This window comes from Vicugna pacos, chromosome 5 (genome assembly GCF_048564905.1).
Source record: "Vicugna pacos chromosome 5, VicPac4, whole genome shotgun sequence".
In the NCBI taxonomy this organism is placed as follows: Eukaryota; Metazoa; Chordata; class Mammalia; order Artiodactyla; family Camelidae; genus Vicugna; species Vicugna pacos.
In genome coordinates, this window is record NC_132991.1 from 87,627,755 (window position 1) to 87,871,547 (window position 243,793).

A 243,793-nucleotide genomic window follows, 5' to 3' on the forward strand; every position below is an offset into this window, starting at 1 on the left:
TTTCAGAAATTTCAAACACACACACACACACACACACACACACACACACACACACCCATTTGAACATCTAAGCATCTCTCTTTGATTAGATGTTAGGAAAGATTAGTGTGAATCTCTTCACTCATTTGCAGTAATTTTCTTTGTTCTGACTAATGAACTCCTATCTCACCTTCATTTCCACGCTTCCATTAATTTTACCTATTCTTTTTACTCTTCTCATGTTAGTCGTTTTTGCTTTAATTTTTCTTGCACTTTTTGAATTCAAGCCACTTCAAATCCTTTTAGAAATAGACATAATATGTGTATGTCCCTGTGTGCCTGAGCAAACTGACTCAAAGAGGGAGGGACAAAGAATACATCTTATTTTAAATGATCCTTTATACAGATGAGTTTGGTCTCTCCATTCATGAATTATTCTAATATTTAGTAACTTTCCATGACCTGAAAGTTCTTTTTTACACAGTCATGGTGTGAAAAAGTTAAATTTTTGTAGACAGAATGATCTTTTAAGTGTACTGAGGACAGACTCATCAAAGTTAAAGGAGAAGCTAGAGAACATTTAAATGTTGACCATATCTCCCTTCGAAAACAGATTCCTAGTTTCAAATATTTGCATAGGTAGTTAACTTAAAGTTAACACAACTTTCATAACGTGACTGGGGTTTTCAGGTGCAAACAATAGCAACTAATTCCATCCAAATGTGGCCCAGCATAAAGACTGTCCCCTAGGATCCATTTTTCCCTTCTTACTTTACCAATAGAAGCTTTCCCTCTTCCTAATTATATTAAGGCACAGAGCATCCCCACTAAAACCTCTATTTTAGCCAAGAGTAGTCATGTGACTAAATTGTCAAAGATCAAATGCAAGAAAAAATTATCTCTGTAATTTCTATATCATTTCTTGAAACAAAAAAAAAAAATTACCTGCCCTCCACTACTCTCTTCCCCTTTCCTAAGAGCGGCATGTGCATATGGTGCTGATGATTCAGCTTCTAGCACTAGGACTAGAACAACACCCTAGAGATGTGAACATCAAGATAGACTCTAATTCCCTGCAAGAGACTGGGGAGACGAGTTGCCTGACCGTTCTGAGCTCCATTCATCTCAACACTTACACAGCAGCCCAATAGTCTATTTATGAGGTTCTTTGCCACAATAGCTTAGTTTGCATTACATAAAATATTTTAATTTAAACAGACACTGAATTTATTGGAATTACATTGGGTAGTTCACAAAATGATTAAAAATGTTCAAAACCAAGCTTGGAAAATAGTCAGTGACCAAGAGATACCGGACGCAGCCAAAGTCCTACCACAGGCTGCTGACATCACTCCTCTCCTCAGAGTGCTTGTCTGCGGCAGCTGACCACAAACGTTCCCTGAATATCCTGAGCTTTTAAATCTTCTGTGATTCAAAGTTTAGATGCTGGGCTGAGAAAAATGACAATGTTCTCCATAATCTACCTTTGCACATGGAATAACCCTACAAATCCTTTTCCTCATTCTTTTTTTTCCCTCTCTTAAATTTTTTTTTTAAATAACACCTTTATCATGATATGATTCCTGTACAGTAAACTACACTTATTTCAGATGCACAATTTGATAAATTTTGGTAGATGTACGCACCAATGAACCACTACCACAATCAAGATAGCTAACATTTCCATCACTCCCCAAGAGGTGCAAATTTCCCAATTTATCCCTTCCCACCCCTTTTAGCCCCTAATAACCATAAGTTTGTTCTCTGTCTGTGAGTCTGTTGCTGTTTTGTAGATTGAGGGGAAAAAATTCCTCATTCTTATGCTTAAAAAAAAGAAAGTCTCGTGAGGAGGGTATAGCTCAGTGGTAGAGTGTGTGCCTAGCATGCACAAGGTCCTGGGTTCAATTCTCAGGACTTCCATTAAAAAAATAAATAAATAAACTTAATTACCTCCCTCCTCCAAAAAATTAAATTAAAATTTTTTTTAATTAAAAAGGGAGTTTCCCACTAAAATTTAGCCAGCACTCATATTGCTGAAAACATACCTTCTTCCCAAGGACAGGATAATAAAGCTTTATGAGCCCCTGCATCTGCTCAAAGTCCAGCATCCTCTTCAACTTCTCAGGTGATGTTCTGTTTATAAGGCACTTCCATGACGATACCATGCACTATGAACAAAATAGGAGCATTATTCAAAAGTAACTCCAGTATTAACAGTAAGGGAGAAGGAGTCAAAATAAAAGGGAAATTAGTTAAGTGTATAAATATTTGACTCACTAAGGAAGGAACTATGAGTTGATGTTTTAGTCCTTATATCAGTAATTATCATAAGGCCACAGTCGTTACCAAAATTTCCATCCTCCAACATTCCACATTCCCATTGCCTTGAAGCACATTTCTGGTGGTTGAGATGTTTACCTGGGACAAAGCTGAATGATTTATATAACCCCAAGAAAAGGCAGCTGTTCACACTGCTATCTCTGGAAGCTGCTCTTTTATCAGCACAGGGAAAAAAAAAAAAAGCCAAATCAATAGCTATATGACAGATCCCAAGGGCTCTATTGATTTGTTCTAATAAGAAGATCACATATGGAGCAGCAGCTTTAATTGGTGTCATCCTCTGATTAAATTTATAGTTACTAACAGACTCTGCAAGACAAATCCATCTTCCCCTCTGGTCAAGCTGGAAAGTTGAATGGTTGCAATTACCACCCATGCAGCTTTCAAGTCTTACATTGTGGAGCTTCCTCAGTTACTATCTCATAAGACTTTTTCCCACTGAAAATGTTTATTTTTCTTCTATTTTTGACCTAATTTTAAACTTGCATAAAAGTTGCAGGAATAGCACAAAAATCTTCTGGTGCTCTTCACTCAGAGTCATTTGATCCTTTCTCCTCCTTCCTTTCTGCCTCTGTCTCCTCCTTTCTTCCTCTTTCTTCTTCTCATTATTTTTATTACTGTCTTTCGTTCTTATTTTTTCTTCACTATTTAAGAGCAAATTGTACACACGATGCCCATTTACCCCTAAATACGATGGCATACATTTTCTTAAAGCGTAGAATTCTCTTAATTTTCAAAATAAAGAAATCAAATCAAGAAATTAACATGGATGGTAATTATCTAATTGCACAGACAAGTCTACTATAATGTTTTCACAGTAAAAGCAACAGCAACAAAACAGTGGAACAAATCGGTTAGTTCATAGACTGTCCCTGTCTGTGGTGGTTTGGTAGTTCTTTGTGATTAAATTCAAGTTATGCCTGACCGGCAGGAATGCAGTAGAAATGAGGCTTCTTAGTGCCTAATATTGGGAAGCACATGTTGTTGATTAATCCAATTACCGGTAATGTTAATTTTGACCCTTTGGTCATAACATGTGATCCATCCTAGAGAATGTCCCATGTGCGCTTGGAAAGAATTATATTCTGCTGCTGTTGGATGGAATGTTTTGTAAATGTCTACTAAGTTCACCTGGTCTAACGTTTAGTTTAAGTGATATCTACTGGTTTGGTTAAGGTACTTCTTTCTACTGTAAAGAAGAGCCTCCTCTTCTCCATCATTTATTTGGTTTTTTTTTTTTTTTTGTATTTAAGACTTTTCATGATTTGTACACATACTGACCTTTATATTTATATCTTGTTAATGCCCTTATCTGTATCTCCTTTTTTAATCTTCACTCTTTTCTTTGTCATTTTAATGGTATCCTAAACTCTCACCTATCGCTTACAAAACAACTGATGACTTCACTCAAATTTTCTCTTTCCCTTAGCCTTGTCATCCCCAATTTTAGTCGGCTTAATTATATTTTGTTTTCTATTTTGTATTTCAGAACATGTTTGTAACATATAGCATATATTACATAATGTAGTGTTATTCTCCCCTTGTTTTCATCTTATTCTAGTCTTATTTCAACAATTGTTTACTCAAGGTCTACAACTTTTCTGAAGTTTTCAAAATCAGCTCTCTTTTTTTTTAATTTGTGTGGTATCAGTTGTAATGTCTCTTCTTTTGTTTCTAATTTTACTTATTTGAATCCTGTTTTTTTCTTTGTAAGTCTAGCTAAAAGTTTTTCTATTCCATTTATCTTTTCACACACACACACAAAATAACTCTTGTGTCATTGATCTTTTCTATTGCTTTTTTAGTCTCTATTTCACTTATTTCTGCTCTAATCTTTGTTATGTTCTTTTCTCTACTAACTTTGGCCTTTATTTGTTCTTCTTCTAGTTTCTTGAGGTGTAAAATTAGGTGTTTTTTTTTTTGAGCTCCTTCTTTTGTCTTAATGTAGGCATTGACTGCTAATGAAATCTCCACTGTTTTTGCTGCACCCTGTAAGCTTTCGTATATTGTCTTTCCATTTTATTTGGCGCAAGATTACTTTTTATTTCTTTTTTTAATTTCTTTTTTGATCCATTCATTATTCAGTAGTTTGTTGTTTAATGTCCATATATTTCTTAGCTTTCTAGTTTTAACCTTGTAATTGATACCTAGTTTCATACCATTGTGATTAAAAAAGATGCTTGATTTGATTTCTATCTTAAATTTACTTAAACTTGTTTTGTAGCCTAACATATAATCTGTCCTGGAGAATGTTCCACATGCACTTGGAAAGAATGTATATTTTGTTGCTTTTAGATAGAATGTTCTGTAAATTTCTGTTAAATTCACCTAATCTAATGTGTAGTTTAAGTCCAATGTTTCCTTATTGATTTTCTGTCTGGATTATTTATCCATTGTTGAAAGTAGATATTGAAGTCCCCTACTATTAACGTATCGTTGTCTATTTCTCCCTTCAGGTCTGTTAATATTTGCTTTATATATTTAGGTGCTCTTTTGTTGGGTTCAAAACTATTTACATGTTATATCTCCTTACTGGATTAACCCCTTTAACATTTTATGATCACCTTCTTTGTCTTTTATTACAGTAACGTAAGTATAACTACTCCTTTCTTTTGGCTTCCATTTGCATGAGATATCTTTTTCTATCCCTTCATTTTCAGTCTGTGTGTTTTTTTTTTCTTTAATTTCTTGCAAGTGTATTAAAGTGTATTTATTTCTTTAAAATACTTACCTTCTAATTCTAAAATCTGGATCATCTCACATTTGGTCTCTATTGATTGTTTGTCCTCTTGAAAATGGATTCGATTTTCCTAGTTCTTCATATGTCAGGTAATTATAAATTGTATCCTGGATATACTGCTCTAACCGTCCGTGGTTCGTAAATCATGCAGAGATAGGAACAGACATAAATCAAGTATTTCCTCTCTGGCTCTTTCTCATTTGGAAATATCTCTCCCTCAGATTGTCCCAGTCTACATCTTCTGGATTCTCTAGCCAAAAAGACTAGTTTTTCCACCAATGCCCCCAGCAGCTGCACCTGCTTGACTGAAAGAGAAAACATAGACAGCTTACACCATAAAACTCTTGCTTTCAAGCTTGGATTCCATAGAATCTGTCTGCTTCTGTTCCCTCTCCAGTAACTAACTTTTGTATTTCTTCAGAGTTTCTAGTTATCATCTGCAGAGGAAACTGTCTGGTTGGAACTTCCTTAATCATTACTGAAAATGAAAATAACAAATTATACATTTTAGCTTTTGCTTTTGTTTTTTACTTTTTTCTTTATTGAAGTACAGTCAGTTTATAATGTTTTGCCAATTTCTGGTGTACAGCATAATGTTTTAGTCATATATATACACACATATATTTATTTTCATGTTCTTTTTCATTATAGGCTACTTCAAGATATTGAATATAGGTCTCTGTTCTAGATAGAAGAAACTTGTTTACTATTTTATATATAGTAGTTAGTATCAGGAAATCTCAGACTCCCAATTTATCCCTTCCCATCCCCTTTCCCCACTGGTAACCACAGCTTATTTTCTATGTCTGTGAGTCTGTTTCTGTTTTGTAGATAAGTTCATTTGTGTCCTTTTTTTTTTTTTACATTCTATATATGAGTGATATCACATGGTAATTTTCTTTCTCTTTCTGGCTTACTTCACTTAGTATGATAATCTCCAGGTCTATCCATGTTGCTGCAAATGACATTATTTTATTTTTTATGGCTGAATAGTATTCCACTGTATAAATATACCACCAACTCTTTATGCAGTCATCTGTTGATGGACATTTAGGACGTTTAGGATGGCTATTGTAAATAGTGCTGCTATGAATATTGGGGCTCATGTATCTTTTCAAATTAGAGTTCCCTCTGGATATATGCCCAGGAGTGAGATTGCTGGGTCATATGGTAAGTCTATTTTTAGTTTTTTGAGGAATATCCATACTGTTTTCCATAATGGCTGCACCAAACTACATTCCCACTAACAGTATAGGAGGGTTCCTTTTCTCCACACCCTCTCTAGCATTTATTATTCACTGACTTTTGAATGATGGAATTCTGACTGGTGTAAGGTGATATACCTCATTGTATTTTTGATTTGCATTTCTCTGATAATTAACAATATTGAGAATTTTTTCATGTGCCTATTGGCCATTTGTATGTCTGCACTGAAGAATTGTTTGTTTAGGTCTTCTGCCCATTTTTGGATTGGATTTGGTTGTTTGTTCTTTGTTTTTAAGTTGTATGAGCTGTTTATATATTCTGAAAATTAAGCCCTTGTCAGTCATACCATTTGCAAATATTTTCTTCCATTCTGTAGGCTGTCTTTTTGTTTTGTTTATGGTTTCCTTTGCTATGTAAAAGCTTATAAGTTTAATTAGGTCCTGTTTGTGTATTTTTGCTTTCATTTCTGTTGCCTGGGTAGATGACCTTAGGAGAACATTGCTAAGATTTATGTCAAAAAATCTTTTGTCTATGTTTTCTTCTAGGAGTTTTATGGTGTCTTATTTTATGTTTAAGTCTTTAAGCTATTTTGAGTTTATTTTTGTGTATGGTGTCAGGGAGTGTTCTAACTTCACTGATTTACGTGCTGCTGTATAGTTTTCCTAACATCTCTTGCAGAAGAGACTGTCTTTTCTCCATTGTATATTCTTGCCTCCTTTGTCAAAGTTTGACAATAGGTCTGTGGGTTTATTTCTGGGCTCTATTCTGTTCCATTTATCCATATGTCTGTTTTTGTGCCAATACCAAGCTGTTTTGACTACTGTAGCTCTGTAGTATCATCTGAAGTCTGAGAAGGTTATTCCTCCAGCTTAATTCTTTTTCAGTATTGCTTTGGCAGTTTTGGTTCTTTTGTGATCCCATATAAATTTTGGGATTATTTGTTCTAGTTCTGTGAAAAATCTCCTAGGTAATTTGATAGGGACTGCATTAAATCTGTAGATTGCTTTGCATAGGATTCTTCCAACCCAAGAGCATGGGATATCTTTCCATTTCTTTAAATCATCTTTAATTTCCTTATTCAATGTTTTGTAGTTCTCCATCTATAAGACTTTCACCTCCTTGTCCAGATTTCTTTTTAAGTATTTTATTTTTTGGATGTGATTTTAAAAAGGATTGTATTTTTACTTTCCTTTTCTGATATTTCAGTGTTAGTGTAAATAAATGTAATTGATTTCCATATGTTAATCTTGTATTCTGCTACTTTTCCAAATTCTTTTATCAGTTCTAGTAGCTTTCGTGTAGAGCCATTAAGGTTTTCTATATATACTATCAGGGTCATCCACATATAGTGACAGTTTTACCTCTTCTCATCCAATTTGGATCCCTTTTATTTCTTTTTCTTGTCTGATTGCTATGGCTAGGAAGTCCAATACTATGTGGAATAGAAGTGGTGAGAATAGGCATCATTATCTTGTTCTAGATTTTAGTGGGAGGCCTTTCAACTTTTCACCACTCAGTGTTATGCTGGCTGTGGGTTTGCCATAAATAGCTTTTGTAATGTTGAGATATGTTCCCTCTATACCCACTTTGGTGAGAGTTTTTATCATAAATGGCTGTTGAATTTTATCAAATGCTTTTTCTGCTTCTATTGAGATAATCATGTGATTTTTTTCCTTTCTTTTGTTGATGTGGTGTATATACTTTTAAATGCTACTTCTGTTCCATTATTGTTGCTGTTTCAAAATCTTCTTCAGAAGTCCAATTTTATATATATATCTTATTTTTTGCTTGCCTTTCATTTCAACCACTTTATTTCTGACATTTTTGACCATTTTCTTCATCTAATTTTTATTATCTTCTCTGTTTTTCTTGTATTAAATGTCCCTTATACCATTTTAAATTTCATTTATTCTTCCTTAGGAAACCTGAAATTTAGTCTTTATTTCAGGTATATTTTGTCTTTATTAAATTTCTTTTTAAAGTTCAGTAAACTCTGTTCATTAGCTGAATTATGTGGATTTTAACTTTCTAAGTCTTTTTTTTTTAAGTACTGATAGATAAGTAGACAGACAGATAAACTGTGTGTTTCTGTATTCTGTGGACAGGGCTGGTGGTTGGTTGGTTTATAAGAGTCCAGGTTCAAAAGCATATTTTCAGTCCCTGTAGCAAAGAACAGTTTCTTTACTGATATGGGGGAGAAGGTATAGATGAGAGTGAAGTAATGAGGAGTTCTGTGCATTTTTCTGATTTTATTTTTTAATCTTGAAATATACTGAATTTTCTCATGTTGCTTTTTTCCCCTTTTCTTCTCAGTTTCAAAAAGGCACCCCTCCATTCCCTCTAAACCTCTTTTTCCCTTGAAACATAACTTTCCCAAGACAGACTCTAAATCCAAATGCACTTTCAACTTATTCCCTATGGATTGTGCTCTGAAACAGCATGCTATTTCAATATTTTTCTATCTGTGTGAACTTTGTTTTTGGTATTGTTTTTCAATCAATTTCAGGCTTTTCACAAATTCCCCTACACTTTCTTTAATGCAGTTTTTCCAGAACTGTTTTTGTGTTACACAATCAGTGTGGTAGGAAAAGTAGGAGACAGCTTGATAGAATTTGATGTTTATTTTTCTAACTGTAAGTTATTTGAAGTTTAAATGTTCTCTGTTTTCTAGTTATGTTGTGGGTTTGGGTTTTATTCAGTTGTTTGTTTGTTTCTTTCAGAAGCTAGGAGTGGTGGTTCTATGTGTCCACCACTGCTCTCACTACTCAGAATTTTATATCTACCATGTTGGTAAGGACTGAGAGTCTTTGTTACAAATGTATAATACTTACTCTATGGATCGGCAAATGTGTGAGAATTCTCATTGTTGCTGAATATTTGTTTATCTATTTGTATATTTAACAATTAGAAAAATAACTTTGCTCAAAGATGGACCTAATGTGAGACAGACTTAGGTCAGATTTCCATTTACCACTCGACCCTTCAAATTCTGAGTAAGACTGAAGTTTCTTTCTGGATCTCTCTGAGGCAGTTGTAAAGAGCCCCAAACCACTAAGTGCAATCTGGTTAAATGACTGCAATTCCCTTTAAAGATGACCAAGTAAAGATCCACACTACACACATGTGACACTACTGTGAGGTCTTTTTTATGGGTCCCTGGGCAAGCACTTTACTAGGGCTTTGGATCTGGAAACTGACTCATATGTAGGACTTTGATAAGGAGTTGTGATTTTGAAGGAAATTTCAAATTCTTTCTTCATACTAAGTTCAGGTTATCCAAATCAAATAGCTGCTTGGTGAGCAAGCTTTAATTTCAGTCCCTGGGATTCCATGACCAGACAGTCATAATCAAAGTTCACGTTCTGAGTCAGAACATTTAGTTCACCCCCTGATCATAACGTATGAGTGCTTTTTCCACCGTGCTTCAAGTCATTCGGTGCTATTTATTGGTGTCACACATTCTACATACCTTCATAGCACTGTCTTCGTTAGACAGAAGATTTATGACTTCTCAAACTACATTTAAAACCACTTCCACTGCTCTAGCATATTGAATCCAGAATCTTTTCTGTTCTCCATATTTTTAAAGTAAATTAGTCTGAAATGCATTTACATTCTTCCCTATTTGTTCTAGTATTCCTGAAATCCATTCCCACACATACTGCTCAGATTATTTTGCTGACACAAATTAACAAAGAACAGTACAATTTTTGTGTGTGTGTTAGAATTCCTCAGGCCTTCAGGCATGCTGCAGTCTGACTCTACTTAAGGGTTTGGACACAACCAGAGGTGAGAGGGAAGAGAATGGGGAAAATTGAGGTCCTCTACCAAATAGGCAAGGGAGACGTCTTTAAGCCAACCTGGAACAGTCACTTTAGACAACGAAATGATTTTATTTTAGGTGACAGAGCAGCCTTGTGAGGCTTGGGGAACTCCAGTTCTTCCAAATGCTACCATTCCAATTCCCAGAAGCCCATTCTTTCTCAATCCATGCCTTAAGAGATCTAGAAACATTGTATATTGAACCAATGTTGTAATTTGACAAAACGCAAAATCCTCTCTGCATTTGCTTTTAGCTTAAGACCTCAGGACTGCAGGTATAAAATATATAAAACAGTCATAGAAAGCTCTGGGTTTTGAGTTTGTGCCCTAAGACATGAACAGAATCATTTGAGTTATGGTTCTTTTTAACAGAATCCAGTGCTGTTAATGTGAACACCCCACCCTGCATTCTCTGGATAATGCATGTCTTTTATAATACTCCATAGCAGTGGTCACTTAGCGCCTTCAATGGGTACTCAATTCCAGTTCACAACAGGCAATAATTCAATAAATCATGTTGTGACTGTGTACCATAGTCTGCCAGATGCTAATCCTTTAATATATTGGAAGATAATAGATTGCCACAGCTTTCAGCTCTATGCAGGCCAGATAATAATCTGAGATTCCCCCAAAGTCTATAAATAATCCCTTTACTTTGCTTAAGTTTGTATATGTATATATATACATATATGTGTGTGTGTGTGTGTGTATACATGTCCTTTGCTACAAAAAATAGAAAAAAGCACTAATAACAGCAAAAAAGACTTGCTGAAAGAATATTGAGGAACTCCTATGTGCTCAATTGCTTTAATGCCCTCAATTCTTTACCCTTCCCCACATACTCAGCCTTAGCTTCTGCTATATCCACTCTCTGTCTCGGTAGTTTCTTCCACAATGAGGCAATGTATATTCTCCCACCCTACAGATGTGGGGCTTAACCATGTGACTTGCTTTGGATATACTCACAGTGTGCTGGCTCAGTTGGGCCTGCTCATCTGCGTTCTTGCCTCTCACAATCAGCAGGACATGCAGCCAGTAGCTGCTGGTCAAGGGGAGATGAGGAAAATGTCCAGCAGACCTGCACTTAACCACAGCTTGGAGTCAAGCCCCATTAAGTCCAGCCTAGAAGGGCCAACCTTCTATCAACCTCCATCCATGGGAGTTTGAGACAAATATTTATGTTAAATTCCACTGAGCTTTTGGGGCTGCAGAATTGTCATGAAGAATTATTATGGATATAGCTGATGGATATATCATAAATGAGTCAAAATGATTAGAGAACCAAGCTTGGGAATATAGACAGGAGCCAAAGGAAGCTAGGAATGGCCATGACTCCACCACAAAAATAGTCTCTTTAGGATGCTACAGTAGGTGCCAATACCCCTGGAGACTGTCTACTGCCTCACTCTGTTCCACATTCCCAGGCACACACGGGGAATCCACTATACCTTCATTCACACCACACCTCCAGAGAGCAATCTCCAGTGACCTCTGTTCTCATCACCACTCTTCCGTACTCAAAACTCAATCTGGAGCATTTCATCAGCCAGCCAAGGTCACATGTCTCTACTCTAACACCAAGGTGTTGGGATAAGGAACATCTGCCTCCACATAGCTTGTACCAATCTTACAATTTCTATCAAATATAAGAGGTATTTAAATTCTAGGTAGCCAAAAAAAAAAAAAAAGACAAGTGTTCATTACATGCCTTTTTGCCTGAGTGAGAATGGAAACACAATGGAACCCACAGTCCTTTTTTCAAGCCAGATCATATTTAAATACAATAGCACCAATAATAGCTAAGATGTACTGACTTGGTGCCAAACACTGTGCTAAAAGCATCATGCACACTTTTGTTATGGATAATATATTCCATCTACAGAAATGAGGAAAATGAGGTTTAAGAAATTTAATAACTTGCTCAAGTTCACACAGCTCATAAATACGGTAAAGCCAAGAGGTCAGATTACAGAACCCCGACTCTTAAACACTGTGGTGCACTATTTCTCAAGTATTAAATAATGATTTCCAGGAAATAATGCTCTCTCTATTTAGAGTCTGTAAGCATCACCACTATCCTACCCTAGGTCTTAATTCCACAACTAATTATTAGTTTTTAATTGTATCCATGCAATATTTTAAGCCAAGTTTCTTTTTTATTTTTTCCTGCTTGCAGTGGAAATGGGAAGTAACTGGTCTATCCCAAGTATCTGAAAACCTATTATTAAGTTTTCTAACTGCTTCTCTTATCCAGATTCTCACAACTTAGCCCTGTCTTTACATGGAGTATGCTATTTTTGTCTTTATTTTATTTACTTTAATTAATTTTGAGGGGTTAGGTCCACAAGGTTTTCCTAGAGGGAGAAATAACTTTCCATTTTCCCTAAGCTCTGACTATCCAAGGAAGTTTCTTAAGGTTGGTCCTGTGAGTGTGTGTGTGTGCGTGTGTCTGTGGCATGCCTTATTGTTACTATTGCTTTTGTTGTCAGTAGAATTTCTGAGAAGCCTGACCATTAGTTAAAATGTTTTTCCTACTGATGCGTGAACAAACTACAAAAAAAAAAAAAAAAAAGGTACAGCCTAGCGGACCAGATCCTTGTGGTTGAAATGTTTGGCCATTAAATAACCTGTGTCATTGGCAATGCACTCAGATTATCTGATCATTTATTTCATTGTTTCCATAACAGGATGAAAAGAAGTAATGCTTACAGCTCAGAGCCTAACACGAGGGGGGTCCTCAATGGTAGCAACTCTCACCAGTGTTGCTGCTGTTTTGATACTGCTGTTGTTTTTATCATAATGGTGACAGTGGTGAAAAAAAGCTGTGGATCTCTCAGACATACTCATTGGAGTCCATATCTTAGAATTTCTTTTCCTGGACAACCAGCAATAATAACATTAATGGTAAAAAAAATAATAATAATGACTTTTTTCAAGAAATGAAGATCCTATTGGAAAATAACAGTAATATTGATTCCTGAATTTTTAAATTCATTGTCTATGATATCATTCTCAAGGACACTTTAGAAATTAGATAGATGTTAATGTGGGCGTTGTATGGTTATCCATCCATAGTTCTCCTGTTACCACCAAATACCTAAGTTGGTTATAACCACTAGTAACCGGACTGGGATCTCCCGATGGGAAGGTCCAGGATGAAAACATTTCTTAGCATGCTCTCTCTACTTGCTTCACCTTGCTTGTATTTTCTGCTCTTACATTGGGATCTCTATTTTGAAGAACTCCGTGTAATATTACCACTAAAATATGGCCCCAAAGAGGTGGAAATGGGCTAGAACATTTGAGGGGAAACCAGCGAGGAAACATCTCCACGTGTTGACCAGAGCCATTATCGCGTGTAGTATTTTCATTTTATTCAGTATAAAAACGTTTTCAGGACCTGAGGTCTATGTGTTTCCAACAACTCCATAAATTATCTTTCTAACAACCCATCATATTAATTAATGGAATTATTGAGTAAATAAGGGTCCAGATGACTCAAAGTGTTTTATATTTGGGAGGATACCATGTCATATTGTGGCAGGACAGAAAGTCAACTTTATGTAAGTTTGGAATTTTTTCCTCTTTAAGATATTACCTTACACTTTGACTGCCAAGTCACAAAAAGGCAGGGAATTAGTGATGTCAGTTTGAAGAACTGGGAAATGATTTTCTCTTGAATTTCATGACCGCCTCATCAGCTGCATAAGCAGGAAGTGAGGTAATTTTTATTCATGGAGACTGACAGAATTCCATGTCATAGGCAAGGAGAAAATTTACTATAGCCTGGTTATACTAATAAAGGTTACTAGCTACCCTGAGCCCTTTTAGAAGTAAGTAGATCTTTAATATTTTAAGAAGCAAAATGTTGTAAGTACCACAGCTAAGTAATAAATTACTAAATTATATTAAAGTCTGGATGTGATTGAGAGGGGGACAAAAATACAATTTTATCATTGAATCATAAATAAGTTAATTAGCTGAAGAACTCTAAAAGCTTCTAGGTGGTTCATGCTTAGGATTAAAAATAACCCAAAAGAGAGAATAATAAATAAAAAAGACTTTTTCCTGGATAGCATCTTTACTTTGACTATATGTTACTGTATAACTTCTATTATTATTTCTTATATAAAATGACAAACTGTAGAAAAGATGCTCTCAGATCCTGTTTGTTTGTTTTCTTCCACAATATAAGTATCACAGTTGAATTTGTGCACCAAACAAAATAAAATTATTTTCCTCCTCCACACATTCCATTAGGCATCTGGAAAACATTTGAGGTCACACGTCATGCTCCTTAGATGAAAGAATTGATATGAATGAGAAATGATTGTGTTCCTCCAAGGAATGAAAAGATTGGAAAATGAGTTTTTATCTTCTTTCCAGTCCTTGTCGAAGGCTGACAAAATGGGCTCAGGCCTCAACAGCAGAGCCCACACGTTAATGAGCTGGGCTTGTGCTTCTGCATCAATCAAGTAATCGCACTCTACCAGGTTCTCCACAAGACTGTTATCAGTGCTCACCTTACTCACAGCATCTTACTCCCAACTCTTCTGTACAGCCTTGCTAGGGTTCAGTTTTGGTACTTCCATCACCACCTGGAGTTACAGGCCCAGCTGTCAGTGACCTAACAGGCCATTCATTCTTCTGCGATGAGATGTCAGTCAAGTTTTCCATTGCCCATGGAGCAAGAGGAGACTGGAGTAGGACTGTCCAAGCCTGCTCATTGTGAGACTCCTTCATGCACACTCACTATTGGAGGGTTCTCAACTCCCAATTGACTAAGAATAAAATTAATTTGGCTGGCAAAAATTGTCCCTTTATTTTTTTTGTTAACTTCTGTTTAAAATTTAGCAATTCCTTCAATTTTATTTTTAACCTTAAAATATTGCTGTAGAAGTTTTGGAAAATGAAATGATGTCTTCTACTCCATTTTATTTTCATTCTGTCTTGCATTCTTTCTTTTTTTCTCTTCATTTTTTTAATCGTGTAATTTCAGCCAAACTTAGGAGAACCAACCAGTTATGAATTCAGATCTTTTTTGCATTCTCTAAGACAACTGAAATTCCAAAGCATCAGAGTCATGTTCATTAAAAAAAAAAAACTTTCAGAGTAAATGCTCTTATTGCTTAATTCAAATAAGAACATTATACTGTGGAGTGGTCTTTGACCAAACTCTACCCAAATATTGACCAACACATAATTATAAATAGGATATACTGGAATGTATTGTAGACATTTACATCATCAATATGATAACACATGGCTGAACTCTTTGGTAGAAAAGGACTACTGAGCATGGAATTATTATAGTTGGCCAGCTGCAGTGTTCAAGAATCTGCAGGAAAAATGGTGATTATGCGTTGTTGGAGGGACATATTTTAAAGACACTGCATAATGTACTAATGTGCTAATATTATTCTGAGAAGAGGTCAGTGGTATTCTCCAGGTTCCCCAAAAGAATCCATGAAACAAAAAAGATTAAGAATTTCTGCCCTGAATCACAGATAGTGGTTTGTCCTGTGCTTCTCTTTGGAGAGCTAATGGAAGGTCTGGCAAGGCCAAGGACATACCTGGAGCAGGGCCAGCATTATGGGCATGTGACCAGTGCAATCACACAGGACTCCATGCTCATGCTCTGCAGTCACCATTTTGAAACTGTTAATAATTTTGGTTTTGAATTTTGGTTTTGTGAATGATGTTCACTGGGAGAGTAAAACATGCACCAAGGACGTGGAGGCTTGGCTCAAGCTGAGTCCATTTTACACGATGTCTTTGTCTTTCTGCCTGCCTGAGACAGGATTTTGTCTACATATTCCCCTAACCCCTGTCCTGCTTTTTGAACAAAAGGTACCCTATTTGTAAATAAATATTTTATTGTAGAATAGTTTTATATTTGCAGAAAAATTGTAAAGACCTAACAGAAAGATCTCAGATACCCAATATCTAGTTAATGAGTAATAGAGTTGGGATTTGAACCCAAATGTATGGGGTCCCAAGACTCACTGTCATACAAATTGATGGACCACCATTTTCTTCCTGGCCAAGGGTATTGGGAGGGTATGTTGCAGGCCATCTAGTTGTCAGTGAGGTTCCTATAACTCAGCTTCCTCCTCCACCTAAGTCACCTAATACCGCTCTGTCTTATCTCACTCCTGCCTTTGTAGGTTTTGTTTTGTGTTGCTTTCCATAGTTACCTTCATGGTAGCACAGGATTCCAATATGCGAAGTGGCCAGGTCCTTAAAAATGTGATTAGCAGACCTTGGATCTAAAAGTGAGGGTTGAATTCTTTAATCCTACTTTCTGGAAATTCAAAAATCTCCAGTATCTGTCAGAGAAGGAATGTGGCATGTCACTTTAAAGCAGGGATAGAGGCTGTTCTAGCTTTGGGCGAAACCCTGATAGAGAAATGATCCGGCAGGTTGTTACCAACATCTAACTCTTCCAATTAAACTGGCTTTCTCCGGCAGGGAATGCTCACTTTTCAGCTCTCCTAAGTGTTCTAACAATCATGTATTTTATCACCTATAGCAATAGAGTTGGTCATCAGTCTCATATTTGGGACTAGTTGACATCTGTTCCAATTAAGAAAATTAAACCCAGACTCACCATAGTCAGCTTGAGCTCCCACCACGGATCAGGAGTAAGAAGCATGAACAAGGCTCTCCACAGAAGCCCGCCAGCCCTGCCTGGCCTGTCCCCTCAGGCCCGCAGCACACCCACTCCCACCGCGTGCCACTGCCGCATGAAGGGAACAGTGATTAAACAATGCGACTGAAGCTCAGTCTGGCTCTCATTCTGCATCTGGTATAGAAGAGCAGACATTAATCATGTTCTAGTGCTCAGTTGGTTGGAGAAGAGGTAAAAAGCAACCCCAAGTGTAGCAGTGGGAAGTGTTCTGCTATGTTAACCATCCATTTTTCACCTGTTTCCATGGCTGGGTAAGGCTGACCTCTTTCACAGTTAGGAAAATAGCCAAGAGGGCTCAAGATGTGAATTTGAGCATTTCTTCTTGGGGCTTTGCTTTGAAGTTTTTGTAGCATTTCATTATCCCCCAGGGTTCTGAAATATCTTGTGTTTCTTGAAGCTGCACTGAATCTGGAATCCATTACATGTTCTTTTTTTTTTTTTTTTTGGTTTGGTGGAAAATCATTTAATAACAGGTAGGATTCAAAATTAAAACCATGTTTGCTAAGTCTAAAACACCAGAGAAAAGCAAAAGTGTATAATCGAGTATAGCTACGTCGATTAAATACCCTTCTCAAAATCATCCAATTTTTCTTTTTCCTTTTAAATGTTTCCAAATCATTTCTATTCCATCCTTGATACATATCTTGCTGGGAGAGACATGGTTGAGGTCAAATAAATGATGTGATTTCTGGGAAAGAAAAGGAGACATACAACATGGAACTTACATTTGGTAACCTTGGAGTGTGAATCAGGAGAAGGTCCCAAAAATGAGTTCTTCAGAAGAAAGTGTTTGCCTTGATTTGCTGTTTCCATAGGATACATGTGGCTAGACCTTGTAGCTGAAACCACCTTAGGTCATACACTCCACTTGGCTCAGTGAGGGAACAGTATCAAGCCACAGATATCATTTATTAGGAAGAGAAAAAAATTTATATGGTCCTTTCCCTATGGTTTCTGTCTTTTCAGAAATTCAAACACACATTCAGAATATAAAAATGCTTGATTCCACAAGTTGTGTTAACACAGTTTGCTAATGTTAAAACACATGCCCAGTCTTACATGTGGAGTAAAGATTTGTTTGTTTCTTTCACATTTTCTTCTTGAAAATGTCCCTAAAGTGGCGAGAAAAATGAAGGAAAGAGTGTTAAAGTGAAATTCAAATTCCATCATGATGAAACCAGATCAAACTGGTAACTCTGCAACACAGTGTAAGAGTTTTGTAAAAATAGCACGATTATAGATGATTTTCTTTCCCCACCACTCCACCTCTGGCCAATCATTTTCTTTAGTGGTATATTCTGGGGGGAGAAAAGATTTAAGATTCGTCAGAACATGCAAAGAAAGGCAGTAATTAGTATAGAAAAAATAGTAAATTTACTCCTTTTATCTCAAAAAAAAGTAGCTATGACTCTGCATTTCTCAGTTATTTAGGGTAACTAAATTACAAAAATTTCAAAATTTGAATTCCTTAAAGGATGAGGGTGGACGTAGTGGGCTATAAAATATATATCTAAATGCTATGAATAAAGTATCACATAAATCTGTGTAGCCGATAATGTAACAAATGGCCTCCTCTATGATTTTTAGGAACATTTAATAAATTTAACTTCTCTAAATCTCAAAAAAAAAATTCTTCTAGATTCAGTGACAAAGAAGAGTAAGAGGTGTGGCTGGGTGAGGCTCCTCATGGCATGAAGTTTCGAGAAGCAGGAGAGTAGATACGAATGAAGAACCACCTGGTAAGTCAAACAATCCCAAAGCTATCAGCCAGGGAGGCAGGTGGAGAAGAGACAGGTCTTCACCTCATGAGGAACCTGCAGCATCTCATCTCAGTCAGTTAGGAAGGAACAAAGGCTACAGTAATGCACATACACAACCGTGAATGTGGAGGAGAATTCTCAAGAGCTTACGACCCAGCCTTTGCTCCTTTATTAATTAAATTTCATAAAATAGCTGTTCAAGAATAATTGTGTCAATCCAACCTGAGTAATGATGACATGATTATAACTAACATGAACCTCACAGTAGCACATATGGCGATACTGTGTGCCCGGCAACGTGCTAGGCATGTCACATGTATTTAATCCTTATAACAACCCTGTAAGTCAGGTGCTCCTATTGTCCCCATTTTTCAGATGAGGAAACTGAAGCACAGAAAGGGTAAATAACCTAGTGGGTTTAAGTAAGTTGCCCAGGGTCATATAACTAGAAAATGATAGTCAGAATGTGGACCCAGAAAATCTGGGTATAGATTCCACACTCTTAACCACTATACCAGCACAGCTCCAATGCTTTGATCTCAGTACCTCATCACGCTCTAAGAATCATCGAGGATTTCAAAGAACTTTCGTTTTTGTAACTTATTTAAAATTAACTGTAGCAAATCCATTAAATTTTAACATGATTTTTTTCTATTTAAAAAAAAATGATTCCAGTATAATTGATTTACAATGTGGTGCTAGTTTCTGGTTTACAGCATAGTGATTTAGTTACACACATATATGTATTTTTTCATATTCTTTTTCATTATAGGTTAGTGCAAAATGTTGACTATAGTTCCCTGTGCTGTACAGTAGGACTTTGTTGTTTACCTATTTTATATGTAGGAGTTTATATCTGCTAATCCTCAAACTCCTAATTTATCCCTCCCCCGCCCTTTCTCCTTTGGTCACTGTAAATTTGTTTCCTAAGTCTGTGAGTCTGCTTCTGGTTTTTAAATAAGTTCATTTTTAACAAGGATTTTAATGCAGTATAACTATATTTTGCTAACCAAAATAAAATCAGTCAGAAGAATGGTATTGTTTTATATTTTAAAAAATCTTTTAATGTCTGGTTTAATAGAAAAAAAATCTGGATCCTAATATCTGCTTCTGCATGTAATCTGTTGGGATATGTTGCTTTGGTTGACATATATGAAGAAAATCTGGCTTTAAACAACGTGCATTTGGAAAAGGAGCGGCATTTAAACAATTGTGGATATTCCCCTTTAAGATTTCAAAACTTGAGAAGTTGTAGTTTCTTAAAGGGCAGTTGCAGTGTGGAATGGGAAACCGCAACAATGAAATTTTCTTACTCTATTGTATTAAAACCTATTGCTCTAACTTGTACTTTGAATGACTCTTTTACTCGTGCATGATTTTGTAACATCATGCACTGGTCGTCTGGTTCACTGAGTAATGCAGATCTGTCTTTTAAATGTTGACTCATTTTATTGTGCAATATTGAGAAATCGAATCGTTAAGATCACTACTAAACTCATCAGTAAAGTTGTTAAGTGTTGGGAAGATGTCAGGCCCAGAATAGCACAATAAACTTTTTCCAAACTTCTAGTTTTTGCTTGAAAGTCTGATTATTTTTCCTTTTGGCAACCAATATTGTCACTTATCTTCCTTGATGTGACAGTCTCACTTGATTTGTTTTTGAGAAAATATCTGCCAAATGCTTAAATCTGAATAATGTTAGTTTTTTTGTCAGTTATCCTTTCATGTAAAGATGTTATTCCATGAATAAGGAACTCTTTTTTCTTTTAGCCAACCATCATATTTTCATATTCAGCAGAAGAGCTCTATGTGTAACTCTCATTTCATTGTGCAGGATATTTTAAAGATATGTACTTAAAGGACAAGATTTAATAGAATTAACAATGATTTCTGCTTTTTATTAAACACATTCTTACAGAAAACTAAAACTGGGAATTTTTTTTTAATTGTGAAATTACCACTGTGAAAATGACAGTGACTGACAGTCCATTTTGATGCCACTGCCTTAGTTCGTGTTCAGGACCAACAGTTTCAGCCATCATTGCTTTGGTACCTGTGGTACAAATGTCAAAATGATGAAAAAGAAAATAGGGTTTCAGCATTGTTAGCAAAATAGTTCTGACTATGTAGAATCCCTGAAGAAGTTTTCAGGGACCACCAAGATTCTGCAAACCACACTTAGAGAAACACTGAGACACATTATACTCCCTATAAAGTTAAAAATGAAGGTACAGCATATATACAAAGATACTACAAAAGAAAGGAAGGGAAGTGTTATGAACTAACTGTTTGTGTCCCTTCAGATTTATATGTTGAAGCCCTATCCTCCAGTGTGACAGTATTTGAAGATGGGGATTTGGGGAGCAATTAGGTTTAGACGAGGTCAAGAGGATGGAGCCTTCATGATGATGTCAGTGCCCTTATAAGAAGAGACACCAGAGCTCTCTCTCTCTCTCTTTCTCTCTACGACGCTGTCATGTGAGAACACGGTGAGGAGGTTGCTGTCTGCAAGACATAGAGAGAGCTCTCACCAGAACCTGACTATGTTAGCACCCTGATCTCAGACTTCTAGCCTCCAGAACTGTGAGAAAATAGACTTCTGCTGTTTAAGCCACCCAGTCTATGGCATTTTGTTATGGCAGCTTTAGCTAATACAAAAAGGAACGGAAAAAAAATGGCAGATGAAAATAGACTCAGCAGAATTATGTTGCTAAGCAGCAGATTAATACTAACTAAACATCATAAACTTAAAGAAAAGTATAAGCTGTTGCCTATATAAAACAAGATCTCAAAGCTGAGATAAAAGAGTTTAAGGAAAAAAATAGGAAGACAAAAAATTAAAAAAAACAATAAAGATGAAATAGAACTAAAGAGAGAAGTAAAAGAACAAAACTAATCCTAAATAGAATTCCTTTCTAAAACAACATAAAGAGAAATACAGCAAAGCATAGAACACAAAACTAAGAAAAAACAATCAAACACAATTAAGATGGAGACAAAGTTTAAAAAGTTTCATTGATGCCCCCAAAGAAGAAAACCAATATGGTGAAAGAGAAACAATATTGAAAAGATATATTTGTTAAATCTCCAAAATAAAAGAAAATATGTCCCCACAGATTGAAGGCATATACTGTCCCCCAGTAAACACTAGAACAGAATGTCAACATTGAATTTAAGGGTATTGAGGACAAGTTATCTATCTTTGCAATAAAGAAACTTTGAGAAGCCAAGAAAAAAATCCAGTCACTACGGGAGAAGAAATCTGACTAGTCATATATTATCTTCTCATTCCATGTTAGATCTAGAAGAGAATCAGTGCAAGAGGGGAGTAGAGCACTCTACAAAGTCCTCCAAGAAAGAAAGCATTAAGCACCAATTTTATACCAAGACACTGCCATTCAAGAGTAAAGATACCAAAATTCTGGACATGTTAGAACTCAGGAATAAAATTCTCATTATCTCTTCTTAAAGAAATTTCTTGATAAAAAATACCCATGGGCAAATAATATATTTGAAAGGAAGATAAGAGAAAAATGATTCAAGGTGAGCTTTAAATATGCTGAACTACAGGACTTTGTCAAAGACAAATTATGGGTGTAGAATAATCTGTACGTAATAACTCTCAACAATATTTGTAAAATGATTAGATAGAAGCTGAGAGAGGAAGTTGGAGAGAATGTGGGATGGAGGTTATATGAATATGCTGCTTTCCAATTAATTTATAGTTTGTGGTCAAAAAAGGGTATTTAAAACCAATAAATCAAGTATATAGAGATAAAAGTACATGTGTAAAGATATAAGGTAAACACTGAGGAAAATAAAACAGTCAATTAAAATTAGATAATTTTGAAGAGGAAGAGAGGGAAAGGAGGAAGGACGAAATATTGTCAAAGTTCATTATCATTCAAATTAAAGAATAAATTATGTGTAACAAAATAAATGATTAAGTATGTTAGATACTGTATTTAATAAAGCAACCAATAGGATAAAAAATATAATCCTATCACAAAAAATACAAAAATAAAAATTTTTTTTAAATGTTATCGTGTATATCTGATAGCATTTCAAATTAGCAGTAAAGAACTGGGTTTAGGCCGGTGGGTCAACTGGTAGCCATATTAAAAAATTAACATGAATCCCTACCCCATGTCTTGCACAAAAATGAAATCTGATACCAAAAAAGTTTATGTATAAAAAACAATAGTACTTAAAACAGAGCTTGGGGAATTTTTCTCTCATTATCTTGGCTCAAGATGGCCTTGCAGGGGAAAAGCCAGGGGAATGAGTACACAGACATCGCCCTCTCTCATCCTCCAGTCTCTGGCCAGTGCTCCCCATTAGCTAAAACCAGTTGCTGCCAGAGGGCAAGTGAGCCAGATGGATGCAATTCTTCATTACAGACAAGGCTGGGGTGGGAATCAGGAGAGGAAATGGCCTTGGACCAAGGCACCAAGAATCCGCAATGGGGAAGGGATATTCTCTTCAACAGATGGTCTTGGTTAAACTCTATACCTACAAGCGAAAAGATGACATTAAGTCCTTATCTTACACCACGCACAAAAATCAACTCAAAGGAAATAAAAGGTAAAACTCCTAGAAGAAAATATTAGGGGAAAGGCTTCGTGATGTCGATCTTGGCGACAATCTCATGAATATGAAACTCAAAACACAGGCGACAAAACAAAAATAAACAAGTGGGATTGCATCGCACTAAAAAGCTTGTGAGCAGCAAAAGAAATCATCAGCAGAGTGGAAAGGCCACCTATGGAATGGGAGAAATTACTTGCAAACTATATAACTGAAAGCAGCTTCACCTGCAAAATGTATGACACTTTTACAACTCATGGAGATACTTAAAAATAGTTTTTCCAAATCCTGTCTTATTTATTAATTTTCCCTTCCCCTTATTTATTCATGTTGTGTGTGTTGTATAATGTGTACCTCTGTAAGGCACTTCAAACCCTTTTGGAAAAAAAGTAAATATATAAACAAATTAAATATAAGAGTCAAAATTCACTTTGTCCATTTGTCTCTAAACCAAGTTAGCACAAACTCTGGACCCAGACTGCTGGGGTTCAAATCCTAGCCCTGCCATTTAGAATCTCTGAGACCTTGGGTATCAGTTTCCCTGTCTATAGAACGGGAGTAAATTAATATTAGTGTTTCCCATAAGTCACAGTAGGGATTAAATTAGGTACTATATGTAACGCAGAACTGTGTCTTGCATATTGTAAGTGTTAGTTCTGTGTACGTATGATAATTAATACAAGTGCTATTTATGCTTAATGTTGAACTTGTATATTATACTCTGCAATACAGGGCTTGGGCTTAGAAATGATGTCCAAAGAATCAGTTTGAGAAGAGCAGAGGGTTGGTGTAGAGTAACAAATGATCTGTAATTCAAAGCTACTTTAGGCATTATCTAGCACGGTCCATTATTTTACAAGTGGGAAATCAAAGCCTGAGATCCCAAAAAGTTAAGTGCTTGTTCACCTTTCTTCTAGGTGACAAGGCAAGCCACCTGTGTGAGTGAGTGAACCCAGGTTTATATGCAGCAGACGGGCTAGTGTAAGAAGCAGGATCTGACTTGATGGATAAGGATGCTGGATTCCAGCCCTGCCCCTGCCGCTAGCCCAGGGATCATGGGCAATTCCCTGGACTTCTCTAGGTCCCAATCAAGGAAAAATTGATAAACCATCCCCACGGCCTTTCATTGTTCTTACAACTTGTAATCCCAGTCATTACTGTTCTCTTTGGGCACAAACCTGGAACTAAACTGGAAATATTTGCAATTTGGTAGAAACAGCCTCATAAAGTCAGAACAGAAGATTTAACATTTCCTACATCAGGCTTGGACCCTCCTCTTGCCCAATCTCTCCCATGAAGAAATCTCTTTGAAGTTATCTTGACCCTGTTGATTAAGGAATCAGTTGTTCTAATCTGCAGACTTGGATCCCCACTCAGCCCAGATAGTTTCAAACAGATGCAGTCTCCGCTCCGCAGTCACCGACCACACTTGAGTGCAGCCGGCAAAGTGTGCTGCCCCACCAGCCAAGCCTTGGCTGCTTAGTGAAACTAGCAGTGAACCTCAGCAAGGTGGTCCAACGTCACAGTCATCACACTCTAAAGCCAAAGCATTAATTCATTCAGAAAGTGTTTATGGGCTCCGTCTAGGCAGCAGACGTTGTGGTAGGTGCTTGGCGAACTTAAAACCGAGCGGGGAATCGACTGCCGTTATCCCGAGAGTCATGCCAATAAAAGCAAGATTACAACCATGATAAGTGCTAGAAAGAACATACCCAAGGTGCTACGCAGATAGAGGACTGTATGGGACTTTTGACCACACCTTTACAGGCTAAAGAAGTATTATCTGTGTCATAAGGAATGGGTTTAAGACTGGGAGACAGAGAACAGGTCGTGATCTGCTCCAGGCAGTCAGAGCAGTATGTGCAAAGGCCGTTGGTGTGAGTGTAGGAGGAACCAGAGGGTGACCAGGACACTGAGGCATAGAGGACTGCGAGTCAGCTGATCGTGGGTTTACTTAAGGATAACTCTACGAAACAGTTTGCTCGATTATGTTAATACTCCAGTCTCCCTCTGTCCTTCCCGCATTTTATCCAGCACATGAGAACAGCCACATGGTGTCGGTTCAGTCTCTCTTACTTTGAAATGCATGAAGCACTTGCCAGAAAATTTAACCAAAGAATATCCATAACAGTTCTTTGCAAATAGTCTTCCATTTCCTACTAAAAAACTATTTTGATAATGCAGTTATCATCATCATTCACCTAGGAGAGCATAATCATACTGACATGCATTTCTGCAAATTGTTTTGTTCCAGATGGCATGTTTTCCCGTAGAAATGGCTTTGTGTGCTGCCTGCTGTTAGTGAAATATCTCAGACCATACCGGGTCTTCTGGGAAGAATTTTCACCAGGGAAACCAATACGGTGTTCATAATTTTTTCCCTCAAGATCAAAGAATTAAAAAGCAACAAAAATAATTCTTAAATAAATCATACATATGAATACACATATATGTCATATAAGAATATATATTTATGTATATATATGAAAGGCATTGCATGTTTATTGGCAAACAGGAGGAACAACCATTCCCCAATCACATCAGCATGAGAAATTCACTCTTGCACAATGATATATTGAGACTATCCTTTCTTCTCTATTATAAACGTGTCTTCTTTGATCATGAAATGAAGTTATAAAAGAGAATGCCACTAAGTAAAGCCAGAGTTGCAGTATCTCCCCTGGAAATAACAATCTGGTTGTTGTAAATATCAACAGTCTCTTTTAAAATTGGGAAATCAAAGGTAAAATGATGAAGAGGAGGTAATGCTAAATACCAGGAGTGACCTCTCAGGCTGATTTGCACAAAAACGCTGACGGCAGATCCATATAATAGATGCTGAAAATTGTATGGCTTTAAAAACTGAGCAATAATTATGATACAATGGCCTGCATTTTTAATGGGCATGAAGATTAGCATTCCACCATTCAAGAGGCATTGGAGTAAATGGTATGTTTGATTAAATGTCAGTGCATTAAATGACACATTTATAATAATGAGTGAGGAATGATCAAAGATCCACTTATTAAGAACCAATTATGCTCAGTATTTATTTCCCTTTTGTATACTTTAATTATTTGGATAGTAGCACTGGACACTAGAGTCCCTAATTCACAATTGATTCTGCAATTCCTCTATTGAACTTCCTGGATGAGAAAAGAAACGTTTAAAGGAAATATAAAAGGAATGGTATTTTTATAGACGCCTATAACCTCAACCATTTAGAGATCTTTGCCATGTTATGGAAGATGCCTTCTGTACAAAGAATTGGGAAGATGCCATCTATACGAAGATTTGAGTCTCAGTCTAGCTTTGTGTCAAATGGGAGAAATCGTTTCATCTCTTTAGGTCTCAGAAAAATTTCACTTCACATGGGATTGAAATAGGTAAATATGTAAAGATGCCCAAGACAGTGGAAGATCTTTCTTCTCAATCTTCCATCCTTGAGGAATAAAACCTTTGAAGTTGGCCCCAAGGTATAATTTAATTTACCAGGAAGAAAGGTGCTGACCAGAGAAGAGGGATTTACAGGAAAGCCAGGCTGCGGAAATAGCTTTGTGACTTACCTGGATGGAGGGTGCCCTGGGTCAGGCCCTGAGCTGAGGGTTTTTACTCACCTGAGAGGCTGGATAAGACATGTGGACTCAAGATTCAGACTGGCTCCCTGGAATAGTGACACTTAGCAAATACCTCTCTAAACTTAACTTCCCTCAACTATAAAATAAGGATAATAGTCCCCTCTGCATATAGGTTTTGTGAGGCATAACATTAAAAATGACCATAAAAAGTTTAAATCCTGATCAATGGTAAGCCCTCAATAAAATATTCACTTCTGTTTTTATCTCATTTAAATCTCTCATGATTCAGGCTCAAGGTTCAGATTCTGAAGTGAATAGGAGGGGAGGACTGAAATGTATGTTCTAATTAGACCAGAGAAATACACTTGAGTATCAGGGAAGGGATCAGAAAGAACCATCAAAATTGTCCAAGGGAAGTTAAGCGTTTTGGTTTTGGGAAAAGGGGCCCTATTGGTGACAAGCCATCGTGCGGGCTTGCTGGCTGCACAAGTGTTGAAAGTGAGGCTGGAGAAGTCATTAACGGCCAGACTGACCCACTAGGTCCTCAGGTCTGAGCATGAGCCACTCTGATCTGGCGGAGAAGTTTGGGACTCAATCTGGGAGACCCAAAGTCCAGGTGGTTGGACCATAGTAGGTGGAAGTGACTTGAGTGCATCCTTGAAGCATGTAGGTAAATTGTAGGTTTGGGGGTCAGAGCGTCCCAGGTTCAGTCCAAAGTTTGCTTCCTAGTAATTGTGGGCTTCAGCCAACTTCCTAAAGCATTTTCAAAATCAACTCTTTATCCATAATGAGGGAATAAGAATTCTGACCATGTGGGGTTCTGTGAGTAAGATGGTATATTTAAAGGTCTTGCACATTTTAGGTGCTTAAAAGTATTAGCTCTTATTATTTTATTTCCTTCAAAATCCTCTTCTCTCTTTAAACTGCCCCCTCAGCCTTTGGTGGAGTCCACAGAGTGACCAACGGACAGTATGGAGCCTGAATGAAATAACTTGTCAGTCACCATCTTGCACCTGACTCTCACTCCACCAACGCATTCAGGAAGAACCTGCAAATGTGCATTCTCGTGTTTCCCTTTTCTAGGATATTGTGAGCCTAGAAAAGAAAGCCTAGACTGCATCATCTCAAATCTCATGCCATAGCACTTCAGTGTCTCCTAAGAGAGCCACCAACTGAGACTAGCTACATTCTAGTGTCAGCTGGATTTGCCTAAAAACAAAGAGAAACTTCAGCACGACCGATACTATTATGTTGAAAGGAATTGCAAGGCTCATTAATTTTTCAGAGAAAAGGAGAAAGAAAAAAGTTCCCCAAGTTCTCGGAGGAAAGCCCATTGTGGAGAAAAAGGCAATTTATTAAAAGGAAACTTTAATCATAATAGAACAAAGTCTGACCTTTAAAAAAAAGAATTGAATAATCAGCCTGGAAAATAATTTTCTGTAATAAATTCTCCCAGCTGCACAGAAGTTCTTTGGTTGCTGGCCAGTGGAATACTGGTATGGGCTTATCTTAACAGGGTGGCATTGAAACAGCTCTTTAAATGCTGCGGAAAGACGTTCTACAATAAAGCCGGGGAATCTGACTCTTCAGTATGGCACGGAGCACATGCTTACAAGAAAAAGTGAGGCACAACCACGTGACCTGGAGCTGCAGACGTGGACAGGAACCACAACCCCCATGTTACTGGCAAATCACAAATTCTGGCCTTCAAAGGCTTCTTCTTTTTGTGATGTGGGGATTTTGGTTGGATCACCCTGTGATGCCTGGAAAACACCAATTCCCAATGAAAAACACCAGGAGCTCCATGAAGGCATTGGCTTAGACCAAGGTTGGCCTGGAAAGCTTGGCCATAAGTCTTGGCTCATGTTGTCACACACAGAAAGAGCCATCCTGCCTGTTTCAAATGTTCTTATTTTTTTAGTCCTCAAATTGCTTTTTGCTCACAACCTCATTTCCCTCAGCAGACAACCCAAACCAGTGATTATCAGACACCAACACGGTAAAAGGAAACAATTACGATAGAGAAATGGAAGATGGGAAAGGGCAAATTCAAGGGAATTTCATCTCCTTGAAATACGTGTGTACTTGAGAACCGTGTTAGTTTTATTTCACAAGAAAATTCAAAACATTTAAATGAAAACATACTTCAAAGGACTGCCTGCTTTGGCCTTGATAACCCAACCACAACCTTGGCTGACCAAGAGAAACCAAGGTCAGACAGAGGGCTCCCTGCAGCGGCAGGAGGAGAAAAAGTGTTGAGTTAGAGTAGAGCAATCTGAGGTGGAGCCCTGCTCTGCTCCTCTGACCATGAACTCTGAAAACAATGCTATTACCTGCCTTAATGTTATAGGTTGAATTGTGCCCAATTCTCAAATTCGTATGTTGAAATCCTCATCCTGAGGACCTCAGAATGTACCCTTATTTGGAAACAGGGTCGTTGCGGTTGCAATTAGTTATGATAAAGGCTTAATCCAGTATGATTGGTGTCCTTATCAAAGAAGGGGGATTTGGAGACAGAGAAGTAGACACACACACAGAGACACAGAAGGAAAAGGCCATGTGAACATGAAGACACAGAGCAAGGTGACAGAGCGGCAGTCAAGGATTGCCAAAGGCTGCCAGCCAACAACCAGAAGTTAGAGGAGAGGCATGGCATGGATTCTTCCTCACAGCCTCAGAAGGAACCAACCTTGCCAACACCTTGATCTCAGCCTTCTAGCTTCCAGAATTGTGAGGCCACAGCTGTTTAAACCACTCAGTGTGTGTTACTTTGTTGGCAAGCAAATACCCTTACATACCTAACGGGGTTGTGTGTGTTCACTGCTTTATTCATTTAACCAGCATTTACAAGCCCTTCTGTGTATCAGTGACTGAGATGGGCTCTGTGGACAAAGAGAGGCTCAGGCCATAGTCCTCACCCTCTGGGACTGTGTGGTCTCAAACAGCGCCCGTCAGATGTGGCTAATCATGCATCTGATGTGCTGTAGAGTGAAAACATGTACTGAGTACCAAAGATTTGTATACAAGAATGTGAAATATCTCTTTAATGCATTTTATATTGATTAGGTGTTGAAATGATAATATTTTAGCTATTTTGGTTAAATAAAGGTTATTATTAAAATTAACATCTCTTCTTTATTTTCCATTGCTTTCATCTGACTATTAAAATGTTTTAAATTGCATGTGCTGTTGTCAAGCTAGATCCACAGGCCAGCATTGCTCCAAGAGCTCTCAGATCAGGGGTGGAGTCAACTTAGAAGCGAGCAAATAGCCTCGTGTGAAGGCGGTTGTAAAAGTGCCTTCCCAAGTCTGTAGGAGCCTGGAGGAAGGAGCAGAATCGGCAAAGAGGGGAGCGGGATACTTTGGGAGAACTGCAAAGAATTCTTTAGGCTATCCAAAAGGTCCCTGTGAAGGAGTGAGAGGCGAAAATAAAAACCTCCAAATAGTAGCATTAACTGAGCAGCCCGAAGGGCAGCAGCCCATGGCTAAGGTCTTCACACACGGTCTCTAGTTCAACTCACATGGCAACTCCATGGGTCAGGCACCTACTATTCTCATTTAACAGATGAGGAAACTGAGGCCTGAAACGTTAAGTTCTTTTCCCAGGGCAACGCAGAACAAGGGTTTCAATCTGAGGCTGGAGGAGCAGGTGAAAACCAGCTTGTGAAGGAGCTCATTTATCCTGCTCACCTACAAAATTAAGGCCGGAGCACAGGAAGGGAAGGAGGGAGGGAGGACGTGAGCTAGGTTACCTTGCAGGCAATGAGGAGGTCGTGGAAAGATTTTGAGCAAAAGTCTGGCATCATCAAATTTGAGTTTTAGAACAGAAACCTGTTCAATAAACTTCGTGACTCCGGAGGTGTGAAGGGCGGTGGGACTGGAGATGCTGTGTTCAGTCAAAAGCTGGTTGTCCTCCCTCGCACGGAAATAAGTGAGTCATCTAGAGAGCTTCCTGTCACCATGGCCTTTCAGGCATACAGTGCTCTCAGGAGTCACTTGGCCGACAGAAGACCAAAAATCTGAGGACACAGAGCTGGTCTGACTGAAACCAGATTGTGGGTGATGCAGGGCTATTTCCTCTCTTCTTAAGGAGTTGCTGGTTTTTGACATCAGCCCACTTCCGCCATGACACTTCCAGCCATGGGAAAGGCTTGTGTCAAGGACAGGGTTGTAATAATAGGAAAAATAAAGAAGACTTTCGCCCTGGAGGTCCACCTCAGGACAAGAGTGATGTCAGGGTTTACCTCCAGGTGCCAGGGCTGTCTGGCATCCCTGGGGTCCCCCAGATAGTTTTTTCCTCCATTTTCTGAGGCTGCCTAATGTGTGCAATGCATCACATCTTTCCTTCAAGAGTAATAGAGAAGAAACAGCTCTCAGGAAACAATGCTTTTGATTCTTTAACACACAATTTTTCATACAATAACACTTAGAATGTGATGACTCAAAACTCGCGATTGCTTTAATTCTAAGTCTAAAAGTTAGGCACCTTCAGATTAGATGGTCTTCTCCAAAATGTGATCTTAAGAGTTACTGATGGTCCCTCAGGCCGCCAGTGGTCCTTGTGTGCCTTCTTTTGGTTTGTGAAACATGTGGTGTAGTATGTGTCCAATGTTTCATGTGTCTGAAAAAAAAATACATTAAAAACCAAGATACAGGTAAAACGCATGACTGCTATTTTAAGGTGAACCATGAAAAAGAAGGGATAAATTTGGGAGTTTGAGATTTGCAAATGTTAGCCACTATATAAAAAAATAGATTTAAAAAATCAAATTTCTTCTATATTCAGGGAACTATATTCAATATATTGTAATAACCTTTAATGAAAAACAGTATGAAAATGAATATGTGCATGTATATGCATGACTGGGACACTGTGCTGCACACCAGAAATTGACACATTGTAACTGACTGTACTTCAATTAAAAAATATATGAAAAGGAAAAAAAAAGAATATAGAAAGGAAAAAATAAGTTCCTACGCTGATAGAAAAATCATGTACTGTCTGAGAAGATAATTACATGAAAGCACCTCTCTCGGCTGATGGATTGCAAAAAGGTGCCTCTTGCTCTGGACCAACACCACTCCTCATGCCAAAGAGCACACTACAGGAACGTGGGCTGGTTTCCAATGCTGCCCACCGGCCCCCAATCACAGGCTCCATTCCATGTGCTATCACCTTCGGAATCTCATATGTCACTCAGACAGAGCTAATATGATGATCAGATGGGTGGTGACCACTGCAAGTCATCAAGCCATTCACAGATCTGAAAAATTATTAAATGTTAAACTTTATGTACAAACCAGACTACTAAATATAATTTGGTAATGACTGACTTTTTATGTGATCTTGATGAGGTACTATGCTTCTAAAGGTGATTCACAAAGATTTAGCATCTTGATAATTTCGAAAAAAAAACTAGTAGCAAAATTATTAGTTTAATGTTCAAAAAAATCTTCATTTTCAATTATTTTAATAGCAATGTGTCTATGAGAAACAAGAAGAGTCAGTCACTCTAAGTTTTTTGGTGGGATGGGGAGATTGTGGTTAATAAGACCAAATATTTATACTGGCTGAAAGTAAATGTGTATGTAAATGATGCATATTTTTTTAAAAGAGGATTTTTTTTTTTTAACTTTCAAGGGCTCTGAATCCCAGAATTGCATTAACCATCTGTTGCTTTGTGGAGAACCCACTTTAATAAATCAAGAATAGCCTGAAATCAGCACATCAAAATCTTACTTTCAATTGTACCAGCTTCTACTTATGCTGAAATTATACTATGTCTAGTAAATTGTTATTAGAATATGCAGAAGCAGTGTTTTCCCAAGTAGGCAAATATTTCCAATAACAATGTTAATTCATCCTATTTATTTGCTTATTAAAAATAAGCATAAAAGTGAAGCTTTCAAGGCCAAAAGCACAAACTACTAATTAGTTCCAGCTAAATTAATGAGGGTTTACTGTACTAAGAGTGTGGATCTAAATTCTAGGCAAAACTGTTGCAAATAAAATGGAGAAAGGCAATAAGGTAATTTGGCAAAAGGCTGAATTAAAGGTCTAATTCCATCCTAAGCTCCCCAATTAAAATGTGTTTATACCCATAATAGCATCTATATGAGGGTAATCCAATTATGAACATAAAAAATTTTATTGTTAGATTTTTTTTCTGTGCAAAATTGGTATCCGAACAACTATGCTCAAAACTGTGACGAGCCTTGGTCTCAGTTGGCCCCAAACTGACATTAAAAAGTGACCGTGGGGGGAAGGAAGGTAGAGTTCAGTGGTACAGTGTGTGCCTAGCATGCACGAGGCCCTGAGTTCAATCCCCAGTAGCTCCATCAAAAAATAAATAAACCTAGTTATCTCCTCCCTCAAGAAATGGTCTAAAATTGACTGTAGTGATGGTTGCATATATCTGTGAATATAGTAAAAAAAAAAATTGAATTTATACTTTAAGTGTATGAATTGTATGGACTATGAGTAGTATCTCAATAAATCTATTTAAAAAAAAAAAGTGAGCCTGGAATGGAGTCAACTCTTGGCTCTTCCTTGCAAGTAGGTATTTCCTTAAATGTTTCTCCTAAGCTTTGCCCTCCAAGGATAAGGGATGCTCTGGAAAGGCAACTGCTGCCACACAATGACAGATTGGAAATCAAGCATGCCGCGTAGCATCACGTTTATTTCACAAATCACATGTTTTCAACGGATTCAGCATCTGTCTAATACGTATGTTTAGATAAAAGGATTAAAACCATTTTTTATTAAGAAAGAAGTTATTAGGGGGAGGGCATAGCTCAAGTGGTAAAGCGCATGCTCAGCATACATGAGGTCCCATTACTTCCTCTAAAAATAAATAAATAAACCTAATTACCCCCCACATACACATAGTTGTTAAATGAAGCTGTGGTTATGAAAGCACTGACAATTATTGGGAATTTTTATGAAGGGGTTGACAGTGTGTGTAACACTTCAGTAATTCCATTTTCAGACTATTTCAGCATCTTCTTCTAGCAGCCTCTAAGCCAAACAATTGAAAAGTAGGAACTTGAGACTGTTTCTAAGTGAAAGTCAGTAAGTTTCCTAGGCAAAAACTATTCCAAATTCTGTTGGAAAACATAATTCTGGGTGTAAAACCAAAACCCAAGATAATCTTACTAGGACATTCCATAAGAAAGAGCCCCCTAAATCTCTCTGTGAATGTCAGCTTTGCTCAGGCTTAGAAGATCGTATCTTAGAGTCATTTTCAACAAAAATCGTTTATTTGTAAATGTGCAAAATGAGATGGTTTCGATTTTTCCTCCTCTTAGCAATTCGCTTTACCCATTCGTTGTTATTCTTTCTAAGCCTGAATTTATGCCACAAACAGTTCTTTTCTGGTGACAATTACCAGCTGGAACCTCTTCAGAAGCAGCGGCTAAAGTTCTTCAGTTGAACAACGCATCCCATAAAATTACTCCAAAGCCAGGTCTTGGTATCTAACAAGCACATTTCTTGAAGACCAGTAAGAATCTGACAGTTAGGGGAACCTACTCCTTCGCTGCAGTTTAGTCAAGGGCATTTCTAGGAGTGAGGAGATAGCACACTTTAGGCGTACCTAAGAAAGAAATAGTAAGCTATGAAGAATTAAAGTGTCATCATATTCTATTTGACTGAAAAAATAACAAATAAGAGCAATTTAGGATAATCCACAGGGTTCAACAACCTTGTCAAATTTTTCATCAATGGATCACGGACCAAAACATAGGATCTCAGATGCAGAGCATACATGCTCTTCCCTGCTAGAATCACAGATTGTCTGGGATGGCATTATGTACATAAGTAAATAGTTAAGGGAGGAGGGGAGAAAGGCAAAGTGGAAAAAAGCAGAAGAGAAGACAAAGAAAAAAAATGTTCTCTGAAGTATAAATTTGGGGGAAACAGTTAAGTTCTTAGGCTTCACACTGTCAAGATAAAAGCGCCCTCTTCCATCACTTTCTTCTTTTTCAGCCACAGGAATAAACAAAATCAAATGAATGACAAGAATTCTGCAATCTACTAAATGCAGGTGACTTAAAATGCATTATCTATGTCCTTGGGGTAGCGTTTGCTCTATTTCCATCATACAGCTTGCGTGGAACATTTCTATCTCTAAGCAGCCACAAACTTGTTCTGGAATTAGGTAAGGAACGGTGTTTTTCTTCAGTAAAAAGACATTTGTTCCCCTTTGAAGAAAGTGGGCAAGAGCACCTCTAGGGTTCATTCCAGGATTCCAGAATTCTGTGCTGGAACTTGAAAATCCAAGATTCATATGGTCATTTCTTCCCTTCCATCTGTCTATCCCTCTCTCCATCCTGCTCACAGAAACTTGCTGAGTTCCCCCAGGTGCCTGGCCCCGTGATAAAAGATGGAAATAAAACATAAACAAAAGGAATAAAATCCCCGTCTTAAAGACACTTTCACCCCAGAATGCTTAAACAGATATTCACACAATTATAGAAATAAATACATTATTGAAAACGTCAGTGAATGACATGAAAGGAAATCACAGGATGCTATAGAATCTGGTGATAGAAAGATTTGATTCGAACTTTTAACGTGCCCTGAGAAGAAGAAAACAAAACAGCCGTCTTGGTTCTTTAGTGGTGGAGAGAGTATTTTGCCCATTGACCACAGCCAATCAAATACTGAAGCAAAATCTCACATTCTGCTATGTGTGCTCAAATAAAACTTGGGCCTTTGTTTGCTTTTAAAACCCTTTCTATTGCTATAAAAAATACTTCAAAAATGAATAGCAAAGGATGTTTATTTACAGTGGCTTAGTATGCTAATATAAAATAAGCAAGAGGGTTTTAAGAGGAATGGAAACAAAATATCCGAAACAGAGCAACAGCCCTGGATCAGAAGTCAGAGGGTTTTAGTCTCCATCAAACATGCCCCAGCTGTGCTTGCTGCCTTGCTGGGCTGCCTTGGCCAAGTTATGCAACATCTCTGAACCTCAGTTTCCTTGTCCTTAAAGGAACCGCCATGTTCACCTACAGGATCCTTCTGAGGGGCTTAGGAGTTAATGTCCACAAAAGTGTTTTGTGAGCATCAGTATAAAAAGCATAGTATAGAAAGCAAGGAAATAAAGCTTAAAAAATGATAGTGCAAGTCTGAATCACCCCTCTTAGGGAAATTAGTACTGGCTGTCCCAAAAGACTTCATTAACTACTTGAAAGATGTCATTGCGCATTTATCTTTAAATTGCTTACTAAGCACTGTGCAAAAACCTCATGGCAATATTATCAGAGCCAATTACTCAGCACGTCACACTTAGTGCCTTGAAAAAATACCACCAAATGCTTTCTGCTGTGAATAACTATATGTGCACTTGCCATCCAAATTTTACTGAGAGAGGAAAATAACATTGTTTTGAAATGTATGCTGGCTGGGGTCTTTCTTTTTTTTCTCTCCTCATCTTCAAAGCATATTCAAGGACAATGGAGTGAATCTGAAATTGGGAAAAGTTCGACTTGAAAGAAAATGCCATTTTCATCAGAGGAGTGAGTCAGTAATTCTTCCCTGAGTTCCTCTCTCCAGCAGTTCCTCTATTTTCACTTTAGAAGCCTTTACGTCTGTTACTGATTCCACGAAGAGCCTCGCTCAAGACACCAGGCTCCCTGGCCACCTGCCCTGCTGGATTAATGGGGCCGTTCTGAGAAATGGGGCAGACATTTTTAATTACTGCAGTTTAAGGGAATCACTCCGTGTTTACCTTCCACGATTTCAGTGCAGCTTCTCCAGAGAGGTACCTGAGATTTTAGAAATAATAATCATTTGCAAAATGCTCCAGAAAACTCTCCTCTGAAATACGCGCATCACACTACATAACTAATAATTTCCATTGTTGACATTCCCATCTCAGTGGAGGGGCAGTAATTAAACATAAATAGACCAATAGAAAATAAAACAAGACTTTTTAAAGCACAATCAAGTAATGAGTTATTGATGATCAAGCTTTAATATATTTTTAGATATAATCCTCTATTTATTTAATTTGATCTGTGTTGTCCTTCAGGGATTTTATTATTTTTTTTCCTTTACCTGAAAAAAGAAAGACATATAAAGTATGAAACGCCTCAGCTTTATTAATGCAAACATATTTTTTATTAAAGAATGAATGCATTTATGCTAAAGAGTAGTTTACATTTGTTGTCAAGCAACAAGCATATCTCCAAGAGGCGCGTTCCCCTCAATTCGACCCCATGCTTATTCTACGTGCCTTAAGACTGAACCCACCTTCGGGGGCACACGTACACACACAAACGCATACACGGACACACAGATACACAGACCGGAACACCGACACCACTGCTCGCTGAATTTGATAGACTCTCCTTTAAGGCTTCTGGAAGGCGTCCCCGAGCCCCTAACCTTAGTACCAGGATTAAGAAGAGACTTCAAGAAAGGAGCAGCATCACCTGGAAAGCTAGTCGTCTGCTCTCGGCCTTAAATGTATTATTTTAACCAATATTTTCAACGTCCCTAATGTTGACTCTTTGCATTTATGAGATTGAAAGATCCATGGAAGGGAGAAAACGCAAGCTCTCCTGGTGAGACGTTCTCCTTAGAAACACCAAACTGACCCTAAGATGGCAATCCAGTTGTAAGAGTAGAAGGTCAGACTTCCTTTAGAATCAAACGGACAGAGGTTCTGTAGGTAAGTCCAGTTTGCACAGCTTGCTCCCCACACGAGGGCCACGTTGAGTGATGGGGCAGGGCTTCCTAGTGGTACCAAATCAGATGTGAGGCTTGCCATGGAAGATTCCTCAGACAACACCGTCAACTACGTAAGTGACCAAAAATCCAGGTTGAAAAAAACAGGACTGCCTACATGGAGTTTGTTCGCTTGCTGATGACTCATTCCCTTTTGCCAGACTTTCTGTCGTGGTGGTGGTGGTTCTAAACGCCTGCTTTGATTGTTTCTTTCACCTGCTTGGTTATTTTCTTCCCTTTTGGTGGCCTGCGGTGTCGGTGGAGACGCATCCCTGGAGGGATGTTGGCGTGGGCTGGACGGGCAAAGTGGGTGGATGGGGCGGGAGGAGGAAAGGGGCTCTTAGTAGTTGCAAGTATGCTAAGAAAATAGATGACGTGAATACAATAAGAAGGTACTACTGGATACACTTATGTAATAAAAGCATTATCTGTAACTGTGAATTAACTGCCAGCTATCAGGTTGTTAGTTGTAAAGCTCGGTAAAGGCTGTGCTGACGTGCTCACTGAGGAGAGAATCCGACGCCAGCCAGGGGAGAGGAGCTCTCAGGTCTGCCTGAGATGTTCCTGTAACCTGGAGGGCCTCCTGGCGGCATCGGCGCTCACCACCTCCCCCTACAGCTGGGGCTCTTATAGGTGCATTTAACATTCTTGTTGGGTTTCATAAGGCAAGTTGGAATGATCCATCAAATAACAGCCGCAGAGTATTTGCCTGAGAGTGGTGAAAATCGGCATGAAGATCTCCTACAGGGAGGCACTGGAAAATGAGAACAAAAAAAAAAAAAAAAAAGAAGAAGAAGAAGAAGAGAGTCTAGAACTTTCCTCCCCATCCACACGCCCGCCCTCCTCACAGTCACAGCAGCAGCAGATTTCAATGTAACGTAATTACTTTAATAATACATTTCTTTAGATTTAGAATTGCTCTTCTGAATTTAAAAAGCTTGGTTGGCCAATAATTTGGCAGTCTTGTCATCCCAAATTTGAATCGTTGCTTATTCATCAATCGCCTGGAATTCCTGGACCAATGCTGCCTTTGCTGAAGCATCCTAAGTTCATTCAGCCATCATCGGATTCCAATTCCTGGGACACCTCTTCAGAGGAGCTGTTCCTGTGGATCCGGCCGTCGCTCTTCATACTGTGGAAAGTCTTCTTGAAGGCCTCCATCATGGCGTGGGCCAGCTTCTTGGCCTCCAGCTTGCTCTCGCACTCAACAGCGTGGCAGTCCATCTGATAGGACAGGTCGTCATTGATCTCCCTGTAAACCCAGGCGAAGATGTTGGGGCTCACATTGTGGTCGGCAGTGCAGTAGGCAATGCGGGCCACCTGGAAGGTATCCATGTGCACCGTGGCCTCACCTTTGTGGTCGAGGTGATGGAGCCACACTTGGAATGGCCGGATTTCCAGGAGGGCATTGGCTGGAAAGACATCTTCTCGGGCTAGTGTGTGCTTCTTCCAGAGCTCAATGACTGGCTTTTCTGTGCAGCCTGACAAAAACTGCATGCCTGTGGTGGGGACTTTACCCAGATAGGTAACCTGCAGAAGGAAGAAAAGAAGAAAATCAGAGAGGTCAATGGTAGGCTCTTGGTTCTAGTTGTTCATTCCTGTTCTCAAACAGTCACAGGGTCACCCCGGAAGGATGGAGAGGCATTTTTCTTCTTCCTAGAAGAATGACCGTCTTTAGAATTTATACTTTTCCTAACAAGTTGACCACTTGGCAAAGGTACTGAAATGTCTGTAATAGAGTTAGATTTTAAAAGACACCGATTGAATTCCTACACCATTTTGCTATCTGATGAGAACTATTTCCATTTAGTTTCACTTTTCAGCCATTTATTCATTTGCCCCATCTTTGGACTATAAGAGAAATTTTATATTTGTATGAACACCCTAGATGCAGTGGGTCCTCCCAAAGAAACATCAGCATTGTGTTGTCTGGCGCTTTTGTAATGACACTCTTTTCCATGTCAGTATTGGATCAGGCATGTCTTCAGAATTCATTCTTGTTTTATAACTGCAGAAAGTAAGATTCAAAAGCCTAAATTTCTCAGGTAAAATGGAACACAAAAAATAAGGTCATGTATTTATCTACTTGACATAAAGACACATTGTGTATAGCATCAGTGCATAACACATCTATTATCTGTTTTCTAAAACTCAAAAAAAAAGTATAATCTATTTACAATGAAATCAAAGAAAATAAAACTTTTCATCCAAAGAACTGCAGGCTTTTGGCATCCTGCCACAAGTCTGCTGTAAAAAGAGAGGCATAAACATGTTCTCCCAGGACTAATCCTGAATATTCCATTAGCTTCATCTTGCAAAGCATCACTAAGCCTGCAGATGGAGGACGGCTGAGAGTGGATTATGTGACGACGACTCTCAACTGCGATGCGGACAAGGGCCAGCGACCACACTGGCTGTTCGCCCAAGCAACGCAGCTTAACGTCTGCCTTCTACTGGGATTTGCAGTGGAGGCCACGAAGGCTGTGATGGACAGATAAGCCCCTTTGCTGAGCACAGAATTCGCAAACATGCATCTGAAATGCGAGAAAACAGCCGACTCTCTGGTGGTAACAGCTCCAGTCCTGCTACTTGATTACTGGGCCCTGCTCACCTCCGTCCTTGGCAATGCAAGCTTTCTCTTTGATAAAAACCCTGCCCAAACCTTCCTTAACTGTTCCAGTAAAGAACCACTCTCTGGTCCCCGTAAGACCTGGGCAACACAAAACATGGGTCGGAGAGACTGACTCACGCCACGGGTGAACCTTGGGAAGTCAATGAAACTTTGTTTTGTTACCTTTGGGGAGTTGAGAACACGGTCTGATATCCCACAAGATTACATTAATACAAAAAAATCACGTTAGCAAGTTGGCCCTTCTTAAAGAGATACAGGGGGAAAATGACCTGAGTAGTTTCCCTGGACGTAGAATCAAAAGAATTCTCTAAATAGAGTGTCCTTGAGGATGGAATGCAAAATGACGAAGTGATGTATCAACGCCGTCTCCTCTCCGAATGAGCCTTTAAAATCAGCCCTGATACCATCACTACTGGCCTGAGCTCTGGAACCCTGACTCTGTGCAACTCCCCCCAGTAAGTCAGTTATGTACTGCCTGCCTCGCATGTCCTGATTCCCCCAGTAAGGTCTCCAGAGTGTGGCATTCGCCCACATTGTTGACTCTAAGTTACTGAAAAAAAAAATTTAGGCTTGAAAAAAAGTGGATTTCTCTCTTTATTTTTGCATGCGTAGTTCAATAGAGATGTGCCTGATGGCTTTGCTTTTCAAGGGCAACAGTAAAACCTTTATTTTCCAATTGTCTCAGAGTGCCCAAGATTCAGTTATGCCATGCACTCAGGCATGCCCCCTATGGATATGGGGCCACGAGCACACATGTCTCATTATCCACGCGTCCTTTGATGTCAATACTCTTTCAGAGATTTACTCTGAATCTATTTACAGAGAGAGACCCCTTCGTGTCAGTCTTCCTCATGTGGGAAATTTGCTCTCACGGCCCTCTGTGGGCACTTCCTCCGTGTGAGTAAGAACACAGGACTCAGTGTGCAAGGCTGACCCGGGGGGTTCCACGACTGCACGGATACAGCGCCTATGAATGAGGACCGTTATCCGCCCTGTCTATGAAAGAGGTGAATGTTTCCTACATGAATAAGTCCCTTCTGAGCCTCATCCTTAATACCTGCCATCTCCCAGAGCCGCAGGGCAGACGAGAAACACAGAGTCACAAAATTATTCACTAAATGTCCAAAACGGTAGACAGATTTTTTTCAAGATGTCACCTCCTAAGGTGCTGGAACAAAGGGACTTGGACGATGACAAGAAGCTTCTTTAGGAGGAGTTACAACCAGCTGGAAATAGGCAGTAGATACTGGCATCTTGGCCACGCTTGCAGAAACAGGCAAGAAACAGACGAGGAATGAATCATTCTGAGAGAAATAAACAAACAGACCAAAAAATGAAAAGTTTTTCCCTCTGTGTCATTCAATGGCATACACGGATGCCCAGACACAGACGTCTGCACTGTGCATGAATGAGTTTGCCTGACCCTAGCTGAAGTAGGTATTGGAGAAGAATCACGGCGCATGAAAAAACACAGAGTCCACGGAGCCAAGGGGCCCATGAGAGTGTCTGCAGCATTAATGGTGTCAGATCAGGAGAGACTGGTGTCCTCAGAATCTCTCCTTCCCATCCATGAGTTTTCCGACACCCCAGCCAGCTCTCCATTCATGAATCACCACTCCCTCCTCATCTGCGGCAAAACAAACCCTGGCTGCCCAGCATGCCTCCTTCTGGAAGAGCCGGCACCATTCCGTTCCTTCCTCTCAGTAGCCAGTCCATTTTTCATTCTGACCTGAAAAACCCTTATTTAGGACCTGATTCATCTCAGCTTAGACCAGACAGCGGGATGGGAAAGGGTAATGATGAGGGTCCCTTAATGAAGATGGGAAATGGAACGGATGATCATGTGAGAACCCAAGCATCTGGTCTCCTGGGGGCCTTCAACTTTCCAGACCGGGTAAACCCCGCCTCCCAACTTGAGAAGCCCAGCTTTGGTTCAGGTTACTACAAGCTTTCTCCAGGATGACACGTCAAGAACAAAGATTCTCCAAAGGCCTTACTCAGGGTATAAAAGTTCTTGCTGTTCTTTCATCATCTGCAGGAGACTTCCTTCCCCCAGCTGACATAAAATAACTTGATATGAACACAGGATGGAGAAAACTTAACTGGGCATCCTCATAGACTTTGGGTTACAAGGCAGAGATGAGAAAAAGAAGAGCCACTCTTCCCCAAGAGCCAAATACCAGTCAAGCTCTTCTTTTCTCACATTAACTCTCACCTGCATGTTCAGAGAAAGGGAAAAGGACAAAATCCTGAGATTTATGATCCCAGCTTGAATTTCGTCCTTCCTTGCTGGTCACAGAGGAGTTAGAAGCCACTAGGCACTTTGAAGAGTGGGGATGGATCCAACGTGCCAGTGACCTAACAATCCACAATGCAGACAACGGTAATGCTAACCATGACCTTGAACTGGTATAACATGCTTTAAGCCATGAAGAAGATGTTAAAGGATAAATGTTGTTCACAGTGAAATCTAGGATGTTGTGAGAAAAAATGGAAGTGATGATATAAGATTTGGGCTTGAAAATTAAATTTCTTTAGCTGTACATTCATTTGATAAATGTTCACTGAGAACCTACTAGGAGCCAGGTATATTAGTGAACAACATCAATAAATGTCTTTGCCCTCTTGGGGGCCTACATTCCAATGATGCGGAAGATGCTTACGAATGAGTTTACAGAATGTTGTGTTATGTAGGCAAGGCTGGCCTTAGGGAGACGAACATTATGATTCTGGGAGCGCTTTTGATGGATCTGAAAACTTCTCTTGGGTTCAAAAAGGGTCTGAGACCAAAAACACCCCCATAGGTAGAAGACTAGGTAGGCCAATGGCTTTGGAAGAGTCCCCGGCCAGAGGGGAACCTTATGGGAGCTAGGAAGACACAGATGTACAAGATACAAGGCTGACTTTGTCTCCCAAACAAGATGAGCTGGCAGCTAGAATGCTGTCAGATACCCTACATTTGCCCTGATGTCTGGATAGATACTAGGGTTTCTTCTCCAGAGTAAGCCTTGGGGACCATTCCGGTGCCTATTTTTTGGGCAGATCTACCTCACCCTCATCAGGGCAGGAGTCGACCCAGCTGTCTTGTGGCCGGACAGGGATAAGGAGGAACTGTTCCCATTCCCCACGAGGCCATCCTCCAAAGTCTTTTGCTTTGTATCTGTTTGGCCAGGTGTGGTCGGCTAACCAAGGGGCAGGGGGTGAGCCTGGCTGTAGGGTACGCCTGCCTCTGACTTTAACAGTACACTTTATAAAGGGGAAGGTGACAACCCACAAAGGCTTACAGACTTACTCTTAATCTTTTCTTCAGTAGTAGTAATAATGCTGGCAGTAGAATGGAGATTTTCTTTTTTTTTTCTTTTATTTTTTTTTTAACATTTTTTATTGATTCATAATCATTTTACAGTGTTGTGTCAAATTCCAGTGTTCAGCACAATTTTTCAGTCATTCATGGACATATACACACTCATTGTCACATTTTTTTCTCTGTGATTTATCATAACATTTTGTGTATATTTCCCTGTGCTATACAGTGTAATCTTGTCCCCTGAGCACGTGTATACATACGCCTTTGCTTAGTGCCACTTATTTATTTATTTATTTATTTCAGTAATTTTCCTAAGGTTATGTATACTGGGAATATTTTTTTTTATTGTTTAGCAGTTGTTCCCAAGTATTCACATGGGCTATGTTGATAAAAACTATAAAAACATTAATGAAATTTTTACTAGGAGAGATAGCTTCCTTTTTATTATATAAATGTATATCATTGGAAAAAAAGCAAATTTTCTAAGACCCAACATCAAGGAAAAATTATGTGCTATTTTTGCACTCAAACAAAGAGATGAACATGGCTTCAGCTGTTAAATATAGCATGCCTCACAATTAGGTATTTAAGTGACAGATTTACTTCTGTTATTCATATTACAACTTAGTTCCAATGATGCAGAGTGATCTGAGAGGCTGTGTCCCATCTTACATTTATCAAGCAGTCCCCATGTGCAATTTGTCCTGTCAATTGGCTCTTGGATGTGTGAAGCTTGGAAATATTGTCATTGTCACTGTCAAAGACAGAAGCAATTTATCTAGAAGGCACTGAAGTGTGCTTTGGAAGACAAAGTCACTTAATAAAAATGACACCACATTAAAACATACATTCCCTCATCTGCTTCCTTCTGGTGAGCTGGCCCAAGGATGGTCAAACCACTGTTCCACTCAGTGGCACAAGAAAAACTTATTTTGTGACAAGTCTGATGTCTCCCCTTCTGCTTTCTAATCAGTGGAATATACCAGAAAGGGAGCAAAATTCAGGAGAGCTCTCTAGGCCCTAAAATGTTCACAATGAGAAATTCTCAAAATGATAAATCAGTATCAAGCACGCTGCTTGACAGTTATCCTCACAAATGGATCAAAGGGACAAATACTGGTGACAGGTAAAAAATGTCACCAATTTCTGTTCTTGTAGTGCTTTATCAATTCATTTTCTTTAGCACACAACTTGTTAGGAATGGACCAGAAAAGGCCCCGAACATTTAGAAAGAATAATGTTGAGACAGCATTCAATTGAAGGTAATGAAATAAACACACCAATCTACTGACTACAAGTCTAGAGCTCTTAATAGAAAACCATTGGAGGTTTGAAACAAGACAGGTACTCCAAGGCTAACTAAATATGGAATTACAAAGTATTCCAGAAAAGTGAAGACCTATGTTCAAACAAACGTCTTTACATGAATGTTCAGAGTAGGTTTATTTGTAATAACCAAAAACCAGAACCAGTCCAGATGCCTTTCAGCAGGTGAAAGGTTAATAAACTGTGGTACATCCATTCCTTGGAATACTACTCAGTGAGAAAAAAGAATGAACTATTGATACATGGAACGACTTGGTTGAATCACCAGGGAATTCTGCTGAGTGAAAAAACAACAACAATCCCAAAAGATTCCATACTGTATGATTCCATTTATATATCATTTCTGAAATGACAAAATTTGGGAAATAGAGAACAGACTAGTGGTTGTCAGGGGTTAGAGATGGAGGTGAGTGGCGGGAGAGGGGGGATGTGGTTATAAGAGGGAAACACGAGTGGTTACTGTTGTGAGGGACTTATTCATTATCTTGACTGCAGGGAAGGATAATGAATCCACACAAGTGCAAAAACTGTCTAGGACTAAATACACAAATACACACAAACTAGTACAAGGAAAACTGGGAAAACCTGAATAATTGCTGGATTCTATGAATGTGATGTTATATTATAGTTTTGCAAAGTGTGATCATTGGAGAATATTAGGTAAAATGTATATGGGACTTCTCTGGACCATTTCTTACAATTTAATGTGAATCAATTCTCTCAATAAAAATTTCACTTAAAAATGTCATCTCATCCATTGCACTGAGTAATTTGTCTACTACTTTCTATTTATAATTATTTATCAAAATTTATAACATACGTTGTTCTGACCAATGGAATATGCATACTTATTGTAAGGATAACTCAAACCAGAGAAATATTTGAACTTAAACTCATATTATATTTCAGAAAATAATTTTTGAAAATGTCGAGTATTTTTACATTATAGGGGAAATATGACAGAGTGTGAAATCAATATATAAAAAACAGTTCTGAAATCCATTCTCTCCCTTTTTGGGAGAAAGGGAAGATGACCCTAAACAAGAAAGAAATGGCCTGGTCTAATCTCCTTGTCAACTCACATTTAAAATATGATGTAAATTAAATCTTTTGTAACTATTTAAATGTATGATGGAAATATCTGTTATGTACTTCAAAATGTGTGGTCAACTAGACTATTTACGCATTTTGTAAAAAATGAAACGTAACCCTTAAAATAGGTCTTACCTGACTGATTATTATGTAAAAGATCTACTCATAATTAGAGAAATGCAAACTAAAATGACACCGAGATGCCTTTCTCACTTATCAGACTGGTGAAAATTAAAAAGTATAGCACGTATTATGCTGGCAATGTTGTGAAGAAACAGACACTCTTGTGTATTGTTGTATATGTGATAGACCTTGACATTGAGACAGAGTATGCTTGTGTGCAAATGCCTACATTCACACACACTTATTTCTCAGCAGTGCCCACTGACAGACTGCAAGCAGTGACAGGCCAGTAGCAAAGCTACACCTGAAACCCAAATCCTGGTCTCTAAATATCATTCTTCACTGAAAAGAGCCAGCCCTCCTTAGAGAAATAGTTGATTCCGGAGCTGGCACATGAAAAGGATGAAATGATCCTGCAATACCATGCTGAGTCAGGAAGTAAGAAAGTACTAAAGAATGGCAGAAATATATCCAAAGGACAGGGCACCAGCTTTGAAAGGGGCTCCTGTTAAGCAGACTGAGGACAACTTGACCATCAAAATAAGTAGTGATAGTAATGACTACAGCCCCAAAAATAAGTAAGAACCCATGAGTCAATGTTGATATAAATAGATAAAGGGATAAACTAATGGTGGGAAAAGAAAAGTTCTTCTAACAGAATACAAGCTAATCAAGGTAGAGATGATTAGGAAACCACAATTTGGCAACCACTGTAGTAACAGACGTTTCCAGCAAGAGGCAGCATCAGTGAATGCTGAAACTGGGGCTACAGGCTTGCTGAGAGATGGTATATTTATATAGCTTCAGGGTGCCTCCCCACAAGACACCTAGTAATTACAAATGGACAGTAATCAATTCTCAGGAGTGAAACTTAGCAGAACCCATCACAACCAAGGGACAAAGTAATGTGCATTGTGAAGGACGCAGCATTCCTTCTGTGACCTCCCTGCCAATCACCTGAACCTGCTCATGTGGAAATGTTGGACCAACCCAAACGGAAGGCACTGTTTAAACTTTAAAAATAAAAAAGGACAGAAAAAAAAAAAAAAAGGAATCTGCTCTAGATTAAAGGACACTAAAGAGACCAGTCACATAATCCTGGATTGGATCCTGGACCATCATTTATTTTTCTTTGGATAAAGAGTACATTAGCTCACAATTGTTAATATGAATAAGGTCTGTAGATTACATAACAGTATTGTATAAATGTTAATTCTCTGATTCTGGTATTTTATCAGAGAGTAACCTTATATATAAATATATATGTATATAAAGATAGATAGAGATAGATAAAAGGATATATAAGAATGAAGGGGCGTCCTAAGATCTTTCTGAGATGAACGACCACTTCAGTAAGCACATTTGTTTTTAGTAAGAGTGTACTTGCACTGGAGCAAAGGTTTCAAATCTTCACGGATTAAGGAAAAGGAAGAAGTTGTCTGTCACTTTTCAAGAAGCACCTGCTCTGTGGTCAAGAGAGTCTGATTTTCAGCCACAGGGGAGCAGCACTAGCAATGAACAGGTGCAATCCCCATCCAGCAGACAGGTTCGGATCGCTCCCTTCTGCTCTGCTCTGATCAGCAGAACCACAAAGCCACGGAGGCCATCAGCCCAGGTCAATAGAAAATGCTGCCTGACAACTCATGGTGGAGACACGTGAACCGCGTCAGAAGGGAGGTCTGTGTGGACAGCCAAGGCAGAAAAAGAAGATGGCCCGTCCATAATTTTTGAGGCTCTTTGCAAGGTGACTGACTCTTTGCAAGGTCAAGGAGACCTCATACACCAAAAACAAAGATACAAAAACTGCAACGCACAGAGTCAGGCCAGGAAAGCATGACACTGTTTTTTCAAAGAACTTATTTTCATTGTTTTAGTAGCTTCTTATAAAGATGAAAGTTTTCCCTGTAAATTCGTTGGGTCTTATATGCGGGTCTTCGCATATTGACTTTTTTGGTTGCACTCGCTCTGCTCTTCCAGTGGCTTCTGTGTGCGTCCACGTTCTCAGGTTCTTCCATCACTAGCCCCACAGGAAGGCTGCGATGCTTCATGTGACAAGATCTCCAGACACCTAAAGAACAATCCGTGGACTCGCGGGAGCTCAAAGTTCCATCACTGACAGCACTGGTGCTGGTACAGCTCATCCCTCGTCGGTCTACCAGGAAGCTGGTGTGACCATTGATTTTCTGCTCAGCTGGGTCCTGGAGTTCCCAGACACTGGTCAGATGTTCTTCTGGGTGTAGTCTAGATCTGGTCTGTGGGCTTATTTCTGGAGGAGATTAACATTTGAATCTTTAGACTGAGTAAAGCTGATGGTCCTCCCCAGTGTAGGTGGGCCCCATCCTACAGAGGCCTGAACAGAATAAAAAGTGGACTAGGGGAGAATTTGCTCTCTCTGGCTGACTGTCTTCAAGCTGGGACATTGGTCTGTCTTCTGCCTTTGCACGTGGACTCAGGCTGGAGCTACACCACTGGCACAGAAGATACAGCCATGGGGCAAGACAGATACAGTCCCTGCCCTTGTGGAGCCCATCTCCTTATCTTAGAGAGACCCCCAAATGTTCCCTAATTATCACCAACTCTCCACCTGTACCCAGGGATTCCACAGCAGTGATTTCACGAATCGAAGTTGTGAAGTCTCTGAAGGGAGGTAGACCGATTCCCCTTCGACACCAACTCACCCTTGGGGGGAAGACGAGATGAGCGTGTGCTGGTCATTTCCTAAGGGGACAGGCCAACGGAGCCTCGCACGGAGGTGCACCGGCTTGAACTGTCAGGGACTCAGAGCAGAGAGGACGTGCCTTAAGTGGGTCCTGGCACCTCTCTTCTGCAGGTGGCCTCACTCTTCCCGAGTCCCCAGGACTCTCTCTTTGTGCTTCTTGCAAGGTTCCTCCATGTCGCCTTGTGTAAGCAATATCTAGTGACCAATTACAACAGCCCATTCTAGAGTGCACACTCCCAGAACGCAGAGGCCTGTGGCCTAGTAACAGCATATGGCACATGGCTCGAGCCCATTAAATATTAAAGGAATAAAAAAAATCAATTAATTCTCCTTAGCCTCCAACATTTTAATGGCGTAATAATGTTATAGTTTTCAAACTCTTAAAATTCAGCATAATTTATGCGAAGAGTTTCTTTTCCTTTTTGACGTTGGTCTATTTATAATGGCTAATGAACAACAGCAATAATAATAATTCAGTTCCTAAAGTGAATGACTGAGATCCTGAAAAAATAAAAAAAGTATCCAAAAAACCCTGAAATATATTCAACTTGATATTGAAAGTATTTTTAAAATTAATTTTCCTTACTAGTTTAAAAAAAAAAACCAGGAGCAGGCAGAAAAGGTTAGAGGCGGGGGGTGTTTTTGTTTGTTTTGGTGGTTCTCTCGATTATTAGTTCGAGGTTTCTTTGTCAGGCCTCTGCTATCACCCTCGGCAGTGATGTCTTATTTTGTATGCTCAGTGCTTTTCAGAGAACTTGTGCACAGGCTCAGGAGGGGACCAGTGAGCGCCAGCGCGCCTGGACGGGCTGCACAAGGAAACAAAAGGATGGAGACCAGACTTTGGAGAGCACGTGTGATGATAAGGAAGCCTTCCTTTTCTGAACGCAGCTACGATGAAGAGTTTCAGGAAGCTGGAGGGAGATTTCAGTTAAATGGCAAGTGTCCCAAGTCCGAGCCAAGATGCCGGCCCTGCTCCCCAGCAGACACGGCAGTCCCAGTCTCCGGGTCTCCTGCCAAGAGCAGCAAACTGTGGCACCGTCACTTAACATGCCTCGAATTTGTGCACTCACAGAACTGGCAGATGGGCCCCTGCTGTGACAGGAGGGCCTCTGCCGCCTGCTTCAAGCGCCGGCAGCTTGAATCAAACTCGGCATCGCCCATCTCTGTCCAGTCACCCTGCTCGGCCTGGTGGCAATTCACTTCAGGGGCCAAAGGAAAAAAATGGCTCCCGGAGCTTCTCACTGATTCCGCCAAAGGAGCCCCCACCGTACCAGGAGCCACGCTGTAGCAAGGCCAGGTTCCCCTCCACTGAACAGATTCAGTTAAAAACCAAGCAAGCTGGGAGTAATGCTACCTTCCCCAACTTCAGACCTTAGTCCTAATACAGAAACACACACTCCACCAGCTGCCTAAAATTCCTTCCCTGCAAAGCTTTCTCTGTGTGTGGATGCTAAAAGAAACTTTAGTTATTTTTTAATTTACTTTTTATTGAGATGTGGCTTATTTACAGTATTATATGTTTTAGGTGTACAATAGGCTGATTCACAACTTTTAAAGACTATACTTCATTTATAGTTATCATAAAACATTGGCGATATTCCCTGTGCTGTGCAACATATCCTTGTAGCTCATTTATTTTATACACAGGAGTTTGTACTGCTTCATCCCCTATGCCATCCAGCCTCTGCCCCCTTCCCTCTCCCCACTTGTAGGTGACCACCAGTTTGCTCTCTATATCTGCGAATCTGTTTCTTTTTGGTTATATTCACAGTTTGTTTGAGATTTTAGATTCTACGTATATGTAATAACGCACAGCAGCTGTCTCTGTCTGATTTATTTCACTAAGCATAACACCCTCCGAGTCCATTCATGCTGTTGCAAACAGCAAGGTTTCATTCTTTTTTGTGGCTGAGCAATAAAGCAAACTTCAGCATCATTAAATTAGAAATGTGTGGTGTGCGCGTGTGTGTGTGAGAATGCACATGCATGTGTACGCACTTGCGAGAGAAAGTGACTGAGAAAATGCACTTTGTGGCACAAGGAAACAGGACGCAGTTTTTCTTTTCATTGATGTTTACCATGGGAAAATTAATAGACCTGGCTAAATCTTACGGAGACCAATCTTAATTTCGTCTTAATTGTCTTTCAGAAAAAATATGAAATAAGAATACAGTTTAAGCCCCAGATAATGAAAAACTACCCCTAAAGTAATTAATTTCATCATTGCCTCCGATCTTCCTCCCAAAGCAGAAGACAAGTTAGATTTTTATTCTTCTAACTAGAAGCCTAGATTCAAGGAAAGACTCAACCTCCATACTGTCTGATCCTTCTGTTCTATTTTGGTCTAGACAAGAAATTTATAATTTGATGGTGCCATCTTGCTTTCAAAATGTATAGGAAATCCACCAACTTAAACCTGATCTACAGTCCAGTCTACTTCCTCTCAATATCACATGAGACTTAAATTTCCCACACCTCCCCAGACTGCAGTTATAAAAACATGAACTCAGCTTATTTACACCAAAATTAAGGTGGCAAGATCTCCGACGACCTTGATCGCTGCAAAATAGCTCCCAATAAAAGAACTGTGATTGGAGGTGTCCCCAAGGAGATGCCACTTAAACCCCAAAACTGTGCCATTAGCCACGTGGCATCCCTGCATCCTTACTCCCAGTTCTGATCTCACTAGTTCCCACTCACTGCTACGCAAGCCTCTGGAGCACCTTCATGTCCACGAGGGGACCATCAACGTTCACGCCAAGAGCACTGCCCAGCTTTCAACCATGGGCTTCCAGAACCATCCAGGATTAGAGTCAACCTGGGAAAAGGGCCCCTCTCCTTCTCTGGGCCACCCTTGGTCACTGGGACCTACACAGCTGCATTTTGTACCCAGAGCGGTGCAGTCTCTCTTGAGTTGATCTTTCTATCTGATCCACACTCTTCCAGCAAAAGGAATTCAAATCCAGGCCAAAGGTCTGGACTAGAAGCAGATCAAGCCATCCTCCTCCACTTCCTTCCTGGACAACATACCCAAAGAAGGCTTCCCACCTCACTCTGGTTCCAAACTGGAAGCACCCAGACACTGGGGGAGGGCGGGCAGGGAAGCCATTTCTGTACTAATTACTTCTGGGCCCCAGTTCAGCCAGGTACAGATGGCCTCCTGACCCCACGATAAGATAAAAACAAAACAAAGCTCAATCCTCTTCACTGAAGCCAATACTTCACTAAGTAATAATCTGATTAGGAAAAAAAAAAGAAATAAAAACAGAATGAAATTTTAAAAAAAAAGATAATATTCAGTTTTTATGCCACCAGGAAATTAAGTTAAAATGAACTAGTTAAGACTTTTAATTATTTATGTACAGGTCTCATCCACAATATGAAAATAAAAATACTGCCTAGCATCCATGGAGTGGTAACTAACAGCAGCCTTGGGAGATGAGTCCTGCTTTCATTCCCAATTTTGTTCTCATTCTTTAGGGAACTGAGACACAGAGGTTCAGTCACTGGGGCAGAGGTCACACAGGCAGTCTGGACTCAAAGCTTAGCTGTTCAGGGCCTCTCTTACCACCTCTTTGAATCAAAATGGGATCTGCCTTCAGACTCTCCCTCTCAAGTGCCTGAGCAAAGGTTTGTGAATGGCTTGATTTCAAGGCTCTGCTCTACTTGGTGCAAGATCTCAGCCAGAGATGGTATAACCACAAAAGGGGGGAAAAAAAAGCACTAGACTCTACATACTAAGATTGGGGATATAAAGAAACCAAAAGGTCCCCTTATGACACATACTGTGATTTAAACGGATTCTGCTTTTCAGGGTGAGCCCTATAGGGGCAGATTACTCCCGCTATGACATGAGGAGTGAGGATTTTATACCTCTAAGACAGTCTCTTTCTGGGTGTGAATGAACTGTTGACGCTAGAGGGAACAGGGTCTAGCGACTTTCCTCTCATTTAAAAAGCCCTCCTCATGGACTTAAGTCTTAGAGAGCCCTTGATCTAAGGGTCCTTATGGACTAGGACCACGAATGTATCTCAGCCCTCTTCACTACCAGACTTTGTTCCTACCCACGTGGATCCCACCCTGCAGCCCTTGGTCCTAGTGGGAGGGACCCCCTGTAGGGGGCAGGTCTCTCAATCGCAAAGGGCAGTTAGATCCATCCGGGGCTGGCATTTATTTATTCTCTCATAAACATGTTTCCTTGATAAGAAAGAGGGAACAAAGCAAAACTTGCCACTCAAAAGCCCTGGGTAAAGAAGAGCAGCATCCCAAAGACAGATTCTGAGAGCACCGCGCAGGGACGCTGACCAGGGCAGGAGGTGGCTGAAACCCCACCAGCTCCGCGGACTCCAAGGGAAGCAGAGAAGTAGCAAGTAATGGATGACATATACTGAAATGCTCAGGTGTGCTATGCTAGTTTTTAATTTTTATAAATGTCAGATCTTACTTTATGTTTCATTTTGCAGTTTTATACATGAAATCTACTCAATATGATGTCTTACAGATTTTGTTTTATGATTTTTTTAATCATTTTTAAAGTAACAGTATTTTGGGTGTCATGCAAAATTAATATTGCAATATAGGGTGTTGTCATTTGGCTGGAGTTTGGCAAACACCACAAGACCCAAGAAATTAAATGCAAACTTGATTGTACATTTGCATTTTCCCAGGAGTGGAATCATCACTGTAAGCTGATTCTCAAAAGGATTAAGCAATGCAAAAGAAGATGCAAAAGAAGAAACGACACACTGCCTATAGGAAATTCCTAGCAGTAGAGCTATGGCAGTGATGAATATGACTGTTTTTAAGATTTTGGTGTATATTTTTAAATTACCTTTTAGAAACATCTCGCCAATTTTTATTCCCAATAGCTATGTATGAGATTCCGTCCACATACCAGACATTTATCAACATTGATGATCATCGTTTTTAGCATCTTTGCCAATTTAGCAGATGAAAAATGCTATCCTGTTTTTTTATTGTTAGTAAGATTAATTTTTTGTATGTTTATTGGCAACCTTTAGTTCTTCCTTGATGAATGACATGTTCAATTTCCTTGTTCCTTTTTGCTTCTACAGAGGGTGGTTTATTTTCTTTTCAATATGTGTATCGCCCTTTGTTTTACATCTCTCTCCACTGACCAATATGTCCACAACAATGATGAATAATATTGTTGACAACGGCAATCAAGGTTATTTATTTAAAATGCAGGCTGATTCCAAAACATCAGAAACGCACCCATGAGCAAACATAAGCAGCCAAACGCATTTCAACAACTTCTGTGTCACCCACGGAGCCATTATCAATAGCTCAGGTAACTGATAACCAAGAGCTTCCTATACGAAAAGATGATACGAGGCATATTCTGATTTCTTTCCCAAGTTTAACATCTCAGAGATCCTGAAATTCATTTTCTACAATTCAGAAGATCCTAAGAAACTTTCAAACTATATGCATTCCATTTTCAAATTCGATCAGAGTAGGGGAAAGCAAAAAAATCATCTACAAAGAACACGCATAACTCTGTGAACAATTTGCTTCATTACAAAGACATGAGTAGCCTTTGCCTGGAAGCAGAATTTCCCAGAATTCTCTAATTCTCTAACAATCAATTTAGTTTATCATGATCTTAGGAAAACAATTCACATGCTGAGATATATACTATATATACATGTATACATGTAAGTATTGATATATATTCATACCCCTACATGCACCTATCCATGTATAATTGTACAGTCAAAATTCTATAAATGTTAATTATGGAAAAGGGAAAATATGAAAGAATGCCAAAACAGTAAGTCATCTGGCTCTAGAACTTCTCCAAGATGACACCTCCAGTTTCTCTAGGTTATATTTTTGTGAATCTTGACAGAAGTGCATTCCCTGAAGCAAGATAAGAGACATTGTTTTCAATGCACGAAAGGCAGGCATCCCTCTCTGTGAAATCCCCCATTAGGGCAGCAGCCATTAGCTTCACGTCTCCCTCCTCCCGTATTACAATGCACAATGAGGGCCATGACTGATGAAAACCTTGGAGAGTTCTCTCGCTGTCAAACACAGAGCCTCTCCAGCACAGTCCTAACACAGCATCAATCTGGAAAATCTCTAAACTGGAAAATAAAGGGCTCAGAACCACTGTGGCAGCAAATCCATCATCCTGGGGTGAGACCAACAATACATCTGGACGGTTTTTTGGACTGTGCTGAATCAAGTCATTGGCCCTTAATAGTTCCTTTCTAAAAAGACCATCTTTCCAAATATTTGCTTGAAAAGTACACTCTCAGGTCTCAGCATGGTGATTACCAAATAATGGTGGATTTGGAAAAGTCCCATGAAGCTGAGGCCACACTATGTTGGCGCCATGTAAATATCGCTGTGTGCATATCCTTGTGCGGGACCCTTTCAGAGACACTCCTGTCTGGCCACAATCCATCAAGCCCTTCAGTGTCCCATCTGAAACCTGCAGTGAGCCTGCAACTAAGTCACTGAAGTCTGTCTCAGGCGTGAGCCATGACCATGACACCATGACGAGCATGGCGGTGGTCTAAGGGTCGTAACTGAAGACAAAAATCACATGCTTAAATGTCAATCACTGCTCTTTAAATCATAAGTTTTGTGAGCACCTGTTAACATTTTCTATGAAGAAAATAATCATTTGCTCCGCACAATGGATTAGAAACCCATCAGGTCAGCGGTGCATACAATATAAGAGAAAAGCTGGTACAGAAGGTAGGCAGGAGAGCCTACCGAAACAGTGGTCTGACTCTAGTGTCCCCAGGTTTCTAACTTTCTTCTAGGGTTCTCAACACACACTCCTGACTATCACCACAGTTGAACTCTTGTCCAACTTAATGGCTATTTCATGTGCAAACGCCTCTTCCTTTCTTTCTTCCTCCTGCATGGAGCAAATAAGCTCAAACTGTCCGCAGAATTTTACAAAAAGAAAAGGAACAACAACAACAAAAAGGAAACAGAGAAATTTTTATGCCATTTAAACAGACAAATATGCAAAAAAACAACAGCTTTGGAATACTAAGATATTTGAATCCTTATTATTATTTGAATTATGGATTTTATAGCAGGGAGTTGGGCTAATTAACTGGTACATGGTCTTGGGGAAATTCCTCAATCTTGGTTTCCTTATCTACAAAGTGAGGATTCCTTTAACAAATGTTTGCACTTTTTACGCTGTGTCAGAAGCTCAGACCAAAGCTATGGGAAAAAAAAAAAAGACAATCGAAACTAACAGTCCTTTATGTAATACAAAAAATAATACCTACAGTATTGGGTTGTGGCAAGGAGAAAGTTAAATGAGAATAAATGTCCAGTACATTACAAAGTCTCACCTTAAAAAAAAAACCCAGACCTGGAGGAGGTTGCCTTTAGGATCATTACAAACTGATGTGACCACAGCTTGCGGGTCCAGCTTGGATTCTTCTCCTCCAGTTCCTAAATCCTCTTTCTCCCTGCTTTCTAGGCCATTTGGTAGGTAGCATTTCTCTCTTGTAGCACTGGCAGAAATCCTTCCCATCGTGTCTACAGACAGAGCGACTAAACAGTTTCCTTCAGAAAGGCTCTCGCTGCCCAGCGATAGTCAGGAGCATCCTTTAGTCTCCAGCTCAGCAAGAAATGTGTGGGCTCAGAGTCCCACGAAAGCTTGGAGTCTTCCTGGCTTAGGCTCCCACTGCTGATCACACAGAGAACGCGGGCTGTTTCCACATCCATTAGCAAAGGATCATTTTGCTAAAGCAATTTAACAATATTACAATGTCTAAATATTCAGTACTAGGAATTAACCTAATGTCTATGTGTTAATCCTTGTGGCTCCAAAGGTTTCAACGACCCAGAAAAAATGGACAGATAGGAAATCATCTTCTTGAGGGTGCTGGAAAAAGATGACAGACAAATACACACATACGTGTGAGAATGTTTTTGTCATAGGAATTTTAGTCTTTTGTTTTTTTTACTCTTCTGGACTCTCTGGGTCCCTATAATTTTTATTTATTTTCTTAGTTTTTAGTTTTTGTATTTTTTATTGAAGTATAGTCAGTTTACAATGTGTCAATTTCTAGTGTACAGCAGAATGCTTTGGTCGTACATGAATATATGTGTGTATATATATATATATATGATGCTGGACATGGGGAGAAACTCTCCAGCTACATTTTCTGTTTTAAAGACAGTACTATTTTAATGAATACCTTTAGAAACCATAAGATTCTGTAATAAGTTTCTACTCTTCTGAAGAGCTGATTGACTGTTTCTGCTTATGACCAAGGGCCTTCCTGCCTAATTGCTGGGATTTGGCTTCGAGGGCCTCTCTTTCAACAAATGGAGATCAATAAAGCACTTAAGGCTTTGAAGACAGATTTATGTGTTGGGCCATTTTCTTCTCCAGAAGCCCTTGTACATGGAATAGATTTACTTGGTTATCCATTGTCTGATTTGACCTGTGGGAAATGCTCATTTCAAACAGGAAGAAAAATTGAACTAAGAACTACCTGGAGGTTATGCGGCACCTAACTGATGTCAGGGAAAAGGCATTCAGTAACCATTTCAGAAGCTGGGACCCTGAGAATAATAATGGACTAAAAGGACTAAGAAGGAGAAACGAGCAGCCTTTTACTTTATGCAATTTAAAAGTTTTCTTTATAAGTGGGAACTGTGTTTAATAAAGGGCTCTACAACTTGAACACATCTTTGTCTCAAACAACTTTTATTCTTCTATGTATGCCAACAATAATCATCATGAAAACTGTATTTCCATAAGTAAATGATTTTAAATGGCATTTTAATCAACTATGATCTGGAGCAACAAAAACCTGTCCCACAAAAGTCTAACAGAACATTAGTAAACTGTCTGCTCCCAAGAAATACATTCTTTTCAAGGTTAAACCAGTATTAAAAAAAAAAAAACAACAATGCAATCAGTTGAGGCAGACCCATACCAAGATTTTGGGATCTCTTGGGGGAAGGTTTTAAGATTAAGATTCAGAAATTGTCCACTGAACCTTAGAATAACTTTCAGAAATGAAACATTTCTCCATCTCTTCCCAATTATTCAATTCTTGTTTTAATAATACAAATGGATGGTAATCAAGATGAAAAAGTATACAATGGAGGGTTTTAAATGGTCGTAAAAGTTCTAGGCAAGTTAGATGTGACTGAAAAAGAGTTTGCAGTCAAGTTGGAATTGACAAACAGGAAGTGATCCCTGATAATACAAAATAGCAGATCATTAACTGACGGGTTGTTGGGTACAACCTACATACCTAACATAGGTCATAAGAGACAAAGTTTAACAAAGTTGAGGTGAACTGGCCCTGTTCAACAAAGGGTTGAACAGATTTAAAGAGAGAGATTCTGCAGAAGGTTCGGCTGAGGAATTAAACCCGAGCACGTGTGGAGGGCAGAAGGTTGTCTAACTAAAACAGGGTTTGTGTTTTGGAGAAAAATGGCACGCAATGCTGGAGATGTAAGAGATTATGAAAGAACTTGATGACTGGTAAGAGTACAGACTAGATAGTATCAATGTCAGTAAGCCAAAGAAAATTTGGCAGAGGTGGTCAAATGATGGAAGCAATGTTCGTGGAAGTTTAATCTGACAGAGGGGGTCAAAGACAACCACAATGGGACCAGCCAGCCATAGAGAAAAACACTGTGCCTCAGTGGAAAATTATGCACTGTCCGGACTCTAGAGAACAGCCTTCTGAGTTATTGGACTCTGGGTCTATGGGAGAATTTCACGACTCTGAGTTGTAGGTAAGTGATAGCAATGCAAAATAATTTTTGTGTAAAGATGTACAAATTCTGTCCTGTCCAGAAGTAATCCGAGTAACTCCCATGCCCACTACCACCCCCTCGGATTTTGGCTCCATTTGTACATTCATTTCAATATTCCTGATCTATCAGTAAACCTGGTCTTCACATTCTCTCTTGAACTGGCTATAACTTCTGCCTGGTTCCCTCACTGGTTGATGAGTATCATATATTCTGAACATTTGTTCATTTTATGTCTGCCTGCAAGTCAGGATTTTGCCTTTTCAGAAACTTACCCTGGAGGACAAAGGCATTGTGCGGGACAGAGGTCAGCATCTGTGCGGTGGAGAGAAGGGAGGAAACCAGACTCTTCAGAGAAAATGATGGACCAGACATGGTTACTGAATACGTGCTGTAAGTAATTCCTAACTCACTCTCGTGCTCTTTTATGTTTCTCATTCACGATTGGTACTTACACCTACAAAATTTACAGATCTTCAGTAAACTGTGAGACCCTGCACAGACGCCCGGGACAGGGAGAAGAGAGGCAAAGCATCTCCAGCAACTTAGTTTGCTGACATGCGCTACCTTTTGCAACTCCTCCCTGCGCCGCAGGAACACGTGCCCTCCTGAGAAGGATGCCAAACACCAGGCCACCTGAGACTTATCTCTCTGCTTCAACCTTCCCTGAGGAGGAAGAGGGTAAGATAAACAAACAAACAAAGTTAACATGTTTAGAAGACTTTCCATGGGTCCTGCTAAGCCACCATTGAAAAGAGGGAAGTAAAAAATAAGCAGAGGAGAAAATGTTGTCAGGAAATGGATAAAGGCAGTGTTGCTTCCGGTACAATCTACATGCAGATAATTAGAAATCGACTCTGACCATAACTATGGTTTCTTCTGCTCACAGAATCAAACTAAAAGGAAACCAAATACTGATGTCTTTCAAGTTGTCTGTACATATAATACATATTTGGTTCAATGCTCAAAATACAGCACGTGATAAACTGAAGACAACACCGTGCTTATACCTCACCAAATAAACTTACCACTGTATCTACCCATTTGGTACTAAAAACCAGAATAAGCCCTGAGAATATAGACATAGATGCTGGGTTAGAACATTTATAGGCACACAGCTTGGTTGCAATAATGATAACTCATTGTGAGCCCATTAAAAGAATGCAAAGCGTTTCCACATAGGGTATAACACTCAACTCTAATCTTGTGAGTCAGGGTTCTCAGTTCACATACGAGCAAGCTGAGGCTAAGAAGCTGAAGAAGCTGGGTGGCTTGCCCAAGTGGACACAATTCGTTGTTAAGAGCTGGAATTCAAATCCAGAAAAATCTCCAATTCCAGTGAACTCTTAATTAACCAGAAGAGGCAAGTTATCTGTGTTCTGCACACAATCTAGTTATTTTGAGTGGTAGAGTATATCTATTCAGAGATACTGTTCCTCGTTCACAATGAAATCTCAGTGGTTGCTCTCAGGAATCTGTCTCATAGTTCCCAAATCCAGATGAATCAAAGGGTAAGAATGTAGTGGAATGAAGGCCACAGAGAAAGACCTACCCTGTGGGAGACCGACTGATTCAACTAATGGCCAAACCCTTGGCCATGTATGTTCACAACACTGCTGTTTACCAGCAACTGAGTTCGGGATGATTTGTTATGTAGCAACATTGTGGCCACTGATAACTGATATACTTTGTCTTCTGCGAGGCATACTACCTACTTGTCTTTGACCTCTGAACATATCTCTCTGGGGAGAGTCATCTGAATAATTAATTGATCTCTTATTAAGAAACTGGAGTCTGAAATAGTAGATGTAGCACATTAATAAGGCCTCAGCATACTATCATATAAATGAATCTCTTTAAAAAATCAAAATCTATCTCTGACTACAGCCCAGAATGAAATGAATCCTTTTCACCTGGTTTGCTTCTTTTTTTCCCTTTCCCATTACAACCACCAAGCAATCTGAGAGTCAAAAGATGCTCACACACATCTTACTCAAATCAATTTCCAGGGTAATAAATTACACTGTGGCATGACTAAAACAAATTCACATCAGGGTCCCTAGGGGTCCATCCTCTAATACACTCTAATATTAAAGACCCATATTTCCTGAATGTTCACGACCAGAAGAGAAGCTTCTTCCTTTGATGGAACAAGAGGCAAAGTTGTCTGTTTGGCCAAAGAATCACTGCCTTCATTGGACACAGTATTTTTCCAGGATGTTTTTTTCCACATGGAAAGTAACAGACACAACTTTAACATTAACAGACAGAAATTATTATTTTCTCTGACCTCAGGATGTGCTGAATACCACTGAGGCTAAACCAGCAACAGACAAACAAAAACAACCCAGAAGAACACGAAAGTTAATAGAAAGACTCATTTTGTAAAAAAATTTTTGGTTCTGCCAAGTGCTCTTTCCTTCTGCAAACAAGCCTTCACTTTCTTGTTTCAGCAAAATATAAACACCGAAAACAGAATTAAATCTGAGTGAGAAAAATGTCTTATACTATAATAACTACAATTATTTATGAAGCATCAGGATTTAGCAAGTAAAATACCTAAATAGTCTGTTAGAAATATCACCAAATGACTGAGAGCCTGATTAAAACGCTATCAGCAGACTCTGTTAGGCGGTGGAACTGGTCAGCCTAAAGAACCATCTGTGTGGGCTTTGTTTCAATGCTCCAGAGAGAGGTTGAGAAGGCATTTGAGAATTCACACATAGAATAACGCTTATCTCAAAATTACTGATCACAGAGAATGGACACAGCGCTTTTTACCTATATCCATTAAGAACTAGATGGGAGCAGGAGATACTTAAAATCACTTTTCAGTGTGCATCGAAAATGGGACAGTGATATTTTGCTGACCTAAATGTTTACAAAAGATATAAAAGGCAATTAGAAATGCAGAGCCTTTCTTCCTCCGAGGCAGGATGCAATTCGCAAGGTCAATTACACTCGGCTGAATGTAAAGACTAACCAGAATAAACATCACCCCCATGGACTTGCAAGAGCTGCTTCTCCGCATGGACACCGGAATACTGGGGAACTATTTCCCAGTCCTACTCTACACCATATCATCTCACGGCAAATATACAATAGAATATTGCTGAGTATCTTCTTGGGAAATCAAAACACATCCAGCATCCTTACTCACCACCTTTAGAGTATTCTAGTTCACTAGTGGACAACACCAGATTCTGGGAAAGAGAGAAAAATGAGTTCACAGCAGGAACTCTTCAACAGTCTTCCTTGGTTTGTTCATTTGTCTTGGTTTCTCGTAGCAGCTGTTTGGTTTCCGGCAGAGAAGACACCACGCAGTATCATTACTGATTGCAACTCAGGTGAGTGCTAGTGGGGAGAAAAAGGGAGTCCCTTCTGGTTAAATGAATGTTCACATTTATAAGCTGGTTACACCATGAAGATGCCCACGTCAGACACTCCTGCTGACACACATCTGGGAACTCTTCAGGGAACCTTTCTTGAGTACGTTTGTAGAATGATAGCTCTTTGCCAGTCACTCATTTTCATTCGACCTCAGCGTTACTGCACTTTCCGAGAGACTTGATAAGAATGTCAAGTCAGTAGGTGTGCTTTGGATCACATTCATTATGTTAATTAAATTGAGAGTAAGTTTAAAAAACAAAAAAGAAGAAAACAGGGAAGGGCGCTCCATGAGGGCAGAGACTGAATCTGATTTCTTCTACCATTGATTGTATCATGTCCTTAAGATATATTTGCTGACCGTGACATATGCCTACAGAGGAAAAAAAGCTCCATTACCACAGCTTCAAAAATTCATGAAAGCGATGTAGCCAAGAAACCAAAAAGGTGATCATACTTCAAAAAGGAGCCACATGTGAAATTACAATGTAAAGACATAACACTAATATCTTTCTTCAGTGTCAAAATGATTTTTTAAATATAAATTTGAAATTATTTCAAGATTCCTAAGCTTAAAACACAAAACAGAAAAGCCAACTTAGAAGCATAGTAATTGCTCTCCTTGAGTCAACTATGCATTTTCTACAGATAAGATACCAAGGGAGAAACGAATGAGAAACAGACTAGAACTGATGAAAATGGAGTGTTTGTGTGTGTGTGTTTGGTTAAGTTGGTTAAAACTGTATTATCAGTTTTTAAAGTAAAAGGAGGACTCTAAGACAGGATTGGTAAATTACATCAAACACAGTGACTTGAATTCATGTAATAAATATTGAAGCATCTTGACCAAAATGAGATGTCAGTATCTCTTAGCTCTCACTGGTGACAACACATGAAACCAGCATTTACTGAATACCTGCCATGTGCTAGGCACCAAGCTAGGAGTTTTTACATATGAGCACACATGTAAGCTTCAGGGTCATGTCACCTCAGAGGAGGAAACTGAGTCTCAGAGAAGTCAAACAGTCCAGTCCTCCTGTCTAAGGCGTATTGCTGGGGCTTGAACCCAAACATTGAACCCAGTTTCACTGTGCTTCATTTTCAACCATGCTACAAGGCTGAACTGAACTGAGCGCTGAATCAGCCCAATGAGCCCCGCTGATAAGTTTACTAGGTAAGTGTCGTGATGCCTTCACTTCGCAGGGGGATTCTAGCAAGTACAACTCAATAAACCAATTGTGAATTCTGCTGAATGACGTTTTAATCTCACCTTATAGCATTTCCCAAAGGTGAAATTTCCTTTATTCAGCAAACATTGAATACCTTGCACCAGGCATTTTCCTAGATGCTGGGGATTTCACAGGGAGCAGAATCCCTGGTCTCATGAAGCTTGCACTCCAGTGGATGATACAGAGATATAAACATACACTTAACCATCAGTGCGCCAGCTCCTGTGTTCAGGGAAACACTGGGTACCCTGAGGCTCAGAGGAGGACTCCAAGCCCAAACGTAGGGGAGCAGGGAAGAAACCCAAAGGAAGGGATGTGAAGCTGAGACCTGAAGAACTAAAGGAGGCAGGAGGACATGTTGAGGCTGGAGAAGGAATTGATGTGTAAGTCACACGAAGAAGCTTCCATGTCATCTTGACCTCAAAGGCGTGGCCATTCAAGAGTTTCAGATGGGCAAAGAGCATTCACAGATCTTTTATTTGAGAAGGATCCTTTTATTGCAATGGAGAGAATGGACTGGGGGATGGATGGCAGGCAGGCAAGTGAAAAGTCTACTGCAATAGTTAGGGTAAAAGAAGGTACTGGTATAAATTAGGGAGGTGGGGACGAGAAGAAGTTAGTAGAAAGTAAAATCAAGCTAGATCAGATGTTGGTGATCATGGAGGTGATGATATTGGGTGAGTCAAGTTGTGGGAGAGGGTGGTGCCAGTTGTGGAAGAAAAAAACAATTTGGGAAGGGAAACAATGAACTAAGCAGAGTTTGGGTATCTACCAGGCAGTCTAGAGGAAAGGGAATGGTCTGGAATGCCTGTAAATTATTATGCCTTTCAGGGAACTCTTTTGAATGGTAGTAAGCATTGAACATCCTTCCAACTTCCTCAAAGCATAATTGTCTCAGGATTAATTCTTTAAATCTGTACATTCTCCAATTTTTGACAAAGCAAAGTCACCATGTCAGAGAAGGAAAAAGAAAAAGCTTACTTGTTTGGTGTTTTTGAAGAGCCACACTGCAACTCCCTACTACCATCAATGGCTTAAAATAATTTAAACTGTAGCTGTTTGATGAAGAGAAATTTTGGAGTCATGATCACGGTACATGAGCATACTAGAATCTTCTATTCTTTTTTACTTCTACGAGTAAAAACATAATTAAACAGAAATAAAACCTACTTTACTTGGATGCTGATTCCAAAGAGAGCCATCTAATCATGTAGACTTTTTGAAGCGAGCCTAATGGAAAATGTGCGGGTGCCATGGAATGGTACAGCAATTCCGTGGAGGGAGCAGATGGTGGCTTTGAAAACTGTGAAATGTAATGAACCTAGAGTAGCCTTTTAAGTGAGCCAGGCTCCAGAGAGCCATCACCCGATGCCAGTCACTGGCCCCATACTGATAGTTTGCCTTTGACTTTAACAGCCTGCACAGATTAACAGCACATTCTTGAGTAAGATGCCTGGAAAGAAAGATCTTTGCTGAGTGGGAAGGACCCGGCACTTGCATTGAAACTTTGCCTTCAATTTAAACTACACACTTGAGCACCCTGAGGGGAACTCCTCTCTTGACCTTCCGAAAGAATTCAGGATTCTGGAGTTGCCCTCCTCGGACAAATAATGTTAAGTTCTAGAACAATCTTTAGTGAAAGAGAAAAAAAATTTTTTTCCCCAAAGCAGAGTAGATGTAACATACATGATAAGCAATGTTGGTGACTGTTTTTCCCACTCCGGTGACCAAGCAGATCTCGCACCGGGATTCTGTAAACAGTAGAAACGGTTGGCTTTGCTGTGTGCTGGAGGTGTCCACCGTCATCAGAAACATGAGCTCCATTTGTCTCACAATTTCTTAAATCCTTCCCCACCCGACTTTCCCTATCCAAGTAGAACACAAACACTTACAACGCACACTCAAAGACACACACGTGCACATTAATCCTTAAATTAAAAGAATTAAAACCCTGAGGGTAATTTTCCAAGGTGCACTGAGATCATAATTTCCCCCTTGAGAAAAGAGTCAGCATTCTAGAACTCACTAGCAAAGGAATTCAAGGCAACGGAGAAAACAGCCCTTCCCTACTGTCAGGACCGGAGTTGACTGGCATAAAGCAAAGGCAACGGAATGGCACCTGGCAGCTATTTCTCCAAGGTACAATCTATGCATTTTAGACATAGTTTGATCATTATTTAACACCTCAACCAACATTTACTGAGAAATGCCCAAGTGTTAAGGTTCTCTAGGGAGTGCTGCAGAATTCAGCAAAAGGTTGGCTTTGTATTCTCAGACCTCACAACCTGGATGGGAAAGCATACAGGCACACAAACAGGTGGAATTCCACCTGCCTGTCATTATTTTCAGAAGGAAACAACAGAATAACAATAAAGTCATTCTGACAATATTTAGAGCATGCAAAGAACATATAAAATGCAGATACGAAGCTCTGATAAGACATCTTCTATCCAGTACTGTTGTGGCCACTCTGCAGGAAGAGGATGGACCTCCACTCCAACTTTGGTGAGAATGTTGAGACTGAAAACGCCACGCACACGACTCCCAAGAGGGGATGAGGAGGCCTCGTGGGGACGGGAGGGCAGGCTTCAAAAGCAAGTCCAACAACAGCTTAAGACAGCAAGGAAAGGACACTGGCTTGAGGTTTCCAAACCTGGTGAGGGGCTGGGGCAGGGCTGAGGATTCTGAGTGTGGGTTCCTATGGCACCAAAGGAGGGGGCACCTAGGCTCTCTTATCAGTCCACCCAGAGGCTGGCAGAAGACTACAAAGCTGTCAGCAGTCAAACATCACAAACTGGCATCAGACTCTTCATTACAGTGTGTACAAACCTTCCAGAACAATCCATATACTGCTCAGGGAAAAGAACTCCTCACTCTTCAGACGATGTGACTTCCAGAAACGGACATCTACGTTTAGACCCATCTGTTCCATCAAGGGAAGGAAGTGTGGCTGTTAGTGCTTTATTTCCCTGGGTTCTTTCCTTGGAAAACAAGTAACTATTACTAACATTAGAGAACCATAGAAAATTGTGTTCTTTACATACATCTTCACTGTGATTGAAAAACAAACACCTCAGAGTCAGAAGCACCTCTGAGTTGGAGAGCTTCATCCAGTAAACTGACCGGGGTTGGGGGGTGGGGTGCAGTTACAATTCCCACCTGCAGCAGCCCGTTCCAGCCCTTCAAGTCCTTGAAGCAGCGTTGTGTTGAAGTGACATATCACACTGGCCGTGGGAGAGTGTTTTCCTCGCTGAGGTTTTGTTGTTCTTGCTGTTGCTGTTGCTTTGCTTGTGGCTCTAGTTTAATATTTTCTGAGTGCTTGCTAAGTACCAGGCTCTCTGTGAATGGCTCTACACTCCTTAGTCACTTAGTAACAAGCCTAGTGAGGGAGGATGCTCTTACTGTCCCACTTGACAGATGGGGAAAACTGAGAACAGAGGGAGTTCAGCTGAGCAATCCTTAACATTATATATATATATATATATATATATAACCAGTGGTGTTTTGTCTTGTTTTTAAAATGCCTTTCTGGCATACACGGAAAGACAGACATGTTAGGTTCTATTGGATATGATTAAATCTTCCAGGAAGAAACTGTAGCTCTGTTTTTGAAATAATACAGCTAGAAAAGAAGAGGCTATGGAGGAAAGGTAGAAGAAGACTCTTCAGCATCTCCTAGTTCATAACCACAGCCAACTTTTTGAAACTGTTACAATCCATAGGGCAAAAGATGTTATGGTGAAGAATAAGTAATGGCCCATTACAAGAAGTCCCTGTTTTAGCAGGGAGGGTATAGCTCAGTGGTAGAGTGTGTGCTTAGCATCCATGAGGTCCTGGGTTCAAGCCCCAGTACCTCCATTAAAAAATAACAATAAACCAACAAACAAACAAACCTAATCACCTACCCCCCAAAAAGAATTCCCCATTTTATTTCTAAATATCATTTCTCAATAAATGGAAGCATTTTCCACACCATCCTTACAAAAGTAATTTAATTTATCTAACAGCCATAATATTGAAATTTTGTATTTGTTATTCCAAAATGGCTAGGATCACTCATAGGTTTAAACCCCCATGGGATCATATACAAATCTACACAAGTAACAGCTACGATCTTCTCTTGTCAGCTGAATGTGCATTTCCAAAGGCAAACTATGTCTGAGTCCATCAATCTAGCTCTACGAATGTCAAAGAATCAAATAGTACAACTCACTATTTCACTATAGACCAAACATTTTTCTATACTTTTTAAAAATTAGTCAACCACAATAGGCTAAAAGAAAATAATATCGAATTGGAGATGTTTTCTTTCTAAATCCTACAAATTGTACTATTATCATTTTAACATCCAGGTGTCCAGTACCTTTGTATAAAGCTATAGATGTTCACCTCAAATCTAGTGTGATGGACACGCAGGTTCATTGAGATTTTTAGCTGTGGCTTTAAAGCCACCACATTAAAACCATGTACTCTTGTGGATTTGACCGTGGTGCCTCTGCTGTTTTCAAGTCAAGGTACTCACCAAACTTGATGGAGGCTTTGAGCACACCGTGAACACTGAGACAGAAGGATTACAACAGAGCGCAAAAAGATCTTCCAAGGAGCTCTAAAACGTATCAGAGTGCTTGCAAACCTGGAAACCAAGCAGAAAAGCCCAGTCCACCTTCCCAGGGCTGCAATACAGACAGCATGGCTCAGCAAGGAGCTTAACCTGAACTGCATGGCCTAAAATGGGGTTAGCTTCACAAGCTGGGTAACTGGTGCCATGTTGAAGCTAGCATGTGACCAAACAACTACAGCCAGCCTTAAAAAACAAACAAACAATTTATTTTAAAACTAAGCTTTATCCAAAAATGAGAGGATTAGCTTCTGGTTTCATTGCATTGTCCTGCTCTGTACTGGAGTTTGGAGTAAACTTGTCTTCTCACAAGAGCAGTACGCTCCTGTCTGCAGTAAATTTAACACCATCCCTTTACAGCAGGGAGATGGACAACTTGCTCTGTCCTGACTTGTACGTATTCAGCAGGGCGTCTACACATCACGCAGCACAGCAGCACCGGAATCGCCTTTTAAAGAAATCACCAAACACTATTTCAGGTTCCAAACAAGTTTCTACTGGATTTAAGCAAAACTGAGGTTAAGGTAACTTGCCCCAAGCTGGTGAATACACTTTTAGCATTTAAGGCAATTTTGAAGGAAGTAGAGTATTTGCATTCTTAAAGACCTTGGCTCTTAGGAACAGAGCTGAAGGCATGTAAGTTTTTATCAAAGCAAACCTTATTTTCTCATCTTAGGGGCTGCAAAATAGCCCAGAGGATCAGCATATGTAAGTACATATAAACGGTATCATCTCCACATTGTCGGGAGTGAGCACACGGTTCCTGTGATGGGGCTATACTGTCTTCCTGCATCACACAAATTAAATACATTGTTCTTTAGGTGCCTCCAAAACAGACATCATTAAAACATAAATCAGCAGCTCTCAGACTGACCAACTGAGATTTATGTCTAGATCCTATAGGGCTTGTAAATAGCAAGTCTGATGGTAAAACCCGTTTATAGAAACAGTACAAGAAGCTTCAGCAAGTGCTGGTCTGTTCAGTCAGTGATGCTTAAGATACTTGATTTCTGTCAACAGCTACTCACTCTTCTAGGTTTTCTGGGACACAGACCCATCTCTGAAAATCCAGAGCAAAGGGGTAAATATTACTTAGATGAGAAAGAAGGATGGAGAAGCAGCAATAAAATAGACTTAGAACTGGAGACTAGTGGAAACCCGGAGAGAGGAAGGGAAGGAACGGGGTGGGGGGGGGGGAAGAGAAGCAAGTGACCCAAAATCAACATACATGGGAGCTTTTCATAGTTTTTTTTTTTAAATATGGTATTGTTTATTAGTAAAAGTATCATGCAAAGAACTAATGAATTTAGGAGATGATTAATTTTCGACACTGAATATAGTCCTATGATTCTCCATAATCCTTCAGTTAAGTGTGCCTAGATAGTTCCCAAGGGTCAGATGGCATTTGTTTACTTTTAATTAGTTAGGGTAGAAGGGACTTGATTAGCTTGATCTAAAACTTGTCCAAGATATGAAATAGCTTTTAAGAAATAATTTTGATGATAAACCATATAAATAAGTTATGAACAAACTAACAACTCTATTTTCTATAAATGACTTTAATATAAATATATATAATACAGTATATCTATAAAATATATATAATCTATTTTCTATAAATGACTATAAATAGCCTGTCAATAGAAGTCAAAACATACACTGAGATTTCTACTTGCCTATTGAGGAAATCTAAGCAAAGACAGGGACAGAACGCATTCAACCACTATTTTTTTTTTTTACTTTTTTTCGCTCCATGAAGCTAAAAACATAGCATTTATAATTATATAATACATATGCATTGGGATATTTTTTATCTATACTAGTATTCTAGTAAAATATACTAATATACTACTTAGTCACTTTTGTATTTCTCACAAAAGCCTTGCCCATCTGTCATGCCACCACAGATTAGAGAATGCTGATGGATTTATAGATGGATGTTTTTATAGGAAAAAAATCCCATAATTTTAAAAGTTTGCATTGTGAAGCATAAATGCAATGAAATACTAAAAAGTGACTTGAATTATGTCTGCAGTCGAGATGGCCACATGACTGTGCAAAAGGTGCAAAGAACAACTAAACGTCTGCTGTGGACACAGCAAGGTCACAAAGACAACAGTCACAGGGAAGTCAGCCACCATTCACTGTACTTTTTTCATGCTCCCCTCCATTCACGGTCACCCAAACTAGGCACCTAACCCTCACAAAAGATCAACTCAACTCCTGAGCCCTTGCTCTTTTCCTGAGAAGTCACTTAAGGATACTGGCCTCACACATGTCCCTGTCCATCCTGGTATCTTCCTTGTCTTCTACCACTGGTCTCTTCCTCTCTGAGTTTGAATCAGAATCCCTTCTCCCAAGGCTGCATCACCCTGCTGTTACTTCTCCCCAGTGCTTCATCTCTTGGCTTCCTTTCCTTGCTTCACTTCCAAAAACAGCAGGGTACACTGATCACTTCTGTCGTGGTATTTCTCAAAAAGTGGTCCAGCAGACCACCTATAATTCGAAATCAGGACGGAGACTAGTTAAAAATGCAGCTCCATTAACCCATGCCCAGGCCTCCTAAATCAGAGTCTCTTTGGGTAAGGCCCAGGAATCTATACTTTTAACAAGCTTCCTACATGAATCTTAAGTAAAATTTCAGAACCAGTGCTCTCTTTCCTCAACACCCAATCTCTCCTTAATCCTCCCAGGTATGGCTTCCACTCCTAAAAATCCTTTGGCTCTTTTCCTCAATCCTCAGTAACTTCCCCGCAGTCAAATCTCAAGCCTTTTTTTCCCATTCACTCTTCTGGACCACCCTGCTGCCCTTCAGGAAATCTCTCCTGTTCTCATTTTACAGATGGCACCATCTCTGTTTCACTTCCCACCTCTCACAACACCCTCTCTTGTTCCGCCTTGGGTTCCTACTTGTCCTCCCACTGTGGGTGGTCTCTCTGGCTGAATCCTGCTTTTCCTTTATCTCTCTCCCATTTTTCTTTGTCATCTAAACCTTCTCTCTGAAAGAATTCCTCCCCTCGAGACTTCCAAGATTTTCACACTGTCAACTCACAAATGTACATCTGTAATACACGCATCTCTTTCCCTTAAACTCTAGCCCAGATCCCAAATGATCTATTTGACCTTTGCTTGTCCTTGTTTATCTGCTGTCCCTCCATACTCTGTATGGTCAAAATATACTGTAACTCCCTTCTTCTCCGATCTGCTCCCTCCTCCTTTGCAGTTGAGAGATCGACATATGCAACGCTAGGAAAACACATCTGTGACTTCCTCAAAGCAGTATCCCTGAGTCCATACTCGACACAGAGAACCATGCTGGGTGCAGCCAGGTACCCAAAGCGCCTTAGAGCTTGCCCTTGAAGACCTCAGGCTAGAGTAGCGGATAAGCTACAGATAGCGGTACATACTCTAAGACTAGTGCAAACACTATGCTAGGAGTTTCAGAGGTAAAATAGATGGAGACCCAATCAAACAGTCCCCCTTCATGTGACGTAATATGAAATGTGCTAATACTGAACCCAAGCTTTTCCAGGCAAGAAAAACTTGAAAATCTTTCTCATTGGCTGGTTACAAAATTCAATCTGCATTGATTTTCAGGTCATAATGAATTTTAATTCTTATTCCCCAACTTTTTTGCCAAAAAAACAAATATCACTTTGCAGAGAATAATGAAGAAAACTGGGGAAAATCCTGATGTAAGTGTAGTTTAAATAAAAATGCTTTTATAACATTGATTACATAAACAAGCAATGTTAAGTTTCCAAGGTAGAACTGTTTACAATCTCAAGGACCTTTGGGAATACCAGTTTAATATACAAAGGGAGAAACTAAATTGAAAGGAACCAGAACGAGTTTATTTAAAAGATCTACTTCTGTTTTTATTTTTAAGTTACTGTAAATCAGAAACCAAAGCAAATCTGTCAAGCAGAGCCCAGGTTGATCAGAAGCCTAAGTGAGGGGGTCACAGTATTGGCTCTGAAATTGTTTTAGCTCCAGAAAAGCCTATTTGGAACATTTCTCATTTGTCATGGTTGTTATAAGGTTTATTTCATCAAAAATATTTATTCATTATTTCTATTTTGCCCTATATAACAAGACTTCTCAAGGATCGAAGGGTTTTTTTTTTAATAAAAAAAAATTCTCTTAAATAGTTTTCCATCTTTCCAAGAACATATCCTCTGAGGAACAAAAATTGAGAAAGTGCTAAAAGGGTTTCATGAAACCACCTTCTACCATGTAGTCCTTGTTTTACCTTCTCTGGTTCCATTCTGGTCTTTATCATTTGTTCCCCAAGTTCTGCATGCAAGTACTTACTGAGTACCTGTGGCACTCAAGGCATATGAAAGAAAGCTGAGTATTAAATGTTTCCTGTCCTTTCCTTAAGTTCAAGAGCCAGATTTTTAGCATCTCAAGTTGCTCCATTTGAGGAGATAAAATAGTGGCATATAGAGAAATAAGGTGAGACAACTCCTTCTCTGTGTTCTTTCAAGAATCAATAAATTTAGAAGTTGAAAGAACAGAGCCCTGGACCAAGTGATTAAATCTATCAAGGATTTATTGTCCCCTAAACGTACTGGGGGAAAAAAAGAGGACTTTTAAGCAGAAACGGTATCAGTTTCCAGAGCAGGGCAGTGGGGTTGAAGCCACAAGGAGGCAGAGAGGAAGGAGATGGATAAGGAGCAGTCAGCACAGCACGGAAGCCATGATGCGGGGTTGGGGCAAAAGGCTTGCCTGGGATTCTGCTGCCGGAGGAAGGGAGGGAGGGAGGGAGGGGGCTGAGATCCAGGCAGCCCAGCCACCAGCCACCAGGAAGTGCTGCAGGGACTTCAAGGAGGCAGGTGCCTCCAAGGAACTGCCTGGCAAATTCTCATCTTCCTAAAGCTTGTATGAAAGAAAGGAATGAAATGCTAATCTCATCATGTCACTTCCTGAAAACCCTTTCATGGCTGCTCATTCTCTACTGGGCAAAGCTCAAGGCATTTGAGGCTTTTTCTAATCTGGCTTCTGTCTCTATCCTAGTGGCCCTCCTTTCACCCCTGGCTCTCAGACGCTAACACATTAGGCACATTACGTTGCTGGTCACCATCCCCTTACACACACACCTGTGCTCACGTATCTTGTGTTCTCAGCCTGGAATGGCTCTCCCATCCCCAATCCTATCTCCAAGTCTCACTCTGGAAATGCCCTCTCATCCTAAGATGCACTCAAATACCACCTCCTCCAAGGTGCTCATCCAGCCTTCCTCTGGCCTACCAGGCAGAATAAAGCACTTTGATCTCTGTGCTCATGTTGCATATACACCTCAGTTAGAGCTTTTGTCATAGAATGATCTAAATCATGTCTTTCTGCAGAAACAGGATCTTCTCAAGGCCAGAAGTCACCTCTATTCATCTTGCATCTTTCAAGCATTAGCACAGTGCAGGAGCCCAGGAGGGACTCAATAACTATTTAGTAAATAAACTGGATAGGTACATTCAAATCAGGTTAGCTAATGTTTTTTGAGTACCTACCACACGGCAGACCTAGGCAACCCCCAAAGTTACAAAGGGAGGTAAGACGTGGTTACCACGATTAAGAAGCTTTGAGTCTTGCAGGGAAGAACAAATATGTAAAGCCTAATTATCCTGCAGTGTAAGGCGTACGGCACCAAGGCATGCAATGGATTCAGAAGCAGTCCATGAAAGAAAACACCGAGGTATAACCTGACTACAGCAGAGGCTTTAATCTAGAAAACAGGGAAAAATGAACTTGGCCAGGAGGCACTGAGCTGATTTAGCAGCCAGCAGAGAGCCACCGAAGAGCTTGGGAGAGGAATGGCATGTAGATGCAAATGGTATTTTAAGAAGAACCATTTGGCAGCAGCGCGATGAAATCACTGGAGCAGGGAGAAGGTGCAACGTGAGATCCCCTCAGCCTCCTTGCCTGAATGACAAAATAAGACTTGCTGCTTTATACAGCCATCTCAGCTCCTGCCGTGAACGGTGTCCGTTTCATCAAGGGAAGGCAAGAATTTCATGCTGCACAAAGTTAAATGCTGGACAAACGGAAGGTGTGGTTTATTTACTGGGCCATGAAGCTGAAAGCACAAAAACTTGCCAAATAGCTCAGGAAAAATACCACAGAAATTCTCAAAGCCAGGTGAGTTCAGTGGGAGTGAAGCGCATCAAGAAGACACTTTCAGTCTATCCTTCCAGCTGGTTTTTCAGGGAAACTAATTCTCAGCAATGCTTCAGTCAGATGAAGAAAACACAAAATTATAAGCTCAACCTAACAGAAAATGTGTGTGAAACCTCGGTATTCTTCAATACATCTCAAAATTGTAGTTCCAGGTCTAGAGCTGCCGGAGTCAAGACTAGGAGTTCCTGAAATGTCGCCATGACACTCTGAGTCACTGCTCACATCTGTAAGAGATCTGAAGCCTCTTTTAGACTCTGGAGGCAAAAAGGATGAAGCTGAAGTGTGGACCATGATGCTGAAAAGGAGGAATGATACTGTGTAGAGGAATGTTCATCCCTGCCAGTGAGTTAAAAAGAAAAAAATCTTTCTCTTCAGTGAATTTGATATTTACTCTGCTTCACCCACTGTGGGAAGCAGCGTTGTAATTCCAAGATGGACTCCCTGACTTCATTCCCTGGAATCACTCTAGAGACCATGTTACATTACAAGGCAAAAGGGATTTTGCCAGTGTCATTAAGGTTACTTATCAGTTGACCTTCAGAAAGGGGAAGTATCCAGGTGGGTCTAATCTACAGGAGCCCTTTAGCAGAGAATTTTCTCCTGCTGTAGCAGAGGTGAAGTCAGAGAGATCTGAAGCATGAGGAAGATTCCAACACTGCTGCTGGTTTGAAGATGGAGGGGGCTTTATGAGGACGGATGTAGGTGGCCTCTAGGAGCAGAGAGTGACTGCTGCCTGATAGCCAGTGAAGCAACAAGGACCTCAGTCTTTCAACCACAAGGAATTGAATTCTGAATTGAATAACCTTGAAAGTAAATTCTTCTTCAGGTCTTCCAAATGAGAATGCAACTGAGCTGACATCTTGATTTCAGGTCTGTAAACCCTAAGCAGAGGGCCCAGCCAAGCCCACCAAAACTTCTAACCTACAGACTCTGAGATAATGAATGGGTGTTGTTATAAGCCATGAAGTCTGTGGTAATTTGTTATAGCAGCCGTAGAGAATGAATAGGCCCTCAAATAATTATTATTCAGTTGCTATGTATTAACTGGCATACATGAAGGTTCTTGAAACTAAACAGATCATTTCACCCTAATGTGATTTCATAAAGCAATGGTACAGGAAACAAAAACCAGAAGATAAGAGAAGAAAAGAGCACTGAGGATGGTAAATTCACTAAAGGTATCCTGGAGGAAATGTGCCCTGATGATCAGAGAATCCTTCCCTTTCTGTAATCCAATTTAACACCTTATTTTCTGATACCTTGGGCCCCACGCATTCAATCATTCATTCATCCAATATCCATTTGACCAAGGGATGGAGTGCCACCACACCCAGACCAAGAGTGCAGCCTACTTTGCTAGGCTGCACTACATAAAGAAAAATTAGATCCACTGTTAGCAGCAAATAGAATGTTAAATTAGGTAAGGGAAAGGCGTCTCAGAGTCTCTGTCCAAAGCTGAATCAGTGTTCACAGAAACACTAGGATGAGGGCAGAGCACTTGAGGCGATCAAAATTAAAATAAGGAACAGAAGGTTTATTATTTAAAATACGAGTGTTAAGCGTGACACTAGAAAATAAATTTGATTGATTCAGAACTATTCCTCTGGCCAAACAATCAGAATATGTGGGTGTTTTATTATCCCTTGCTGATGGTCAGAAATGGTCCTACTAGGAAAAGATCTTTTGGTCCAATGAAAGTGAAATTGACCTGGGGAAGCTATTGGGACCTGAATGTTGTCTGCTCAGAGCTCACATGCTTATTCCAAGTACAATGACTGCTTAAAAACCCAAGCAAGGGGGGAAGGTATCGCTCAGTGGTAGAGTGCGTGCCTAGCATGCATGAGGTCCTGGGTTCAATTCCCAGTGTCCCTCTATTAAATAAATAGATAAACCTAATTACCCCCAATAAGAAAAAAATTTAAAAACAAACAAACAAACAAACAAAAAACCCAAGAAGTCAGAGGTCATTCAGATTGCAACTCTCTAGATCACATGCCTTAGCTTGAAAAAGCCAGCACCATGTGGGACCTGTCCTGGGGGCAACCCTCATGGCAGAAAGATGTAAGTGAAAGATTGGCTGAATATTGAAGAAATAGCAGCTAATTCAAGATTGCCAGCTTTTTACATTCTTCGCATCACTTTAGCCAGACAGTGAAGTTCAGCATCCTATTCCATGCTGACTGAATAATAGGAAACATTTACTTCAGTGAATGATTATAAACAGAAGGCTCTTGAAACAGCTCACTGCCAATCGGACCCTTTAAATATTTACATTCTGCTGGCTGACACAGACGCAGTGTTTATGACTGTAGTTGCTCCAAGCAAGCTCCAAGCAAGAGCTACACACGATGAGGGTATCCGGCCTCCCTGGTCATGCCACTGGCTGTCTGGGGCTTAACAGGGCACAAGGTGAGACTTGAAGCCAGAGAATGCTCGCCTGCCTGCGATTGCATGTCTACTGTGTTATTTATCATGATTACTTATTCAGTGCCCACATGGCCATCATTGCATACAGAGTGGAAATATTCACTTGGCACACTTACATGGGACATTTCCACTGTTCATCATGCCAATAAGTAGGGGGAAAAATAAAACCTTTTCTTTCTAACTGGTAATGGTGTTGACAGTGCTGTTTTGCCTCCAGGTCAACGTAAAATGATTGAGCTGGCAATCACGATTTGACTCAGCTGGTAGGTTTACAACCATATGAATTGGGACTGTCTCATCCTGGGCTGCCATGATAAATGATTTATTTTCCTTGCTCCAAACATAATTATGTTCCTGATTAATAACAAATGTGGACTCAGACTTCCAAGCAAGGCTAAGGCGACTGATTCTCAACCAACATCCCGTGTGTTTTATAACCATTAAAAGAAGGGTTCACCAAATTCAGAGCTGAGATGGCAAACCTTTCAAGAACAAAGAGCAAGATGGGGACTTTGCGGCAAACTCTAAAATAACACCGCACGTCAGATGAAATGCAGGGCATTAACTCTCAAGTCGCTTGAGAAAGGCACACATTTTCTCTCTCCAGTGCATTAAAGCTGCATAATTCACAGCTAGCAAGCAGTTCATTTCTCTCTTAGGAAATGGCCCAAGAAAAATATTGCTTTATTTTCCTTAGTAGTTCAAAGGAGATGGTTCATGCCAGTAGGAAATCAAGTCACCTCTTTTTAAAAAGATGTTTTTTCTTCGTCCATTTTCCCTCTTTCCTTACATTTTCTGGATTCTGAATCTCTCTCTCTTTTAAGAATTTAAGACAAAGCTCCCTAACTAGTCAAATGAAATAAAATAATGTACCCGATTTCCTCTGTAAATAAACTAGGATGATTGCAATCTATTTTACTGTGATTATTGTAACGATACAGATAGCTTAGAAACACCACAGCAGTCCTACTGCATCCACATATCTCTCACCCTCACACTATACATCTTTGGGGAAAACAAAGAGCAAGTATCTTCATGCAAATGAGGGAAATTTAGTCACACGATTTGGATGTGACTTCTCCAGTCCTTCAGAAATTTCATGAAAGATCTTACAGATCAATGCTAGATTTCTCTTGACCACCATGAGAGCGTAAGTCTCTAAAGTCAGGAGTGCTATCTCATTCATCTTTGCATTCTTGCCATCAATCTCAGGCTCCATGCTTTGAAGAGGTGTTTAATAAAGGTGTGTTATAAGGAACTGAACAGAGAACGGACTGGCCAACCAATCAGGCATTCAAGCTCTGGAACATTTAGATGCTTTAGAATCATGTGATTGACTACCGTGGGAACATTAGCCAAATGGTAGGACAGTCAGAAAGAAACATTGCTCAAAAATCTATATTTGTGATGTCTTAATAACGCAAGGAACCTGTGACATAAATGGAAAGCAAATCCCACCGGTCACGCGTGCCCCTTTGTCCTTCATTTAGTCAGTCAGATGCCTGGTTCATCAGACCACAAAATTCATTTCAATTCCAGTTGATCTGCATTATCTCCAAATCCTGTTCATCCGTATGATACCGTGAGTCAGGCAAACTTGAAATCACTGGGTGTGAGAGGAAGCCTTCAAAAGAAAACTGAGTAGAACTTTTGCAAAAGCAATTGAAGGGAAAATTGCCTTTTACTTCAAAAATCATACAGTTTTATTCAGATCAGCAACATTAAAAGTAAGAGCCAATATTTTATAGATTATGTTCTAGGCTCTATAATCTGCATACATTTTTGAGCTGCTTAATTATATTTAAATTCAGGACCTGTTCAAAAATATAGTGAACATGAAAAAGCAATATATGTTTATTTTTAAAAGATAATTCTTTTTGGATGAATGCTTATTTCCATTTTCCAAAAGCTGACATTTCTATTATTATTAGAGTTTTTCGTAAAAGTAAAACAGAGAGAATTTAAGTGACATAAATGCAAATACAGAAGAAACTTAGATTTCACTTTGGTAAAAAACTGAACTGATGCCTTACCGAGAGGGAGACAGAGGCTAGCTAACAGTTTAAACAAAGATACACTCGCTCAAGATGCCAGTTTAAGTCCCCTGGTGCAAGTGGCGAGATAGAGACAGTAATTTGTACAGAATATTGGAAAGTTTACTCTTTTAAATGGAAACACCATCTTTCAGGGTAGCAGACTTCATATCTGCAGAGCATATGTAGATATGTGATAATCATCACAACATTGTTAACACACGCAAACACGTGTGCATTCACACACACACACACACACACACACACATGCACACTGAGAAGACAACCATGACTACCATGCAATTGCCAACCACAAACCGCTGTCACAAGGTTTGCTGCACTTTAGCTTTTTCAAATAACTAGAATACCAGATTAGCTGAAGAAGACAGCGGATGCATTTAAGATTTCACAGTTGGAGGCACACACATCGCACTCAACATTGATCGAATTCACTGTGTAAGTGCTTATCAAATTACACTAGGTGGTTTCCCCCTGTGGGAAAAGTCTGATCACATCAGATATTTGATATCAAAAAAAAAATCTATCATTATCTAGAGAATGCATGCATTCTTCAGATCTGGTATGGTGGAACTCAGAAAAATTTTAAGAGTCCCTGTTAAGGAAATGATGCTAAATTAAAAAAAAAAAAACAGATTTTTTTTTTGTGGTTCCATTTATATAGAGTTCAAAAACAGGAATACCAGTCTATGCCGTTAGCAATCAGGACAGTGCACCCGTGCTCGGGCAGTAGTGACCAGTCGTGACGAGAAGGAGCATGAAATGGTGAAGGCTGTAGTGGTCTGTGTCTTGATCCCAGTGCTGGTAGCACAAATGGGTTCACTTTGTGAAAATCTATCAGGCTGTACACATTCCATTTCCAGACATTTCAGTGCGTACATTACGTTTCAACGCAACTTTGCTTAAAAACAGTCACCTTTCGGTAACCAAGGGCGCTATCTCCAAAGTTTCTAACACACACACACACACACACACACACACACAGAGAATCAGGATGTTCTAGTTGAACAAAGACTAAAGAAAATGAATACAAAGGAGTTTTGTCCTTTATACCTTGATATTCAATTCGTCATGACCTTGAACACTGACAAGGAATATACATTTAAAAGCCAAGTTTTCACTCCTTATTTAAATTTTAAAAGTATCATAACATAGCTGTGCAGCCACGGAAGGCAGACTCAGGGAGTCTAGGAACACTGCCGTGGCCTCATAGCCAAGGGGAGGATGAGGCTTTGGATCTCAGACGTCCCTGATCTCAAAGCCCTCTGCTTCGGAGCACTTTATTCAACAGCCCGCTGGAATCACAGGGAGCAAGTCAATGCCTGCTGCAGGCAGGGAGAGCGCTGCAGGGTTCTGCGGCCGTGGGTCTAATCTGGCTGTGTGCGGAAGTCCCTCGGGAGAAGCTGCTGGACCAGAAGGTGCATGAGAACAACCAAGAGCAGGAATTAACCCCCAAGAGGCAGAACCGAGCCGCTCTCACTAACAGCTTCTTGTAAACAGTTCTGGGAGTTTCTAAACATCACCCCTTCTGAAGATTATAAAGATTCTTAATGAAACCGGTGGGTGGGTCTGTATGAGAGGAAAAGCATCTGGAGAAAGTCAGCAATGATTTTTTTTGTTACATATGCCTTCATTTTGAACTATTTCTTGACCAACTACTGTATGCCCAGCCCCGAGGATACAGTGTGGAAGGAGGTGATTCCCTGGCCCCAAGGAATTCTCCCTAGTGACTAGGATACAGGAACATAAGGAAATAAGACAGTGGAGTATTAGTGATGTAGTAAAGGTGTGGATGGAGGACATCCTCCTAGGAGAAATGAGAGCCTCTGAATGATAAGAAACCCTCTCTCCTTCTCAACTTTCCATCATTAAAGAAAGGAATTTGGTACCACAGAGCTACAACGGAACCTAAATACATAACAGGGCCAGTGGCTGAATACACAGGGACTGGACAGTCATTTTCAAAATTACACCCAACCCTTAATTCCAATTGTGTTCTATTAACAACAACTACAAAAGGAAAAACACAAAAACAAAAAATAGGGGCAACAAATACGTGCTTTCACTTCCCTAAGTAATTACCAAAAGCTACTTCACTATTTCCCGTGAATATAACCTGAGATTGTTTTCTTGTCTTTGTAGAAATCTACCTTTGTCAGGTTCCTTTCCGTTTATATTTATCAGCCATCTGGTAACTTATCATGTTAGAACCACCACAGAGTAAATTCTTTTGCCTTTAGGATCAAAGAATTGTGGTGATGACTTTCACAATTTTCTCAGGAGACTCAATCTTTGCCCTTGAAAACCCCACTTAACATCTTAAATCTAACTTCAGATCGGCATACAGAAGACAGATAGGAAAAAGAGCCTTGGTTTTCATACTAGAAGACATACAAACGTAAAATAAAGGAGTGAAGGAAAGAGAGCGGCGATTTCATGGTTGTTCAGTCTTTTTATTCCATCAGGAGCCACAGCTAGTCAGTGATTCTCACCCTGGCCGGCTGCCTGCAGCCCTTCCTTGGCTGATTCCAGTAAGCTCTACCTAGTTAAGGACGACTGAGAGCAATGGCTTATTTATACACTTTGAAAGGCACTGGATACAATGTATTTTGGTAGCTCCCACTCCTCAAAATTACACTTAGCTCTCAATCACTTAAACCCTATGGGTTAATCTCTACTAAGATTTTTGTTGTATCAACCTTGAAAAGACTAAGCTCCTTGAGAAAAGAAAGGGTAATAATCAAGGCATTGGAATAACCTTGATCCGAGACTCTGGCATTTCCCTTGAGTGAGCAATTCTTATTGTCACGCTAATTAAGTAAAAGCATAAAGGCTTTCCCAATGCTTTACACGAGGGAAGTCTTCCTGCAGACTGTATTTTATGAAATCTGTGAAATGCTAGGAGGCATATTAATTACAGCCACAATGTTGAACATATATGGAATCCATAATGAATTTCCAAATATGATGCACTTAATCCTTGAAATACTGAAGAGCCAGTTCTGAGTAATTTGTCCAGAAAAGGAGCTTTTGTTTCTAAAGAAAAGCAATGTAGATGTGAGACTGCGATGGTGATTTCTGTTTTGCCAGTTGGAAAACGTCAAGTATCAGCAACTAAAAGGTGTGTTTCGGTGTGGGTCGCAATAAAGCCTTCCGTGGTGGATAAACGGGGGCCGAGGGGAGCAAGAAGGGAAATAAATGAGAGCGGGAGGCTGAAACTGAGATTGATTCCGGCCTCTGTTCTCTAGGTAAATAACAGACCCGTTTGGTTGAAACAGTTTTGCCCCCCAAATCTGCAAGCTACATGAGCAGTTCCTGCTGCTATTTCCTGGTCAAAGATTATTATTTAATTTATCCCAGTTAAATCTGATCTCAACCGAAATGAGCGTGCAAAGCTCCAACTCAGTCCAGAACCTTCAGCTCAAACCACCCTAAAACAAAGTCAGTGACCCCACACAACTTTCTCCCATGGTCCCGAGTCGGAACACCGGAACATCAGACCATGAGTAACGTATTCCTCCTGCTTATTTCGTGTCTAATCAAATAAGTTAAATCAATTCAGAAGTCAAAGAACAGGATCTATACAAAACGTTCAAGTAAGACAAACCTGGAATCGGTGGGATAACAGATTAATTGAATTAAATTCATTGTCGCCAACTTTTATTGAACACATACAAGGCAATGAGTCAGGCACGCATGAGAACTGGGTCGCACCTCTCCCTACCCTCTCGTGACACGTGGAAGGAGGATGGAGATCATGGCCCAGCTGCTTTGGCTGTGTCTCCTTGTCTCCACCTCATGGGAGGTGGGCTGCTGTCAAGAGGCAATTACAGTGTCAGTGGCTTGTAGCTTCAAGCTTCCTGACCCTAAATCGGTGTCCTTGAACTCCACCATGCAAGTGCCCTCCTGAATCCCACTCTTCCAACCCTTCTGGCAACTTGGCAGTACTTCATCCCCTGTACTAAACCCTTTTCTGCTTAAAAGACTTAGTGCTTTTTGTTTTCTGCCATTAATCCTACTCAGGGCACCAGTGCTGTATTTCGGGAAACTAGGCTGAAATGGAAGCCCGGCCAGAAGTGGGAGAAAAGTCAGTTGGTGAGTCATCATCACTCGTTCCCTCACGCATGCACTCCTTACGTGAGTCACTCACACAAAATTCATCAAGCATGGGCTGTGTGCTAGGCAGTGTGTTACCGCCAAATAGCTTTGACTATTGGTACCCAAGGAATTTAGGGCAGTAATGGGAGTAAGAGAGAGCTAGTAGCATCCATTAACGTCACCCCCTCTTGCTAAGGCTCCTCTACTGTGTTCTGAGTTTGAAAGCTCCGATAATTGGATGACATGCCTTCATTCTTGTATCATTTACTCATTCTCTCTGTTTCCTACGATTTCTCCTGAGTAACATTTTACACAGAAGAAAGACCTGTGTAGGACTTACCTGTGAAAAACTGTTTTTACTACATATCTTGTAATACAAAAACAAACATATTCCCAATTAGACACAATTAACTTAATATTTCTTAGGGATAAAATGCATCCTTTTATCTTGGAATATAAGAATTAAATATTATTTTCTAAAAGCATGTTCACTAAAATCCATATAAATTTTTACTAGCAAAAAGGGCATACAATTGCCTTTAAAAATAGCCAAGTGTGATGTGAGTAAGTAAAAGAGAATCTATTCAAAGTAAGAATCACAAAAACTTCCCATGATTTAAAAAAAAAAGCTGATAAGTTACTACATTTTCAGGAAATATCAACCAACTCTCCAAAATTTATCAGATAGTCACATTAATCAGACAACTTGCAAATCAGCTTTCATATTCACAGTGAGTGGCAATGGGAACACTTCGGCTGGAATCCTTTCGGATTTTTTTTGGCACAAGTGAGAAGTAAGTGTCTGCTGACTTGCTCTGTCCTTCACAAACGTGGTACAAACAAACACTGAAGATGCATAATGCTATTGCACGTGCAGCTAAATCACATCCAGCTTGCAGAGCCCCAGGCACGACCAGCCTTCTTGAAGCTAATGCCAATTACCCCAGCGTATACAGATCTCTTGTTCTTATGAATGTCTATTGCTTCACAGACAGAGCGATCTAACAAGCTTACCAGAAAGTTGTCTCCTACTTGTTTCAAGTATGGGTTTATAATCCTCGAGCGCATGTCTTAATGTTCAAGCACTGACTTAGCGTTTAGTCATTGAAGGGTCTCCACTGCACACTGACGCAGTGAGGACGGAACGGCACAGAACCATGACGTAAGAGGTGTGCAGTCTAGTAAGGAAGTCAGACAGCCCAGCACAGAGAGTATCCGTCAATTGGAAGGAAGTGAAAAACAAGCATGAGAGAGGCTTAGGCAATTCAACTAACTAACCAGCCTTTATGTGTTCCTACTGCCAAAGAGAAAACAAAGGGAAAACAGTGATCAGGTGAAATTAGTTGAAGGGAGAGCGAGCCACTGCTGGTTCAGTTGCCTTGAAGAGTCCCACGTGCCTTCTCTCTAGGTCTCGAGGAAGGGTGGTGCCCTCACCATGGTCCAAGCTGAGCAGCACTGTATCCAGTCTCCCTCAGCGAAACCCCTAGGGGCTGTGTGCGATGGGCAAGACCCGAGGGTGCCATCAGTTAAGCAGGGGTTCAGCATCTCTCTCCTCTCAGTGCTGACTGGGGGCTCCTGAGGTCACGTTCACCTTCTGCTTATGTATCAGAGCTAACACTGGTCCCAACAGTGCACCTGGAGATGCCCAGGAAACCAGATCACTCAGACTCATGCCAGAAAATGTCCTCGAATATAACAAAAGTCCAATACACTGCTCACAACACCATTTCTTAGGAACAGCTCTTTGTGTGTCTCTCTGAACCCTTTTTTCCTTGCCAAGCTCTGGGTAAGAACAGTCTACAAATCCTATTTAAACTTCTTCACCATTCATCCAGTCTCTGATAACCTGACTTTTGCTCCAATCCCAGTGCTCAACTCTGCTACAACTGCTCTCTCTCAAGGTTAAGAATGATGCCCAAGTAACAGTCTTCTTGTCACCGTCAGCCCTCTTCTCGGTTGGTGATACTGTCTCTCCTCTGGTCCTCCTTTCTAAATCCTGTTTCTCCCTCTGCTTTTCTGGTCTTTCTTTCCCCTCCCTCCCTGTATCGGTTCACTTTTGCTGTGTAACAAAAACGTAAGAAGCGCCGGTGGACGGCAACAAGACGTATTTATTTGCATCTGCTCATTGGAGTTGAGGGGAGGGTCTGCGGACCTGTGAAGCTCATTCATGAGTCTTCGCACTGGCTGGGGGCTCTGCTCCAGGCAGGCTTGACTAGGGTACGTTGGCTGCTCTTTGTCTTGTTTCCCTGCCTCTTCATGGGACCAGGGGGCTGGTTCGGTCACAGCCTTCTCACAACAACGGCCACAGCATAGGAGGACAAGGCTGAGGCGCTGAACCACCAATCATCAACTCCACCTCACGGTGTTGACCTAGCAAGTTATACAGAGGGGCCAGATTCAAAGGATGGGATCGTATGCTCTGTCTCTTCAGTAAGATTACATGGCAGAGGGCATGGATACAGGAAGGTGTGAAGAACTGGAGATCAGAGCTATGAATACAATCTATCCACTCTCCTCCCCAGTAATTCCTATGTGCGTATGTATTTATGGATATGTATGTGTGCATGCCCCCCGACGTACACGTGCACTTATTCATACACACACACAGCAGTGAAACTCAACCCAGAGCAATTTTGCCCCCTCCACCAGGGGACATATGGCAATGTCCAGAGACACTTTTGGTTGTCATGACCTTGGGTGATGTGGGTGGAGTGTGCTACTGGTACCTAGTATGCAGAGGCCAGGGATACTGGTAAATATCTTACAGTGCACAGGACAGCCAACCCAGCAAAGAATGATCCAGGCCAAAATGTCTCTAGTGCCAAAGTGGAGAAGCCCTAAAACACGTGTGCATACACAAACACACACACAAAGAAATGGGAGAATGAGAGAGATTTACCTACACGTTTTGCAGTGATTCATGGCTACTCCTCCTGCCATTTTGATCACTGATCTGGAATGGCCCCTAAGTCCACATCTCTCAGAGCTGATCCAAATGCCATCTTGCCAATCCCACTATAAAGGTTCCTCAAATCTATGACAATAACAAGCTAACTGGATGTACCTCTAAACCCAAGTCCATGATACTGGTTGTTTTGTTTCTATGAGCGGCACCTCGGCATGGCCTAAGGAAAGCACGTGGGTCTAGAGTCAGCGGGTCCTGGATACAGTCCACTGTGTATCAGTCAGTCGCTGTGTGGCCATCAGCCACGCATTCTGCCTCTCTCAGCTCAGTTGCTCCTTCTATAATATTACCTTTCCCAGGTTGCCACAAGCATTAAGTCAATTGAAGTGCGAAATTCAGTAAATATTATCCCTTCCGAAATATGAAACCTTGGGCTTATTTTGGTCCAATTAGTTACCAAGTTTGAGAAGATCAAGAGCTATCATTCTTGAAGTCTTCTCAGCCTCCAGGGACTCACTACCTGCTCACAGAAACCGCCTGTCTTGATTGATGATTATTTGAGGTTATTCAGTTGTACCTGCTCCATAAGATTGTTGTTAAGTATAAAATAAAAGGGCGCTTGGACATCCCTGGCAAAGAGCCTAGTATGGATAATAAGTGTAAGGTGCTATTATTTTTTAAATCACATTATTATTATTTGTTGGCATTATGGGGAAAAAGTCACCTTTTTTCTTCAAATTTTTCAAAGTACTGTCTTTTAAAAAAGATGTCAGGTCACTCACCATTTTTTACTGACCAGGTGCTATGCTATACACATTATGTTACATGTATTACTTGATAAAATCCCCACCACACCCTGATGCAATGGCATCCTAGAGATGAAGGCAATGATGACCGAGTAATTGTCACATGCCAAAGCCACACAGTTAGTGAGCCACGAAGCTGTGATTCCTTCCCATTTCCCACTTCAAAGGACAGGGCAGCGACTCTTCCTGTGTTCTTCCCCAATCCCTAAACCACACAAACCCAGAGAGACTCTGGTTTCCCCTGTTAGAGACAGAAAAACAGAAAACATTTAGAAAAATTAAGGTATCAGTGACTTGATGTATTACCTCTATCTTAGGTGTCTGCATCTCAAGGCCAAGGTGAGAGAAAAATGCCTGGCACAAAGAGAGAAAACTTTCAGTTTTCTAATGGAAAAATTCAAAGTATCACTGAAGTTTCCATGTTGTGGTAGGCAAGCCTCTCTCAAATTATAACATTTAGGGAAAATTGCCCATTTTGCATTTTTGGACAAAGGTTACATGTCTTCATTTTTATTGCACTAATTTGGAGTAATTTCTGATTAACGAATTCCTTTTAAATTGCTTTCTATGCATGTCCCTTCCGAAATCCAATTACAATTCCATTATTGGGAGGAGTGAATTAGAAAGTGAAGACAAGCTTGCATAAAATTAACATACCAATGGCTTTCCTTGCATTGATAAGCAAATTTCTTTTCATATCAGAAACCATTCGTACAAAGATGCTCATTATAGACATTAGAATCTGTCAGTATATCATGTGCTGCACACCCCGAACTGCACCCAGCGTTTACCCAATTCAAATAGCTTCATCAGCCCTTCCCTGAAAAATCTTCTTCTGGATATGGGCACAGTCACAAAAGCCTTTGATTTGTAGCCATAAAGTTACTGCCCACCCGTAAATGTGTGATAACGACAGGATTCTTCTGATCTGTTTGGTTCTACCCAATTTGATTTCCAAGTTTTGAGGTTAAGAAGAAGACACCCCTGCACCAGTCCAATGTAAGGGGAAGTACATTATAATAACTGTGCCTTTCATGTGCTTTGACAGGGGAAGTCTGAAGCAGGTCAAATAATGTGACGGAAGAGTCATGTAAGTAATGAAGAAATGTCTATAAGCAAAGTCTACAATTTCGTCTATAAGCAAAATGGTCTAATGGGCTATAAGCAAAGTAGCCATACTTGTATCAGAATTACTCTTACAAGTTTAAGCAGACGTTCACTGAGAGGCTGGATCTAAGGCAATATCATGCTCTTCCTTCTTTCGCTTTAGAAAGAAAAAAGCTGTGATTAATTTGAATGAAGAAATAAAATGACAATGCTAGCCTTTGATAATAGCCTCCTTTACATGCTCATTTGATTGAGTAAAGGGGGTACGGCCCTTTTTGGACAGTGTCAGCATTAGTGTAAATAAGACAGTTTACAGTCTTCACTCAGAGGAAAGACTTTTCACTCAGCAATCTTCCTTTAACATGTCATCAATAAAGACGTCTCACTTTCACCCACCTGAGGGCCAGGTCAGGGGGTAATTTCCCTGAAAGTTGACCACACGACCTAAAGAAGAGAGCGTGAAGTCACACGCCAAACTGATGCCTGCCTTAGCGCTCTTGACTTAAGCTTTAGAATCATCTTTCCCACCTAGTGGTTCAACAGGGAGCTAATACTGTGAGGCTCTCTCAAGAGGATCAGACGGGTAATATCACAAGCACAGGAGTCCTAAGTACTCGGAGCTTTCAGAAATTCAAGTCTGGGTTGTATCTCCAGGGGAGGAAAAACACCATGCCTACGCTTGGTCAGAAAAGAAAACAACTTCTGAAACATGTCTCTTAACCCCTCACGAAGGATGCCTGTAATGTGCCTTTGTACTAATCACCCCCCACAGCTGGATCTCCAGCAGAGGGTCCTGCTTACAAGAAGGCATTCAGATGTGTCATGAAAAATAAACAAGTCAAAAGTGGAGAGCAAAGAAAGAACATATGAAACACACCATAAACCTCCAGCGCCGGGAACTCAGCTGTGAAAGCAGCTTGTTAAAATCACCTCGTGTTTGATTAAAAAAATACAACGTTTCTACAAAAACAGTCATGTTTGAAGTCCACCACTGCTCCAAGATAAAATGAAGCCTTTAAGAAACGTTCAAGATAGAAACACATAAAGTGTTTAGGGAAATCAAGTTCTGTTGACTTTCAGCGTGAAATCTCACTTTCGCCGGCGTGCAAGTGCCTGACCGAAACAATCAAGCTGAGGAAGTTTGACTTGCGGGGAAAGTGTCACTGAAGTAACAAACGACCCCTGTCTTACGTGATGTCCAACGTCCCCCGTCGCATATGCGAGTGCTGAGTTCTGAATACACTGAAGAAAGTCAGATGAGCTTTAAATAAGGGTCTAGGAAAGTTTGAAAGCCCTGAGCAAATTAACTGGGGATAGCACTGCTAACATAGCCGTCTCGGGGTGTCTTGGCAGTTATAAGGGAAAGTATATGCCTCTAATTAGAAGCCACTAACTCTCTCCCAATTATCTCCATCTAAAGCGTGAGAATCAGATAGTGTATGAACCGCACAGCTTTTTCACCTAAAAGGATTCATTTAGCTGGCAATGGCAGATACAGTTCTTCTGAAAAAATAAAACAGCAGCCTAAAGAGGGAGCCTAATTAGGAATAGATTGCAGCTAATTGCTATCGCTCCTTAGGCTGTAGCAAATCATTCTGCAGAAGCACCTTCCAATCACGTTTTCCCTTGTAAGTAACACACAGACATTCCTCCCTCCTTTCTCAACCTCACAAGCCTAAAACTCCCCTTTCTACTCTGACTGAAGAAGATGGAACTCACATTGAAACCACAATGGTGCGATTCTAGAAAAGAAAAGCGACAGGAAGTCCTCAGAAGATTTGCTTTCAATAAGCAAAACCTTTGCCACAAGTTAGATGGAACATGAGATTGATCTGAATCCTTCCGAAATGAGAACTAGGAATTCTCTGAGGTCAAACTCTTGTTATAATGCCAGGGCTCCCTGGGTCTCCTTACCACAGGCATGAGCTTGAGGTCCAACAAAAGTGCAAAGCCATCCTTCAGGGACCGATCAAAGTATGAGTCTACACTGTAGGACACCCAGAGGGTGCCTACGGGGGGCTAGGACTCACGCCAGTCTTTGAGGTCAAGAACTCACAATGGTTGGCTTCCGTACAAAACACTGGGAGTCTAATCTCAGCTCGGTCCTGGCAGAATAAGGACTCTCGGACAATCACGTGTTCTTCTGGCCCAGTTCTTCATTTGTAAAGTGAAAGATATAGACAAGCATTCCTTCTAAATGCTTTCACCAACCAATGCCTCTGTCAAAAGTGAAAGATGAAAGGAGGGAGGGGTATATCATGGCTAAATAAATGTGGAAGAAGTTGTAAAGGGGAACCATTGTTTTAAGACGGCACTTCTCAAAGCCTTTAAATAAAGTCTACTTGTCCAATGTATTCATATCTAGACCATATTACACCGTTCTTAAGCGGTTTCCACCTGTTAGCTGTAGGTGCCCTTTACGGGCACTGAATTTTTTATTTCTCTCAAAAGAAACATCTTCTTTGTAGTTAAAACATTACAGCAACTGCTGTTCCTTGAGGTTGGTGGAGAAGAAATGAGGACAGTAATACATTCTAAGTAAGATTTAACGTGCAAGAGCCAAGTCCTAACCCTCATTCATGTATGACTCCTACAGCCACCTCCTTGATCTCACAATTCTTCCTCTTTCTGAGATCAAGTGCACTTGGTCTCTCCACAGCTCCACGTCTTCATTCTGTCTGAGAGCAGCTCTTCTGCTATTTTTCCCCCTGTGTGTGGAAGTACTGGGGATTGGACCCAGGACCTTGTGCTTGCTAAGTGCGTGCTCTACCACTGAGCTATCACCTTCCACCCTCTCCTGCTATTTGCATCACAGGCTTCCTAGTTAAAGTGACTTAGGAGTTAGCAGACTGTTCTCTTTGGCAGCCTGGGGCAATTCACTCTCACCACGTTGATGCCTTTTCCCAGTTTTCTTTACTCCTTTTCCTGACTGAATCTCCAACACCCTTTTTTGGCTTTCTGCTCCACTGCATCTCTCTGATGCTAAAGGGATGCTGAGGACTTTCTCTTTCTGCCAGAGCAAACTAAGCTAGAGGACCAGTTCCCGCCCACGACTGTGGCTGCCCTGGGGAAGTCACCTTATGCCTGGGAGCTCTGATACTGAGAACTCTTGCCCAACCATTTCCACATCCTTCAGCCATGGGCACAGTTTACAAGATCAATCTCCCCCCACCCCCCCGCCCTACCCCCACCCCAAATCTTGCACTGCATAATCAGAAAGTTGGAAATCAGGTGAAGAAGTTTTTGAATATGTATCTACAAAAGAAGAAAAGTTTAATTTTAATTCAAAGAGAAGTAGGGAGCGGATGAGGCTGGGAAGGTGGGTAGAAACACAGAACTGGCTCCTAGTTTACTCCCTACTTTCCCACACATTAGGCAGCAGATGTGGTTTCGATTAACCATGTAACGTGGGCAGATCTGCACCCACTGGCTTCAACACAGACCATTTTGAGGCAGGAAATTCAATACCAGAAGGCAGGGCACCAAGAGCTTAACTTATTGCAGGATTCCATGAATGCTGAACTGCACACATATAAAGAAAGAGACATAAGAAACTCAGAGAAGCGAGCGAGTTCGTTTGGTTAGAAACTTGGAGGAAGCAGGTTAGTGTAACATTTCAACCCCACTGTAGAACGGCACTCTGATGGAACATGTATGTCCAACTGTGAGTTAAAATTCAGCCTGAGGAAGTGACACTTGATCAAAGCTTGAAATTTGGGGCTCCTTTCTAGAAGATTTGCCTCTTGGTCAAGATATCACCTCACTGCCTAAACGGATCAAACTGAAGGAAGGATACAATGATTGGGGGGGAGGACTTCCTTGATCCATCCACATTTGAAGGTGTATAATCACCCCCACCCTTCTTCTATTGAAGTCTCTCTTCTTACACTGTAAAACTAGAACATCAGACTCTTATAACTATTTTATACTCCAAATTCAATTTCAGTAGGACTATAATAGTTTATAGTGAGATCATACACATTAACAGTTTCATGAAACACTTATATGTGCTAGTTTACAATTTAAAATAGGTTCTTTTTTAATCACGTCAAACAACATTTCAAGTAAAGGGAATTTGAAAACTACAAAGAGAACAATGAGTCCCTAATGACCCAGTGCATCTTTTTCGGAGGATAAGAACCAGGCTTCTCACATACAGCAACAGTGCAACTCAGGTAATAAATAGTAAATAAGTAAAATCATTGCCTCCTTCTTGCTTCTGGCACAGGAAACAATTTAACAATATTTAAAGACACACATTCACACACACACACAGCGGATTCCTTCCTCTTTCATCAACTACTTCTAGAGAACTTAGAGAAATCACTCTTCATGCCCACTCATAAAGAAGTAGACCCATAATCCTTTGACTCCCCAAGATGCTTTAGTCCAACTCTGCTTCCACCCAGAGAGTGCAAAAGCCAACACAGGTGCATGCAGAAGCTAGTCGCACAGGCCACAGCCCTGCCCTGGGTGATCAACAATGGTAATTCAACAATTACTAATAGCTGGTCTGTTAGCTCATAACTATGGCCCACACACTGTGCAAAATGTGTGTGTGTGTTATCTCATTTAAACCCACAATGACTCTAGGAGGGCAGTCCAATTATCATGTCTGTTTTATAACTCGAGGAACAGAGGCACAGAGAAGCTAGAGTTTCCCCAAGGTCACAAAGATAGTGATACTAAAGGGCCAAAACCCACAAAGGGACTAGCAAGACCTCCCAGGCAGGGCCACTGCCTTCCCACTTTTGCGCGTCTGTAAAACGGCCTGCTTCTAGGAAAACGAAACTTACCCCTAAAATTCCATTGGTTCCCAAAAGCTCACTCCTGATTGGTCCATTTCTAACACCTCATTTGCATATCCCACAAACTTAATTGAAAACTAAAACCCTATAAAAGCCTGTATAAGCCTACAGACGGGGTCCAGAGGTAGGAGTGTTAACTCCCCTGGGCCTGCCTGCATAATAAACCTGAGTTCTCCAACCCTCCATGTGTCACTTGGTCTCCTGCAGGATTCAGATTTCTACAATATGAAGCAAGATATCCCAGACCCTCTGATACTAGTGACTATGCTCTCCATCACCAGCTTCAAATGCCTCCTCTTAATCTCAAATTACTGCTCTAAAACCATGAGCAAAGAGGTCTGTGGAGCCTGAGGCAGGCAGAATAATGGCCTCCCAAAGATGCCCACATCTCCCTCTCTGAAACCTTTAATTCCATCTATTAACTCCCCTTGGCCATGTAATGTAATATATTGACAAATTCTGGATTCACAAGTTGCTAATCATTCAACCTTAACATAGAAAGATTATCCTGGATTATCTACAGGACAGCTTCTGGTGACACCTTCAAAAAGGGGCTGGCAAAAATGGTATCTCCCAGAGACTAGAGCCACTGAGTTCCCTGCAGTTGTAGCCAAGATGTTACCCAGTCCCTTGGCACCAAGGAACCCAGCAAAGAGGGGGTTACCTGAGAGTTCAAACTTCAGATCTGATAGGGAGAATGAATCTTGTTCATCAGACATTAGATGTTAACAGACTTTCACTTCTTTAGGGCTAAGATTCCTTATATTCACCATAAAAGAATGCAGTGGCACATGTTTCAGAGATAGTAGATTTTTATTAAAAAAAACTCCGAGTGTGGGAGAGACTTCTGATGCCTATCAACATCAGAGTCCTCTCTTGGACCTGAGCACTCTGCTAGATGACAGTGGCCAGCCCTCTGCAGCAAAGTGTGGTCATAATGCTGACGTAGGTCATCTTCAAGAGGATGCACATGATCCACATTCTCTTCCCCTGTCAACTAGATGCAAAAGATCTAGGGAAGGAAGCCATAGACCCTGGATGCGGTGCTTGGAGTGACCAGATGGCAAGAACTGAGACCCTGGACCCTGGAGAAGAGCCTCTCACAGATAATCGATATTGGACTTCACTGGAGCAAGAAAAGCTCACTGTGTTAAGCTACCAGGGTTTCAAGGCTACCGGTTACAGAAGTCGTCTGGACTAACGTGATGGATTTTACAAACCAAGAAACTCCTCCCAAACTGATGATTCAGCAGTTGCTAAAAACATTGCCCACCCTTGCTTCACCAAAGAAAACAAGACACTCTCCTGTTTCAGACCGACATTTATTATTAGGCCTTTTACCTCCATGTTCAAGAAATTCTACCTTAACTGACTTATGTGTCTTTTCTACAAGACTCCAGGTTCCTAGAGGTGGCTATTTAATTTGTCCTTCCACCTCCTCCTCTGAAATAATGTTACCAAATGCATGGGACTCAATCCATGAATGAACGAATGAAGGAATGAATGAAGGAATTCGCATCTCTTGCCACAGTCCCTCACTTATTTGGTTCAACCTATGTTACAGACAACCTTTCAGATAAACTGTCCCTGAATGGCCTCTGCATATGCTTCTGTGTGACAGCTGACAAAACAACACTGCAAATGCAAATGTCTTCAAGATGTTTAATGTGAGCAGCATATGCAACAATACAACTCAGAACAAATGAAGAATTGACTTCATGGTAGAAAATGCCGAGGGTTATGAAACTGTGAATAGCCAACTATATGTTCTATCTGATTTTTAAAAATACACTAGATTCAAATTAATACGAATTCATATAGCAATTATCGACTGTGTCACTCATTAGGAGTTAATCACACACTATCTTAAGACACCTCCCCTGTTGCTCTGAACCCTCAGTAAATTGTTAATTATCACAGTGAACTTCCAACTTACATAAGCCAGATATAGGCAGTGGTCCTTCAGAAATGCCCTACTGAGACGCTTAGGTTCTCATCTGGTCTCTGTTGCTTCCTAGATACGGAACCTGGGAGAAGTGACTTACCTTTCTGAGTTGATTCTCTTACCTATAAAATGAGCATACTATTAGTGCTGAACTCACAGGGATGGGATGAAATGAGAAGCCCCACGTGAACATTTCACACCCCACCTAGCGAAGGAGGCCATCCACAGGTGCCAGTTGTAATTACAATGGGCGCGAGGCTTTAGGTGGGTCCCCAACTCTCTGTAAATCTGAACTTCTTCACCTAGAAAAGTAGAGGCATCAGAGAACCAAATGCACTGCTCTTTCCAAGTTCTCAAACTGTAAACAGAATTAAACAGAATTTGTGCTAAACCAGCCAGGTGACCGACCAGGACCCACCGGATAATTTTGTCATGGGTGCATTTTGTAGAACAAAGGTTTTTGTTTTGTTTTTATTCGTCAGCAGGCATTTAAAGCATCTTGATGCAAGAAAGTCCACAATGTTGGAACAAGTTATTGTTTAATTTATCTCAGTTTTAGAATAATAGGAAGGGATTTCGGTAAGTCCAAGGTGGGCGGGGGCACTTCCCTTCGCCTAGACGCCAATCTGATCTGGGCGCACTTCACTCAAACAGCACACTGCATGGAAAGGCAGCTTCCCGCCTCCCCCTCACCCCCAAAGGGGAGATTCAATCAGTAACAAAGGGCTTCCTTCCGGCTGCAGGCTGTTAAAAGCTGAATAACCGATTCAGCCACGCTAAACCCAACCTCTCCCCTCAGGACAGAAGGAAATAGTTCATTTGAACATGGATGAGGCCAAATCTCCTGAGATCTCATCTATGGGAAGTCAAAAAGAGTTCTTATGTAAACGTGTGAGAGGGGAGGGCCACGGCGTGTGAGCTCTGAGAAGTGTGTGCCCGCCAGCTACCATAATTGCTCAAGTGCTACTAGTGACTGAACAGCTACATGCATTGCTGGTTCCCCGAGTCACCCAGAACTGCACACACGTCCACTGCCCCGCAGAACGCCTGGGAGGGAGGCCAGACCCTGAGCTAAACGCTTTATGTCCATGATTTATATCAGCCCTCACAAGCGCCCAGCCATGTATGTATCATCCCAGTGACAGATAAGGAAACCGAGATGCAGAGAATGCAAGGGAACAGATGGAGCTGGCATGTGCCTCTAGTGAATATCACCTCTAGTAACATGCTTTGCCCATCATCCAGCCAGTCTGGCACCAAGATAGTGCTAGTAAGTAAACATCAGTTTCAGGGGGAAAAAAATGCGCCTCCTTTCAAGGAAAAAGACAGGAGTAGTCGGAATCAAAGGAAAGATCTCCTAGGTTCTGAGCGTATCTCCAGAGGGAGATTCCATTGAGGAATGCTTTGACATAATTATTGATAACTAAAAGCTCTTCCCTTCCTGCAGCATTTTATATTTTACAATACATTTCAACATCAGGATCATATCGGATTCTTCTCAGTAACCTTGTTAAGTTGTTACAGCCAGTAGCATGATCCATTTTGTGGGTACAGGAAAGTGATTTGCCTCAGACACTGCTCTGATTCTTGGTCTGTACGTGAGAATCAGCTGGGAGCTCTGCACACACACTCAGACCAGGGCTGGACCCCAGACCAAGTGAATCAGAATCATCAGGAGTGGCAGCCAGAGGTAGACAAAGGAATATACCGTATAAACAATTTTGGTCACACATTGAAATAAAAAATACTTTGACTATATGAGGTTAAATAAAATACATTGCTAAAATTATTTTCACTTTTTAGTCAGGCTATCAGAATTTAAAATCACCAATGTGGTTCCTACTATATTTCTGATGGATGGAGCTGCCTTAAAGCAAGTCTCTGTTTACCATTTCACGTGCACTTCTGTATTTAACCATCTCATCCACCCTATAACATGGAGACTCTAAATAACCCCATTTGACAGATGAGATAACTGAGGCACAGAGGATGGACGTACTTTGCTCCACAACACAGAGCTGGTGAGAAGTAGAGCCTGGATGTGCTCCAGGCAGACAAAGCCAGCTTACTCTAAAACACCACACTGTACAATGCATTCTCTCTTTTTTGTGTGATGGAATTTCTGTAGGTTGGGTATGTAAGGAATAACCTAAAGAAATAAGTGGCTGTCCATTATTTTGCTAAAGGATCTAAATTCAAGTTCATAACGTTAGGACCAAAATAATTTGAAAACCCGACGTAGCACAATTTGGTGATGGAATAGTTCAAGACTAGTAAGTCTGGCATAAGATACATATTATCATCTTTAAAGGCAGCCACTTAAAATTATTGGGTTCTGGCTTGGCTCTCATTGTCCACCAGCGAGTAGATTGTATATTCCTTTCTGTGGACACAATTGGAGTCTTGGAATCCAATCCAGGCAAATATTGATTTCTGGAAAATTTGATTTTAACTGATTCCAGATCCTGAAACGAAGCCTAAAATAAAACAGCTAAATCCTGTGGGATGGCTCAAGACCAACTGGGGCTCAGCCTATTGCGACACAGTGAGCCATCCTAGAAGGCACTAAGCACTTTGCCCTCTGTGTATTTTCCAGTAGCTGCTTGTTAACTCATTTGTTAACTAGTCATTGTTTTGAAAGATGAGGACAAATTCCCTACTCTCTAATGTCAAACAGCTGAACAACTCATTTACATCTTCAAGAGACTTTAAAGAAATGATACAATTAAGAATTTAGTTTTCCTCCACCATCTTGTTCCCTGTAAAACTAGATGGCCAAGAAGATAGGTTGCAAAATTTGAAACTTACTTTATGCAAGGAGAATACATCATGCTTTATGCAATCAGCTGGCAACAGAAAAGCGGTGTATACACTGAATTTTTGATCAACTGAATGATCTTTCTCAACTGCCTTAGAAATACCTTCACATGAATTAATACCTTCACTGGCTTCTAAATTCTTTTTATTATCTAAGTTATTGATGAACGACAAATCAAGACTTACAGGCACTAGTAATCTATATTCTTGAGAAATGTCTCAGTGCTTTCTGGAATAAAGAGAGAGTAAAAATACCTGAATAGATCAATAGATAGCTGGCTGGGCAGCTAGGTAGCTCGGTCAGTGGATAATCAGAAAGACAGAAGAAAAGAGGAATTAAAGTGGCTAGTACAGAGGTAGAGAGAGAAATAAAAAGGGGGAAAGAGGCAGATATAAATAAATAAACAGAGGCCAGTTATCCAAAAGAAAACTCATAAATGAAGGAATCAATCTGTAGTCACATCCATTAACAGGTATCTCATAGTTGCAAAATTTAAATAAAAACTTTTCAGAAGTTCTGTGCACAGGCTCTGTCACATGTAAAGATCTACTACCTGCTCATTTCTGTCTCTTTAATCATCATTCAAGTTCCTCGGAGGGCTGGAACAAGGTGCGTGGGCGCCTTCCCAGCCCCCTCCTCGGACACACAGGTACAAAGCACGTCCCACGCTGCTCTGCACAGAGTAGAGTGTTCACATGTCTTATTCCCCTGCACCAACCTTCAGATCCTCATTCGACAATGGCCTCAGGGAACTAAGGTGCAGCGGGTTGAATAGTATCCCCCTCAAAGACATGTCCAAGTCCCCACCCCCACAACCTGTGAATGTGACCTTATTTGGAAATAGGGTCTTTGCAGATGAATTAAGGATCTAGGGACAGCCTGGATTTAGGGTGCATCCTAAATCCAAAGACTGCTGCCCTTGTAAGAGACACACAGGGAGGAAGGCCACGCGAGGATGGAGGCAAAGACTGAAGTGATGCGGCCGTAAGCCGAGGAATTCCAAGAGTCACAAGAAGCTTGACGAGGCAAAGCAGTTTTCTCTCCTAAAGTCTTCACGGGGCCATGGCCAGGTCAAACCCTTTGATTTCAACTTCTGGCTTCGAGAAACGTGACACAGTGAACTTCCGTTGTTTGAAGCTCTCAAATGTGTGGTCCTTTGTTATGGAAACCCTAGGAAGCTATCACATAAGGGTTTTCTGGAACCAGTGGGAAAGGTTTGCTAAGTTCTAGATACAAAGATATTCTCCTACAAGGAGAGTCTACCCCTCACCCCGTAGGAATGGGAGGCAGTCAGCTGGTTTGGGGAATGCCACCAAATGACCGGCTACCTTAGTAAGAGTTTATTATAGAGAACAGTAAGCTGTGAGCTATGTCTCCTTTCACTCTAAACCTGACCACCAGGAAAAAGAGTTGAAAGTGGAAGCCGGATATCCTGTTTACATGATATGCGCTTGCCTAGACTCCATACGTCCTGCACAAGCCCAGAAAGACAGCAGTGTGCGTTTTGCTCAGGTCTCTGACAGTCAGATCTTCTGTGGTGCTTTATTGGAGCATTTTGAAACAGAAGGAAACAATTTTGCTTTAAAAGTCTCACCAGATGAAAACACTGAGACACCATCTGAATGCTACCACCTCATACGCTAAATGTGGTCCATGGACTGGCAGCATTGATGTGTCCTAGACACTTGCTACAAATGCACAGCGGTGGACCCCTTGCCAGACCTACTGAGTCAGAATCTGCATTCTTAGTAAGAGCCCCAGGTGTGTGGTTGGCACGTTAAAATCTGAGGTGCCCTCCACTGGAGTATTTACTTGACAGTGTTTTCAATGGCTGTGGAACTACACCACCTCGAAACAAGAAAGGCCAGAAATTCATGAAACATGCACAACCACACGCATGCTTTACCCTTCTCAGCTCCCTTGACTTTGGCAAGAGAACTGTAGATGGTCTTGAAATTAAAAAGAAAGAAAGAAAGAAAGAAAATGAAAAAGAATATTTTATGTGTTTCACTGTATTTATTGAGTGTAATATTTTCTAACTGGGTCAGACTCCTAGGAAAGAGTTAGACTGAGAAATCCAAGGGATCAGAAGCAGCACGTTTTTTAATTATCTTTGCAGCTGTGGCTCTGATCCATTATTAACTCAGTTTATTAGAAGAGCCCAGTGCTCCCATGACAGCTCAGCTGGTGATCGCCCTCTGAAGCCACCATTTGTGAGCACACTGCCCTTGGTGACAGATGATGACACCAAGGCACTGGTGACAAATGACGACCCCACCCTGCACAGAGCACAGGAGACAGTGACATGGTTGATTTCAGCAAGTGCCATATTAAAGGGAGGTCTCAGGTGCAAAAGGGCCCACCTTGGGGGGCCAGGGAACACTTGCTGGAGGAAGTGGTGTCTACACAGAGTCTTAAAGAATGAGTCAGAGGAGTCTTGGCAAAGAAGACAGGGAAAGGCAGTCTGAGGGAGGGAACAGCACAAACAAAGGCACAGAGGCATGAAGGAATCTGGGGTCTGGTAACCATGGAGCACAAAGGAGCAGTTAGAGAGTGGTTAAAATGAAACTGGAGGGGCAGGCAGGGACCAGTCCATGGAAGAGAGCTGTGTGGTCCATGCTAAGGAGCAAGGATCTTGCTCTATGAGTGATGGGCAGTTCATCTTCCTACTACTGGTGGTGAAAATAAAAAACCAGAACTCTCCCTTCCTGGAGCATCTCACAAATCAGAGTCAATAATGGAGCACTGAAACTATTATATTAGACAAAACTGGGTCACTTCTGAAAGAGACAATTCTATCAATTAAACTGTATAATGGCAAAGTATATATGACATGCTTAGGTCATATCACATGATTAATTCAGTGTAATAATAACAATAACAATAATTATTATTATTCAGTGCATTAAATATATTGAGAGGAGGCTCACTAATACCAAGATGTGCAGGTCTTGGTGATTAAATAGGGATAAATGCAGACGTTGGATTTCAAAATCATTTTCCGCTAAAAATTCATCATGAAAGCCATGGCGGTAATTTAGCACCCAAATCACCTATTTGAGGAGATTTTTTTGAACCTTCTCTAAGACAAGGCGTTGGAGACCTTTAGGGGTACCACGAGCTCGGTTTCTGCAGGCTACAGGAACTCTCGAGTTCTAATACAGTCTGTTCTGTGGCAAGGAGTGTCCGTGTGTGTTCGTGTGTTGTGTGTTTGTGGCAATTGTGTGTTCATGGCAAGGAGTCAGAAAAATAACATGGAATTCTCCAGGCAGTTAGGGAAGCAGCAAAGCCTGTGTGTCCACTGCACATTAGTTGGCATGCAAATGTATGGAAGGCAGTGGAGCTGCATCGCACGTGGGCCAGCCAGGAGACACAAACTGCATCGTTACCTCCCAGCAGTCTTCCTGCGAATGCATATCCCCCATCCCAGGAGGCATCAGGCGGGAGACAATGGGTGATTTAGGACCTCCATCAGTATCACCCCCAAAATCACCCCGGGGGGTGAGTTATGGGAGGGGGCAGTCAGTGGCATAATCCTCATGAATAGAAAAGGGAAATGTGATCTATTTTTATGATTATTTGAGATGATTGTATTTTATTTGTTTAATCAGAACACACGCATCCAAAGAACACAGATGTGATACCTGGAATCCACTACACCAAGGCGAGGCTTGGCGTCCCGCGGGGTTAAGGGAAGCAAAAGGCAGATCCAGCTGATCTGTATCTGATGAGTAAACAGCAGCTGCATGTATTGTCCAGCCAGGGCTGCAGTGCATCAGGGACAACAGATTCTGTCACTGCAGCTGCCCTATGTTACAAACCAAAGTGTTTTCTTCCAATATCTGAGCAGTTTAAGGTACTCCACCTCATTATACAAAACATATTAACAAGGACTCCACTCAGTTGTCCCACACCTGGAGGAGCGGCTCCACCTGCCTGTGTTTGCTGTGAGAATCTCATCCACTGGGAAGATGCCCGGATTCCCACCCGCAAGACAAGCTCAGTGCCCCGTGCCTTTGGAACACGGCAACACTCTTAGGTCGATGTTAAAGGCCCTCTGACAGAGTAACCAGATCCTTCGGTTTGATGTGCTCTGCGTCCTTGTTCCTTGTCCTCTGGCACGTGCCAGGGATGCCCGGCCACGGGGGTGGATGAGGACTCAGCTGGACTGGAGAGACTAGAGCCAGATTTGGGTGTGGGAGTGACCGCAGTGCACCCACTGCTGGGAAAGCCAAGCCACAAGGAACCAAACTCAGGAGCGGTCAGGACAAGGATGAGGGTCCCATCTAAAGGGAAAAGTCTGTGCTGGGGGAAGGCAAGATTGAGTAAGGTGGGTGGAGGCAGGAGAGGTGCTCTGAGAACATAGGAATTAGAGTATTATATATTTATTTGAAATCTGCCTTTTAAAAAAATTAAAAGGATGGAGAAAAGATATGGGGTTAAGGCAAAGGAATTCAAACTGGACCCCTTTTGCCTCCCAATACCCCAACTTAAGTTACAGAAAATGAATTCCTTTTCTTATCTTTTGTTTTTCTGCACAGATTGAATACTCCATGTCCACAAAGCAACAGAAATAATGTTCCAAAATGAGACAGAGAATTAAAAATTGTAATGGACTTATTTTAAATCCTTTTAAGCCTTTTAATAAGGGATATACTTATTAAGAAATGAAACAGATTTAAAACAGCCCATCCACGGGCAGCAGTGAGCCTAAAGTCCCGATTATATGATAAATTAAATGACACCAAAATAAGAAGGAACGTAATTTGAAATAACTTGGAAATCATCTTTCAAAAATTCTCACAACGTCAGAGACAAAATTCTAGTGAGCTTAAACAAGAAAAGAGAAAAGCCAGCCAGAGGCTTCAAAGATGAATGTCCTGCTCAAATTGCTATGATTGAGGGAGAAGATTAGAGCTTGAAGGTCCTAAAATCTTTCGAGCTGTAGGATAGGAAATTGTACGTTGCCCCAACCATTGGATGGCATGCGATAACTGATTCAAAAACGTCCACTAGCCGTGTTAAGAGCTTCACAACTATTGTTTCGATGCTAAAACTATTTCATCCTTTCAAAGCTCTCAGCCCACGCTGGTCCACATATACCTTCTGCAAAACAAAATTAAACAAAATCTCACCCTAGGCAGGTCGGAAAGAACAAAAAAGCTTTGAGTCAATTAGACATTCTTCCAATTTCTCTGCCAGCAAGAAAGGACTTCTGATGAGTAATTTTTCCGTTCGTATTAGGGTTCGCCACTGAAACTCCTAAACGTCTCTAGTGATATATTCAGCTGCATCAGTACACTTCGCATCTAGGAATGCTTCTCTTCAACAAAAGGAGTAAAGTGTTTCTAAAATGAGCTAGTTTATCTCTGAAAGCCTCACACCTGGAGGGGAGCCACGGGCCCCTAAAATCAGCTCAGAGACGCCGCTGCTGCACGTGAAACTCCCTTTCCCCAGCGTTGACTTATTCAGCCTGGTAACAGGAACAATGTTTCACTTTGTGGCCTTGAAAAATTCTCTCTCCATACCGAGGATCTCTACCACAGCAAAATCCAGTAATGTGTGCTGACATCTGACTTTCCACCAGAACCCAGGTGAGGGCTCTTTTAAGTAGGAAAATTTCCTAGCAGACTTCAAACATGGTTTAAGCTACAGACATCTGATGTAGTGTGCTTTGGCAGAACATTGCCACTGCACAGCATGGCATGCTGACGTGACAGCAATGGAATCACCTATCTGTATAGCTGAGCAAGTCACCCTACCTCCTCATCCGTAATATGAACGTACTGACAGATACCAAAGGTATCTTGTGGATCTAAAATTCTAGAATCTCAGAATGAATTAGGCAACATCCATTCTTGACTTGGTGGCAAAGAAAGAATAAAAGTATTTTGTTCAAAGCTAGAATAGATCTTAGATGGTACCTAGTCCAATGTCATAATTTTATGTGTGGGAGCTGGGAGAGGACCCGGAAATTGAAAGTAATTTTTGCTTTCACTCACCTAAGCCTTTAGCTACTGTGATGGTTAATTTTATGCATCAACTTGGCTGGACCACAGTACCCAAATATTTGGGTGTTGCTGGGAAGGCATTATTTTTTTAGGTGAAATTAACGTTTCCAGCAGCAGACTTGAATAAAGCAGATTACCCTCCACGACGGGATGGGCTTCATTCGATCAGGTGACAGTCTGAATAGGAAAAAGCTGACCTCCCTGATCAGGAAGGAATTCCGCCAGGAGATGGCCTTTGGACTTGAACTTGCAACATCACCACATCCTGGGTCTGCAGCCTGCCGGCCCACTCTGTATCTTTTAGACTTGCCAGCCACTACAATTATGTCTGCCAGTTTCTTCAAATAAGTTTCTCTCTCTTCTCCGGAGAACTCTAAGATAGTGACAAAACTGAATTTATAGCCCAGATCTTTTTTTTTTTTTTTTGTCTCATTCCTTAGCGGTGCTTCTGAGAGGTACAGCCATCTTTCCACTGCTCATTTTCTCCATAGCACCCCTGGACCACCGCAATAGTTATCTTTTCCAGTCTCCCTGCCTCCAGACCCGCTCCTCACTCTAACCTTGGTGTCCTCCCCTAATGCATAAATTACCTGATAAGCAACTGTCTGAAAGTTTTCAGTAGCTCCTTGACTTGGCCTGCAGATCCTTCACAGTCTGGGCCCTCTCTACTTTGACATCCTCTTCCGTTCTGCTAGATGTAACTTCGTGCCAAATGACCTCCCTCTGAGACCTTTTACTTGTCACATTGACTCTTCAACGTGACGGAGCTCATACTGTTGTATCTTCTGTGAATCCTTCCCTATGCTATTCCACGTCCTTCCTCTGAGTTCCTGAAACACATCTTTGTAATAGAAATTACCCCCTTGTTCTACAATTATTTCTATGGACTTGCCTTCTCTAATTGAAATGTGAAACCCCTGAAGTCAGGATCTGTGTCTTAAGAATCTCTTAAGAATCTGCACAATGTATTTTCCATAAATTTTTGTTGGAGCCATAAAAGTCAAGTCTCCTGCCTCTTAGTCAATTACAGACCTAATTTAACTTGAAAGGTAAAAGGTTGTTGTTTCTTTCCTTATTTGTCGTATGTTATTATTGAAAGGTTTAAAAAGTCAAGAGTTTAGATTTGCATTCATCTTAATTTTTTGGAAGAATAATAGAATATCTACAATTTAGAGCCAAGTGAGATTCCAGTTTCTTACTTCACGCTGCTCTTTTATGTGAAGAACTCAGTCAACCAAGACAAGCAGCTACACTCTTCACTCAGCTGTGAGAGGTCCTTAAGGTTAAAGGAGGGTCTATAAAACCAACCCCAAATTTGAGCATTTTCAAAAATGTACTGTAAGTTACCCATCTCCAAGGAGGATTCAAGAAGAGGAAATACACGGTATGAATTCTTCGAGTAGTATTGTTTCCTAATCTTTGTTTAAAAAATCTTTCACCCAAATCTTGTTCTTTCAATGCTGCCCTATTCAGTCAGGACTCAAAAGCCTGTCGGGGAACTATGGGAACCTCAGCTCCCAAAAATGACACACCAGACATGCCCCGCTTCATCTAGTAAGCCTGGAAAGGCTAGTTTCAATATTTTATTTTGTCAAGACCTTCAATTTAACAGTCCAAAACAGCATTTAGAAAAAGTTACTGCGTGGATTTCTGCTGGTTCCAAATCCAGAGGCAAGTCAACTGAGTTCAGCTTTTCATTGCTTCATGTGTTTCATTCTACCTTCCAACTGGCTTGCAAATGAAATTCCAAAAAATAAATCATTTTAGTCATTAGATATATTCAGTAGGGGGAATTCTGCATAGCTTAGAAATGAGCCACTGAGACGTTAGAGAAAAACCAGATCCTGAGACCTTACGCTTGAGTGTTGAACCCAATTTGACTTTGGGTACCCACTATCCTAATGGTATCACATCCTCCCTCCACCACCCTCAGCAGCATCTCACACATTTTGCTTTGCATTCCGCAACATCACACTCTCCTGGCTTTTCACCTGCCACCCTGGATGCATGTTCCCAGGTTCCTCTGTGAGGTTCTTCTCCTAATCTCTAAATATTGCCTGCAACTCTGTCATGCCTCCCCTAACCCTTACCAGACATGATCTCTTGTAATGCACATCTTAACACATCAAGCAGCTATCCCTTGGGACACAGCCTGAGCCCTCTTCTCTCATCTGGCTTTTCTCTTTGATGACCTCATAATCCCACATGGATTTACACACCATCTCTAATTGGATAGCGTGGCTATGTATATTTGGCTATGTCTCTATTCTGAGCCTTGGATCAATACAGTCAAGACTGATGTCTATTTTAGTGGCTCACATATCAAACTTGGTTGGTCCAAAAGATAACTCCTGTGTTGCTCGTCCACCAAAAAACCAACCAACCAACAAACAAACAAAAAAACACTTGTTCTTCTGGTCATCTTCTTATCAGTAAAGGAGTCATGTCGTACCACCGTTCTCCCATGCCCCAGTCCAAGGAGTCAACACGGAAATTTTCCTCTCCCTCAGGCCTCACCTCCAATCAAGTCTGCCCCTGCAGTACAGTTCAGATCTAACGTGCCTCTCTCTACTGCCACATCCCCAGTCAAAGCCAACATCATCGCTCCCCTGAGTTACTGCAAAAATCTCCAAACAGGTCTCTCAGGCAGCCCTGCCTTTCTCCATCCTTCCTTTCTCTACATCCAGTGTTGATGCCTCCTGTCTGCTCAGAGCTTTGTCATCATTTCCCACTACTCTACAATAGAGCGCCTTCTGCATCATCACCAAGGCTCTTTCAAGACCAGGACCAAAGAGCATCGTTACTTACTTAGCTCTGTCATCTCTCTCCACTTGCTCTCTCACTTCAGCCTCTCTGTGTCTCAGAGATGCCAAGATTCTTGCTACCTCAGGATCTTTGCCCGTTTTCTTGTCTTTGCCTGGACTCTTTCCGCCCTTTCTGCCACAAAGGCTTCACCACCTGCCACATTGTGCTCAGATTTCTCATCTTAGCTAACAGTACTTCTTCAGGAGACTTCCCCAACTCCCATGCTCACTTGAGATGCCCTGTTATAGGGGCTCATGGTATCCTGTATTTTCCTGTTAAGCATGTACTCATTGCAATCATAGTTATTGAGTGGGTAATAATCCACTGCCTTCCTGGCTCTCTCAATAGACCTGAAGTTCCATGAGGCTAGAACAACTTTCTTCACCCCTGTATCTTCCGTGACTAAAACAGAGCCTGGCATATAGTTAACACTAAAAAAAAAAAAAATTAATGAGAAAATTAATACATGAGAAGGAAATGAGATTTGGTCAATTTCTTTTTCTATTTCCTTCTGTGTTCACATCATCCATCTCTTTTCCCATCCATCCATCTACATTGTCCTCCCAATGTAGACACAGATTAACAAAAGAAAAAAAAAGTGGTGTTTCATCTGAAAAGTCTCCCCCACTCAGGATTGGTGGCACTACACAATATTTTAGTGTACTTCTCCGGGCTTAACGAAGGGTTCTTCATTTCTACTTATTCCCATGCATGTGTGTCAGGAGAATGCCGGGAGGATGTCATTAGTATTATAACAGAGAAGGAAAAAATCCTAGCTCGATCACTTACCAGCCCTGAGACCAACAGTGAGTCATTTAATAGCTCCCCATCCCAGTCTTTCTTCTAGGAAGGAGAAAGGCAATCCTACTGATCCCATATTTTGAGATGCTACGATGGCCAAGCTTTGTAACAGCAAAAGGAACACAAATGAGAAAGCAATCAAATGTGCCTACTTGAATAGGTATTCAAGTAGTGTTAACATGTTGTTTCTTAGCAGGAAAGTATTCAACATAAAAGGATTTAAAGTAAAATATATCCAGAAGGCAAAAATATGTTAATCCTACTAAGAAGGGTAGGATCTCTGCCAGTGAAATGTTGGGGTTTTTTTTGCACGTCAATAAAAACCTGAGATCTTGACCAGCGTAACGATGAAAAGAAATCTTGTCTAGCTCAGCAGCGGAAGAGTCTGGAACACACGTATTCAGCCAATTTTATGCAACTACGCTTACCTGCTCAAAATAATCCATCCGGGGCGGACTATTCCTCAAGTTGCTTTTTTTTTTAAATTGAAGTACAGTTGATGAAGAATGCTGTGTTAGTTCCTGGTGTGCAGCACTTTGATCCACTATATATATATAATTTTTTAAATTCTTTAACAACACAGGGAATATGGTTCCCCATGCTAAGTAGTAAGATCTTGGTATTTTCCTTTTTTATATATAGTAGTTAGGATCTGCAATCTCAGATTCCTAATTTATCCCTCCCCGACGTCCCCCACTAGTGACCATAAGTTTGTTGTCGGTGAGACTGTTTCCGTTTTGTAAATAAGTTCATTTAATAGATTCCACATAGAAATGATATCATATGATATTTGTCTTTCTGTGTCTGACTTACTTCGCTTAGTATGATAATCTCTAGGTCCATCCATGGTGCTGCAAACGAAATTATTTCATTCTTTTTATGGCTGAGTAGTATTCCATTGTGTGTGTGTGTGTGTGTGTGTGTGTGTGTGTATGTGTGCGTGTGTGTGTGTACACATACACCTCAACTTCTTTATCCAGTCGTCTGTCAATGAACATTCAGGTTGCTTCCATGTCTTGGCTGTTGTAAATAGTGCTGCTGTGAAAAGATACATGCACCCCATCGTTCACAGCAGCGCTACTCACAATAGTCAAGATGCTTTCTAACTTATTACACATAATTTGTTTTCTTTACCTGAACCACCTTTTGCACTCCACAGGGAATATTATTTTCAGAGTTTCAACTCCCAAGGAGCAATGCCTTTGGACAGGAAGCTTGGGGAGTTCACGTAGTCATTTTCTAAAGAAGTAAAACTACCACAAAAGGGTGTGCTGTGGCCATGGTGATGTTATTTGCATGGGACCTTCTATAACAAAGCTTTCACATGTATTACCTCATTTAATTCTCACTACCCTACAGAGTAAGTACTATTGTCTCTATTTTATAGTCCAGAAGCTATAGCTTAAAGAAATCAATGAATTTGTGTAAATCTCTACTGTTAACACCTGGCCAGATCAAGATCCCCACTGCAGTGGGTGCACTCCCTAATTGCACCATCCTTCTCTACGAGAGCACTGCATTACTTCGTCAGGACGATGCCTGAAGAGTTTAGCACCCTAACACAGTTAACATCCTAAAACAGTAGCAGTCAGTCGGTGAGAATAACTCAAATGCTTAACTTCGGGTGACTTATTGTTTTTTTAAAGCCACCACTGACGGGAAGCCACTCTTGCCCCCCAAAGGAATGGTGTCATTTCTCCTTTAACAAAATTCCTAGAGCAGCCACTTGGGGGCATGACGAGGTGGCAGAGGAGCAGCAAATACAAGGAAGTCAATGACCTTGAACTAATTGGGATCGAGAAGGAATAGAGAGCCACCTCTCTTCTCCCTTCACCTGTAAATCTCTGAGTACCACATGGGAGATGGGGTCTCAGCCAGTTATATTTGAATCTCACAGGAGCAAGTTTCCCTAGCTGACATCTGTGTTGAAATTAAAATATGTTACCCTCATGATCAGTAAAAGGGCTAAACATTCCACTAGGACTTCAGAGTTTTTCTACACATTCTAACTTCGAGAACCATGCAACTTAGGAATCACATCATCTGAGGTATAGCTTTTGCTCTGTCCCTTTTTTGTGATCAAGAGAGAGTCCCTTCACCACTTGGACCCTCAGTCTCCTCATTAGGAAAAGGAGCTGGATAAGGTCCTCCGAAACTTCGACATTCCCTCTACTTGGCCAGCATGATCCTAGGTTTCTAGAAGCTGGGTAATGAGTAGTCACAATTGAGAAATGGGAGTATTCACTCATTCTATGCTCCGTGGGGCTCTCTTCTCAAATTATATTCTGGGGAGAGAAGTGTGTGAGTGTGTATGTGTGTGACATCTGTTTGTTCATTCAGTAAACGCTTATTGAGTACCTGCAAGAAGCCAGACAGTGGTCAACGTGCTAAGGACAGAAAAGCAAGAAAGACGAACAAGGTCCTGTCCTAATGAGGCTTACAGCCTATAGAAGAGATACACAGTATAGAAATAAATTTAGTAGAAAACAGGCAGTGATTATGGCTGTAGAAAAACAAAGGAGTGTGAAAGGATAGAGAGTAATAAGAGACTTTGGTTTTTGACAGGTGGTCAGGGAAGGAGACAACAAAACGGTCTCATCAAGACGACACCTGAATGAAGTTAGAGAATGACCTGTGCAAAGAGCTGGACTGTCATTTCTAATAAAAATGCAGCTTTCATAAACATCTCTAATAGAATCACATTTGCTTTCCTTATAGTTTACAGTAGATTCTAACTGAAAGTTTCTATAGCTGAAAAGTTAGTGAAAACCTTTATATAATTTAAAACAGTCCAGGTGTCTTTTGCATAAAGTAGCAGAGAGATGGTTTCTACACAATTATTAATTAATTAGCTCAACAAAACTTATTATGTGCCTGCAACATTTAAATAAGTGTAGTCCATACAATATTAGGCTTAATGGCTTCAACAGTCATATCTAAGTGAGGCTCTACATGAAGAAAGTCCAATGGCAGTACATAGATAGTGAAAAAAGGTGCACAGTGAGACTAAATGGTTTTCCACTGGAATCCCAAGCAGGAAGTCACTCTTTCCTCTGAAAGGGATTTGCATCAACTCCTTTCCCCAAGGCCATCGTGCCTGGAGAATTCTGGTTGATCATTGGAGTGTGCGCTACCCTACAGTGAAGCCAAGACCCAGAGCAAAGACACTCAGATGAGAGAAAGCTCTAGACTGTTCCAGCATCACACAGCTAGCAGTGCTCACTGGTGAAGTGGGCAGCCGGCATGTGTAGAGGATATTGAAGGAAAGCGAGTCCACCATAGTCACTACTGGAAATGAGGCTTGAGGGCTTCCATACAGTATTTCAAGCAAGTTCATTAGCAAATATTATGAACTTTTAGCCAGCCTTCTGCCCTGAAGCAAGAAGTGAGACATCTCAGTGTGGATGCTGCAGAAGGGGAACAGAGCGAGGTGCTGAGAAGGCGATCGCTGGAACGGCTGGGAGCTGTTACCAGTTCCATAGCAGATGACTTTGAATCAGAAACGTACAGCATTATTAACTCCTGAGCCAGCAAACCCTCCAAGGCAGGGTTATATTTCAGTATTGGAGCTGGGTGAAATCCACCTTACTTTAAAAAAGGCTTTTTGAGATACAATTCATATAACATACAATTTACTCATTTAAAATGTACAGCTCAATGGTTCTTAGGTATTTAGAGTTGTGCAGTCATAACCACAACCTAATTTTAGAACATTTTCATCCCTCCAAAAAGAAACCCTGTACCTGTCATCAGTCACTCCCGCTGCCCACTGACCCTTGCCCAGCCCCAGGCAAACGCTAATCTACTATCTTTCTCTATAGATTTGTCCATTAGGACATTTCATATAAATGGAATTATATCATATATGGTCTTTTGTGACTGGCTTCTTTTACTTAGCATCATGTTTTCAAGGTTTATCTGTGTTATAATAGGTATCAGTGCTTCATTTCTTTCTATTGCCAAATAATTTTCCATTTTATGGATATACCACATTTAGTTTATCCACCATCACTTGGTGGATATTTGGGTTGTTTGCACTTTTCGGCTAATGTGAATAATGCTACTATGAATCTTTGTGTACAAGTTTTTGGGAGGCATACATTTTCATTTCTTTGGGGATTCTTTCTCTTGGATATTTTTCCTAAGAATGGAATTTCTGGGTGATAAAATAACTCTAGTTTAACTTTTTAAGGCACTGCCAGTGTGTTTTCCAAAGTGGCTGTACCATTTCCCATTCCCATCAGCTGTGAATAAGGGTTTCACTTTCCCCAAATCCTCACCAACACTTGTTATTATCTGTCTTTTTGATTCTAGCCATCCTAGTGCGGGCAATAGTTTTGATTTGCATTTCCCTTTTGTTAAAAGACTTTGAGTGTCTTGTATTTCATGTGCATATTGATAACTTGTACTTTTTCCTTGGGAGAAATGTCTATGTAAATAATCTGCCCATTTTTAAAATTGGGTATTTGTCCTTTTTTATCAGAGTAGTAAGATTTCTTTATATACTCTGGGTACAAACCTCTTATCAGCTTTATGATTTGCAAGTATTTTCGTCAAGATGCTAATGGACAAAGTAGACCAATGACCAAGGTAATGAACTCCCCTTAGGGAATGCTGCCTTGGCAGGTCGGATTTCTGTCAGGCTCTGCCACATGTTTAATAAAACACAAGACGACGTGAGGATCACATGAGAGACTTTCTGTGTACGTGTTTGCTCAACTAAAACCTGGGGCAAAGGAAATAAAACGAAATGTTTACTCTTCAGGCATCATGCTGAGTTAATTTTCTTATTTTCTTTTTGACCTAGTGAGGAGTTTCAAAAGAGAAGCCAGGAGTTTAGTTTTCATTGGTGGCTGCGGCAGATGGATATTAGGCAGTCTATTTTCCTATCATAGCCTCCCCATCTGCCTTGGGAGGGCTCCATTTCACTGCCATGGTGTTGCTTTTGACCTTTCCCATGCAACCTGAATTTTACTTATTTTGGGTAAATTTTTAAAAATTATAACAAAAGAAGGAGAAGCAAAAATTGACAAGAGATTCTCTTAATACTGTAAACAGTTAAAAGCAAGAAAGAACTGAAGTTATATCTGTGGCAGTCAATTCTTACAGCATCACCTTTAAGTCTCCATAATCACATGTTAAAGTCCTTTTCTCATACTTCATATTTGCCTTTAGTCTGTTCGACAGGCCTTGAAAATGAGATTCATGACTATGTCTCACATCTGTGGACAAATTTCTCACTGACATTTGACCTGCTGTTTGGGGAAGAAAAAAAGAAGAAAAGAAAATTAAAAGAAAAATCAAAATTCAGGCTAAGCTGCATTTAATTTATTTTTTAAATGAGATGATGAAATTAGATGTCTTCTGTTTAGAGATTACACTGTGCTAATTCATAACTGGGTCTAGGGGGAAGGAACAGCCCCTGAAACAAAATACTTTTCCACTACCTGTCGACTAAAGATATAGACAATGGAATACTACTCAGCCACAAAAAAGAATGAAATTTTGCCATCTAGGGCATCATGCATGGACTTGGAGGGCATCATGCTAAGTGAAATAAGTCAGACAGAGAAAGACAAATACTGTATGCTATCACTTATATGTGGAATCTAAAAAAAAATACAACGAACTAGTGAATATAACAAAAAAAAGCAGACTCACAGATATACAGAACAAATTAGTTGTTACAAGTAGGGAGAGGGAAGGGGGTGGGGCAACAGAGGGGTAAGGGGATTAAGGGGTACAAGCTCTTAGGTATAAAATAAGCATCAAGGATATATTGTACAATACATGGGAATATAGACAATATTTTATAATAACTATAAATGGAGTATAATCTTTAAAAATTTTGAATCACTATATTGTATGCCTGTATTATAATATTATACATCAACTATACTCCAATTTAAAAAGAAAGATTCCTGAGTTGGGAAAAGAATCTCTTTGTGTATCTCTTATTCCGAACAATATTTCTAAAATTGCCCCTAATGAGACTTCTTCATTTTGCCTTAGGGGCCAATTTCACAATTGGGCTTGGAGTTAAAGGTCTATACGTGTGAGCGTGTGTCTGTTGGGATGCAAGGGTGAAGAAAATATTACCACTATTTACTACTATCCAGTTTCTCTTTCTGGTGTTTGGAACAATCACACTTCCCTGTCTCTCTGATCTGAGGTTAGCTTCAGCTCTGAGACTTGTTCTGGCCAATAAAATTGAGCAAAAGTGATGTGTGTGTCTTTTTTTCTTTTTTGTTTTTTTCTTGGCTGAAGCGTTGAAGAAACCATGTGTGGTTCTCCACGCTCTACTGCCACTACTTAGATCCATGAAATTCCACACACAGGAGCCTCCAGCAGCTGGGGCCTCAGAGCAAAGCCAGCATGAACCAGAACCCTCCACCAGTGGGTATGTGCTATAAGCAAGAACTAAACCTGCATTGTTTCGGTTACTGACACTTGGGGAATGTTTGTTATCACAGCCTAACAGTCCATCCTGACTAACACAGGCAGCAAAAAAGAGCTGCCTTCCTTTTTGGTCCAGTTCTTCCTCCACATACTTAAAAAATGTCTAACAATTATGGAGAAAATAACTGACAATACAAATCAAACTTGATCTGACTGGGTGGCAGAACCTGTCTCTTGGAACATGAAGAAAACCCCCCAAAAAACTGCCTAGAATACAGGCCCTACTATCCTGAAGGGCATAAGCACTCCCCCCTTTCCTTCTCCCCCCATGCCCTAAAGACATAGCTTGGTGCTTCGTATCCATGCAAGCAAAAGTTGAGAATAGACAGTTTTGCTGAAAATCATCCCATACCTTAAATATTTAAATATGGGACATCGAGCATTGACCATACTTGGTGGGCACATGCCAAACTCATTGCCCTCTGTGTGCTGTGTGCCTGGAGGAGGCTGCTCTTCACACAGGCAGCAAGTGGACCATTGAAGGCTTTCTCTGTCAAAGTATGTTGAGCATATTGAGCAAAATTTGAGCCTTCTGTCTCTCAGCAACAAAACTCCTGCTAGGTTCTGAGACTAGGTTATGGACGGCACATTCTTTGGGTGATATTTAGGAAGCAAGGGAGGACAATCCAACTCTAATATGTTTACCAGATCGATTTTCTGCACAGTTACAAAGCCTAATTGCTCCTTGCAGCCATCCCACAAAGATCTTAAAATGTGACTACATCACGAGTTTGAAAGATTCTCCAAAAAAAGCCACACCACCAGCCAGATGCAACAGCAAATCCCCCTCAAAACACACACACACACAAATAAAACACAAAAAAAAGTTTTCATAAAAATATGCTCCTGCTCAAAGTTCCTATGAAATAATGATGATGCAGCCCCATAGGAGGTAGGATTTTGGAGAGAAAATTAAAAGAGAAATGCACTTGAAGCCAAAGCACTGAGTTTCTCCCATTGTGCTACATGAAAATGATGGGTCTTCAGGCAATTGAACAAGTTTAAATTACAACTTGGAAAGTAATAAGCTTTGGCTCCTGAGATGCGTAACCAACTGGGAATGGTCTGGCAGAAGAAACTCTGTATCCACATTTCTCAGCTGAATCCCAGACTCACATGCAACACTGAGCATTTAGGAGCTCATATGTGAATTTATGAATCTTCAAGCAGGATTTAGGAACCAGAAATCACAAAAATGACTGCCTGAGATACAAATAAGCTTTCACCCATGGTGTAAAATACCGATAAAGAGGTCTTGATGGGTACTTTGATTTTAAGACAAGATTCAGAAAAGAGCACATACAAATACAAACACCAGCGTGTTCAGAAATGCTATTCAGTTTCTATCTTGCCACATTTGGTGAAGGTGAATTTCTCCACATAGTCCCCAAAAGATGCCCACAAACCAAGTGTCCCTCATATTGGCAATTGTCATATGGTATTTTTCTTTCTCTTTTTGGCTTATTTCACTTCGTATGATGATCTCCAGGTCCGTCCATGTTGCTGCAAATGGCAATATTTTATTCTTTTTTATGGCTGAGTAGTATTCCATGGTATAAATATACCATAGCTTCTTCATCCAGTCATCTGTTGATGGACATTTGGGTTGTTTCCATGTCTTGGCTATTGTAAATAGTGCTGCTGTGAACACTGGGGTGCATGTATCTTTTTGAATTAAGGTTCCCTCTGGATATATGCCCAGGAGTGGGATTGCTGGATCACAGGGTAAGTTTATTTTCATGTTTCTAAAGGAATCACCATACTGTTTTCCATAATGGCTGCACCAAACCACATTCCCACTTCACTGCTGTATTAGTCAGAGCAGGCTAACAACTGCTTTAACCAACATTTTAGAGGCTTAACAAAATAAAGGTTTACTTTTTGCTCCAGCAACTCTCCAGGGCTGAGCTTCCTGGCCAGACAGATTTCCTCCAAGCAGCAGGTGGAGAATCAAGCCTGTGGCTCCACTCTCCTCTTGGAACCTGGACCCTCTCCATCTGGACGGCAGGAAGAGAAGCTGGAGAATGTGAGACCATCTTCACACTCAGTGGGCTAGGCTTGGACAAGGGGTATATCTCCTCCCACCCTTCAGTGGTCAGGACTCAGTCATACAGGATACCTACCTGCCAAGGAGACTGGGAAATGTAATCTAGCTGTGTGTCCGGGAGGGGAAGGAAAGGATTTGGTGACTCCTTTGCTCCCATGCTTGCTAACACACAACCTCTCTGTTTTCTGTTCTATAAAATGGGCAAGAAATTGTACCTACTTATTAGTATTCTACCTCCTTGTTCCCCCAGGTTCCCAAACCCAACCAGACTCAAAACTGACTTGAATTTTAGAAAACTTATGAATGAGCAAGATGGCCACCTTATTTCTACTGGGGGCTAGAACTTACCAGTCACCAGCTAGGATACCTTATTATGGACTAAATATTTGTGCTTCCCACAAAATTTATATGTTGAAATCTAGTCCCCAAAGTGATGGTATGCAGAGGTGGGGCCTTTGGGAGGTAATTAGGTCATGAGGTTGGAGCCCTCATGAATAGGACCAGTACCTTTACAAGAGGAGTCCAGGGAGCTAGCTGACTCTTCCCACCAAGTGGAGACTCAAGACTCAAGCAAGATGGCAGCTGTCTGCAACCAGGAAGAGAGCTCTCATCAGACACCAGATCAACAGGCACCCTGATCTGAGATTTCTCGGCCTCCAGAACTGTAAGAAATACATTTCTACTGTGGATAACCCACTCAGTTCATGGTACTTTGCAATGGTAGTGCAAGCTAATTAAGATAACCCCTTTCTTGAGTCAAGGTGTCTAAAATGCAAAATAAGCCATCAGAAGGGAACATTCTGAGCAGGGATAAATGAAAAGGACATGGACCGGTCTGAAGGTGTGTTTTTTCCTAACCCGGGCATTTGTCACCCTGGTGCTAGGGGTATTTGGGGCCGGAATATTCTTTGTTATGAGGCTGCCACACACAGCGGAGGGTGTCTGGCAACATCTGTCCCCTCTACTCACTCGATGCCATTAATCTTCGCCAGGTGTGAGGACCAAAAATGACTCCAGACATTTCAAAACGTTCCCTGGGAAACACATCAGCACCCCTTACTTTTGAGAACCACTGTTCTAGATCAAGAGAAAAGTTTAATGAGCAAACACAGCCCCCCATGTGACTGGAAAACTCCTATAGGCCAGTGCCTGTCTCTGTCTGTCTTTCTCTCTCTATCTCTCAGACAGTCTGAGAACACACTGCCACGTACGTCCTCTTTGGCTCCCCTTTGTCTGGCTCGACGCAGCTCTTCTTCCTCAAAGGACACATGCCTCCTTCAGATGTGTGGGGGCCATCCATGAGACCACGTCTCTCCTACACAGTGCGAGCTGTCAGGGGCCCTGCCTGTGTCTCCCATTCCCCTAGGACATCAGCGTTCCACATTTTGTTCCAGAGTAAATTACTAAGCAGGCTTCCAAGCACAGGTAAGTTGATTGGAACTTTTACACCAGAGTCCCGCCAAATGTTAATCACTTATTCTCAAAGGCTAAAGGTATTTCCAAGGAGGCAGTAAAGAGACTCAACATGGGCGGGCATGCGTTCCAAGCATAATCCAGTTTAGAGAAACGCATTCCCTTACATTTCCTCTAAAAACTCAAAATAGAAAAATATTTTAAAATCTTGGTCCAAATAGAGATACTACATTTTCTCCCTTCAACTAGCTGTTGAATCTCAGCACATAAAGACTCTCTGATGTTGGTGTAACTGTACAAAGTTCCAAGTGTTTCAAGTTGAAATGTACAAAGGGACTTATTTATTACTTTCATGGCTCAAAGGAGAATCTCTGATAAGAAAGAAAAAATGTTCAAAGTCAAAGAATGCTTTTATTTGACTAGAGCAAGCTTACTCTAGGATGACAATGCTTGGAAACCCCAAGCTACTTAATGAATATTACACCAACAATGCACTCAAGGACTGTGAGCTTTCCTTTATTTCCTTTTTTTAAGATTTAAAGTTTTGAACTAGAAACTAAAAAGAATAATAATAAAAATCACTACCACGCATTGAGTGTCTATCATTCCCCCGACCACTTACGTTCATTATCTCTAATGCTTACAAACACCCTGTAGATATATATTTATACCATATTTTTAAAAGATGAACAAAGTGAAGCTTAGAGAAGGCAAGTGATTTGCCCAGGAATGAACAGCGTGGTAAATACAGAACTGAGACTTGAAGACAAGTGCCCTTGACTGCAAAGCCTTCCATGTTTGCACTATTTCCACCAAGCCAAGTGGCACTACAGCAAGTGGATTTGTTGAAAATTCCATATTGGCCATCACAGGCCCGTCTACACACCAAAATCTAAACGCCACCATGGTAATAGATACTTTAATTCCATCTCCTAGCCCAGCAGTTCTCCTCAGCCAGATAACATGCTGGGTTCTTCATAAGAAGATTAAATCGAATCTCAGCTATTTAGAAAGTGTTTTTTCATTACTACCTTGGAAGAGTAGTTTACGCAAACGGTATTACTAAGAAGCGCATTGCTAACAACAATCCGATTTGTCTGTATCCCTCAAGTTAGTCATGGTGTCTTCCTAAGAGGATGAGCGAGGGAAGGAAGGAGAATGCTTCTCTCTCTCACTTCCCTCCACCTCGCCCTGCCTTTCCCTCCACCACCACCGTGCAGTGCAGGGACGGGATGGCATGAGCTAATGAGGGAGGTGGCTCCTCGGAAGAGCAGCACCCAAGGCTGGGCTGTGCTGCTCACACTAATTACAATGAAAATCCGTCCTGCTGCCCAGCGGGCTCAGGTAACCATGGCAACCCACTAGCAACATCACTCACACAAATCGCAGCAGAGAAGCGGCGACTGGCTCCACCCGGAAACTGAAGCCGTCACACAAAGAAGGGAATATTTCTCAAGGACACTTTGCTCTTAAGTAGTGGTCGGCGACCCTGCAACTGTTCAGCTTTAGCACCGAAATAAATGTCAGCTCCCCTTTCCCGACTGGTGTTAAAAGTCGTTACACAAAATGCACGTGAACCTTAGTTATGGCTGAACTGTGAACTGAAGCTCTGAAGAACCGTGTCACGAGGGCAGGATAAGGAGTCGCCTCAATAGCTTTAGAGCCCTCAGCCCAACAGGAAGGCTGCTGACCCACGTGTGCGCCCGGGTGCCCAGGGCGGCGGAACTCACCGCCTGGGAGAGAAGCCATGGAGCCACACAGAAGGCCTGTGTGATGCTGAGGCCAGAAAAGTCAACCTTTTGGAAAGTTCTTGTTTCCTTCTTAAAAAAAAAAAAATATATGTATATATACACACACACGCATATATATGGAAATCTTTAAAAATATCTTAAAGAAAAAAATACACATATATGTGTATGTGTGTGTGTGTGTGTGTGTGTGTGTATATAAAAAGAGTAAAGACTATCCATTCACACACAAAATGACCAAGTAGCCAAATTTTAAGAGTGATTTATTTCCTATCAGACTATAGCTCAGGCAAAATGTCCATTTTCCCAAAAGGAACTACAAATACTCTGCCAGACACGAATTCCACTAATTAATCCTATTCAGCAATTAAAAACCAGGGTCTCAGGAGTCAGCACAGTTCTGGGGGGAAAAGAATATCCCAAAGCTCAATCGAGCAAAATTCAGCTCTTAAAGGAGCTTGACATTTTCTGAAAGAGGAAACAAGACTCAGCCTAGGTCAAAAGGAATACAAAATATTTACCCAACTCAGAATCAATCACTGTCAAGCAGTTTCAGTGAGAGAGTGGGGAGAAGGCAGGTTATGATCCAGGAACACCATCTCTAGGTCTGGGAGCAAGCCCTCTTTGGGGGATGTTAAGCAATCTTAGAAAAAGAAAACAATATAGACACTGACATCTGTATTGTTCTTGGAACCAGCCCTTGAGTGTTCACTTCTGTGCTTCCCAGGAATCCAGATGGTGCCGGTTCTTCATTTCCTTAGTAGCACTTAGTAGGACCATCTCCTTTTAGAGGTGAACACACTGCTCACTTCTGGGAGAAGGAAGGCTTAAAAGTGGCTGTAAGAATGGAAGTATGCACTTAGCTCAGAGAGTAAGAGATTAGAAGATGAATAAGCCCTTTCCCATTTTTTAGGTCACATCTCCCAGTGGCCTTCTAAGGACCACAACCCCCTACTTCCAGCGACATTAGGAAAAGGAGCCCCCTTCACACGCTGGCCCCTCTGTGCTCCTGTGACAAGCAGTCACCATCCCAGAGAAATCAAGTGAACAGTCAAAGATAAAACTGGCTTTCAAACCTGCAAGTCAGAATAAATAAACAAACACAAGAAATCCAGTCTGGGGCTGTCATTACCACTGTATGCTTTTCTGGACTTGAAACTTATCACAAATTCTCAGGTTTACTATTGGCATATATTGCTAAAACTTTGTAACAAAATGCTACAAATTCTTAGTTTCTCTCTAATACATACCATTTTGAATTTCATATGAATGAAGTTTTAGATTCAGGTTACAAATTAATCCAAGCTCATTATGTAATTAAATGTTTGATTGGGAGCAAGAATTAGCATATTACACAGAGGCATGTAATTTTATGAGACAAACTAGTTAATTTCAATAAAGAAGTCACCATGGGAACAAATTATCTGATCCATCCAACTCAAAATACAATGAAAAAAATAATTTTTTCAGGTTATCTAACAATGTAGTTATTAAAGAGATATATCAGAATGTATGCACTATACTATAGAAAGTTTCTTAATTACTTGGGCAGAAGATGTGAAGATTTTAAATGTGCACTTATAAAGAGTAAAGCTCAAAGCTGAAATTCGGAAAAAAAATGTTGTTGTTGCAGAAAACACTATGTGCTTTAATTTCTTTTAAAAAAAAAACCTGGTGATATTTGGAAATGGTGCATTTAATATATTTTTTCTCTTCCTGATTATCTTGGTAGAAGGGAACTGGCTGGTCATATTCAGCTGGAGATGGATTTGTTTTAACTGCGGTATACAATCTCTATTCATCAATCTGAGGTCTTCAAGTACAATTTAGTTTGCTACTTTGGGAGCTGGATGGCTTACCATTGCTCACAGCTGTTTCTAATTACACCTTGACCCAATAATAACTAAATACCGTTTAACATTCTGGCAGTAACTACTTAAGAAGACGCGCAGATCAATAATTGAAAGTAACACTTCCAGCATAAACCTGCATCAATCAGAACCTGTAGAAAACACAAACAGAATTCAGTAGGTGGCACTATTCCCCCAGTCAGCACTCGTCATCAAACGTGACTTGCGTGCCCTCTATATGGGAGTTATTTTGATTCCCTTCTTCCATGGGGTTCTGTGACCTAAATCAGCATCAACATGCTAACCTCAAGTATATTGCCCGTCTTCTTCTCTTTGAGATGCTCAGTCCAGATAAAAAAACATTGTGCAGACAGCAGGTGTAAGACAGAAACAGCCTGGTTTCATCTCAAGTCCTTAGATAATTAGATCACGTTAGTGTTACTTGGGAGTAAATTAATTCATACACTCACTAAAGACAGCCCAAGTGATGACTTTTTCCACTGACACTATTCAATGAGCTAACTTAAAATATTTAAACTAGCCAATGAGCAGGTTTCTCATCTTCAGCACTATTGACATGTGGGTTGGACAATTTTTCACTGGTGAGGATGTAGGGGAAAGATGCCCTGTGTATTCTGGAATGCTTAGCAGCATTCCTGGCCTTTACCCACTACATACCAGTAGCACCTCCCTAGTTGTGACAAAAATGTCTCCAGATATTGTCAAATGTTCCTGGGGACAAAACCATCCCATTTGAAAGCCATCACTCAGTGAGGGTTCTTCCTTTATACCAAAGACAGATCTCCGGCTTCATGGCCAAGAGCTGAGCTATTTCACTAGCACACTTTCAATAACAATGTTTATTCTCCTTTTTTATCTCATCCCAAAGGTTGATGTGTACACATTGTTGAATATTTTGAAGCTAGTAAAAGCACACAGAGGAAAACTAAAAGCCACCAGTAACTGTTCCGTACTACGATAATGACAGTGACAGCTGTTAAGTATGTCACCTTAATGTTTCTGTGTGAAGATGCACATAGATCATGTGCAATAATTACTTGGTTTGTTAAAATCCCAGGAGCATGTAGCAGTATCATTTTGTAAACAAAGCATTTTATCTTTAAATATGTATTCTGTCATGAAATACTCAATTAAGCACAATTTTCCATGGCTATAGAGTATTCTTTCCAAGAGATATGTGATCATTTTTTTAACCAAGCTCTTGTACTGGCCTTTTTTTCTGATGCAAAGATTAATGTAAATTACTTTTACTGTTGGGATAAATCTCCACAAATAGAAATATTTAGTACTCACCTATTTTAGTTCTACCTTTACACAAAGAGAACAAAAGAGGGAAATGAAGATACAAAGAAGGGAAAGGAAGAGGAGGGAATAAAGAATGTAAAGAATGGAAGGGAGGGAGAAAGGGAGAGAGAGAAAGAGATTGAGAAGGGAAAATACAGACGGTAGGTGAAGAAGTACAAGACAGTAAAGAAGGAAAGATGGAGGAAGAAGGGGTATGGGAAGGGGGGGCAGTTTCAGCAGAAGATGATTTAGAAATGAATTTGCTGTATATCCAGAGGGAACTCTAATTCAAAAACACACACGCACCCCAGTGTTCACAGCAGCACTGTATACAACAGCCAAGACATGGAAGCAACCTAAATGCCCATCAACAGATGACTGGATAAATATTATATATATATATAGTGGAATACTATTCAGCCATAAAAAAGAATATAATAATACCATTTGCAGCAACATGGATGGACCTGGAGATTGTCATTTTAAGTGAAGCTGGAAAAAGAAAGAAAAATACCATATGATATCAATCTAAAAAAAGAAAGAAAAAAGAGGACACTAATGAACTCATCTACCAAAGAAACAGATTTGCAGACATAGTAAACAATTTTATGATTACTGGGGAAAGGGGGTGAGAAGAAATAAATTTGGGAGTTTGAGATTTGCAAATGTTAACCACTATATAGAAAAATAGATAAAAAGCAAATTTCTTCTGTATAGCACAGGGAACTATATTCAACAGCTTGTAATGACCTTTAATGAAAAAGAATATGAAAATGAATATATGTATATATATGCATGACTGGGACATTGTGCTGTACACCAGAAATTGATACTTTGTAACCAACTATACTTCAATAAAAATAAATTAATTAATTAAAAAAAGAAAAAGAAGTGAATTTGCTGGCATCCTTCCCACTGTTCTTTCCTTTCAGCCTGTGTTTGGTTCCTGGGGTTTGTCCTCCTACAAAGACAGCCCTGCTCTCGCCCACCATTCAGACAGCACATCTTTTGAATTGTTCTTCCTCATCCACAGCCTACACTGTGTGAAATGGCTATGTACAATAAATGTGAGAAATGTACAATAAATGTGAGAAACCTTGAAAACACGATGCCGAGTGAAAGAAGCCAGACACAAAAGGCCACATAATGTACGATTCCATTTATATGAAATAAGCAGAAAACGCAAATTGCTCGAGACAGAAGGTAGAGGAGTGGTTGCCAGGGGCTGAGGCGTAGGGAATGGAGAGTGACTGCTTAATCGGTGGGAACTCAGACATCTTTTTGGGATATGAAGATGTTCTGGAACTCGACAGTAGTGATGGCTGACAACACTCTTAACAGACTAAACACCACCGAATGACACACCTTTAAATGGTTAAAATGGTAAAGTGGATAATTTGTGTTTAAAACAAAAGTCATGAATGAAACAGCTAATAAAAGAATCTTTTTAAAAAGCGTTCGAGTTAAGTTGAGGGGACTTAGAAATGAATAAAAACAAAAGCGAGAAAAGTAATCGCCATTTTACGGCACACCTGCTACCTGTCACTATCCTATTCGGACTTCACAGCACCCTTGCCAGGTGAGTATTAGCCCCGTTTGACAGATGCTGTGAGAGAGACTAAGAAGATTAAGTTACTTAAGGATAGGCAACTACTGAGAGGTGGAATCAGAATTTGCTTCTGACTTCAAATCTCTGTGACCACGGAACAAGACCAGGTTAACTAGGTGGATAAACCCTTGACTCTGGCTTCACACAGGCATTAATCTAGTGAATTAACTAGATACAAATCACCCACATAGTCATTTAGGAAAGGAGAGAAGTCCCTACCTTGTCTGCCTCATTGAAATTTCGCATCTCAAAGGTGGTACCATTTCTCAGCAGGAAAAGAAACAGGATGAAAACACAGAACATGTAATTCTAACTCCTTTTTCCACAACCATCTCATGAGCACAGTAAAGCCTTCATCTTCCATTTCTGCCAAATGAGACATAATCAACCAAATTAGCTACATCACTGAGGCCAGGAGGGAATGTCATGGAAAAATTAGAAAGTTTTATGTATATACGACTGACTTCAGAAATCACATTTTCTTTTTTCCCCAGTCTTAAACTGAGATATCACTGACATATAACATTGTGTAAATTTAAGGTGCGCCGTGTGGTGATCTGATACAGGTATGGATTGTGAAATGTTCACCACAGGAAGCTCAGTTAACACATCCTTCGTCTCACTTCTACCATGTTATGGTGAGAACATTTAACATCTATTCGTACAACAACTTTCAAGTATAAATACAGGTTTCTTAACTATAGTCACCGTGCTGTATATTATATCCCTGGAGCTTACTAGTCTTATAGCTGGAAGTTTGGACCCTTTGGCCAACATCTCCCCATTCCTTCTACCCTCCAGCCCCTGGTATAAACATCAGTCTACTCTTTGTTTCTGAGTTCCATGTTTTTAGACTCCGTATATAAGTGAGATCGCTTGTCTTCCTCTGTCTGATTTATGTCACTTAGCATAAGGCTCTCAGGGTTCATTCAGGTTATCACAAAGGGAGAGAACTTCTTTCTTTTTGTAGCTGAATAATATTCCATTGGATATATACACCACATTTTATTTATTCACCTGTCAACAGACACCAAAACTGCTTCCATGTCTCAGCTATTGTGAACAGCGCTGCAATGAATGTGGGAGTGTAGATATCTCCTCAAGGTAATGAAGAAATCATATTTTTTCATGATGTTTATAGCCAAACAGCAAACAGACAGGAATGGCTGATAAATCAACGCACCTCATATACAGAACTTTCATGAACATTTCACGAACATTTCAGCAGCTCATAAAGAGTCAGCAGCTTAGTCAATTGCCTATGTTTTGTCTCTGTTACACAGAAAAAGAAATCTAGCTGATGCTTCCGGCAGGGACTAACTAGTCTCACATACACCAATATCAACTTCTTATGATCTGGACGGGCTCTCCAATGTGGTTCCTGTTAGGCTCGGTCAATCACAAAATACACGGCACCTTCCTCCAACCCTGATGGAGAGGATGAAAGCTCCACTTTCAGAAAAACCAGTCCATCACAGCTTCAGAGTGTGAGCTCTCTGGTCTGCAAATTTATGCCCAAACAGACTATCTCATGAAGAGGCAGCATCCTCCTTTTCAAAGGAACACTGAACAGTGAGGGAGTCAGGGGAGTGGTGGAGGGAATGAAAGCATCGCACTGAATCAAGAAGGCACCTCAGTCGCAAAGTTGCAGTTGTTTTCATACACACACACACACACATATTTTTTAACTTTAAAATGTTGCAAAAAAAAAGAAGGAAGCTCAGAGCAGCGAAGGAGATCTGAAGCTAAGAATGGACATGTTTTAAAGCCAGAAAAGAGTAAACACGTGAAATGCAGAACTCAGATTGACAGTGAACAAGTTCAGTTTACGCTTGCTGATTAATTAATGGAATGAGGTCTGGAGAGGTGGCCAGCAGATGTGGGAGCAGTTTCTCAGACGGCTCCCAATAATGCTCACTTCCTAGAATTCGTGCCCTTGTGTGGTCCTCTCCCCTTGAGTGTGGACTGGATCTTCTTGTGATTGGCTTTGAAGATGCCACTTCCAAGCTTTAGTCACAAAAGACTCTGCCTTCTGTCTCCCTTTGCCCCCTGCTCTCTCCCTGGCTATTCTGACTGGAAGCCAGCCGCCATGCTGCAGCACTGCCCTGTGAGGAGGTCCTGTGAGGAGGGGCAGGGAAATAAGGAGGCTTCTGTCCAAGGCTCTGGGTCCAGCCACCTGTAAGGAACCGAATCCTGTGGACAACCACCTGAGTGAGCTTGGAAATGGGGCCTGACAGTGCAGCCCCACCAGCAGCTTGGATCATGGCAGCCACAGGAGAGGCCCTGAGGCAGAGGCAGCCAGCCACCCTGCACCCGATTCCTGAACCTCCAAAGCCATGCGATAATAAAGGTTTGTTGCTGTACACCACTAATTTGGGGGTATTTTTACGTAGCACTGGAAAACCAGTATAACAGAGTTTTCTGATATTTCCCTGGTTAATAAAGAGAATCATTTCACAAATTTAATACTCCTCCCTCTTGGATTTGGCCAGATGGTAAGGCCCCAAACACATTTCCTCCATATGAAAACAGCTTAGTCTGCCTCTGTATGAGAATTAAGGATTATAGACCATTTACCCTCCACTAAAAACGCAATTAAAAATTGGCACTTTCTCTTTGATTTAAATCTAGTGGCTGATTATCCTGAACTTCAGGGACCTAAATAGACTGGGAAAATTGTTAGTCCTATTTGACCCCTGAGAAAACTCAGACAAATATTCCCTCAAAATTCTCAGCTCCACCGAAACCTAAAATGATACACTGAAGTAATGCAGTGATGGAAAACATTTAAGTAGAAGTTTCATACATCCTCTTCCAGAACTTATCAAGCATCTTTATGGTAAACATGTTTTTCTTAGAGAAATGAGCCATAAACTGAAGTCTATGCAGGGGAAAAAATCCAATTCCCTTAAGACAAATGGTTATTTCCTGTCATTAAACTTTGCTCATAATAGTGAAGAAAAAATTGAAAAGGGAAAATGAGGGACCTTTTTTTTCATATTTAAGAGCTTTAATAAATTAAGTTCACGATCCTTTTTCTTTAATCACAAACCTTTGCATATGTCATCAATTTCAAGTAAAATAAACTGCACAAGGCAGTGCCCTTTCCTGATGCTTCACAAGGAGTCACTCTGTTTAATAGATTTGGGAAGTCCCAGGGACAAAAGAGTAGAGGGGAATGAAATGATTTCTGTCAAACGCGCCATGCATATCTGTATGGGTAAATAGCTTAATTGTGACATATGGACTTTAATAAAAAGGATGGGGGGCCCTGAGAGTGGAAAATAAAGCATCATCATTTATCCTGTTATCATTCTTTACCATAAAACATACTTAAGTTAATTTCTAACAAGAAAGATGATATTTATCTCTCACCAGAGGACTGAATTTCAGATCAAGAGCACTAAATTCAGTCTGATGTTTCCAATTAGATGTTAATGGCTTAAATACAATATTTCCTGAATGAAAACATCTCTATGTAGGGATGAATGAAATAGGTGGACTTAGGTCTAATGCACCGGCATCAATTACACAGGTAACTGAATCTCCATTACCAGCCCCAAGAGTTACGCTTTCTATAAACGAAGCACTTTGCTTGGCTAATTTAGAAATATGTACACATCAAGGCCACTGAAAGCTGCACGGAACGGGCTCCCCATTGTTCTCTTTGAGAAACTGGAATCAAGCAAAGGGGAGACTTTGACGGGGCACAAGTAAAGGCATCAGCTGTTCCCCACGTAGAGCAGACAAAGTTTCTCCTTTGTTCGCAGGTCTAAAGAGGGCCAGATGCAAACAAAGGGGCATGAATCTCTCTCACACTGCACCCTGCAGAAAGCACTGGGCCCCCAGCCGGTAGAAATGAGAAATCATGTGCCTGGAGAAATGCAAATGAGTTCTTGGAGACCCAGAGGACAACTGGCAGTAAATGGCTTTTTGCCTCCACTGTCAAATCAGATCAGAAAGCGGCTCCCACCCACTCTGCTGGACCCTCAGAAAGAGGCAAGAAAACAGTGATGTTCCAGTCAGCAGGTGCAGACTTAGAGCGACTGGTGTACGCGTCGTCTTTTAAAACACCTCAGTGCTTAAAAAATGTTGTCAAACATTTGTTTGCTTTCTTGAGATATAATCGACACATAAAAATTGTATCTATTTAAGGTTTGCAACTTGATGCTTTGATACATGCAGACAATGTGGAATGATCACCAGAACAATGCTAATTAATATATTCATTGCCTTACATCAGTTATCTTTTTTGTGGGTGGTGAGAACACTTAAAATCTATCCTCTAAGCAAATTTCAAGTATATAATACAATATTGTTAACTATAGTTACCCATGCTGGGCATTAGATCCCCAGAATTGATTCATCTTTCAAAAGTGAAACTTTGTACCCTTTGACCAACATGTTCTCATTTTCCCCACCCCCCTTCCCCAACCCCGGACCCTGGCCACCAACACTATGCTTCTCTTTGCTTTGATGAGTTTGACCGCTTTAGTGAGTAGTCACTAAATAATCTTCACTTATTAGTGAGATCATGCAGTATTTGTCTTCCTATCTGGCTTTTATCACTTAGCATAATGTCCTCCAGGCTCATCCATGCTGCCCCAAATTTCTCAAGATTTCTCATGCAGTTTTGCTCCCCTATCTGTGCATCAAAACCCAACTCCACCCCTACTCTTCCAAATGGATTCCAAGGGCCTCTTGCACAGTTCTCTGCATATCAATTGTCCCCACATTCACTAAAATACTCAACTGAGTATTGGATGGTCACTGAACCAAAACAAGAGCAGAAACCAGACACTCTGTGGTCAAAGGTCTAAAGTTCTACATCGCCATCGGCTGCGTATAATTGTATAAAGGAAGCTACGTGCTGTAGACACATTCTTCTTGTGACGTTGTGTCCATTTCCCCCTTCCACAGTCCCAGCATATCTGATTTCCCTTTGGAAGCCCAGGTCGTCTGGGTAAGCGCCACCACAGAAGAAAATTCCCAGGCTAGTACATTCCACCCCTGGACCAAAGTGATTGGTTTGGGCGGGGAAGGTAATGTGAACCTACCTAATCAGAGGCCCTTGGGTGTTTTTCTGGACAGATAAGATGCACGGTGTGAGAGCAGAAAAGGAAGCAGGAAGGGAGATAGTGGGAAAAGGGAAGAAAGGGGTAGAAGAGAAAAGAGACCGACGGAAAGGGTGAAATAAAAAGAGGAGAAAGGCAAGAAAAAGAAGGCAGAAGGAAAAAAGTCACTGTCATTACACCACACGCTCCCTCAGAATACATATACGTTTAATCTTGCTTCAGCATCATTCTCAAGGCATTTAACCTATCTTTATTCACACTTGAAAGAAAGAAAAAAGGATACAGAATCCTAAATACCTCCTTATCCACAGTGACAGCATAATCATTCATTAATGAGTCAAATACTGAAGCCTTAAGACAAACCACTACGGATTAACAAGCAAGATGAAGAAGCCAGCTCTCCTGAAAATCAAGTGGAGATAACACTCTGCTTCTTTCACAGAACCTTGAATTTCCCCTGTTTCAGAGAGTGCTGACCTCAGCATCTTTCTATTCCAGAAAACCTGTGTTGTGACCTTTTGAACAAGAGAAACAAAACACCCCCAAGTCTAAATACCTTAGCATTGAGAAAGTCTCGTCTACTTTCTGCAAAGACATCTTGATCTATAAAGGTAGAGTTTGCCGTGCTAATGGCTAATGAACCACCTTGGCTGTAATAACTGGCTGCTGGTTGCCAGTAAATGTCAGAGCTCGACCGACGTTAGCTGAGCTGCATTTCATTTGATCTCTTAACATTCACACAAATAACCGTGATTTCTTTCCTTATCTCCCCAGTGATAATAGTAAGGAGGAGCAATGTCACTGGATTGGTCCATAAATAAAGAAAACTAAATGGTAATTCTGATTTTCCATTCTTAGTTAAGAATATCACTCAGTCTGACAGGTCTCGGCTTTTTCGCTTGCTGCATCAGGCCCAAGAAGGAACTTGGTCTACATCTAAAATTCCAGCACCAGCCTATCATTCTTTCTCCTCTTGAAACAACTGCAGGTATCAGTGAATGACCCTGGCATGATCTTCTGCAAAGCCAAGAAGCAGCCTCAAGGTCTTTACCACTGAACTCCTGGTCCTGTACCTCCAAGGTACAGCCCAGGAGCTATGCAATAGAATCCCCTAAGTTAGGGATAAAATAAGTCACAGTATACAGACTGACACTGGCACCGTCAGCCAGTCCATATGTCAGATGATCAGTGTCACATACAGAATGAGAAGTTTCCAGGGGTGGGAGTCTACGGTGGAAAGGAGTTGGTACCTCATGCTCGTAATCACTTAGAGCATCCCCCTTCATATTTGCTCATCTCAACAGATTGATGGGCTTCATAGTCTGGTGTGAACAAAACCCAGCTGAGATTCCTGCCAATAAACAACAGATTTAAGACAATAAAGAGAACGTGCCCACATCCAGGCAACAACAAGGAAACGGCAGGGCCGATACATCTCCTGCTGGTGCACGATCTCTTCTGCTTCCTTCTGGGATGAAAACTGATGATCTGATTGGACCTGAAAGATCAGCCAAATATACTGAAATCTTGGAAGCCATTTGACATTTGGTTTTACATCCACTACAATTAAATAAGTGCTTCACCTAAGCTGTTGACAGTCTGAAGCCACTGCAATGAACAAGGTACACATACAATCTTGTTTATTTCAAATTTAGCTCATTCTTCTAAAATTTCCATTTTATGTATTTTTAAAATATACATAATATATCATAACCAGTACATAGATTTATCCTATACATGAGTAAATTTATAGTTATCAGTAGTGAATATTTATTTTGTTTAAAAGGATGTGTAATTTAAAAGGGAAAAATGTGAGTATACATAAAAATAGACTTTACAAAAAGTTTCTGTTGCATGTCACAGGGAACTATATTCAATATCTTATAATAAGCTTTAATGAAAAGAATACAAAAACGAATACATGTACATATACGCATGACTGGGATATTGTGTTGTACACCAGAAACTAAACATTGTAACTGACGGTACTTCAATTAAAAAGAAATTACAGATAGAAGCAAAAATAAATAAATAAAGAGATTTACAAAACTATGAAACAAAAAATAAATGATTAATTAAAACAAATAAAAGAGAAAATGTGCCAAGTCCCTAGTAGACAATTTTGGTGACAGACAAAATAATTCATTTCGTGAACAAATAAATTAACTTTTCCTCTGTCCTAGTGGGTCTCTAAATTCCCTCCCTGACTCCTCTTTTCTCAGAAGGCCTCTGGTCGGCACGTGGCAGGATGCTCCCCTCCTTCCTGCTTTGCCTCTTTTCTGAAAGGAGACGTGAAATCAAGATTCTGTTGGCATACTGACTATGAATGAACTGGGTCTCTGCTAGAGAAAAAGAGTCCATTTTTGTCATCAAGATAAAAGTTTGTTTGTCTGGTGGCAGATTTGTGCTGAGAGCCCTGAAGTCCCTGTGGCTGTCCCCTGACCCCAAGCCAAATGCCCCTGGTAGCCCAGGGCCCTCTGTAGGGTGGGGCTGTAAGGGAGGGAGACGGAGTGACGGGATTTTAGGAAACCTCTGGAATGAGAATGAGGAAAGGAAAACAGAGACGGAACTTCTGGACACAAGTGAGGTGAGCGCTGGATGAACTGGTGAGCCATGTAAGGAGAAAAGTAGTCACCTGCTCTGTACTCTCCCGTGAATACACTGACAATAAGGTGTCTTTGTGATAATGGGCAACATCTTTCCTGCCCTAGGATAGATTATAGCACAGCTAGATGGTGACAAATGAGAATTCGAGCACTTCTCGTAAGTGTCACAAAAAGAAGTTTCAAAGAGAATGGATTCATCCATCAACGTGGGAGAAAAGAAACCTAATTTCAGTCGGATCATTAGCTCACAAGGCAGCTTTCCTGCTTCCCAGGAAGATAAACTTCATTTATCCCCATTACTTCCTGAGTAAATTATTTTATAATTCCTGGATTTGGCTTCTGAAGATGACTGGTGACTCATAAATGCCAATCTGACTAACGTCTCATTTCGAGGACTCGGTATGCACAGAAGCCCAGACGTCATTTCTCCTGCCAAGAAACGAACGTATAATATTTTCAGTGAAAACAAAGAAATGAACAGCCAGCACACCGAGGAACACATCTGCACCTGTTTGTCGCAGTGGTTTTTATAATTTACTTGCTGGTAGTCGGGAGCTGAAATACTCAGAGATGTTATAAAAAAAATAGCTGTTTCTATTTAAGAGAGCAGTTTATGACCTTTTTATGATCTGGGTTATTTATTGCCACTTTAACATCTAGATCTCATTTGCCACCATTTTGTCTACAGTTCATTGACTTTTCCATTTAAACCAAGGGGAGCTGTATTTGACTAACAACAGTACTTTATTTATACAGCTTTGCTCTTGCAAAAAAAGTTCAAAGTACTTTATGAATATGTCTTTAAACTTGAGAGTAAGTTAAGGATCATCATTTCCATCTTAGATAAAAGTATAAAACAAGGAAAGTTCAAACAGCTAAAATTAGCAATTTAGAGGGGGTTTAACAATTCAGAGAGGATTTTTGGATAAAGATAGCAAGTTGACCTTAAATATTTATCTCCTCTCCAAACCCCACTACATTGATCGCAATGGACATTTTTAAGTCATAAGCACAAAAGGACAAAGTGAATGGGAGAAGACACAATGACACACTAGAGGTTCCAACAAAGATTTGAAAGCTTTAGAAAACCCAGTGGGTCTGGATATCCATCTAAGCCACACCCTCCAAAGAAAGTTTAAATAAAATGGGTATTTTTTATCTAATCTAACTATATTATGTCTTATTTCTCAAATGGTTCCAAAATTAGGAGGGGAAGTAGAAATTTTGCTTAAGGCTCCCTAAAATACCAATAAATAAGAGTCTCTAAGCTGAAAAGATCTACCACCTTCCATTTAAATAAATGGTAGATGGGGAGTCACACCAAGACACAAAGGACACAGAAATCACTGGGCAGTGCTACCATGGTTTTAAGCAGAAATTATTTCTAATCTATGCTTCTATACCCAGCCAAACTTTCCAAAAGGTGAGGGTAGAGTAAAGAAAATTTTAGACATACAAGACACAGAGTTTTTATTTCTTAATATGCACTCCTGCAAAACAGAGGAGTAAATTCAAAAATAATTTTAAAAAGAGAGAGAGAGAAGGAAAGCAGAGTTATAGCAGTGAAGATTGCCTAGGAACTACCAGTCCCATCTGGTGCAGGAGGACAAAGGGCTCCGGGTGAGAGACTTCCAGGAGGAGATTAAAAAGACTCAAAGCAGCTCTGTAATTGAGTAGTTGGGTAGCATTTTCACAGGTATAGGCCAAATCTGACACAGCAATTGGGGAAAATTAAGTACAAATGTATATCAAAGTACACTAACTCTAAACTTAATAAAGTATTATTTCAGAGAAAAATGAACAAAAAAGAAATACCATCAGGGTGTGATGATGGGCCCTTTAGCTATCACACACATTATTGACTAAACTGAAATTTCCTAAGTAATTATATCAGGAAGGAAAGTTGGTAGGGTTATTATAGAGTTAAATCTTTATCTGCCAAAAGAGCCAGAAGATACCTAAATCGGGTGAAAACATCGTATTTAAAATATGAAGGTAAATATAAGAAGAAACTATTGAAATAATTATCCTTTCTGCTTCAAGCAGGATTGGGATATGAGGGAACGATAAAGAGGGCAGCTAAAAATAGTTTCTGTTTCATTTTTCATTATTAGTTCAAGTTTTTATCTAGGCAGATACCACTTTGATAAAAAGTTTTCATTGAAGGCCAGAAAAATCACATGCAAAGACAGTTCAGGCTTGTATGAGATTATATTCACAGTCTGTGTGGCCTAATCGTTCTTTATTTAACGCTCATTTTTCCATTTGACAACAAATTAAACTAGCCCTATAGGAGCAGGCAGACTGTTGCTGAGATAGTTCACTTCCTCACTGCAGGCGCCTCTATTGTAAGCGGTGACTAGGACACTGGGAAAACACGGTCTAACAAAAAATGTTAAGTAGAAAAAACATATGTAAAATCGAGAAGTCTCTTAAACATTAACTACTTATATTTAAGCATTATATTTGCATAAACCAGATTTTAGCTTTGAAGTTATCATAACTCTGCAACCATCTCTAACCGGTGGTACAATGCCTGCTGGAAACAAACCATAAAGCATATTATTAATGAGTTTTTGCCAAATTAATTGGTTTTCGGTGTGGTGTTTCTGTAGGTTGCCTAAAAAATAAAGTCTATTGCAGAGGAACTATATTTTATCCACAGAATCAATCCAGGAAAAGATGCAGAAAAAGTAAAAGATTTTCTAAATAAATAAGCCCTCCATTCAGGTGATTAAACTAAATTTTCAGAACTAAACCAACAAACTGTTTCATAGACAAAATGACTAATCATTAAATCATGAGGAAAAAATAACTTTATAACTAGATGCTTATCTCAGACACACACATTATACTCATGATAGTTTCCAAATCATTTTCAAAATTATCCTTAAAACTTTGTTGGGGATGGGGGGAAAACATTATTCTCATTCCTATGGCAGAATTGTGGATTTTTTTTTACGAACATTGTTAACTATGCTCACTGCACTGAACCATAATGAGCTACAAATGCTCACAAATTTGTGTAAGAAATCTGATTCCATTTAAAATTTTAAGGTATCTCTTCTTTCTCAGGAATATTTATAAAGAAGTAAATAAGATAAAGAAATGTGTACCATCAAGGAGCAAAATACTTCTACAGACCAACCCACTTCATTTTTCTATTTTTTAAGCAGTTTTGTGAATTCCAATGAAAGAATTTTCTGAGGTTCAAGACATAATCAACTTAGAGGTGAGAGTATAGCTCAGTGGTAGAGCACATGCTTAGCATACACAAGGTCCTGGGTTCAACCCCCAGGACCTCCTCTAAAAATAAATAAATAAGTAAACCTAATTACCTCCCCCCTAAAATTTAAATAAAAATAATTTAAAAAAAAGAAATACTCAACGTAACCTAAACAACTAATTAACCATGAGTGTTGTATTTCTGCCTGAAAGTTCCTAACTTGTACGATTCCCCCATTTAAAAGGGCAGAATCTATAGTGGATGAAATAATGACCACCCAAAGATATTAGGTCCTCATCGCTGGAACCTGTAAATGCTACCTTACAAGAAAAGAGGGCGTTTGCAGATTTGAATAAATAAAGGATCTTGAGATGAGGGGATTATCCTGGACTATCCAGTGGGCTTTAACTCTGATCACTTATGTCCTTAGAAGGGAAAGGCAGAGCGAGACTTGATGTAAGCAGAAGAGAAGACAGTGTGGTTGTAGAGGCAGAGACTGGAACACCTGCCGCCACCGTGACCTGGAAGAGGAAGGGAGCAATTCTCCCCTAGAGCCTCCAGAGCGAGTGTGGAACTGCTGACATCGTGATTTCTGCCCAGTGGTACTGATGTGGGACTTCCAGCCTCCAGATCTGTGACAGAAGAAATTTCTGTTGTTTTAAGCACTAAGATTGCTTGGGCCAAGCAACTCTGAGGAAACCAATATATCATCCTCACAAATGCATGGGAGAACTACAATCATTACACTGAACATACCAGACTAGTCTGCCACCAGACAAGGCACAAGTAAGATGGAAAAATGTCACTTTCCCTGCAGTTATGGAAATTCTGATTTGGACGAAGAGAAGAAACAAATGTCTAAGTTGGTGACACAGAGAGAGCTTTTTTCCAAATGCTACATGGAGAATGGAGTTTCTTACAGATAACTTTCCAGGCAAATTTCTCATCCAAAGAATATTTTTCTTTAATAATTACTTTTAAAAACTAATTGCAAAAAAAAAATTACAATAGTAACCTTTGTTCATTGTTGAAAATTTATAAAAAGTAAAAAAAAAAATAAGAAAATCAAAAGTTTTACCTATAATCTGATTATTTAGGGATGATTTCTGTTCATATTTTAGTGTAAGCCTTTTACTATGAATATTTGCATATAATTATTTTATTTTTATTTTAGTTTATAAAAATAGGATCTAATAACACTTTAAAAGGACCTAATAACAGATTTGTCATTCATTTGATACATTATGATCATTTTCTTCATCAGTATAATTTCCAGAACAAAATTTTTAATGACTGCTTGTTTCCATAGTATTGTAGAGCAAAAATATTATTTCTTTCAAACATTTTGATTATTTTCCCATTTTTCACTAATGAATCTTTGCTGATCTAAGAGTTTTTAAAGGCAAGAAGTTGGCAGTGACATTACAAATTTGGAGATACAGGAAGATGTAGTCTTTGACACCACACAAAGGCTAAGCTGTGATGCCAAATCTGGTTCCCTAGAGTAAAACGGTCATTTTCAGCCACAGCCCTCACAGTGTGGGGGGCAGCAGGAAATAACAGTTTGAAGCTGTCAGGGATCCCCAGAGAAAGTCACGAGAAAGGGTGACCTTACGACAAAGTCTGCTATCCTATCCAACGAGCGTCCAGGCAGAACAATCATCTACATTCTAAACACTTCTGCCAGTGAAATAAAGAAATTCCTCAGTATGTAAACATTTGAGTCATCACATAACAAAAGTGAGCTCATGAAGGAGAATTTTGCTGACACCACCCTGTACAGCGGTTGATGGGAGACCAAAGTACAGAATTCAAAGCTCTAACTTGGCACTCATGGCCAAGAAGTTTTCAGTAAAACCATAAATAAGCTCTCCCTCCATGCTAGGTACCACAGCAGTAGCACGAGCAGTCTGAATCCCAAACACACACACAAACACACACACACACACACACACACACACATACACATGCATATACAGAGACCAATCCTAAAATAATATACGGGGGCTTCACCTGTCCCGAGTCCTATATGCTTCTTGCTGATGCTTATGAGACTTGAGCGGGGGGGTGGGGGGTGGGGGGGGGGAGAGGGCATTGTGGGGGGATGAAGAGCGAGGAACAAGGCCAGTGGCAGGAGGGCTTCCTCTGGTGTTCCTGATGCTCCTTCCCCAGGGATTCTCCTTTCTCTCCATCATTCTTAAAATGAGAGGCTGAACATGACCATGTGCGTCAGTTTGTGTGTGTGCATCCCTGTCTCACTCCTTCCTCATCTCCCCGCCCCGTTCTCCTTGACGGACCAGACATCCACGAAGCTCTGCATCTACTTAACAAGGTGCCCTTTGGGTACTGCCACTGGTGGTCCCACAGACATCTCAAATTTCACAAGCTTGCACTTACGATGTCTTCTGAACTCCTGCCTCTCTTTCTGTTTTTGGTTTTTTTTTAACGAAGGAAAGTGAGAATTTATTAAGGGGTGGATAGTACACTCTTGAGGGGAGAGCGAGCAGGCACAGGTGAGCAGCTGCCTCTTTCTGTATTCTTATCCTAAATCATGGGCTGCCGAGTCAGAAACCTGGACTGAAACACCTCAAGAGAGAGGCTCTCAGCCGTTCTCCAGGAATGGGAACACCCTCGCCACCAGGAAGAGGGAAGTCCCTAAAAGTAGAAGGCTGAACCCTGTGGCAGCTGGTGGCCATTCAAGACTGTGGGCAAGAAGGGCCCAAGAGAGCGGCCTGTGCTCAAGCTCAGGCTCATCCCATCCACACAGAAACACCCTCCGTAAGAAAGCAAGGGGAGGGGCAGGGCTGTGACACAGAAGGAGGCACAGCCCTTGCTCCGAACCCTGGGGACACTGCATTTTCCTTGCCGGCTGTGCCTCTTCAGGCAAGAGTATGTGTGTCTCCCTCCTGGTCATTAAGCCTATATAATTTTTCTCTAGTGGACCTTCTTTTCTTCCCTCTTTAGTATTTTCTGCCCTCATCCCTCCTACTGGAACTTGCCGATTCAAAAGCCAATACATTTCAACGACTTAAGTCAATTTAAATGAGGTTTTCTGGTATTTCAACCCAAAGCCTCCAAAACCGTTTGTTCTTTGTGTCTCTGTGGACACTTGGAACATCCTGAGGCTGTACGATATATTCTTGAGGATGAAGAAAGAAATTAAAGAAGAAAATCAGCAAGGAAGGGAGGGGGGAGGAGAAAGTCAGAAAATGTGTAAGTCAATAAAGAATAAAAACTGCAGAAAAATAAAAGCACGTCTCTTAAACAACAGATGTTAGCTCTTATCAACTTTTCTCCTCCCACGTTTGGGGGATGCACGCGGGAGTGACTGCTTTGATTTGTTTATAGGAAAGTCTGAGAAAGAATGAAGAGAAAGCAAATTAGAACTAAGAGATCATCTACTCTGAATTTAGAGGTAAATAATCCATAAAACCAAAAACCTTACTTTATATATCACTGTCCTTTATTTTATTTGTTTTCTGTCTTCATATGACAACCAGAAACTTATTTTGCCAGGAGAAAGTCTCTCTAACTGGCATAACTGGATTCACGCAATGTCCAAAATGACCGACACCAAACACATTCAAGGAGGATGACAACATAGTATAGTCAGCGTTTCTCCCTTCTGCTAATGTGTAGAAACAAGGGAACACTGAGCCTTTAGCTAAAATGAGAAAACATGACTTTATCTCAAATTAAGTACATAACTGGTCAAATAAACACATGATATAAGCGTGGAAAAAAGATTTACATGATGCGAATTTTACATATATTTAAATTCAGATCAGAAGGTCTTCGAGATAAGTGAGACTGCTGGAATCCACTTCCAAGACGGGACATTGCACACGTGCACAAAATGGTAGGCGCTGAGGATTGCCTTCTAAGCCTTCAGTTCAGAAACTCTCCTCTCTGTCCCATGAAACTATAAATTAACCACAGCCTTTCTGAGAGCTAAGGGGCTACCCCTGCCTCTCCTGAAAACAAAGAATCTCAAAGAGAGTAAAGTAAAAACGGTCATGATTTATGAATCATTAACTTCTTCTTGGAAACTAGTTTGCTTGATGATTTCTTTTTTTTTTTTTCATGTCTCTACATAATCTTTAATGTCAAATTGTCAGGTATTGGAGGACAATCATCAGTTTTTTAAGGTTTAAAATTTTTTTTCAAGTATCTATCTCATGTTCCATTTAGCACTTAATCTGTTTTTGCTTTCACCCAACGTACTAGGTTAAAAATCTCTCATGTGAAAAAAATTTAAATGTACTTGTCTAGAAGGGAAAACAAAATAAAACTTCAGAATATTATTGATGCTGTGGGAATGCTGTTACCCAGAATTTTTTGCTTTTTGTCCAGTGATTTTTCATTTGTTTAAAAAAAAAATATATATATACACACACATATATATATACATACATACACACAAACATATATATGTACTATTCATTGTTTCTAAGAACAGTTTAGAGCTTTAGCTTTTTAAGTTTACAGTTATTAAAAGAATAAAGCCAACCACAAAATAAGAATCAGCAGAATGCAGTAACCCAATCATAAAGGACAGTCAAATGTGCTTACACATATTTTAAGAAATCAGTCATCTAAGTTATGAATAATAGGTAGATGATTTCTACCCTCAAACTTGGCAAGAAGACAGCGAGGCTTTAGATGGGGCCTCTCATGATACCAGGCCCACAGCCTCACTCAGGAGGAGGTGAGATTTGGGAACCAGAGCATCACCTGGCGAGCAGACCCAGGTGAGATTCTGGTGGGGCTTGTGGTGAAAGGTGAAGGGACAGAGGAAGCTGGGCAGCTCCTCCCAAGCTGCAGAATGAAGCCAAGGGCGCCCTCAGCGTGAACAATCAGGGAGCAGAAACGGAGGGGAGTGGAAAGAAACGTCACATGCTTAACGAGCCCTACTCACCAGCAACCCCCACAGACAGCCTGGTGGTCAAGAGAAGCACCCCCTGTAGAGACCATCCCTCAGGACCTGGCTGAGGATCCCGACCCCACCCAGCTGTGCTGCGCAGGGGTAGAAGACGACCCCAGGTCCATCCAGAGCAAAGGCGGACAGACTCAGACCCAGACAGGAGGCCTATGCCAGTATCCTCTCACTTCCTTGGACCTTTCCCCTCTTACCTTCCCCTGGTATTTCTGCTCCACATTACTTCCCATCTTCAACTGACTAAAATCCTTACGCTCAGAAAGTACCACTACTCACAAACTTTAAAAAAATTTGTTTAAATAAAAGGTAAACATTCTAAGATGTGCTAACCCCCCCCCATTAGCTGTTAGCTTATTTGTTACAGCATTTCTGCTATTTTGCTCTTAAACTATAAGCAAATGAGCTTATTTACAAAACAGAAACAGACTCACAGACATAGAAAACAAGCTAATGGCTATGGGGCGGGGGGAAGAGGGTGAGAAGGGATAAATTGGGAGTTCGAGATTTGCAGATACGGACTTCTATATACAAAATAGATAAACAACAAGTTTCTACTGTACAGGACAAGGAACTATATTCAATACCTTGTAGTCACCTATAATGAAAAAGAATATGGAAAGGAATGTATGCGTGTCCATGTAGGACTGAAGCATTGTGCTGTACACCAGAAACTGAGACAACGTTGTAAACTGACTAGACTTCAATAAAAAAATTTTAATGCATAATAAGCGGCCTCCAAGGTAAAGAAATTAAAAAAAACACTACACTATAAGCACCACGTAACTAGGGGCCATCCCTGTGGCATGGACGTAGTACAGTGTCCACATGTCTGTGCAGGAACTCTTTGGATATTTCATGGTTTGTTCCTTATTTTTTTTTTCCACAAGGCGTATGACTTTCCATCATAGACTGTCTTTTTTTTTTTAAGAAAATCAAATTTGAGAATCCAGGTGGTCTATCTGGGATAAAATCATGATGCTCTTAGCACACTCTCCACATGCCTTCTGGTTTTCATGAGCAAAGACAAAATTCGAACTCAGTTAAACAAGGTAAATCCTTAAGTCTTGGACTTTGAGGTAAGAGGATGCCGGAGATATGCCGACCCTGGTTAAGGCCTATAAAAGACGCAGAAACCGAAGCCTGCAGAAGAGCAGCTTGCTCAGATGCACACAACACAGCTGGCCAACCAGCTGGAAGGGCTATCGTCTGGCCGTTGAGAGGCAGTGGCCTCTAGCGGGGATGAGCACGGGCTGTGGAGTCAGACAGATGAAGTTCAAGGCCAGGCCCTGCCCGTTACTTACTGGGTGCCCCGGGACAGGCGAATGAGCCTCCCTCTGCCTCCACTAGCTCACCTGTGAAATGGGACAAGAGGTAGCCCTTGGACCACTGGGCCACCCTGAGGACCAAATGGTTGGATACCAAGAAGAGAACAGAGGGCAGTGCCTCCCCACCATAGTAATACACCTCGGGGTCAACCTCTGTATGACTGGCGTTTTACTCCACTTTTCGTCAGCAGCATCACCACCAGTGTGAAGGCTCTGAGAACTTTGGTGAGTAGGTCGGGAAGGGAGTCGATCCGAGATAGGACAGCACTCCGCAGCCAGTGGGGTACAGCAGCACACACCATGCAGTCTTGGGGGGGGGGACATCTGATGCGAAGATGACAGGGCTTAGATGTCAGCCTCCTGCTGAGCTGTGTTGCAAACCTGGTCTAACTACACCAGCACCAGCTGCCCCCACTCGCCATCTTCCCCCACATCTCCCGACACCCCCAGTGTGTCTCCATTTATGTCACTTGCACTGCTCTGATCACACACTTCTCTCTGGTCCTCAAGCACAAAGCATGTCTAGGTGTCCCTTTCATGTAAATGACATGGTCCATTCTAATGTGCAGGCTCTTGTTCCCCACCAGTATGCTGAGTGCCTGAATCCAAACCTCCGGGAAGAAGGTCCAGAGAGCTGCCCTCGGATGCTTCTGATGCACGCAGAAGTACCAGAAGTCCTTGAGATTTATCTGGGCACTCTTCTTATTCCTCCTACTTGACTATAAATTGCTTTTCCTATGACATCTACTTTGATTTCTTTCTCTGCAATTCTGTGTACACAGCAGATTTTCAATGACAATTAAATAAATGTTTGCTAACAAGCCAAAGCCACTGAGGATCGCGCTGTCCTAGGCAGGGGGAGACGGGCCAAGATAAGCCACCATCTCCGCTGCAAAATCAGACACAGCATCTGATACTCCGAGCAGCTCCAACAAGCATCCTAATGGTATGCAGTGGATTGTACAGTTAAATAACTCCACTCCAGGGAAAACAAAAGTGGCAGCAGTAGAGGGGGACACACAAAGAGCCAGCTGCCCACAACATGAATAGCCTGACAGGGCCATCCCACCAGGACCCACGGAGAATACAGATCAGAGGCAAACGGGAAATCTGAGAGGCGCCAGGGCCGCGACCTCGCTAACCATAATCCGTTTTCAACTCCCCTCTCCTTCGCTCCCTCCTGCCTCTCTCCCTCCCCAAACCCAACGTCAGACAAGCCCAACTTGAGAGCTGTCAGGCGAAGAAAAGACCCAGCACCGTGGGGAGACGCAGGGTCCCAATGCCAGCTCTGCAGCTGCCCCCCCCCCACCTCCATTGTGCTCATTATTCCGGGCAGGGCCTGAGCCCAGCCCGGGAGCGGGTTCCTTCTGCAGCTGGCATTTTGTGAGCTAAGTTACTCGCAAGAATCAGAGAGGAAACAGTGCACTTTGTTCCCCGGGATGATCTGAAAAAAGAAAAAAGAATTGGGGGAGGTCTGAAGATTTTAAGCAGAGATTTCAAGGCTTCAAAATCTGACTTTGTTTTCTTGTTTTCGAACCAAAGAATAGGATTCTGAACACAAATGTGACATTGTCTGTGTGAATTAAAGAGTGTAGCTCCAGTCCTTTTGCAGTTAAAATGTAAATGTGTGCAGTGTGTGAGGGTACACAGGTTGAAGAATGGGACATTAGAGGCTTTCTTCCCTGAATCAGAATCATAAAGCTGGTTAAGTACTTCAATAGGTGTCGGCCCAGATTCTGATTCCAGCTTTACGATTATCTTCGCCTGGAATCCCCAATCCAAGATTTCTTGGGATGGAGAAATTCATCAATGTTTCATAGTCCGGTGGAATGTGTTCTTCACGTTGAATGCGGAAGGTCTTCCCTGTATCCACCTGCAACCACCACTGATTTCCCTTTGTCTAACCAGCCCCACAGACCGATGCCAGGGCAGCCCTTACTCTCTTAGCATGATCTTCTGAATTCCTTCTATTTTTTTCAACATCCTTTTAGAAGTAAAATAAATGAACATGACCTAAAGCAGTGCTCAGAAGAAAATTACTCTGTGAATCTTGAACCCTATACTCCTTGTCAGAAGTACCATGGCTTTTATTCTCCTAGCAAGTATTTCTCCTTCAGTATCTCTCTCCCTTCCTCCCTTTCTCTCCCTCTCTCTTTCTCTCTATAACACAGAGACACACACACACACACACACCACTCTTTCATATCTGGATTGCATCTCTAGGTCTTTTAATTCTGAAACTGCATTTCCCCCTCCATGTAAACATGTTCTGTAGACTTTATACTAAACTTCTTACCCTTGATCCTACTAACTTCATCTCGCTTTCGAGGGACCGTTTTTCCCAACAGGAACAGAATTCAAAATGACTTCAGGAAACCTCTAAAGGAAGTATAACCCAATTTGCTCTCTCAGCACTTTCAAATTTAATGACTATTTTCACAGTCCCTTTATCTCATCCGTTCACCCAAAGCACTGCACACGACGGGAGCCGCAGAAGTTCGGGTCCACTGGCTCTCGCCGGGGCGCCGTCACCGGCAACGGCTTTTTGGAAGCCGGAAGTTCACCTCAGCAGGATTAGTTTCGAATCGCTTTTGCAAACAGTCATAGAACTTGCTTGTCTAAATCCCTCTGACACTTCCCCACAGCAAGGAGAACAAAATCTAAACTCCCCGCCGTGACCTCAAGGCTCCTTAGACCTGGGCCTCCTCCGACTCCACTACGAACCCCAACTTTCTCCCCCTTCCCGGTTTCCCCAGCCCATCGTTTTCTGGTCTGAAATGCACACGTCCACTGCCGCCCCGGGGAATCAGCACTCCTGCTCTTCCTGCCTGGCACATTCTTCCACAAGGGCTCCACAAACTGGCTTTCTCACCAGCCAGTGCTTGCTTCTCGGTTTTTTTTTTTCCTCCCTCCTCCTCCAACTAGCAGTTAAACCCCACAAAGATGCTGGGGTGGGGGTGGGGGGCGCCCCGCTCACACTGCCCCCAGTGCCGGCCGGACAGGGAGCACCCCGCGAGCACTTGTGGGATGAATGGACGTGTGTGAGGTTCTGTGCACCCTACCGCCGCTCAAGATTGCTGCAGGCGCCAATCTGACCACAGCTATGCAAGAACTAGGAGAGGGGACTGAATACTCTGGCCAGAAAGATCAATGGATCTTTGCTTTGCTTCCCTACCCCGGAAAGCAATAAGGAAAGGAGTGTATCTACAAAGTTATAAAAGAAATCCACAGGCAAACCTGCATTTCCCTGCCCCTTATTTCATTTGCACGACTTCAAACTAATTTCTGATGATGAAATATGTGTTAAGACATATTTTCTTTGTTACCTCGAAACCAATGATGGTAGTCATCAACACATGTTAAAGAAAACAAAAAGGGGAGGGGGCATATCATGTGAGAAAGAACCCAAAGCTTACCAAAATCATGCTCTGAATTTCCAGTTTTCTTTCCATGTCAGCATCACCGTTCACATAAATGAAAAACGTTTGTTAAATGGATTCTGAGGCATGGATATTAGCGTAAGCGTTGAGAGTGTAAGCCAAACAAAAATGTAAAATTACCCTCAAAGGACTCTGAGAGTACAACTGTGGAGCAACTTGTTGTTTTTTTTTTTTATTCTTCAATATCCATTTTATTCAGATTGCAAATACAGAGGGAGGAATTCTCATCAAGGACAGAAATCTTCCAGTCAAGCCCAAAGTTCCACAGGGCTCCAGAAAAATATGGCAAGATTACTATTTGATTCACGCAGACTAAAACTTAGGGCTTTCATATGTACCCCAAAATGATGAAGAGAGCTGTATCACTAAGAAAAATAAAGCAGGGTATAGTTTCATATTCCCATCACTCAATGAGCTTATTCTGACAGTCATTTAGTATTCTCATTCTTCGGAAAAGTTACCACTTTGAAAAGTGCCTTAAGGCTACACATCCTTTCCCACCAAGAGCGCCCCCTGCTGGCCACGCGCCTCCTACCTTGCAGCCACTGTGGGTCCTGGTCTTCATCAGGGGCGTGGTGGTGCACAGCTCGATGGCCTCAGGCTCATGGAAGATGACAGCTGGGAGAGGTTCCTTTTTCAGTGTTAGGACATTCAACTTAGACTTCAGCATGGTCTGAAAGTGCTGAAAGACAGGAAAAAAATAAGCCAGAGTTAAATCATTTGGAATTGTCCAGGATGCAACTGTACTGCAAACCCAGGAGCAAAATCTTTGTTTCCTTCATTCTCTTTTACTAGGGCAGGTGGAAAGGTGCTCAGGAAAATGCAACAAGAAAAAAAAAAAAAGAAAGAAATTGGCAGGACACCTCCAAAATGAAACTGTGGCAGACAGCCAACACCTACGCAGACACCGAGACAACATGAGGCGGTGGCAGAGTCTCCAGGACCTTGTTTGTTCTGAGAGGCACATCCAAGGTGACGTGTAGGTGAGATTCTAGACATGCAACCCATGCTGAACTCAGCAAAGTCCGTGACCGTGTTGGGAAGAGGGTGTGATAGGAGATACGTGGGGGAAAGTCGAGAGATAATGAAAAGGGAGAATCGATGAAAAACAAAACAAAACACAAGTCTCCCGTTCTCTGCCTTCCCCAGTCCTGCCCTGCTTTGGCCGTAGAGCTTTAGAAAACTCACTACTTCCCAATGGACAGTTTTATCTACTGTCCAGGCCAGGATTCTAAGTAAATGTCCATTCTATATGCAACTCCTGGTGGCACTAGTTTTGAAATATGCCCGGAATCCAAAAATATTTAATTGCCACTATCTATCCATACACCCAGTCAAGGCCCCTCCTCTGTTGGCCTATGACAGAGTCTTAGTCCAAACAACTGGTCCTACTACTCCCTGCCTCACCACAGAGCAGCCAAAGGGAATCCTTCTAAAATCTAACCATGGCTGGCACCCTTCTTCCAGAACTCTCCCGAGTCTTCCCCTCTTCTCATAAGTCCTTACTTTGGCCTCAAAGCCCACACATGATTCAGGGACCCAAAGTCTCTCATCTCCCACCCATCATTCTCTTCTTTGCTTGGGTCCAGCCTCAACGGCTGCCTAACCTCCGAGAATAAGTCAAAGACACTTGTGCCCTGGAGCCTCTGAACACTCTGCTCTTGCCCCAGGTATCTGAAGCTTTGCTTCCTCACCTTTTTGAAGACTCTGAATAAATGTCACCTTATGAGACAGTCTTTATTAACACTATCGAAAACAGTGCTTGTGCGCACATACACACACACATACACAGAGCTGGTTTCATAGGCATGCATCCTGTACAGTCACTCAGGACCCCGTGCTCAGGAGGGCTCCATGCCTGGTTTAATTCTCTTGGTTTAATGTCATTGAAATTCTTAATAACTTTATTTGTGTAAGTTTTTTGTTAAGTCTGATGAGACAGTAGAGCACACGTCTGAGCAGAGGAAACAAGTGCAACATGTGTCCCCCTCTCCCCACCCTCAACACGTAGGAATTCTGCAAGATGCAAAATCAGTCCAGGAATGCCTTGTTTTATTGCTCTTTACTTTACTGCAGTCTATAGATACTGCGTTTTTGTTTCGTTTTATTTTGCAGAGACCCTGCATCAAGCAAGTCCATCAGCACCATTTTTCCAACAGCATTTTCTCACTTTGTGCCTCTGCATCAAATTTCAGAAATTCTTGCAGTATTTCGAACTTTTTCATTATTATTATGTTGTGGTCACCTGTGTTCAGTGATCTTTGATGTGGCTATTGCAAAAAGAGTATGACACACTGAAGGTTCAGATCGACTGTTAGCGTTCTTTAGCGATAAAGTAGTTTTTTTAAGTTAAGGTATGCACATTGTTTCTTTAGACATAATGCTCTTGCACACTTAATAGATAAGAGGAGAGTATAAACACAACTTTCATATGCACCAGGAAACAAGAAATTCATATGCACTGACTGTGCTATGACAGTCACTTTATTGCAGAGGTCTAGAGCTGAACTCAGAGTGTATCTGAGGTCTGCCTGGACACGGGAAGCACGTTAAGGCTATGAGTCAGGAAGCCAGGAGGCCACACTTCAGAATGAGAATTTGCTTCCAATAGAGGAATGAAGTCAGCTATATTTTAAGAAATAAACGATCAAGGAACCCTAGCCTATGCTTTTTGTTTGCGTGACTTCCTGGCATGAGACAACCACCTGCACTGAAAACGATGACATAGAGGGAAAGGGAGAGGCAGGGCCACCACAGCGCCTCCTGCTTGCAGCCCCTCCTTACTCAGCCGTAAACCAAAGGTCAAGTGTCGCTGGAATGTGCAGGTTTTAGAAGTGAAATAAATACACGTGAGTTCACATTCAGGTTCACCCATGAAGCAGGAAATGCAAATTGGGTAATTTTTTTTTTTTTGCAAATTGAGTAATTTGAATGATTCCACTCTTATTTAAAGTGGACATTGCACCATATAATGATGAATGATAAATTCATCTTAATAACCTAAATTTAAAACTTTTCTTTACTTAGAACAGTACTCAATAGAAAATTAAACGAAAAAGAAACACCACCATAATGATTCCAGAGAGAGATTTACGGAAGAAAGGACAACGTTTATATTTTAGTACTTTTAATGGCACTTTTTTCCTACTTTTTGAATAGAGGGCATTGATTTTCATTCTGCCCTTGGCCTTGTAAATTACATAGCTAAGCTTGGTCCATATAATGCTCATCATTGTCTATTCCCTTCCCCACTTTCTTAATCATACCACTACTTATCACCACTAAGAAATGTATTTTATTGTCTGCCATCATCCACTGGAATATAAATGCCATATAAACAGAAACTGTTTTAACCAATGAAGTATCATAAGGACCCAAAACATCACATGAAACAGAAGTCCAACAAAATATTTGTGGAAGGTAATGCAGGTGATGAAATGAAAGAAAGGTATGCAGTACAAATATAAAAATAATGATCTCTAAACCAGGGTAGATGGCATATACCTGCTCACTACTTCATCCAACTTGATCTTTCTGGACCTGCAATGGTTTGTGAAATAAACACAAGACTGAAAGAAGTGAATGATGGATGACCTGCCTCCACAAATACACTCATCTAAATATGAACCACCAGACACAGGTCCCATATGAGTCAATACAAAGGCAGTACAGGTTTTGGAATTTATATCAGGACAAGGCTTCCATTTCACAAGTCCACACAGAATCTACTAGAACTCCAGTTGGCCACTCTGAGGATCAGTTTACGTGTCAACTTGGATAGGCTACCATACTACCATGCTCGGTTATTCAAGCAAACAAACACTAAGTATTGCCATGAAGGTATTCTGTGGATGTAATTAAAGTTCATAATCAATTGAATTGAAAGAAGGCAAATTATCCTAGATAATCTAGGTGGGCCTGATTAAATCAATTCAAAGACCTTAACAAGTGAGCTGAGACTTCCCTGAAGAAGAAATTCTACCTGTGAACACCAATTCCAGTCTGTATCAGCGTTCCAGCCCACCATTCCTGACAGCCTGCCCTAAGGATTTCAGGCTTGCCTAGCGGACCCCCACAATTGCATAAACTCATTCCTTGAATAAACCTTTTCATCTACTTCTCATAGTAGTTCTGGCCGTCTGAGTACACCACATCCCTAACCAAAGGCATTGATGCAGAGGAAACTCAAGACCGGCTGAATGTCTGTGAATGACAGCACCACACAGACAAGGAGAGCTGAGAAGCAGAGTCACAGACTTGACAGCACCAAGTCCCTGGATCCAGCTGCGTCTGACTCAGATCTACCCACTTATGCACAGTATGAACCAACCCACTGCCTTTTATGCTTAAGTGAGCTTGAGTTAGGTGTCTGATCCTTGGAACTCACAGAGTCTCACTAATACAAACTACTTTTTAATAAACAATCACCTGTGAAAATAAAATGGAGACACATGAAAATTTCAAAAGGACTTCATAAATGTTAATCTGCAGAACTGAACAGTAACATCATCTTTAAAAAAATAAAATGAATCTTGCACTTAGTTATTTGAATAGGTGGAGTCTTAATGATCAAGCACCAAACCTAACCAAAGTCTTATAGTCCCCAGATTTTTCATGTCTAAGAAAAAGCCCTTTGAGCTACTGCCAAAACAAGTTGAATCCCATTTCTCAAGAGACAGACAAACACTGTACTGCAATGACACCCAATTCGGGCAGCAAGAGCTCTTGTTGAGCAATCAGGATCCATTTGCTACAAGCAGCTCTGCCGGAACTTGTACCTGCCTGACCTTGTACTTGCTGGGCCTCAGTTTTCTCATCTATCAACAAAATGCTTCTTACACCCTGTCAACAATGATATCATTTGTTCTTTGCCTGGACAAACAAGCGCAGGAAAGATAATACAACCTCAAATAGCATCATCCAGTAGCATTATCAAAAGGCAACGCAAAAGGAATCGAATAGAATAGCTTGGAAAAGCTCCTGTTCCCAAATCAAGATGCACAGGGCTCCACAAAGAAAATGTGTTATTCATTCTTGAAGAAGGGAAGTGAGTGGTGTAGTAGAAAATGAGGGCACTGCCCTGGACCAATTAAACAAAGCTGGGCTTTCTACATTGGGTGCTTTATGTATGAACCTAAAATAGAGCCTCTAAATCAAGCCCCATTATGCAGATGGGGTAATCGCCATGCCCTGTATAATTTTACAGTTGGCGCTTCCTACTCGTATTCAGACATTAATCTCTGACAGTTTAGCAGGCGAGGATTTACATATTTTACCAATTCAAATTGAGTATATCTCACCTTTGTATTGATTCAGTATCCAAAATATAAAACTTCTTTCAAAGGCAAATTCTGCCTCCTCTTCTTCTAAGATAACTGGAACCCTATCTTCCACTCAAATGAGAGGGGAGGCATTAAAGTTTTAATCCCTAGTTCATCTTTGCATTTGGAAGGCTGATGATAATGGTCAGTTTTAACTTGCAAATTACTGACTCAGTAATGCCCTAATCAGGCTTCAAAAATATTGCAAATGTTCTCATGAGAACCAGAAAGAACAAGTGGGTGAATCGAATTAATGGAAAAACCCAGTACCCCAAACAAATGTTAATTGTACAAGTGTGCAAAAATCAGGAGGGCTTGGACATTCCACGCATAATCATGTTTCATTTTACTACTTTGGGGTTCTGGAAGAATGACTGGAACTCAGTTGTACTTCCCTTATATTGTACACCACACTTGTCTCTAAAGTAAAATTGTATTCAGGACCCACATATGAGAAAAGAAACAAATGTGATATTCTTTTGTGTCCTTTAATATGATCAAATAATCTTTTGCTTATTTTCAATGTAAATTCTTAGACTTCTGCTTTTAAATACTTATTCTAGCATTTTCCAAAAAAAATATAAAAGCAAGAAAAATATTTTGTTAAATAAACAGCAAATGATTTGTTATATGATTAAGAGTAATTATAGGAATGAAAAAGGGAAAATTTTAATGAATTAAATTCAACTTTCATTTAGACATGTTTTCATGCAAAGGTTTTGTTTGTCTGTTCGTTTTTGTCTTTCTTCAAAGTAAAGCAGGTGTGAAAAAAATAAAATACTGCAAACCATATCGGTAAACAAAGAATGCTGAAACCATCAAGTCATCAGCGGCTGCCGCCACCCCCCAGTGAAGACAAGCCTGCAGCCCGGCCTCTGCAGCCACTCACAATGGCGCACCCTGAGGGGACTCAGAATAAGAAAGGACAGAATACTGGCCCTAGATAGCTAGGTGCTTGTCAAAGGAATGAATTCAATGAGCCCAAATGTTTGCTCTCCCCCATACAAAGAAAAGCCCTAAATTCTTTAACTTGAGATGCCTGGTTTTCTTTAGTTAACAAGTAATCTTTTAATGTTTCAACTACCTGGTCTTTGTTGTAAAGCTCCTATACATCCTAGCTCCTCCCCTGCCTCTTCAAGCAGTCACTTAGGGCGATCTGAGAGGCTGTCATCCTGGGCCCGAAGGGGTTCGAGTACTTAGAAACATCCGCCAAATAAAACATAACACTAAACTTTTAGGTTGTGCATTTATTTCAGTCGACACAGGGTTGGATAATCTCCCCAAATCTAGCAGGCATATACAAAATTGCACTGTTTTATTTCAAGAATTAATTTTTAATGCAATTTATGTTGATCTGGTATTTCAGAGAAAGACTGACAGAATTTGGCACGATCCTTCTTGCTGCAAATTATCCCAGTAACTGCCATATTCCAAAAAGTTACAGCTTAATCTTAAAGGCCTACATCCAGAAACTCATAAATTTAAAAGGCTGTCTATATCTATTAAAGTGATAGCTATTATTAAACTAACTGAAAATACTCATGATCACACGCCCATATTTATTCATGCAGTTTTAATTCTGGAAGCATTTCTTCTGAACATCACAGATTCTCTCAAGAGATTATGTGGGATAAAAATAACTCCATGGCCACAGAGGATTCAAACAGCCCAAGGCTTGTGAAGGCTCATTCAGGGGAATCTGTAGTATGTGTGTGTATCCACTTATTTATCTTTTGTTACTGATCTGAAATATATATATACACACACACACAAATACATATGTGCTATTTCCCTAGCTTACGTAGTTTCTGTAATTTTCTGAACTTTTTCTGTTAACAGTTAAACAATTTATTGTTGAACACAGGTTGCAATCTTACAGCCTGAAGGCATATCTGGCTTATAAATATGTTTTATTTGATTCACAGACTGCCTTATGCTTAAAATTTGAAATAGTATTTTAAAAATTGAGGTATATATGATAAAATTTGCATTTCCACCTATTCTGAAAGATCAGAAGATCTACAAAAGCAACTTGCATTCCCTTAGGGCAACAATTAGTTTCTGCTGGTTGTTGCAATGGCCCTTACTTACTTAGGCATTTTCCTCTGCAATGCGTCATGGTCCCTCCTGCTCCCAGTGCCAGCTCTCTCTTCTGTACTAAATGCCAGTGACTATGTCATTTTATGCCTTACTGACTTCACTCCTATACATGACTTGTTTGACCCTTATAGGCATTGGAATTTGCAACCCTCAACGTAAAATGACAAATTGTAGGAGCATAGAACAAACATTTCACCCACTCCTGGAAAAAATTCAAGTACAGCTGAATTAACTCATATCTATATTTAAAGTACAGCTGAATTAACCCATACCTATATTTAAATTATGAATATTGAACTAACAGAGTGTGAGTGAGTGAATGAGAGAGAAGCAATAATATAAATGGGCGAAATCGTCTGTCGGGTCATTCCACACAATGCATATGGGACAGGAATAAGCATTTAGAACTCTGTTCTTCTCTAAGTTATTTTCACATGCCCCTGGTGGTGGGAGTGTCTTATTGCACTGAGTACAATTAAACTGCTAAAGATCAGTATCTTCCACTTCATTTTCAATCAAGATGAAGTAACAGGAACCAAATAGACCCTGCCATTTAAATAACCAAACGAACTGGAAAAAAATTATGACACAACAATTTGGGAGACACTGGATATCAGGCAACCGAAGGACCGTGATCCCTGAAAGATTCGACACAAATGAGATAAGCTATACAATTTCCCAACTTGCTAGCTTGAAAGAGTTTGCAGGCTGCCATGCAGGAAGGAGAAACGCAGGGCTTAGCAGAGTCCCTGAGCCTAAGGAGACAGAAACGAAAGCCCAGGGAGACCAAAAAAAAAAGGACAAATCTGCACAGAGAGAGAACTCTGGAAGTCTGCAGAGGATCCCCTTAAATAATCAGAGTATACATGAAAGAAAATTAACTAATGCTGGAAATGAACCACTGGAAAGAATTAGTTACTGTGCTGGTGTTCACACCATGGTGCACACACTGGTGCAAAGTCAACTGTATCTACCAATGAATGGAAAAACTCATGAGTAAAAGGCACTTGGGTAGAATACTCAATGTCTAGTCTCAGTGGTAGAAAAAAATTAGCATTAAACGAAATGCCACTCTGATTCCACTTGTAAATCTTTAAAAGACAATCTAAAACGATCACAGTCCTTCAATTTAATTGAATTCCATAAAAATAGCTGAAACATATTTAAAGGAATACAAAAATATCCAGCAACCAACACAGTAAAATTCAAAATGTCTAACATACAATCAAAAGTCACCAGGCATGCAAAAAGGCAGGAAAATAGAACCTGTAATAAAGAGACAAATCAATTAATCTAAATCTTCCCAGAACTGACACAGATGTTAAAATGATCAGGCAACGGCATTAAAACTGGATTTGATATATTCCAAAAAGTAAGTAGAGATATTGAAGATAAAAAAGACCCAAATCTAACTTCTAAAGATAAAAAATACAATGTCAAGGCATGCTATTCCATTATAGAAGAAAAGATTGGTGAACTTGAAGACATAATAATAGAAACTATTCAAAATGAAACACACAGAAAAGAGGGGAAAAATGTATCAAGGAATGAAGGGACAGCTTCAAATATCCTAACGTAAAATCGTAAATGTAAAATTTACAATGTAAAATTGAAGTTCCAGAGAAGTAAGGAGGAACAAGAAAAAATTCTGAGGAAATAATAGCCAGAAATTTTCTAAATCTGAGAAAATTACAAACTCATATATACAAGAATCCCATTAAGCCCCAAGTGTAAGAAATAGAAAAAAATTAAATAACAGCACATCATAATCAAAATCAAAAGAACAAAGGTAAAGATGATAGCTCATTTTTTATTGAAAATAATGCAAGTGAGAAGACGGGAGAATAACACCTTCAAAATACGATAATTTCAAATGTAAGCCTAGAATTCGATTCCCAGAATTCTGGATATAGAATGAAGGTGAAATAAAATTGAAACAATTCATTTCTAGTGGATATTTTCTGTAAGAAATGTTAAAGAAAGTCAATCAAGCAGAAAGAAGAGATGAAAATATAGACCTACAAGTGAATGAAGAGTATAGAAGAATTAACCATATGGATTAACAAGTTCTTTCTTATTTAAAATTCAATCAAAGATAATTGACTATTTAAAAATTATTAAAAATAGTAACAATATGGAAAGGGATTTTAGCATATATAAAAGTAAGATGTATTGCCATACTAGTACAAAGGTTAGAAAAGGTAAAAATGGAAGTAAGGATTAACAGTATATGTGACATGGTTTAATATCATTTGAAGATAGGTTGTGATAAGTCAAAGGTGTACACTGTAAACCATAAGTTTATAAATAAAATAACAAGTCAAAGATTTATATATAATAAGAAGAAGATAAAATGGAATCATAAAAAAAGAAGGCAGAAATAGAGGAAAAAGTTAACCAAGAAAAGATAAGAAAAATTGAAAACTTATAAATAAGATAGATTTAAAATTAAACATATCAAAAATTATATAAAATATAAATGGCCTAAATATCTCGAATAAAAAATATAGTGAAATTTATGCTTTATGCTGTCTATAAGAAACTCACTCTAAATATAAAGAAGCCAAAAAAATGATAGATCACAAGGATAAATAGACAAAAAAGAAAAATGGTTAGCAATTTTAATACTTCTCTCTCCAAAACTGATACAGAATAAGTAGACAGAAAATCTGTAAGAATACAGAAGGTTTGAATAACACCATCAATCAACCTGACATGATTGATAATTATAAACCACTTCACTAAAAAACAACAGAATTCAAGAGTACATAAAACATTTACCAAGACAGACAAGATTCTGAGCCATGAAAAAGTCCAGTAAATTAAGGATTCAAGTTATACAAAGTAATAACAGAAAATAATCCCTGTACATTTTCCAAATACATGGAAACAAAACAGCACATTTCTAATAACCAATGGATGAAGAAACAAATCAAAGGTGAAATAGAAATTATTTTGAATTGAATGAAAATGAAACCATAATATATCAAAAATTCTGGGATGCCGCTAAGACAATACTTAAGGGAAATTTTATAGCACAAATGCCAATATTAGAAATAAATTAGAAATACAGAAGAAAGTTCTCTATTCAGTAAACTCAGCTCCAACTTTAAGGGGGAAAAAAAGGTAGAATAAATGAAACTTGAAAGTGAGTAAAAGAAACCAAATAATAAAGATCAGAGGAGAAATCAATAAAATATAAAACAGGAAATCAATACAATCAACACAAGGGCCAGTCTTCAAGTTCACGCATTCTTTCTTTGGCTGTATTGTCTACTGGTGAACTCATTAAAGGCCAACTTCATCTCTATTATTCTGTTGTTACAGTTTTGGTTCTTGTTCTTGTCTTCCCTAGCAGTTTCATTTCCTTCTTTCCTACAGTTTCTCTTTGTTGAAATTCCCCACATGTTCATGTGTGCCCTCCACTTTTTCTACTAGAGCCTTTCATATATTAATCATAGCTATTTTAAACTCCATACTCGAGTCATTGCTGAGTCTGGTTTTGTTCATGGCTTTGTCTCCACACAATGGAGGAGATGCATGGTTTCTTCTGATTTTTTGCACTGAATTCTGGATGTCATTTCAGTAGAATGTGTAGGCAATATCATTTACCTGAAATGGACTATATTCCTTCTGTTTAGTGAAAATCAGTGTGGTGTGTCAAGTCAGTCTAGCCTGAGATTGGTCTGGGTTTGGCTTTAATTGCTGTACTACAAATTTCAACTCCACTAGTATTACTTTGTCTTCAGGGTGGAGTCTGGTTTGCTGGGAAGTATGTCTCAATATTCCTGCTCCACCCTCAGCTTTCAGACTCCTCTGTAGACCTAGGATTCTGAGAGGGTCTCCCTTGACAATCTTTCCCTGCCCCCAAATGTTGATTGCAATTGCTTGATAGTGGGTGCTTTCTAGGGCATGTCCTGTGTCCTTTATTTTGGAAGTCATGCTCTCAATGATCTTGACTTTGCTATAAGGGACCTCTACCATTCTGGATCTAGAGTGGTTTCCTGGCTTTCCCCCAGATGTAGAGGAATTTTTTTCTTTTCCTTTCCACAATGGGTCTTCACCTAGTACCTTTGAGCAACAGGATTTGTCAGCCTCCCTCCACTGTGAAATCCTATGTTTCTTAGAGAGAAGAGTCCAGGGGCTTTGTGCATAATAACCACACCCTTCCTCCAGGCTTGTACCAGAAATGGAGGCTTGCCCTGGCCTCTAGCCTGGCTCTCATTCCTTCTCATAAGCCCTCACGGTGATCAGTTTAGAAGGTTTCTGAGTTGGTGTGAGTTCCCCTTGGGTACACAGCCACCATGGGTTCTGTACTCTTGTGCTAGCCCACACTTGACCTTTAGAAAATTATTAATAATTTTAGCTGAATTTTTCTCACCCTCTTGTATCACAGGCCATCCTCCCCTCATGCTGCCACAGTTGAGCCATAACTCACATGTCCGTTTTTGGAAGCCTCACTCTCTCTATATTTCATGCTAGTTGGATGTACTATGACCTTGGCCCTTTGATGAGTTCAAGAGATGCTATGGTTTTGTAAACGATCTGGCTTTTTCTTGTTGATGGAATGAAAGTGATGCTCTTTCTAGCTATCTGAGTCTTAGGCACAGGCATAAGAAAATCCGTATTTTTAATCAGTGAACTGAAGAATGCCTTGTGTTTGGAAGATATATATAAAATGTCACAATGTGCATATTATCATTATCTACCGTTTCCAAAGGTCCTCTCCTCCAGACTTTGTTTCATTCCAGCTCAGATATTTAGTCTCGCCAATGCTGACTGCCATCTGATTGTGCTCAGTTTCCTATCTCCCTTCTCAGGCACCTCTTCTCACAGATATACTGGTCCTGTCCTCCCTTATAAATAAATGTGGACACATGAACCGTGAAGCTCTGTGGGAGGAACCAGACGGAAATGCAGACTACATCTTCCAGATGAACTAGACCAACTCTCTCAGTTCACAGATTTAAAAAAAAAAAACAATGCCCAGAGAAGTGAAGCAGCTCATCCAAGGTCACCCTGAGCGACAGGCTTCAAAGACAGCCCACCCAGAAGTCCAGTCACCTGGTGACTGGCTCAGTTCTCAGCCCATCACGCCATCCCGGATCATTTCTACACCCTGAGCAGAACCGACAAGGTAGCTGTTATATCACCTTTTAGAACTGCCCAATGGGCTTCATTCTGTAACAAACAGGATAAGGTACAGAGTGAAACAGAAGAATTAAGAATCAGAAATTCCTAGGTTCAATCATGATTTTAAACATATGACTCAAATTATATTTTCCCTCCTTATTTCCTGCCATTTAAATTCAGACAACCATTTAAAATATCTGGAAGCATAAATACAAAAGTGCTAAGAGTACCCATTTCCAGGTTGTTGAATCACATGTAATATTTTTTCTTTCCTTGACTCTCTTCCTGTTAATTTGCATTTTCTACCATTTAAAAAGTCAACATGTATTAATTTTGTGTAACGTTTACTGCAAGTTATTGATAATTAAACAGCAGGTGAGGCATGGACCAAGTGCTACCTATCCGTGTCCCTCTGTGATGCACATGAGTACGGGAGGGAGACACCAGGCAGCCTTTACAAACCTGACCAGAGCAAGTGCACAGCCAGAAACACCCTCAGGGCTTATCTTCCTCCCAAGTGATAAAGGAGGGCACGGAGCAGAGAATAAAAACAAAACAGCACAGAGACACTTATAAAAGAATGAAAAGAAGTCAGACAAAAAATATAAGATTTGAAAACCAAACCAAATGTTCCAGGTTTGGATTCCAAAGACTGTTTCTCATAGGGCTTCATTCAGGCCCTGTGCGTGGCCCCATGGACACCTGCGTGTTCCCATTTGAAATGCTTGGCTTCGCGGGGTCAGTGAACACCCAGCTCTTCAGGACATAGCAGATAAATGCTATGGACACACATTTACGTCCAGACACATTCGGGTTTATTCTCACTTCACTTTTGCTAGACAAAATTCCTCTACAGGACGATGTTTTTGGTTGATGCAAGATTGCACATTATCCTGGCAGGTTGGAAGGAAACTAAAAATAATTTTGTCCCCAGGCTTCAAATGGTCAGGAAGGTGACATGCCAGAGCTTTGGCGAGACAGAGTTCGCTTTGATCAGGACGCCGTGGAGATCACTACGCAGCAAAGTCATCTACAAAGGACAGAGATGTCATCTGCTATACATGATAGCTTTATTTTGTTTTTGTTTTTGTTTTTTTTGGCAGGGGGAGGGAGGTAATTAGGTTTATTTACTTATTTTTAGAGGAGGTACTGGGGATTGAACCCAACCTTGTGTGTGCTAAGCATGTGCTCTACCACTTGAGCTATACCCTCCCTCCTATACATGATAGCTTTCGGAGAGTTAAAAAAAACAAATAATAAAAATTAATCCACAAGAGCAACTCTAAGATTTTGTTGACCCTCCCCTCAGTTATGATCTATAAAGGCTTTTCTGCAACTCCTCATCTCCCAGCCCAGGTAGAGCTAACCTCTCTGCCTGCTTCATGCCTGAACCGTACCTTATACAACAATCAGTCACACCGCCTAGGACACCTGACTGTCCTGTTTAAATGTTGACTCCTCTTTGTAACCCTAGTCCCTTGCAAAGCACCTGACACAGAGTAGTCACTAAGTGAATGTTGACTGAATAAATGAGTGATTAAGTGAGTAAAGAGAAACATTATTGGAATTTTTAAAAACAATGCCATCAAACTACACACATACCAGAGTCACCCTGTTCTCATCTCACTTCACTCTCTTCCATTCCTGGACTCCATGCCAATGCCCGCTACCATCAGCTAGACTGCTGCAAATCACCTGGGCAACGAGCTCTGGTCCATGTCCATAACCAGATAATCACCCAGCATCACTAGTAGGATGCAGTCAACTCTCAGCCATGGGAACCATGACCGGTGGCCACACTTGATCCACTGAAACCACAGGAATTCCCTCTGAAGGGAGCAACATGTGGGAGACACAGGCCATCTCCTGGGCTGTTCTCACTGAGCTACAACAGCAGAAAAGGCTCATCTACACCCAATCCTGGCAGAGATGGCAAACCACTTCAATGAAGAGATTGACTCCCTTTTGAGTAATAACAGTGAATGTTTAATGAACAAACCAATGATTGAGTGAGGAGAGGAAAACAACATGATTTGTCCAGACATCTGAAGAAGAGCTTTGCTGCCATCCCCCAAATGGTTTATGAATGGAACCTCCTTCCTTACCCAAGGGAACCCACAAGCAAATGTCCACTCTAAATCACTGAAGCATAAGTAAGAAAACAAGCAAAGAGTAGGAAGAAGAGAGGGAGGGAGAGGACAATTATTTAGAAAAGTCTTTATCCAAAAAAAAAAAAAGAAAGAAAGAAAGAAAAGGAAAGGAAAAAAGACAAGAACAGAAAGCACATTACTTTCCCAGGACGGCCATGACAAAGTACCAAAAACTGGGCGATTTGAAACAACAGACATTTATTGGCTGTCAGTTCTGGAGTCTAGACGCCCAAAATCAAGGTATCAGCAGAGCCATGGTCTCCTTGGCAGCTGCAGGGGAGAATCCTTCCTTGCTTCTTCTAGCTTCTGGGGTCTGCCAGCAAGCCTTGGCACCCCTTGGCTTACAGGCGGTAGATGCCTCTATGCACATGGTTTTCTTTTCTCTGGGTGTCCTCATCATGTTCCCTCTGTGTATGTCTGTCTCTGAGGCCACATTTCCCTTTTTTGTAAGGACACCATATTGGACCAGGTCCCATCCCAATGACATCGGCCTGATTACCTCTGCAAAGGCCCTGTATCTAAACACCGTCCCATCCTGCGGCAATGGGGGATGACTTCCACATTTCTTTTTTGAGGGAGTAGAGGGCACAATTCAGCCCATAACAGAAAGCGAAGGCACTCTGCATAGGGACTTCCCGTGCTTTCTTTCCAGCTCATCTGGGCACAGACCATTCACTGGCCACCACCAGTCAACATTCCTTGTTTTCACTGTGCCTGAACCCAAGATAACGTGAAATGCCTCACGACTAAACAAAGAAAGAGGGCAGGACCTGGACTGGGCTTGTCTGATTTCAGTGGCTCGGAATCTGACTCTAAGCTGCAGTCATGGAAAAGCCAGTGGCTTAATACGCAGCTCTGGCCACCACCGGAAACAATTCTACCCTGCAGTTAGTCTGCCTTCTAAGAGCTCTTGAAGGCAAACAGCACCTGACACGCGTCAGCTTTCATTACCACCTTGTGTCTCACCTGCTCTGACCTCCCTTGAATTGGAACACAATAAAGAACACATCTCGAAAACCCTGGTGCTGGGTTATTCCGCCATTTCTTCTGTAATCCTCTCATTTGTTGACTCAGGGTCTCTGCTGGGTATACAGTGTTGAAACTGAAAGGCCCGTTTCCTGTCTTCATGGAGCTGAACTTCAGCCAGGGAGATTGACACTGAGAAAGTAAGAGTCCTCCCATTTCAAACAAAAGCATTCAGCATCTTTCTTCCCATTATTTTAGTCACAAAGTGCTTAAGAAAAGCTACAGCTGACACTACTGGGGCCCCACCCTCAGCCCTCAGACCTTCCCATGTCTGGATGCCCTGTGACTTCCACCATCAGTACCTGCTTCTCTCTGTCTGGGGATCTTCCCAAAGCCACAGAAGTAACTGCCCTGGGTGAACACCCCTGAGAGTCCTCAGTCAATGAGTAACGGAGAATTAGAGTATAAATACCCCAGCTCCTCATCCCCACAAGTGGTTTAACTCTGAGTTGTGGGGACTTCTTTTTCAGCTTGATTTTTTACATTTCTGAGAATTTCCTCGCAGTACTGAGCTCCATTCACATGTGGTAGCTGGCCTCCTCTCCTTCCCTGTCCACCTCCCTGCTCTCCACCCATGTTTCCTGAACTTTCCAAAAGGCTGCTTGCACTTAAATCTCAGGGTCTATCTCCAGAAGAGCCCAAACTACTATAAGACCTAATTCCCCTAAGTCCATTTTTTTTAATGGACGTATCGACAATTTACAATGTCGTGTCAATTTCTGGTGTACAGCACAATGTTTCATTCATACCTGAACATACATATATTCCTTTTCATATTCTTTCCATCATAGGTTACTCCAAGGTATTGAATAGAGCTCCCTGTACTATACAGCAGAAAGCTGTTTATTTTATATATAGTAGTTAGTATCTGCAAATCTCAAACTCCCATTTTATCCCTTCCCACCTCTCTTCCCCTGCCACTTAGTCCACTGTATTCAGTTTATCAAATATGATTACAGACATTCTATTGGTATATAGATACTATGCATTAAAGAAATTCACAGTCAGGTAAGGGAGAAAAAGTTTGCATACAACCAGCTTAAATGCATGGGAGATATACAAATGAAATGTCTGTAAGTATACAAAAAAGGGAACAATTAAGTCTGCTGGAACTGCGCTAGGATAGGCTTTGTGGAAGAAAGGATAACACATCTAGGTTGAAAGTAAAGCAGCATTACTCAAAGGTTTTTACATTGTCACCTCCGCTAAGGAGAATTTTTGGACTTTTTTGTTTCTCTGATTGCCTCTCCCACTCCCATATAATTTCAATACCACAAATATATTATGTGTCCGTTTATGTTCTGTGGTAGATACTCCCATTATAATATCCAAAGGTTTTCCCCCTTACAAGAGCCAATTTTTGCCCACATTGAAAACTGCATTAAATTTTTAAAAAGGAAGGGAGGACAATACAGGAAAGGAAATCCTTGAGAAGAGCCAAAAGATAAAAGTGTGAACAGCTGACAGAGGCAGAGGTAAGTAGTCCAATCTGGTCTGTGGTGAATTAAAAACGCCTGCAAAGTCTTTGACACCTTCCACCTCGAGAGGAAGCATCCATGCCCCTTCCAGTTCAAACCTGAAGAGACTGCTAGCTTCCAGCCGCTGTCTCCTGCAACAGCATGCCTTGGAATCCAGCCAGCATGCCCTGAGGAAGCTCAGACAGCCCTGAGGACAGAGACACGTGGAGAGGAAACAGCACCACCCAGCTCAGCTCCCAGCTGACGACAGGCACCAACCCGCCAGCCACATAAATAAGCCATCTCGAAGCGCATCCTTTAGCCTCAGGCGAGCTGCCTCTTCGGACCCCGCAGAGCACCGTCCAAATTGCAGATACGTGAGCAAAACACTTGGTGGTTCTCGTTTCACACAGCTAATTTTGGCAATGGTGTGTTATACAGAGATATGGGACCGGAGCAGGATGTCTGTAAACACGATTCGAAGCTACAAAATTTCACAGCAAAGGCACCATAAGTTCGCACACCACAGTCTTAACCAGGCTTTGTTCGTTGCCTTTGACTGTGCTGCAGACTGAGAGACTCCAGCTAACACCGGGTAAAGAAGATGGGCAAACAGGGTGAAGTGACTGACTCATTAGTACAGGTTACAGGTTGTACTGTGCTTGTCAAATATACATTTTCTTTTAATTTTAAGTAAGGCTGTTCTTGTTTACCAGTCAATTAGCTTGTCAATAGAAACTATCGCAAGTCTCTGTGAACAACAAAATTACTGTATTTCCAAAAACCAGGAAGACAAATACTTTCAAATAATAAAGGAAATAAACTGCCATCCCTAAAAGAGTAGTTCAGAACAAGACAGAATCAAGTGGAAAATATTTTCAACTATATATGGTGGGCAAACTGTTCCCACTCTCATCCTGGAGGACAACAGGATGAGGGAGGAAAGAAAGGAGAAAGTCAGGAGTCTAACACTCTCTCACCCTCATGCCACACTAATCCCTCTCTGAGGACTGCTGCTCTTAAATTATCTTTTGATCTAAAATAAAGAAGGCCATTTCTTACCACTGCTTCCATTTGCCACCTTCTATCAAATATTGACCTAAGGGGACCCTCCTACTCTGTTGGCAGGAATGTAATTTGGTGCAGCCGTTATGGAAAACAGTATGGAGATTCCTCAGAAGACTAAAAATAGACTCGTCATATGATCCAGCCATCCCACTCCTTGTCATATATCCAGAGGGAATCTTAATTCAAAAAGATTCATACACCCCAAAGTTCATAGCAGCACTATTTACAATAGCCAAGACTTGGAAACAAGCTAAATGTCCATCGACAAATGACTGGATAAAGAAGCTGTGGTATATTTATACAATGGAATACTACTCAGCCATAGAAAAGAATAAAATAATGCCATTTGCAGCAACATGGATGGACCTGAAGATTCTCATTCTAAGTGAAGTAGGCCAGAAAAAGAAAGAAAAATACTGTATGATATCACTTATATATGGAATCTTTAAAAATGACACAAATGAACTTATTTATAAACCAGAAACAGACCCACTGACATAGAAAACAAACTTACGGCTACCAGAGGGGAGAGAGGGTGGGAAGGGACAAATTGGGAGTTAGAGATTTGCGGATACTAACTAATATATATAAAATAGATAAACAACAAGTTTATACTGTATAGCACAGGGAACTATACTCAATATCTTACAATAACTTATGGTAGAAAGCAATATGAAAATGAATATATGTACGTTCATGTATGACTGAAGCATTATGCTGTACACCAGAAATTAACACAACATTGTAAACTGCCTGTACTTCAATAAATATATACATATACACACAAAAAAATGACCTAAACATGCGCCACTCAATACTATGATTCAGAGTTAATCAGACAAGATATTTCTACAGCACTAACGTGAATAATCACAGTCTCACAACCTCAAGATACAAATGACACACGTTGCATTCATCTCCTCTCTCAGGAAACAAACTCAGTTAGGCTTTTGTATTTTTTGCAGCCAGAGGTAAGTTTGGGAAAGTTGGGTGCAGTTTTTCCCATAAAATCCCCTGCTGATGCCAACTGGACTTTGAGGGGGAACAGGGAATTCTGTGATTGCTTAAGATGGCTTTTAGTATCCCCATGCCCCCTGCCTTCCGTCCTCCACCTCAATTACAACACAGCTCCCTGTACCTCTTCCAAAAAATAATAGCTATGAAAGCTACAAATTCAAAGCAGGTATGTATTTAACATGTAAGTTTGTATTTCTTAAGTTGCCTTCAACATGTTCATAGAATCTGGATTTTTGCAGTGCCGTCCAAAGTTCCCACAACCTTTTTTTCTTAAAGACAATTAGCAAGTTAAATTATAAACAAGAAGGATTAAGAAACTCGACTTCCACCAATGAATGGGCTTGGTAAACAACCTAGGTCCACACCCAAGCATATATTAATTGGTTCCATTTGGCTCAGAGTTCCCTTCAGCTTACGGGCGCACACCCAGCAGACTCTGGTCTGGGGACACATGATTTTTGGCTCCTGGATTCAGCCCTTATTCCCAATGCAGCTTGTACTATGCGCAGCTTCTATTAGGTAACCAGGTCCACAAATTCAAAAGCCTATATTCCCGCAAGTTGCAAAATCTTTAGTTAACACTGATAGCACTACACCTGGCCTTGAGAAATGGAACAAATTCACGTCCACCCCTTCTACGGCATTAGCAGAAGGCCGGGCTCCCTGCGCTGCTGATCTTATGCCCCATAGAAAAACGCGTCTCATTCAAAAGTATGAAGCCCAACTGTTCGAATGCAGTGATGACAAGGAACCACCAAAGAGAGAAGTTGGGGGAGAAAACGACAAAAGGAAGTTGTAAGCGGAAGACATCCTTACACCGTTTATACACGGGTGGCAGAATCCCTTTTAAAAAACTGAACCATCTTCATGACTCATCTATTAAAAATGATAGTTTCCCTTTAATGTGACATTATTGTAAAACTCAATCATGCAAGAGTCCAGCTTCTTTTTTTTTTTTTTTCTTTAACTCTCCTAAAAGCAAAGGTCGCTAAATACAAAGTAAATGCCAGATTTGATCGGGCTGTAGGAGTACACAGTGAGCTGAGCAGATTTAAGCAAAGGCAGCTGCGTGGAAGTCATTTGTTTGTGCTGGACTTAGCCCTGAACGGAGCAGCACAAAGCTACAAAGGAAGCTGACCCCTTCTTGACTACAAGGACCTTTGCTCAGAAGCAACCCCATCTGCCCAGACTCACCCTGTCCCTCTTCTCCTCAAGAGCGCCCCTCACAGGACACGCCCCGCCCACCTGCCAGCCGAGCACAAGCCCAGATCTGCACCAAACACAAGAGCGAGGTCCAAGGGTCTGGCGAAATCTCCTGTAGCGCCCACAAAGACCGTAATTACATCCACATGCACTGAGCATACACGCTCCAAATCTGAAGTCTCCTTCCTCTTTTAAATTTCTGCTTTATCAGCTTTTGCAGAAAGTTTAAGTGACCTAATTTCTCCCAGAGGACCACAGAATTATGACTGACATTTACAATGATACACCTTAGGCAATGGACAAAACAGAGGTGCCGGCTGACTCATCCAAGATTAAATCATGTTCAATATCATTTCAAGTATTGTAAATATTGTGGTTTATTGGAAATGAGTGATCTAGCCAACGCGCATAATCTGTGTGAGGGAAGACATGGGATAAATAATTATTGCTCAATAACTATGTGCTAATATTATGTTTGCAGTGTGACAGAACAAATCGTTAGGGGGAAAAATGTCGATGTAACTAAGAAAAAGACTTTAAACCTTCAGCAGGGTGGTTCTCAAAGTGTAGATTCCAGACTCACTTGGAATTGACATCACTTGGAAAGTCACTGGAATTGCGGGTTCTCGTGCCACCAACTCTGGGGATGGGGCTGGGTAATCTGCCTTCGAGCAACTTCTCCAGGGGATCCTGATAGGCACTAATGTTTGAGAATTACAACACTAAAGGGAAGCCTCCTCAGAGGCATCCTCTGATCAGGGCCTTGAATATCAGATGAGATAATAGGATGTTAACAGATCCAAGGACAGGATGAAAAAGAACCCAGAGGAAGGAAGGAGATCTTGTATCTGGGAACTAGCAGGTGGTCTGGTTTGGCTGAGAGATATGGTCCAAAAAGGTGAACAGCAGAAGATACTGCAAAAAGTAGATACGGGTCATGTCAAGAAAGACTATATTAAATACTGCTGTCCACGAGACATCAATGAGAATCCAGTGGGAGGGGATAACAAGATCAAATCTACCCTTCAGTAAATATCTGCGGAAGGCAGATCTGCTACCACATTATAAAACAACAAAAGATGACAGTGAAGCCAAGAACTTCCACTGACATTAACTTACTCCAAATATTCTTCTGAGGAAGACACCTCCACACTGATAATCCAAGGATTCCAATTCATAAATTACGGTATCCTTAGCATCTTAATTTTACATTTAGAAGTCCTGGATCATTGAACCATAATAGATCAGCTCAGAAATGATGCTCTGACTTCTTTTGGTAGACACTGCCAGAGATACTTCTCATCTACATGATGAAGGCAAGAATTACAGCAAGCATCACCTGTATGAATAGATTGCTTTTGCGTAATGAAAATTAATAACCCGCTGAATTTGCCAAGGGCAAGGAGACTGAATGCCATAGTTAGAAGTAGTAAAAGACACTCCTTAGAACAAGAGTTAGGTGATTTTTAGGAAACGTAGTTCAGATCTTAGGTATTTAAAGGCCACTAGCCCGCACTCCATTTTAAGCAACCAAATCGCTAACCATGATCTCTTATTAGTCCCTGTGACTCCCACCATCTTCAATGAGACAGGGACTTCAACCCACTCATCTGTCACCTGTTCCCCAAAACCCACATCTCATGTCCTCCCTGCCTTCCTTCCCCAGCTTAATATCCAAGGTCACACATTATAATAATCCCCATTCATACACCTTAATGACTACTTCATCAAACTCCCTTGGAAACCCAACACTGATAGAATGTCAATTTTGTGCTCAAACCAAAGTTACACACACACAGAGCACACAGCTGGAAAAGTCCACACATCCAAGCAGGCTGGTCTCATGCGCAGTTCATGACCACAAACCACAAGCAGGCACTTCAGCCTGCAAAACACTCTCTGCAATTCATCAATCATCAACTTTCCTACTCTCTTATATGACCCCATCTCTCCTCTTGCCCATCCTCATCCTCAGCTGAGGGTCTTGGTTCCTACTATGGGTTGAATTGCATCCCTCAAAAAGAGATGCGAAGTCCTAATGTCTGGAACCTGTGGATGTGACCTCAGACACAGCACACGTTACGTGTCACGAAACACACGTGCTCACGACCCCCAAGCAGTGTGCCTCAGGTAAGTCATTCGTTCTCTCCAGGTTTCTTCACCTTTCAAACAGAGATGCTAAGACTTGACTCGAAACCCTTCTTGACTTAACGTTCTGTGAGTGTCCTCCATTCATTCCCTGGTGGTTGGCTATGGTCTCCCAGTTCCTGACCCATGAGGAAAACATTTTCACGATTGGAGACTTTGCGGTGCATTTACTTCCCCCCTGAAAGAAACGAGAAGGAAGGGAAGAGTTGGGGAGAGAGGAGGGGAAGGAATAAAGAAGGGAAGGAAGGAAGGAAAGCAGCCCTGCTCAGATCACTCTTCTGCTAAAGAAATAGTCATTTGTATATCCTTGAATACAAGATGATCATAGGAAATAACTGCTCCTTAAATCTCCTCGGACTTTAGTAAGCACGCATCTAAATATTTATGTGAAGTCTATTTTTCTTCTATTTTAAATTTCCCTCCATGACAATGACTGGTAACTGTTCCTCAAGTGCTCCTCAGATCAGAGAACAGTATCAAAGGCACACCTGACAAAACTGAGCTTCTCTGCTCACCCCTAAGTCTTGAAGAGAACCTGCAGAAGTCTTCTCCATAGCTAGCAACCAGCATCTCCTTTTCCTTTAGACAGAGCAGCCCGGTGTGGTTGCCTAAGAACACAAGAACAGCCTTTAGCCAAGGACGGGTGGAGGCAGAAATCCACTGGCAGCTCTGCTCACCAGATACACACCCAGGAAGCTGGACCCAACCCTACTTCACACAGACAAGTCTACCTGTGGACTACCTGGGGCCATGCACAGTCAACGGGGACACATCTTCATTCCATCCTGCAAGTGACAGAGAAAGATGGAGCTGCTGCTCTGTGTGGACAGGCACGAGAACACAACGGGAAATAAGAAACCTCAAATGGTTCCAGTTGGCTGTTGATGACACTGCACGGGGCAGGACAGTCAAGGGGCAGAAAAGGGAAAGACAGAAAATTAACTGGGCTTAGCCTGACCACTGCGTCCAAAATGTAGGTGAGACCCCTGAGGTACAGGAGATGAGATGATTTTAGGTAGTACACGGATACAGCACTGCACAGCATTCAGTCACCGCGTGAGAAAGTTGTACCCACTTCAGTTCTCTTCCAAACGACGTCAGGGAGAAAGTCTCAGTTCGGTGTGGGTGTATCTTGAACACCTTTTTTCTTCCACACCAATCTTCCTTTTTAGCCCAAAGGATACCAGATCCAAGCTCAGAGACTTCAGGAAGCAACGTAACAGCTCATGGATTTTTCCCACTTTATTTTTATTGTCCCCGTGTGTTTACAGCAATGCCATTGGTTTCCCATGTAAGGCAACGACATAAATATTTCTTTTAAGCTAAATGGATCACCTAATAAGATGTGCCAGTTTAATGACGACAGAGAGTATACACTTCAGTTAGCATAGCTATGTAAAAATTATGGAGGTGGCATAAGGTATCAAAATGCCGTTAACTGTACTATGAAATAACAAGAGTTGGACGAGCAGCGCTCCACCCCAGGCTGCAGGAGCAGTGGGCACCTGTCTGTCTGCCCCAGGGCACTCTCAGTATCTGGCACACTGGCAGACACGTACCCGATGCCACTGGGTCCTGCTAGTACGCACGAAGGACAACAGAGATGCTCACTCATCCCCCAACTACAGGGAGATGGGCACATCCTGAGAGGCTATGAACATGGAGTTCGCTGTAGATTGTTTGTGTGGAGGGAAAACTTGAGGGCTTTTCTGCCCACTGAGAGGTCTCGGAAAGAGAAACTAAGGCTCTGTTTTGCCCACCTATTTACAATTCAGAGTTGACTATTGATGACACCGCGTTCAGCAGACATTTTGCTTCCAAGCATTCCCAACAATTCGAAGACTTTCTGGCTTTTTGGTTTGCTTGTCTTTGGTTTTGCTTTGTTCTGTCCTGTCTGATTCAGGAATTGTGAACTGGGTTCTTTACAAGCCTTTCACGTCCCAAGGTGGTCCGATGAGCCATGTACTCTCAGCGGGAGCCACACTGCCCCCAAGAGGGCAAAAACTGGTTTTGATGGCTAAAAATAACACATTTTATGTATAAAGCTCAGATGTAACTACAGTATATAAACCATTGCATAGTACAGTATATTAAAATTCACTGGGGAGGGTGTTATTCAAAGAAAATGTCTACAAAGGCTCCTGAGGGGCAATGATGAAAAACAGAGTGGGGAAACCCTACTCCACTTTCGCAACCTTGGCACTACTGATATGTGGACCACAGCGCTCTTTGCCGTGGGGGCTGTCCTGGAGACGCTGGGTGTTTAGCAGCATCTCTGACCTCCACCCACTAGATGATTGTTGCATCTCCCAGCTGTCTTCAAACTTTGCCAAATATCTCCTGGGAGGAGGGCAAAACCTGCCCCCATTACTGAACAGCTGGGCTAGAGGAAACTGTTGACAGGTATCAAATGCAAGTAGCCAGCAACTCAAGACACCGGGCCCTGGGCTCTGAGAAGTGCGAGCTTCTGAAGATGTGAAGATCCTCTCTCAAGAGGATGGAAGGAAATGTGTCCAGGTTCCTCCCCCAGGGCTCACTGGGCGTGGTGCAGAGCCCAGCAACTCTCACTGAATCACACGAAAAGATACAGCCATCAGTGCCCCAAAGAGGGCTTCACCATGAACACATGGGAGTCCAGCAGCTAATACACACCCTGCAGCTAAGACCTAAAAGGCTGAGAGGTATTTTTTCAATCCACTCAGCAAGTTCATTCATGAGCTTATATTTAGACACTTTTAATACTTTAACCAAAATTAATAGGTTCAGAGCACCAGGAAACGTTAAGCGATACGTGAATCAGCACTCCTAAATTGGATTAGGATTTTTGTAAGAATTGGTACATCAAACGTAAGTAAAATAAATCTCATCAACTACCGAGTAGGCTGAGGAGAGATAGTGAGACATATTATGTATCAGAAACAGGGATTTAGGAGATGGATCCAAAATCCAGTTCCATCTTTTCACTAGCCATGTGGCTTTGAACAACACAATCAATTCCAAAAATTTAAACGTTGAATGTTTTAAAATTTAAACCTGAAATAGCATGTGTGCGCTACGCTAACAGCACAAATGCTGGCACCTCGCAGAATGCCTAACAAATTACAGTTACCCAACGGGGACCAGTGATGTTACTCATCTCCTTCCTTCTTTCCTTCCTTCCTTCTTTCAATGAGCGTGAACACATACTCTTTATAACAAGTATAAAAATAAAGAGAAAATTACTAGAAGAAAATAGGAGACCAAAAACTAGAAAAAATATTTAAAATGTAGGGGTAAATGATATTTTGCTAATAATTAAGATGAAGACATAGTCCCTTATACACAAGACAGCTCACCAGTTCTCACTGAAGAGCCTTTTTCATGCTCTCTGCCAAGATCCATCGCTATGTACTATGACTGTGGCAACTGCTGTGACCAGTGTAGATTTCCACTTGTAAGGCACACCCCTACCTTCTAGTGTGACTTCCTTACAACATGACCAAAGACTAGAAGAGGAACTTTTTGACGTTTCTAGTTCTTTCTATTGTCCCAATATACAAACAGTATGGGGAGAAATTGCACTAGACTCTTGCGATCTCCTTACATAACTGACTTGACTTTAAAACTATGAAATTTCTTTCAGTACAATAAAAAAGAAATTCTTGAGCTCTAACAAGTAGGAAACTAATTCACAACAACCTTAGAAACAGAATAATAGAAAACTAGGGTTAAAAATACATTTTATAGAGCACATATGAGCAGTTCCCTGATTTCTCTAAGCCCTTTTTTCCATCTGTAAGATGGTATTCATGATAAAATACTATTAATAATACTATAATTTACAGGGTTGGAGTGGGAATTGAATTAAACAATGCATTAAAACACTCAGTTCGGTGTCTTGTACAATAGCATTTAGTAAGTGCTTGCGTTTATTATGTTGAGATTTATTATTCTTATTGTAATTGTTATCATAATTATTTAGGTCAATTCTCTTGTTTCATATCTGAAAAAAGAAATAAAGCTCAGAGATCAGTCGATTTGCTCATAGGTTATCAGGAAGAAACTGGAACCGAGACATCTTCCATTCTGTCCATGCTGTTTCCTCTCTATGCTGTTTATTCATTATATTCAAACCGCATTTAAGAGATTAGTGTATATATTCTACTCTGGTTCTCTTGTTCTTACTGCATAACAAATTAGTCCAAAATTTAGTGGTTTAAAACAACATCATTTTTAAAGCAAATCTCATAATTTAGTTGATCAGAAATCTGGGCAGGGTTCAGCTGGGTGATTCTCTGGCTCCACAAGCTGCTGAGTAGGGTGGCTTAGTGACATTCAGCTGGTGGACAGGTCGGTCAGGAAGGCTTCACTCACTTGTCTGGTGTCTTGGGAGGGATGGCTTAGAAGGCTGGGTTCAAGTGGGACCGTTGACCAGACCCTTGCATGTGGCTTCTCCAGGATGAACTCATGGTAGACTTCTTAGCTGGTGGCTCAGAGCTCCCAGAAAGCATGTTCTGAAAGGCCTGGGCGGAAGCTGCCGCAGCAAGGCTTCTTCTGACCCAGCCTCAGACGTCTCCGAAAGCCACTGCTGCCACATCCTGCTGGTGACGTCACTAAAGCCGACTCAGATTCAAAGAGGGCGAAATTAGACTCCACGTTCCCATGGGAGAAACAGCAACAAATCTGCAGCCATTGTTGGTCCACCACACAGACCTCGTGTAAATACAATTGATGACATTACTGCTCTTGAGAGTCAGGTCTCTGGGGTATTACGAACAAGGGCTCTGTCCTGTTACGTCTCATGTCGTGTGAATGTGTGTGCGTGCGTGTGTGAAGAACTTAACATGTCATAAATAAATACGATGCACTTAATAAAATTATATTGTAGCCTCATTGGAAAATGACCTTTCAGAGTCATTTTTCCAGAAATAAAAACAAGTAACATTGATGTCAAGTACAATTTTGCTCCCAGCCAAATTAAACACTGGGTTTCACAAAATGAAAGGGGAGCCATATGTTATTTTCAAAATGGCTTCCCAAGAGAGCAGGCAGTGTTGTGGAGAGGCATTGAAGCTGCGAAATGGAAAGACACTGTCAAAGAGGACTTATCACCTCCATGCGTAAGAAGCATAATCCCCAGTCCCTCGCCACCGAGAGATGGTCCAGAAAACCTAATGAAAATTCTAAGAGGGAATTAAATTTAATTTGTTGTTCTGGGCTTTGAGCAGACCCACAGCTATTCCAAGGGTATACTGAACTTTCTGAGTCTTCAAAAAATTATTTCAAAATGACTAATCTCAAGTTCAGAAGTTTAAAAAAAAAAAAGACACACACACAAAAACTTAAATAATTGGATTAAAGCAAGAGAAGACCTAAGATTTATTACTAACTCAATCTTTATGAATTTAGGCATTTCCCTTAAAAAAGGAAGAAACCCACACAGAACCTTTGAAAGACATCCCAGAACAAGAGAAAGAAGATGTCATTCTAAAAAGTGTGATGAAGAGGCAGGCTTTCACATACTGTTTACTATAGAAACTTGAAGAAAATTTTAGAAAACCATTTTGCAAGTTCAATAGTATATAAAATGACATCACCCCTAAGAAACAAAGGATTTTAAAAACTAAGAAAAATATGAATTTTTAAAATAAAATAAAAATAAGATTACATTAAATACAGAGGTATTTCCAATTCAAATTTTAAATTATAGGGTCTATGTTTAATTCTTGGAATGTATACTTACTAAAATCTTGGTTCCTTAGTGACATGAACATAATCACTTATTTGGTTCATTTTATGATGTATATAGAATATATATAACAAAATATAATACATACCCTACTATTTGTGTGCTAGCATATGTGAGTGTGAGGGTATGAACACATGGGATAAAGTAAATTAGTTATACAGTATAGGATACTGTGCAAATAAGATACATTAGAAAATGATTATTTATACATGAGTTATAAATATATGCATATACATATATACTATGCATAAAATACACGTATATATCATATATACACATATATACATATATACATGTAATCACATCAGAATAACAATACCAGTATTATTACCATTAAAAAGGTCAGTAAAACAAATGATTAACAAAAACATTTTAATATATCTTTGCAAATTTTTCCTTTGTTTTTAGATTATATCTCACTAGCGATGGGGGGACAGATGAAAATGTTTTACAATCATTTGAAGTAATTCTTCTCCATGAAGTTAAATCACCAACTTGATACAGAGTAACCTTCATTGTTTATATTTTGCCCTCAGTTTTTAGAGAATACAGATTTTGATCTGCTTTAATTTCATGCATAATTATGTATTATTATACCTATATTTATATAGTTCTGCAACTTTTTTCTATATTTAGAAAATTCTAGTTTCTGTATCTAGCCCCTCTATCCTGTCCCTGCTTCCTCTATAATAACCCCATTTTTTAGTTCTTTGATTTATCATGTATACATGTACACACAACACATATATATAAACACATACACATATACTACATATATATGCATATATATTCATATTTCTCCATTCCTTCCTTAAACAATAGGAAACTACACACAATCTTCCCCACTTTTTTTTAGCTTAGCAATATGTCCTAGAGATAACTCTTAACTTCTTTTCATAACTGACTAGTAATCAGAGCATGTGTGTTCTATAGTTTATGAAACTGGTCCCCTCCTTATGGATTTTGAGATATTTCCAGGCTTTTGCTAATACAGTCTTGCAATGTACAGCCCTGGGATTATGCAATTTATATTTTCAGCCAGAGCAATATAGAATTTTGATAAAAGCAAGAATCCATTCAATAAATCAATTATATAGATTGCAAGTGCTTAGAATATACCCCGCTTTCCTTCTTTTCTTATAAATGTACCGAAAGATGCAAAGTGAGAGAAACACCAAACTTAAGAATCCAAGGATAGTAAAGGTGTGATATAGGAAGACTGATCACTAAAACAATTAAATATTAAGGAGGATCTAAAAAGTTATTGATGTATTGATACAACATTGGAGACCAAATTCAAAATTATTTCTCAAAAGTGAAGGTGAATAATGCAAAAAATAAGAATTCAATAATAATAGTCTGGGTATAAAACCTTTAGGTTGTATTTTCAAAGACTGGGAAGTAGAAGGAGAGAAGAAAAAAGAATTTTGCTGAATTCTATTTTGTCCTTGGAGTAAAATCATACGATTTCACTGTTAACGTTAATAAGAAAAAAGTATAGGTTAAGCTTTTCAAAAACATTCTTCAAACATAGCCAAAGGATATATACCTTCAAAGATTAAAAAAAAAACTATCATTTCTAAATCACTAGAGAAAACAAAATTAAGCATAATTAAGTAAAACATGTAGTATACGGAAACATATGAAAAACAAAGCTCCAGTAAGATGATCAAAATGGTCATGAGTAGATCAGTTGTAACAATAAATGTAAATGAGTCAAATTGTCTTATTACAGTTTCTCAGACTGTGCTTACATACAATGCAGTGTCATACTGCTCATAAAACTGCCTGCAGGCAATACAAGGCAAACTTTAAGTCACACAGACCAGGTTTAAAACCTGAGCTCTACCATTATTAATTATTTAATACCATGCAAGTCATGTTTATGCTTTAGGTTTCACTTCCTCCACCCTTACAATGGACTACCCACCTCCCAAAGTTTCTGTGAGGATTGGAAAAGCTTTCTTTCTTAAGGCTGACAAAGATCTTTTATTGAATCCTTACTTTGCGTAACATTGATATACTCTTATACAAATGGGTTAAAAATAAAGAGGATGGGCAAATAGACAAAATGTAAGACAGTATCAACTGTAGAACACAAGATCAAAGCTATTATTATATATTGACAAAGAGCACAGTTTTTAAATGAATGATCACATACCTTTATGTGTCAAATAATATACAATCCAAAGATATAACACAAAATACATTAGAATGCAAAAGAAAAATGACAGACAAATAATACTATGAGACTAACAATCCATTTTCAGAAACGGAGGAATCAAGGCAGAAAAAAAAGGCACACAAAGAATTTCAATTATATAATAATAACGTTGATTTGACACATTGTAAAATGACTATAATTCAATAAAAAAAGTTAAAAAATAATAATAATAATGTTGATTTAATTGATATAAATCAGAATTGGTATCTTTCCATGGTACATGGAAACTTTGCAAAGTATATATAATAAAATCACTAAGGAAAGGAAAAACTTTTTGGATTTTTTTTTGTTTTAAAGCCTCCTAGAAATTACATCCATTATCCAGTGAAAAATTATTAGACATAATATACTAATCCAACTCTAAAAAACTCAAAAATAATTTATAAGAATGTGGCACCACTTAACAACAGTAATTAGAAGTTACACTTTACCCTATCTTATGTAACTGCATACTATAAATCATGTTTTAATGTACAGATGAAACAAAATTTGCCGTTATACACGCCAAATACCACATAATTAAAATTATAGAAACAGTGCACATTTAATGGTAAATATGTAGTATTGAATGGTAAAGAGTTACACCGTGGTACCATGACACGGTAAAAATTTCTTACCTGTAACAGAGGACAGCTAATAAAATTCACCTTGCTTTGGTTTCTGAGACTCACAAGCTGAATATTTTCTTTGTAATTCTTCAAATAATGGAATACTGGTATTTATTGGATCATCGTTTTTCCCTCTATGACTGTTTTACTACCATTTCAAATTCATTTCCTTCCTTCTTTTATTAAAAAAAAACAAAAAGATGACTCTGAAAAACTCAGTTCAACTTCTAGTACTCTGGCTTAAGATCCAAGGTTATAAAGAGTTGGTAGCACTGAACAGCTGAAATGAAATTTTTCTGACGTCTTGGTGCAAACCCAACCAATTACAAATAAAAAATCCTGATAGCTTTCAGGTTTTAAAGTAACAGAAGGCTATAAAATGTTGGAACACTAAGAAAGCAATCTCAGATTTTCAAACAAATACTTCTTGGAAACTATTGTACAAATCCTCTCCAAATCTATCATCCTTTCCATTGTACTACGAAGATACAAAGCAAAACACATGAGATTTTTTTCCATGAAAATTTCATAATTTATTAGAGGATCATTTATGCAACATAAATAGCTTTCAAATATTCACAGAGTGTATGGCAATAATCTGTTCTCAACATCTGTCCTCAGCAGCAGCTGATATGGTAGTACAACATTTCAAGGTCTAGTACAGGAGAAGCCAACAGAGGAGCTCTGCTCTCAAACCGTGTCTCCCCGCATTCTCTCCTGGGCAAGCTCACTCTGCTCTGTGGTTTTCCATCCCAGCTATACCCAGTAACTCTCAAACATATGCGTAGTCAAGACCGCTCCTCTGTAATCTAGATTTATATATACACTTACCTTCTCAGTATCTTTGATGTCTGAACGTATCTCAAAATCATTATGGTCAAAACAGAATACACAGCTCTTTCTCCAAAAAGAAATTTTCCACCTTCTCCTCCCTCACATCCCAGTGAATTCACCTATTTATTTAAGCTAAAACCCTAGGAGACACTCTTGATTTCTCTCTTTCTCTGAAAGTCTACACCTTACTTATTGATAATTCTACTGTCTACTCAAAATAGATCCCAAATCCGACCATTGCTCACCCCCACTGATAGAGCACTATCTTTTCTGTAGACTTAGTACAACAGCCTCATAACTGGCCTCCCTGCCTCCACTTTTGTTTGCTGCAAATCCATCCTCCAAAAAAACAACCGTCAGACATCCTCTTTCTGTGAGAATAGATCACCTGTCAACTCCCTGTTTAAGGTCCACCACCAGCTTCCCATCGCTCATAAGATGACATTCCAAACTCCCTACCATGGCTTATAAGGTCTAACTTCTGACTACTTTTCCAATCTCATTGTCCTCTTCTGTCCTGTTCCCTCACATTGTTCTAGCCACTGTGACGAAGGTTGTTTCCAACCTAAAGCCCTTGCAGGTGCTGTTGCTTCTGCCTACAATATACCCTCCCCAGACATTCATGAGACAACTGCCTTTTCACTGTTCAAGTTACAAAGAGCAGGTTCTCAGAGAGGCTTCCTCCCCCTGCGCTAACGCAGCTCTCCGCCAAGCATCACGTTACCTCACTTCATCCTCTGCGCGGCCCTAGCACGGCCTGACGTTGGGTTACGTTATATTATTGTACTACGTTATTTGACATTTTCACTGTTTGTTGGCAGGTGTACTGTACGTCTCCCACCATGGGAACAGCATCCCCTGGAAAGCAGGAACTCTCGTTTTCCATCACAATTGTATTGGTAGCATTGTTCTGGTACCAAGAACAGTGCCTGGCTCATAGAAGACTTTTAATAACTATGCATTTTTGTGGTTGATTATAACAAAACAATGAAGTTAATTTCTTCAAGTAATAAAGACAGATAATAAAATTAAGTACACCTGAGGTTAATTAGGGTAAGCTTCCTTCAGCAGGGAAGTTTTAGATTTATCAAATCTATAAGCTATTTCCATCACTGAGTTTTCAAAAGCTGTTCTAATGTTGTATGGAATATATCTCTTTAAAATGAATGGAAAATTTCAAATTAAAAAAAATTAATGTAAAAATAAGGATGTCTCTCTATCAAAGCCAATCAATTCTAAGCAGTAGTCCAACAGTATCTCAGTATTTTGCAAGTCAGAGCTTGACTGTATAATGAAACACATATCATAATCAAAGAAATGTAATTTTGAAATCAAATAGCAAAACGTTCCTGCATACATTCCACACACACACTCATTTACACACCAACATAATTTCCATCAACACTTTTAGGAAGTCAGTTTGAAACTCATGCCCACCTGTCCTCATTCTGGAAGGATTCCACCACTAGGAGACCTTGGAGAAGGGAAATTGATTCACTTGTGAGGTTGCTTAACTGAGCAGTAACCCTGCGGCTTCAGTCCCTCACCTCATGCCGGGTCCAGCGGGAAAAGAGGCCACGGCCACTGGTGAAGCCATTGTAACTCCTCCTCAGGCACACATCAGCCCGCACCTCCCTGCTTTACTGGGGCCAGACAATCACGTGCATACATACAGAGAGCTGCTCCAGGGACGGGTAGCCCAAGGATACTTAATCTTTTTTCTTTTTACCAAAAAGGCTCTGAGAAAAGAGGAGATGGCTGAAGTAACATCAGCATGGTCCCCGCCCACAAAAGCACCATCAAGGAACACTCCCCTCTCTGAGGCCTGGTGGCTGTTGAGTTTACCTGTTGAGAAGCTGGTCCAAATCTCCACATGTTGTACCCCTCACTGTAGCCTGGCTGCATCTGCCTCCCCCACCACACCAGCAGCTCCTCAGAGAAAAGGAATAGGTCCTTTCAACCCAAGATTACCAGGAACCAGCACATTTTAGCCCAGGGAAGGCACTCAAGGCATGCTTACGGAGTGAATAAACAATTCCGAATCAAACTCTGCCAGGCTCAGCATCTAAGAAGAACACAAGGCTTCTGCTGGAAGGTCTCCTGGCCCCAAACTTCCCGTGGTCATCAGCTGCCGCTGCCTCTATGACCAGTCTCAGTTCCAACACCCACCACGCAGCTCCCACTCTGCTGGTGACTGTCCAGCACCCACATCTCCTTGTATTCAGGACTGTCAACCATGCTGGTATTTTTTCATGACTTACTTTACCGCTGCCATTATAATGACATGATGTTCACCAAAACATCCAAAAATCTCTTAATTTTCTTCCTGGCCATTGAAAATACAAACAGAAAACTTACCATACCATCATGGAATCATGTCAAAGGACATATATTAAGACAAATGAGAGGGTCACAAAGCAGAATGTATCATCTGTTTCCTGTTTTGTAAGCACATGTGTGCGCCTAAGTAGGTACATATAGAAAAAGGAATGTAGAGCAGATGCCAAAGCATTAACAGCAGAGTCTTTATGAACCTGGCTCTCTTTTCCATACTTTTCTATACCATGAAATAAATCTCTTACTATGAAAATACCAGTTGTCAAAGCAAAAAATATATATATATATACCACCAAAAAACAAATGTTTAGACTATTTCAGTTATTTGGATAAAGGCATCTTTAACCTGGGAGAACCATCAGGTTCAAAGAGAAGAAGAAATAAATGTGAGTGTGAGCACTGCTCCATCTCCCGCACCTTACCCGACACCCTGCGTGGAGGGACCCAAACATTTGTTAAATAAATGGGCTAACCATTTCCCGAAGTCGAATGCTCCCTGAGGCGTCTCCACCGGCAGACCTCAGCCTGACCCAAATCTCTGCACTTGGCATTTTCATTTCAAACTAGTCTCCACATACTATTTCATCATAAAAAGGAGTGAATTTTTTTCCATCAGTATTGAGATATAATTGACATACCACAACACTGTATTAGTTTAAGGTGTACGGCGTAATGACTTGAAATATGTCTATATTTGCAAAATGATTGCCACAATACATTTAATTAAATGTCGAAAAAATAAAAATAAAACTGGTCTCCAGCCCACAAGAGACAGACAACTAAGAAAGAAGATCTTTCTTAGTTTTTAATTGTTTGAAAACATCTTTAAATCATTTTCTTTTTTTTCCAATTGTTTTTATCCTGGTAAAAATCCACACAGTGACATAAAATGTAATTTATCTCAACCACTTTTAAGTATGCAGTGCAGGGGTGTTCAGTACATTCTCATTGTTGTGCCATCACCATCACCACGCATCCCCAGAACTCCTGCCATCCCGCACAGCTGAAGCTCTGTGACCTTTCACTAACTCCTCCATTGTTCCCTGTCCCCAGCATTTCTACGTTTTGCCTCTATGATTTCAACTACTCCAAGTACTTCACGTAGATGGAATCATACAGTATTTGTCTTTGTGAGACTGACCTTCTCCACTTCACAGACTGTCCTAAAGGTCCATCCATGTTGTAGTATGTACAGAATTTCCTTCCTTTTTAAGGCTGAATATCATTCCATATGTACATGCCACATTTTGTTTATCCTCTCATTGGTTGATGGACTCTTGGGTTGCATCCACGTTTTAGCTATTGCAAACTATACTGCAATAAAAATGCATGCACAAATATCTCTTCAAGACTCTCCTTTCAGTTCTACTGGGTACGGGCTCAGAAGTGGATTTGCTGGATAATAATTACCAATTCTATTTTTAATTTTCTGAGGAACAGCTCTACTGCCGTCCACAGCAGTTGTAGCATTTGACAGTCCCACAAACAGTGCATGAGTGTTCCAATTTCTCCACCTTCTCACCAAGACTTGTTCTTTTCTCTTCTTTTTGACAGTAGCCATCCCTATGGGTGTGAGGGGGTAGGTATCTCATCGTTTGGATTTGCATTTCCCTAATGATATTTTTGCTTCAGAAGCATTTTTTTCTGACTCTGAAGATGAAAAATCTTTCCTGTCTTAACCAGCCAAAGCCACACCACTCGAGTTCCCATGGTATTTTTCAGCTGGACTCCTTCTCTGACACCTTCTATTATGTGAAGAGACAGAAAGTGAAGCTGGTAGTTAAATTATTTGTATCTTCACTCACAGAGAGTACCCTGACAATCCCAGGGAATAATTGTCAAATATTTCTTCAAAAGAAAAGTACATCTAATCCCTGAAGAAAAACTACCTATTAATTTGACTGTCTGGAAGCACAGGAAACATGCCTGAAGAATACGAGGTTCTTACCACTACTCTGCAAAGGGTCCTCATTACCCAGAAGTTTCAGAGAACTGACGAAGCTCTGAATCCAGGGGAGCCATCAATTTGGCTTTTATCCACGTCTCTCTCTGAACCTCAAAGTGGGACTTTTCTTGGAGTTCCAGTCAATTACTTTGATAACATGATTATTTCACCTACACCACGTCTGCTCTGAGTTATTAATGCCTTCTTACCACCACATCCTTGTGAAAATGAGTGGTAGATGAGGTGTTTGGCGTAACTGCAGAACTTCCAGGGGTACTGGGCTGGGATGGCTAATTGAAGTGGGTTTCAGGCTGCCTGTTCTACTAAAAGAATGTCAGGTGTCTGCAGTCCATCACACCAGGCTCAGGTAAGGTGCAAGTAATGTACTTCTGCATCTATAAACGTCAGTTTTATCTTTCTGTAAAAGTCACCTGATCAAAGCTAGTATTGCGTTTTAAGTGTTATTGACAAAGTACAGAAAACTGTATTCCAAAAGTAGTACTTTTTTAGTTTGAAAATAAAAATGAATTATTCTAATAGTTTTCCCATTATAATATGATTCCATCACACTGCCTATGAATTCAATCCATTTACCTGCCAAGCTCAAAGGTTACAAGTAGGGGAGGGGGAGACAGCTCAGCGGCAGAGCACGTGCTTGGTGTGCGTGAGGTCCTGGGTTCAATCTCCAGTGCCTCCATTAAGGGGAAAAAAGATTTTTTTAAAAAGTATAATATTATACATCAACTATAGTTCAATAAAGAAGGACATCATTAAGAAAGTGAAAAGACAGCCCACACCCACAGAAAGGGAGAGTTAAAATTAAAAAGTAACAACTGTATGGTTACAATTAATGTCCTCATTTCAGCCACAAGAATGTCTTACAAACTCTTTTTGGATTTCAGACCCTTTTGAAAATCTAAACAAAATTTTGCATCTTGTCCCCAGAAAAATGACAGAATCCAAATGTGGAAAGTAGTTTCAGAGGGTTGTTGATGATCCCTCTAGAAAGCCCACGTACAGAGTCCTTCCTACATCAGAATCCTTTGCGATGCTGGTTATAGTAGGAGATTTCTGAGTAGGAGAAAGGCGTCTCCATTTTTAACAAAAGCCCTTGTGATTGTAATGAATATGAGGACTTGAGAGCCAGTGTCCTAGAGGATGACAGATCTTGAAGTTGACAGAGCCAGGTGAAAAATTCCAGATGCAGAAGGCAGGGCTGCAAGGTAATGGGATGGGTTTTTAGCTCTCTGCAGAATCAGTCTTACTATCATCACATCTGTGGAGGGGATGGGGGAAGGAAATCCTAAATCCAAGATGTACACATATAAGAAAAATAAATCATGTAACTACATATGCTTTCTATACCGGAAATACTATGCTAAACAACTATACTGTAGCATTCCCAGTAAAGGGTTCTTACCTTGAAATGGTTAACATGCTAATGGTTAATGGATGCAAATGTGAGCAGTGGAACACAAAGGAGCCTGCACATGAGTGAATCATGACCACAGTCTACACGTGGATGGACACACCCAGCTCCTTCAGCATCCAGCCCAGCCCTCACACATCTTCTCATCCCCAAGCATGGAAAATAATGCCTTGTTTACAATGGATGTTCAACAGTACCCTTTGGATTTAAGTCTACCCAGTCTTTGCTAACAACTCTATTCCACATCCACCTTGTGCCTAATGATAAAAGACTTCATGGAGGCCCATCATAGTATTAAAATGGGATTGAATAAAGCTGGAAATTTGACAAACCGTACTTGTTCTTCTCTTAATTCTGGAAGAGCCCTGATCAATACACACTTGTCTACACTCAGTCCATTCTAAGATGGACCTTCCAATGGTTGGAAGAGGTCAAAGCTATGTATCTGCTGCTTATTGCCAAAGCTGCCACTTAGGAGTGGAGTATAATTCACATAGAGTATCATTACTATTAGAGAAGAATGAGAACAACTTATAAGTGCGTACTTAGGAAGACCAGTTTCTTAATTTCCATATCACGTTCACTATACAAAAAATGATAATGAGAATGAAACAACCCATGTTCATCCAACCCATTAGACATGGGGTCTACAGTTAGACATGGGCTAAGTTAATAATTTGGTAGAAGAAAAAAAATTATCTTTTGAGAGATCATGGAGCACTTGAGGAATCAGAGAAAATCCAAGAAGCACAAGATATAGACAAAACTTTCCCATTGTGTCAAGAGGTCCTCTGATCCATGGAAGCCCATCTGTGCCCACCATCTTGTTTCAACAGCATTTGGTACGTTCGTCCACCTACCTAGACAATCATGATGGTAACACAGAAGGGAGAGGGGATACAAGAAGTGAGGTCAAATGGGTTTTGATTCTGCGATATCACACAGCAGAAAGAACCTGAGACCTGGACACAAGTAATTTTGACTTGAGACTTGACTCCGTGGCTTTATAACCACAGAACAGCCAAGACTGCTGTAAGAATCAAGCAAATTAACCATTATGGGTGCCCTCTGCCTAGAAAATGCAGAGGTCACTTTCATGAGACAAATATTACACATTTTTTTCTAATGATATAGAAGTCTGTATGTTAATATCGTTTAGGTCATATTTGGGGTATGAAACTTCTCAGACTGCAATTAGAAGTGTATATACGGTTACTTTGGTACTTAAGTTATTAAGACTCTTTGAATGTAAGTCAAGAAATTTTGACTATACTAATTCTATCCCAAAGCAAAAAAAAAAAAAATCTCTTTAACATAGATAGAATAACAGTTAACTTTAAATTTCTTCTTAAGAGAAAGCCAACATCATCATTTGTAAAAAGGTGGATGTCTAAAAAGCAGCCAACATACACATCATCAAATTACATCATAAACACTTGCACCGCAAGCCACACACACACCCATCACACACACATACTATACACACGCACACACACATATGTGTGTATACAAATCACTATATAATCTTGGCTTATCTTTCATTTCCTAAACTCTACCTAGCAATCATTGACTCTCATCTGCCAATTAAAATCTACTGCAAATTTATGTCTTCCAGATTAACGTGCTTTTCGAAAAAGAACACATAATCTGGTAGCAGGGGAGTGGAGAGATTTTACTCAATGAGAGATTTAATTAAATCATTATTTTCTCACCATATTTTACCAGAAACAAATTATGTTCAATCCTAAGAAGGTAATCCTTCTCCATGCTGTTTCAGGAAAATTTAGAGTCACAAGACCAGCAACAGCGAGCCCAGGATCGTGTAAGGTAAATGCCACCATTTCAAACCCCAAAGTCAATTCACAGTAGCAATTTCAGAGATGCAAAGGGCCTGGCAAGAGTATTTATTTCCTCCAAGAATCCTCTGCAAGCAAACTGTCCATTCAGCAGTTCTGCAGGCTCCTGTTTCACCATGCGACAGGCCCACTTATTCATAAACAAATCATTAACATTCTTGACATAAATCCATAGTGGACCATTAATCCCAGCTATGATAATGTTTTAGTCCATTTGCTTTGCCCATCATGAATGGGACTGTTGTTTCCCAGAACCCATCCCTGACAAATAAGAGACAAATTATGCCCCGTGAGAAAACTTGGAGAATGAACGGCTTACACGGCAATTACTGTCTCATTATCAGGCTCATGGCGAAATAGATCCTGTGTGCTTTGGGTGAAAAGTAGATTTTTCTTACTCAGACCGAAAAATACAAGTATATACAAAATTATTTGCCAAGGTGACTTTTACTGCTTAGATTCCACTGCAAGCCACACTCTAGGGACAGTCCTTATAAAAAACAAATTAAAAATTACTGCCTAAAGAAAAAATTATTGTTGATAAGTCATAGCTTGTACAACTATAAAAAAAATACCAAAGGTCCTAAGAACTATAATAGCAATGATTGATACGGCCTTTTAGTGTTTCAATGTTCAATCTATTCGATATAAGAGTTGTCAGGAAAGGAATATGAGTAACAAAGAAACGATAATCAGGGCATAAAAAACGTATTTCAGTTAAATAGCCCCCATGTCCTCACAAGTCTCTTAAATTCAGTCTATACAAAGTCCCAGCAGAATTTCAGCAAGAAACCTCTTCACGGTCAAAAAGCATTGGATACGCACTCATACATAAGGAGTACTGTGCTGTATGTTTTTATGTTTTAGGGTAAATGGATCCAACTCTAGCTCTTTAACCCTGACACTGTAAGTTAAATAAATATGCTGGCAACTCTACCAAAGCAACCAAATCCAACGTTTTCCTGTCCATATCGGTACCCATAGTTCGACCTACCAACCATCTCCTGGGCTTCACCCCAGGCTAGTGCCCTGTCAACCATCACTTCTCACATTTGCACTGGCAAGGACAAGACATGAGCCTACCCAGTCTCCACGAGGTATCTGGTTTCCAACAACTGTTCAGCGCTTCTTAAACTTTATGTGTAGAAGAATCACTTGGAGATTTTGATCAAATGCAGATGTTGGAGCAACAGGTGTGGGGCGGCACCTAATAATAGCCTGCATTTCTATTGTGCTCCCAGGTGATGCTAATACTGCATCCTTGGCCCATCCTTGGCCCATCCTTGGAGAAGCAAGGTGGGAGATGACCATGTTTGACTATGGCTTGGGAGATCAATAGCTTGGTCCTCTTTTAGACATGAAATGGAAACTCTTCTGTTTTAATTTTGCTTTTCCTGTTACTAATATATTAACTTAAACTAAATTAATAAATATAAAATTGAGAACCATGTTTTACATGGTTTAATTTAGAGTAAGATTTAAAGTGCAGAAATCTGTAGAAATACTTACATAGCATTGGAGTGGGGTCACCCTACTGATGACCTGGATTTGAATTTTATTCCACTCTTTCATTAAACAAAACCATGGGGCCATAAATGCAGAACTGAACTTCTCTTGGCCTCAGTTTCCTGATCAGAAAAATGTGAGTGAAAAATATTCACCTTGTAATCTTAGCCCGGGATGAAATAAAAACACACGAATACTGCCTGAGCACAGGAGATCTTTGCCAATGTGAGTGTCTCTTCTTGCTGCCTTCGATTATTATCAAACATTATCAAACACATCAAACAGCTTAATGCTGGCTCCAGCAGATGAGCTCAGTCTTGAGGAAAAGATGCAGCTGGATCTGGACCTGGATCTGCTCTTTATGAGCTATATCCATCCTCAGGCAAATCACTTTACCCAGCGGTTCTCAGATGTGGATTGTCAGACCCGCAGCAAGTTGGCTGTATAATAATCACTTGATAAAAATTCAGAGTCCTCTGCCTGCCAGCTAGGCAGAGCTGTTTTCAGACAAGTCTGAGATAAAAACTTAGAATCTTCTATAGTGATTCTGCTCTATAGCAGGGACTAGAAACCACGGTCTTCATCTTCAGAGCCTCAGATACCTGGACTACGATGCCGGACCACCTATCGCTGGGGTTTTTTAAACAGAGCTTACTTAGTGAATAGCCAACTGCGACCAGGCATAAGTCCGGGTCGTCATTCCTACCCTCAAATACGGGCTCAAAGAATGAACTCACAGTGACTCTTCTTGGCCGTAAGCATCTCTTCCCTGCATGTGCCCCCGTTTCACAGCTCTGGCTGTATCTGGATCAAAAGCAATCGCAGGCTTCAGTTCCTGGTGTTCTCCTCTTTTAATCGCCACCACAAACTGGGTTGTGACGGAGACGCCTTCACTGAGTCTTCCTGCCTGTTGAGTTCAGTGAGTGAGCCCCGCCAGGTGGCCTCCGGACTCAGGCTTCCTCCAACACGACTGTGTAAAGCAGAACGACAAACGCCCCATCACTACCCAGCCACTGGCATCCCTGGGGCATGGCCTCGTGAATCCCCACGAAGAACCCTCTCGGTCAGAAGAGAAGGATCTTCTCGCAGCTCATGGCTGTGTCTTGTCTCTTTGCCCACTTCCCATCTGTGCTTGTAAGTGGTCCTAGTAACAATATCATAAAAAGAAACATATACCCCTCCGCTCCAGTTTTAGAGGATAAAGATTCCATTTCTAATTACAAATCTCAGGTAGGATAGAATAAAGCTAATAGAACATATTAGCTCAGGCAGCTGAGTTTTATGCAGAGAATTAGAATTTGGCTTTTTGTTTTTCAAGATCATAGAAATCATCCCCTTCACTGTTTCATTCATTTCTCATCCTCCCTCCCCCCACCCTATCTTCCTTCCTCTCTGCAGCATCTGCAATTCTATGAACTCGCTGAAGCCACTCCTCACCAAACATAATATTATTAGACCTATCTAAATTATGGGTGAGTGTCACTTACAATCAGATACAATACAGTGCCTGATCAGATACACTCAGATACAATACAGATACAATCAGAGAGACAGAGAAATAGAGGTAGACGATTAGATACATAGAAAGACAGACAAGTAAGTGGTTAAAAAAGAGAGAGAGAGATCGGGGCTGTGAATTGGTGTTCTGGTTTCCAATCCCAGAGTTGTGCAGGAATTAGAGAAGCACGCAACTGATTCTGAGCTTCCTTTGGGGGACAACAGGGAGTGGCCAGAACTGTGGCAACAAAAGGACACATGCCCACTGTAAATGCAGAGCCCCCACTCAACTTTGGACAAAAATGAAGCAAGAAGAGGAGGTAAACACTGCCAAAGAGTCAAATTTTCCAAGACAAGCCAGAAGGCAAGATATTTATATGAAATCTCCTTATCTTTTGGCATTTGCTGCAATTCAAAACTTCTACAAGCACTGTGTTGGCCAAGGGAGATACACCAGCGAGGTCAGGGTGGCTTGCTGGCCAGCCACTTGCAAACCTCCACCTAGATGGTCTCTGTGGCAGGGATGCTGGCTGGCCACCAGAATCTGTTTTTTCCCTCCTTCCTGGGGACTAAGCTGAACCACACTTCTCCGCCTTCCTTGGAATTAGGGATGAACTGATGGCTGAGTTCTAGCCAATAGAATCTGAGCAGAAATGTATGTGCCTCTCATGAGCAAAGACCATAAAGAGGCAGCTGTGCCTCCTCGTGCTACCTTCCCACTTCACACGAACAACAATAAGCCCAAAGGGCAGCCGACCCAAAACAGGGAAGAGGCAGGGGTCCCTGAATCACCATGTGGAAGGGAGCCACCCACTGTCCAGGAGACCGGCATTTCGATTGTGGGTTAGAAAAACAAACATCTACAGTGTTTTACGCACTTTCTATTCTAGGGGTTCTGGTACTGCAGCCAGGCCTGACTGATTTAACACAGACTCCGGATGTCTCACCTTTAACTTGGAAAAATAGTGAGCCTTCGTCATCCCTGAGATGTCCTCAAATGTGAGTGGAATGCTTTCATTTTTCTCTCATAAACATGCTTGTCTTTAATTCTGATTGCATTAGGTCCTCCATGACTATTCAGATTAGTTGAATTTTTACTGACCAATTGCTTACGGGCAGAAATTACGATTTTCCAGAGCCCGCAGAATCAGATCAAATTCAGAAACAAGATTATCACGACATTTCTTAGGGTCAGATTCAGAAATAGGATTATCTTAACATTTCTATTAAGGAAAGATTACCACAGATGGAAGTGTAAAGCATCTTGAAAATCTTCTCAAGTAAACCCTTTTTTTGAACCACAAAATATCTCCCAATACTTTTTATAGCGTTCCCTTCCCTAAATTTTTGCTTACTGCCCTTTCTTCCAATTGAGATACCCACCCACCCCTCCAGAAAGTTTAGTATCACTAAGGGAAGAAATATGGTTAAAATATGGAAGGACATTGGGAAGATGGGCATTCTAGATTAGAAGGAAGAGTTTGCCACAAAAACTCGAAGTGGGAGAAGCCAGAAGACATCAAGGCACTGTTTCCAATATCTTTTGCTACACAGGTAGAAATAAAATTCAAAGAATGGAGCTTTTGGTGTTATAACTGTATTTCGTTATGTGCAGATAATTTGTTGGGAAAGTGAGAAAAAGGCTGAAGGCCATGGGCCAATATGGCACTAGAAGCCAGCAGCGAACCACGGCAGGCCATGGAGTAAGGTCCATCCTTCCAGACAGGCTTTGTTTCTACTAGGCAGTCCCCTCCAGGCAGGGCACCTAAAAGCTTGGCAAAAACAGTTAAAGAGGGGTAATCACTTTTTCCATGCACTTTCAGCCAATAGGATTTAATTAAGTATATTTTAATTAAAATTAAATCATGTTTTTTGTGGCTGCAGACAGCCCCTGCTGAAAATTTCATTAACTAGGGTTTTCTAAAACCCCTTTGCAAATAAAGCTGCCTAACAATGAAGGAATACTTAGGGCAGTGAGGTTGTATTCCCTCCTCAAAAGCTGGGGACGGAGATGGGGCAGGGGGTGGTGACGTGATTACATAAAAGAGATTACACAACGAGATATGTGAACAAATATGGCAGGTTGGTTGGTGAGGGGGTAGAAATCCACAAACCAGAGGGTTGAGCAAAGGAGCATTTACTAGATTCGAAATTCCGTAACCCTTCATCTGAGAAATGCAGTTTCTGCATAATCGAGATACTCCTTATGTCTTGCACTCATTTATTCATTCCATACATTCATGGGTGGGAAGTGCTCTGAGGAAAGTGGTCCAAATACCAAAGTGATGCCTCTAAGTGCCAAATCTTTAGATGACTGTGATGTACAAAACATCTTTAGTTGCATGCTTGTGGTTTTCTTAAACAAAGTGTAAGTAAAATGCAGTTCTTTACTGATAACGTTTACTTCTGATGTGGACATAAATTATACTGCTTGGCTAAAGGGGAGAAATGCTCTCATGGGCCATTGGGAAATGTGCGATTCTCTGTCCCTAAGGCACATTGAACCACATTTATATTTTCCACAAACAGTTGTGAGCTCTCTGTCACGTCCACAGAATATGATGCCTGGGCTGTAATGCCTGAGGGCCAGACTCTGGATGTGTTCTGGATGGATGAGGTTGTCAGAAAAGTAACTTTTTAAGAGAGAGAGCATCACAGTGCAGTTTTATACACACCCTCCAACAGCAAGATCACACAGTGGTTGAGGCTATTACCACATTTTGGCTAATATGAATTTTAAGAAAATTATACATTCTAATTAAATGAAAATTTAAGTCAGCTTGAAGTTGAATACAATTCTTACAGTAACTGATGATTTCTCTAATGAATAAGAAACTTAGTGGGTCTCAAGGTCTCCCTTTGGAAATCAATTTTAATTTTACAGTTTTTCAAGGATAGAAAGTGTCAGACCAGTTAAGTGCGTCACCACCCCAGACCCACTAAGTCTGTGTTTTAAAGTCCAGCCTTTGTCATGGCCTCTCTATTTTCAGAATTTGTATCTTATGGGGGGAAAAAATAGAAAGCAAAGAAGAAATACCTGGTTAAGAGTTCTACCTATTTGGTTTCTTCTTTCCTATACCAGCGTGCTTCCTAAGTTATGTTTAAAATAGTCTCGACCTCAGTACCCTTGACTCAGGTGTCCAAATGTTTCTTCTGGAGAACTGTATAATTCCCTTTCAAAGGACAGCTTTTTGAAGTTCACCTAGAGATTAAGCAGTGAGCCATCAGAGATGTTGTATAGCTGTCACGTTATGTGACTTCTTTATTTTTCCCTCCTCTGTCAAAGGAAATACAGCCCGGATCCCCAAATGGCAGAAGCGCCTCTGAGAATGTCACTAAGACCTGGAGATGGGCCTTAAGCAGCACTCCATGCGCTACCTGTAGCTGGAAAAGGGGCTCGATTCAGAGAAGGGTGCTTTCCAATGTGCTATTTCCATTCAAAGATGATCTCATAAAAACGCTAATAAGAAGAGGCCACAAAGATATTCCAGAAGCTTTCTCTTCCAAGGGCTGGACCACATGGTTATTGCTGCCATTGAAGGTCTATTAAGAAGAGTGGGGGCATGTGCAATCGGCCAAAACTACGTAGGCCATTTTATAGGCTTTTGCCATGTACTGTTCACATAAACCCTGCTAGACAGGTAATGTAATTTCCTTTTACAAATGAGAAAACTGAGACTTAGTTACTTACCCAAAGCACAGCAAGGCAAGTGGGAGAGACAGAATCAGAAGCCGGGTATCCAACCCCCAGATCACAGTCATCCTCCTCACCTGGGCTTCCCAGCTGACTCACCGGCAAACACAAGCTCTCCCCTCACCCCGGCCTCATGACCCTGAGCTCCTGTTCCAAACTCACTCTCAAACCCAATCCCCTTTGTAACCAACAACACAAATTAATGACGCCAGGGGAAGAGATTAAGTACCTACTCTGTGCTTCTTGAAATAAAATAAACCAAGGAGACTAGAGGGAGAGAGAAAAGAAATATATGAGTTAAGCAGATAAGACCTGGACCCCATCCAATCCAGGTCCTGTGACTTTCCAACTTTGTAACTGTGGGCAAGCAAGTTAACCCCTCCAAGCCTCCACTCTTCATGGGTAAAATGCCCAGCTTCCAAGGGATCTGTGAGATGAATAGGCCAAGTTGGGGTGCCCAGCATGCAGAGGGCAGCCCCTCTCCATCCTCAACACCCCACCCAACCATAGCCCTCCTGCAGCTCATCAGGCTCTCTCACCATTTCAGGGGTCATTGCTCTCAAGGGATCATCTGTACCCATCATCCATCTGCCTCAAGGGTTGGCTTTTTTCACTTAGGAGAATTAAATTCAGAGCATCTGAGCCAAACACAAAGGCAAAACTTAGAATCCAAAAAGGGAGAGAACATGTTGATTCAGGGAAGGGCAATTTCCCATCTTAACCTCTTAGGGCCTCGAAAGAATAACAAATTGCTCACAATTTTCCTCCAATCACCTTCTCAGCCAATAATATGTTAGCTGACAAACTCCATTTTATGGGCAGCCCCTCCCCCAGATTCTCCAAGTCACATGACCTCATGCCTCTCAAAGGCAGACATTATGTCTTCTCTCCATTCTTAGTCCTCAGCATAACAAATTCTGGACCCTACAAGGTACAGAACATATATGATTTTTATCAGTGGGAAAAAAAAACCAGAAATCATATAATGTGGCATCACTTAAGCTAGCCAAAGACTCTTGATGAAAAAAATCCAGCCAGTAAATTTACTATCAAACACGGCAACAACTATATACAACTTGAAGACATGTAGGCCTTCATAAGGGGTAAACCAGAAATGCAGGTGTTAAATCATCAAATTTTTAACTGGAAAGTTGTTCCATTTTATTCTGTCCAACTAGCTTAAAATTAAAGATAAGAAAACTGAAACATAGAGGTAAAGATGCCTCTAAACATAAAATGAAAGAATAATAGCTGATGTGATTATGACTATGTTCCAGACTCCCTTCTCAGTGTTTTGTAGGCAGTACGCCTTTTCATTCATTTAACCCAATGTAGTTGGTATTATTAATAGCCCCATTTCACAGATGCAGAACAGAGGCTGAAAGAGGCTAAAGAGTCGGCCCAATGGCATATCTCTAGCAGCCGGCTAGGCCAAGACAAACCCAAGTCATCTGACTTGGAGTCCACTTCCACGACCTTGCTCTTGACTGAGAACCTGTGGCGTGGATTCCCTCACCAGGGAGTAAGCCTGGTGTTCTTACACCTGGCCCAGTCCAGCTGCAGAGCCAGTGAGCTGTTGAGACAAGTCAGTCAAAATGTAATCACTTCTTAAGAAACAAGTATATCTGAGGGGGGAGGCTATAGCTCAAGTGGTAGAGTGTATGCTTAGCATGCATGAGGTCCTGGGTTCAATCCCCAGTACCTCCTCTAAAAATAAATAACCCTAATTAACTTCCTCTCCATCAAAGTAAAATAATTAAATAATACAATAAATAAGTGTATCTGAAGGCTATGGAAGCCTTGGTCAATTAAAAAAATCTACAAGTATTCAGATTCTAAAAAGAAAGAACTCTAGAACCAAATATGGGGAAGGATTAGGGCATTACCAGAGAATGACAGAGAAAGAATGGAGGGCTTTTTTATTAAGTTGTTTCCCTATCACTAAAGATCCACACTCTCGGGATGAAAAAGGAAATTGAATTCACACAGAAGGGAAGACAGTGAACCATGAAAGACCCCACCTCCGTCTCTGAATGTCAATGTCAAATCCTGGAGTCAATCACTATCAGAATTTTATTGTTGTTTCACTTTTCATTTTTCTTTTGCATCTCTTTCCAGTTTTCAATGCAGTTATAAGCGTAAGAAGATTTTTTTCTTTTCTGTTTCCTTTTTTCATATAAGTAAAAATCTTATTTATTTTACTGTATTATTATTTTATAGCTTACTTTTTTCTCTTACTATATATTGAACATATCCCCAATAGCAGCACATAGCACATCTAATCTGTCTCTGTCTTTCTCTCCCACTCTCCTCTCCCTTCCTCCTTCTCTCTCTCTCTCTCATTTCTCTAAGCTCTATAGTGTTCCATTAAATCAAATCATGGTACCATAATCTCACTAATCTCATATGGAGATTTGGGCTGTTTCTCCCAGCTTGGGTACATTGTTGTTACTATTACAAACAGTGTACAAACAACATAGAAAAGTACACATATCTGGGGCAACTGTGAACTAAATTTATAGAAAGGAAATGGGAAATGGCTATTGTCAAAAGAACGTGCCTTACTTTTCTGGGCACATCACCCAAACCCTCCCCCCAAAAAGCTCACAGCAGCAATTTACAGACCTACAAACAGAAATGAGGTATGAAAGAGACGATTAAGTTTGCTCCAAATACACTGGGCTTTACCTTGCTTTGAAACCACTAACCTGACTCTTGGGCAGAAAGACTCTGACTACCGCTACATTGTCCAGTTCTTTAACTGAATGAGGCTGACCATCTTCTGGTATGTTTATTGGAAATTATACTTCCTTTTCTGTGACCCTATTTACTAGTCTTTTGCCCATTTTTCTACTGGATTGCTCCTCTTTTCCTTATTGATTGTGAAAGTGCTTTGAAATTAATAAAATAGACTGTTGGTCAAATGTTTTGCACTACATTTTTCCCCAGTGAGTTATTTATCTTTTGGTGATGTTTAGGGTAATTCCACCTTAAAGTCTGAAATACTTACTTAATCAATACTCTAGATTACAGCATGTCTCTTTATTCTCACAAAACCACTTGACTGTGAGCAGAGTGTGGACCAGGCAGGGGCATTTGGGCCCTCCTGGCATGAATTGAGCACTCAGTCATGTCACCGTCAGGTGTCCTCATGACAAGGTCATGAGTCTGGACAGGTGCAGGCTCGAGTTCCAAAATGAACTGTGTGGAGCTAACTTCTAACTAGGGGCAGTTTTATCCTAAATCTAAATGTGTACATAGACACAACAGGAGAAATTTTATTGTAAAAACAGAAAAAAATTAAATTAAAAAGTTGAACTTATATCCATGGTCTCCAATCAACAGACTGGTGGTCTCCAACCTGTTAAAATGGAATCAGTAACACAGTCGACCATTTGTACCGCCTTGTTACTTCAGTTTCTAAGCAGTGGAAATATACCCTGAATCACCTCTGCTGAAGGTGGTTTAGAAATCACTGAACACCAGGAAGAAGCCAGCAGAACACCCCTTTCTCTGTGGAAGAGGATGTGCACCTCTGTAACCAGTTGTCTCTCAGTTTTGACAGCCAGACACGTGGCTTTAATAAAAAGAGCTCTTGTGCGCTGGCCTTGAGGTGAGTTAAGGCAGTGGGACCCAAGGCCACGATCAGAGCATGTTTGTAGTATGCAGTAAATAATGACTGTACGCATGCATCAATTATATAAGATTTAGAACAAAGAAAATAGAAGTACACATGTGCTAGAGATATTTTGTAAGCCTCACGAACAATGAAGTTCACAATGTGCATGTGCTGGCGGAGAACAGATAAAAGCAGGACAGGTGTGACACAGGTGCACGCTGCACCCTGTGGCAATAGAATAAAGTGTTGTTAACCCCATGGTGTCTCCTGCAGAAGTCTGTCCAGCAGTGTGGCAACTCCTTGTGCATTTGTTCATTTGGGCCGCTCACCTTCTAGAACCCCAAGTCAGCCCCCCTTGGCTGACAGCTCTCAAAAGGGGAAACCTTTAAAGCTTGGCCTTGTGACCCTGCTTACAAGATCCTAAGCAGCAAAAGAACAAAATACAAAGATAACTTTTAACAGCAAATACGCTGCCTGTCATGTGGTCCCATTCCCAGGGGCCATGCACGCACCTGTGCAGGAGAAGCAGGTGCTCACACTCTTCTGAGGGTTCCTCCTCCAAGTTCAAAGCATGATACTGCCAGCCTGCTTCTCAACCCCAACATTTAGCATCCTTGTTGCTTATGGGTTCTATGGCTTTAGCTCCAAAATGATTGGATAAGAAAGCAACACAGGGTGGAAGACTATCCCACCATCAAGATGGCCAGCATCTAAATGATCACCCGGAGAAAAGAACAGAAAACTGACAGATATGCTATGAATTAAGGATGACGCTCTTCAATTTTGACCTTTCAAAAAATGTGTGAGTAATCCTCAGTCAAATTCTTAAACATGAATAACTATAACTCTTGCTGCTGTGACATCGCAAACTTTTTCTTATAAAGTATTTATTAAACATGATTCCACTATGGAGGAAAAATAAACCAGAAATAAGACCTGGAAGTAAAACCAAAAACCTAGCATGCAATTATTCAAAGGAGGAAACTGATACACAAAAAATAAAAGAAATTGATCCAAAGCCACAAATAATATTATTATTGTCACTGTCCCTTTGATTTTCAAGATCCCCTCCTGAAAAAGACACTTCAAATTTCTTATTAAAGAAAAGAAGTTTTTTTTAAATAAACATAGTTTTTTTTTACTTAGAATTTGTATTGAGGTATAATTTACATACAGTGAAATGTATAAACAGATTTAACTTTTAAACAGACAAATAGATAAAAATCATGATTCAACCACAGCCCAGAGGTCTATACCCCGGTCTCCTGGGACAGGCTAGCCACAAGTGTCCTTCACTTTCCATTAGCCTCTCTGCTTGAGCAGCCTTCTGGGGACAGAGCCCATTTCTACCCAGGATCTACGGGGTGACCCATCAGAGCTCTGAGATGACTCCAGAAAACTCTGTTCCAGACAGGAAGGCAAAGCAGGGAGCACTCTGTCAAAATGAGCATCTGCACCAGCTAAGCTCCAAATTTAATCTGTTTTATGCTGATGAGGTTTATGGGTCTTTGAAAATATGAAGCTCAGCTGTTTAGGATTTGCTTTGTTTGTTTTGCTCTAATTAATTAAACTATAGGGCCTTTCTGGAGAGAAAATCAGCACAGAGAAGAAATACAGTCAGAACTGATCTGTCCAAAGTCTCTCCTTCGGCCCTGGCTCTGATGTGAACAAGATTCGTTCATCTCCCTGGGAGTCAAAGAAGTGAGGGAGGAGGCAGCAGGTGAGGCCACCTGGAGACAGGGAGGCCGCCAAAGAAACGATGAAACCCAGCCTGAGCGCAGGGCAGGGCGGAGAAGGTCAAGACACGGTCACGGCTTGTGGCTTATGCAGAAGAGCCGGATGACTGGGCTTATAAAAGAGACCTCCGAACGCTTCAAATCAGACTGAAATATCCAACGTGAAACTCTCAGTAGTTATTTCGCAAGCTCCTCACAGTCAACTCTCATTACTTTAGACTTAACTCGTTCAGATTTTGCAATAAGGCTGGGTCATCCCCAGACCCGCCCTTACCCCAGCATCCCCAGGCCCTTCTCAGCCTGGTCCAGCTCCGTCCCCACCGCCTCATCTCCCACGGCTCCTCACAAGCCCTGGAGTCACCCCAAGCCAAGCCATTTTCTTAAGATGCCAAGGAGGCTTTTAATCCTCCAAGCTGTTGGCCATACTGTTTCCTCCAGCCAGAATGTCCTTCAAGATTTGGCCTCAATGTCACTCCCTCTGGGAATATTCCCCAAGCCCCACTACAGACAGCTGGCTGTCTCCTCTGCTGCGCACTCCAAAATCTTTGTCCACACCTCTGTCATATCCCTTTATTTTCATTACCTGATTATTATTCTCTCCCCCACTCAAGTCCTAATTCCTTCTCTGTGGCCAAAAAGGGGCCTGAGACATCTGGGATAGAGCAGATGCTTGAAAAACAAACGATTAACACTATGAACTCATCTACAAAACAGAAACAGACTCAGACTTAGCAAACAATCTTATGGTTACTGGGGAAAAGGGGTGGGAAGGAAAACATTTGGGAGTTTGAGATTTACAAATGTTGGCCACTAGATATAAAAATAGATTTTTTAAAAGTTTCTTTTGTATAGCACAGGGAACTACGTTCAATATCTTGTAATAACCTTTAATGGAAAAAATATGAAAACGAATACATGTATGTATATGCCTGACTGGGACATTGTGCTGTGCACCAGAAATTGATGCATTGTAATTGACTATATTTCATTTTTTAAAGAAATGAATGAATACAACAGTTGATGACATACACTTGTAAAGATTCTGATCCTAAAATGCTGATACTGGCAATGAACTCCCTGAGGGGAGGTGGCGGGGCGGGGGGGCTGGGAAATCATAAGAACAGAAAAATAGAACAGAAATCACTGATGGTCTTCCCCTGTTTCATTTCCTTTTGTTCCCACGTCCACACACGATTAAGTGGTGTGAGTTATAATCACAGGGAATCTCTGGCTGCACATACTTTTAAAAATCAATTACAGAAAGCGGCTTAGGCAGTGACAGATCAGGGCAGCATAAAGGCCAAGGTCAGGGTCCTTAATGACCTAGAGGGCAGAGATGTCACCCAAAGGCGGGAGAGTGCAGACGGTCTTGGAGGACAGAGGAGCAGGCAGACTGCACAGTCAGGCTTTGGGACAGGCTGGAAGGGCCCCGTCTGGAAGCAGATTCCAGGTTCGAGGCCCTGAGCTTCTGGGGAGAAGAGAGGAGTGGACAGGCAGCCAAGGTTCAAAGCACAGGCCAGACTGAGAAGTGGGGGCGAAGGAGCCACAGTAACAGACAGAAAGGTGGGTAGCAGGGACGCAGGCCAAAAGCCCCACACTTGCCTGATTTATTGATTTGCTTCCTCCAGTTTGACTAACTTATCGGATCCACCCTCCCTTCTCCGCAGCCTTCTTAAAGTCTCTTTCCCTTGACTCAGTTCTCATTTTCAAGCGTCAGGATGTGTTCAACTGAAACCTTCTCTTAAAGTCAGTCTCTCAAGTCACCACATAAACAACACAATTCTTCATCTCAGTCCAAGCTTCGAACAACACTCGGAAAAATGCATGACTTCAAGAACCGGACAGGACCCCAGAGATCACCTGGTTCAGACCTTGTTTTTGTAGAAAAGGAAATGGAGGGTGAGAGAACTGTCGCAGGCCACGTGGGTAACAAGTGATTGGCACACAACTAATGATGACAATTAGCCCAGGCAGGGGCCACTCTGTACACGTGATCGACGTTGAACTGCCCACGCGGCGTCTTGAAACCTCTTGTACAGAGAAAGCTGAGGCCCAGAAATGTCGGGTGACACGTACAGCCCTGGCAAATGGCAAGGAGCCAGGTGAAAGAACCCCAGACGGAGCAGCATCTTTGCTTCACAAACACTGTATCTAATTCTAACAAAAAGATTGTACAACGAATGAGGAAAAGGAGCCACAGAGAACCAGAAGTTGATCCCAAGCCCCCAGAGCTTGGAAGCCAGGACTCCAGTGGCCCATGCTCTCCAGGGAACCAGCAGGCAGTGACGTTTGGAGCTGGACCAGGGGTCTGGGACTCCAACACCCAGGAGGTGGCGGCAGTCAGGGTGCAGCCCGGGGAACAGAAAATCCACATGTACCGTCAGCTCCACTAGACAACCTGGTCTTTCCTAGGACTGAGGGGCTGTTAAACTCAGTGCCTTCTCTTACCAAACAGCACACCACTTCCCCATGAATGCAAATTAATGAGGCGTGCTTATAGGTTTTTTTCTTCCCCTTGGTGTAAAATCAAAACTAAACAAATAAAACGGTAATTGGAAAATGAGGAAGCCATTTAGGGTAAAACTGTCAATGTTTACACCAGTGCTTTACTGTCTGCGATTTTATTGTGCCATTCTGACTTTGTTTGTTTGTTTGTTTTTCTTTCTGTCCTGAACTAAAAATTTAAAAGAAAAGCAACTGCTTTTTCCTTGAATCGCACCAGATTGCTTCAACCCAAAAATATTTTCAAAAATATTCCCAAACTCTCCATCCCACTAAATTGGCAGCTCGGTGTAGCCTTGTTCCCTGGTGTTGATCCTTAATTGCGTTGTGTATGTCCCTCTGGCACCCTTGTCCAGCTCTAATTGCTCTTAGAAAACAGAGCTTTTAGCTTACACATTTTGGGGTAAGTTGGGTGGCCAGCCTGTCCCGGTTGGCCCAGGGACTTTCCCGATGGGGACACTGAAAGTTCTGCATCCTGAGAATGCTCCAAGCTCCAGGCAAACTCTATCTTTGAGCCTTTTAAAGTCTTGAGTAACTTAGAGTCACACATCTACCGCGTCACCTCCCTTGAGTTCTCATCTCTGCTGTCTGGGTTCTTCACCATCCCTCACCATCCACGTTCTGCTGTAACCTGAACTGCAAGGTCCCATAACCCAACCAAAGGCCTCCAACGAGACTTCAGCCTTCTGGACCCCCCGTCCCGCTCAGCTCCACCACCCTCTCCCTCCTTCTTAAGACCCTCTCCTCTTTCCATTTCCACCTGTCTCTCCAGCTACTCCTTCTCCAGCTGCTTCCTCCGTTCCTCTCTCCATCCATCTCTAGACCTCGGACCTGCCCAGGGTTCCGCCCTCAGCCACCCCCTTTTCTCGTGGGACCAATGTCCCCTGGGCACCCTTCACTCTTCCAACTGCAACTGCACTCACAAGCCAACATGTCCAAGTTCCACCGTCAACCCTTCCCTCTCTACTGAGGACAAGACCTGTATCCCCGGACTGCCCAACAGGACCCCTCAGAATGACCAGATTCCCAACACGTTCAAAGTGGAGCCGGCATCTTGCCCTTCTGCCCACTCCTCTCAACAGCATCCCCATCCGAGCTAGGAAAGCAGCATCCTCTTCCTCTCCTCTCTCTCCCACTTTCCCGCGTCTGAGCAGCTGACAGGCGCTCTCAAGATGCTCCCTCTGCTCCTCTCCATCCTGCCCTGCCCTGAGGCTCTCCTCACCACTTGGAAGCCCTTGGTGCTGTCAGAGTTCCCAAAAACACAGAGTTAGGACATTTTCAGTGGCTTTTCAGTGCCTCGAAGGACAAAGTTCGAGCTCTTTATGATGGTGTCTGAAACTGTCCCCAACTTGGCTTCAATGTACCTATGCAGCCAGATCTTGGGACACTCCCCTGCACACACCCAGAATCCCACGCACCAGCGCCACAAGCATCTCACGCGTTCAAGGGCTCAGATGAGCCTCTAACCTCCCCATCGTGTTACAGCCGCTATTTTTCTTTTTCTGTATTTACTCTGAATGCCGATCCCTAGATGGACTCTATCTGCTGCAGTTAAAGGCACAGAATAAATACAACTTCTTCATTCCTTCTTCAATTAACATCATTAGTGTCCTGATATTACTGTATAGCTTCCATAATTAATTTGATGGCTCTGCAGACCCACAATTTACTGAGCCTTGGGAACTTTAGGTGGCTTCTAATGTTCTGCTATTACAAACATGACTGCAAGGAATACTTTTTCACACATGGCTTTCATTGTCCTTTTAGTAACCGCCTCAAGATAAATCCCCAGGAGTGGGATGGCTGGGTCAAAGGGTATGGAAATTTTATGATTCTTTATAATTGTCACCAAATTGCTTTTTCAAAGAGGCCATCAAACCCACCGCCATGACACCGGTGACCTCATTATTTCCCCAGCTTCGGTCTTAAAAAACAAAAACAAACGGACAAAAACTATTATTCATGTGAAGCATGTAAAATACCACTTCATTATCATTTTAATTTGCACTTCTTTTATTATTAATAAGCTTAATTTTTTGCAAATTTGTCTACATAAGCACATTCTAATGTGCGAATTCTAATTCATAGCCCTCGTCCATTTATCTGCCTAGTGTTTTTTTATGCACCAGTTAAACTCTTTGTTATAAAATATAACCCTCTGACTGTCATAAGTGATGCAAATATTTTCCCGGTTGGTTTTAACTGTTTGCTTTCAGCTACATTGTTGTTCACTTCATGGAAAATCTAACAGGTTTTCTGGAAAAGAAACCGCTAATGCCTTCCTTCATGGCGTCCTAGTGTGGAGGACGGAGTGATGCTAAGACTCCACGGTGTTTAACTGCTCTGAACCTGAGTCAGAATGAGGAAGGCGCTGGGCTGCAATGCTGTCTGCCAGGGGTCACACGCAGGTTTCTAGGCCTCATTTTTCTCATCTGTGAAGTGGGGAGTAACACTTTGAAAGTCCCTACACTGCACCTGGCATCCAGTAAGCACAGCACCCAACAGCAGTACCCACTCCCACCACATCATCCCCTGGTCATCACTCCACGTTAAACATTTATATCAGACTCTGGAGCCTGTCTGGAATTAAATTTGAGATTTGGGATGTAATATGAATTTAATTTTTTTAGAAATTGCTACTTTATCATTCAAACATTATTTTTCTTCCTCTTGTTTTTCATTCATGCATTAGTTATTTTCCCTACTTTTTTTATAATGGCCCCTCACTGTGAGCTTTTCAATATAGGCAAAATTAACTAGTGACCCATAGGCAAAATGTAGACTAATATTTAAGCAAAAAGTCTATATAACATGGCTTTCATTTGAGGGGTTTTTTTTTTTGACTGAATTTAATTAAACTGTCCTGTTGCCAGCAAGTTCTAATTAGCAATGCTGTCTACTTGCCTCACCCATGGATTCAGAGTCAAAAACACCTATATTCAGGTGCCAGAACTGAGCTGCTGTTTTGTGGCAAGTCATCTGGCTGAGCCTTTGCTATGTTTCATTAGGAAAGTCAGGATGATAATACCTAACCTTTCAAACTCCCAAGAATATTAGTAAGAAGGTCAGATGCGATGACGTCTGGAAATACAAAGCAGGGACATTCCTGCCACTTTTATGATTATGACCGTCACCCTAAGGTTTGGTTTCCATATTTTTTCACCTCCTGCTACACCTCCACGGCCCCGTCCACGGCAGAGGAGTTAAAGAGCTTGGACTCCTGACTTGGTCATTAACCCACTGTTGCATTTGGGGAAATTCTCCTCACTTCCCTGAGCTTCAGTCTTCTTAGTAAAGAGGAGACTGTAGGGGATGGAGCTGGCTAAGGTGTGTGCAGCCCCGGCTGCATGATAGGCACGTGCTGGTTCTTCCTGACCCTGAAGAGCCATTTTCCACCCTCCCAGGACTGTGTTCTTCACTTGCCCTCGGGCTTCTGAGGGGTGCCAGGCCCAGAGGAGCATCGGAAGGGGATGCGAGGCAGCTGGAGAGAGATCCAGTGTGTTACTGCTTCTCTCACCCTCTTTCAGGGCAGGCTTTGTGCAGTGGCTGCTGGTCCTCCCAGGGACAAGCTCCTCTTCTGCAGCCCGGGCTCCCCAAGGCCCTTTCCAGCATCCCACTGATGTGGTCTCTGGTGCTTCATTATCTCCTCCACATCCCCTTAACCCAGTCCGCCCTTCTGGAGACAGTCTGTTCTTAATGTCACCGCAGTGAATCCTTTGAGTACTCTGTCTTTTTTTCAGCCGGGACACCGATACAAATCTTAGCCCTTATCTTCATTGATGAACAAGCTTGTCACAGCCCTTCCAGTACTGCAGGTCTGACATGTCCATGGCAGTGTCCACCTCCCAGAGAAGTGTGTGGCCCAGTCAAAAAGCAAGCACTCCTCCTGCTTCCCAACTTTCTAGAATTAGTTTCGTGGTTGCTTTAAGGGTATATAATGTCCCATCAGAGAATGTCATCACTTGTAAATGTCACAGAAAGCAAAGGATGTGTTGCTGTTGAACCACAAAGTCACATGAACCTTCTAACCTGGAGGCTAAACGGACAAGCTGCTGTTGCATCTCCTGACCAGACTTAGCATGGATGGCACCCCCCATTCCACGTGACCCACCCAGGATTCCAGACCTCCGAGCCCCCGTGACTTTTCCCATCAGCACATGTGAGGTCTTCCAGCTTGGACACATTCACTCCACCGAAGCTCTGGCCAAAGAGCACTGCCAGAACCTCCACCAACACCCATGTGTGCAAGGAAACCAGAGCCGGGAGGGCTCCCAATCCTGAAAACTCCCTGGTCTTCAACATTTCTTTCTCATGAAACTCGCCAGGAGAAAAATTCAGTCCAAAGTAAACTCACATGTTTCATAAGTTGGGACCACTTCACGGTGGAAGGGGAATACACTTACAGGTCACACAACAGCGGACGGCAAGGAGCTAAACTGTTACAATGACCCCCTTTAAGGGTTATTTTGTTCTACTGTTACTGCCATCGTGCTGATGTGGACAAAAGCGGGGTGTTCAGATTTTTGCTTTTAATTTGCAATGGTGTCATGCTTTTTTTTTTTTTTGGTGTCATACTTTTTTAACTATAAAAAAGCAATCTCCAGAATAGAAATTTCCTTTAAAGAAATCTGTGCTAGATCAGAGAAACCGATCATTGAGCTACCTTTATAAAGCAAAAATAAATACGAAATACAGACACACGAGGAAACAATCCTTTTGAAATACGTAATTTTATAAAAACACACTTAACCACAAAAGGGCTTGATCTTTCAAATGTCAGCATTGCTCCTCAAAATTATTCTAATAGGTTTAATGGACAAACTGTGTTACCCAACATGGTAGCCACTAGCCTAGCCACATATGACTATTTATATTTAAACGTATTAGAGTTCAACACAATTTAAAAACCAGTCTTTCCATTGCAAGAGCCACATTTCAAGTGCTTGACAGCCACATGTGGCCAGAAGATACCACACTAAACAGCACAGGTTATTAAACATTTTCATCATCACAGGAGGTTCTACTAGACATCACTGAGTCAAACGACCTCATCCTATGCATGATGTACAACTATATTTTTAATGCTGGCAGATCAGTAGCTTGCTCCTTCTTCATCTTTGGACACAAATATGATGACTGGAGTTACAGCAGCCATTTTGCAACCAAAAGGCAAATGCATAAGGATAAAGGGCAACACACCAAATTCAAGAGAATGGAAAGGCAGAAAGAACCTGCAATTGTCATGTCATAGTTGAGGAGCTAATCAAAACACCACCACCAATCACTCGTCTCCACACTTGTTACATGAGGAATTGTATCCTTATTTGTTTAAGCCACTGTTAGAAGCATTTCTAGTAGAAGCAGTCATATTCCTGTCACAGTCACCAGTCTACAGTGATGAGGTCCAGTCAACTAAGTATCCTGAGGTCTAAGACCATTGAAGTCGCTGGAATCATTAAGTCTGGAGCAGCCTAACTGCTAATAACAATGTTTATATTTACTTTCATGTTAAGGCATACATCAATTTCAGCAGATAACATGATCACCAAAAATTTGATTAATTAAAATCTACACTATTATTTAATATGTGCATATATATAGCAAATATGTAGACCTTTTTTTTTAAAGTAGGAGAAATTATAGATCAAATAGCAGTACCCTGAAGAGTTTTCGAAAATTCTTTGAGTGCAAGCATATGGCTGTCTGCTGTTTTAAAAATGTTCTTTAATGAGCACATACTCTTCTTGTGTGTGTATATATGTGCAGTTTATAAACACCCAGGAAACATATGTGGATAGAGATTCTCACACTCTTTCATATTTAAACAAAAAGGTAACTGTAAAAGCCACGTTGGTAGTGTTTTCCCGAAATGAGCTTAGAGATTAATGGGATGGTCCCTTTATTAACAGAAATACCATGTGTTGGTGCCTTAAATCTCATCATCACCAATATCTTTGGCTTTAAGCAAAACAGGAGCTTTGAAGCCTGTTAAAAATACAATTTTCCTTTAGAAGAGAACATATCCCTTATCGGTGTTTTACATTACTTGGTGTAGGAAATATACCTTATCTCAAAGAAATACCAGAATATCGCTCTGAAAGCAATGGCATGGAGTCTCATTGACATGGAATACTGGAGAAACGGTTGACTGAGTTCCTTTTCGACCTAGTCCTGGTGTCCCCACTGTCCCCTAGTACAACCGAGGGCCATCACTAAGTTTCTGGGTGTGGTAAAACTGTGACTCATGGTGGGAGCTGAGTAATGATTGGTGAGTGAATGAATAAATGAATGAATGACCAGCAATAAAACCCACCCTTTCCCCTGGAACCCAAAATTTCTCCAACAGTATCCCCTGGCCTCAGAAGGCTGCCAGCAAGCTAACCTTGAAGGCGCCACTGTCTCCAAGGCGTCACACTGCGCTCTCTGCAGCTCGGCATCATGTTTATTTTTATCCCAACTCACAAGTTGATCACATGCCCTTGCATTGTCCTAAACAAAAGGAATGCTTTAAAGCAATGTTAAGGACAATAGCTGGTGATAAATAAATTACTGTAGCATCTTCCTCATATCAAAACGTTCCACTGTAGAATCCAATGTATACGTACAGGTCAAGAGCCACAGGTTTTCAGGCGGGCATCTCTTGTCGTCCATCTGACTTCTCCTACGGGTGCCTTCTCTCCGGGAGGAGTTCCATCTTACCTCCAGAATTTCATAAGGAAGAGGCCCTCTTTGCTTCGGGTGCCCTACATCATGATATGCTGATTCCACACAGAGCACATCTGAACTCAGCTTCAAGCAGATACTTTAGTCAATAACTTCACCCAGGTGATCTATTCAGTTTTATTTAACTCTTCAATTTACACACACGGTACATACTAAGACTTTTATAAAGACATGAGGCTGCTGGGAGAAGGTTCTTCTAGGACTTCATGAAGGAAAACAACTCCGTGCCCCCGACCATTTGATATTTTTCTGACACCTTAATTCATTGTTTATACACTTCTCTGAGTAATTGCAACGTTTAACCCTGGCCTGGGAAAGGTGTCAAACTAAAAGGGAATAATTATTTCCAATGCATGGTAGAGGAGTTTTAGATATATCCGCAGGTAAACTAAAGATGTTTGGAATTGTAATTCGGTGCTAAAAGCAGGTACTATATGCACGCCAGCATTAGAAAGAAAGGAGAGAGAGAGAGGGACAGAAGGGAGAAAGACAAAAATAATAAACCTCGCTCAGTGAAGCAGAGACCACTAGGGGTTTAAAGTGCTGAGATTCTTCAGTAAGGCCTGTGTTTGGCAATACGAACCCTTCTTGGCCCCGACTGCGCACTCAGATTAAACACCACTCAGATCCAAAGCTTGTTTATCTCTTTCACAAATGGCAGTTTTCCTGTGAATAACTTCTATAAGCCCCTTTGGTCTAAAGCCCCCTTGAGTCGTCTGGCTTGTCAGCTGGACGATTTCAACATTTGTTTCACAAGCCTGGACCCTAATGGGATTTCAATTAACAAGAGGGATTTATTGCTGCCTTCGGGGCTTTTGTGGTATCTGCTTGTGAAGGCTTGTGGGACTTACCGGGGAGGAAAAAAGTGAACTTCTTTCATTTTTTATATCAAATCAAATACTTTTCAAAATATAGCACACTATAATTTCTGAAGGGATGGATTTTGCTTGCACAAATACATACACTCTACAAACATAAGTAAGCACCTACGCAGGCCCTCTTGTGTATAGATACATAGATGCCATGTGCTGTCAATTCCCTTGATCCGTTCCTCTGTTTTATGGAACACTTAGCAATGTTTCTTAAACTGAAAAGTCTCATCAATAGACAGTCGTGGAAATGAGTCAACTCCTCTTCTCTTTTCAGCTACGAGGGCTGCCGGGCAGTGGGGGATCACAGCCGTGCCAGGCACTGTGTTCTCACCCCCATCAGCGTTCCAGCAGAAACCCAAACCCCATATGTCAAGAACAGCACGAGACATCCGCACCTTCGTTCACCTGTCTGGCTCGAGAGCTGATTAGAGGGCTCAGGGGGCTGTGGCAAACTCCCACAGTCCACAGGCAGCCAGTGAGGCCGAATCGTGAGCAGACCAGAGCCATTCAAACAAAGCACACAGCCCCAGACCCAAAAAACAGGCTCAGTCTGCCCCTCTGGTCTACGGAGAACTGCCCTCCATGCCCCGTATTTGGCCATCTTCTGTGATGTTCGCATTCTGATGCTCCTGTCCTCCTTCACGCAGACCCTTCTGCACGTTAAGTCATCCTGGGATAGATGCTCACACAAAAACGTCACATCGGCCTTCAAGACAAAGCAATGCCTGCCAGTGACTTAAAATCCACCATGCAGCAGGCGGGTAACCTGTGGGCTCTCTAACCCTTCAAGGCAAGCATTGCTGTGGCCGTCAGGGGAAGGCAAGGAGCTCAGGTGCCCTGAGACACCAGCACGAGGTCATGCGGCTGGTCAACAGCAGAGCCAGAAATGAACCCAGATGTGTGTGGCTCCAAGCAGCACACCGTCAGCTGTAGAGGAGTCCCCAGACCTGTGTCAGTTCTCCTCCAGCATCGTGTTTTCATGATGCAGACTGACAGCGAGGCATCTCAGTGTTCCAGATGCGGGGTGTCATGTTACATAACCCGCTTCCCACAGCTCTTCTGTAACCCTCTTTAACCATGCGCGAGGGGGTGGAAGTCAGAACTTAGTCCCTCCCACCCTCTCCCACCCACGCTCAACCTCACCCACCCCCACTCCACCAAAGAACGGAAATATATGCATACACACGGGTGTATATTCCTCTACTCACGCTTATAGGAAAGAAATTGCTGAGAAATGTATGTGAAATACGAAACACAAACCAACGCAGCAGAAAATCGCTCTGAACTGAGACTGGAGGATGCGTTTTGCAAGTCCACTTTGTAATAGCCTCAGAGGGCCACTAAAACAAACGTGTGCTCCGTCTGTCAATAAGGCGGAGCTGTAAGAGGGGAAGGGCCAGGACACTCTCACGAACAAGAAGGGCAAGAGGGACAGCGGATTTCGTCACAAGCCACAATCCCTCAGTTTAAATTTTTAAAACAAAATTTTTGTTATTAAAAAAACCAGAATTAAAATTGCCTATCAGTTGTTCATAATATAATAGGAATTATCCTACTCAGATTGCTTGTTTGAAGCTAGAATGAGGCGTTTTAGATGTGCAGGAAGAGTGAGAGGATAAGAATCATAAATTGTGTAATATGGGAAAATTCGCAGGGTGACAGGCCAGCCAGCCTGCCATCACAAGGCTTTTGAATCACTTACTGCTACTGGAGGTACATGGGCAAAATGGGTGGGGGGCAATGGACATGGGGACCAAGATGAGAAACAGTCTTAGAAATGGAAGGTCTTCAAGTCTTGGGAACCAAAAGTACCCCTTGTGCGAGATTTGCGGTGGCTGCTGTGCAATGAAGAAACCTCTAGTACCAAGTGTATGTCTCAATTATTTTTACAGAATCACTTACAGTTAAGTCAATCAGCAAACACATATTTCATGTTAGCTATGGCACATGGTGCTGGAAGATCCAGAAAAATGTCTTTACTCTCATATATTTTGGAGGGTTAAAACTTCTGCAAGAAATGACCAGAAAATAATGCATGGTGCCTAATAAAGAAGCTGAACACTGGATGTCAAAGATTATAAATGCTACAAGGAGAAATGAGCCTATGGCCTGGAACTGCCATGGGAAAGGTATGACTTGAATTTAACTTTGAAAGAAAATTTGAGACATTGAGACAAGACAGGCAATCTTGTAGGTAATCAAGGGAACACAGCAAGGGCACACAGCCGTGAGAGCCCCAAAAGAAACACCACGAGGAGGCTGGCTGGACCACAGGCACAGAATCCAAAGATGGATAGGTGAGCTCTGACTGCTAGGTTCTGAAGCTGAACTTTGAGCTTTCAGGAAGGATGAAAGAGAGCCACGGCAGCTCTTGGACAAAAAAGAGACGGAATTTTTAAAAACTCAGAATGATGCATCCAGCAGCACCGTGTGAGCTGAATCAGAAGCTGTGTTTGTCATTTAACACCACATCTCCCTGACTCCGCTAGAGAAAGTCCTCTGCTTTTAAGGTCTCATTTGAATCAGCTGGCCCCACCTGGATGATCCAGAATAATCTCCCAGTTTTAAGAGTCATAACCTTAATTACATCTGCGAAGTTCTTTTTTCGCAATGTGACAGGCAGAATAATGCCCCCCAACCCCCGCAAGGTGTCCACGTCCTAGTCCCCGGAACCTATGGATACATTGTATTACAGTGCAAGGGGGAATTTAAGTGGCAGATGAACTGAAGGTTGCTAATCAGCTGACCTTAAGACAGAAAGAGTAGCCTGGGTTATCCGGGTGGGCTCACTGTAATCACAAGGGTCTTTTAAACGTGGAAGAGAGAGGAAGAAGAGTCAGTGTCAGAGGGGTGCGATAGGAGGAGGTCTTGACCAGCTCTGAAGGCAGCAAGGAGCCACAAGCCAAGGGGTGCGGACAGTCTCAAGAAGCCGCAAAAGAGAAGGAAACAGATTCTCCCCTGGAGCCTCCAGAAGGAAGTCAACCTCTCAAACACATGACTTTGAGACCCATTTTGGTCTTCAGATATCTCGAACAGTAAGATAGTAACTCTTCGTTCTTTTAAGCCACTAAGTGTGTAATAATTTATTACAGCAATAAGAGGAAACTAACATATCCAACATTATCAAGATTCAGATACTAAGGTGTAGAATTTCGGGGAGGAGGAGCATTTGGTCTTCTACAGGTGTGTGTTCATCTCTTTTACTGAGCAGCAAACGAACAGGACCAGGTAGGCAAGCCTGGAATCTCTGATGGCCATATTATTGGACCTATTTTGAAAAGCCATTTTATTATAACAGATTAGGTATCTTGAGTACCTAGCACAGGACTGATGTATAACAACCCTCAATAAACATTAACGGTTATTTTTACATCATTAGTGATTGCAAGCCCAGCTTTCTGCACCCTGCTCGTCCAGGACACCATGCTTTAAGTACTGAAACGCCTGTCATGATACTGTTATTTCACACTCTGATCAACAGCTTCCCACACACACCTGACCCTCCCCAGGCTTTCGCCCTCCCTCCCATCCTCAACACCCCCCTCTAAGCTTGCTCTGCTCCTCTTTACCACTCAGCTCACACGTGCATTTCACCAACCCCGGCCCCTTGTCCTCAAAAGACTGACACCGGTGGCAGGAGCAGCCCTTGGAAGCAGTGTGTCTCCCACTGGATTAAAGGAAAAGACTGAGTTCAGCAAGAGGAATAAATCAAAACTGCCACTGCCCCACTCGGAGCAGCAGGCAGAGCGGAGGAGCTGCCCAGAGGTTGTGGTTCTGAAAGTCACACGCAGGGGAGCCGCTCTGCAGGAAGTCCTGAAGTCTGCCGCCCAAGACGTCTGCAGGCGGCAGCTTCCACGGAGACCGGGTAGGAGGGAGGGAGGCAGCAAGGCCAACGGTGGCCACATGGATGTTTTCTAATATGTTCAGAATTTTTTCACTTGACATTTAAGATTTATTTTCACTGATTTTTTTCCTGGCTTCTGAACACTTCTTTTTTTAATGCTGATGTTATTCCTTGAAATAGCCATTAGAACACTGGCATTGTCCCCTTCCTCCACTGTTGCGGTAACTGACCAGTATTGGCATTGTTCTTGAGCAAGGGGATAAGGTCGTGAGGTTGTGACAGTGACACTGTAATCCTATCAGGTATGTCAAATGGATGGCCCAGAGGGATGCGGGATTAGAATCGTTCAAGGAAACTGGGTAATTGTCACTGCAGTGGGGAAACCTAGGCCAGAAGGACCACCACGAAGAAAGAGTCAACGTGATGGTGTCCAGGTATCTGCAGCGCAAGAGGAAAAGAAACTCAAGCTCAGCTGGACGCAAGAAGCAGTTCACAGCAAACTCGGAAAAATGCATGAAGACAGTTCTTCATAACTCTTCAGTGGAGTAGAAACCAAAGTCTGTATTTTGGAGGAAAAGTCTGAGTATCATCTCACAACAAGACTCCATGGCAGCTGGGGACAATATATTACCCCAAAGGTGACCTGTACAAAGCTGCAAACAATTTACTCTATCAGCATATTCATGATGTGTGTCCACCTTGAAGAAAACGACGTACGTGTAGGTAGTCACTGACGGGGTCAATTCAGGTGCAAACTCGTAAAAAAGAGGCCATCTTCTAAGAACAGAGTCTCTCTAACATAAACTCACCCCAAAGAAAAGCAAGTAACAGAAAGTAGAGGAAGGAGGCAGGAGGCACCCATGATGGTAGGTCCAAAAACTTCTAGGGGATTTGGAGGGGCAGGAGAGGCCACTTCCAGACGAAGTGGTTAGTCAGGGCTACCTGGAGAGAGTTCTCCCATAAGCCCTGCTGTGTCAGGGAACAAAACCACCGCCCTCCCCCTTCCCAAGAAACGGTCGCCTTTATCTGAGAAGCTCACCCTTCTCCACTGGGAGCGCAGCTTCCGGAGGGGCCCTCCTGGAGTGGTAACGGAGGAAGGAGAAGCCGGTCTTGATGGTCAGAGCAACTAAATGAACCCTGGTCATCAGTGGGGAAGAGAGGATGCAGCCAGGTCCCTGTCACATCCTAGGAACCTTGAAGGAGCAGCAATGCCCTTGAGCAGATAAGAAGGCAGGCTAAGGTGAGGGGAAGAGCTTGAGCAAAGATAGGGAAGAAGGAAAGCACAGGGTCCTCTGTGAATAGAAGGAAAGGGTCAAGAGGCTGAACGGGAAGGGAGGCAAATGGCAGAGGACGGATGAATCGCAGCTACAAGTACAGAGCAGGGGTCAGCAAACTACAGTCCAAAGCAAACCAACCCACCAACTGTTGTTATGCATAAAGTTTTATTAAAACACAATCCTGTCCATTTGTTCATGTATTGTCTATAGCTGTTTTCATCCCGCAGCCTCAGAGCAGAGTTACAGCAGAGTGTGGGCCACAAAGCCCCGAAGACTAACTGCCTGACCCTTTGCAAACACACACACACACACACACACACACACACACACACACACACACACACACACACACACGAACTGCTGCCCCCAACAGAGATGATGATCTAAATGTTTTTAACATATTATTAAAATCTCACCCTAATATGAATACATTAAAACAAACAGAAGAACTCACTGGTAGGTCATGTATAAGGAAAATTACCCACAGCAGAAACTAAGGAATCCTTTTACATCCAGAGAACGAAAAAGGAAATCTGACCCAAATGTTTACTCATTCTGTGACTACATTGAAGGACTTAGGAGAAAACAGGAAGTCATTAACACCAGTCAGGGCTGCAGAACGTAGTCGACCCATAAAATCAGCACTTGAGGTCTGAATGACTTGGATGGAAAAGAAGAAAAATGTAAACAAATGTCTTATGAACACTTCCACTTACCATTTATATTCATTTAAGAATGCCCCCTAAACATACTGGCAGAGCAAACTGCCTGTTGAAAGCATTATTCTCTAGAAAGCACACAGTTTTGATTGGAGAGGTAACAACAATTTGCAATGACCCACTGCGCAACAGAAAAACAGAACATTCTTTGAATCTCAGGCAAGTACAAAGCTGTTCATGTGTTTCAACCTGTATGTAGTACGTGAAAAAAAAAAAAAAAAACAGAGGGAAATGGATCCAGGCACAGAGGAAGAGAATGAGGAGAAACTTTGACCACTCCCAATAAATGTTTTTGCTTAAAATTAAAGGCTACCCTAACATGAATAAAATCTGGAGTGTAAGTTGACATTTCTTGAGTAACTATGCATTTTTATGCCCTTCATCCACTCCCCCTCCAACCCCCGCCAAACACACAAGTGTTTCTGAATTCTTAGGAATGTCTGATAAACTCTCAATCACTGAAGCAAACCATGGAAAGGAAGTCTATGGAATTATTAACACTGGAGTTAATTTATACTGACATTGGAATTAATTTATTCTGACTTACACATAATAAAATTAATCATTCCAATTTTAATTAATGTCCTTCTTTTAGACTCCTCGACTAAATGGAATCCACACGGTGGGAGGGGTGGGAGCCAGCATCAAATTAATTAGTACCTTTGAAGGTTCATTTGTTTCTACTTTCATGTTTAAAAACGGTGGCATTAAATTTCAATCTTAGAGAGCCCTTTCCTCTCCATTTAATATGGTTTGTCTTACTTCTTTAAAACATTCTATTTCCTTGTTGATCCAGAAAGCAAAAATATCTTGGAGGTAAAATAAACCCCTCAATTACCAGGAATGGAATTTGAAAGCCTGCCTCCAATCATCCAATAAAGTTTTTTTTAAGGGAGGGGGCGGGGACCATAACTCAGAAGGATAAGGACTTCATTCAAGCATTAATTGCTTTCAAAATCATCCAGCTTGATACTGTATTAACTGTTTAAATTGCCAAACCACATCATTGCTCAGTTGATCTTGGAAAGCTTCAAAAACCACAAACTAGAGCCCAAAGATAAAAGGTCAGTGAATTGGTTACTTCCAGAAGGAGATAAACTTCTGAAAGAAAACAGGCTATAAAAATTTGTTTGCACAGGGCATAAAGTATAACATTCACTCTACTTGACCAAAGTAGCTTTGGCTATGAACTTGGGAGAAGGGGTAAGTCAGAAATGAGCAAGACAGACACAGGCTTGCAAAGACTTGAACGTTGGCTCCACTTCTTGCATTTACAAATAGGTTTCTAGCATCACACGGGACGTACAGGCAGGGATGGAAGGAGACGGGCATTGTCTGAAGTCTCAGATAGCTTTACCAAGCAGGTCATGACATTGTTGCTAGTACTAGTCTGGCCAGCATCATAATCCTGGCTGTCCTACTAAACATCTTGACCTTGGCCAACCTTTTTCCTAATTTGTTTCCTCACTATAAAACAGCAATCACATGAGTACTGACCTCAGGAAAATTGTGAGAATTAATGGAGATAAGGCACGCAGAGGGTCTGACCTACACTGAAAATATTCGGTAAATATTAGGTTCTGTTATTTCTTTCTGATGACTGCTAATTGTTGTTATTGTTACTGTTTAAAATATTTCACTTGATTTGAAAGAGGTTCAGCCACCACCCTGCCACAACCACCACCAAGAACATTTGAGTTCTGTCTTACCTTTGTTGTTGAATAACTAACAGGATGGAAAACCTGCTCACCAGAAGAGCTTGTTAAAGCACAGATTGCTGGGTCCCACTCCCAGAGTTTCAGACTTAGTACATAGTGGAAGGGGAAAGAAAGAATTTGTATTTCTAACAGGTTTCCAAGTGATTGATGCTTAAGATCTGGGGATCACTCATGAGAGCATCACTGCTATAAAAAGAATTTATAGTCTTTGGTTAGGATTCTTTGATTTGGAAAGAAAAGAGACTGAGATTCACAAATTCCTGGAAGAAGTGAGAAACCAGACAGAGACAAATCTCCATCACATCCTGGACAGCCACAAGCAAGAAGACAAGCAAAACCCCACATGTCAATCAATGTCAGTGCAACGGGAGCCTCCAAGTGGTCCATGTGGAGATCTCAGAGTCAGCCATGGACAGGAACACGTTCGAGTGCTAGGGTCGATGTGACTAGACTTAGGAAGGGAAGATGAGGACAGCAACCAAATTCAAAACACACCTTTTGACTGATGATCTCTTCAGCTCCATTTCCTAGTTATCCTAAAAGAGAAGTTCATGTCACTCAGCAGCAACAAAATTTGTCACTTAGTCTTTCAATGAATAATTTCAAGAAACTGAAACTTTATTTCAGCTAGAAGGCTTAAGTCATTTACAGTGTAGTTCTGGGTTTCCTTTACAACTTGCTTTTCTGGAAGCATTCGTTTACAACACTTCATGTTTAAACTCCACATGAGACTACACATAAATACGCATCAGAGACATGAAAGATCACGATTTCATTGTACCCCAACTCAACCTATATTCCTGGCACTATTATACTCAAAGAATATGCATGGAGAACTCCAGGGGGAGTTCAATTTGCAGCTATAGCTAAATAGTCTAAGGAGGCAACACTGAACAATTCAGCCCTGCTGGAAAATATTTCACCTGGCAACAGTCCCAAGACACTCAATCCCCCAAAAATGTATTATTAGAAAGAAGAAAATTTGCAAGGTGGGTAAAACGTCACATTTTCACTATTAGAGACACAAACAGATACACTGCCAATTACTTCCCCAGATCACTTCATCCTGGAGAGATCATGATTATAAAAATGAAGAGTAAATAATATCAAATTCCATTCCCAAAGTTTAGTATTTCTCAGTGTTTCACAAATAAAACTAATCCCCTGAGACATTCTGTGAATTAATGATTTATGGTTAAAAAAAAAAAGTTTGGAAATGGTGGCAAAGATGATATACTTTTTGTAGGAATTCTCAATTTACGGAGAAGTCATATAGTACTGAAACCTGTCTAACTTTGATTCAAAAGTTTCCAAACTAAGCAAGGAAGCATAAACTCCTGTTTTCAGGTACAAATACAGAGCTCTGATCTGACAGGCGGCTCTTTCCCTTCCGTCCTTAAAAGAAGTCACTCTCGCCGTCTCCTTCTCTCCAACATTTCTGATGAGACGTCAAGTGGTGACTCCTACCACTGTTCCTCTGTATGTACGTATGCAGTTTTCATGACTGTTCTCATCTTTGTCTTTTCCAGCATTTTGACTATGAAACGCTTTGTAGTCAGTTTGCCTGAGTGTCGTTTTCTTTGAGTTTCTCCTCCTTGGGATTTGCTAAGGTTCTTGGATCCATAAGTCAGTATCTTTCACTAAAATTGGGAAATTTTAAAACATTATGTGTTAATTTTTTTTTTTCTGTCCCAGTCTATTTCTTCCTTCTTCCTGGGACTGCAATTACATGTATCTTTCACTGCTTGATGTCTCTCACAAGTTGCTGAGGCTCTGTTAGTTTTTTTTTCAGTCATGTTTTTCTTCTGTGTTTTTCAGGTGGAGTCACTTCTGTGGGTCCGTTTTCAAGTTCACCAGCCCCTTCCTCTTCCTTTTTCAACTGCCATTAAGTCCATAGGGCAAAATTTTCCATTTTAGATATTTTGCTTTTTAGTGCTAGGGTTTCCTTTTTTTTTTTTTTTTTTTGGTAAGTTTCCATTTCTCTATCGAGATATTCCATCTGTTCACTCCTTGTAACAAAAACTTGAGTTCCTTAAATATATTTATAGTAACTGCTTTAAAGTCTTTTCCTACTATTCCAACATCTGTGTCTTCTTGAGGTCTGTTTTTATTGACTCCTATTTCCCTTGGCTATCTGTTATATTTTCCTGCTAGAATTTTTTTATTTTACACTGAACACGGTGGATGACACATTTTAAGACTCTGGATTCTGTTGTCATTCTGTCGTAACAAGAATGTTGATGTTTGCTGTAAAAAGCAGTGAAGTTACTAGCTGATAGCCTTGAACTTGTGGAGGCTTGGTTTTTACACTTTGGTATGTTGGATCTGTTTCAGTTTTGCCGTCAATCCAAGAGAAAAAAAATCATTTTACCTGGAAAAAAAAATCTACAAAATACTGTTTACCTAGTCAGAGGAATACTGAGTGTTGCACAAGGAAAACAGAAAGAGAGCATTCTTCATGTGAGCACAGGTTTTCAAGGTGTCCAATTCTTCCATTATAATCCTGAAAGATGTTCCAACTATATTTTTTTCTAAAGAGTTGGTGAGCTTTTAAGTAAAACAAAAATCACGGCAGGCGTAAGTCAAGCTTTATTCTCACCACATGGGCAGAAAAGTTTCAATGACTTGCCTAAATGACCATATAAGAACCAAAATGCCTTACAATTTACCTGCTGCAGTTCAAATAGAGTCTTTTTTTTTATCTTTGAACAAATTTTCCAAAAGTTATCATTGTTCAGGAAATCAAATATAAGAACATGCTTGCCTGTAATACACACCCAAGTAGATTCCACCTTCACTGCTTTTTGTATACTTCTTAACCTCTACATTTCCTCGCCTGTAAAAATTCACAACAGGAACCTCTTAAGCACAATGGCAGACACAGCTACTGTTCAGTAGTTATTTTTGAAGGCACAGACTTCTGCGTTTAGATCATGAGGTGGAAAAAACTTTCACCAACCACTAAAATACAGTTTTTCTGTTCTGCCTAATTAGAGACCAGCTAAAATCAAAACTCACACCACTTGCTATGACTCAGCATACTGCACATAACAACTGGAAGTGCGTACCCACATGCTAAAATGGTTATAGGTCTGGAAGAAAAACTCGTGATTCCGCCCCCATGCTATCCCACCGCCACCTGAAATCTGCTCCTTCCACTACAAGACCTGGCGGGCTCCACGTGCAGCATGACATTCCACTCAGCTGCCCAGGCTAGGTACCCGAGTAGCACGTTTCCTCTCCTCCCTAATCTGCTATCAATCCAACCTCCCAACTCTCCTTCAAACCCTCTGCCACCTGCTCACCCCCAGCAGTCACTGCTTCACATGACATCTTCATCCCCTTTTTTTCTGCACCATTTCCAACAGTGTCTTCGTTTCCCTGCTCTTGATTCATTTTCTATGCCACAACCAAAATAATCTTCCTAAGACCAACATATCTGAGTCCTTCGTCTCCTGTATGCCATCCAGGGTTCCCCAATGCCTAATAGATGAAGTCTATGCTCATAAATATCCCTTATAAGACCCTTTCCAAACACGCCTCAGCTACTTTTTGGCTTCTTCATTCTTTTACCCCAGCCCCTCTCCCACCCCCCACCAGCCTCACCTACCGTGTTCTCCCTTACCTGGACAAGCCTGAGTTCCAGCTCTGTGCACATTCTTTCCTATGCCTAGGGTTATCTTCTCAACCTAGCAAATGCCTATTCATCCTTGAATAGCTTACATCCCCTCCTCTGGGAAGGGTTCCCATCTAGCACAAGGTTCATAACTGCCCTCTGTCTGCATTACAGCACGTATGCTCTGTACCATAATTGACATATTTATATGTCTGTTACATCCTCAAGACTCTGAGCTCAGCATAGTATCTGGCTCATAGTAGGTGCTCAATAAACATTGGTTTACTAATCAATGACTATCATCTTTCCATTTCTGTAGCTAGCATTCTACAGATGTGTAGCGTTTGAATATTAAAACCCAGAGACGAAAAACAAGGATGGAACAAAATATTTTCCTCACAGCAAATCCCACCACCTCAGGACAACAATCGAAGGAAAATAAGAAACAAGGAAATTTCGCATTAACCACAATGATTTTTTATCTGCCTTCCTCCAGTACAAAGAGGAATGAAAATCTTTTCTTTACAAGATCGAAGTTATGGCTATGCTTATCAAAGCCTAGTTTAGTACCTCTCACCTTGTCCTCGGTCTTACACCTTCTACTTATACTGCTTTCTTTTGCTTTCTTCTCAGATCATGTAAAGTTTAAAAAAAAAAAAATCTTAACTTGGTTTTTGTCAAGCAAAGATGAACACTGGATACTTTAATCACAAAACGCATGTTTGGCACCGGAACTTGGCAAAAAGCCCCACGGGTACTTTCTCTGGGACTGAACTGCTCATTTCTAATACAAACATAAAAGTAAAGCAAAAACCAGCAATGCGTAAACAAAATATGTTACTTTTTAGGTCTCCACAGAAAATCAGTGCAACCTCATTTAACCACTGTTTGGGATTCTAATACAAGTCAGGGGAATTGGAATTCCTTGTCACGTGTTCAGCCTAGCCCAAAGGAGCCTCAGTCTCGGTAGCCATTTTCCAATCACACGCGTAAGCGGTCTGACATCATTTTTTCCAGATACAGAACCAAGTATCCCTGACTTACCGTCATCCAAACAACTGCAACCAGCTGTGAAAACTAGAACTGGGGATGAAGTCTGTCTGTAGGGAGCCCCTCAAAACTATACCACGCATGACTGTTTTCATCAACAAATATTCATGACCCTCTTTCCCAAAATTCAAACTCCGCAGAACACCTCATTAAAAAAAGGTCAATCCCTCAAAATTCTTCCATTTTTCTTTATTTTAAGTCAGTCAAAATTATGGAATCTCTCCTAAGACGATCAATTATCTCCCCCTCCTTTTGGTTTGCAGTTCGTATTCCCCAAATACTGTGTTTATAACAAACGCAAAATACCTCTTTCCATCCTCATAATCTCGACGTACTGTCTAATCAGCAAAAGCAATTTCCATTCTTTTAAAAGTGAAATCACGTACTCGTCCTTTCTCACTTCTTCAGAAGAGCCTCATTTCCCAAACTTCGCTCTCTGAATTCCCATCAGAACTTCCCTGCAAAGTCCTCCCCAGCCCCTGCTTTGCTTCTGGGAGTATGAGGTATGACATCTGCTGTGGCCGTGAGCCACTGTGGCGCTTAGAGAAACAGGGACACTGTCCTGGCAAATTCCAAGGCTCTACACCCGGAAGCTTCAGTTAATTTAATTGGTTCATTACTTGTTTTCAATTGTCTACGATCAAGGTCCCACATACAGATCTGCCATGTATCAAAGCCCATCTTTGCCAATAGGCATGTTTTCCTTTATCCTTAAAAGAGGTGTCCAGATGATTAATTATGGCATTTGCATCTTCTCCAGGACACACTTGAAAATCCACCGGTTGCTATCCATCTCTCGCACTACCTTTCTCTGTGTTGTCTGAACACACCACTTAGTAAAGCTTCTCTCTTGGACAAATGCCTCTCTATTCCAGGCAAGGCCAAGGTGAAGTGATGCCTCCTGTGACACCCCAAGCCTTTTGGCGAATGCCACAGTTGTCTCCATACGCTTAAATGCAAGAGGAAAAGGAGACCTATTTTATTTGCCGAATTTCCCTCTCATAAGTTTTCACTAATGGTAATAACCCTGAAGGTACGGAAATGCTACTCATTTTAATCCGAGTATATTTTTGCACATTACATAAAAATTCTGATAAACTCTTAATAGTTACTATTACCTAGAGCACAAATTAGGGTACTCCAGACCAGGAAAATCAGCCTCGGAGGTCTGGGTAAAGGTAAACCCCTCCCTTAATTAGCTGACTGCTAAAATGTACTGGAATGTATTTTGGGTTACAAAACACTTTTACATATGTGATCTAATTTCACCTTCAGAAGAATTCTGTTATTGGACTCATTTTACTGAATGGGGAAACTGAGCCTCAGAAGTTCATGTCCTTCCCCAAGGTCATATAGCGAGTACCCCGTGGGGCTGAAATCTACATGAAAATGCTCTACTTCCTAGTCCTGCCATGTTCCCATTACACTGGGCTCACTTAAGCCAGGGGGATATTGAAGTCATTTTTATCATGCCTCCCTCCGCATTTTGCTTTGCCTGTTTAGTTGTTATTTCCTTTGCTGTTTTGTTTGTTTTGTTCTGCAGACCAAAATGTGAGTAACAGAAGTAAGTGATGTGTTCCCTTTATTCTTTAGGAATAAAATAAAAATTTGCATACAGTAGCAATCACTGCTTCCTGCCCAGGCTAGCTGAAGTTCAGGGAGCTGGAAAACCTCTCCCGTGGCAATGCCAAATAGAATCCTTCACATTCAAGCGACTGTCAGTTATCTTTCAGGTTTATATTAGCCAGGGCACCAGCAGTCAGTACCATCCACCAGAAGGAGAGTATGCTTCCAGCTACAGAGCTGAGCCGCCAGGGCATGAAATAACATTATTATGGGAATTACGCAAGTAAATACAATCTTCATTCATGTAAGATTTAAAAAATAAATACTTCAAAGGAAGTATCTGAACACTGTGCAAGATCCCTGCAAGGTTCATTTTCAAGTTCCTGAATTCCAGTGCACAGAAACACCTACATGGAATTGGGGGGTGAAGCCCCACTGCTTACACACCAGCCTGACAGAAAACAAGCTGGAAGTCAGCTCGTCAGTTCACGTTGCGCTGTGGGTACACACACCCATCTATTATCTGCGGGAATGAGTGCACCACAAACCTTAGTGGCAATAAACAGTTCCGAAGGAAGAACTCTCCACTGAACAAGTCAAAACATGAGTGGATTCCAAAAAGGACAAAGATTTGCTAAACAAAACTCGCCAGGCAGAAGGAGCATTTTAAAATCCTGCTCCGAATCCTTCGACTGAAGTAAAATGTTTTCGGCAACTGGAAATCGTTAAAATTTCCTCTTTTTTTCTGATTATTCCAAGTGCTTACCTCTGCACATCGGGGCTCCAGCTGGGCTGCTGGGACAAGAAATCTCCTAGGAAAGCCAGTCCTCACAATCTTCTCAGACCCAGTTAGCAATTTGCAAAACGGAGAAGGTTTGTCATGACAGAGGAAGAAGGAGGACACCCTCAGCCAGAAAAGTGCCCCAAACCACAGACACTAACCCACCCACTCAGTCAGAAAGAGAATCCTTTTCACCAGGAGAAAAAGCCCACTCAGGGAAAACAGAAAGAAAAAGAAGGGGAGGAGAAGAAGAAGAAAGCCAGAGAATTTCCATAGTGAATGTATATATGGGACAAACTAAATACGAACCTCCACAGAGGAACAAAAACTCCATAGTGATGGTTTTTAGAAAGTACAGTGTGTCATTTAGGATTCGCTTCAGCTGCAAATGAACGAAAAAGCAAAACAGCAGTGGTTTCAAGAAGACAGACGTTACTTCTGTCTCACAGAAACGAGGTCTGGAGGAAACAGCCTCGGGCCAGCACAGCATCAAGGATCCAGCCCCTTATCTTTCTCCCATCCTCAGCCCAGGGATCCCCTCACATGATCTAAAAGAGCCTCCCAATCTGCGGCCATTACATCCATATTCCCACAAGAGTAGAGGAAGAAGGGGCAGAGAAGGAGGAATCCTCCCTTTACGATCCCTTTTGCTCACATCCCACTGGCTACAAGTAACTTGTTCCATGGCCATGAGCGACTATACATAACCATAACTCTATATAATTATATAACCAAAAGAACCCGAAAATAGCAAAAAAAAAGCATTTACAACTGGCATTTGCAATTATGCAAAGATCAATAGTGCACAGCCTGAGGGACTTCGAGGCCCTTGGGTGCAAGCAACCGTCAAACAAGTATTTCTGAGCTGCCTGCTTTTGCCCAGCTCTGCGCAGGACACGCGGTGAGAAGCAAAGCGGACAGTCCCCGCCCTCGTGCTTGGACAGTCCAGCGACCCCTGCTCCCCAAAACCACTGGGAACCACATTCGTGGGCTCATATACAGATGCATTTTCCTTTAATATTTTACATTAAAGTAATTTCAAATTTGCTAGACGTAGCAAGATCAGTCATACCTTCAGAGAGTAGAGTGGTGGTTACCAGGGGATGAGGGGTGTGGAAATGGGAGAGACTGCTGGTCCAAGGTCAAACTTTCAATGGTGAGACTAACGAGTTTGGGGAGCTAATTCAAGCATGGTGATGATAGCTAGCAATGCTGTATCACATGCTTGAATGTCGCTGGGAGCGCAGACCGTAAATGCTCTCACCACAAGAAAGGAATGGTAACTATGTGAAGGGGTGGAGGTGGCAGCCATACAATTTTGCAATTTATAAATGTGTCAAATCAGCATGTTTTTACCACCTTAAACTTACGCAATGTTTATGTGTCAGTTATAGCTCAATAAAGCCAGGGGGGAAAAGGATAGTTATATCTTTTACCAGATCTCCCAACCATCACCACTTAACCACATTTGCTGTATAATACATTCTCATTTTCATTCACTCAATTCCTCCTTCCTTTCTTCTTCCCCTTCTCCACGTCCTCCTGCCTCCCTCCCTCCCTCTCTCTCCCTCCTACTCTGCCTCTCCCCCCTTTTCTCTCTATCTCTCCCTCTTCCCTACCTCCTCCCACCCCCCCTTCCCTCACATGCATTTGAGAATACGATACGGACCACAGCAGTCGTTCCCCCTTCACCTCCAAAAACCTCAGGTTATAGTTCCCAAGAATGACAACATTCTCTTGTCTGACCATAGGAAAATTACGTCTCCCCATCTCAATGAAATCCTTCATAGAAATTTTTTTTCCTGGTTCAGGATCCAATTCAAGATCGCACCCTGCATTTGGTTGTCACATCTGCAACAGTACCTTGGTCTGTCTCTGCCTTTCTTGGCATCGATAGTTTTGAAGAGGGCAAGCCAGTTACTTTGCAGAATACATGCCCCTGGGACAGGAAGAGCGGGTGTGCAAGTGGTCCTCCTCAGAGCACCGTACGGAGAGGCACGTGGTAACGGTTTGCCCCGTTCTGGGTGACACTAACTTTGATCATTTGTTTAAGGTGATACCTCCCCGCCCCAGATTTCTCTGCTGAAAAGTTGCTCGTTTCTCTTTTTCAACTGATAAATGTTGAGAGATACATTTCTGAGAGGATGTAAATATCCTGTTTCATCAGTTAGTTTGGGCATTCACTAACAATTCTCGCCTGGACTGATTATTACTGTCATGGTTCCAAAATGGTGATTTTCCAACTCTATCATTCCTGCTGTATTTATTAGTTGGTATTTTATTATAAGGAAGAGCTTTCTTTCATCACCTATCTCTTTCTTTGTTTTCTGGTTTGTTTCCATCAGTATGGCTTCATAGATTCTAATTTTACTTACGGATATATGACCCGCAGAAACTGTTATTGATTTTGAGGCTCAACATGGTACCATATTTGGCCAATGGAAGCCAAGCTGGTTTCTGCACTTCTGTATCCTTTGGAAATAACTCTCTTCGAGAATTTTCTAGCACAACAAATAATGTGTTTCGCATGCCCAGATGCCTCCAATTTTCCCGATGTAGATGCCCGACTGGAGCCCACTGTATCTTCCTTAAGGAAAAGCAACCTGAAAATTCCTACCATCTAACCCTCCACCAAGGCGACCACCAAGAAACAGACGGAACTCGAAACAAGGCAGGTTCTACTCTTCATATTTTCAGCTAATTATCAGCTATTATGAACAGCCCTGACTGCTGACATCTCCTGCACTCCTGAGATTAAATATAACAAAGACAATATCCCGGCAGTAAGCAGGCAAGAACTTAGGCACAAGAGAGATACAATGTATGTATGACATTTTGACTCAAATGTCAAGGAGATCCAGGACATTTTCCAAAGAGCTTAATACAGGCACACAGAATTGCCTGCCTCCCCATTAATAGCTGGCAGTAAAGATAAACGCAAGAGAGAGTCTCTCCACCCCCCTCCTTCTTTCAATACAAAAGACAGGCTCTACCCTTAGGATCCTCACTGACTTACAGTGATACACACAACATACTACCTCTCTCTTCTCCTCCCACAGAAATTAAGAGAGACGGCAAGTAAATTACAAAATATCTTTAATTCACTGAAGCACTGTTTAATAAATTATACCTACTGAGCTTGCACTGTGTTCCCAGATTTATATTCCAAGTGTTACACCAGGTACAATCGGACACAGACTGAGGAACAAAGACCTAGTCCCCATCCTCTAGAGCTTGGAGACTTTGAGGATGGAAGTCCACACATAAATCTAATAAAAAGAAAAGCCAGAATGAGGTAAGGAGGATAACTGAGACATAAGAACAAACTGTGGACACCCAGAAGAGAGAGATTCATTACAACTGGAGATCAGGGGAGGCAGGAGAGAGTCCGTTTCATCTGTACGGAGGGAGTGTGATCCCCCAGGCAGAGCAAGAAGGTGAGGCAGGGAAGGATATTTCAAACTAAGGAAACAACATTAGCAAAGACATCAGATACCAAAACATACAAAACTGTGGAAGATGGTCCAGGATGCATCAAAAGATGCAGAGAGAGATGAAGATTATATATGAACTTGAACCAAAGACTCCAAGCAGCTCCTTACCGTCTGATCAGGACACTTCTTTTCAAACACTAACCACAGAAGGGAAGGAGGAAAAGGCTCTGCCTAATCCCTGACACTTGAGTTCATTTGGCCACATTCCATACAATTTTTTCACAACCAGTGTGTAGAAAGAGGAGGAAAAAAAAAAAGGATATGCAATGTCAACCAAATGACATTTTCCCAAATAAAATTAGCCAAATAGCTTCTGTCCAAACAAACATAAAACTTTTAAACTTCGAAACACTCAGATGCGATTTTCATTGTAATCACATTCCTTTCTTAGTATCTTGGCAATTCTCAACACAAGCCATTGGACAAAATGCTTTCACTGAAAGATGGGCTAGAAAACCATCTCATACTGTATTAGACCAGCAGCAACTGAGTGTTCAAGCCAGAGAGCTACACGGATTTCAGTGTGATTACACCAAACCACAGGGAGGAAAAGCATGAATGTTCTAAGGCAAATAAAGAAATGCACAGAGTCTGGGGTACCAGATCATTCATGTCCGCTGTTATTTTGAATTTAGCACCTATGGTAGAGATGACGCATTGCCTGCCATTCTTCCCTCTGGCCATAGCAACAGAACTCCAACTCAGTTTGGGGCAAAAATGTGCCCAGTTAAAATATCTGCTCTTCCCTTGGCAACGTGTGACCATGTGCCACAGTCCTCGTCCCTGAGATGTCAGAATCCTCCTGAGTAAAACTTGAGTGAAAGCGCTTACATTCCTTAAAAAGGACTCATTACAAAGGCCCTCAACCTAAGTGCCCATCAACAGATGAATGGATCAAAACTATGTATCCATATACAATGGAATATTACTCAGCCAGAGAAAAGAACAAACTTTTGCCATCCGCAGCAACATGATGGACTTGGAGGACATTATGCTAAGTGAAATAAATCAGGTGGAGAAAGACAAATACTGGGTGATATCACTTACATGTGGACTCTAAAAAAATACAACAGACTAGTGAATATAACAAAAAAGAAACAGATTCACAGATAGTGAGAACAAACTAGTGGTTACCAGTGGGGAGAGGGAGGGGGTAGGAGAGTAAGAGGTACAAACTATTAAGCATAAAATAAGCTACAAGGATATACTGTACAACACGGGGAGTAGAGCCAATATTTTATAATAACTATAAGTGGAGTATAACCTTTAAAAATGTGAATCACTGTATTGTACACCTGTAATGTACATAACATTGTATATCAACTATACTCAATAAAAACAGATGGATCTATCTTAAAGAAAAAAAAAAGAAACAAAGGCCCTCATCTTTTGTCTCTCACAGCATCGGAGGATGGACGTCTCCTCTGTGATAACAACCATCTCATTAGTATTTAACTGACTGCAACCTTCTTGAGCCCCTCTTTTTAGATCCACCTTAGAACTTAATGTGGCTCCTCACCCCAAAATAAAAGGTCAATGAACACTTGTTGAAAGTAAAACCTGGAAGAAAGGGACATGAAGAGAAGCACGGTGACAAGTCTCAGACACTCGGCCTATTTTTTACCCCTGTATTTGGTATTCATCAAATCTACAGCACCCAACTCTTTCAAGTATCATTATCCCTTTGAAATCCAACATGCTGCTAATTCGCACTGACGCTGGTATACCCACTAACTGAAAATATGCATGATGTCCAAAAGCCAAGCCACTACGAATCAATAATGATTTCAAATAAATACTGCTTTAAATAAAGCATGCAGGATATTAAAAGGAGTTGATTTTTGGCACGGTATATTTTTGGAGTCTATAGGAAACACATAATTCACATCAGGTTCAGAGATATCTTGAAATAATTCCATGACCCTCTGGAGCTCCAAGATCCACAGGTCAAGAATTATTCATCCACAGGAAGGGTATTTTTGTTGAGTTTATTCCACTACCAAGCCCGCTGCTCAGAACCCCAAGGATATGAGTTATAACGGGACCATGGCTTTGCCTTCTGCTTTGACCAACCTTAATCTAGTTTTAAATTCCTGAAGCAGGCTTCTGCTCCTATTTATGTGAAGTTAAAAAAATGTTAACACTTATGAAATTGTTATGCTACATAAAATTTCTCCAAAGTCTGACAGGCCCACAGAAATCCAAGAGATAAAGAATAATTTTCTTTGGCACACATTTTCTTATTTACCATGATGCATTAAGAGCTTCACGTCAACATTAAATTTCCTATTAAGAGGGGCCAAGAGTTGAAATAAAAATATACATATCAACAGCATCAGTTCTTTAACATGATGAAGGCAGGCATCTTCTAAGTTCCAATAGAGACCTTTTAATACATTTTACAAGAAATCAACAATATATCCATTTCTTCCTGTTTTCATATCAAAATGAACCCATTTGTCCTCTTCAGCCACAATCCAAGAAATGGATTTGGATGACTATCTAATGCAAAGATAATGCCCCTTAACCATAAGCAAAAAAAAAAAAAGAAAGAAAAGCAATTAAAAAAAAAAGACCCCTCCCCAAAATAATGGCATTGAAGCCACAGCCAAAGTTGGTTCTGTCCATTTCAGCTGTGACTTCCTGCCAATCAGAAGCCCATCATCGGTGAAACAGGAAAATAGGAGAAAGGACAGGTGATGATCACCCCCCTGGGAAAGCTATAAAAAAACTGTCTAAAAGACTCAGCAGTTAGCAAGAGAGTTCAAAGAAATGCAGGAATTGAAAGAACTCCACTCTCATTAATTGTAGGGAAAAGAGGAGGAGAGAAGAATAGAGAAAACACAGACGTGGCCCCGAATCGCAGAGCAAGCCTGCCTCACGGGTAAAGTGGAGGTCCCTGCAAATCGAGTTTTATTTCCCAAACACTCCCTCCAAGTTTTCTCTGAATGCTTGCCCTGTCCGTGGGTGCCCTGCCAGCACGCATCCCCTCCCCTCAGAGCACACACATATCTCACAGGTCAGCCTCTGTTCAACGAGGACATTCAATTACATCAGGAAGGAAAACGCCAGTTCTCTGGGCCAAGGAGTAACGAAATCGGCACTGAGCCCGTGCTGTTTACCAGCCACAGAGCAGAGAGCGGGACACATCAATTAGAAGTCTTTTTAGATTCCGTATTCTTCATTCTCTAGACCGCCCTCCTTCCAGAAAACCACTGAGCTGTACCATTCAGACAGTCTGTCAACACCCTAAAACAGATATTGGCTCTTTAATGAGTATTTAAAATATAATTTCAGTTTCCCCAAGAGGATTCCCACAGGGGGGATCCTGATTTGAATGTTCTTTGGTTGTAAAACACTCTCCCAAATTTGCACTTTTGCAAAGCCATTCATTTTCTACAAAGCATCAAGCTCTTAGAGAAAAGACCAGGTGGTGGGCTTGGGCTGGGGAAGGGGGCGGGGGAGACCCAAGCTAACTGATGTCAGATGAACTTTTTCTGCATCCAGGGCGCTTTGTTCTGAAGATTTCCGCCTTGTATTAAATCAAAGCGGCAAAGCAGGTCTTGAAAACTAGGGAATTACATTCTCTGCTCAGAAGGTCAGGACTGTCAAAGTTGGAGGTGTTTAACTCTCTGCACTAAAGAATCCACACTGTCCTAGAGTGAACTTAACACAGCCATTCACATTTTTCACCAGCGATTACAAATGTTTCTGAAGAACTGAGGTTCAGACAGCCTGAGACCATGTCTTTTTGGTTCTTTTGGCCCAAACAGCTGTTTGCATCCCTGACACCATTTCTACCCCAGACTCAGAGACAAGAGGGGTTCACTTTATGATGTGTACCAAAATTACTTTATTTGTTTTGGATGCAGCAAAAGGATCATTACTTAACATGACACTTCGCTTTTTCAGCGCAGAGATTTGGCAGGAAGATGAAAATGACATCCAAGTTATAAAAAACCTTCAGATTTATAGCAGATGCCAAATAGCAGGGCTACACCCTTATAAACAATGAGGACAAAAAGCCTTCTCCAGCGATGGGCCAGAACATGGACGAGGTGGGCCAGGACTACAGGATAATTAGGAGTATTTTCGTTCAGTGGCACTTACTAAAGTAAGGGCGTGTCCAGAAGAAATCCCAGGGGGCAAAATGTTTGCATCCTTTCTTCACTAAGCAGGCACGCCTTTTATAAGGTGTCCCCATAAGGAGGGACCTGAGTGCATCCTTGGGTTTCCAGTTGGTATCCTGGAGACCCTTCAAGCATGGATCCCTCACTCTGCTCCATACAGCACAGTTTGTGAAACAGAATTTGAAGACTGAACACCAATGGGCTCAAGAAAAATAAAAATCCACCTGTGTATCAATCAGCATTTTGTGGCTGCAAGAAATTGGCACCAACTATGGCTCATTCGGGCAGAAAAAGAAATAATAATAAGTGATTGCGGTGATGCTGGATTAAAAGGAGGGCAGAAGAATCAAGCTCAGAAAGGACAGGGATCCCTTTGCTCCCGGGTCAATGCACGAGAACTACAGAGTCCTTCAGCTGGTGGAGAGCACAATTACTAGTATGGGGCTACTTTCAGCCTTTCTGCCACCCTGCTCAGGATCCCCACTCCTGGGAGAAGTTGTCTGATTAATCTAGACATCTGGGGTACACCTCAACTTCACAGCTAAAGGAAGACACATTGATTGACTGTCCCCTCTGAACTGAGTGGAGTCCCTCCACTGCACAGGAGGTAGAAGAGTTCCCAAAGGCAGAATCGGGACGCTGATTCCAGAAGATGAGAAATGAAGACAGGCAGGAAAAGACACAGATATTAACTCACATAAACAGTCTTTGTATTCCTACTGAATTGTTTATTTCTTCAACTTCTAAGGGTGACTTTGGCAAAAAAATATTATTGCTCAATAGTCTGTGTTATGATGTCCCACATGGTAATGTCCAGGGTCTTCAATTTAGAAAAAGTCTGGGGCTCCAGATGAGCTGATGTATGTTCTTCTATGAAGTAATGAGGGCCAAGTAACTCATCATGTTTCTCTTCTCATTCAGGCTGCCAGGAAGCTCAGAGCTAAGAGTTTTAGGCTCAGCAGTAGCTATCCATAGTCTAGGTTTTCAGATACAACTAAATCTCTCTCTTCATGATATGACTAGTATCTGAGGGCTTTTACTTCAGTCTTATTTTAATGTTTCAAAGGTATAAGTAGCTTTCATTGTAAAGTACTTCAAAAGCATTTGAACTGTCTTCCTTGCTAACCAAAAGTCAACCTTTTTCAAGACTATATAAGTATTTAACATGTAATTATATTTTCTGAGCTCGTAGATGGGCCAGGACTTTTGTATTCTGCAGTCAACCTCATCCTTTCCTTTTTTCCTAGATTCTATTAGAATAAATTTGAAGGATGGATGTATGGATAGATTGATAGGCAGACAGACAGACAGACAGGCCTAACTCTGGCTCTGATTAGAGTGTGTAATAATTATTAGAGTAGTTATCAATAAACTTCATAAACTTTTATTGGAAGGGGGTCAAATGGAAGAGTACTAGAGAACTGTGTCAAACCATACCCTAACTCTGAGGGATGAAGGAAACCTGGGGAACCAGAAAGTGCACAGCATTTCTGCTTTCATGAACCCAGTAGATCGTGGTGGGTGGGAGGTCTAATTCACTGTATATAGCTCAAGCCACTGTCTGAGTTCATTCCAAGAACTTTCCATATGAAAATCATCAGAATCCCGTAACTCTACAGGAAACGGGCAGAGTTAAGTGGAACGATGCCCTACCTGGAAAGGTTATCTGTCAGCAGCAGCCGATCTGCTCCCAGGATGATCAGAAAACACCTGCCAGAAGCTTTTGAGTGTGTTTTGGGTGGAAACAGGGATCTTCAATCATAATAGCGTTGCCTCCATTACAGATGTCTTTCAGTTTGGGTTTCCTAAACTAGTGTTTGAATGGTTCTTCGTAGATCTATAATCTGTGAGGGAAATGTGGAAATCCATTCAGTTTAAAACTACTCTCCACCCTCTAAATTTACCCCTTTTGTTGGAGGCAATCTGTTCCAATATTTGGCAGTGAAAATGCCCCAAAAGAGCCAACACCGTAACAATGAGAAATTTTAGCTGCTTGGTGTGGGGTACGTAGGAGACAATGATCTGCTTTTGGTTAAAAAGTCGACGAAGCCTCCACCTCCTCTTGCAAGCCCTCCCACGTGCTCAAGGGCAGAAGACGGGATGCGCAAGGATGCTTCTGGGGCTGAGCGCAGGCTCCCAGAGTGAGCTTTGGAGAGCCTGGACAGTGCTAAAACAATAAACTTAGCCACATACATATTTATTGCCTTGGCCTTTAAGAATCAGGAGACCGAGGATCTGGTCCTGATTCCAATCCTAAGCGAACTTGGGATTCAGTTCTCCCATCAGCCAAACGAAGGAGCTGAACTAGACTGGGGTCCCCAAGGGCAAACGGGGAACAGTAGCACAGTATTTCAGAACCCGGCAGATGAGGGAGGGCTGATGTTTCCCAGAGTGTGTTCCGTGAAGCACGGGCTCAGTGAGATGCTCAATGGAGTCTTGCCACAAAGGGTTCAGCCTTTGGACGGGTTTGGTCACTGTGAGAATCCAGGCCCCCTGTGGTTTGACCCTCCCAGTTTTTGAGAGAAAAGTCCAGCTTTCTTTATAAATTCCTCTAATTTTTCAATCCTGGAGACTAATTTGTAAAGTTTTATATACACCACGGGGGCCAAAGGAAACATTTTTACAGGCTGGAGCCAAACCTCAGGCCCACAATTTGTCAACTTTAAGTTCAAGTCCTGTATCGAGCAAAGAGAGTCTGAGTCACTGGTTGCGTGTAGCCCTTAAGATGCCAATGCCCCATACATTTCTACCGAGGGGAGGAAGTAACCCCTGTCCCTTTGTAAAGGAGCACCTGCTGTCAGGGTGCCTCGGTACAGAACTTGAACTCAAAGCTGACAAACTGAAGCACTGGCTTCACCAAGCACTTCCCAAACCCAGCCAAAGACTGAACCCTTTGTGGCAAGACTCCAGTGAGCATCTCGCTGAGCCTGTGTTTCACGGAACACACTTTGGGAAACACCAAACCTCCCTCATCCTCCTGGTTCCAAAATGCTATGCTGCTGTTCTCAGTTTGCCTCTGGATCTGAAGTTGGGGAAGAAATTAGTCTTTACTGACTCCCAGTAATTTGCCAACAACCATGCTAGGCTCTCTGTATTCCACATCTCAACAGATGGTCAGGAGCTAAATGCTATTATCCCCACTTTAAAGGTAAAAAAAAAGAAAAACCCAAAACTCAGAGGCCCTGCAGTGAACCCTAATAAGTGAAGCAGCCAAGATTTGCATCCACAGGCACTTGATTGAAAAACCCCTGGTCTCTCCACTGCTCAGTAGCCTCTATGGGCCACCGCAGCCTGACTTGTAGCCTAAAGGCAGTCGGCCCGCCATCCATGTCCGTGGGTTCTGCATCTGCAGGTTCCGCATAAGCAGATACACAGGGCTGACTGTACTGTGCCATTTTGTTAGGGACTTGAGCATCCGCGGATTTTGGTGTCCACGGTGGGTCCTGGAACAAATGCCCCCGCCCACTGCATTCTCCTGTCACCTCCCGTTTCTCCCTAACTGCCCGCCCCTGTGGCTTTGGATCTACCGTCCCACCCCAGCCCCCAGCGAAGTTTCCAGGCTCATCTGAAAAGCATTGTTTTTCCAATAGAGCCAAATAATCCACTAAAGCACTCAGCATCACTGAGCAGGTGCGAGCATCTGATGTCTCCGCTCAAAGGAATCATGTATCAGGAGCCAATAGCCGGCAGCTGCACTGAGCACGCGGCAGACAGCTAACTTCTCCGGAGCAGGCATACCCGCCAGGGACGGCGCTAGGTGCCCATGTGACTTCCTCCCTTCTTCCCTTTCTTCCTCTTTTTGTGTCTGCACATCTTTTACCCCCTCAACTCCCCCGTGTCCCCTTTTCCTGGCTTTCTTGCCCATCTGCCATCCCTCACACCTCAATCCATTTCATTTCTTTCTGCCACCCCCGAAGTGAACATAGGAACAGAAGTCTAGCATTTTCACATGCCACACTTAGGGGTGACCACGCATCCTGGTTTGCCAGGAGACTGAATCACAGTTCACACCTGCTGTTCCAGTTAATTATTAATAGTGTCCTCATCACCCCAACAGGACCTCAGATTGGAAAATAGGTCACATGATCTCATTATCTATTTATTGAACAAAGTCTTATATTCCTTGCTCTTTACGTTAAAAGAGATTAAGTCAAATTCCTCATATTTTCCTCCCTGCGGGGGGAAAAACATTCTCTAAACTGAAGTTATTTTCATGAATGTTTCTCAATAGCTTTTTACTAAGGTTCAATGGCCATTGATAAAGTTGTTCCATCTTATCTAAATTTTGTAGTTGCCATTTTCTTGAGAAAAGGAATTGTTTATAAGAACCCCAGACCCTATATCTGCTAGGCATGTTACACCCACAAACTGGAGTCAAGACCCACTACCAGTTTTGCATCCTGTATCCTCTCTGTGTTTTCTACCAGGGAAAGAAAAATGGCAGGAAGGTGGCCCGGCCAGCCACAGGGGTCACAATCCCAGAAATTCACCTTTTCAACAGCAAAATCTCTTGAATCTACTGGCCACTAGGGCAGGAGCCGGGAGCTGAGATACAGAGCTAAAAAGAACCACAGAGGACTGGGCCAACTAGGAACATCAGTTGGAAAACCAACATGCTAGAAAGAGGTGGTGGATGGGAGGACGGGAGGGTCAACCTTAACGAGGAAGAATCAGCAAAGGCTCACCTTGAATGTTCCATCTTTCGGTTTAGACTTCTTCCCTTGCTCAACTACTAGCTTCACTCAGATCCATGGGAAAACTGAGATTGATGGAAAATGTCATCTTAAGAACTAAATGAAGAAACGTGTGAAAAGGAGAGAATGCAAGTCTAAGAAAAACATAGAGTTTATTATTTACATTCTGGGTTAGAATTTTAATTTCCAGTTAAAAGAAAATGAAAGCTACAGAGAATCTGCAAAAATGAGAGAAAAAACTATGTATCACTTAATTCCTCAACACCCAGTACTACGTGCAGCATGCAGTGAAAACCTCACGTGCACTGTAACAGCTTTATATAGGTATGTTGACATGTAATACACAGCACAATTCCGTAAGTTTTGACATATATGTAAGCCCATGAAACCATCACCATAATCAAGACGTTTAACACATCCATCATCCCCCAAGTTTCCTCAAGCCTTTTTCAAATCCCTTCTTTTTATTCCAGGCTCAGGCAGCTACAATTCTGTTCTGAATCATTTTATATCCCCACCAGCAGCGTATGACAGTTCCAGTTTCTCCACATCCTCACCAACACTTGATATGGTGGAAACCTTTTTAATTTTAGCTCTTCTGTACCTCATTGTGCTTTTAATTTACATTTTCCTGGTGACTAATGATGTTGAACATCTTTTCATGTGTTTATTTCCTCTCCATATAACTTCTTCGTTCAAATCATTTGCTTGTTTTTTTAATCCAGTTGTTTATCTTATTACTGAGTTTTGAGAGTCCTTTATATACCCTAGATACAAGTCCTTTATTATAAATATCTAATTTGCATGTATTTTACTCCCAGTCTGTCTTATCTTTTCATTCTCTTATAAATATCTTTTAAAGAGCAGAAGTTATCAGTTTTCAATAAAGTCCAATTTACCCAATTTTTATTTTATTGTATGTGTTTTTGTCATTGTTCTAAGAAATCTTTGCCCAACCCAACGAAAGTTTTGATTGTAGTAATGTTTACAGAGATGTATACAAAGTCACAAAGACTTCCTGCTGTTTCTGTCTAGAAGTTTCATGGTTTCATGGCGCACGTGGATCTAGGATGCATCTCGGGGGAATCTCTGTGTAGGACACGTACGAGGCAGGGGCTGAAATTTGGGGTTTGTTGTTGATGCTGTTGATTCTGTTGTTTTGCAAATAGATTGTTCCAGCATCATTTTGTTGAAAGGACTATCCTTTCTCCAGCAAACTCTTCTTCGCACTTTTGTCAAAACCACATTAACATTTGATCACGTTAATGAACTCTCAAAAGTGCCCTCATTGACAGCCACTAAAATTTAAAACATGCATCCTCTTTGAGGCAGCAACGCCAGTTTTACCAGTTCTGTCTAAAGAAATACAAGCACAAGGACAGTGCTCAGAGCCTTATAGCAGTATTATTTACAGGAGAAAAACAGACAAACAAAAGATGGATGCAGCCCAAATATTCCCTGACAGAGAAAGGACTGAATAAATTACCATCCAGCTCCATCACAGAATTCTACGCAGGGAGTAGGGAATGAGTTGGAGCAACACGTACTGACCAGAAGACATAACCTAAGAAACATTTTGTAAAGTGAAGAAAAAATCATATAATGATTATATGATTTAAATACATGAGAAAAACCTAAGTGTGTGTATATATATATATATATATATATATATATATATATTTATGTGTTTGTAAAAAACCTAGGGAAAGTTGTGGGAAAGTTCCTTTGAGGGCAGAATTGAGAATGAGGGGAGAGACAAGATTATTAACTTCTTTATACACTTTTAAACTATCTAATGTGTTAGTTTGTTACCTAAGCAGAAATTATTTGGTAATTTTTTAATCAAATCAAGTCTAAAATAGTAGCCATGACATTGACATGCGGAAGACATCCACTCTACTCCAGTACACATCTATGCCACCACTTGGAAAATACTTTTTTTTTTTCCTTTTGGCAGTTGATTCAAGTAGAGAGAATTATTTTGATATATGAAAGATACTAAAAAAATGTTAAACTCCCACACGAAGTGTTATAGGTTGAATCGTGTCCCACAAAACTTCATTATGTAGAAGTCCTAACCCCTAGCACCTCAAGATGTGACCTTATTTGGAAATAGGTCATTGCAAATATAATCAGTTAAGTTAGAAAGAGATGATATTGGACTAGGGTGGACCCCTAGTCTGAGATGACCGGTGGTGTCCTTAGGAAAAAGGAAATTTGGACACAGAGAGACAAACCCACAGGGAGAACGCCATGCAAAGCCTGCAGTGATGCTATCACAGACCAAGGAAACGCCAAAGATGGCCAGCCTACCTCCGGAGGCGAGGAGAGAGGCTGAAGAGATTCTCTCACACAGCCCTCGGAAGGATTCAACCCTGCCAACACCTCGATTGGAGACGTCCATCCTCTGGAACTGTGAGACAATACATTCCTGTTGCTTACGCCTTCCAGCTTGTATGCCTCACTGTTTGTCTTTGTCACAACAGCCCCAGGAAACTAATACACTAAGCTACCAAGAAGTTAAGTTCAAAGCCACATAGCCACTCATCAGTACCTGGTCCCACAGCCCCAGCTCAGCACCGAGGGAACATCCTTGGAAGACAAAGAGAGTAAGCAGCAGCTTCTACTGTCCCACATGGTAGGTGGCTTGAACACCAGGATGTCGCGCACACCTGCAGAAAGGCCACTTCCTGATGTAAAAGCATCAAAGCGTGTGCTGGGCAGGAGGGGCTACGGAATCTGCCTGTTTATCCTCAGACCCACAAATTACTGAGAAGCCACGAGGAAGGGCTTGTCATGAAAGGCTTAGGGTGGATCTGCTCTTAAGAAAGGATAACAATTAAGGAGCCCCTTTCTCCTGGCAACTTTCCACCCCTCTTCCCTGCCCAGGCAGCATCTCTCCCCACCGAGGAAGAGAGGAAAAAGTCAAACAGCATCGCAAAACTTGAGTGACTCTTCACTCAAAGAAATGCAAACGCCAAGAGCAGCTGTGCAGTGATCCAGCCTCCTTACCTTCCCCAGGAGAGGAAATTTCTGTGCCACCCCGGCTACTGTATCAAACAGAGGAGCTTCAACAAGGACAACAAGAATAGCACAGGGAACTATATGCAATATCTTGTAATGACCTATCACGGAAAAGAATCTGAAAAGAATATCTATATATGCATCTCTGTAACTGAATCACTTTGCTGTACACTTGAAACTAACACAACATTGGAAATCAACGATACGTTCAATAAAAAGTTTTTTTTAATTTTTAATTTATAAAATAAAAAGAACTGGACCCGGAAAGTGAGTCTTATGACTCCTAATGACACTTATGCTTTGTCTTAAAACTGAGTTCCCGAATAGGAATAGGTACTTCATTAAAATAATTCCTACAGTTACCAAGTGAAAACAAAAACCAAACAAAATACCCAACCAGCTACAAATTATCAACCAGACATACTCTGAAGCTGTCCTGGAGGCTGACTGGAAATGGATTTTAGCATCAGTCTACACGCAGTCCTAACTGGGAAAAGGCAAATCCCAGAGGCCGGCAACCCCGGTTGGTTTGAGAACAGAACCCTGGGCCTCCCTCGGTCCTGCCTGTCAGGAAGAGTGGCACTGAGATCTGCCCTCAGTGACTGTCCTCTACATCCCAGCCCATAGTTTTAACTACCAGCGTGCCCACTTACTGCGTTTTCCAGAGGCCGTCCCTTGGCCACAGGGCATACGTTCCTCTGGGCCTTTGCTCTGTTTTCCCAGGAGGTTGACCAGAAGTCAGCTCAACGAGGGCGAAAGAAGAAGCTATTTAATTGTTCTCTAATGTCTGTTTTTTTCAAATCCACCGTAAACCAAACACTCAGCACAAAAAGAGCATACCACATAGACACACTGATTTAGTCCCAGGGTAGAGAGCCAGGCACACCCAGCCTTTGAAAGTACAGTGACAGAACAGTCAAAGGCCACAGGTGTCACAAGTGCACACAGCGTGTTAGCTTCCGAGGGCTGCTCTAATGCATCACCACAGATGGGGTGGCTTACGACAAGAGAAACAGATTCTCTGAGAGTTCTGGAGGCGGGGCTTCCAAAACCAAGGTGCCGGCAGGGCCATCCTCCCCCTAAAGGTTCTAGACTCTTCCAGCTCCTGGTGGTTGCAATTCTTGGCTTCCCGTAGCTTGTGGTAGCCTCAATCCATTCTCTCCCTGTGTCTTCACATCTCTCCCTTGTGTCTTCAAATCTCTCTTTATAAGGACAGGAGTCATTGAACTTAGGGCTCCCCTTAGTCAGTATGACCTCACCTTCACTCACTCATATCTGCACAGACCCAACTTCCAAATAAGGCTACATTCATAGGTCCCGGGGTTAGGAGTTCCACACATCTTTGGGAGGAAACAACTCAACCCACAGCAATGAGTAACACAGAAACCAGGGTTTGAATCTGTTGAATCTGAATCTTGGTCCCTTCAGAGCCACGCCAGTTAGGAAAGCCAAAAGAAGTACAAATAATAAGAGTCAACTCATGCGCAGGCTTCAAAGAGCAGAAGGAGGTGCTATTTTTCTCACTGCTGGAAGCTCCCTTATCAAATTAAGACCTCAGTTACAACAAATGAGGCAAGGAGGAGGAGGCCCGGGCCATCCGACGCAGGAAAGAACACCTCAGCAAGAGGAGGGACCCACGTGGCGTCAGCAGTAAGTGAGAGAGCTCGCTGACTCATTGGCAGCCTTGAAATGTGCCACAGGCACAAAGCAAGTCTGTGCTTTATCCTTGACACCACCCTTTTCCAGTTCTTGGCCTGAGAGCTGGAACCTGGTGAATATTCTGATGCTTTATCACTGGATAGCAGCTAAACTGGGATCAGAACTTTTTTTTTAAGTTAACATTAAATGATAGTAACTAATTCCACTAGACTCTGTGGAGGTCCTCAGACAGACTCTCAGCTATTTCTCCTTGCTCTACTCATACAAAGCCGCCGTTTAGATTTGTGCCCAAGGGGGCTGAGCGAAGCACACTGCAGCCATTGAGTGTTTCTAGACTGGCTTTATTTGCTGACCACTAACGAGTCCCGGAACTGCGGCTGTTCGAGGACTCAAATGGCCCTGCACGAGGGAGCCTGATCCAGTAGCCGTGGGGCAGCCTAGGGCCAACTGCTCCAGGATCCAATTTTTGGGACAGATGTATACGATGGAATGGAGTCAGTGCGGGGTGGGGAGGGGAGCTAACCTGGAACATCAAACAAAATGCAGACGTTGCCTAATGCTCCAAGATAAGCTAGTACAGTCAACAGGAAACGGCCCCATTAGGCAATGGATAACCAAGGGGCAGGGAGTCCTGGCCGGAGGCTAGCATTTTGCAAGTCATTTGGTAGAGATTTTGCTGACAAACTCGGAGAGAGACCCAATGGGTAAGATAGCATTTTGCTTCCACGAGACCTCAAATTAATGATGAAGTCCAAGCTTTCTTCATGAAGGCCAAGGCCTAACACTTTGCGCTTACCTAGCCACGGGGCATGAACAGAACAGCAAAATGCAGAACTGGCCGAGTGAGAGACCTGTGTGTCTGTAAGAGCCGCTATTGCTTATTTCTACGCAACTGCTCTTGGACTCTCCAACCTCCTCCCTCCCTTCCCCTCATTTTTGGTCTCAATGGGGAATGACTGCAGATGTGATCGGGCTGTACAGCCAGCTTTGAAGGTCTTTAGTTTGGATAAATGTCATGCGCTTTAGTCGAAGAGACAAATAAATGGCTCTTCGGAATCTCAGCTTGAGGATGACTGAGGAGCTCACTTCCCCCAGAGATCCAGGCCACCAAAAACTGGGTAGCCCTCCGTCAGCACAGGCGACCACGCCACTTCAACAAGAAATATGACAGTGGCCTCTCTGAGCTGATGAGCGCAGCACTGTCCCCCTTCTCTTTATTAGAAACAACATCACCCAAAACTTGCGGAGCATCCTGCATCCCTGACCCTTCCAAATGGCAGAACAGGGGTGAAGAGGACCTGAAGCCAAACCGCCTGGTTCAGACTCCAGCTCCGTTCACGTCTGGCGGCTGGACCCTGGCCAGATTAAAGTCTCCAGCTTTCTGTTTCTTTATCTATAAAATGGGGATAAAAGTGGTCACGGGTGGTACATGAGCTAGACAATTCAAATAGGACTTCCGAACGCAGGTCACACGTGAAGCACTGCTGTCGTGATCTGCCTGGCTCTGTTTTCCTTCCATCAATTTTGTCTGCCTGGAAAAGTGTCAGATTTGCCAAGGTTTTCTCTCTGCCTCATGGGTCTGGTCTAACGGTCTCCAGCGAAACTTGTAGAAGGTTCTTCCATCTCCCTTCCCAGGGGAAAAGTAGACATGGATAATAATAGAGGAATAAGTCGAGAGCAGTTCGCCCCCCAAGCCAAGGCAAGATCAGACCGATGTGACCAGGCAGAGAAAGGGCAAGAGAGTCTCAGAGGAAGAAGAACTCTTACCTCCTAAAATCTCCAAATATTAGTTAATGAAAAACGTCAATCTATTTATCAGCCAAAAGCTTAACAAGAAACCGAAAGAGGGTTCTTCAGGACCTGGTTTCCTCTCTACCCTTCCTCCCTCCCCTCTTAGAGGTTCTAATGTTCAGCCATTGACCAAAATGCAAATGAAAAAGAAAATGATGAGGGAGAACGCATGGTCCAGGCTGAGAAGCCAGAAGCCAGCTTTATGCATAAAAGTTCTGTTTTCTGGATCTGCCACAGAGATATTTTAATCTCAGGGAAAATGGGCAAATGACTGGAACCTTTATAGACAGCCTCATGAGAAGATGGTTACACACAGACTCCACGGTTAGAACTTTCGAGAACTTGTTTCCCTTACCTTTCTACCGCCACATTCGCCTCCGTTCTCCTAATAACTACACCACACACCAGGATGCATTTGGATCCTTTGTTCCAAATTCAGTCTCCAGTCATCTTTCTCCTGCTCTCTTCCTTTCCTGGTTTCCAGAAAAATGTATCTGGTAGCCCACCGGAGACATACGCTGGGGGAATGCACGTCTTATGGATCAACCTGTCCCTTCTAGTACAGCACCAATAATTCAGACAGCTGGGCGACCCATGCAAATTGTAAACTATCAAGGCCAGAAGTAAGCTCATCTCTATTTTAAAAAACCAATACTTAGCCTCTTTTCTACTGAAGAGTCCCCTTTCACTTCTCTGAGAAGAGCATGTTTCAAAACTGCTTCTTTAAAAATGTGTAATTCCCCGGAGTCCCTCTAAGGAAAAAAAAAAAATCTGCTGTGCAAAGGAGAAGGAAAAAGGAAAGAATTCATATTTATTCATTTCTAAAAGTTGGAGTGGTAATTTAAATCTTCACACCCTTTTTGATCCTATTATATTTTTAATGGCAGAAGCTCCCGGCGAGGGCTTGAGTGGGATGTAACAGAAGTTTTAACATTCAGGGAAGCAGAGGAACTTGCCGCGCGGTTTGTGTGGCTGAATGAGAAATGACCCAGCTCAGCCCTGCTCGGGGCAACAGGTCGCTTCGCCTGTACTGGATTTGGGTCAAACAGCAAAACTTCAGATCGGAAAATATCTGCATCATTTTGTTTGGCAAAGAAGTGGGTTTTGATACCGGTCATCCAACCTGATCAAAGGTACCATTTCCAGAGCAAGAGAACTGTTTCCTGGACTCAAAGTAGCTTGAGGGTGACTGCCGGGTCTAAACAAATTTCGGCCCCACTCCCTGGGCCCCAGACCCTTTGAATGGGTGTCATCTAATTAGAACAAATAAAGTCAGTTCAGGAAAAACGTCCTTTTCTTCCCTCATCCGTTTTGTTTCTAGGTATGTGTACAACAAATTGACTCCTTAGTCCTGTTACGAAGCTCTGGGAACATTTCCCTGAAGCACTGTCTTCACTCAAGCTCATTTAAATTAGAATGTCTGCATTAAAAGTTAATGAGAAAAAAATATGAATGAGGTTGTAGGAGAAGGTTAAAAGGATTTGTGTGAGGAGGAGGGCGGGGCTTGACTCAGTGAAAGAGTGCAGGTCATCACTATTTCGCACAGAACACCCTTTCCATCCCGCCTCCACGGCCCCAGCATCTGGGCACAGGAAGGCACCTCACTCACGGAGGAGTCGGAAACAGCCTTCCTATACGGTGGTGCCTTGAGGGCAAAAAAGGGAAGGAAAAAATCCCAGACAGCAAACAGAGCCCGTGACAAAGACAACCACAAGGAATGTAAATAAAATATTATTACAAGCAACTCACTCACCACGTCACCCTCGACAACCCGCTCCTTCAGGGGCAAAAAAGTAAAAACATACGTAAACTGTGTTTCAAAGAAGAGCCGACTGATTACTGGGGAAGAAGCCATGACTACGAAGAAGATTTTTCTCCCTGTGGCTCACTTTTAAAATCACAAAGCTCGAAGCATACTTTGAAAAGAGAACCAGGCCTGTCTGCTAATTTAAATTTGGGGAGCAAGAAGTGAAGCCCCGTGTCGATAAGTACCTTCTAAGGGTGACTCGGCTGGTAGTCAATGATAAGCCATGTTTACCTGAGCTTCCAAAAGCCAAAACACCCTGCTCTTTCAATATGACATTGCGAAATAAAAATTTTTAAAAATGCATTGCAAAGGCATACAGTAATAAACCAGGTGCATGCCAAAAGCACATGTGCACATTTCACACAAGAGCCAGGAAGACGTTTCTAGCAAGAAACGATCGCCATGCTGAACACAAGCCAGAGCAAGCGCCTGCCACGGGTCACGTGCTCTGGAGCACACAGGAGTCCCTACATAAAACAGGCCGGTAGAAATAACTTCAAGAGACAAAAATTCACAAACTCTGCAGAGGCACGGATTCCCAGGCCATAAAAGCCACAGCCAGGAATTCTGGCCTCATCTCTCTAAGGACTTCCAAGAGCTCCCCTTCTCTTGGTTCGAGGAACTCTCTACCCACCGCTCAGTTACTCCTTTCTTTAGAATAAATTCACGCCCTGAGCTGAAGGAAAAATGCACGTGGACGACTGGTATGTGATGTCACTGTTGAAATGCATTTACATCACTTGTGGCCAATCATCCAGAGCCCGATGTTGATCCTCTGAACAAGAAAAGGAGGGAGTTGGGAGGCTGGTCACCCATCTCCTTATCTTCAGAGCCAAAGATCTCTTTTCTTGTTCAGTCTGTTTGAGACCCTAAGGGATAGGCCTAGAGTCTCAGGCTCTTACTATGAACCCACTTCCCAAAACTGCAGGCCCAGGGAGGCTTGGAAAGGGACTGTAGAGCGTCTATTTCTGCTAAAAGCAATGCCCTCTGTAGGTTAGTTCTCAGTATGAAAACTCATGGGCAAAGGTTAGCCTCTCCCAGCATGAGATACAATCTGTGTTTGGCCCTTTGAATTTTCATTGACAAACCTCCCAAGCCAGCCAGGACTCCTGGCCTCCACAGTCCTGAGTCTTCAGACGCATTCAGCCTCCAACAGTGCTGTATTTTACCACTTAAACACTTCTTCAAAGTTTACTACGAAACAATGTGGCTCCGAGCCTGCCAAAAGTTTAACTGCAGGATTCCGTGGATTTTATCTGGCAGAGTAGCTGCCCTCCCTCCTTAGAATATTTCTGAGAGAAGGCAGTCAGCAAATCCTGCAGTCAGGGTGATTCCAGGGTCCCAGGTGTCACTGAATGAGCCCCTCTCTGAAAACGCCCTTTTCTTACTTTGACCCCCTTCCCATCTTGCGAGCTTCGGAATCCAAATTAAACGCAGTCTGGCATTTCAGTAGACGGCAGTGAAAAACTTCAGATGGGATGACCCAGGGCATAACTATTCCTGGCTGCACTGAACTTTTGATTTTCAAATAACTGGGGGAACTTGGGGTTCAGAGGAGATGAGGGGAGAGAGCCAACGAATAGGAAAAAATAAAATAAGTGGCATAGTATGACCAAGCCAAACCAAGCCTGATATTTCCAAATTATATTGGCCATCAGGTGCTTTCACAAATCATTTGTTCTGTCTTTCCTGGAGACAAAAAGAAAAAAATAATCTGGATGCAAAAATCCTAAGCCCAGACCAGTAAACTGTATGGAATGCAATTTAAATTGCTGGTCAGAAAGTCTAACCTTGTAGATACTAACAAGCACACTAACCCCCAAGCCAAAAGTTGTGAAGCCTGAAGCAATGCATTCGTCCATTTCATCACCCCCTCACCCCTGCCGGGTGCCCGGCGCTGGGCTATGCCGACAGCATCAGGCTCTAATCCTTCTGCTCTACACGATCGCTTTGGGCAAATGCGTGCAAGTGGTCAGGGGCGTCAGCTCCGCTCCTCGGGTTCGCGCACCTCCTCCTCCAGGCTGGCCCCCGGCCTCCCTGTGCTCCTTACCTGCAGGCGCTCCGTGGCCGGCTGCCACATCTTCCAGCCGCGGGGTTTGGTAGAGGGGACGCCGGCGGGACTCTGTCGTTCGCGCCGGGGGGCGAGGGGCTGCGGTCCCGCTTCACATCTGGGGTCGGGGTCCGCGGGGTGGGCGTCCCGGAGCCCGCGACGGCCGCGGGGTGGGCGCAGGCGGCTGCGGGCGGGAGGCGGCGGCGCGGCGCTCGGCTGCCGGCAACTTGTGGGCACGGCCGTGAGCCGGCTGTCCTGGCGCAGCTGCGAGAGGACTGCGCAGCTCCGCCCGGGCCCGCGAGCGCACGGCGGCGGCGGCGGCGGCGGCGGCGGCCGCTCCCTCCCCCTCCCCCTCCCCCGCCGCCGCCGCTCCCTCCCCCTCCCCCGCCGCCGCCGCCGCCGCCGCCGCCGCCGCCCGGACCTGCGCGCTCTGAGCATGCCCGGGGCCGGCGCCCGCCCGGAGCCTGCATCCCGGGCCACGGGGGTCGGGGGCGCACGGCGGCAAGCCCCGAGTCTCCGCGAGGGGAGCGTGGGGAAGGCCAGAACCCGCGGCCCTGCTACGCGAGAGAGCCGGGGGTGGGATGGGGTCCGGGACAGGGATCAGGCGGGCTGAGGAGGAAAGGACCCGGAGAGGGGGCTCCCTGAAGCCAGAAGCCGCAGCTCCCTGGGGTCTCAGGCTTCCGGTCAGCGGGGATCTCTGAATGGCCTGGGACTTGACTGGCCCCATGCTGGGCCCCAGACTTCCATTCATCCCTCCTACTGGAGTTAACTGAGCATCTATTATGCTCCAGCCTCTGTGCTGGATTCTGAGGATACAGTGGCTCAGAACTGAAGACAAGAGAATGTTCCCCCTCTCCTGAGCTCCGTTCTAGTCAGGGGAGACGGTGAACAAGGCAGAAAAACACCTGAAAGGGTGCTAGGTCAGGGAGTGAGAAACATTGAGAAGAAAATAAAACAGGGCTGATGTGTGAAGAAAGAGAGAGGAGAGCTTCTTAGGTGGGGGCCCTGGGGGATGTCTGGAGTAAGAGGGAAAGCTGGACCAGGTGAGGGGGTGACATGTGGGCAAAGGACTGTGGCTCCTCTACCTGGGTGAGGAGGGCAGCACAGAACCCCCATCTTTCATCCATCCTGAGATCTGCCAGGGGCCTCAGGAGGCTCTGGGAACCCAAAGATAAGCCAGGGCCACCCTGGGTCCCAGGCAGAGGGTGGCATTGACCCCCATGAAATAACTACCTTTCCTGAACAAACCCAGCTCCTCCCACCCTCTTGACAACTGGCCCAGGTAGGTATTAACATTCCCGTTACAGGGATGAAACAACGAGGCTTGCAGAACTGAGATGACAGTCCACTCACACAGCCAGTGAATGGCTTCGCGAGTACACACTCAG

At 41.3% G+C, this 243,793-nt stretch overlaps 1 protein-coding gene and 1 long non-coding RNA gene across 5 annotated transcripts; both read right to left on the reverse strand.

Annotated features, from left to right (window-relative positions):
- Positions 1-36,785: 36,785 nt before the first annotated feature.
- On the reverse strand, positions 36,786-242,750 carry PID1 (phosphotyrosine interaction domain containing 1). 3 transcript variants are annotated; one of them, XM_072961802.1, is made up of 4 exons: positions 242,406-242,532; positions 185,280-185,512; positions 143,988-144,134; positions 36,786-38,968 (listed from the first exon to the last, which is right to left on the reverse strand). In XM_072961802.1, the coding sequence occupies exons 3-4, from the start codon at positions 144,120-144,122 to the stop codon at positions 38,492-38,494; spliced, it is 612 nt and encodes a 203-aa protein (XP_072817903.1). In that variant the 5' UTR covers positions 144,123-144,134; positions 185,280-185,512; positions 242,406-242,532; the 3' UTR covers positions 36,786-38,491. The 3 variants fall into 3 exon arrangements, with proteins under 3 accessions (XP_072817903.1, XP_006207976.1, XP_072817904.1); XM_006207914.4 differs by lacking the exon at positions 185,280-185,512 and having other exon boundaries at positions 242,406-242,750; XM_072961803.1 differs by lacking the exons at positions 185,280-185,512; positions 242,406-242,532 and adding an exon at positions 184,698-185,162.
- On the reverse strand, positions 111,437-117,895 carry LOC140696494 (uncharacterized). Of its 2 annotated transcripts, none has more exons than XR_012072922.1 (5): positions 117,708-117,895; positions 115,424-115,502; positions 114,993-115,106; positions 114,748-114,886; positions 111,437-111,665 (listed from the first exon to the last, which is right to left on the reverse strand). It is a non-coding gene; the product is annotated as an uncharacterized lncRNA (long non-coding RNA). The 2 variants fall into 2 exon arrangements; XR_012072923.1 differs by having other exon boundaries at positions 115,424-115,578.
- Positions 242,751-243,793: the final 1,043 nt, after the last annotated feature.

Coding starts and splice junctions, on each gene's coding strand:
- PID1 (XM_006207914.4), bottom strand. CDS start 242,435: ATGTGGCAGCCGGCCACGGAGCGCCTGCAG. Junction 144,135..242,405: donor CGGCCACGGAGCGCCTGCAG/GTAAGGAGCACA, acceptor CCTGTCTTTCAG/CACTTTCAGACCATGCTGAA. Junction 38,969..143,987: donor GGACCCACAGTGGCTGCAAG/GTAGGAGGCGCG, acceptor TTCCTTCTGCAG/GTTACCTATCTGGGTAAAGT.